General features: G+C 49.6%; 6 protein-coding genes and 1 long non-coding RNA gene across 23 annotated transcripts; 4 read left to right on the top strand and 3 right to left on the bottom strand.

The window, feature by feature from the left end:
• Window positions 1-15,022: 15,022 nt before the first annotated feature.
• KLHL13 (kelch like family member 13) lies at window positions 15,023-54,070 on the bottom strand. Of its 7 annotated transcripts, none has more exons than XM_026716633.2 (8): window positions 53,519-54,070; window positions 46,473-46,531; window positions 27,138-27,279; window positions 26,083-26,215; window positions 25,681-25,877; window positions 23,056-23,851; window positions 18,651-18,764; window positions 15,023-16,429 (listed from the first exon to the last, which is right to left on the bottom strand). In XM_026716633.2, the coding sequence occupies exons 1-8, from the start codon at window positions 53,543-53,545 to the stop codon at window positions 15,942-15,944; spliced, it is 1,956 nt and encodes a 651-aa protein (XP_026572418.1). In that variant the 5' UTR covers window positions 53,546-54,070; the 3' UTR covers window positions 15,023-15,941. The 7 variants fall into 7 exon arrangements, with proteins under 7 accessions (XP_026572418.1, XP_026572421.1, XP_087796945.1 ...); XM_026716636.2 differs by having other exon boundaries at window positions 53,878-54,056; XM_087940819.1 differs by lacking the exons at window positions 46,473-46,531; window positions 53,519-54,070 and adding exons at window positions 35,140-35,253; window positions 35,874-36,439.
• Window positions 54,071-54,916: 846 nt separating this feature from the next.
• WDR44 (WD repeat domain 44) lies at window positions 54,917-72,703 on the top strand. The gene is given in 21 exon segments (XM_087940811.1): window positions 54,917-55,081; window positions 59,823-59,859; window positions 60,951-61,028; window positions 62,066-62,631; window positions 62,633-62,721; window positions 62,823-62,840; window positions 62,843-62,952; window positions 64,092-64,187; window positions 64,866-65,002; window positions 65,285-65,368; window positions 65,851-65,957; window positions 66,599-66,750; window positions 66,853-66,991; window positions 67,117-67,181; window positions 67,586-67,699; window positions 68,562-68,684; window positions 68,819-69,010; window positions 69,159-69,376; window positions 69,564-69,691; window positions 70,513-70,644; window positions 71,568-72,703. Coding segments are annotated over 21 exon segments (2,760 nt in total). The 5' UTR covers window positions 54,917-55,001; the 3' UTR covers window positions 71,663-72,703.
• A 599-nt stretch (window positions 72,704-73,302) lies between these two features.
• Window positions 73,303-130,200, top strand: DOCK11 (dedicator of cytokinesis 11). Of its 3 annotated transcripts, XM_087940809.1 has the most exons (54): window positions 73,306-73,602; window positions 79,372-79,488; window positions 80,352-80,441; window positions 82,455-82,537; window positions 82,908-82,977; window positions 83,371-83,466; window positions 84,024-84,158; window positions 84,858-85,035; window positions 85,651-85,730; window positions 85,890-85,973; window positions 86,523-86,663; window positions 87,282-87,482; window positions 88,517-88,639; window positions 89,329-89,411; window positions 89,939-90,061; window positions 90,233-90,309; window positions 90,726-90,964; window positions 91,063-91,128; window positions 91,782-91,874; window positions 92,161-92,284; window positions 93,059-93,180; window positions 93,726-93,809; window positions 94,448-94,537; window positions 95,339-95,457; window positions 96,238-96,307; window positions 96,408-96,533; window positions 96,732-96,803; window positions 96,893-97,039; window positions 97,275-97,358; window positions 97,459-97,570; window positions 99,388-99,566; window positions 101,363-101,479; window positions 102,437-102,512; window positions 102,909-103,021; window positions 104,018-104,129; window positions 104,215-104,281; window positions 104,641-104,688; window positions 105,580-105,722; window positions 106,341-106,456; window positions 107,013-107,150; window positions 108,534-108,716; window positions 110,155-110,268; window positions 111,990-112,205; window positions 112,291-112,348; window positions 116,484-116,590; window positions 117,525-117,647; window positions 118,639-118,752; window positions 120,512-120,658; window positions 120,893-121,103; window positions 122,977-123,167; window positions 123,906-124,006; window positions 126,180-126,318; window positions 129,649-129,666; window positions 129,761-129,892. In XM_087940809.1, the coding sequence occupies exons 1-53, from the start codon at window positions 73,495-73,497 to the stop codon at window positions 129,652-129,654; spliced, it is 6,156 nt and encodes a 2,051-aa protein (XP_087796935.1). In that variant the 5' UTR covers window positions 73,306-73,494; the 3' UTR covers window positions 129,655-129,666; window positions 129,761-129,892. The 3 variants fall into 3 exon arrangements, with proteins under 3 accessions (XP_087796934.1, XP_087796935.1, XP_087796936.1); XM_087940808.1 differs by lacking the exon at window positions 129,649-129,666 and having other exon boundaries at window positions 73,303-73,602; window positions 90,774-90,964; window positions 129,761-130,200; XM_087940810.1 differs by lacking the exons at window positions 116,484-116,590; window positions 117,525-117,647; window positions 118,639-118,752; ... (5 more) ...; window positions 129,649-129,666; window positions 129,761-129,892 and adding an exon at window positions 115,803-115,904.
• Window positions 130,201-134,695: 4,495 nt separating this feature from the next.
• LOC148124805 (uncharacterized) lies at window positions 134,696-139,978 on the bottom strand. Its single transcript, XR_015745006.1, has 3 exons — window positions 139,861-139,978; window positions 137,762-137,893; window positions 134,696-135,177 (listed from the first exon to the last, which is right to left on the bottom strand). It is a non-coding gene; the product is annotated as an uncharacterized LOC148124805 (long non-coding RNA).
• Window positions 139,979-140,070: 92 nt separating this feature from the next.
• LOC113446789 (interleukin-13 receptor subunit alpha-1) lies at window positions 140,071-155,107 on the top strand. 2 transcript variants are annotated; one of them, XM_026716594.2, is made up of 10 exons: window positions 140,071-140,171; window positions 144,160-144,308; window positions 145,217-145,343; window positions 146,533-146,653; window positions 149,164-149,342; window positions 150,578-150,711; window positions 151,319-151,466; window positions 153,046-153,145; window positions 153,350-153,477; window positions 154,103-155,107. In XM_026716594.2, exons 1-10 carry the CDS (start codon window positions 140,111-140,113, stop codon window positions 154,123-154,125), a joined length of 1,170 nt encoding a protein of 389 aa, XP_026572379.1. In that variant the 5' UTR covers window positions 140,071-140,110; the 3' UTR covers window positions 154,126-155,107. The 2 variants fall into 2 exon arrangements, with proteins under 2 accessions (XP_026572379.1, XP_087796949.1); XM_087940823.1 differs by having other exon boundaries at window positions 153,350-153,503.
• A 6,079-nt stretch (window positions 155,108-161,186) lies between these two features.
• STK26 (serine/threonine kinase 26) lies at window positions 161,187-184,405 on the top strand. Its single transcript, XM_026716530.2, has 12 exons — window positions 161,187-161,226; window positions 161,528-161,625; window positions 171,639-171,869; window positions 174,731-174,787; window positions 177,492-177,600; window positions 177,697-177,854; window positions 178,485-178,670; window positions 179,875-180,023; window positions 180,196-180,289; window positions 180,648-180,710; window positions 180,802-180,938; window positions 182,069-184,405. Exons 2-12 carry the CDS (start codon window positions 161,590-161,592, stop codon window positions 182,088-182,090), a joined length of 1,242 nt encoding a protein of 413 aa, XP_026572315.1. The 5' UTR covers window positions 161,187-161,226; window positions 161,528-161,589; the 3' UTR covers window positions 182,091-184,405.
• FRMD7 (FERM domain containing 7) lies at window positions 184,027-201,517 on the bottom strand. Of its 8 annotated transcripts, none has more exons than XM_087940817.1 (14): window positions 201,306-201,487; window positions 200,919-201,012; window positions 200,164-200,352; window positions 195,785-195,889; window positions 195,239-195,281; window positions 193,887-194,004; window positions 192,676-192,773; window positions 192,299-192,413; window positions 191,766-191,913; window positions 190,441-190,536; window positions 189,031-189,194; window positions 188,180-188,248; window positions 187,491-187,566; window positions 184,027-187,174 (listed from the first exon to the last, which is right to left on the bottom strand). In XM_087940817.1, exons 6-14 carry the CDS (start codon window positions 193,937-193,939, stop codon window positions 186,155-186,157), a joined length of 1,839 nt encoding a protein of 612 aa, XP_087796943.1. In that variant the 5' UTR covers window positions 193,940-194,004; window positions 195,239-195,281; window positions 195,785-195,889; window positions 200,164-200,352; window positions 200,919-201,012; window positions 201,306-201,487; the 3' UTR covers window positions 184,027-186,154. The 8 variants fall into 8 exon arrangements, with proteins under 8 accessions (XP_087796943.1, XP_087796939.1, XP_087796942.1 ...); XM_087940813.1 differs by having other exon boundaries at window positions 193,887-193,965; window positions 201,306-201,443; XM_087940816.1 differs by lacking the exon at window positions 200,919-201,012 and having other exon boundaries at window positions 201,306-201,447.
• Between the last annotated feature and the right edge of the window lie 3,112 nt (window positions 201,518-204,629).

The following is a 204,629-nucleotide window of genomic DNA, read 5'->3' as shown; positions in this document are numbered from 1 at the left end:
ATCCGTTGCTTCTTGTCTCATCCTCTGGTGCTTTGGAAAATAAGCCGAGCCCCCCTTCTTCGGGGCAGCCCCATTCTCGAAACTTTATGTGGGCTGGTAGATTGGGGGGACTTGTTCGTGTGATAATCCTGCAGTAAAGCTTCTTGGGAGACAGGGGGAAGAGCTTCAGACGAGGCCACCTTCAAATAAGAGGCAACGGAGCCCAAAGAAGCGGCAGAAATGTGACCAATGTCTCAGGAAGGACCCTTCCTAGTTTCCTGGACCGTAAAAGGTGAGGGGTGGGGGAAGAGAAGTACTTTTGGACTTTCCAGATTCACCTCCTAAACTTGACCAGAGTACTTTTGGGTGTGATTCTTATCTGGGCTACCTCACAAGGCCAACACCAAGCCACGCCTGCAATTGTGTGGTTTGAGTTAGTTTGTCCTCAGGGCCCTTTTAGCTATTATTCTCTTGGTTTCCATAATGATTATTAGTTCTCCTTTGATCCTATCTTTACTGATTGCAAAATGGGTGGCTACATAAATCAATGAAATGAATAACTAAATAAACATGCTTTACTTTACCTAGTTTATCTTGGCCCCCAAGGCAGGCACATTATTTGGATGGCCTTGGTGACTTTTCCCCGTAGAGAAGGGTGCGCGGAGAGAGAGAGAGAGACACGCACAGAGACAGAGAGAGACAGAGAGAGTGGGGGGCGAGAGAGGTCACAGCATTTACAATGGGGTAGTTGGACAAGTAGGAGATAAATGAGTGGTGCCTTGGAGAGAGAACCTGAAGGAGAGGCTAATTCAAATGACCCTTTAAAGACCAATCAAGGGGACCATCCTTCACAGCAGAGGGCAGGTGAGTCACTGCACCAGCTGTTTGCCACACCCTGCCCCCTTCCAAGCCAACAAGATTCCCCTCTTTTGGTCATTTTCAACACAATGGACTCCCAGAAATGGAGACCTCGATGCTACCGATAGCCAGGATGTCTTCTCCACGTCAACACAATGAGGCTTAGAGCAGGGCTCCCCAAACTTAGCCACTTTAAGACTGGTGGACTTCAGCTCCCAGGATTCCCCAGGGAGGCTGGCTGCAGAATTCTGGGAGTTGAAGCCCCCGGGTTTTAATGTCTCCAGAAGAAAAACCAGAATGTCCAGTTGCCTCTTGAAAAAGCACCTTCGGGACAGTCATGACCTGAAGGACTGAGAAGCTCCACAGGTCTTCAGGTTCCTAAGTTTGGAGAGGCCTGGTTTAGGGCATCAAGTGAGCAGGCTCAGGGGGTTTGAAAGGCTGGCCGGGGAATTCTGGGAGTTGACCTGCCGCCATCTTAAAAGTTTGCTGAGGTGGAGAAAGCCCGGCTTAGAGGCTTTCGCTTCTCTTCCCCTTTTCCCGTTTTTATAAAATCACACAGCTTGTTCCAACTCCCATCTGGTTGGCTCCCACCCCGTGGTATTAAAATATAAACACTGCTGTCTGCCTAATAATAGAAAATAAATCATTTAATAATGCTGGGTTCGCAAACATCCGCTTTGCCATGGCCCGGATATTAGCGTGTGCTTCCATTCCCGTAATCTGATGAATACGGCTTGACAAATTCAATTTGCAACCGCAGACCTTGGTGGAAAGGGATACTGCAATCTGTGTGGAAGGCAAGTGGAACAAGCAAACGCACAAATGGTCAGCGGTTGACAGTGGGGACACACACACACACACACAGGTCTCCCATGTAGCTTTATGTTTTTAATGTCTGCGCCAAAGTGGATCCAAGCCTTACCCAAGTGAGAAAATGATGGGGACTTCAACAGCCTACAAAGAACAGGAATAATAGAAATAGGGATAGAACAGAACAGGAATAAAGAGCTGGAAGGGGTCTTGGACATCTTCTAGTCCAGCTCAAGCAGGAGAACTTCTACCATCTCAGACTCTTCTTAAAAACCTCCCAGTGATGGAGCCGCCAGAGCTTCTGGAGCGAGCCATTCCACCAGTTTAATTGTCCTCACTGTTGGGTGGTTTCTCCTTAATTCCAGGTTGTTTCTCTGTTTGGTTAGTTTCCAACCATTGTTTCTTGTCCTGCCTTCAGATACATGGTCAACCCAGCAAATAGCCGTCCCCGCTGAATTGAAATTAAAGTTCAGACTGCAAAGGAGAGAAGGAAGATTCACAGGACAAATACAACCCGGATAAATGAATATTGTAACACCCTGGAATAAAGTTGTTGGTCTTTCCTGGCTCCTTAATGGGCAAAGTTTTCAACATTGAGTACCTCTCTTTCACCGAAACCTATCATCCTCCTCAATTAGGTTGACTTTTCCCCCTTAATTGAAGTAGGGGTCCTACTTCTCCCTAACTGCAGTCCATCCTTCCAGGGAAGACCCTCAGGGCAGAGGAGGGGGCCAGAGAAATAACCATGGTGGTTGTGACCATGCAATCAACACCCTGTGCCTTTTCACGTGTCTTGCAAGCCAACTTGACTTTTGCAGCCCCCTACTCACTTCCCAAATGCCCCACTCCCTTTCACTGCAGAATATCCTTCCTGGCAACATTTGAATGCTGATCAGAGAGTCTGGTGGACTTCTATGCCAATTGCCCTTCTGTCCGCTCCTCCTGCATAGCATCTGGGCATCACAGGTGCCTCTGTTGCAGCAGACACCTGGAGATGTACTGGAGTACAATGTGGGCAATTAGCAAGCTCATCTTGTTCATTAGCAGGTTTCTGATTTGTTCTGGGTTTGTCCTTACGATGCATGAAAATGTCTCTGTTAACCAATTTGGGCACAGATCAAAAACTGTACAGCCCAAGGGAAGAATGAAATATGAGCTCCTTTCAAAGTATGACGGGAAACTTCTTTCTGGCTTTCAGTACAGCGGAGAAGCTGGTCTTTTATATCTGTTGGGTTGGAAGAAATACAAGGTCGCCCGTCTGAATCCCCAGGTGGGATTCAGGGACAAAACTGGAGACCCTTTTTTCAGGCTCTCAAGCAAGTGAAGCCCACCTGCCCACCAGCAAACAAACAGGGGTGAAGAGCCCAGATGAACCTGGTCCAGTCACAAAACTCAGGTGGTAGAATGTTTTGGTGCATACCTGGCCAACATTTTCAACAGGTGAGTTAGTTTAGACAGCCCATGAACTCTTCATAGCTAAGGATAACCTCCTCCTTCAGGGCATTTAGTCCTTTGATCCAATAAAAGGTGGCGTGTTTGATTTCGTTGTACGAGGTGCAACGACAATAAAGTAAACTAAAATGTGAACAGGGCCCCTCTCTTCTTCTAATCCAGAGGTTCTCCAAAATTGGCAACTTTTAAGACTTGTGGACTTCAACTCCCAGAATTGAAGAGTTGAAATTGGGAGTTGAAGTCCACAAGTCTTAAAGTTGCCAACTTTGGAGAGCTCTGCTCTAACCAACCTTATAGAGCTGGAGTAAGGTTGGAATCAGAGCCAACACAGAAGGTCCTTCCAAGTAGGACGGGTAGCATTAAGTTCATGTTAGAATAACAGTGACTGGACTGGAAGTTGTAGAAGGATGCAGTCTGCCCTGTGTATCTTTTAAACATTATTTTGAATTCTGAATGCTGTGATTTCATTTTTAAAGAAACCCCAAATGAATTTAACTCATAGCCAGCCTGAAATAGGACAATAGACACGTACCGGAAGTTTTTCTGCAAAGCATGAACTGGGATGGATAAAATAATGGTGCGTATTACTTGGGACATAGCGATTTTCCAAGCAGTACATTTCAGGGGCACAAGAGGATTTGTGCTGGACTCATTCTTTTGGCACAGAGGACCTTTCCTCCACAGTTGGCTTGGTCTGTTTGTCAGAAGGCAGGTTCCATTGGAAGATGCTCAGGGATGAATGGGATCGTCAGCAGGGCTGCCAGAATTAGCTTGGCAAGGTTTCAGTGAAGATCCCGTGGAAAAGTTCTGGTGACGGCCGAAAAGTGGGCTCAAAAGCCCACTTGAGCTGACACTGCCAATCTTGGTCCATTCCAGCTGGGAATTCTGGGAAGAAATGACCACAAATATTTTGCAATAGGCCTGATTCAGCACAGCCCATCTTCAAGAACAGATATTGATTGGAAAGGTTTGTGTTATTGTTGTTGTGCTGTGTTAAGCCATAAATTGCAGCTCTAAAGGCTGCAATCTTAGAAAATACGCAACAGAAACAAGCCAACCAAGTAGTGCGTGGGAGCAATTTACAGACATGCAAGTCTATTCCTATCTCGTAGAGAAAGTCATGCCAAGGATTGCCTCAAGCTATCTTAAAATAACAAGCAAGCAAAGGAGTGTCTTGGTCCACTACCCATTTTTTGGAAACACGAAATTCAGGTGCTAAAGTAAAACCTCTTTCCATCATCAATGGAAGACTGAAGGAAGATGATTTAAGCATTGGGTTCCAGGGCACCTTGAGGAAAAAGTGTTCTTTCAACCAAGCTAGAGATCCTCCAGGCGATCCTTGAATCAGATTCAGTCAAAAGAGTGGCTCTCCTTCTTCAGGGTCTCTGGGGATGGTCCTACCCCAGTTTGCCACCTCTGGAAGCCGTTGCAGCTAGGAAGACCCTGGAGAGATTGCTCTGGCCTGCTTGGTGAAAGACCAAGAGCTTTGGAGAGAGGCAGTTGGCCCAAAGAGAAGCCAAGGCCAACATCCAATGGTCAGCTAGTGGGAAGCCTCCTTGACACCAGCTGGGATGAGGGTAGAAATGGACTGAGGATGGTGGAAAGAACAGCCATCTTGTACAGTCAACTGTCTAGGACAGGCATCTCCAACCGCTGGCTGAGGAATTCTGGGAATTGAAGTCCACAAGGCTTAACGCTGCTAAGGTTGGAGAGTCCTGAAGTAGGAGGCCTATCACGGCGGAGTCCTGTCTTGCACACACAGAGGTTCACTCTATCCTCCAGCTTCTGTGGCCAACGGCTGATGCTCCCTTTTGCCCAATGGTGGGTCCTGCAAAGCCTTTCCTGCCACCAAGGCTTTCTCCAAGAAATGTCCCCAAAAAAGGACAAAGCAGCACACCTCCAGCCCCATAGCGGACCCTCAACAGAACCGAAGAGGAGAGACCGTGAAACAGTTGGGTGTCATTTTCCTGTCCCTCTCAACAGAAAAGTGTGCAGGATTGGTGTCCCATCAGTAAACCTCAGGGCCGGGTGCCGCGGCTGATCTCGGTGGGTTGAATCTGAACAGTGCAGAGCAGGACATCCGTTAAACCAGCAAGGATATCTGGCCAATTGCTGAGCAGCTGTGCAGCTCGTGGCTCGCCCTTCATCTGTTGGGAACTCTCGCAAGCATTGCAATGTTGGCAATTGCCCACCCCTCCCCAGAGCCCCCCAGGGAAGACCCAGAGGTGGGGTGGGGACTCTGCTGGGACAGGCACAAAACTCCTCAGAGGGTTCTTAGGAGAATGAGAACTTGACCCAGGTCCGAAGAGTCTCGTCTTTACCCAAGCAGATTGTAATTAAAAATACTCTTCTCGCTCTCTTTCCAGCCCCCGGATTGTCTTGCCCACCACACACAGCAAGGGCATAATTAAATTTAATAGAAGCCACCCACATTCTTCAGCTGCTGCGGAAAAGGACTTCTAGCTAATAGCTGTCCCGGTCACAGCGGAGGCATGTTGCTTTTGTTCTCCCCACTTATCTCCCACTTCCTCGCAGCTTCTCATCTCTTGACTTCAGGTGTAAGAAAAACAAGGTGACACAGAGGAGAGCAGAACTCATTCTGGGCCGTTAAAACACCAGGAGCCTCCGTTTCCTGCCGAGGAAATCAGGTGGATCATTTCACTCTGGCCTCTGCCTGACTCAGGGACTGACCTCAGGGACTGACCTCCCTCCCTCCCTCCCTCCCTCCCTCCATCCATCCATCCATCCATCCATCCATCCATCCATCCATCCCTCCCTCCCTCCATCTCCAATCTTCTCCCAGTCCCCCTTCCCTTTAGGGAGACTCTCTTTGTCTTAACGGTTGAAGGAAACGAGAAGAATCTCTGCAGGTCATTAACAACGTCGGTGAGATTCTGTTCAGGAGGAATAAAGAAGCGGGCAGGCTCCCAACTCTTCACCCGCGGGAAGTGTGACAAAACATGGGCGTGAAAGAGAAGCAAGAAAGTTTAAAAACCTGAGCAGGCTGCAATCTGCATTTCAAAGTCGGCCTCAAGAGGGAGATGGGAGACCAAATGTGGGTTGCAAATCTCCGAGCTAAAACACCCGTCTGATTTTTTGGTCAGCTTTTATTATCTACTGACTCATCCAGAAGACTCATCTTCTCTGCTTCACAGGGGCTCCCAGGTTCACCCCTTGCTCTCAACTGTCAAGTGGCGCTTGCGTTTTTGGCTTGAGTTAAATGCCACAACGTGTCGTCTGTAGAACCTCAAACCCCCAATCCTTTAACCTCAAACTATCCCCTATTGACCTCACCCCATTCCTAAGAGGTCTGCAAGGGGCGTGCCTAAGCGCACCATCGTGCCTACCGTCCCTGTCCTATTGTCCCCATTGATTCGTACCTATTCCCTGTATTCTTACTCATGTTTATACTTATACCTGTTATCTTGTAAGTGATTGACAAATAAAATAAAACAAACTTCCAACAGGTCAGCCCTTCTTCACTCTCCTACCATCGGGTAGGAGATGGAGAAGCAGAGCCAGCCGCACCAACAGGTTGAAGAACAGGGTCTACCTGTGGGCTGTCAGACTGCTGAATGGAACACAACTTAATGTCAACATCATATGATGGACTGGCGTGTTGCGCCACAAGGTCACCTAGGAGTGTAATAAGATTGGGGCTGGGTGAGGGACTTCTGTCCTCGCTGTGAGTTGTGTTTGCGGGGAGATGCACGAAGGGAGGCTCAGCCGATCTCATTGCACACATATTGTACTCTGACCATAAAGGTAATAATAATAAGGCCACCGTGACTTAAGTAAGCTCCGTGGTTGCCTCTTTCTGGTTTTCATGGAGCTGGAAGATGGTCAACACCTGAGGACCGTTCTTGGCTCGTCCCCATTTCCCCCCCAGGCTCCTCTGCTTCCACACCAGAAACGATGCTTCCTCTGACAGTAGAACCAGAGTGGGTTCCCCATGGCACGGCTCCAGTTTTCCCACTCAGGAGAACCAGTGTCCAATGGTTTCTCCCAGACATTTCAAAGTACGGCACCGTAATCCAGCAGCAAAAAGGAAGAATCAAGGATCCATTCCCTCCATGGTGGACATCTTTGCACCCCAGTGCACAGCTCACCGTTTCCCACTCAGCGTCTCTCTCCTCCCCCACTCCACCCCGTCCACGTGCTTTGTGCTCCTGCCACATCGAAGCTAATTCTAGATGGGTTTATGCCAAGCCAGGAAATAGATGTGCCAATTCATCACTGCCCATGCATAATTTAGGCCTCATTTGCATAAAGTAAACAGGCCATCATTCCCATGAAATGTCAGGCAGGTGGAGTCGCTAATGAGAGAGAGGAAGAGGCAGGGATGGAGGTACATCTCAAGCGCTTTGTTGTTCTTGAATTAAGCAGGAAGTGCCATGTGGGGGGAGGGCAATCTCTGGCCCCCTTGAAACGACAGCCCAAAGAGCAACACCTCCTGGAAATTAGTGGGGCCACTCCACAAGAGGAAGTCAACTTTGGCACTGATGGTCTTGTTGGTCAGGAACAGGTGTGGGATTCAAATTTTTTAACAACCGGTTCTGTGGGCGTGGCTTAGTTGGTGGCCACGGCTTGGTAGTCATGTGACTGGGTGGACGTGGCTTGGTGGTCATGTTATTGGCTGGGCGTGGCCAACTCAACATCCCTCACATTGAGGCACGCATCTCCTCGCCTGGCCTCTCCTGACTCTGGGGATGCTGCAACAGTCGTAAGTGTGAAAAGTGGTCATAAGTAACTTTTTTCAGTGCTGCTGTAACTTTGAATGGTCACTCCACACAAGCAAAGTACCAGCAAAGGAGGGGATAAAAACTCCAGTGACGTTCCTGAGACAGGAAGTCTTGTCCTGCCAAGAACGTAATAAGGGTTAACGGAGAGGCAGTTTCTGTAAGCAACCCCAGAATGTTTCCTTCCTGCCTTCCTTACAGGATTAGGCCAGTAATTTCTTCTAACAACCGGTTCTCCCAACTGCTTAGAATGTTGACAACCGGTTCTAGAGAATAGGTGCGAACTGGTAGAATCCGACCCCTGGTCAGGAACATCCTGGGATGGTGAGGCCACTGATGGTCCTATCCATCTTAGGATGACAGAACCACTGGCAGTTGGTCAAGTTCAACTTGGGATGGTGGGACTCTAGATGGCCCCCTTGGACAATCAGGTTACAGAGAAGCGGAACTCACATGCATGTCCCAGAGCAGGGGTCTCCAACCTTGGCCACTTTAAGACTTGTGGACTTCAACTCCCAGCATTCCTCAGCCAGCTTTGCTTGTTGAAGTCCACAAGTCTTAAAGTGGCCAAGGTTGGAGACCCCTGCACTAGAGGAAACTGTACTCCTCTCACAACACATTAAGGGCTTCTCAAGTTCATTCCTACATGATCAGAAGGGTGATGGCCTAACCCTCAAGAAAGTATCCTTTGATCCAAGCTGTCAGAGGCCCTGTCAAGTTTAAAGGCCAGTCAGAGATTCCGTGCCTTATCTCCAAACCACAGTCCACCTTGCAGGAAGCTTCACGCCCCAAAGTGTTCTTACACTGCACAGTTATGTAACAGAGTTTGTCACCAGCTTGCTGTCTGCAAGGCCACCAGCCTCTCTCAAGCTCTGAGTAACTCCCGCCGTCTTCACATGACTGCTACCTTGAAAAAGTCAGTGCTCCGAGCTGCCTTCCAAAGGTCATCCCTGCGTAGACTAAAGGGTGACAAAGACATCATGAAATGCAGGTTGAATTTTATTCCATCCTGCTGATATAGGCCTCTTATCGCATGATTTATGCCAGTGCCGAAGTAAATGTCAGATCTTGCTAGCTCAAGCAAGGAGAGGAAAATTGGAATGGAAATCAGGACGCCTTAAATATCAGGCAGCTGGACCAGACGATAACACAGGCGAAAGGAGACAGGAAACCCCTTTCCTGTCCTCTCCGCAGCCCTCAAAACACACAGCTGACATTTACATAAAGACGTGTCCTGACCCCGTCCCTTTAACATGGAGCGTCCGTCAGACCATACTCCCCTTTTGGCCAAACGGGGAGAGCACCACGTAGAAGGCAGGGTGCGGCAAGGGACAGAGGTGGGATTCAGGCAGTTCTGACTGGTTCTAGAGAACTGGTTGCGGAAATTTTGAGTGGTTCAGAGAACCGGCCAATCCCACCTCTGATTGGTCCCGCCAACCCCATCTTCTCTGCCTCCCATCGAGTCCCAGCTGATCGGCTGGGTCTCCTTTGGTTGCCCTGCACAGGAGAACAGAGCTGGAAAGCAGGTCAGTGGGGGGGGGGAGGGAAGGGGGATTTTGCAGGATCCTTCCCTTGCCACGCCCAGCAAGCCACGCCCACAGAACCCGGAGTAAAGAAAATTTGAATCCCACCACTGGTAAGGAGACATTTGTGTCCTTCAGGGAGGGTGCACACGCTTCCCAAGGCCGGGCTAGTCCCCACACACCACAGAGGCGCCTGCCTGGTTAGCAAACCATCTGCCGAGCCCTCCTTCCTCTCCCAGAGATGCCGGCGTAACACGGGAGGCTCAATGTCGCCATCGCATGAGGTCTACGTCAAGAGTGCATGGAGGGCGTGCATGCGAGGGAGGGAGCAAGCACGATTTCCAGCAGTTAACTGGCACACACAAGGAACAATGGTGGCGTTTGCTTTTCGTGCCACAATATTTTGATGCAATGGGCAGCAGCGTGGCACTTTGAAGGAGACGAGGCGGCCTCTGGTTCCAGGATTCTGGTTCAATCCTTCTTTTATTGATTGATTGATTGATTGATTCATTCATTCATTCATTCATTTGATTCATTCATTCATTCATTTATTGATTCATTCATTTATTTTGTCAAGCAATTATAAGGTAACAGGTATAAGTATAAACATAGTTATGAAATGGATACATATAAGGAAAATAAAAGAAATAAAAAGAAAAAGAAACAATAGGACAGGGACGGTAGGCACGTTGGTGCACTTATGCACGCCCCTTACAGACCTCTTAGGAAAGGGGTGAGGTCAACAGTAGACAGTCTAAGGTTAAAGTTTTGGGGGGTTGGGGAAGAAACCCCAGAGTCAGGTAGAGGATTCCAGACACTGACTGCTCTGTCACTGAAGTCGTATTTCCTGCAATCAAGTTTGGTGTGGTGCATTGTGTGCTCTTGTGTTGTTCTGGTTGAAGCTGAAGTATTCATTGAGGCTCTTGAGCCCAGAGCGAGAACACGCAGGAGGCGACAATGCCCCCTTGGCTCCCAAGGGGGGGGGGGGGCTTCTCCTGGTTCCAGCCCCATTGCTGCCATCCGTCTGAGGCGCCCCCCCCTCCCCCTCTCCCCCTGCCAACAAAGCCCTGGGTGTCTTTTCACCCATGATGCAAACCCACGTCAGCAAAGGCCAGCCGAGCCATTCAGGGAAAGGTCGCCCCCTTTCCTGCCCCCCACTTGCCGGAGTTCCCCACCCCCACAAACTCCTCTTCCTTTTCTCCTTCCTCTCTTTTTGGCCTCCGCTGACAAGCAGCCCCCCCCCCCATCCCTCCCCACCTCACCCATAAAAGCTGACATTTGAAACTGGAAGTCAGCCACTTTTATTGTGGCCTGACGGGAGAATGACGTCAGGATTGGGCGGGAATCCTATAAGCCATGACCCAGAGGGGTTGCTTGGCCGGAAAGAGGACGCTGGCCCTTGCTCTCCCCCCCCACAAATCTCAGAGCATTGTGGGGGGGGAGGGAGGGATGGAGCAGCGCCAAGCTGAGCTCGGCTGTACTAGGGACAAACATCTTCTATTTCATTGTGGTGGGGGACTTGCAGGCTCTGGATTGTGGATTCAGACTCCAGGACTTAGTGTTGCCAACAAGGCTCCTGCCTTCTTCCAGCAGGGACTCCTGCCTTCTCCTAAAGTCCTGGGATTTCCTAGTGGTGTCCCTTCCACTCGTTAAGCAGATCTGGCACTGCTTAGTTCGGGTATCAGCCAAGCTAAATGCTGCCACCTGCTACAGCAGAGAGCATAAGACGAGCTGGTGAGGCCCCTCCCCACCTCTGCCTACAATCCAGGGAGGAGAGTTACAAAAATAAAGAGGACATCACCTCCGGGGGCCCTTTCAGAGGCAGCCCCCCCCCCCGCCCCCTCTATCCCAAAATATATGTACAAGCTGCAAGTGACGGGATTTGGTACCATGTGTGACCCAGGACAAAGGACAATGCCCAGATTCCACCACTCCTTTATTGCCATCCGCCTGTTTAGCTTACCGTTTTTATTTATCCCACGGAATAGAAACGGGAAGAAAACGGGAGTTGCAACCGCTGCTCTTGCCAGCAGCGGAAGCCCAAATGCGCCACGCCTTTCCACGCTCGCCCCCTCTTTACAGGGGCTCATCCACACCCAGGTTAGCTTCGCCCAACTTGCTCCAGATATCCCACAGGAATTCAATCTCCAAAGTCTTTTGCGGGTGGGGCTCTTCTAAGTAACCCTCCCCCAAATCTCGTTTTAGTTAGCATTTTCCCGGTGGCAACGAGGCTCCATTAAGTGGGTTACATCATCCCGGCATCAGGGCCAAGTCTTCCATCTTGAGCCTTTTCATAATAAACGGGCAGGAAGAACTGTGCAGATACCTGCAGCGCTCGGAGCTGGCGTGGTTTGGAATCCATTTTAACAGAGTGGGGTCACTTTTGAGACCTAGGGGGTAAAAATAGAGGCTACAGGCAACAAAGATGATAAATCGAATGGCTGGTTTTCCCTCGGAAGCCCAAGCTCAGACATTGGCGTTAGCTCCCAGCAGGAAGAACCAGCGAGGAACAAAAAGCTTGTTCAGGAATCAGACACACGGATCAGTCCTGGCTCCCAACAGCCTTTCCGGACAGCCGAGTTAGCCACTCAACAGCCGAAGAAAATTGGGCCCCGGATCATCTAATCCAGGGGTCTCCAACCGTGGCAAGTTTAAGACTTGTGGCTGGCTGAGGAATTCTGGGAGTTGAAATCCACAAGTCTTAAAGTTGCCAAGGTTGGAGACCCCCGATCTAATCCAACCGTTGGTCTCCCGGTGTCCACCAACTGCAGAAGGAAGCTCACCAGTCTTCCAACAGGTGGTCCCGTGAGGCTGCTCCACTGCTTCAAAGAATCCTAGACCTTGGTCCTCAAGAAAGGGTCTTCTGGAACACAACGATCGACGTAAGTTGGAACATCACCAATCATCCAGACCTTCCAGGAATCCAACTGATCCTAGACCTTGGATCCCAGTTCCTGGAAATGCAGACGCTCCTGCAGAGGATGTGTTTCTTCTTCAAATGCACGGCCTTCTCGGATGCCTTGGGGCTGGGTCAGAGAAAGGTGGGTAAGTGAGGAGAAGGACCAGAACCCTAGGGAAGGGATGAGAGAGAAATATCTAACGAAGGTTGGAAAGATCAAGGCAAAACTCATCACAAGGGGGTTCGGTGCTGGAAAAAGGCAGAACACCCTTCCGAGGCCCGTGACCTGGAATGAAGCTTGGCATCGTCTGTTCAGGATGAAAAATCGTCTTGTACAAAAATGGTGCCTCTCTTGGCAGCTGGAGGAGAAGCAGGGTTGGATGAGAACATCAGCTGGCCACTTCCATAACTCCTTACGCAGCTTATTCGGATTCAGCAAAGCCTCGGCTGGAGATACGTGAGCTGGACTCGCCCCAGTTCCTGGTGGGTCTCGCATGGATTGATCCTTCCGCTCTGCCCCATTCTCCGTCCCTCTTTGGAAAGGGGACTTTGCAGAAGAAGCCTGCCTACGTTACAGAAGGCCGCTTCCCCTCATGAATCTAGGTTTATCTAACTCCTGAGCTGGGTGGCTGTTAACCTGCCAGGTCTTCTTGCTCTTTCTGAACCCCCGCCTTGCCGAGCGGGGAATCGGTTTCCCCCCGTTGGCTGCATGTACTCTTTGGAAGGACCCCTCCCTCCCTTGCGGCTGCCAACGTCCAGTGATGCCCTATGCGCTGGTGCTCGGTGGCTTTGTCTTCCCAGCAAAGCTCAACAACCGTCCAAACTATGGGGAGAGGGATGGACACCCCCTCCCCCAAAACCATTTGCTGCTTTTCCTGAGGGCAGAGATGGTGGTTGGCCGAAGGCAGCCGTTCTTTTCATGAGCCGACTCTCCTTGCTCCCACAAAGCAGAAAATTCGACTGACATTTGAAAGAAACTAGGGCTTGTTCCCGGATCCTCTCCCCTCTCCCACCAGCATTGTTGCCCTCCCCCTCCACACACACACACACACGTTTAAATTAGACCCCAACTCTCTCTGTCTGGATGACTTGGGGCAACATTTCTGGCTCCCGTCCCAGAGGGAATGCAGAATCCCCTCCTGGCATCCGGCTGTTTTTGGCTCCTTGGCTGACAAGACCGAGAGAGTTGGAGAAGCGGGAGCCAGGATGCTGGACCCCACAGTTACTGCCAGGTTGGGAAACCAAGTTGCTCAAAGCTCAGCCACGTTCAGGGGGATTTTTCAGAACAAAACCCTGGATAATAACAGTGGCCCCTGAAGGCTGTCACTCCAGCGGAAAGGAGCTAGAACAGCAAGATTAGTCAAGGGCTTCTCCTTGGTGCCTTTGGATTTGTCGACTAACCCCCAGGCCTCCTGGGAAGGGGCTTCTCGGGAGCTCAATCCACCAAGAACATCCAACCCCGCCCCCCCCCCACCCAGGAACGCTCGGATGTACCGAACCAGACCAAGCGCAAGGGAGGCTCCCAAATGCTCCCTGCCAGACCTCCGAGAGATCGGGTGTCGACCGCTGGGCCAGAAGCCTCCTGCAGCTGCGTTCAGCCCCGTTCCCCCCCCCAGGGAAACAGCTGCCACTGGAAGGGCTTAAATAGACAAGGAGTGCAGAAGCCCCTTCCTCAACCCAGGACCCTCCCGGAGCAGCTGAGTATGCCAGGAATGAGCGGAGGAGAAAGGGAAGGCAGAGCCCCTTTGAAAGAGAGAGGAAGGGGGCTCCAAGCAGGCCATGGGAACTTGTGGACCAACTCCCAGAACTCAGGTCTTAAAACTTGCCAAGTTTGGACACTCCTGGCTTGAACATCTGCAAAAAAAAAAAAAAAGAAAAAGAAAAAAGGCCGAGCCTCCCAACTCCATAAAGGGGACTGGAGGCTGAGAGTGGCCCCACCTATCCTGGCCTTGAAGGTGACAGCAGAAACGGCTGCCATTCATTCCACAGGTGAGAAACGGTTCCTCCTCCTGGTGTGGACAAGCTACAACCCTCGGCCTCCTTCCCGAGCGGCCCGGTTGTCTTCCCCGTCTGGAGGACCAGCCTTCTCCTGGCTTTGGCCACCTGCCTGGCCCAGCTGCACCCGCCGGGCTCTGCTTTTCAACTAGACGGCCAAGCTCACCGCCGTTGCCACCAGCCAAGAGCTGGCGCACAGCCAGACCCCTCTGGACCGTAAGCTCAGCTGACCCGGGTTCTGCATTGCAGGCAACAAAACCCAAAGCTTCCACGTTTAGAGAAGGGAGGAAGGAGGGCTCTGAGAGGAACTAGCAAGGGTGGGACGGTGTCATGTTTACCTCTGCATTTTATTGGATCAGTTTGACGCCCCTCACACTGCAAGGCCCGAGTAGAGCCTGTGGCCTTGAGTAGCACCCCTGACGGGGTGTTCTGGGTGAGCCTGGGCCCCCCAAAGAGCCCCCCTCGCTTTCCCCACCCAGCCCTGCAATACCAGCCAACCGCAGACCCCCGGCCTCTTCCCCTCAGCCTGGCCAAGCCCCCCTCGTAGGTGGCGACTGTCCCTTACACCGGTTGGGTTTGGGCATCCCGGGGGCGTTGGGGCCAAAGTAGGCCGAGCCTCCCCCTGTGGAAGCTCCTGCAGAACCGGGAGCCCAGCCGGCGGCGCTTCCCACACACCACGCAACCGACACACCAAGTGTTACCTGGCAACGGGAGTGCGGGGAGGCCAGCCAGGAGCCCTTCCTTTCAAGAACAAACTCCCAACTGAGTGCAGGTGAAGATTTTATTGAACAAAAGGAAACAGGGCAGAGTCTGAGCTCTCCAACCTCTGTTTGTGCTGAATAACCGTCGTCTGGACTGAGATCGTGCATGGAGGGGTCGGAAGAGCCCAGGTGGGGGCGGACACACAGGTGGGCTTTTGGCCGGAGGGGAGGGCCTGGTCGGAGGCCGAGAGGCTTGGCCAGAGAGAGAGAGAGAGAGAGTCCTAGCCCTTGTCTCTTGCGGAGCCCAGTGCAGAGATTCTCACTGGGCAGCCAGGCCACCCAGAGGCCCCGTATCACCCAGCGAGGGGGGGAGCGAGGAGAGAAGGCAAAGAGAAAAAGAACAGAAACCCTCAGTTAATGCTTTGCTTTTTTAATGGGGGGGGTGGCAAGGGGAGTGGAAGCCCCCCCCCCATGTACAGATCCAAGGTCACCTCAAGTGCCTCTACCTCCTTCGCTGCTTCCAAACTCCTGCAGGGCCTTTTCATGCTGAGTCGCGGACATGAAGTCTAAAACGCTCCATTCATTCAAGGGGGGGGGGGGGAGGAGGCAGCCGGGGCCAAGGGGGGGGTCCCCCTCCCCAGCCATGAGGAAGCCCCCCTCCAGGCTTAGCAAGGGGGCTCTGCACCTGCCATTCAGCCCACCTTCTTCCTTCCCTCTCCTGCAAGTTAAAAACCAAAGGGAGGCCCTGCCGCCGCCGCCTCCTCCTCCTCCGCGGAGCCTTTGGAGTGCAGCGTTTTCCAGGACTCCCGCGAGAAACTCCCCAGACCAAACTCCCCGTGGACCCACCACATCTTTCCTCGGAGCCTCCCCCGACTCCCCCCACCCGTTATTTGCCAACAGCTTCAGGGCGAGCCCCATAAAAAACCGCTGAGAAGAGCCACGGTGGGGCGCAGCTGGAGAGCCAGGGTCCCCCCCGGGACCGCTCTCAAGGCGCCGAAAGAGGCGACTCCCGCGAAGGCGAAGCTAGATTGTCCTCGGGGGGGAAGACCGTCAGGGTGCAGGCCCGGATGCCCCCCAGAGACTCCGGCAGGTCGAAGACCTTGTGCCACTCGTCCTTCTCCGGGTCGTACTTCTGAACGATCTCCACCATGCAGCGGTTGTTCCAGGAGTAGCCCCCCACCACGTAGATCTTATTCTCAAAGACAGCCACCCCAACGTCACTCTGGCCGCGCAGCATGGCCGCAATGGGAGTCCACTGGTCCAGCGTGGGGGAGTAGTATTCGCAGCTGAGCACGTCGTCGTAGTCGCTGGTGCCCCGGAAATGGTTGCCCCCAATGACGTAGAGCTTGTCGCCCACCGTGCACATGCAGTGGAGGCCCCTCACCGTGGTCATGGGGGCCTTCTGCGTCCATTTGTCCATGTCGGGGTCGAAGCACATCAGCTCCTTCTGGAAAGTGTCATGGGTGATGCCACCTGGGGGGGGGGAGGGGAAAGCCAGACACTCCATCAATGGCCGGTGGGGAGCCCTAGGGTCAACCAAAGCCTTTGAGAGTACCCTAGCTTCTCTCTCGATCCAAGCCCACAGGTAGTCCCCGACTTACGACCGCAATCGAGCCCGACATTGCTGTGGCTAAGCGAGACACCTGTCAAGTGACTTTGCCCCATTTTGCGACCTTCCTTGGCACTGTTGTTAAGTGAGTCCCTGCAGCTGATAAGTTAGACACCCGGCTGTTCAGTGAACCCGACTTCCCCGTGGATTTGCTCGTCGGGAGGTCGCAGAAGGGGGGAATCACCTGACCTTGGGACGCAGCAATGGTCGTAAGTGTGAACCGGTTGCCAAGCGCCTGAATTTGGATCACATGATTGTGGGGATGCGGCCAAGGCCGTAACTGTGAAAACTGGTCCTAGGTCACTTTTTGGAATGCTGCTGTTGTAAGTTTGAGCAGTCACTAAATGAAGTGTTGTAAGTCGAGAACTACCTGTGTGTGCCACCCATCTCACCGTCCGGCCTTCCCCACTCAGATGGCCGTATCGTTCACAGCTCAGCGGGCAAAGGGGGGGCCAGGGCAGCAGGCAAGGGCCTCACCCCCCCACCGCTAAATGGATGAAGCCCCCTGAATGCCGATCTCAGCCAAGCCTCCAGACCTGAGTCAGAGGAAGGGCTGAAAGGCGGGGGGGGGGAGGCCACCTGCTACGTAGGTATCCTCCCCCCACCCCACCTGCCCACCCAAGGCAACTTCTTTCGGGACGGGGGGGGGGGACAGGCATCTTGTTGGCGCAGATGTTCCCAGGTTTTCAAGCAGGGCAGGTGGGTGTGAATCAGACAAAGAGAATCAACCGATTACGTAGCGTGTTCTCTCTGTCCTCCTCCTCCTCCTCCTCGCTGGAAAACACGGCTGGTTTGTCTGCTTCCAAGATTCCTAGCACCTCAAGGTCATGGGGGGGGGGGGGCTGGAAAGGGGGGAGGGGAGTCTGGCAACCTCTGTGGCTAAGAAGGCAGGACCAGCACCTGGCTCCTAATCCAGCACCTTCCTCGCTGCCCTATGGGCTCTGGGGCTGCTTTGGGGGCCGGGGCAGCCCCAAGCGGCTTCTCTGGCTCCTCATCCCCCCCCTTCCCCACACTCCCCCTCGAGGTTCATGGGATTGGGCTCCAAAGACCCCTAGCTCAACGCCTGGGGTTCAAATCTTTCGCCCAGGGCTTTCACCCACTGGCGGGACTGGCTGGGCCCATACAGAGGAACCTCCCATCCCACTGAAAAGGAGCCATTTCTCCCAGTAGGGGACATTTAGCAGATCGGCCGCCCAGCTAGATGACCTACAGGGTCCCTTTCCAACTCTGTGATTCTAAGTCCGATCAGGAATGTGCATCCTAAACAATCAGCTGGATTTCCCTCTCTAAAGGTGGGGCTATCACGGCCGGCTGAAATAGCTGCATGTCCAAGAGGAAAGTCCGGGATTTAACAGCGTACCTCGTCTGAACCGTCTGGGGGACAAACTCAAGAGGCGGGAAAGAGAAGTCGGGTCTCTCTGAGAGTGAGTGCCACGCCCCGGGTGGGGACTGACTCCGAGGGAGAGAGGAGGAACAGCCGACAGGGAGTGGACGTGTGGCTCCAGAGGTTGTGGAGGAGGACGGGGAAGGGCAGAGGCCGGCTGGGCAGTCAGAGGAGGACCCAGGCCCATCCCGTCTCCATCCTAGGGCACGCAGGGAAGAGAGGATAAGGGAGAGACGTGGTCTCCTCGGGAGGAGAGGGCCTTGATCCTCTCCATGGACTGCAGCTGTGACAACTGGACAAGAGGACGGACATGCGTATGGGCCAGTGCTGGAAACAAAGCGTGGCAATATTTCTAGTTTACGGTTCCTCTCTGAGTTTGGCATCCTTCCCAGTGTGTGTTCTGATCTTTGTGGATATCTTCCAGCCCTTATCTTGCCTGGTCTGTGTTGCTTTTTACTCTTTATAATTTAAAGGACATTTCCTCCTCCTTGTAACTGCTTGTGTGGGAGTTTTTTTTGTCTCCAGTCAAAGACATTCGGAGCTTGGAAGCAAAGTGAAGGAATAAAAGGGGCTTCACCTGTTGTCTGTGACTGTGTTTGTTTTGTATCCTACCCTGGGTCATCAGGGAAAGAGACACCTGGCACTGGAGGTCGGCAGGTGTGGTTTGGGTGGGGAAAGGGTTGATGGGCGGGCTGGCTCACCTGAGATGTACATCAGGCCCCCATAGACAGTCCCCGCATGGCCATAGTGGGGCTCGTTCATCTTCGCCACGTAGCTCCACTCGTTCATTCTGGGATTGTAACACTCCACCGTGGCTATTGGAAAAAACAATAAAAAAAAGAGGATCACAATTCAGAGGCTTGGCAACTGACTCATACTTACGACGGTTGTAGTGCCCCAGGGAGTCACCTGATTTCCCCCTTTTCCGATCTTCTGACAAGCCAAGTCCGAGGGGAAGCCAGATTCACTTAAGAACCGTGTTCCTAACTTACAAACTGCAGCGATTCTCTTAACAACAGTGGGAAGAAAGGCTGTAAAATGGGGCAAAGCTCACTCAAGAAACATCTCGCTTAACGACAGACATTTGTGGGCTCAATTGGGGCAATAAGCCGAGGACTCCCTGGATTTGGGTCCATGCCTGCAATCGCTGAATGATACCCATGGCCCCCAACGCTCAGCCCTGGGGAAGGAAGGCCGTTCTGTTGCCAGGAAGGACGAAGGCGACCCCCGAAAGCTGCCCTCTCTGGCTCTGGTGGTCTGGTGGTCCAGAAGGGGCGGCTTCTGCTGTGGGGCAGCCTCTCTTCTGGGGACGGCTGTCTGGGGCAAAGGAGGCTCCCTTGCCAGCCATCTCTTTCGGAAAGGGCGCTGAACAGAATCCTCTGCCCTCGTGGATCTATTTCCCACATGAGCCTCATGACCAAAACTGTTTCACAGATGATTTGGCCATCAGTGTCGGAGACAGACTCTCTCTCTCTCTCTCTTTCTCTCTCTCTCTGCCGGTCTCGTGTTTCTGACGGGGTTCTGCCCGTTCTATTTTCAGTCCACTGAGGTGAAAATGGACACGGAGCAAAGTTTCTCTTGCCTCCTTTTGAAGGAAGCACAGGCATGCGGAGGGAGCAGCCATAGGATCAGGGCAGCTCCTGCGGGGCGGCTGTATCGGTCGAAAAACTCAACAAAGCTCCACCCCTTTTTAAACCTAAGTTGCTTTTTTACACACACACACGCACACAAACACGTGCGTCTGGGAATGATCTTCCTTGCTTTATTCCTCCGTAACACCGATTTGGCAGCCAGCAAGAATTAAACCTTTCCAAGAAGCAGGCTTTAACCGTGTCAGTAACCTCTGCGCACACCGCAGGCGAAGAAGCCGGGACCTTCAGGGGCAGAGCAGAAAAACTCCAAGCCTCCACTGTGCTAAACATTAACCGGCGTTAAAATAAATCCCAGGTGTTTGTTTGTTTGTTTCTTAAAAAGGTCTTTGGGAAATTGCCAAGGGAGCCCATGGCCTGCAGCTCTTTCAACGCAGAGGAGCCGCCAGGAAGGGAAGGATTCCTTCCCCACCGCCTCCCCCTTGGCTGTTCCACGAGACCTGGCCACGGGTGTGGGAGCAGGTCATGAGTGAATGTACAAGCCGGGTTTCTACACTTAGAAGCCGCTTCCACGTCCCCCCGGAGGTATTCTTCTGGCTGCTTCCCCAGACTACTCAGGGCAGCCATGATGGCTGGAAACCCTCCTCTGCCCCCCTCCCACTTTCGATCCACTCCCTCCCCAGGGCAGCATCCCGCTAGCACCTGATCCGGCCCGGGGCCTCTGCTGCAGTCAGAGGCAGTGACATCTTCACACCCTCCGAGCTTCTAAAAATATGAGCCTATCCACACCACAACGCCAAGCTTACGGCCCAGGGAAAGAGGGGACTGAAAGATCTGCACTGCGCTTGGGCGTCTGGGAATAGCACGGAACCTCCACCGCAAATGTTCCGGGTGGGACTGCGGAGGCAAAGGAAGGCCTCGGTTTCCCCAGCCGGGCTCCGATTCAGGCCACGCTCCAAGGCCACCCAAAGCCGTCTCCGTATGACATCCTACTCAAAAGTCGAATTGAGAGAGGTCCACATAATCAGGGATATCAAACTGGGTCTGGAGATGTAAGGCCCTCCATTTCGGGTCACCATTCCCAGCCGAGTTGCAAATGGCTGGATTTCTCAAGGGCCGAGAACAAAAAGTCCTTTTCACTGCTCCAGGTGAGACTTGTGGGAGCCCATCAAGCGCTGAACCCCAGCCGGAGCATCGAGACCCGACCACAGAAAAGCTCAAAGGAGGAGCGAAAGACTGGAAGACGTGGAGAGGCCGGTCCATAGAATCACTGAGAGCCGACCGGATGGACAACATCCTCCTCCAGACCTCTGACCCGTCCTGAACCCTCTCCATTTGCCCCTTAGTTGACCACTCGCTCACTCAGCTATCAGCTCCCTAGCAAGCCAGGAGTTCGCTATCCCAAAGGTGTTTTTTTCTCTTTTTCAGGAGGCAACCGGATTTCCTTCTTTTCCTTTTGAAGACATTTCGCTTCTCACCCAAGAAGCTTCTTCGGTTCTGAAAGGATGGTGGGGAATGGAAAGATTTATATTCCTTGCAGAGAGCTGGTTCGCTCTACAGAGTTTTAGCTATACAATTTGGGATGGACACCTTTGGAATGGTATGGGAGGAGGAATGGATTTCCAGAGGAAAAAATTGTGGACTGTAGGAACCATTTGCACCACTCAGGTGACCCTGAGGACACAGACAAACTTCCAAGTGGCCTCAAGGACCCTCCGGAAGGATGCAAATGACCAGCTTTGTGCGCAAGGAATAGAAGTCCTTCCATTCCCCACCATCCTGTCAGAGCTGAAGAAGCTTCTTGGATGAGAAATGCCTTCAAAAGAAACAAAACAAGGAAGTCCAATTGCCTCCTGAAAAAGGATCTTTGGGGCAACCGTGACCTGAAGGACCCCACAGACTCCAAGAGTTCACAACGTCATTTAGGAACGATCTTGCTAATTAGAGGATACGTGTTAGACAAGATCTTGGCCACCCTCAAGGTCAATCCTTAGCACCACAAACCACAGAAAGAACACCTCCATATTCCATAAGTCAGGCAGATTTCTACGGTTATTGTTGTTATAATGCTTTTTATACCATTTTTATGGTGCTGTGATTTTTTCCATGTTAAAACAAGATCTACTGGGCAACAGGAGCCAATTTGTTCAAATTTTGGGGACACCAGCAAACCTCAGCATTTCATTTCTGCTTCATCTAGACGGCGTTTTTTAAGAAGCCTTAATCATTCCTGCCTTTGGGGATTATTTCCAAGCGTCAACTTTCATAGAATCGCCTGTTGGATTTTGAGCTGCCGCGTCCGTGTTTCTTATCGTTTCAATCTTAAGCAAATAATATTCGCATGTCAGCGGTGATGTCGATTGCGCTTACCCTCAACCACAGGTGGCCATCAAAAATGCTTCTTGCCAAATTCTCAAGCGTGGCAGTCGGGTAAGGCCAGAGAGCCACGTGACCATGCGTTGGATGTGTTTTTGCACCAAGAATGCTACATCCGATTCCCTGCCATCTAAACATTATCAATAATGAATAAACATTATTCGTCTTTCTTCCTTTCTAGACTTTCAAAGAGGGAAAAATTAGAAGGCCTTTGAAATCTGTAGCGAAAGTGAAAAAAAAATAGAAGTCTTAGAACTCCACGAAAAAGGAAGGGACGATTTCAATCCAAGGATGGACAGGGCTGCCAAGCCAGAGACTGACTTCCCTACCAAGAGATCCAGCTCATTATGGAAATCAATGCAAACTATTTAACAGCCCACAGACTGTTCAAGGTAACCCTGAAGACAAGTACTGAAAAGTGACAGATCGTATCAAGAGGGAAGAAATTAGAGGAGGATTGTCAGGCTGCCACGGGGGAGCTGCTCGCCTAGAGAGCTTCGATGGAGACACACGGCTGCCGACATCCAGGATTTATAAAAGGTGCTAAATTATCAGGAGGAGGGCCCTTCAAAGCCACCCTGAAGAGGGTCCTCTCCCTCCACGAGTGGAGTTGAAAACAGCTCCCGGGGATGTTTTTCACACTTGCTCTGCTCACAAGGGCAGGAGGTGAGCCTGCATGCTCAGGCCGGACGAAGAGAGGCGGCCACCAGCACTTAATTCTTCACACGCCAGACAAAAAAAGCTTAAAATAAATTCAGATCAGCACTACCTGCATAAAATCAATACACAATTCCTTTGTTCGGAAGCAAACAGGCCCATTCATTATTCCCCTTGGCATGTGGGAAGGTAGACAATTAAACTCTGCATTACCATAATAATATAGAGCAGCCCCATTGCTATTATTTCCAAAGACTCCCCTTTAAAAATACGACACAGGTTAGTATATATACCATGCCGCGGTTACTAAATCCCCACAGAGCCAGGGATGGTCTGACTAAAGCGCCGCTCCTTTCTCCCAACGGGTCGAGCCGCCTCCGTAGACGGTGGGAACGTTCTGGCCTAATAGATCTTGATGCCAGAGAACCGCCTGACAATGGACCGCGAGGCCCTGATTAGCTTCTCTGCCTGAGAGGGAGCTTACCTAATTCTCCGGCTGCGTTCCGACCACCCACGGCATACAGGTGTCCTTTGAGAGCACTTAGGTGGAAGAAGGTCCGCTTTTCATTCAAGGAAGCCACTTGCATCCACTTATTGTAGCGAGGGTCAAACCTGAAAACCGTGTCCACCGCCGTCTTCCCTTTCGTATCATAATTGCTCTGCCCACCAACCACGTAGAGGAAGTTCCCGATCACCGCGATGCCGTGCTGGTATCGGGGTGCGTCCATGGGGGCCAGGGACCTCCACTCGTGCGCTTTCTCGTCGTACATCCGCAGTTCCTTGCTCACCACCAGCTGCTGCCGGAGGACCCCTCCCAAGGTCACCAGGTGGGTGCTGTCCGAACGGATGGCCGTCCTCTCCGACTGCATCACCGGCTGCATGTAGGGCATCATTTGATAGTTACTGGCCTCCAAGAGCAAATTGACGCAGGTGTTATCGGTCCTCATGAAATCCACGGTCTGGACGTAGTTGATGAGATCCTGGGGCGTCATCAGAGGGAAACGGATGTTCTTCATCAGCTTCGCGGCGCATTCCATGCGCGGCTCCTCGGAGCGCAGCCACCGGCAGGCGGCCTTGAAGAGTTCCAGCTCGGTGCAGTGCTTAAGGCTATTACTGGAGAGGACGAAGGCAAGGCGCTCGAAGGGGAGCTTCACAAACTCCCCTGTACTTAGCAGGGCTGGGAAGTTCTTGAGGATGAAATTGTTCACGTATTTATCCACTTCGGTGAGGTTGTACGTGTTGGCAATCCGCCCCACCTCAACACAGTTCTCCAAGGACACCTAGGAAGAGACCACCTATTAGCACAGAAGGGCTTACCTGCACGGTGATTTAATACTACCTGTACCTACAGTATTCCCCATCTCCACGGGCTTTATAGCCACTCCCCAGCGTGTCAAAACAGACAAAATGTGTCCCAATTTTAGAAGCATTAGAAGCACGGCACAAGGCTTTCATTCCCTCCGCAACTCTCTGCGCACGGAACATCAAGTGCTGGAGCTACCACAGACTGGAAATACTGGCCCGAAGTTTTGCTGGTGCCCTTCTCCAGCTTCCAGCCTGTTGTTATCAAGTAAGACTGCATCTGTTTCCATAAGGGGATGCTACCTTGAAGAACCCCCCCCCCATTTGGGCTGGGCTGGATCAAGAGAGCAGACTCTTTTCGGACTTTCCCTCTTAATACTGAACTTGCAGGAGGGAAATAAAAGATTAGAAAAACCTAAATCAGGTTTCCCTGAAAGGTGCTTGGAAATTCTCAGCTGCAAAATGTAGACAAGCGTTGGAGGGGCGGCAGGAAGGGTCGGAGGCAGCTAAAATGGAAGAGCAAGAGGTGGGAGCAACTGAAGGTGACATCAGCTGCAAGCAGCCCAGTTGAAGACTGGAAACTGAAACAGCAGCAGCAGCAGAAACGAGACAGGAGATGATTTGCAAAGACGTCGGAAGTTAGTAGGTTTTCCCGGAGGACCAAGAGACTGCAGATCTTGCAGCCCTGTTGCTAAATCCAGGGATAAAAGACACGGACCTTCCTCTGTTTGGGTCTCCCCTGGAGGCTCACATTCAGATAGGCCCATAATTTAGACATCCTGAATTTTCTTACTCCATATCAGTTTTTTCTCAACCTCGACAGGTTTAAGATGTGTGAACTTCAACTCCCAGAATCCTCCAGTCTGCATGCTCAACATCTTAAAGCTGATGAGGCTGAGAAAGTCACCACGCTGTGTAGTCTCAACTCGTATTTCACCAGGACTTAACGGATTCTAGGGTCGCATACCTGAGAAAGAAAAAGGGCACGTTTTCCTCTCCGAGTTAATGGCTCGGTTCCTTCTTCTTCAGCTCTCGGCCACAGTCACTAAAACTGATGGATCTTGAAAACCCAACATTGAGAAAATCCCCTTTTCCCCTCCTTGGTTGGTATAAATGGTTGGTATTTTCATTATTTGTGACTTGGATGGTACCATCTTTTAAAAACCCACTGGTTTCCAAAAAGGTGCACATTAGATATCCTATTATTATTATTATTATTTTAAATCTGTTTAAAATCTATGCAAGTTGCAGAATACCTCGGCCGCCTCTGCCTCTCCAAACCGCACTCTAATCCTTGAGCATCCGTCAAAATACATACCCCTATTTCCACCTTAAGGAGTCACCCAAACCAGGCTGCGGGTGAGGCCTGCGTGGCACCTTCTCCGGAGGAACTCAGCTGTTATAGACACCGAAACTGAAAATAGCGCTCCTCTGCAGTCAAAAGCAATTTGCAATGTGCAGCTTCTGATCTCTCCCAGCTGAGAACCTCCCGCTTGGCAGAGCAGATGTATTTATTTCGATAAATGGTTCTGCTTCCAGGAGTCCCATTTGCAGAACTATTCCGAAACAGTTTACAGACGGCACTCGCCATTCCTCCTACGAAGCACACCGACCTAAAGGTGAATTTAATGGTGGGATACGGCAGGCACCCAGGACGAGGACTAATGGTGCTTAGTGCGCGCGAGAGAGCTTTGTGCTTTGTGGGGAGCTGCCCCGCACAAGAGCTGCTCCTGGTCTAATTCGAGCGACGTGGACCGGCTCTTTTGGGGAAAACCCTTGGCCAGATCAGGACCTACGTTTCTCTTACCCCGGATATAAGAAACACTTTGCAAAAGTCCAGCACGGGCAAGATCTGCAAAAAACTGGCCGCTTCGAGAGTGTCCTGCAGGTTGTCCATGTTGAGGGAAAGTTTCGCCGTATAAATAAAATCAATGATCTTTTTTAAACCTGTTTTGTTCACGCCGTGAAGCTTGATGCACATCAAGTCTTGCTCTTTCATCCCACCTGGGAACAAAAGTTAGACACAATTTAGGTTTACAGCCAGTCCGAGCCTCCTTGCAGAGTTTCTTCCAAACCAGAGAGAATGGCATTTCTCCCCTGAGGTTAACTGAACAACCCCCCCCCCCTTAAAGGAAAAGGCAGAGAGAGGGTGTCCGCGTGGCCTCTGTGGTTCCTGCGTGGCACCTGACCCACCCGCAGGGAGCCCTACCTGTGAACATGGCCTTGAAGTAATCACTAGCGGATGCCATCATAGCCCTGTGCACAGGGAACACTTCGTCTCCATCGCCTGGCACTAGCGTCACATCACAAAGCAACCCTTCTAGGCGCAGCTGGTCAAAACCCTGCAAGACAGAACCGCTGGCGTCAGCTCCGCTCTCCCTCCCCACTGAACGAGGAGCTGGCCCACGGGGAGCCCCACGCAACTGGAGCAGTCCAGGCTCAGCCTCCCTGGGGAACCCAGGGGGTGTGGAGGCTGGCCTGCTCCTGCCAGCCAGAGGGGGATTACTGGGCTCCTCCACTGAACAAAAGGCTCCTCCTGATGTTCCCAGAATACAGGCAGGGTCCTGGGGCATCAGCTCCGCCCGGCCATCCGCTTCAGAAAGCTTTTGTGCCCGTTCTCACACCAGCTGCAGCTCTTCCCCAGGCCTGCCTGCCCACCCAGCAATTTCCCACTCCTTCAAACGCTCCCAGGGAGAGAGCCGTGTTTAGCCTACTTTGCCACCTAGTTGGTGGCAGAGCACAATGCCAGGCACGGGGTTTGGCCTCATTTCGTGTCCACTGCAAACGCAAAGCATCAGCCAGAGGGGCAGTAGAGCGGCTATCTAGAGCCGAAGTCAGAGGATGGGCCTGGACTTCTGCACAGCAGGCCGCTAGATAATGAAGCTGCCTTTTTCACACTCCAGGCCAGTGGAAGCAGAAAGGATAGGAAGAGCAATCACGCTGGTACTGACAGGCAGTTTCCCCAGAAGGCGTTGGGACATAATTCACAGGCCAAAGGCCTCCCTCCTCCCTCCTCTTGCTTGGGCCAGGTCAACCTCGGGCCTCCTTCAATCACAGGGGGAAGCAGCCACGCCCCCATCCGACCGCCATGTTTAATTAGCAAGGGAGAGGAAGTCCTCCGGGACCAAGGAGGGGGGCCCATCCTGTGCTTCCTTTCCACTGCTGACCTGGGCTGCAGTGACACCGCCAAACAAACCAGTCCTTGGAGGAAACTCTCCCCCACGGAACGGAAGGAAGACGTTCACCTGGCGGGCGTGCACTCACCTGGAGGACCACGGAGCTGTGAGTGTTGCTGGTGAAGAATCGGGTGGTTCCTGCCTTTGACGCCTGCAGGTGAGCAGACAAGCCCATATCGCTGCTCCCCAGAGTCACTTTCATGTGAGGCTCTTCCTCTTCAACCAAAGATCTAGGAGGAAGGAAGGAAGGAAGGAAGGAAGGAAGGAAGGAAGGAAGGAAGGAAGGGAAGAAGGCAAAGGGCCTCCGGTCAGAGCTTGCTTGTTCCTCCTGCTACCACCATCACCACCAACGCAGGACCATGCAGGGATCTGCAAGCCAATCTCAAAGGGAACCTAACCCAATGTGTACAGCTACAGCAAATGTTGTCATTAAATGTTTAAAACGGGCAGTTTCTCCTTCTGAATTCAGCCTTCGTTGCAAGCAGCCAACAACTTTCTTCCATTTTTCCTGTTAATTAAGATGGTTGGCAATTTTTGATCCCGTTTTCAAGATTTGGGGTTTAAAAGCCTTCCCCCTTTTAGGCACCCCAAAAAGGTTCATTGCAGCTGAATAGGAAACCGAGGGGTGGAAGTGGGGGGGGGGGATTTACAAGCAAATGTTCTGTCTGTCCAGATCTTAAGTGCTCTGTGTATGACGTGCTGATGCCTTTACGGCACCTGTCTCCGTAAAAAGCTCGGGGCTATTGCATTACATTCAGTAATTTGTGCGCCTTCTGTGCACGTGCTGACATGAAAGTGTCCACTCCATTTCATAATGTTTAAATATAACTTGCAGCCTCTTTCAGAAAACATCTTATCTCTCAACATGCAGGGAAAACATCGGCCTCAAAAGTTGTTTCAGAAATTACTTCAGCAGGATAACTGCTCCCCCAAATATGAGCAAACCAATTGTCTCCTGCCTACATTAAAAAAAATCCTAATTAAACACAGAGTTGGTTTAAAATAATTCTGACAGGTTATGTTTGCAGCTGCTGTTTATTTGCAATGAGTAAGAACATGGGGGCTATTTAAAGGAATTTCTGAAACTTGAACATTTGGGGGTGAAAACACAAATTGTTTGGAGATCAGTCATTAAAAAAACACCTCTAAACAAGCACTGTGGACTACAGAGAAATGGCAGTTTGATATATGGGTGTGAAATACATGGAACACACAGGATGGAAATGCAGAACACATTTAGCAAGTTTCTATTTCAGATGTGACCAGGTGGTTCCTCACCACAAGGATTTGTGAAGATTAAAGCTTCTTTCTGAATATGCTGCTGTGCACTACAATTAGCAACCCATAAATACCCTGAAATGTCTCATGTCACATCCTGATTAATTGCACAAATCTTTACACAGCCCCAAATCCCAAATCTGTTTCTTTTAGTGTATTCAGACCACTAGAGGTAGGGAAAAAATTTAAACAAATTACAGATGGCAGTTATTGGTGGAATAATTAAAGGTGAAGGTCTTCCAAATAGGATGGATGCCTGTTATTTTATTTTATGTTATTTTATTATTTTATTGTTTTATGACAGTGCCCAGACTTGCCTTTGACACCAGCAGCAACAAGAAAGAATTTCTGATGGTTAGAAATTATGCCAATATATTGAGTCAAATCGGATTGGGTTCCTGTGACCCGAGCTGGACAGAAATCATCCACGTTCTCATCTACAGGTTGAACCTTAGCTTTCCCGAAGGTTCAAGCCCGCCTCCGTTACACAATTGCAGCTAAAGATAAAATATGGACCAAAGCATCTCTCTGGGTGCACTGCAAGAAAACGAACTCAACACGAAGTGAGCATTTCCTCCAGAATCACTGCAAGATGTTACTGAAGTCCACAAAGGTCATTAGGTCATAAAGATATATATTAATAGAATATTGGACTAGATCAGATCTGATAAACCAGGGATGTCCAATCTTGGCAACTTTAGGACTTGTGGGAGTTGAAGTCCCACGAGTTGCCAAGGTTGGACATACCTGCAATCAACAGTAATTTTCCCGACCACAAGTAGGGTTTGGAAATTTGGAGGCTTCTTTATCCAGTACACAAAAATCTTGCATTTCTGGGGGCGAGGGGAATATCTACCCTACTTATCTAACCTTCTTCTGTGTTGCTTCCCAACACCAGCAACCCCCTCCCCCTTGGAGAGCTGTGGAACCCAAAGACCCAAACTCCACCATAGGCCATCTCCTCAAGTACCTGAGCCATTTCATTACGCTAACTATGCCTCCAAAAAAAACCCTAAAGTTTTAATGAAGAGATATTCAGCTTAGATATATTTACCAAGGGTGTTTTATAGGCACTCATGAAAGCTAACACGCCAACCCTTATAAATAATGAGTTAATAAGGAGAGTAAATATCTTGATTAGGTTTTTCTGGGGATAATGCTGAACCACTATTGCTTCCAAGAATTCCTCATAAAGTTAATTAACCTTCTAATTATTCCCATAGCTATGACCAATAGATGGCATTATATTAAAAAAGAGAATTGTTGGACGTTTAATCCGCATTAAATTCTGTGAGAATCGGGACTACCCTTTACAGAGAAAAAGAATCCGAGGCTTGGGGGGCCGGGGGAGAAAGGAGGATCCAAATACCTACTTGGGCAGGGAGAGGACGGAGAATCCGTCTGCAGGAATTTTCCGTCCCTTTTAAAAACAAATCCGTTTCTAGCTCGCAAATATTTTGGGAACTCTCAAAAAGCAATTCATCACAAGGATTCAACTCCAAAGCTGCACAACCGCTTGGGCACACATTTCCAGCTCCTTGAAACTTTTTTTTAGCAAGTGCACGTCTCTCTATCTTGCTGATCCAATTTTTTTACACACACACACACAGACACACACACATATATATATAGAAATAAAACCAGTGTTCAGTTTAGTGATCCTATATTTCACTGCCCTCCCATGCCCCGTTTCCCTTCCCCCCCCCTTTGCTTGAACCGTGAAACGCTTTGGTTACTTTTGTACATCCCAGTTTCAGGTGGACAGTAAAAGGTACCGGAGTCCTTTTTAGAAGCACTCCATCTCAGCTCAAGCCACACGCTTAAACCCAAAGCCTGCTTTTCGCTCTGAGTGCAGTTTAAGAAGGTGGCTTCCTTTGTTCCAACTGCAAAACCCCAGAGAGGTATTTTAGTCTTGTTTTTCTGTTGTTTTGCCTGGCGGAAAAAAGGTTAAAATGCCACCTTGTAGCCTCACCAGGTCATCCAAATCCCACACTAGATCCTCCCGCCTCCCCCCAAGAACTGATAAAGCCACCGAGCTCCAGTGAAAGATGCCTTCGGGGGGGGGGGGCCACCCCATCCAGTCCCCCCTCCTAAGCTCCTCCTCCGGTCCGAGCCTGCTGGAGGGGCCGGCTGGCGGCATCTTCGTCCACCCGCTTCACTTTCAAAGGGCCCGAAGCCTCCGTGGGCTCTGACTTCCAAAGCTGCACAGCAGATGCTTCAATAAGGGCGAAACCATCTTCTCCTGAGGCGTCAAGCGCCATCCATGCTTTGCAGAAGGACGAGGCGGGTAAGGAGGCCCCTGGCACTAACGCGGAAGGAGGTCCAAGCTGCCCTTTGGCATCTCCTGCGAAGGAAGGCGGAGGAACAGATCCTGGGATTTCTCAGTGCTTAGGAGCCCATCAGAGGCGCTCAGGGCTATCGGGGAGCAATCCAAAACAGTGGCCTGCTGCATTTTCAATTTCATTAATATTCAGAGCAGCTTAGATGATCTTCTCTTTCCAGACATCCAGAGCAGGCTCCAAATCTAGCAGCGATCTCCAAAAACCGAGAGGCTGATGGAAAAGTAGGAAGAATTAGAATCCGGGGATTAACTCAGGAGGCCAAAAGATGGCTGAAGAAGGGCTACCTCGCCCGACGGGGGGAAAAGCCGTCCAGGGTGGCACAAGGGATCGCTTCCCCTGTGCTCCCACCAACTGCGCCAGAAAGGGGCTAAGAGCAACCTTCTTCCATGACATGTTTTGCTAGCCTATGTTTCCACCTGTGGACACAACAAGCCACTTACAAATGAAAACATTATCCTTTCAAACAAACAGCGAACAAAAAATAAACCCATAAAACCCTTTTAAGGTAACAGATAAAAAAAGCAACCTCTACTTAACCTCTTTGGCACAGCTAATGCAAGAGGAGGTTTTCAGATAACCTCACACCCTGGAAAGAACCAAAGCTTCCTCTGATAGCCCCAAAACTTTGCTGCTGCTCCTGAAAGACTGAATTTCGGTCTTAGGGCAGAATCTACTTCATTTTTCATCCACCAAAACGAACAAAAGGGACTGTGCAACTACACCCAACCAACTGCAGGGTGAGGATACAACGCAGTGTGTCCCCACGGACGAGCTCTTTGGAACCCTACTCCGAAGGTTTGCAAACTCCAAGAGGTTCAGCTGGCATTTCGTGCCCAAGGGCAAACTAATTGTGAAGGGGGAAAAAGAAAGCTTTATCAAGAACAAAATGTATCTGCTAAACTGGAGTGAGAAAGGGAGCCGCATCTTTTTAGGTGAGGTTCTGCTCTGGTCCTAAGTATGCTGACAAGCAGCCTTACTCTTTGGGGACTCTGCTGAGCAATAAAATTCTAACAACAACAACAAAATATGCAAGACTCAGTTCCAAGATTTATATTGACCAATTTTTTTTTTGCCTACCTTAGCTTGAAGGGATGATTACTTTGAGAAGGTGATTGGAACTATCTTTGACACGCTGCAATAACACTGCACCTGGAGGAGGACAGGCAATGTTGACACCCCCCCACCACAAGAAACAGGCCAGGCTGTGGAAACGATGCCTCTTCCTTGGTGGGACCCCAAAAGAGCAGCGCTGAGCCTGCTGCCTTACACACCCGATCGGGTCCTTGGCTTGGTGCAAGACAAGAGAATCGACGCTGGATTCGTGTAATGGGGATAGCAAGGCTTTGGCCCAAATGGGAGTTATCTAAAAAAAATAAAAATAAACTCTGCAGCAGATGTCCACAATGGGAACAATCATCTCTGCAGATAGAGAGGAGTAGATGGGCAGGAGTCGATCCCCGTGAGAAGAGGGAAGAGCTGGCCTTCCATGCGCATTTCACCGCTCCAGAATAAAATCTGAGAAGCAAATCACCCACCTCCGGCTCAAACTGCCCTTGACTGCAATGCTCCTCGGGGCCAAAATTAGAAGTGAATTGGACCAGGGGACACCTGGGTGGCATCTTGGTTCTCCAGGGCCACTAACTCATCCCTCATCTGGGCGCACACCAGAGGCTTGAATGCAGAGTCTTGGATTTCACAATCGAAACCATGAGAGACACACACAGAGAGAGAGAGACGCACGGCTGGTTTCACAGGTGAGAATTTCGGAGCCACTTGCCCTGGTTAAGTGACATTAGGGACATCCACTCAGCTGCAGGTTAGTCCTCGACTTCCAACAGTTCGCTTGGTGACCGTTCAGTGTTACAGCGGCACTGAAAAGTGTGACTTGTGAGCCTTTCTCCCAGATACGCCCTTTGCAGCATCCCCGGGATCAAAATTCAGACGCTTGACAACTGACTCGTATGTATGACGGTCGAGGTACCCCAGGGTCACGGGATTCCCTTTTGCGACCTTCTGACAAGCCGAGCCCATGGGGGAAGCCAGATTCACTTAACAGCCAGGTTACTAATTTAACAACTGCAGTGATTCATTTAACGACTGGGGCACGAAGTCGTAAAATGGGGGCAAAACTCACTTCACAAAGGTCTCACCTGGCAACAGCAACGTTGGGCTCGGTTTTGGTCGTAAGTCAAGGAGGACCACCTGTACCGACCGAGCCCCATCACCAGGATGCTAAGGGCCAAGGAGAAGAAGACCTGAACTGTTTAGCCCTTCCCCGCCCCAACCCCCAATCAATGAAGTTTTCACATAGGAAGCAACCCCTGGCCTACATCTAATCCCCACATCACACAACCATGGCAGCTCTCTTGAAGGAAAGCTGGATCCTGCCTCTTTTCCATACGACACTCTTAACTCAGGGGGATCTCAAGCCCCTTCCCCAATTTCCTACAAAATTCATACTTGGCTGTGTGCAGAACAGGAATTTTATCCTGGACACTAGTGAAATATGGGGCTCATTAAATCCAATTCCCAATACTTGATCTTTTGATCTCAGCATGGACCCTGATGCCCACAGATCAATCATCAACTGCAGGTCTTCTGCCTTTAGGTGGGCACCACACAACGGATCCCTCAAAGCATATGTGGGAAACTTTTTGTTCTCAAAAAAAATAATAATAATTACACAAAACGTACAATGCAAAAACAAGACTTCAGGTGGCTTGTTTCTTGACTTCTAGATTTAAAGGCTCACAGAAGCATGCACACACACACACATGGAATTCCCCTGCTTGAGGGAAACTGGGCGAAATGGGGGGTGGGTAGAGAAGAAGCAATAGAAAACTGGACCTATAGTGCTTGGGACAATGGATCCTAAAGCACTTCATATTCATAAAGACTAAAAATATTTCTGAGTCTTCTTAAGGATAAACTGTGCCGAACCTATAATTACCAATATAGCCTCTTCCTTAAGATTTTAAAACCTTTTTGGTCTGTACATCAAGTGCAGCATATATTTTGCTAAAGAAAACAAATGAACTTGATGAGTATGTTTGAGCTCTGCAATTACATAAATCATTATGGAATATACACCCTGAACTCCACATGAAAGGGCTTTTTTTTTAAAAAAAGATTTACTTATTTAACAAATATATTTTAAGACACATATTTCTATACTACCTTGTTTCCGAGACTCCTTCTAGTTCCTGGTCTGACATATATTGAATTAACAGAAATGTTCCATTCCTAACTCAGATGGACTGGACAAATGCCTGTCTTTCGTCTTTCAACACTAGTGTAAAATTTCCTTTCATGTTTCAGATCTAGGAAAAATGCTCTTTATTAAATGCTGAAAGTTTGTGAGATGCTTTAAAAAAAATAAAGAAGCAATTCGCAGCAAAAAGATCTGCATGCCTCACAATATAAAATGTGAAATAAAAACAAAGAGACAGGTGGAAATCTCTACCAAAATCTTAGATGAGGGGATGACTTGTCTATGAACAGGCTAATATAAAATCCAAACGTTTGAAATACCCCATTTCATTCACACAAGACCTAAGAATACCAAATTCAAGGCTGTGGAGATTTATTTCATGTTTTTCAGACATAAAAGCTATAAAAGGCATTTGGATCGCAGTATTCGTGGAAATAATGAGCAAAATCACCCAAGTCAAGTTTACTTTCTTTCTTGGTTTTCCTTTTACCACATACCAGGTGGTTTTGCTCAGCCCCAGCCAGAAATACATCCCTCCTCCAAGAAAAGCGTGAGCCCGTCCTTCACAAGTCTAAAATCTTGAGCTGCAGCTCTTTTGCAAAGCCAGTGTTTGAATTTTGACTCTGAGAGATGAAAGGGAATCTCACCAGAGGAACAATTACTTGGATTAAAAAAAACCTGGATGTTTGACAGCCGGTATTTTACCACGGAAAACCCACCCATCACATCCAGTCCCGAAAAAGACAGCACTTCGGTGGTGGGCGTTTTTAGCACTGGATCTCATGATGAAAAGCAACTGGGAAAAGGAAGAGCTTTGGAGTTTAGCCGTCTCAGATCTGCCCTGTAGACCAGCAGCCCCACTTCGAAACTTCAAAAAGGGGCTACCGAAAGGGAAGGCTGGGAATCGGCTCCGTTCTGCCCGCTTTACCCAACAAAGGAACGCCAGGCAGCACAACACCTGTCACCGGAATGGTGGCGGTGGAGGAGAAGAAACGGAACGGACAAAGAGGAGGAGAAGCCGAGGCGTTCCGGGATAGGAGAGAGGATGGGATGGGAATAATGGAAATTCTGAGATCAATGTCACAACCGGAGAACACAGCACCACAAACAAAGGAAAGGGGAGGGGGGAAAGGGGAGGGAAAGAGGGGTGTTAAAACTGCACAGAGCCAAACCCTGCCGGATGGGTGGTGGTGGTGGTGGATGTAATCTTGCAAAGGCATGCCCACCTCAAGATGCCCCCTACCCGCCTTCTCACTTACATGTACGCTGGAGAAAGTGGCGATGACCGGGAGGTTTTAAGCACAGGCACTGGGAACTTCCAGCTAGCAGGCGAGCTCGTTTTCCATTTCAATGGCATGTTGGTCACCGCGATACTACAATAACAGCAAACAGCGTTTCCATAACAGACGGCCGGCTCGGGCTTCCATTCCAGACGCACCACGCACTCTCCTGGGCAGGATGGTGGTGGTGGCGGCGGCGGAGGCTGCTCTGGCTGGGAACCAGCCAAGCCAGCTTGCCAAGGATGTGAGAACGGCGTTTCCAAGCTGCCAAGGGGGCTCCTTCTGACCCCCCGCCGTCCCCTAAAGCGGGCAGGCGGGCGATGTGAGGGCTCGGGCTGGCCGATGGTGCCACCACCTCGTTAGAGAAGGGCTGACTGCAGTGTGCATTAAAGAAACAAGCGCGAGAGGGCGAGGGAGGAAGGGGGAGAGGCTACACACCACCAGGCTCCACAATGCAGCTTTGGTCTATAAAAAGACCGCCTCGGTCTTCCCCACCCCAAGACCGAGCTGGCACTACTAGGGTTCCACCTTCCCAGTCACACTGCAGCACCCGGCTACATTTAATACCGCTTAACCTGGTTTCTGGCCAATAGTAGCAGGAAAAAACAACCACCCCAAAAACGACAGAGGAAAGGGGTGTGTGGAGGGCTGGGGGGGGGAGGGGGGAGGAGGTGACGAGATGGATGCCAGGAAGGAAAGAAAAGAGAACGTACCGACTCAGAATACATTTGTCATCCTCGGAATATTCTTCGCCGGAGCTGCAACAGTACAAGTGGGCAAGGAACCTCAGCATAGCCTTAGGCCAGGCGGGGAAGGAGGGCGAGATCAGTGGCCGAACGCAGCAGCCGCCGCCTCTTTTCCTTCCGTGCAAATCAAACAAGGCAAGAAGGCCATTATGGGAGGAAGGAGAAGGAGAAGAAGGAGAAGGAAGGGCTACTTGCAAGCGACAATGACAAGATTTTGGAAAGAAGCGAGGGGGAGAGACGGGGCCAGTCTTTGCTAATCCATAGTCAGAGCGAACCAAGGAAGACGGGAGGGCAGATTCTGCCTGCTTTTCCAGGCTGCTTTGGGATTCGAGGTGCTCTCGGTTTTCCCTACCCTCGGCTTCCGAGACGCGGCGAGGAAAAAAGCCGTATGCATTTTACAAGACCTTCTGCGAACACGAATGCTGTCCTTCGCCTTCGGTCTGCAGCTGGGAATTGGAGAGCAACGTGCCGCTAATATCTGTCCTTGCACAGGGATGCAATCAACGCTCAGGCAGAGCAGAATCCCACCCCCCCGCCCCCCAGTTCAGGAACTGCCTGAAATCTTGACCGAGCAGCTGGTTTGCGGGTGACACCCAATTCTCGGGCCTCTCTGGGGGTGTCCCGAGGGGCAGGCAGGGGCGCCCCCAAAGCAGCTGACGACGGGCCAACTTAGGGAAGGCAACACTCTGTGGAAATGTTATTCCAGCCGTTTAATCCGGCACTTCGATCAGTGCGAAGGAGGAGCACCAGGCGCGGCTACCATGTGGCAGAACAAAGCTTCTCCTGCTGGAAAGAGAGGGAGTGTGTGTGTGTGGGGGGGGGTTGGATCCTCAAGAGGGTTCCCAGGGACTTGAAAACACCCCCTCCCCCTTTCCCTGTGGCTCTGGGTCCCCAGAATGACCCTCCCTTTCAAGGCAAAACAAGCGCCTCTCACTGGATTTTTACAGTTCCTTCTTCGTTTGTAATCCAGGCAAGGAGGAGCACCAGGAGAAGGAGCACCAGCAGCAGCTTCAAAATGCTCCACTTCCCAGCTGTCCTGTAAGCTCCACCGTCGCAGAATAGGGACACCGTCAGCCCCGAACCCCCTCCAACGGCCGATTCATTTACCTCATCATTGCCCCAAGCCTCCCCAGGCTGAGGAGGGTGGCGGGGGGGGATAAACCACTCAAATAAAACCCTCCTAACTCGGGGAACCCAGAGGGCCGATCTGCCTGGCCTGCAAGAAGCTCTCTCTGGCCACTGAGGGAGGGCAGACAAGGGCTTGAGGCTGCAGGCAAGTTGACTCAGTCCTAGCCGTACTCCAGAGCCCATGGCTTGGGAGGGGAGCAGGTAGGAAAACGAGAGCAGATGCACCTGATATGGGCGGCCCCAAACTCACTTGTTGCCGGCCTTTAAGCATGGAGGAGAAGAAGGAGAAGGAGAAGAAACAAGACAGATCTGGGAGAGGACCATGAGCCCAGCGCAGTTCTGCCTGAGAGCCCGGGGCAAAGAGCCTTTGCAGGGACCGGGATTTCTCCCATGGCACCAGGCCGACTTGGACAGAGCCGGGCTGCTGACAAAGGAGAGACAAAGGACAGAGGCTGCCGCCTTCCAGGAGCCCCATCAGGCCCTGGGGAAAATGTGGGCTCAGCCCCCCAGCCCTGTCTCCTGCTTTAGCCCCAGAACAATCAAAGCAAAGGGGCATCATTAACAGTCAGTGGGTGCCTCTGCTCCCGTGGCACGCACACACACACACACACACGCACCAGAGAGGCTGAAGGACAATGGGGGTCGCCCGGTGTTCAAGCTGAATGCACCGCCTGCCACTCACCGCAGACCTTGGACTGCCTGCCTGTCTGCTTAGGGGGAAAGAAAACAAGCTAGTTCCACCCAGGATCAGCGGGCAGGGAGGAGGGAGGGCGGGGGGCAACAGCACTCAAGTCTCCATCAAGGTTGGAGCCCACTTAGGCCAGTTCAGGCTCCCAGCCGACTCCTGGCCACCAGAAAAGGCGAGGGAAACCCAGATAATATAGCAATAGCCCTCAGACTTAGGTACCACTTGACAGCTCTCTCCTAAGTGCTTTACAGAGCCAGCACCTGCCCCCAACGATCTGGGCCCTCGATGGGAGAGCACGGCCGAGCCAAGCAGGGGGAGGCTCTCCTTCACCGGCTCCGAATCCTTGAAAGCGTGGCTGAGTGCAGAGCTCTCCAAGTTGACCTTTCTCCTGGTCTCAGAAGCTCCTTAAGCGGAAGAAGTCAACGTCCAACGGGCTTGGAGGTGTCCACGTAGCCCACCGAGAACCAAGCTTGATTTCAACAAGTATCTCTTCTTTTCATGAGTCTCAACTGCTGTAGGCTTAAAACAGCTGCGAAATCCTTCACCCACAAGAGCATTACGGATCTTACCGCTCTAAATGAACATTAACTTTCAAAAACTACCACTGAGTAAATCCCTGAAGCAAAATGGTTTGGAGAGAGGTTTGGAAGAAAGCGATTTCAGAAGCGAAGATTTAAAAAAAAAAAAAAAACCCTTGTTGAAAATCACTGAGGGTAGACGAGGACCAGTCATCTATTTTGCTGTCCTAGAAGTAATCAAGGAAACACATTGAGCTGGCATTTCTGGAACAGCGGTTTCTCCACTGTATTTTTCAGGAAGAAAGCAGAGCACAATATTGAGCATTCAGATGGGGAGGATCGAGATCTTAGGCATCAGGAGGCTGAAGACAATTTCTTGTGCTTGGACTATCATAGATAATTTGGTAGGGCATCTGGCTAAGTCCTCTGAGCCATTCGAATTATTTTGCACCTGACAATTAGCCAAATGTGGTAACCGAAGAAACGTTGAAGATGTTTTGTCCCAGGTATCTAAAATGATTTATCAAAGTATTTTGGGCCTTTTGGTTCTGAGGGTGAGATCACTGAAAGTCCTTAGAAAGAAGACAAAACCCAGTGCAAGCACATTACAGTTCAGGGGGGTCTGTTCTACCCCAGAAAAACAGCCGCCCACAGAGTCCGGGTGAAGAAAACACCGCTGGACCCCGTCTTCTAGAGGAGGACAGCCTGGACCAGGGGTCTCCAACCATGGCAACTTTAAGACTTGTGGACTTCAACTCACAGAATTCCTCAGCCGGCTCTGCCTCTCCATTCTCAAACTCTAAACAGAAAGGAGAACACAGCCTGCCTCAATTCAGACAGCTGCTGGCTCATCTTCCTTTGGGACGCGATTGGAACAGACGGTGAGCTGCGTTTCCTACATGGCACCGCATCCTCTTCTGCCACACACACACACACACACACACAGAGGACTGCGGGTCAGGAGCGAAAGGAAAGAGCAAGGGGGAAGGACTCGGGCGAGGGGGTGAGGGGTGCACCCTTGGGGGACCGGAAGGACCAGGTCAGGGGCAGGTCATCCCAGGGGGAATCTCTCTAGGGGGCTGCTAAGAGTTGACAGCAATCGGATGGTCCGTAACCAATCAACACCTTAGTAACGTCTCCATTTGCCGTTAGGAACCCCAAAACTCCAAAAGGAAGGGTGCTTTTCATTTCAAATAAATGGTTGCCCCGTCTCTTTTTGAAAACCTCCAGAGATGGAGCACCCACTTCTGGAGGCAAACTCTTCCATTGGAAGATTGCTCCCACCCTTAGGGAATTTCTCCACGGTTGCTTCTCTCCTCGATTAGTTTCCATCCATTATTTCTCATCTGGCCTTTGGGTGCTCAGGAAAATCGCCTTTGCAGGAGGCCCCTCAAATATTGGAAAGCTGCGATCTTAAATCTCCTCTAGTCCCTTCTTTTCGTTAGATTAGACAAACCCAATCCCTGGAAACGCTCTTCATCCGTTTCAGCCTCTTGCTAAGGCTTAATCAAGTGGTATGAGAACTTCACGTGACCTTGATTCTATCCCTCTATGAATGCAGCCTAGGATTGCATTGGCTTTTGGGGCTGCTAGCATTCCCAAGACCTGTCACAGTTACTGGCATTAAGCCAGGTTTCACCTAGCCTGGACCTATACAGTTGGTTTTTTCTTGCCCATGTGTAAAACGTTACTTTTCTCTACACTGAATTTCATTTTGTTAGATCGGACCCAGTGTTCAAGTCTGTCTAGATCCCTCTACATCTTAACCCCATCCTTTTATGGGGGCGGGGGGGGCGCTATTCCTGTGGGCTTAGTGTCGTCTGCAAATCTGATGGGTCCCCCTTCTATTCCCTTGTCTAGATTATTTATGAAGATATTGAAGAGTCCTAGGCCCAACGCAGAACCGTGGGGTATCCCATGGCTCGCTTTCCCCCTCCCTGTGGCTGTAGTTCCATTGAGGACGATACGCTGAGCACTAATTAAGAACACGGCAACTTGAATTAAACCTCATCAATCTGGCTGCTCTCTGCATGTCAGCCAGGAGCCCTGTAACACCCACGGGGGCAACGTTTATTACACAATGAAGTTTTTGAAAGACTTAAAAGTGAGGTAATGCTTGTTCAGAATCAGTCATGCCACCTTCTGGCGATGATGTGAAGACGATGTGAAGAGATTAACGAGAGGAACTTAAAACGGAAGTTTCGGGTTCCCTTTTCACAGGCAGGCTGCAAGAGGCAGGGGAGAAAAGCGAGGTTAAGCCCCGTCACCAGGAACGCCCTTCCCTCCTCCTCCTCTTCCCAATTATTGGGGGGAAGCGGTCAGAACCTCTTTTCCCGGGGGCCCCATGGAAGAGGACAGCAGGTACTTTCAGTGTTTTGCTCCGTTTCAGAGAACCTTCAAAACTGCTAACCATAAACTTTATTTCGGCAGACGGGTGTTTCCATATACAGTATTATACGCTAATGAAGTAATCAAATGAGCCAGAAGTAAATTATCCCAACGGAAAATGCAAAGCAGTAAAAAACCGAGAAGGGGCGAGTCAAAAATAAAAAATTTTTATCTGTGCTGTTTACAGGGAAGGATTTTTTTAAAATGTTTATAAACAATCGAATAGTGATTGTTTATAAACAGACACAGAAGAACTAACTTTGTAACTAAGCTTAAAGTATCCTTTTTTTTATTGTTATGAAAACCACTCAAGTACTTCGTTTGGCATCTTTGATCAATGTAACACTGAGTATCAATTGTACAACACTACTAAACTGTAGGTCGGGAGTGTCCTAAAAGGGTTCACACCTTTAGAGTCTTTCGAGTCTTTACGCTAAAACCCACCAACCACCAATGAGCTTAAATCCCTCAGATCGACGAAGCTTTCGTGCTCGCAGGGAGCCTCCTTCCAAGAGAGAACAGCAATTCCTCTCAAAGTAGTTTCATACCGCTTCTTAAAGTGTGGTAAATAAAAATGTCAACAACTTAAAAATAACCCAACCGCAGGGCAGATGGCAGCAACAGCCAAGAAGCAGTGTCTCTCTCAGAGCGAGATGGGTGGTACCCAAACTTGATAAATAAATATGAAAGAGAGGAAAAATGACATCTGGAAGCCTCCAGGGCAGCTACATTTATATGCACCCGCCTTTCAGAGCCGGGGGGGGGGGGCGGGGGGGAAACACATATTGTGAACTAGTTGTGGCTGGTTCAACAAACCAGGGCAATGCAAAATTTCACGACATTTAGCAAAAATATCAACCCAGTCAAAGACCTTTCAACTAAAAATCTAGACAAGATGGTCCAATCTTCTCCCCAATGAGCCTGGGTGGTTGAGTGTGTGTGTGTGTGTGTGTTACCTTGTGGTTCAGCCTGCAGCAAACTGGCTCCGATTCAATCTGTTCACTGCACCTCAGATTTAATTCTGGCTGTTTAAACATTTGTTGCTCAAACCTTTCTAAGAAGTCCGCCTGGACCGCCCGCAGTGAAGTAACGGGATATAAATACTTTCTGAAATCAACAGGGAACAAGGCCCTCGCCGCAGCACAGGCTCCCGGAAGAGGGCCTTCCAAATCTTCACTGGAGCAACGGAAAAGGCCAGAGGCTGCCAAGGCAGGAAGCTCCCCTGGGCGCTGCTGGGTCAGGGCAAATAGCGGGCAGATTTCAGCCTGGCGGAGAAAACAGCATTCAAACAGTATGCAACTGGACCGGCTTTGGCTTCATTACGCGACTCCGGTTCTGACTTCATGCTCCTTCGTTAGAAGAGCCTCTTTCAAGATCCTTGCATTTTACACGGGAGCAACTTTATGGCCCCTTGACTGGAGGCTCCGATGTTTGAGGCAGGGGCCAAAGAACAGAGCAGGGAGTTATGCCGCGTGGTGGGCCTCGGCAGGCTAGGATTAGAACAAATGAGGCCATTTAGAGGACTTTAACCGTTTTATAATCGGGAGGCAGCTGCATTTCCAGTGACATTCTACGTTGAAATAATTGGCAAATAAGAGCTGTATTTTCAACAAAGACAATCAAAATGCAATCAAGGGAGAGAGAGAGAGAGAGTGGAACCTTTCCCAACAAGGCTGCCAAAATTACTGATATTAAGTACTATGGCAACACAGGCGAAAAAGGCCAAAAGGGATGGGAAGGCAGCCTCCGGCCTCCGCTGACCTATATAAATCACAAGCATGTGCCTTGGTTCTCACACTCATCCTCGGCTCACCGCATTTCACCTCCCCTTTCCAGACCAGGCTTTCACAAACATCACACCAACTCTAATGGATTTGGCAAGAAAACCGCAGAAGATTAGGGATCAAACATGCCAGTGACTGACTCGGCACTGGTTGGCATATAAAATGCCACCCTAGATTTCCGCTGAAAAGTGTCTTTGGGGCCTCTCCCTCTGCTAGAGGGTGGCAGACGAATGCCAGCCTTTCTGGAATATCAGAAGGCCTTTAAGACCAACCAAACCCACGGACTGATTTCTATTTAGTCCAATTGCATTAAGGTCACGTCAGACCTCAACCTCTAGATTTCAGGTATAGAGTCCAACAGCCTGGTCAGCTAGGGGTCAAATTCTTCTGCCGCATTTACTCTCTAGCTGAAGGGGGAAATGATTTGTTCTGGAAGGAAGGTCAACTGGCCCCGCAACAAGGGCAGGAAAGCTTGGAAAGGGGGGCAAACACATACCTGTCATGAAGCACTGGGGGTCTCTCCCTTCTGAGGACAGAACGATCCATGCTGGGAAGGTTGCAACTCCCCTCTTAATCAAAGGAAGACTTTAAAGCTTGCCCCTTTTTTAAAAAAACAAAACAAAAAGGAAAGAAGGAAGGAAAGAAGGAAGGAAGGAAGGCTGGTACCCCAAAGCACCAGTGTATTTTAACCGATCCCATGAGCCAGCGGAGCCGATTGGAAGAGGATAACAATTCACCAGCGGAGCCAGGCGCCTCCTCTCCTCTGTGAGGGGAAAATGAGGCCTTTGTTCCTGGACAAGGCGGCGCAGGGCAGAAGAAGATGCTCTATTCACTGGGATGCTGGGAAGCCATGGTTGTCTCTCCTTCTCCCCCTCCTCCTGACAGGCTCGCACGGGCTCCAGCCCCTGAAAGGGCAAAGGGTTCCCTCTGCGTTATGGGAGCCCAGCACACGGAACGGGTTTCCAAGAACGGAGATCCCCTGGGAGAGGAGCCACTTAGCAGGAAAACTGTCATCCCCGAGGAGAGTTTTCTGGGCAGCACCGAACAGCCATGTGACGAAGCAGCTTAAGAAGCTCTGCTCAGGCTCCCTTTCTCCTGCGGTGACCCCTGGGGTGGTGGCCGGCTTTGCTTTCGGACAAGCCTTGCGGACAGAGATCCTCCAGCACCGTATTTTATTCTTTAGGATGGCTTCTATCCTGCTGGGGTGCATCCCTTCGGCTCTGCATTCGGCACCAAACCCAAGACCCCCACTTTCACCCACCGGCAGTCTGGAGTCAGTCCATGCAGAACCGAGGCTGCTTTTCATAGCCGGCTGCTAATCTGATTAGCGAGTGGATCTGAATTGCAAAGAGGAGGGACGGAGAGGGTGTCACTGACTCTCCATCTTCCCCTTCTCCTTCCAAAAGGTGACACGGCTGCAGGAAAGGCCTCTGCTGGCCAGCGCAAACTCCAGGAGAAGCACCAGAAACGGGGGCCTCTTCTCGGTCCCCCCCCCCCAGGCAGAGAGCAGAAAATGTAGCTCTAAACAAGTGCAAAACATTCTCTCTCGGCCCTTGGCCTGCTCTTTTTTATATATAAAACATGCTTCATTTGCGGGGGAGAACCCTCAATTCCCTGTTGTGGGACGATCTACGCTGCCCAGAAAGCTTCAGGAGGCAGCAGGTTCACCCTAGAAGGATCACGTGATGTGACCAATGACTCCTCCACACAAGACTGACCTCCAGGCAGGGAAGAAACCGACGAGCAAGCAAATGGATGCACAGGACCATGGGTGCAGGTTGCGCCGGCATCTGAACCAGTCAGCTAAAGAGGGGATAGGCAAATTTGGGGCAGGCACCCCCCTGCCCCATCATAAAACCGCACGCAGCCCTTCTGACCGTAAGAAGCACCCAGGATAAATATAGGCCACCTCATTTTGCAAAGCGCTCCTACCTGGCAAGGGCAAAACAATCCATTTCGGCATCTGAAGCCTCATGCAAAATGGCACCCAGGTACGGCCGTTGCTTTGCAAACTGTCCTGTTTTTTATTTGTTTTTGTTTTTAAACAAACCCTTCCAATACACACAGCAGAGGGGGGAAAAGAGATCTGTAATAACCCAGCCCTGCCCTTCACGGGTAGGATCAAAAATTTAACGAGTTCAGCGGAGGTAACACTGGAGGAAGCACACAGTCAATTGTTAGAAGACGGTATAAAGGCAGAAAGCAGAAATAGGACCGAAGGATCCTGCAGTGCCTTTGCTTTTTGTGCCGCTGCTTATTTACAAAACAATGCCCTGCAAGGTCTGCCAGGAATGCCCTTCCAGGGCAACTCCATCCTCTGTGTGTGTGTGTGTAAAATAAGGGAACGCTTCCGGCAAGAGCGAATATTCAGAAGCTTTTGAGGAGAACAAAGAAAGGAGAACAAGGCTGCCCTCGCCTCCTCCCTTCTCTCCTCCCCCTGGAACTTCTAATCTCCAAATTGCTCTTCACAAACCCAGCTGCTGCAGAGCAATTTGCATTTAGTCTGCCACACATTTCCAGGGCTGATCTAAAATAGGGCTATTTCATTGCCCAGGCACCAGAGAGACCTGCCCACCACGTGTCTCAGCCACAGGGCTTACCAGGGCGAGTTCACTGGCCAAAAACTTCACTCGTTTCATGGCTGAAACTTAGGAATGACATAATCCCTCTGATGTGAAGGAAAAGCAATTCGACGAGGAGGAACGCGCATAAAAGGAGGAGGCTGTGTTGCAGAGAGACGTTTATTTACTGAACAAACTGAGGCACGTCTCTTCCGAGGGAGTCCCACTGAGTTCAATGGGATTTGCCTCCGGGCTGGCTGTGGTTATATTTTGTGAAGTGCAAGATGTACCGGGATGATAAAACTTCGACGTTCTAAGTGCAGCCATTCTCAAATTCCTTTGTCTGGCTGCTGCTTTTCTTTCATCTTCAGAGCTACCGTTGGCTTCGCTCAAGAGCCTAAAGAAAAGGGACTCTCTGGAACTCTGTGGAGTTGAACCGTGAAGTCCTCGCTGCTGCCGTGTGAGCTCAGTTGTTTGCTTGCGGATGGTTTTATAACATAAGCTAGGGAAATCAGGAGTGCCAGTGAACGTCGGGCTTGCTTCCCTGTTTAAGACCAGAAGACGTCCCCTCCAGCAGCCAACACCCAGGTAAGCAGGGATCCACACCAGACAATCAATCAAAAAGGAAACAATATCCTAATCAAGAAACCACCAAGGAGAAACATATACTGGCGGGGCAAGTGACTGTATATAAACAGGGAGCAAACCCCACACTCCCTCTCACTGATGATGTTCCTTAGTTGGGTAATAAAATGTCTGTGAGCAAACAACCAAGCTCAGAGAGCACTGAGGAGATTTCTTTTTTTACAGTTATCAATGCCTGTTACTAAATTCCAAAGGTTGCTTTGTTACTGAAAGTCACCCTGAACAGCTGTTACTGAGGGAGGACATTGTGGATGGTAAAAATAGGCAATAAAAGTACAAAACCGTATTATGTGTCATTAAAAGCAGCAAAGATTACTCAAGACAAGCCATGGAGTCACTACTGCTGTGCTGAGCATGAGTTTGTGCTGGGAAAATTACCCTAGAGGAATACTTAATTGAATACCTTCAATGCTAAACTTTAAAATCTTCTGATGACCTTCTGCTTGAGTTCACCCAAAACTCTGCTGAAATGTTTTGTAACCGAAAATATCTTACTAATGTGCTGATATGGAATGAAATGCATTGTTATTGTTCTGGGCATTTGCAACTGGGTTGAGCAGTTTGTGGCATAGCATTATATATGAAATTAATCTAATGTCAAAAAGGTCCTATCGTCACCTTAAAATGAGTTGCTTTGGAATGAGAGGCAGAACGAAAGCCTACCACCGTTTTATATAACCAAATCTGGGCTGGCTCTGCCATTTGCTTAAAGCTGTTGAAAGAAGGCAGCCCATAAATTTTGTAAATAAATAAAATCCATGCGTGCAATTTCTTAGCAGAAGTAATAAGGACAAAGCCAAGCACTTCAGTTTCACACAGACCCCGTTTTATGTAATACTCAAATGGTTACTCACAGACTGTCTCTCCACATCATCTTTGACACAATACAATGCCTTCCCAGCTCTCTGCACACCTGCAAGTTGAAGAGAGAGAGAAAAACAACAAATAGAAACTCTCATTAATGGCTTTCTTTGGGAAACGGCCTTGAGGCCTCTCTTGGCTTTTCTGTTGATCTGCCATCAACACCTAGGTGTCTCCGGCAGCACAGGAACGTTTAATACATTGGGGAGGCATCTCTAGGGGGAGGCTGGAGTATTACAGGAGACTGGGGCCAGCAGGGATGCAATGGCCATCAACCAACCCAACTGGGAAGCTGTAGGCACTTCAAGCTCTCCGGAATCAGGCTGCTCTGCCCAAGGACTGGGGCCAAGAAGTCCTTCCCCTCCCAATCCCCTTCTGTCACATGGAGCTTTTCCCCCTTGAGCAAAGACTGGTAAGTGTGGAATCCCCCTCCACATTTTCACCCAAGTCCAAGTAAATCTGTAGCCAGAAGGGCCTATGCAAGCGTCACTGGAGTCTGAACTAAAAGAGCTTCTTTTTCACCGCCATCTTTTCAAAGCTACTTCTGCTACACCGTCAATTAAGAGAGGAGATAAAAGATAGCCGGTCTAGCACTAGACTGGTAGAAGGCAGCTGACTAGAAGTCGGGAGAGCGTGAGTCCTAGTTCTGCCTTTAGTATGGAAGGGTGACTCTGGGCCGGTCACGTCCTCTTAAGTCCTAGAAGATTGAAAGGGCAAGCCATTTCCCCAAAAGTTGCCAACAAATCTCCGTGGATTTGCCAGTGTAGTTGTCAGGAATCCAGACTGACTAAAAAGCACCCAAAACCCAGGGGAGAAGGGCAAGAGATAGTATCTCCATTGGAAATCTAGTAAACTCGCAAGATTTGTTTCTCTCGCCATGTACATGTATACATCCGAATTAGACTGTGTTGTTTCTCCCTGTCATATATGAGGGTATATGCATAAATTTGTAGTTATTCATTTATTTTGTCATGTTTACATAGTGTGTATTAGAGGCGGAGACCCTGTGAGAGCTGTATGCAATGAAATTTCATTTTAAGGTGACAAAGTGATTCTAAATTATTCTTCTAAACAGAAAGAGTTCAAAATCAGGTTTTCCCATCAAAAACCTCTTGGTTGTCTCAGACCACTAACCAGCACAGAGACTGAGTAGGGTAGCTAAGCTGCAGGCTTCCTCTAAGCCAATCCTTCAAGGTAATTTAAAGGTTTCTTGCAAGTATTCCTTGGATATTTTCCAGCCAAATGAGCTGACAGAGAATGAATCTGGTTCTCTCTTTTAAGAGATCAGCTGAGCCTTTAACTATGGGAATGAATGGCACGTTTCACACATGTGCCACCAATTTCGGATGCACAGAGAGCCATTCTAGCCAGCCTGGTGGGTTTCTCTGCGTGAAGAAGGGCCTTGGTAAAACTCCCCAAACAGCCCACGTGTCAGGACACCAATGGCGTCATCTTAAAGCTGAACAAACTCTTCCGTGCGCAGCAAGTTGTTACAGTCAAGTGTGAAGGCAAAAGAAAACAGGTCTGGACAGTTTTAGCTCGATAACTTAATCCCTAGCCAGCCATTTAGATTTTTTCACAAGCACTTGTTCCCGAAAGAAGTTAGCTGCAGGCACCCTGAAGAACAGCGTGTCACCCTCAATCCCATTGGGTCTGCCAAAATACCCCCCGTTTACCTAAGTGACTGCGTGCCTTTTAATACAGTTAATTTTTACATAATGGGATACTCGAAACAAATCATAGGCGGAAAAAAGGACTCTAGTGCAGCCTCGGATGATCCAGTTTTGTGAAAGTTGGCTGCCCTTGTTTGCCAAGAGTGGACCTAGCTCTGGGCTTCCGTCACTCCCAAAAAAGTAAAGGGGTAGTTTGCTGGTGACAGAGACCTCTCTCCCTGAGGGTTTTCTTGACAACGGAGCAGGTGTTTCTCCCCAGGACAGCCCTTTCATTCAAGAGATCTTCTCTAGCCCCCAGTCCAACCTGCAGCCTTGGGCTTTTCTGCTGATCACCTGCTGAAAGTATTCACCACCTCACCCTTCTAAGCTGTTCAACTTCAGTCAAACCCCAAACCCTGATAACTTTACTATCTTTCTGGAAAACTGGATCTAGTCAATACGTCAAACCAGACGATTTACGTGTCTTTCTTAGTAGGAACCCGTGATGGAGAATCATTCAGAGATGGTCCTTACATATTAGCCAAGGAGGCCCCGAAAACCACACGGAGAAGCACTTTTCAAATACCGCGGTTCTACCCACTGTCCCACTGAACGCAGGGCTTCCCTCTCACTCTACCCTCCACATACGGGTTAAAAAACTGAAGAGAAGGGATGCATATTTACTGATCATTAAAGAACTCAACGGCCTTTCTAAAGAATCAATAGGCTACCAGATCATGTCATAAAGACACCCTTCCCAGCAGGATTTTTAAAATGCAAACATGAGGCTGGTTTATTAATTTCTCACAACAAAGGCATTTTGGCAGCTCTTCTGGCAATCAGGGCGGGAATGGGTCCTTTATAGGTTTGCTGTAATTGTTCCTCCTAATCAGAACAGGCTGGTGCAATTTAGATTTTTGAGCTATGAACTTCCAAGCATCTTATTAAGGCGCCCAAGAACACCATCTGCAAAATCAGGTATTAGACTCTGAGTCCAGGCACAAACCATCATAATTTCTACTAGGAAAAGATCCGCAGGGGAAGAGAGAAAAATGAGCACAACGTGTGTAAAGAATCAAGGATTTTACCCAAGTCTAGTTAGCTTCAGGCCAAGACAGAAGATTATTATTACAGGCTTTGGAGTAACAATGGTGTACCATTGCCAGATGCACAGCCTAATGCCAACCAACAGCCAGCCTTTCTTTGCTCAGGTACAACATTAATACCCCCCTCCGATACTGACTGTTATTTGGCTAGAGAGGAGATCCTCCCCTTGGCCCCAAACAAACATTTCCTCCCACAAACATTATTGTACCTTTTCCCTAACTGTTTATGAGCTGTGTTACAGACCCAGCTCCCAAGCTGCCTCTCACAGCAACAGAAGCCAGCCTGTGTGCCAATTAAAGACACCCCTTTAGTGCTGGAAGTGCTGCAAACAGGGGTGGAAAATATCCAGAGAAATCTCTTGCAGCTCAAAACTTAGCCGTCTTGCAAAAGGTAACAAATTTTGCAGGAAAGAGCCCTGAGGAATAGATTCTACCATAAAGGTTAACTAAACAATACTGCCACATGCTTCCAAAATAAGAACTGAACTAGCCGGCTAGACATCCAGACATGCAACCCTAAAATACCGCACAGCAATATGCATTATGTATATAGGCTGGCTATGTTTTCCCAGTCAAGCCGCTTTTGTGAGAGAAACGACTTGACCTTGCAGGGGTTCAGGAAGAAAAGAGAGGCAGAACTCACAGAATCACAAATGAGACTTAAGCCCAATATTTCATCGTTTGGGCTCCTCGCCTTCTCATTCCCAATCCTGCCTCTTCCCCACACAGGACGGCAATAAACACACCAAAAACAATGGCCACCTGCCATATCAGTGCAAGAGATGTGAGTCTCCACTGAAACCCACTGGAAACTGCCAGCCTCTTATTTCAGGCAGTAACTCATTCCCTCCAAGCGGGCTTAGCGCTTCTAAGGGGACGCCGCCAATTGATTTACTATCCCTCATTTTAAAAGGAACAATATAGACGGCCCCCTGCACCTCCAAGGAGCCGCATGTAGCAAGCAGTGAAGGTGCCAGCAAAAGAGGATGAAACCTGGCAAGAAATTCTCGGCCACCCCCTTCAGAGTCTCTGAATGCCAGACACGCTGCTGGCCATCGCCCAGGGTGGTAGCCCCGAAACACCAGGATACAAGACCTGGCTGCACAATGTGCAGGATCTCTCCCTGCTCATACAAGGCACAATTATCCGTGCGAGGACCTTACAGCTGGATGCCCAAGAGGGCACTGTGCTGGCCCAGCACAGACCAGCACTGACCACCCAGACCAGACCAGAAAACTCATCCGGATTCTGTCACGTTATCAGCTGCATTGGGAAGAGGTTGGAGTAGCTGTTCCCTTCCAACTATTACATTCTAGGATCACTTCATACTAGCACTTTAGATCGCATTTCCTCCAATTCCCTTCAAGTGATATTAGATCTTTGTACCCAGAACTTGCTGTGCCAAAAAAATAATCACCTTTATAGCTCATCAAATTGCTCCTTGTGTCTTCAAAGCAAATATCTGTATAGATCTCTGCAGGGAAAAATGGGGGTTTGGGGGGGGGCTGGAATCTCCACTAATAAATGAAAGAAGGGAAGTGTGAGAGAAATTAGTGAGGATTTAGGAAGAGAAAATCTAGCAGTCCAGCCAGAACATTTAAGCTCTGATTTTCAGCAGTGGAAGATCAGCTCTAGCAGAACTGCTCTGTGCTGTTGTGAGGCCAAAATTAAGACCTGCATTCGAATCTTCCTCCTGGGCCCCACACACCTGATCCCACTCAGAAACCGGCAGTGCAAGAAAAAGCCAATTTACCTCTTACAAAAGAGACTCTTTTAATTGCATAGCTCTTCTGCTTTACAAGGGGGAGGAGGAACAGGAACGGGTGATTCTAAGAAATTACTGCATTATGGAATCTACCAAATATACTGAGCAATCATAAGACAATATAGTCATCGTCTGTAATTAACCACAAGCAAACTCTTTTCTCTTAAATGTTCAAAGCCCACTTGCAGTGCTGGTGTCCACCACCACTAAGGTGGCCGTTGAGAAGTTCCCTTTACACAATTCCTGTGCTTTGGTGGTGTTTGCTAGGACCTTACATAACCGGTTTATGTGGGTCATGGAAAAGCTTTTACTCTGACAAGGTTGGGGCCCTTCCGTTAGGTGGCGCTAGGAGGGAGATACTAAATCCCCGTCTCCATTCAGAGCCATTGTGCCCTCCTGGAGATGGGGTACTTCCTTCTTCTGATTCACCAATATTACAGCCATGCGCACAGCATTTATATTGCACCCTTGCTAGATTTTCCAGGTCAACCCGTGCGTTTCTACGGCCTGGCAAGATTCCTACATAACAGATCCTGTAGCAACCTTCTGCAGCATGTAACCAGGAAGATGCTGGTGCTCATAATGAGTTAGCAAAACAGCATTCCTCCCCCCCCTTTCCGTACAGTGTATGTTTGTTCAATTCATTATCTGCCTTTGGCAACTGCTTTTATACTTACTTATCCCATGTATTTATTTACTTGCCTTATTTACTACTTCATTTGTTTGCAACTGCATGTGGCACCCATCTTTGATAAGGTGTATGTGTGTGTGTGTAAAACTCTAAGGAAGTAGATCCTGGCTAGCACAGCAGTCTTCCAGGAAAGAAGCACCAGAGCCTACGTTGCAAGACTCCAGATTTTCTCTCCTGAAAGGAAGTTTGAAAACGCAGCTCTCTCTCCCCCTCCCATAGGTAACCCGACTAGCAATGAATGCCAGGAAGGAATTACATTTCCAGTACAGGCTGAATGGGAAAGTTCTATCTCCACCCTTGAAGCGGGGAGGGAGAGGGGCAGAGAGAAAGTGATGTTGCTGAGCAACTTTTCAGAACTTGGCAAAAGGGCCACAAGCTCCATTTAATGCTTTTCCAACTGCTTAATTACTATGCACAATGCTGGTTTTGCTCTGCTTCTTAGTGGATTAAATGCATATGCTTGTATGTATGTGTATATATACATGTGTGCATGTGTGTTTGTATGTGTGTGTGTGTGTGTATACACACATTAAAGGAAGAAAACTTCCTCCGCAAAGAGCAGTGGCCAGCTCAGTTTAATAGAATAAGCTATTTTCCATTAACCCATTAGCTAAATTTAGTTTGTTCTCACCTTAATTTACTGAAGGAGCCAGAATGGCCTGCCTGATACAGTTAAGCCAACCAAGGTTTACAAACAAAACAGACCTTTGGATAACCCAAGAAATCTCTTTATCAAATATGCGATTCAGCCACAGGCTGGCTTTTTCAAAACCATTCTCTTGGCCATAATCCCCTCAAACCAAATCCGGCATGTGGAGCACGGATTTATAAAGTAAGACAATTAATTACGGCAAACATTTGTTAATAATAGTAAAGCCCTTTTTGCCTTTCTCCAAAGGATCAAATAAACTAAACAAACTTTGCAACTGGCTTCAGTCATGCGGAACAGGTCAGAGGTTTGCTTACAATCACCCTCCGTTCATTTGCATTCACTGTCTTTGGCTTTTTAAATGTGGATAAAGAGAATAACCACCTTTCCCACTGGATTTTTCAATGGCATTTTAACTTTATTTGGGGGTCAGCTGGAAGGGGAAACGAGGGACAGGCTTTGACCCCATGATACAGGTGGTCCTCAACATACAAGTTCATTTAGTGATCATTCAAAGTTAGGATGGCATTAAAAAAAGTGACAGGACCATTTTTCATGCTTACGACTGTCGCAGCACTCCCATAGCCGTGTGATTTACATCTGGATGCTTAACTGACTCACATTTACGATGCTCAGAGTGTCCCAGGGTTTACGCAATCCCCTTTTGTGACCTCCTGACAAGCCAAGTCCATGGGGGGAAGCCAGATTCACTTAACAACCGTGTGACTTGTTGAAGAACCGCTGCTATTCGCTTAACAGGGCAAGAGAAGTCATAAAACGGGGCAAAACTCGCTTAAAAAATATCTCCCTTCGCAACGTGAATTTTGGGCTTCGTTGTGGTTGTAAGTTGAGGACTCCCCGCATTCAGCTCTTCCTCCTCCTCCTCCTCCTCCCCCTAGTTGATAAGCCCCCATTTCAAACTGCAGCCTATTTTGGGGAGGGGGCGAGGGGGAGCGCAAACTTTCTGTTCCTGCCTCTCAGCCACTCTCAGACCCCGGGCCCAGCAGCATGGTCCATGGAATCCCTTGGAACCAGAGCCCCTCCTCCCCTGGCAGTGCCCCTCGCCCGCCCCCAGGCGACCCCCCCGTAAGGTATCAGTTATAACGGTCCCAAGCCGGGCAGCCCCCGTACAACACCCCCGCCCAAGGAAGCCCACAGTCCCTGGGGAATCCCTACCTGGGCCCTTAAGCCAGTTGGGACCATCCCATGTCCTAAACTGCCAAGCCCGCCTTGGTAGGCTGCGAGTGCTGAGCTTTGTAGTCCCGGCGCCGTAGCGGAGGCGCACGAGCACCCTGGCTCCACATCACCCTCTGACCACGCCCGATCCCGCGCGCCAGCCAATGGCGTCGCGGCAGCGTTTCCCGGTAGCCAATCGGCGAGGCGCGCGCGTGCGCTCCTCCCTCCGCGCCAGCGGTCCCGCCCCCAGGCAGTCGCTGAGGGAGCACAAAGCCGCCGCCCCCCCACCCCCCACCTTTTCCCTCAGGACGGGCGACCCGCTTTGCCCGCCCGGTGTTCCTCCTTCGGCCGTCCCTCACCTGCGGCCGCCGCGTCGGCGGGTGTGTGTCCGAGGCCTCCCCACCTCCGGGAGTCGGGCGACCCGAAGGCAGAGGACGCCCGCCAGCCGCTCCTCTGCTCGGCGGCGGCTGCGGGAGCTTTTCAAAAGTCCTCCCGAAGGCCGGAATCAGGACCCCCACCCCCTCCTCCAGGGGCCCGCCCCATTGCGTCACCAAGATGGCGAGCTCGGGTGCAGCGCCGCGCCTGCGCAGTCCGGGAAATGAATGGAGGGAGGGAGGGAAGACGGGAATATCAGTGAGGGGTCCCGGGTTCGAATTCCGACATTGCCCTCGAAGGAAATTGCAGAATCTGAATGAGATGCCACCAGAGGAGAATTCACGGGAAAATCAGATGAAATGTAATCAGGGGAGAATTCAAATGCAAGTCAAATCTCGGGATTCAGAATTTAAGTTAAAGGTAAAAGGAAAAGGCGTCCCTGCAGATTTCACTCAGCTGCTCGTCTCCCTTTCAAGGCCATTCGGCCAGCGCTGTCCGAAGACACTTCTGCGGTCAGGTGGACGTCACGGAACTTTGCAACAAGAGGTGGACAATCACTCCATCGCAGTAGAGTTGGAAGGGACCTTGGAGGTCTTCTAGTCCAACCCTCTTGCTCAAGCAGAAGACACCCCCCCCGCGACTATTTCATGACATGAAATCACGGGAGAACTCGAGGAAGTCAGGAGAACGGGAAATAAAGGCAGAGAAATTCAAGCGAGATGCGAGTGCAACTCCCTTGCTGGCGCTCAGCCCTTAGGGTAGAGGCCCCGCGTGCCAAGAACAGCCTCTTGGCTACCGAGACTTGATCTCGAATTCTTTAATTCGCTTTTTATTTCCCTTGAGGGGTGTATGAGAGTCTGCTTCGCTTCACGTCGGGCCGCCAATTCCCAGCCCTGCCTGACTGCCACCGAGTTCCCGCCTGGCCGAGAGCGGCACCTGCTGCTTTTCCGGACTCTCTGCCCACCCGGAAGCTTCCGCCTGCCCAGCTGGTTCCGGCCACGCCCCCACCCGGGGCTCTCGCGAGACTTCCGCGCGGGCCGTCCAGCTCCACCGACGCCGCTGCTGCTGCCGCCGCTGCTGCCCCGACGGCGCCGCCGCCGCCGCCGTCATGGCGTCCGACTCGGATACCGAGGACCTCTTCTACGACGCCTCCGAGGACGTCGCCCAGCACGGCGGGAGCCCCTCGGCGTGAGTCGGCCAGCCCGGAGGGGGCAGGAGTGGAGGGGGGCTGAGCCTGGAAGTCCTGGGTGGCGCTTCCCGGGGGGGGGGAGGAGGAGAGCGGGGCGCCCCAACTCGGAGGCCCCGACAGGGATGGAGGAGGAGGAAGAGGAGGGCGGAATCCACAGCCCGGCCCTGCAGGAGCCTCGGCTCAGATGGGCGTCCAGTCGAGCCGCTTCCCTGGCCCCGAATCTCCCCGGGTCGCCCCTCCGGTGCCCCTTTTTTGCCCCTCCTCAACGCTTCTTGCCTGAATTCCCCAATGCAAGCCCCCCCCGTGAGACCCTCTGACCCCCTGCATCTTTGGCGCCCCCCATATCACCCCCCATCTGCAGCAAGCCCCCCATCTTTAGTGCCCCCCATGACTCCACTGCATCTTTGCCAACCCCCATATCAAACTCCCCCGCGTTTTTGCACCCATTTGACAACACCCCCCGTCCCAATCTCTGGCCTGTGGCTGCCCTTGGCCACCTCTTGTCCTCTCCCAAAATGGGACAGGGAGGGGCTGTGAAGGAATGCTCCCATTGATATTCTGGCCCCTCCCCCTGTTTCTCCTCCGGGGTCCAACCTGACAGCAGCCACCCCCCAAAAAACCCTCCCTCTGCGAAAGGAGCCCCGTGTCACGGTTCCGAGGAATGAATCCCCCAACCCATCGGCCCTCCGAGGCTTCTCCGCTTTCCCAAAGGGACCGTTTGTTTTATTGAGCCCATCGTATCGGCACGGATGGAGATCAAACCGGCTCTAAATATTTCCCACGGTTTCCGTGGAAAAGACAAGAGAACTGCCTCCCTCTTGTTCCCAGGTCACTTTGTCCAGTTGTCCAATGAAGTGTCCTGGCATCTCTTCGGTGACCCCCCTCTCTGGCCAGCACCTGTTGACGTGACCTGGGTTCCCACGAGATGGTCTGTTGTCATCTGGGCTGAGATTCCAGACACACACACACACACACACAGTGTGGCGATCTGAGAAAGGGAAAGATGGCTGCACCAGGCCTCACAGCTGGAGGCGCCCGCTTTCTTGCCTCTCTGGTGGCTGGCCTCCCTTTGGGCCCCTTGGTCTCAGCCCTGCGATGCCCAGCATCTCTGCCTCCAACTTGGGCTGTAGCTCTTATGAAAAAAATCAGTCACTGGGCCACTGTAAGCTCTTGACGGACATTCGGACACAGTGGGATGGAATAGCTGGGTGGACTGGACATTAACACTTGAACTACTCTTAAGTCCATGCATGTGCCAATAAATAAAATAAGTGCGTCTGTTATGGCCTGGCTTCCTGGCTCCCTCTTTCCCGCTTTCCATCCATCTTATAAACAGATAATCGGAGTTGGAAAGGACCTTGTAGGTCATCTAGTCCAACCCCCCCACCGAAGCGGGAGACCCTACACCATTCCTGACAAATGGCAGTCCAATCTCTTCTTGAAAGTCTCAAGTGGTGAAGCTCCTACAACTTCCGAGGACACATTTCCTTTTCTTGGCTGTGTCACTCCCAACCCAGCTCAGTATTTCTGAACCTCAGCCATCTTTAAAATGGATGGACTTCAAGTCCCCGAATTCCCCAGCTAGCCTGCTTTAGGACGGGTGGACTTCAAGTCCCAGAATTCCAGACCAGCAAGAGATGTGGACTTCGATTCGCAGAATTTCAGATTATCCTGTTTTAAGATAATGTGGACTTTGATTCCAGAGCTAACGTAATTTAAGAGATGTGGACTTTAACTCCCAGAATTCCCCAGCCAGCTTGAAGAAACTTCCCAGCACCGGCTTTTGCTCCCGAAGGCCCCTATTTAATTCCTTACATTTTTGCTTCCCTTCCCCCCCTGCTTTTTGGTCTGCTGTCGCATGTTCTACCTCTCTGGACATGAGCCCATCCCCAGAAATCTGTCCTTTCCCTGGGCCAGGCACCCATCTCACTATCCTTTTATTTATCCTTTTCCTGGTTACACACATGTTTTCTCCAACCCAGAGATATTTCTTTTTCCAAGGAGAGCAAATAAACGGATCCTTCTTACCCAGAGACCAACTCTGTTTTGGTTCTGTGTTAAGTCAGTTTGTTCTGGCAGGTGATTGGGAAACAGCTCAATACTTTTGATCGGCTGCTCAGAGCAAGTATTGACCTCATCTGGATGAGGGAATTTCTCTGCTGCTGGAAGAGTTGCGGAGGGAGTAGCTGTGCGTAGCTCAAAGATGGGCCCTTGTCGGACTTCCGGTTTGAAGGGCTTCAGCGACAGACAGAAATCTGCGATCGTGCGCGGTTTCTGTCTGGGCTCGGCGCTGAAGCGCCCCAAGCCAGCTGGTTTCGGGGCTAAGCCACCCCGTAGAGGTGGTGAAGAGGGGGGAGACCACCAGCAGGGTTGAGGAGAGCCGCATCTCTCCTCCTCAGCTGGCCATTACTCCCTTTCCCAAAGGCGGTTGCAGCGGTGGTCAGAAATGGCCACCACAAAGGAGAACTCGACCGGAAAAGAATGTACAGGAGGAAGATAAGAAGTGAAAGTTTTGGCTGACCGGGTTAAATTGTAAAAGCAACAACTAAGGTACCCTGGAATTTAAATTTACAAAAAAATAACATCGCTCCCAAAGAAGAGTCGGAAGCAGCGAAGGAAAGTGAAAAGGAAAAGGTTTGGCTTTTTTTTTCTTCTCTCTCCTTCCCTATACTGACAACTAAGAGACTTAAATAAGAAATCGGAAAAATCCGCTTTGACATCAATAGGCAATTAAGCTGAAAATAAAACAAAACGCCAAAGGGATAATAAAGATTTCTGGACATTAAAAATTTTCTTTTTCATAAGCAGGAAGGGAGAGAAAAAGAATAAGGGCAGAATCTGGAAGAAGGAGGAGACTGCCTGGAATTAAAAAGAATCTACAGTTAAAACTTCAACAAGACTTCTAAGATACATTTTAACTGAAACTTTGCAACTAAACAGTAACCCCAGGAAGAGAAAGTGAAAAAAAAGAGCAAAAAAGAAACAGCTTGCGTGTATTTGGATTATTTGGGGATCTTTGGATTCTTGGTTATTATATTTGAATGATTAAAATCAATTGGGTGGTTGTTTAAAAATTTATACAATGGCACCACTTCTGGATAATTGAAAATGGAACTTAAAAAGTACAAAGAAGATGCACAAGAAGGGAGAAGTTCTTTTGGCTTCGTTTTTCAATCCTTAGAAATGGAGATTTGGAACTATGAGAAACAACAAGAAATGACTGCAAACCAAGAAGACTGGGACAAAGAAGAAACCATCTTTAATGAACAAGTAATTCTATGTGGGGAAGAAAAAGGAAAGGGGGGAAAGAGAATGGATAATTTAAGACTTACAAAAACAACCAAAGAAAAGAAAAATAATTTGAAAAATAAGTATAATACTGGAAAGCAACAGAAAAGGGGAATACAGAAGAGAGAAATAGAGGTAGAGAGACAAGGGTGTAAAAAGGGCAGAGAGAAGAAGAGAGGGAAGAAGGAAAGGAAAAGAAGTTACAAAGGACCAGAGCAAGATATAGAGAAACAGGACCTATTTAGAGATAATGGGTGAAAATCTAACTGAAAAAGGGATGCTGTAAAGGTACATAAGATTGTATTATTATATTAGTAATAGAAATAACTTTAGATTACGCTACTTTCAAAAAAGATGTTTTATTTGTATTTTTTTTCTGTTTGTGAAAACTCAAATAAAATTTACAAAAAAAAAAAAAAGATGGGCCCTTGTCTATCACCCGACTGTCCGAAAGGAAGCCTCCCGGTGCTGAATAAGCCCCTTCCATACACAACTGCTGCTTTCAGCCTCAAAAATTCCAGGGTGATTCATATTGGCTTTCATGAACTAGATTTGAAGTCAGCATTTCTCAAATTTCTCAAAGAGCTCTTAAACCAAATTAGAGGAACAGTTAAATGCCCCTTCTAAAAACTGAAAGCAATTTCGCTCTGGCTGGTTCTTGCGGAGACTTCCCTTATCTTAGACTTCAGAAGCTGCAGCCTGATTTGTTGCTGGTTTTCTTCCTACTAGAGATAGACCCACTCATTTCTGGCCACGTCTCTCTCTCTCTCTCTCTCTCTCTCTCTTGTCAAAACCAATAGCGCAAAGAGGAAAAAAAACAACACGAGAAAGAATTTCCATCTTTTGTGCGCTCTTGAGAAGCAGGTTCTCTATTGGTGCAAAAAAAAAAAGACTTGTGTTTTTTCCTTGAAGGCACTGTTTTATAAAACATTTTGAACGTGTTTATAGAATTGTGTATAACTTGTAACTTTAGCTTAATACTCTGTTTCAAACTCTTCAGCTTGTTTTGTTGAAGCTGAATTTGTGTACAGTGATGTAGCCAGAAACTTTATGGGTCACTTGTGAAGAGGTTTCAGTGTTTAATTTGGATGGACGCATGGCCTGTGCATGACCCATGGTTCCATGGCTTTATAATTCTGAGTGATAGAATCGTGGATGATATATATCATGAGCCTGAGGGTTAAGGTTCCGGTGGGGCTTCTGTTCACACAAACTGCCATTTCAGCTGGTTGTAAGTAGGAAAAAAAATCCAGCGACTCATGGGGGGCATGTGGGCTTGTGGTCCCCCAGAGGGCATGTCACAGACCGGACCCTGCATTCATCGTCCACCGGGGCTGGTAGAGGCTGAGCAAGAATGAGGGAAGGAATCTTGCGAGCTAAATTCTCAAATGGCTGGTGGGCGTTTACTTCTCCTGCTCTTATCTGCTCCGTGTCTTTGTTTTCCTCCACTAGGTCGCCAAGGAAAGTCACAGGGGCGTCAGCGCTGAAGGTGTGTCTCTTTGTGTCAATATTTGTGCCACGCAGGAGCAGCCACCCCTTGAGGGCATCCTGTCCACCCCCTTTGAAGGCCTCAGAATTGCAGCACCCAGCTAGACAGGGCAGCAGGCGAGGAGGAAAGCGCCTGGGCTTCTCCAACCTGGGCCACCCTTTAAGACTCGTGGACTTCAACTCCCAGCTGGCTGAGGAATTCTGGGAGTTGAAGTCCACAAGTCTTAAAGTGGCCAAGGCTGAAGACCCCTGTTTTAAAGCATATAATTCATACCCTCTGGTCTGCTGACTAGGGACGTGGCAGCTCAGTGGCTAAGACTCTTGAGCTTGTCGATCAGAAAGGTTGGCAGTTCGAATCCCTAGCGCTGCGTAACGGAGTGAGCTCCCGTTGCTTGTCTCAGCTTCTGCCAACCTAGCAGTTCAAAAGCATGTAAAAAATGCAAGTAGAAAAATAGGGACCCCTTTGGTGGGAAGGGAACAGCGTTCCGTGCACCTTCAAAGGCGTTTATCCTGCCAGCCACATGACCAGGGAGACGTCTTCGGACAGCGCTGGCTCTTCTTTGGCTTTGTCACGGAGATGAGCAGCGCCCCCTACAGCCGGGAACGATTAGCATGGATGTGCAAGGAGGGCAACCTTTACCTTTCGCCTGCTGACTGGCAGGGGTGGGTGAGAAGAGCTGGGGTCGGGAGGAGCGGGGGATTGGTGGGGCTGTGTTGTCTGTCCCTTCGATGTCGCCAGCTTTAAGACCGGTGGACTTCAACTCCCAGAAATCCCCAGCCAGCATGCTGACTTCTGGGCGTTAAAGTCCACCCGACGCAAAGTGGCCAAGATTAAGAAACAGGTTCCTAGAGGCGCCGTTCTTATCTGCCCTTGGATCCCAGACGCAACGCTGCTCTTCACTTTGTGAGAAAATGCAGCCGGTGCCGAGGTAGTTAGCTGCCTCTAAGGGATCAGCGTTATCAAGGCCGCTTTTCTCCAGCTAGTCCCTCCGTCTGTCCGGAGGCAACAGTTCCCACCGCCCCCGGCGGCTCAGCCACTGGACTCAAGCTCTTCTTATGGCAAGGCCGATCACCTCTGACCCTGTTTTCCAGGAGCCGGACGAAGGTTCTCTGGTGGGCAAGCATGAAGGGGAGAAAGACCTGGACATCAAGCAAGACGACCCCAAAAAGGTTCGTTCCGCAGGACTTCACAATTGGCGATGAACGGATGGCAACGTGCTGTTGGGTGGTTTTTCTCACAAGCAACTTACGGGAAAGCTGTTTTGCTTTCACCACCTCTTAATCCTCAAGGTTTGAAGTGGTTTACGTTTTGTTTTGCGGTATTTTCTTCCTGGATAGGACGTGCTGGAGAGAAGATTTTTAAAAAGGGGGTTGCGTTTGAAAGGGTTTAGGGAGGCTAAGTCTGTGCGTTATTTTGAGGCCAGCGAAACAACAGAATCATTAAGCTGCTCATGTGATAAAATGCACAGTTCTTAAGATTTCTTCGGGTTTTACGTCTCCAAAGTACGTAGTTTACCACCTGTGCTTTTGTCCTCGTTTTATTCCTCTCTAACAATTTACAGGGAAGCCTGAGGCCGCCCTCATTCAAGAAGGGATCCTCAGAATAAAATGCAAGCGTAACAGCAGCAAAGAATGAAAGCAAGTGTGGGTTCTGCGCTTCTGCGTTTCCAGGGTCCCCATCCAAGTACCAAAGGGCTCTGCTTCTGCTTAGTTGTGACCAAATGGAAGTTACCAGGGGCTGCGGCCTGCTGTGGTTACGCTGACTGTGCATCTTAGGTTATTTGTTTTTTTATATATATATAGGCTCCGTTTAGAGAAGGGTTCCCGTGTTTCCCCAATACTGGATCTCTGGATAATCGGTTTCTTTCAAGGTGAAATCCGATGCCGTAAACCAAGGCTCTCCAAACTTGGCAACTTTTTAAGACTTGTGGGCTTCAACTCCCAGAATTCCCCGGCCAGCTGGCTGAGGAATTCTGGGAGTTGAAGTCCAGAAGTCTTAAAGTGGCCAAGGTTGGAGACCTTTGCTATATAAACCAATGCAAGTCGCTCTCAGCTTACGGTCGTTTTGGAGCCTGTTCATTATCCTCCTAAGTCAGGACGACAAAGTGGATCACCCACCTGACCGGCTGGATTATACAATCTTTTATTTTTATCCCCCAGCTAACTCGGGGAGGGGGGGTCTAATTGCAGTTACACTTGCTCCTCAGATCATTGACAACATCATAGAAGAAAGCCAGAAGGCCAATCGGCTTGAGGAGGACCCTTTGGCCCCTCCCCAAAAGGAACTGATCAGCCACCCGTCGCACGCAGACCCTTGGGCCTCGGGAGCAGATCTCCTCCACCACATTCCCGAATTCTTCATCGCAGAAGCTGCAACGCAAGCCCCCCGCAAAGCCCCCGAGGCCCTGGCCAACGGGGTAGCGTCCCAGGAGACCTTGCCGCCTCCCGGCAACGAGGGGGCAGGTCACCCCAGAGGGGAAGATGCCGTCACCTCCGCAGGAAGCCCAAGCGAGAGCCGAGAGCGGAAAGCAGGTGGAGGAGACCCGGAGGAGGAAGAGGAGGAGGGAGGCTGTCAGACCACCGAGCTACGGCAGCCGGATGGATTCGATCCGGCGCCCCGTCCTCGGATCCCCCTCTCCCCCAAGGCTCCTCGGCCGCCGATGAGCCGGCTCCGGCCAAGCCCCCGACAGCTGACCATGGAGCCAGATATCGTGGCCAGCACCAAGAAGTCTGGCCCGGCCCGGCCCCCGCCTCCCGTGGCACTCCCACCCCCAGGCCACCCCGCCTGCCCGGCCGGCACCCCCACCGAGGAAGAAGAAGAGCGACTCCGAAATCGAGACCGGCAAGATTCCCGGCCTGGAAGGCAAGTCTTTATTCCCCTAAGCCAAATCCTCCCTGGGTGTGTGTGGGGGGAGGGATCTCTGTCGGTTTCCTCCCCCTTCAACTCCCGCGCTTCTTCCCTAGTTCCTCGGGAGCCTTTTTCCCTGGGGGCCTCCTGACACCCAACACCTCCCTGGACTCCATGGCCAAGGACTCCCAGCCTTCCCTGGACTTGGCGAGCGCCACCAGCGGCGACAAAGTGGTCACTGCTCAGGTGAGCAGACGGTGAGCGGAGGTTGGCCAGAGCCACCGGTTGGGGTTGATGGTGGGGAAGGATGAGCTGCCGACTCGGAGAGCGGGCTGGGCGGGGTCACCAAACACCCAGGAGGGTCCCTCTTAGGAGAGATGAGACTGGAAGTCTTCAAACCCGGGCAACTTTAAGACTGGGGGACTTCAACTCCCAGAATTCTTTGCCCAAGTTTGGAGACCTCCGGATTAGACGTTCCTTGCATGTACAAAGCTGGCACTCCAGAGGGAAAGCTGGCCACAGTCTAGGTGAAGCCGCTGTTCGGAGAAGGCTGCGTTTGATCGGCATGGAGGCGAGAACACCAGCATGCTCAGTGGTTCTGCCCCCTCCCCAGGGGTCCTAATCTAGAGTCGTGTTTTAACCACCTTGCAATCCTGTGCATGCTCTCTCTCAGGTCAGAGGTCAGCCCTCAGGTGGTTGAGACTCTGGAAAGAGGGCAGAGAAGAACAACCAGGATGATGAGGGGACTGGAGGCTAAAACATACGATGAACGGTTGCAGGAACTGGGTTTGGCTAGTCTAGGGAAGAGAAGGACCAGGGGAGACAGGAGAGCAGCCTTCCAATATTTGAGGGGCTGCCCCAGAGAGGAGGAAGGGGTCAAGCTATTTTCCAAGGCCCCCAAAGGCCAGACAAGGAATAATGGATGGAAACTGAACAAGGAGAGATTCAACCTGGAAATAAGGAGACACTTTCTGACAGTGAGAAACAATTAATGGATGGAACAGAAGTTGTGGGAGCTTCATCACTGCAGACTTTCAAGAAGAGATTGGACTGCCATTTGTCGGAAATGGTGTAGGGCCTTCTGCTTGGGCGAGGGGGCGGGTTAGACTAGATGACCTACAAAGTCCCTTCCAACTCTGTGAATCTGTAATCTGGTCAGGGGTGCTCCCTCCCCAGCCTGGGGAGAATTGCAGCCCCTCTGCGCGGGTTGCAAAAGTAGGAAGCCACCATATTGCAAGCCTTAGAAAGGGAAGCCCCCACTTTCTAGTGTTCCGGTCTGGCATCTGCCCGGATCCTCTTCGCAGCACTGCAGGACGGGGGAGGGGGGAGGCTCCCCCTCCCTCCTCTTTTCAGTTTTGCATTTCACGCGTCTCCTGTCGTTGCAGGAGAACGGGAAGTCGGCGGACGGCCAGGTGGTGTTAAGCGAAGTGATTGGACCGCAGAGACCCCGATCAAACTCGGGCCGAGAACTCACAGACGAGGTAGGCCGCTTGCCTTTGCGGACAGGTCCTGGCTGGGGCTGGCGGGCTTCAGGCAGGGCTCTTCCCAGCCGTGCTTCCCGAAGAGCTGGGTCCAGGACTGGGCTTCAAAAATGTCAGCAAGGGGTTCTCTGCCCAGTTGCTGGGTGCGCGTGGCCATGGTGGGCGTGGCTTAGTCGGCCTCCTGCACCGCGGCGGGGGTGGGTGGCGGTGTTTTTGCCCTCCTTGGGCTCCGGAGGCTCTTTGGAAGCTGGAGATGGAGCCATTTCCGGCCTTCCTGAACTTCCAGGAGGCCCATTTTTGGGCCTCCCCGTACCTCCGTGTGTGCCTGCACTTACCTGCCTCCAAAACGGGCCATGTGGGGACTCCTGGGAGGGGAGGAGCAGGGTGGGCGGGGCCAGCCAGGAGTGGGAATTGGGGGTTCTCCGAACTGCACAGGATCTTAGTTAGGGGCTCCCCTGAACCCCTGCGAACCCCCAATGGGAAGGTTTCTCCTGGGAGCAGCTGGGAGCCCCTCTAGGCAAAGGAAAGCGGCTCTTTGTGGTTGCCGGAAGGGCCCCTCCCCCTCCGGTTTACCCCTTTGATGCCCGTTGACCCGAGTCCACCTCTGGCCCTCCACGGCCCCCCCTGGGAAGATCCAAAGCGATACAGCTCACGGCTGCCGCCTCTCCCGCCCTCTAGGAGATCCTGGCCAGCGTCATGATCAAGAACTTGGACACGGGCGAGGAGATTCCCCTGAGCCTGGCGGAGGAGAAGCTGCCCACGGGCATCAACCCCCTGACCTTGCATATCATGCGGCGGACGAAGGAATACGTCAGGTACGGGGATGCCCTCGCGCTGTTTCTGGGACCTCCCGCCCGTTTCTCTGGCTTGCCCCGCCCAGCGGCTGCCCACGCGCATGAATGGGCCTTCCGGTACTGCTCACAGCCGCTAAGAAAAAGGTTGAAGGTCAGCCGAGGCTCTCCTGCGGCCCCCGGTGCCCTCCGTGCCTTGCAAGGCTGAGCCTGGCACACAGCAGGCAGGGCAGCCTCCCCCTTCAGTGCCCCCCAAAGTTGGGCCCTCGGTCACTAACACTGAATTCTCCCGGTTGCCTTGTACAGTAACGACGGGGCCCAGTCGGATGATGAAGACAAAATGCAGCTGCAGCAGAGCGACACCGACGGGGGCCGCTTGAAGCAGAAAACGTGAGGCTCCTGGGGTGAACGGGGGGGGGGGCTCTGCTCTTTCTGGAAAAGGGGGCGCAGTCAGGACTGACCGAAATGGCTCCGGCCTGCAAACCAGGAATCCCGTTTTCAGGGATGTTTCGCTCCTGCTGTTTCTGTCCTCGTTTCTTGGAGGGTCCCCCAATTTTCTCAAGGATGCAAGGAGTGGCCTACCAACCAGACCTCTCCCCAAGCCCTGCCTCCCCCTCCCCACACACACCCACACCTTCCAAAGCAGGCCCAGGTTTCAAAGCAGTCGCGGCAGAGAAGCCGGGCGTCCAGGTTTTCCGTCCAAATCCCTCCAGGCGTAGCTTTGCCCCGCAAGCCCGTCCCTCAAAGATCGGAGCAGGCGGTGGTGGAGTGGGGACTGGCGCACGGGGCTCTCCGAAAGGAGCGTAGCTCTCGGAGGCCTTGGCTGAGGAAAGCGGGAGGCCAAGGGGTTTCTCTTCTTCCGCCTTTCGAAGGACGCAGCTGAAAAAGTTCCTGGGCAAATCGGTCAAGAGGGCCCGGCATCTGGCGGAGGAGTATGGAGAACGGGCTGTCAACAAAGTGAAGAGCGTCCGAGACGAAGGTGGGTGAGGCGGGGGGGGGGCTTTTAAATCCTAAAAGGGGGGAGGGGCAGAGAGACAGGGCTGGATTTATGAACTCCGCTGCCTTTGAGATGCAGAACCCGCCACTTCCCGCGGCTGCACAGGTGAAACCCTCTTACCTAAAGTCTGCAGGAACGGCTGAAATATTGCCAGAAGGGCCCACCAGTGGTTTTGCAAGACACACACACACACAAACACACACCCTTGTTGCAGTCTTGGCATTCCGGGGCCAAGACAGGGAAAATCCCTCCCCTTGGCACAGAACAGCTTCCGTGCCCCTCTTGCCATGTTTTGCATCCAAAAGTGCTGTCTAAAAGCAGAATTATTTAAGTGTGTGTGTGTGTGTGTGTTTGTGTATTGGTGTGTGTGTAAAGGTCCGGGTTTCCATTTTGCCAGCCTTTTGACTGCCTCTGGAGTCTGTCATTGTGAGAGGACCAAGTTTATTGATTGATTAGCCTTCAACATGCAAGGTTCAAACATGGATGACCAATAAAATTCTGTACAAACAATTTAAAATAAGAGCAGGGTAAAATGCAACAGTTCTAGGATAAAATACAATAATTGGATGCATAAACGCGTACAATAGGGTCCATGTCCCCACCTGCTCTCTCTCTCTTCCCAGTCTTCCACACGGATCAAGATGACCCGTCGTCCAGCGATGACGAAGGCATGCCGTACACCCGGCCGGTGAAGTTCAAAGCCGCCCACGGCTTCAAGGGGCCGTATGACTTCGAGCAAGTGAAAGTTGTTCAGGATCTCAGCGGGGAGCACATGGTGAGCCCCAGCCCCCCTCCCCCCAAGGTGGTCTGGCCGGAGGGCCTCTTGCACGTGTGCCCTCCTTGGGGCTCATTAAGGCACCTTTGCCGTTTCGGACAGGGGGCTGTCTGGACCATGAAGTTTTCGCACTGCGGCCGGCTGCTGGCCTCCGCGGGGCAGGACAACCTGGTGCGGATCTGGGTGCTGAAGACGGCCTTCGATTACTTCAACAACATGAGGATGAAGTACAACTCAGAAGGTGCCGCCCTCGTCTGCCGGGCCTCTTCCCTGGGCAGCCGGGCAGCCAACCTGCTCAGCTGGAGTAGGAAGGCGGCGGCTTTTTGGAGAAGCCCCCTTCAGTGGTTCTCCTGTCTTGCCTTCCAGGCCGCGTCTCCCCCTCCCCGTCTCAGGAGAGTCTGAACTCGGCCAAGTCGGATAACGATACGGGGGTGAGTCAGGCGGCTGTGCCCACAATATTGGGGGCCGGGGGGGGGGGGCCTTCCTGGAGTTTCTATCCTTTGGTGTTCCTCCTTCGGCCTTGAAAGAGCTCTTCGCAGCCCCCCTCCCCCAGTAGGCTGGGGAATTCTGGGAGTTGAAGTCCACGCCTCTTAAAGTGGCCAAGGCCGAGAAAACCCAGGGCTGCAGAGAGGAACATGGCTTCAAAATGCACCACCGCTTTTCCTCGTCTAGTTGCAGGCGCTCAAATCAGTTGTCTTCGGTGGGAACGACCAGGAATTGGGGGGTGGGAGGGCAGTGGAGGAGGCTGCTCTCCCTGCCTCCTTCCAGGAAGAGGAGACGGGGATGTCACCGGTTGGGAGGTTCTCCTGTCATTCTTTTTCAACCTGTTTTCCAGGTGTGCAGCGGGACCGACGAGGACCCCGATGACAAGAGCACCCCGTTTCGGCAGCGGCCGTTCTGCAAATACAAAGGGCACACGGCTGACCTCCTGGATTTGTCCTGGTCTAAAGTAAGGGAGGATCCCGTTTCCTCTTGCTGTTCACGATTTAAAGCAGTTGTGATCTCGCTGGGGAATTGCACTTGGGTATTGTCTGGTCCTTCCAAGATCTTTGATGGTTTCTTGGACAACTATAAAATCCTGACCCGGCACCCTTCCTTTTCGCCAAACAAGGGGGAGGAGAGATCAGAAATGTTCCATTGTGGTTTACCTCCAACCCTGATTATTTTGGGGATTCCAAAACCAGTGGCAACTCGTAAAACATTCCTAGGCCTGTTTTTGAGTTGCCATGAACCCGGGGATTTGAAGGAGCAGTATGGCAGTTTAAAACCAGAAGCACATTCCAACACTTATCTTACAAAGATTGTAGCTAGGCTACCGGATCTTCTGCCCTCGGAAAATCCTTCATTGGAGAACGTGATTGATGACACCCAGCCTGTGAAGGTGCTTTATTGGAGAATCTGATTTATGACATGCCCAGGAGGGAAACAGGGTCACAGGTGACTGTAAGTCACGTATGCCAGAGTCGGCTTCATTTAGGTTAATGCTAGCATGTTGCTCCTAACAAATCTTTTGGATTTTTTTGAAGCTGGGCTCGAGGCTCATGATTTAATCAGGGCAATCACCGGAACCCTGACAACCAGTTGTGAATATTCCCTTTCTCAGTTATCAATCCCCCATTATTGGTGCAGATGAAATCTTATTTCGCTCCTGTAATTTCTTTGGCTGAGGCTGCAAGCCTCCAGGGCCCCGTCTTCCATTCCTTCTGTGACGGAGAAGTTTGATAAATACACAAATAAACTTCCTTCTGTAGTTTGGGCACCCCAGAAATCAACGCCCCCCCCCCCACCCCCGTTTGCTTCCTGTTCCACAGAATTACTTCCTGCTCTCCTCATCCATGGATAAGACCGTCAGGCTCTGGCACATATCCCGGCGGGAATGCCTCTGCTGCTTCCAGCACATTGACTTCGTCACTGCCATCGCCTTCCATCCCAGGGTCAGTTTCTTTAACGTGGCGCTGCATCTTCAACCCACTCCGTGCGGAAAGCGGGCTTGCGAACCCTGGGAGGGAGCGGGAGAGATCCGGCATACCCAAGCGAGTCACAAGGGCTCTTCTGGCCCCCTTTTTAGGACGACAGATACTTCTTAAGCGGCTCGCTGGACGGCAAGCTCCGGCTCTGGAACATTCCTGACAAAAAAGTGGCCCTTTGGAACGAGGTGGACGGACAGACCAAGCTGATCACTGCTGCAAACTTTTGCCAGAATGGCAAGTACGCCGTGATCGGCACCTACGATGGCCGGTGTATCTTCTACGACACGGAGGTGAGCCCCTGGGACCCCTCCGGAAGCCACCGCTGACCCCGTGGCCTTTCCCCTCGGGACCTCCGCAGGGCCCGCGTCTGCCGTGGTCCTCTTTGGTACCTCGGGGCGCCTGTGAATCCTCCCTTCTTCCCCCTGTGGTTCTCTCCAGCATCTCAAGTACCACACTCAGATCCACGTGCGGTCGACCAGGGGACGGAATCGAGTGGGGAGGAAGATCACCGGGATCGAGCCCCTGCCGGGTGAAAACAAGATCCTGGTAACCTCCAACGACTCGCGCATCCGGCTCTACGACCTGCGGGACCTGTCCCTCTCCATGAAGTACAAGGGCTACGTCAACAGCAGCAGCCAGATCAAAGCCAGCTTCAGGTGAGGAAGAAGGGTCCGGAAGGAAAGCAGGGAGGGCCGGGCCGGGGCGCCTGGCTGAAGGGCCGGGGCAGCACCTCCTAAATCCGGAGCCCGAGGCCTGCTGGCCTTGACGGGGCTTCCTCAGAGGTGGGGCCTGGAGAGGCGGCCGTGATCTGGAAGCGAAGGGCTCTCCTCTCTCCGTCTCCAGCCACGACTTCACCTACATCGTCAGCGGCTCGGAAGACAAGTACGTCTACATCTGGAGCACCTACCACGACCTGAGCAAATTCTCCTCCGTCAGGAGGGACCGCAACGACTTCTGGGAGGGGGTCAAAGGTAAAGCCGAGGTGCCCACCCCTCGGGCCCCCTGAACACGCTCTGGGGAGGGTGGGCTTTAGGTGTCGTGGGTATTGGTCTAGGAATTGGCCCATCACTGTCCAGGAGCCTCAAGAAACGGGTTGCAACCATCGGCTTGTTAAATCCAGAGGTGGAAACAGCTGGGGGCCAAGGGGGGGGAATATTTGGGGAAAGAGGGGCTGCAGTGTTATTCCATACTTGGTGACCTTTCTGGAGAAGCTAAAGAGTCACTTAAAATAACTCCTGAGTTGCCCTCCAGGTCAAAAGCAAGGCTCTTCCAGCTTGACAGCTTTAAAGACGGGTGGACTTCAACTCCCAGAATCCCTCCTCCAGTCCTGTCAGCTCAGGAATTCTGGGAGATGAAGTCCACCCGTCTTCAAGTGGCCAAGGTTGAGATACCTTGGTTTAAGGCAATCCAGGAAGCTCAAGAGCCGGGGTCTCCAAACAGGGCAAGTTGAAGACGGGTGGACTTCAACTCCCAGAATTCCTGAGCTAACATGACTGGAGGAGGAATTCTGGGAGTTGGAAGTCCGCAAGTCTTTAAAGCTGTCAAGTTTGGAGCCCCCTTGGCCAAAAGCTTTCCTAGAGGATATGCAGAATAAAATCCCCATGCGGAAGAAGAACACAGCCGAAAACTCTGCCTTGGACCTGGTCTGTGCACACCACCACTGGGCAGAAAATCTCTCTCTCTCTCTCTCTCTCTCTCTCTCTCTCTCTCTCTCTTCTGCCCTCCCTCCTTCCTTCCCTCCCTCCCTCCCTCCCTCCGAGATTGCTCCTCACGGGTCTCCTCCTCTTTCCAGCGCACAACGCTGTGGTCACCTCCGCCATTTTCGCCCCGAACCCCGGCCTGATGGTCTCCTGCGAAACAGCAGAGAAGCCCCCAGGAGAAAGCCAAAGCGAAGACTCGGAGGGCGGAGACCCCATTCCTTCCGGTAGGTGTCCAGGAAGGCCCCCCCCCCCAGGGCCGGGGCTCCCTGAACCCACCAGGCCACGGAGCCCCCGTTTTCCCAGCCCCCGCTTGTAGCTTCTGCTCTCCTCCCCCAGCAGCCTCCTGGGGGTGTTAAGCAAGGCAGGGAGAGGACCCCGTCCTGTGGCACCTCCACAGGGGGACCCCGGCCTGAACCCAACACCCCACCCCCATCAGCACCAACTGGAACCGGCCCGAAGGAAGGAGGAGGAGAACCGGCACAGCTCAGGGCTTCCCATCCCCAACGCCCGAATTCGGTCCAGAGGGATTTCATCCGGGGGAGGTGGGGGTGTTGAAGGCAGCTGGTTGTGTTGGGGAGAGAAAACATCTCCCCAAAATGCTCCCTCCAAAATCCAGGGAGAAAATGGAAAACCTGGCCACACAGATCTCCCCCCAATTTTTAGACAATCCCCCACCGTCTCTAGGTCTGCAGGGGGTATGGAGGGGGGGGGTGTCCCTCTCTCCCCGGGTCCTTTCCCTCCTCTTCGCTTCCTGGAGCGGAATTAGGGATCTCACGTAGAGGCTCCCAAATGAGGGTCTTTTGCCAGCACCCCCTTCCTCTGCAGAGCTGGGATTCAGCCGGTTCTGACCGGTTCTACAGAACCAGCCAATCCCCCCTCTGACTGGCTCCGCCAACCCCGTCTCTTCTCTGCCTCCCATTGAGTCCCAGCTGATCGGCTGGGTCTCCTTTGGTTGCCCTGCATAGGAGAACGGAGCTGGACAGCAGGTCAGTGGGGCGGGGAGCGAAGGGGGATGTTGCGGTATATCCTTCCCCTGCCACGCCCACCAAGCCACGCCCGTAGAACCGCTAGTGAACATTTTTTATTCCCCCCACCCCCCTCCGTTCCTCTGCCCCCTTTTCTAAAGCCGCTGCTTCTGTCTTTCAAGGCGCCTTGAAGGCCGACCACACGGAGGTGCTCCTCTCGGCCGATTTCACCGGAGCCATCAAAGTCTTTATCAACAAAAAGAAAAGTCTCTCCTGAAGAGCCGCCAGCCGCTCCGTGGCCTCGCGATGGTGGTGCCCGGGTGCGAATCTTGTGCTTTGGTGACACAGCGCAGAATCTGGCGCTGGAGGTTGGCTTATCAAGTTAAAACTCCCTCCTCTACGGCTGCTGTACTTGGAGCTCCCCCCAAAAGGCAGTGTTCCTCCCCCCCCCCACCCCATTTAAGCCCTTCCCTCCCCAACTGCTTTTTAGATTAGAAAGGGAAGAGCGGCCAGCGGCCTGGCTGAAAATGAGAAAAATGAGCCTTTGCGATTTTGCAAATAATTCTGCTGCTACCTAATGCATCGGGTGCAGAATAATCCTGCGTGGGAAGTAGAGCGACATAATTCATGCGCAGGGATGTTCCTTCTTGGGGGGGGGGGGTCACCCAGGAACAGCTTTGACCAGGTGAACATGTAGGTGATTCAGTGGCGCCCCGATTCTTTTGCAATTGCACAAAGTAAGTTCCCCTCCCAGCCCCCGAATCTCATGGCCTGCAGAAGCTGATCTATTTTTAAAATTTTCCCCTAACGGAGCCGCGTTTCTGGCCAGACCTTTTGGATTAGTGGCACCCTCGTTTCGGTGTTTTATAACGTGGAACTTCTGTGGTCTTCTCACTTGTTGTGCACTCTCAGTTCTGTTCTGTCCTCTTTGTTTGCACATTGGAGCACAATATTTCTACGGAAGCGTTTCTCATTCCTTAATCCCAGGCACAGGGATCCTGCGCTCACTTTAAAGCAACTTCGGCTCCATTAGGAACAATTCTTATATTTTACAAAGGATGTAAAATAAAAATTAAAAAAATCTGTTTACATATTTTTTAAAAAAATATTGTAGTTTTAAGTTTTCTTGTTTGTTTGTTTTTCATTATCCTTGTTTAGAGTTAAAACTGAATTAAAAAAGGCTTTGTAAATATTTGTACAACAATACCAATGAGGCAACCCTCGTGCAGGGGTGAAAACCTGCAAGGAAGGTTGTTGAGGTGGCAGCTGCTTGAGAAAACAAAGGAGTGTTATTAAAGATGGGTCACACTGAGAAAAACGCCGGCGTTTGTAGTATTATTTTTAAAATCACACACACACACACAAAAGGTAGCAGTATGAAGGTTTTTGCTTGGCCCCAAGTCGGTCCGTTTTGCTCCCTGTTTTCCATCACCATCACCCCAACTTTGGAGGGGCAGAGTTTTTCCAAAACCTTTAACCAGCCCAACTTCTCCAGAATGGAAGCCCCGCTTGGTTCCGGGTCTTTTGTGCCCCCCCCACCCCCACCCCGTTTCTGCCCAGTTTCCCAAATGAGCCTTATCGGCCCTTCCAGCCTCTGAGCAGAAACACCTGCAGGACAGGTGTTGGGGGGTTCCTCCCCACCTGTCCCTTGACATCCTCGCGGGATCCCGGCTTTCGGGAGGAGGACGGGGAGGGGGCGTGTCTGCTGCCTTGCAGGGTCCTCCCCGGTCCTCCCGCAGGCCCCTCCCCGAAGGCTGCTGGTCCACTCGGAGACCCCCCACCTCTGCCGCCCCCGCTTTGGAGGGCTGGGCGGAGCCTCTGCCTCCTCACCTGGCCGGGCGCCCGCCCCTCCCTCCCCGCGGGACCCCCGCCCTGCCGCGGGGACGGCCCCGCCCACCGGCCCCGCCCACCGGAGCCCACAGCCGCCCAGCGGGCCGCAGGAGGGAGAGCGGGGCGCGCGGGGCAGCGGCCGGGCCAGGCAGGCAGGCAGGCAGGCAGGGGGCGCTCGGAGCCCTCCGCCCGCAGCAGCAGCAGCAGCAGCAGCCGCAGCCGCCGCCGCCGCCGCCTCGCCCCGCCCGGCTCTGCCTTTGTCCCGCGGGCTGGCCGGCCATGGCCGCGGCGGAGGTGCGCAAGTTCACCAAGCGGCTGAGCAAGCCCGGCACGGCGGCCGAGCTGCGGCACAGCGTCTCCGAGGCGGTGCGGAGCTCCCCGGCGCAGGTGAGGCGGGGCCGGGCGGGGAGGAGAGCCGCCGCCGCCGCCGCCGCTGCTCCCGGGACGTCCCCCGACCGAGGCTGCGGGGGCGGCTGCCGAGAAGTCGCCGCAGCCGGGAAGGAGGGAAGGGAGGGAGGAGGGAGGGCAGCGCCGCCCTTGGCCCGCCGCGGATGCCCGAGGACCCCCCACCCTCCTTGTCGGGCGGCTGCGGGTGGAAAGCTCAACCCCCAGGAAGCTCTCCCCCTCCCTCCCCTCCCCGCCGGGCTCCTCCGTCCCCGACGCGCCTCCGCCCACCGGGCTCCCTCTCCGGATCCGGGCTGTTGGAGCCCTGCCTGGGCGTCGGTGGGGCTGAGCATCCAAGAGCCAGAGGGATCTGGAAAGGGGCCCCCGCCCCCCCCCCCCCCCCTTCCTGGAAGCTGTTGGCCATCTCGAGGCGAGCCCACCCGGAGGCCTCGATCCAGCTGGGCGGATCCAGCACCCTGGACTCCCGCTTGATGGGGGGGGATGGTCTCTCCTCTTGTCATGCACCTGCTAATTCACACACACCCCCTTTTTTCCCCCTTCACTCCTACCTGCAGCCCCTTCAAAGCTGCTTTGAAGACCCTCCACCCCACCCCCCGCCCCCAGCTTCCTCCTTCCAGTGGGGAAAAGGGCGTTTGGGAGGCAGCAGGCCAAGGAAGGGCCCAGGCTCCGCGGTGTGGCCAGTCCTTCCAAGGATGCCCCACTTCCTTCACGCTTCCCCCTCCACCTCCCCCTGCCCCCCGCCCTGGCCTTGGCCACCATCTCGGCCCCAGAAGGGCATCCGCTCCTCACTGACACGTGGCAGGTTTGGGGAGGAGGCAGGCAGCCCCCAACCCCACAAAGGCCCAATTAAACCCAAACCCCTGGAGGGGCCTCCAGAGCCCAGGCGGCAGGGCTGCCAGGGGAGGCCCAGTCACAAGGCTCCCGCGTCCTCTTGCAGCCTCTGCCAGGCAGGAAGTGGAAAACGTAGCCCACAGCTGGCCCGGGGGTTGGTTTTTGGCGGCGCTGGCATCCCCACGGCCGTCTTCTGAAGCGCCGACTGAGGATGGGTGGGCAGGTTCTTTGGGCCAAAACACCCAAAGCAGAATTTGGCACTTCCTAGAGGTGGCCAAGGGCCCGCTTTTCCGATCCTGCACATCCAGGGCCACAGAGCCTTCGCCCATGTGCAGAGACCGTGTTGCATCTCCATCCAGCAGCGTCGGGGCCTGGCTCAGCTCCAAGGAGCCTGAGAGGCAGATGGTAACATGCCCCGGGGGTGCCCAGCAGATGCTATGAAAGAAAACTCCTTTGGGGGGATGCTTGTCTTACTTGGGGCCTCATTGAATGGGATTTCGGTCAAAAGCGGAATGAATGTAGGTTTCAGCCCAGCTCTTGTCTCGATGGGGCAGCCGCTTGCAAACTTGACCTGGGGGTCAGACGGTGATTCTTTGATCTTGTGCTTGGTCATTCTCCCGGCACCACCTTCTGATAAAATCATTCAAAAAGAACAGATGGCTCGCCAAGAACATGGCCAAACAAGCAAGCAAGCTACCTGCTTATGAGTTGTAATCGATAAGTCTGTCTTGGGGCAACTTTTCCAAATAGAATCAAGTATTTTTAGATGAGCTGCCTAGCACAACCCTAAGAGGGTGGAGGAGTTTCCAAGATTGTTTATTTAAAATACTAGAAGCAACGCAGATGAAGAGAGGGATCTTGCTTGCTTGCACCCATGCAACATAAAATGTGTCTGACTGAAATGGGGTCCTTTAGAATGTATGCCAGTCGGTTGAAATCAAATCAAAGCAGCCTAAAACTTTACCTTTCAAAACTGGCAACTTTAAGCATTGTACAGAGTTCAACTCCCAGAATTCCCCAGCCCAGAATGATACGGGAGGTCCTTTGGCTCTTTTCTCCGCCTTAAATGATGGGCTTTGGAGTCCTTTGGAAATAACCAGCAGCCGGAGGGAAGAGTCGTTTTGTTTGTGGAGGGATTCGGGAGAGAGATCCTAACCTCTTGTGAAACAGATGCTTGGACTGTTGTATTAGCCACAATTAACAGGATGAGCTCACACACAACACAACACACATACACAGAGACGGACAGAGTTTCAAGGACTTGCGTGTGTAATCAAGCTTATACAATAGTCGTGTGGAATGTAGATATTCAGCTGTGGGTTTATTTAGCTTTTTTTACCTGGTTTTATGTGTTTTAAGATGGCTTTTGGTCCTTTTTTGGGGGGCAGCTGTATAAATCAGAAATAATGAATACATTTTCTGACATTACCGTACTTCCAGAACAGGAAGAAAACGCCCACGTTTCCGTTCCATGACTCTCTCTCTCTGGCTCGCTGCCCTTCCTGAATATCCCTTTCCAACTTTCTCTTCTGACCTGGAATTGGCCCTTTCGGCGAAAAGCTTTCCTCCCTTGCACAACGCTGTCCCCGGAGACTTTGCTGGGGTTTCCAGCATAAAAGAGCCTCTTTATATATATATATATAAAGCAAATATATATATATATATATTTTTTTAGGCCTGAGGTCACCTTTCCCACCTCCCATTTAGAAGAAAGGGTTGTTGCCCTGCCTGCTTTCTGGGCTCTCCAAGACTGTCTGTTTACAGAGCTGCTCCCGACCCCTCCTATCTTGGCTGTGACCCATAACGTCTTATTAAGAAGCGGAAGACCGGATTCCTGAGACTGTGATGGGTCTCTGGTGGATCCCTGTTTCCCTTCTTTGCTCCTCCCTGGTTCGACTATCCTTCCCCAGCCTGCTTCTGGGGGGAGAGAGAGAGAGAGAGAGAGAGAGAGAGAGAGAGAGAGAGAGAGATCCCTTGTCTGCTAATGGCTTTAATTTCAGTCTGCTCCCTCCCTGCTTTAAGTGAAGTCTGGGGGGTGCTGTGGGGAGGAGGAAGAGGGGATCGTGTCTGAGCTCTGCATGATGACTTTGGGGTGAAATCTCCTTTGATGTTCTCTGAAGGGAGACGATAATTGTTCTGAACAGGGATGGCAAAACAGGTTGTGAATGTAGACCAAACTGATGCAGCTGATGATTTAAGAAGTTGGGTTTTTTGGGCCCCGCCAATTGTCTCAGTTTGGAGGGGCTCTGGAGACCGACCCAGCCAAGATTTGGGGGGAGAAGGCAGTGGCTGTTTCCTGGCTGCCATTCTTTTGACCCACACTTTAGAAACCCCCACTGGTGCAGGGGTCTCCAACCTGGGCAACTTTAAGACTTGTGGACTTCAACTCTGGGAGTTCAAGACCCACAAGTTTTAAAGTTGCCCAGGTTAGAAACCCCTGCACTGGTGGGACCTCATCTCATGTAGAAACCAGCTAAGTTCACTCCAGGGGTAGTTCCCGACTTACAAGCACAAATGAGCCTAAAATCCCCAATTGAGACAGAAATCGACCTGTTTTGGGCGACTGCCCTTTCAGGCTGCTTCATGAAAAATGTCTTTTGAGGATAGCAAGGATTAAACCAGAGCGAAAGATACTTAGTTGAGCCCTCCTCAAGAACCCGAGTTGCATCCTTTTTATGCAGAATAGTTGGGGCTGCTAAAAGGGCCTCCCTGTTTATATCTGTATTATTTCTACGTTGCATTTCTCCTACTTTCCCCCCCAGAGCTCAAGCAGCTTTGCAGAATATGGAAGTAAGACTTCTCTGTGCAGCCTGTTTTATTTTTTTAAAGCTTGCAAATGGCCTCAGTAGGCATCCAAAAGGACCAGTAATTTTTTCAGGTGCTGAAGCCCCACTTAGAGTTTTGATGGATGCCATTTTTGATGCAAGGGGAAAGGCAGGTTGATTTCCATAATAGCACAAGGGCCAATTAAGGAGATTACTTTCATCTTAATGGCCACTCGTGAGCCTTCGCAGCACTGCAGAATTGAATGGAAGGTGTCCTCTTCAGATCCACATGGATGAGCTAACTTCCTTTCCTTAAAGGAAAAAAAAAAATGCATTTATGGACCGGTAAAAGCATTGTTGTCCCAGAAGTCTGCAGTTGGATCCGCCAGATCATGCCCCAGCCAGTAGGAACTAAGTGGCTGCTGGAAAGCTTTTCGTTTCGGCAACTGCAAATACCTTTTGGAAGAGATATTGTGGTGGAGACGAAGGCAGGCCCAGGGCTTCAGATGAAGGCAAAGCTGTAGCCGAAGAACCCGAGGAGCTGCAGTTTTGAAACATGTTCCTGGTGGCACAGAAAATGTTTTGACACTGGCCACTTCCTGAAGCACTTCCGCTTCATTTTTCTTGCAGTCATGAGTAAGAAAAACGGAGGTTAGAAGAATCATGATTACTTCCGTGTAGTGCTATGCAGCCTTGCCCACTTTAATCCGAGTTGAAATCCATCCAGCTTAAAGTTGGCGAGGTTAAAAGACACAAGTTTAGACCAGAGGTCTCCAAACTTGGCCACTTTAAGACTTGTCTTAAAGTTTGGGGACCCCTGGTTTAGACCCACAATGTCCTGGCCTGAAGGCTTCCACGGAGCTGTGGGGAGAATGGAAAGCAGGCACCTCTGGCAGAGATGCCTCTCTGCAGGCTGAGAGTTCTCCAGGGCGAGCCCCAAAATCCGTGAAACCCTCCCTGGGTGGAGCCTTTTCGAAACACCTGCCTAATCGCCATCCGTCAAGGATTACTGCTCAGATCCACAGGGATCTGGTTGCTTTCATTCCTTGGATGCTGAATGGATGACCCTGAACTTCACCGGTAGCCATTCTAACTGGCCAGTGGTGGGGCCAGTGTTTCTCAACCTTGGCAACTTTAAGAAAGGTGGACTTCAGCTCCCAGAATTCCCCAGCCATCTGCCAGCCAGCTGTTGGCTCTGGAATTCTGGGAGTTGAAGTCCACATCCCTCAAAATTGCCAAGATTGAAAAACACCGGTCTAGACTCTCAAAAATCTCCCAGCTGGAAAAGGGTATTTTGGGGGCAAGTTATCTTCCACCCTTCTTAGCTATTTTCCTTTGATTTTCCTTTGCTTTTCACTGCAAATACAAATAAGACCTTCTGGCTAGAATAGCGCGTGTTTGTCTCATGGTCAGCCCTGTTCTTTTGCCAGGGTGGACAGCAGCCAGGGCATTGGCACCTGCCCCAAAAGAGGGAAAGAGGATTGCCTCGTGGGTGGCACGGAATGGGCAAATCCACTGCTCTGGGACAAATTTATTATCCAAGCATCGTGTTTCGTCCAAGAAGGGAAAAGGCAGAAGGGGGGGGGCACACATGGGTGGCAAAGGTTTCTGGCTTGCGCCTGGCATCAAAACGTTCCGCCCAAAGAAACTGGCTCCCTTTTCGTAGGAGATTATTTGAATTGTAGTCACCAGGGCGTATTAGTACTGCTAAACCACTTTGTTGGTTTAACACGGATTAATCAGAGCGCCTGGCACTTTGCAGAAAAGAGAAAATAGGGCACAACTCTCTGCCCTAAGCAAGATCCAGTTGCCAAAACCAGGGAAGAAAAGAAAGCGGGTGGAGGCAAGGCAATTATGGACAGTATGCGTATTTATTTGGTGGAGACCCAAAGGGGCTTCATGGCATCGAGTTAAAGAAAACGTAGCCACCGTTGTAGCCCCCTGGCCCAAGGTTTGGACTACAACTCCCATCTCCCACATCGGGTGAGGTGACTGGGGACCTGCTCCATCAGACCACGATGGCAAGCCATGATCCATGGTGGCCTCTGGGAGCAGCGCATATTTCCTCCCTTAGTTTTGGGCCTGTTCTCCTCTCACGGCGTTGGTGCTCCCCGTGGGTCTAACAAGGCACGTGGTCTTCCCTGTATCCCATCAGGAAAAAACGAAGGTGAGCCAGCCTTTGGACTATGAGAATGTGATCAGCCAACGGAAAGCGCAGATCTACAGCGATCCCTTCCGGGACCTGCTCATGTTTCCCATGGAAGATGTCTCAGTGAGTTGTTCCCCGTCGCTGTGGGGGGGTCAGGCCGGTCTTCCCAATCCAGTTCTTTTCCCCTATCAGGCTGTGATCTTTTCACCTTGCCTCCCACACCAAAGAAATGGGCCAGGAGACACATGGTGGTTCTGGGACCATGTCTGGTGCCATATTTGGCCGTGGAGATACCGGCTGAGAAGGATCCCACAGGTGAACCTCAGGAGGGCAGAGATTGTTTTTCAAAAACAGCCTTTTGTCAGGGTTCCCTCAATTGCCCTAATTAAATCATGAGCCTCGAGCCCAGCTTCAAAAAAATCCAAAAGATTTATTAGGAGCAACTTGCCGGCATTAACCTATATGAAGCCGACTCTGGCACACCAGATTGACAGTCACCTGTGACCCTGTTCCCCCCCCCTCTGCCCCCTTCCCCGGGTGTGTCATACATCAGATTCTCCAACCAAGAACATGCTCAGGGGCTGGATGTCATCCATCATGCTCTCCAATGAAAGATTTTCACGGGCAGAAGGTCCCATAGCTTAGGCTACAGTCTCCATAAGATAAGCATGGAATGTGCCCCACGGCTCCATCAGGCCTTTCCCTCCTTCAAATGTCAACTCGGGAGCAGGCATACGAATGATTTACGAGTCGACACCTTTCCTTATAAGGTGTGCTGATGGGACCACCTCCAAGGAGGTCCCGTCCAGTCAAAACCTAAAGTTCAGAAGCTGGATCTGCCCTCCCTCCAAGCCTTCGATAGTTAGATGCTTTGGGGTGGGGGGGGAAATCCAGCTCAAGCAGGAAGGGAAGACCCCTCCCCAACTTCCCTTCCACCCAGTGGGGTCCTCAATCGTTCTGGCATCACCAACCAACTTTCTTTCCAGCTCTCGGTTATCCATCGCCAGAGGAGAACGGTCCATTCCTCAGTGCCAGAAGATGCTTTGAAGAAGGCCCAGAGTCTCTTTGTCCAAGAGGTGAGACCACCATCCCCCTCCTTTCTTGGGGAAGGGGGCATAAGGGTAAAAGTAAATGTTTTCCTCACTCATCCGTGCTAGTCGTTTCCGGCTCTAGGGGGCAGTGCTCATCTCCATTACAAAGCCTCCGTGGTCGTGTGGCCGGCAGGACTAAACGCCTTCGAAGGCGCACGGAACGCTGTTCCCTTCCCACCAAAGGGGTCCCCATTTTTCTACTTGCATTTTTTTTACATGCTTTCGAGCTACTAGGCTGGCAGGAGTAAAGGTAGCTCACTCCGTTACACGGGTGCCAGGGATTCGAAACGCCAAACTGCCGATCGACAAGCTCAGCATCTTAGCCCCTGAGCCACTGCACCCCTTTGGGGGAGGGTGCATAGATTGGGCCATTGGTCATGGCCAGAAAGGGGGGGAAGAAGGACCGCTGGCCTTGGGACGGCGAGAGTCTCTCCGAAAGTGAGGAGGTCGGTAGCTAAATCGGGTGAATAAATAACATGAAACCAGCAGGTTCATCTCTAATTTGTGGATGAGGTGGAGAGTTTTCCCTTCGCCTGATATCCAAGAAGGGGTTTGATTTGCTTTTTTCCAAACTACTTTAGGTAGATTTCAGGTGAATTGTTGGAGAGGAGACCAGAGCAATAACGCAGCTTTTTCAGCCACGGCCCTTCCTGTACATTTTAGGGTCCTCTTCACTTCCTGTGTGGCTCTCTCCACTCCTCGGCCCTCTGAAGGGATGCTTGAAATCTCCCATCAACTCCCAGCCATCCTGGCTAGAGAAGGATGATGGGAGTTGTAGTCAGTCTCTCTAAGAGGAAGCCCCGGCTTTGGCAGGGCAGCTTCCGCACTTCCGCCTCTTCAGAAGAGGAAGCAAGTCACGCGCTTCGTTTCCTTTGAACACGCCCTTCCGTGCATAACTCTCTGGAGGGCAAAAGCAAAGCCAAAGGACGACGGTTAGGCTGCGCGGCGGCATTTTTACGCCGTGGTCATGATCATTTTTCCGGTGCTGCTTTTAAAGGCATCTTGTCCTTTTTACCGTTTGAAGTGACTCTTATAATCTGCCCCACTTGAGAACTCAAAGGCCAGGGGAGGGGGAGGAGATCCGGCCCATAAATAGGCATTCCCGCCCCCCCGAGGGAGGGATCCAGACTCTTACATCGTTCCTGTGAGTCCCCAGGTGGTGCAGGGGGGTCTCCGACTTACGATGACAATTGAGCCCAACATTTCTGTTGCTAAGCAAGACGCTTGCTAAGTGAGCTTCCCCCCATTTCACAACCGGCCCCAGTCGTTAAGTGAATCACATGGTTGTTAAGTGAATCTGGCTTCCCCGTGGACTTGGCTCGTCGGCAAAGGGCTCTTGGGACCCTGTGACCGTTATAAACAAGAGCCAGTGGTCAAGCGTCCGAATTCTGATCACATGACCGGTGGGATGCTGCAACGGTCATTAAGTGTGAAAAACGGTCCTGGGTTACTGTTTTCAGTGCCGTTGTAACTTCAGTCACTAAATAAACGGTTTAAAGGTACCCATGATAAGCCAGATTATAGACCAGAGGTCTCCAAACTTGGCCGCTTTAAGACTGGTGGAATTCCCCAGCCAGCCGTGCCTGTTTCTTTTTTCTCTTAACCTAAAAGTGGGGAGAGATTGCAGAGGAAGGGACTACAAGAGAGCAAGCTCTGCTGGCTGGAGAATTGTGGGAGTTGAAGTCCACAAGCCTTGTGGCAATTTAAAGTTTGGGGACCCTTGTTATAGACCTTGGCCAAGCCTTCCAGCTCAGTCCCCCCACCATCTCAGTCTGGGGAATCCAAGGCAGCTGCCTCCCCTCCCCCAGAGATGGAGAATGCCAGAGCCCCCCTTTACACACACACACACACACACACACACACACACCGTCTTCATGCATCTAATTTCCTAGCTGCTCCTCAGGGAATTTGCATTCTGTGGTTCCCCTTGGGCTGAGTTTCGCTGCTGCTCCTGTTGCCACGGATGCAGTTAATGCTGGGGTTTAATTTTCTTTCCAGTGCATTAAAGCCTACAGCTCAGACTGGCATGTGGTGAACTACAAATACGACGAATATTCGGGTGATTTCCGAATGCTACCGTGGTGAGCCTTTCTTTCTCCGGGGTGTGTTTGTGTGTGTGTGTGTGTGTGTGTGTCTTGCATGTGCAGGCGGGAACATTACTTACAACGCCGCCTTTTGCAGGGCCCAACCTGTGTGTTTCTCCCCGGCCTCTGAGAATCTGAGCGGTTTAATTAAACAATGAAGGGTTTACTATAATATAATGTGGACCACCCAACAACTGAGACTGGGGGAGGAATCCTTGGGCAGGATCCCTCAGAATCGTGATACCCCGTGAGTGAGTTGGCCTCAAGAATAGCCTTCAGGGATACCCTTTCCTTCGTTAATTATTAGTACCTCTTTTTTTTTTTAATTATGGTGTAACTTGAGTAAAACCTGTTGTTCTTCCTTCAGCAAATCCTTCAGGCCAGAGAAGGTTCCGAGCCACGTCTTTGAAACTGATGAAGACTTTGATAAAGACGAGGTGAGAGGATGCACTAGAGATTCCCACCGGGCGCCATAAAGAGACACAACGCAGCGCAAAGTCTGCTGTCAACTGAAAAGAGACTCCTTTGGTCTTTTTAGCTGCCAGAAAAAGGGGAGTGGGGGAAAACAGTGCATTCCTTAAGGGCCTAGATAATCACCTGATGGATGACTCTTGGCTATGGAGGTGTCCCATTGGAGAATACACATCCAGGGGGTTGGGGGAAGACCAGGGTCAAGGGGAAAATGAATGATATATTTTACTATCGGCTGCATCCAGCTACCACCAACACGGCCACTCCTAAAGACATTTGTGGGGCGGGGGGGAACTTTCATTGAGCTGTACCACTTGGTCCCTTTTCCTTGCAATAGTTTTGTCTCTTCCGTCTTCCAGGACGCTTCCTCCCTCTGCTCCCAAAAAGGTGGGGTGATCCGGCAAGGCTGGCTGTACAAGGCCAATGTCAACAGTACCATCACGGTGACCATGAAAGTAAGACGGGAGCACTTGGGTTTCGTTTTGCAGAGAAAAGAGGAAAATGGGTTCTAAAGGAGCTCGGTTTGTTCTGGGTGGAAAAAATGCCTCCGTGACTCCTGGAAGAATCGAGCTGCTTGAGAAGGGATGAAGTTAGAGGCACAGAACGCAGGTCCTGGGTGGTCTGTAGACCAGATCGAGAAGGCCACCGAAACCATAATCTCAGCTGTGGCTGCTTTGCTTCTATAACCCCTGTATAGAAAGTGCCACAATTGCTTGTTTTAATGTACTTTTACTTCGCCTGACATTCAAGATTTTGGAACTGTATCTCGGGTAGAAATGAGCAGAATGGAGCTCTCCTACAGTGAGCTCCTCCTCTTTCTTCTTCTTCTTCTTCTTCTTCTTCTTCTTCTTCTTCTTCTTCTTCTTCTTCTTCTTCTTCTTCTTCTTCTTCTTCTTCTTCTTCTTCTTCTTCTTCTTCTTCTTCTTCTTCTCCTCCTCCTCCTCCTCCTCCTCCTTCTCCTCCTCCTCCTCCTCCTCCTCCTCCTTCCTCTTCTCCTCCTTCTTCTTCTCAGGTGTTCAAGAGAAGGTACTTCTACCTGACCCAACTTCCAGACGGCTCTTACATCCTCAATTCCTACAAAGATGAGAAGATTTCCAAGGAATCCAAAGGATGCATCTTCCTGGATTCTTGCATAGATGTTGTGCAGGTAAGGACTTGCAAAAAGTTTTGCTGGAGAATTTGTAAGGCCAGAGGCAGATTCATGCTAGAGAGGATCTGGTATGGATCTAATGTCTGTCTGTCTGTCTGTCTGTCTCCTGTCAGTCAATTTATTTCTCCCCAGTTACTGGGAAATAACATTCAACCAAAGTTCAAGCAAAGGAAAGCAAGAAAACAAAATACTGGAAAACACTCGGCTGGTTTTATGAACCAGCATCGTGTAGATCGGGGTCGTCAACCTTTTGGACCTCAGGGACCCCCAAACTCGTAATTTTAAATCCCGCGGACCAGAGACCCTGGGAAAATCCCCCAAAAGTCTGCAGGAAAATTCCCCACCCTGTTTTCCTTCCGATCGATCACTTTTTATCTGGGATCGCAGGATACCCTTCCCAATATTGCACTATACCCGTGATGGCAAAGCTATGGCACACGTGCCAGAAGTCACCATCACCCCAGATCAGGCAAACTGCGCATGCATGCACCCGCCACCACCCAACAGCTGATTGTCAGGTATCTGGTGCGGCGGGTGGGGGATGGCGGAGATGCACACACATGTGCAGAGGCAGAGAATAGGTGGGGGTGAGGCCAGTCAGAAGTCCGGACTACTTAAAATTTCTGCTACCGGTTCTGCAAAACCAGTCCAATCCGGCTGAATCCCACCTCTGGTGTCTCGCCTTTCTTCCCCCAGTGCCCCAAGATGCGCCGAAACGCCTTTGAGCTCAAGATGCTGGATAAGTACAGCCACTACTTGGCCGCGGAAACGGAGTCGGAGATGGGGGACTGGCTGGCCACTCTGCGGAAGGTCATCCAGGCCAACGTGGAGGGCCTGGGGCCGGAGAAGAAGGAGGCGGCCGAGTTCCTGCCTGGTGAGGACCTGCGATGGAGGCGGCTCTTGACGCAACCACACACACACACACACACACACACACACAGAAGAGAAGGGAGATGGGGGTGGGTGGAGGCAGGTCTTGACGTAACCACAGCCACACGGTAGGAAGGAAAATGGTGGTGGGTGGATCTCCTGGTGGATCCAAGCACTGTTGCTGCTTCAGATCTGATACTGTTTGCACACACGTTCTGTTTTCAACCCCTCACCTCCGTGGCTTGCTTAAGACAAGCTTTTCTCAAGATCCCTTTCAAGTTCAGCAGAATCACCGTGCCAAAAACTGCAGAGTTTCCCCTCTTAAAGTGGTTTGCTTCGACATCCGTTCTCTCTCTCTCACACACACACACAGAGCCTCTTTGGGGCTTGTGTTGCTGGGCTGCATCCAAAGCAGTTCCCAGGACAGAGAAGGGCGAAACTGACGGGGGAAAAAGCCAGGCCCCCCTGTGGCGTCTGTGAGCGGCTGGATTCATGGATGTGAAACTCCTGGCCGGCTTCCCTGCCCTCCATCCCAGCAGCCTCCCGGGTCTTCCAGAGGACAACCGTCGCCTCTTCTAGCCAGGTGCCTCTGCCACGTCTGCTTTTTGTGACTTTGCAGATGATGAGTCCAGCAGCCATGGAAAGTTGGAGAACATCTTGGAAAGCTTGGGGAGGAGCCTGCACCCAGAGCTGATGAAGGTAACCTGGTGGGCTTGGAGGTCCCGCCCCACAGGTGTGGCCTCCCCTCCTTCCCAGCTTCTCTCTGTCAAAGTTTTCGCTCCCTCCTCTGCTCTGTGCCTGAGTATTTTGCTTCCCCCGGTGCCCACCGATCGCGGCCTCATGTTTCTTCTCTTTCAGTACGGCCGAGAAACGGAGCAGCTCAGCAAACTCAGCCGCAGCGAAGGCAGGCAGAACCTCTTCTCTTTTGATCCAGAAGTGCAGGTAACCCTTTCGGGGATGGAGGGGCTTAGATTGGGGGGACAGCATGGCTGACAGGTAGGGAAGGAAGGAAGGAGGGAGGGAGGGAGGGAGGGAGGGAAGGAAGGAAGGAAGGAAGGAAGGAAGGAAGGAAGGAAGGAAGGAAGGAAGGAAGGAAGGAGGAGGGAGGGAGGAAAAGGAAGGAAAGAAGGAAGGAGAATCAGAAGGAAGGAGAGAAGCAGAAGTAAAGAGGGAGGGAGGAAGGGAGGAAAAGGAAAGAAGGAAGAAGTAGAGGGAGGGAGAGAGAGAAGGAAGGAGAGAAGCAGGAACAGGGAGGAAGGAAGGAAAGAAGGAAGGAAGGAAAAGGAAAGAAAAGGAAAGAAGGAAGGAAGGAGAAGCAGAGGGAAGGGAGGGAGAGAGAGAGAGAGGGAGGGAAGGAAGGGAGGGAAGATATTTCTGAAAGATGTGCCATCTGCCGTTCCTTTCCAAACATGAACGTTGCGACGGTTTTCTTCTACCTGTCTGCACCTGATCCAGGTGGGAAAATAATCCTTCGCCCTTTTTCTCTTCTAGAGGCTCGATTTCTCCGGACTGGAGGTAGACATCCAACCCTTTGAGGAAAGGAGCTGGCCGCGCTTCCTGGTGAACTGCCACAGCCTGACCTTCAACCTCCTGGCCCAGCTGAATGACAGCTCCAAGGACCCCCTTTCCAATGTAGGGCCCCCCCGCCCACCTTGTTACGTTTTTCCTGCCAAAGCCTCCTCCACATCTTTATTTCCTCCCTCCTAAACAGTTTCCCGATCCTTACAACGCGTCATAAGAACATAAGTCACCTCCTGCCGGATCAGGCTCCCTTGTCCAGATGTTCTCCTAGTGGCCAACCCGCACGTGGAAGCCACCCGTCTTCTAGAAGATGCCCCCTTCTGGCCAGTCCCACTTCGGCACTTCAATTGACTATATGCCCACAAGTCATTGTTGACTCTGAACAACCACATAGGTAGATTTTCACCCAGGTGATCTGGCCCCAACTTGGTCCTTCAGGTCTTCCCATGCACTCATCACCGTTGCAACTCAGTCCCTCCATCTTGGGGCTGGCTTTTCTTCTTCTCTTTCCTCCCACCGTTCCCAGCATAACAGCCTTCTCCACCGAGCTGGGTCTTCACCTCATGTGTTCAAAGTAGGATCGTTTGAGTCTGGTCAACCCCGCCTCGGTGTTCTCAGGAGTGTTTTCCAAAGTTCAGAGCAACCCATTTTTTCCCTTTAAAGTCCAGCGTTCCCTTCTGTAGAACATCCAATGAATGTCGACCTCAGGATCTTATTTTGTGTTCCCAGGTGGAGCCGTTCTTCCTCAGCCTGGCTCTCTTTGATCTGAAAAACTGTTGCAAGATCTCAGCAGATTTCCACGTGGACTTAAACTCTGGCTCTGTGCGGGAGATGCTGCACGACTCTTCCGACCAACAGCCTGGAAACAGCCCCGTCAACAGCCGATCCCTCCACGGCGTGGCTGAGTCCAGTTTGCGCTACATAACGCAGGTGAGAGGTTCTGTGGAGTCCACCTGACCTCAGATTGAACAGGAAGGAAGCCTCCAAGGGAAATTGGAGCTGGATTAAACCTAACATGGAGCAACCTACTATTTAGTTCTCCATAGTCAACTTCATGCCAGAGGAAAATCCTTCAGCAGAACACGAGGTTCAAGCACAGATTTCCTCTTGCTCCCCAACAACTGGTCTTATGTTTTGGGGTGGTGGATCCAGAGGCTGAGCTTGTGATGATAATGGCATCCTATTGCAAAGCCAGAGCACGAATGATTGTTACACTGGACACAGTGGATGATTAGTGGGCTGGAGGCTAAAATATACAAAGAACGGTTGCTGGAACTGGGTATGTCTAGTTTGATGGAGAGAAGGACCAGGGGATACAGAATAGCAGTCTTCCGATATCTCAGGGGCTGCCCCAAAGAAGAGGCAGTCAAGCTATTCTGCAAAGCACCTGAAGGCAGGACAAGAAGCAACGGGTGGAAACTCACCAAGGAGAGAAGCAACCTGGAATTAAGGAGGAATTTCCTGACGGTTAGAACAATTAATCTGGGGAACAACTTCTCCAGAAGTTGTGGATGCTCCAACACTGGAAGTTTTTAAGAAGAGATTGGGCAACCCTTTGTGTGAAAGTGGGGTTTCCTGCCTAAGCAGGGGATTGGACTAGAAGACCTCCAAGGTCCCTTACAACTCTGTCATTCTATTATTCAACTTCTACACCTGATTGACCAGCAGGAATCTGATTCTGAGGTCCATCCTGGAAACGCAGATAATGCCAGCCAGAGATGAGGGAACTATTTTAGAGCCAACAGCTTTGTAGGGGAACGCACCCACCTCTTGGGAGCCCTTCTGTCCTCACTTAAGAGAGAGTTGGTTGAAGTTGGAACACTCTCCTAAGTAAGGACAGACCCATGTGGCTTAAAATGCTTTTGTGTAGGCCTGAGACTCCCTCAAACGATGGCCTTCCCATTGTCTTGTCCATCTTGAGGGGCCTTGTGGGTTCTGATGCTCTGCCTCTCTTTTCCACCAAGGGAGTCTTCTCTGTGACCAATCCACACCCGGAAATTTTCCTTGTTGCCCGGGTGGAGAAGGTGCTTCAAGGGAGCATCGCCCACAGCGTTGAGCCCTACGTCAAGAATTCAGATCCTGCAAAGGTACATCTTGATTTCATGGGATGGACTCCCCCTTGTTGGGATGAGAAAGGAGGCAATGGGTGTCTTAAGGCAGGACCTCTTGTCCCATAAAGCTCCTCCAGTCCATGTTGCACCATGGAGGGCAGGTAACATTCTGTGGAGATGGCAGCGGTGGTTGAGCACATAAGAGGCGTTAATGGCCGGCTGGATTCTGACGTTGCACCCAGCTATGGTTTACAAATCAGAGTGATTGAGCAGACATACCCAGATCAAACAAGCCATGTCTTAGTGCAGCGTGTGAATGTATTTTATGGGAGTTCCACCTAAATAATGTGGCTCCTAGGTCAAGTTATGAAGAGATTGAGAGTTGAACATGGACGAGCCATACGGCATCTCTTGGATTGGGGATAGAGAGGGAGGCAGGATTTATCTACTGAGCCACATAGGCCACCTTTTAGCCCACGTGTACTCTTCCTGGGTAGACAAAGGTGATGGTGAACAATTGGAGATGTTTCAGATGTTCTTAATACGCACCTAGTGCATTTATGGGCTTATTTTGGGGGAGGGGGGAACCTCACTTCTCCCTTTCTCAGAACTTGCCTTACCTGACTTCTCTGAGATTGGCACCACTGCCTGCCACCACTCCTGGATCTTTTGTCTTCCAGCTTCAACCAGCTGTCCACATCTGATGTCTTTTCCTTCCTTCACAGACAGCACAGAAGGTCCACAAGTTGGCCAAGGTGGTATGCGGCCGTCTTGGACGGTACCGGATGCCCTTTGCTTGGGCGGTCAGGTGAGGCTACTTCTTGTGCTGATGCCAAGGCCAACATGTCACCCTTCCCATGAGTGGAAGATGCCAGGAGCCAAGCCACTTGCCCACAGCTACCAGGACAAACTGCCACCTGAAGATGGCATTTGAAGGTTCTTCATGGGAGAAGACCTTCTATTTTGGCTTTGCTCTTCCAGGAGTTTGCTTCTTCTACTCGTCCTCAGAAAGACATTTCCTGGTTGAAATTTCCATCCTTGGAAGTTTGTTGGCCTTTCAGAGTGCACAGCCTATAGGGCTTCCTTTGCCATCCAAACACATCTCCAGAACCTGACTAAGAAGTGTAGAAGGTGGCCTATATATGAAGAGTACCAAGCCACTAGTACCAGCCAACTCTTTGCATTCTCTTTGCTGGTTGTGTTTCAGCACCTGCTTCCTGGCTAAAACTCCTGGAGCTCCATAAGTTCTAATGTTGGGTGTTTACCTGGCAGGCTATGAGGTTTCCATGAGCAGGTGTGGACGTTGCTCAAATGTACGCCCTTTTCTCTTCCCAGGTCTGTCTTCAAAGACTCCCAAGGCGCCTTGGACCTGGATGGGAAGTTCTCTCCCCTGTATAAGCAAGAGAGCAGCAAACTCTCCACGGAGGACCTCCTGAAATTCTTGGCAGAGTATAAGAAGTAAGGCTGCTGGGACGGGGGTGTCCTTCTGCCCCCCCCCTTGGGGGTCAGAAGAGAAGCTTTGGGCTGCAGAAAGTGTAGAGAAAATAGATGTCCCAGATTCTTCATCCCAACATTGTTGAATTGGGCTACCTGGCTTGTCTTCTGAGTCGTTCTTTGTTTTCTGTGCAGACCAGAGAAGACAAAACTACAAGTGATACCTGGCCAACTGAATGTGACATTGGAGTGTGTCCCCTTGGAACTCACAAGTAAGAACAGAGCAGAAAGATGGAAGAACACGAGACTCGATTTTTGTCATTGATCAGCTTGTGTTTCCTTTGTCTAACCTGGTTTCTGAGCGGTTGGTTGGTTGGTTGGTTAGTTGGTTGGTTGGTTGGTTGCCCACTCGGGGGTCACCCATCAGTTTGACCTTAAGCATAGTTATTAACAAAAAAACATGGTTTGAAAATTCATGTTGCATATTCTGGAGATGGGACAGATTGACCGTCCCCTTCAGGCTGTCAAATCAATATACAGATAGTGTTCGAGTTATTATCACAACTGTGTCCAGAACTTCTGTTACTAAGTGATGCAGTTTTTAAGTGAGTCACGTCAGAGTTTACAACCTTGATACCACAGTTGTTAAGAAAACCCAACTTCTCCCATCGGCTTGGCTTGTCCAAAGAGGGAGTACTGTCACCATGTGCTGCCTCTGGCTCTTGTCCTCCGCCAGACTGCGTCACGGCTGCTTTCATCCCCATCAAGCCCTTTGACGGACAGGAGCAGCGTGGCAGTGTGGCTCTTGAGGTTGATGAATTTGTGCCCGAGGTGGCCAAGTATTGCTGCCCGTTCACCACCTACAGAAACCGGCTCTATGTCTACCCGTTGCACCTGAAGTATGACAGCCAGAAGACGTTTGCCAAGGTGAGTAAGGAGAGGCACAGAAGGGTGAGGAGAGCTTTCTTGTGGCAAAAATGGGGGCCTAAATGTTCCCTTATGCCCACTGTGGGTCACTCTTCCAGGCAAGGAACATTGCCATCCGGGTGGAATTCAAGGACTCCGACGAAGGAGACGCCAAAGCCTTAAAGGTACTCCAGAGCCCTGCCCAAGGAAGAGATTGTCCCACAAGAAGACGATCCAGCCCTTCTGGCCTCTGGTGGCTCCTGGTGGCAAGTGGCCTCCTGGCACCCTGTGTTGAGTTTCTGCGATACCCTTGTCCTGCCACCTTCTTGGGCTCATTCCATCTCCAGAACTTTCCTGTCCTTTATGCTCCAACCTCTGGGCCAGATGAGTGATCTCCTTCCTCTTGGAAGGTCCTGTCCACCTACCAGCTGATCTCTAGTCATGGCGATGGGTGGGCTTCCAGAGTTTTGCAAGGGCTTAGATCTTTGTCAAGAGGCCCGGTTGCGTCTCCGTTCCATGTGAATGAGGACAGAAGGTCCACCAGCTTGTCCAGAATTCCCACTAGAGGGAGCCAGTTGACCCCAGTTGGAGCTCTTCAACCTTGGGCTCCTAATCCTGGCCAGTCTGCAACCAGATCTTTCCCACCAACATTTGAATCCTGGCAGTGGGATTCGGTGTGAAAGGATCTCCCTTTCTTGGGGCCCAATTCTGATAAGACTGAGCTGAGCAGGGTTGCCGAGGAAGCGAGGAAAGGACTTTTGATGGCCCAGGAGATAGTCATGCCTTCCGAGTCGTCTTCTTCCTCCCAGCCTCACTGCGTTCTTGTTACATCCTGCAGTGCTTCTATGGCAAACCCGGAGGGCCTCTCTTCACCTCGCATGCCTACGCTTGTGTCTTGCACCACAACCAGAGCCCGGAGTTTTACGATGAGGTGAGAAAAAAATAATAATAGTAACTAGCCGAGGAGAAGGAGATGGACAATTCTCTTGAGGGTTGACAGAAATAAGGAGAAAATAAGATGGTTTTCTATTTATAGAACTGAGGACCCTCCTTTGATTTCTTTGATCCAGGTTTTTCAAACTTGGCAACTTTAAGACGGGTGAGCTTCGGCTCCCAGAATTCCCCAGCCGGATAAAACAAAATGCCGATCATCCTTTCTTTTTTTAAGTGAAATCTTGCGAGAATTCAGCCTCCCTTCTCCTCCTCCTGTCGCGTAGATCAAAATCCAGCTTCCCATCCACCTCCACCAGAAGCACCACCTGCTGTTCACCTTCTACCACATCAGCTGCGAAATCAACACAAAGGGGACGGCGAAGAAACAGGACGCCGTAGAGACCACAGGTACCCGAGCTCTCCCCTTCCCCGGGGTTCTGGCTGGGTTCCTCAAGGAATGATCCTTAGGGCCCACCTACAAATGATCCTCTGGGATTCTTGCTTAAGATTGCAGGATCCCACGTGGGTCAGTACCCGGGACCAGAGGTTTGGTCTTCTGAGTTTTTGGACTCGTGCTGGAGCCCATCCTGGGGGAATCTCTCTCTCCTGGAATATTCTGAAAGGTCCCTGAGGACGGGCTCTATTGCGGGGGGCATTCAGCCGGTTCACACCGGTTCTACAAAACCGGTTGCGGAAATTTTGAGTAGTTCAGAGAACCGGCCAATCCCACCTCTGGCTGGCCCCGCCCCCATCTATTCTCCGCCTCCCAAATCCCAGCTGATTGGCTGGGTCTCCTTTGGTTGCCCTGCACAGGAGAACAGAGCTGGAAAGCAGGTTAGTCGGATGGGGAGGGAAGGGGGATTTTGCAGTATCCTTCCCCTGCCACGCCCACCAAGCCAAGCCACGCCCACAGAACCAGTAGCAAAAAATCTTTGAATCCCACCATTGGTCCGAAAGCTCAGAAGGCTAAACTTCAGGCCCCGCTAACTGACCCAGATTGGTTCCTGAAACGTTATCCTGGGACATGTAGCTCGGCCTTCGTTCGTAACTTAAAACGCTCGCAGGCTCACCTGGGCTGCGCCTATGAGCCACAGGTGCCCCCTAAACCTCCTGCGGCTCTTCAGACCAGCCAGGCCTTGGCTGATCCCCCGTGTCTCTTCTGCCCCCCATTCCTCCCCGCAGTTGGCTTTGCCTGGCTGCCTTTGCTGAAAGACGGGCTGATTGTTACCTCTGAGCAGCAGCTCCCCGTCTCCGCCAACCTGCCAGCCGGCTACCTGAGCGCCGGAGATACCGAGGCACGAAAGGTAAGGCGGCTCCGAGGTGGGTTTGTCATCAGGAGGACGACCCACGGGTGGTTTGGGATGCTACGTTTTTCACCCTTCCAGGCAGAGCGCGGAGCAAATCCACAGAGCTGCACCCAACCAGGCAGGGATCTCAGAGTTTCTTGGCCAAGTTTCAAGCCCCTGTTGTCCTACTGGTACATTACCCAGGAGTATAACTGCCCTCCTGACCGCTGTGCCTTCGCCCCAGTTCCTAGACAGCGGCGCTTGTGTAAGCAAGATGCGCCCTGCAAAACCCACCAAGACCTGGCCAGCTTTGTTTGCCTTGTTCTGATGGCTTCCTGGCTGCAGAATTGGGGTCACTGGGATTTTCCTATGCTTAGAAATACTTTCCCTGAGAGAGAAACGAGAGAGAAACGTTTTCTCTCTCTTGCGTGGACCCCTTTCTGGATTCAACTTAAATGGCTCTTTTCATCGCTGGTTGGGCCGCTTCCTGGTTAGGTAGCCCAGACTAGTTTAGGGCAAAACCCAAACTTCAAAAATATCTCTTTCTCCTTTGGAATCTCCAGCCAAGCATCGACGTCAAGTGGGTGGATGGAGCCAAGGCCCTCTTCAAGCTGAGGCTACACCTGGAGTCCACCATATACACGCAGGTGCGTGACCTGTCCCCTCTCCTAAGGAGGTCCATCCGGTGGGACCAAGAAGGGGGGCCTTCTCCGTGGTGGCTCCCTCCCTGTGAAACATCATCCCCAAGGAGATAAGACTGGCCCCCACTTTCACACTCTTTCCCAGGGCCCAGAAGACCCCAGACTGGGATGGAGACCGTCAAGTGGCTCGTTTGATTGTTGCCACTGGAGGGGGGATGGAGGATTATTGCTTTTTCAATTGTTCTTGCCTTGTAAGTCCTTATCCTTGTAAGTCCCCTGGGGTCATTGAGAATAAGTTGGTGGCCACATACACTTTCTGAAATAAATAAACACAGATGGAAGACCAGCCTTCGCAGAGGCCCTTTTGCAAGCTCTTAGAAAAAAGTCGTTAAAACGGGGCAGCCACGACCCTCCCCTCCACCCCAACCTGATTCCTTACAAAAACAAAACACACACACACACACACACACTGGTTTTCGGTCGCCTGCGAATGAGCCAGGTGAGAAGGGAGCCCTGTTATCCTTGCAGAGAAGACAACCTGAGCACAGGATCTCTCTGACTGCAGGAAGCTCAGACGAGGCCCGAGTGGAAACAGTTCACTCTGTTCTTAAAGACTGGTGAATTTTGTTCTTCTGTCACTTCAGGATCGTCACCTGCATAAATTCTTCCAGTATTGCCAGACGATTCAAGGTGGTGCCAAAGGTGTGCCAGGGGAACTTGTCAAATATCTGAAGGTGAGCCCGGTCTGGACGGGGGGTGGGGATAGATCTTTTGGAGAGAGTGCAAATGCGGTCACTTGTATGGAAAGAAGGACCAAGCAAAGTGTGATGACCCAAAGGGGCGTGGCATAAAGGCCACACAGTCAGATAATCCGTAGGAGTCCCTTTATTTGCTCCAACTTTGCCACCAATATCCTGGTTACCTTCTGGGCTGGAGAAAAATTCTCCCAGAAACAGCCTTTGGCTGCAGAGAATCAAGTCCAAAATGTGGTCAATAAAACTATAAGTCCAATCAAGGCAAAATAGTCTGACAAGTCCGGAGCAAGAATTCGAGATATGAAGGCAATAACTCAACATGGTTGGGAAGATGCCAGGAACACAGATAACCACAGTCAACACAAGATAAACTCAACGTTTGCTCCCAGCAGCTGCTGTACTCAGCATGCATCTCCTTTAAACTCTCATTCCCAGTTGTGGCTAATGAAGGGAATCAGGACCTTTTCCTCCCCATAAGCCATGCAACCCATGTTGCTCCCTTCTCCGTTCCTCCCTGCGTGCCCTAGGATAAAGAGGGGGTGGGCCTGGGTCTTCCTCCAAACTCCCTGTCCCTTGTTCTATCTCTTCCCTGCTCTGCCCTGCAGACTGTGCCCTCCCCCAGTTTCCTCCACAGCCAATGGAGCCACACTCCCTGTCAGCCGTTCGTCTTCTTCCTCGGATTCAGACTCCGACAGGGGCATGACACAAAGGCTCAAAGATCACCAGACCTCCGTCCCCCTTTGCACTCTCTCGAAGCCTAACCACGTATCTTGGTTTCAGTGTTTGCATGCCATGGAGATCCAGGTCATGATACAGTTTCTGCCGGTGATTCTTACGCAACTCTTCCGAGTCCTCAGCAGCCACCCAGAAGAGGAAGAGGTGGCCATCAACAGCACTATGTGAGTTTGGCCTGCAGATAAGGAACCTGTTTCAGGTTGGCTTCCTCTCTGCCTTGGGAATGTTTTCAGCACACTAGCCATCTAACACAGCACAGTGGCATCACCCGGTCAGTTACAGAAGCTAACACACCTGGTGAGCTAAGAGTAACGGAACAGCAGTTGGGAGGGACCTCGGAAACCTTCCAGTCCAAACTTCTGCTCCAGCAGGAGGGCTTTTCAGAGGCCAATCTATTGTGGAGCTCTAAAAGAACCAACCATAGCGTTAGTCCTCAATTTACATCCAGAACTGGGCCCAGCACCTCGGCCACTAAGTGAGGCAGTAGTTCATAAGTCCTCGTGGTTGCACCTGATTTCACAGCCTTTTTTTTGCCTTTAAGCCAATCCAGCTTCCCTCACTGATTTTGCTTGCTGGATACCAAAGTCCTCAATGGCGATCAAGGGACCAAGGGATCCTCCTGCAACCGTCATAAATTGGTTGCCAAGCACCTGATCGCGATCACGTGACCACGGGGATGCCGCCACGGTCCTAAGAGCGAAGGGCATAAGCCACTGTTTTTTTTCAGCACAGCCGTAACGATTCCATCGCGACCAGGCCAGGTGGCCCCTCTTGAGTGCAGCAACTCAAGATGGGCAGGAGGAAACGGATGACATTCCCAAGCGAGACTCCTCCCGCCTCCACCAAGCCCATCGGCCCCTGATAGGAAAACCAGTTGCCTTCTCCCGTGTAACAATGAGATGTCTTGTTCTCCCTCCGTCCTTCTTTCCCACCCCTCCCTGCAGGGTTCTTCTCTACATCGTGTCCAGGTGTCACGAGGAGAGTCTGGACCACTATTTGCGGACCTTCATCAAGGTAAGTTGGAGAAAGGACTCCCTTCTTGGGTCACAGGCTCTGGGCCCAGGGAGCCCACCACAAATAGCCCCCAATGTCTCTTCTCCCTCCCCCACCCCAGTTCTGCTTTCAGCCTGAGAAGCCCAGTGGGCCCCAGGCTAAGAGGACGCACGAAATCCTGGCGGGAGCCATATCAGCAATTCTCAAGCAGTCCGCGGATTTCTTGGCCATCAATAAAATGCTGAAGGTGAGACCCAACGTGGAAAGTTGGAAGTCCTTCGAGGCCCCCTCCTTGCAAAGTTTGAAGTCCGTCAAGTCAAGGGGGTTGAGAAAGGCCACACACTGCTCACTTGGTGGCCTTCCCCACACCGTGGTTCCTTCTCTAAGGTGGGAACAGGTGGAGACCTGTCCTGGCTGGGACACATCTCCCTCCTCTTCCTTCCAGTATTCGTGGTTTTTCTTTGAAATCCTGGTGAAGTCCATGGCTCTTTATCTTCTGGATGAGAACAAGATTAAGGTAAGGGCAGAAGCAGAGCAAGGGAAGCTTTTACAGACAAGCCACTTGGGTCTGGTGGGACGCCACCTTCACACACCTCGTCCTTTCAGCTTCCCAGGCCACAGAGGTTCCCGGAGTCCTACGGCCACGTGCTGCATTCGTTGCTGCTCTCCATAATCCCACACGTCAACATTCGCTACAGCGAAATCCCAGAAGAGTCCAGAAATGTCAACTTCTCCTTGGCCAACCTCTTGAAGGTTGGTGTAGACTTTGCCTCTTTCCCTCCTCTCTTCCCCATCTTTAATTTACAAAAAAATAAATAGCAAACAAGTTTCATCCCTGCCAGCATTGAGAACTACTCCTATGCCTGAAATTCTGTTGATGGGAGCCCCCCAAATACCTAAAGGTTACCCCATAAATAGCGTTTATGTGCCTCAGAAACACACTCAGTCAATGCGATGCAGGAGTTCACCACCTCCTCCTCTTCCACAGCGATGTTTGACCTTCATGGACCGAGGTTTTATCTTCAACCTGATCAACGACTACATTTCTGGGTTCAGTCCCAAAGACCCAAAGGTAAAATCTGAAGCTTCCCGGAGCCACCGCGGGCGATAGAAAGCAGAAGCCGTCTGTTATAACTCCCTGGTTTTTTTTTCCCCTCCTTCTCCACATCCAGCTCTTGGTGGAATACAAGTTTGAATTTCTGCAGACCATCTGTAACCACGAGCACTACATTCCGCTCAATTTGCCGATGAATTTTGCCAAGCCAAAGTTCCAGCGGACGCATGGTTTGTATCCCGCCCCGTGATTCGTAGGCCATTCCCAGCGGGCGATTATTTCTCTGTCTGTTTCTGGAGCCAGTGCCTGAGAGAAGGGAATCAATTACCTTTGCAAAGCTTCCTGAGAAATGAAGCCAAGCCCACAAATAGAATTTGCAGGACTAAGTAGCAGCGGGTATTTTTTATAATTAGGAGATGGCTTCACCCAAAGCAGTAATGTGCCCATTGGGCATCGTTGTGCTGTGAAATGGGTTAAATTGGAAGAGGAGACCTATTTGTTTCATCTTTTCTGCAACAGAGCAAGGAGATGAAATATCCCTCAAGTAGTTAAGGGTGCCTTGATGTGTCTGTGTGTACGTAAACCCACCCACAGAGTGGAGCACATTCACTGCCATGGACAGAAGCCCAAAGTTTTGGCTATGAAGATGGTATGAGAACCGTCTGGGCCCCATCAGAGGGTTATCAATCTGCCGGGGCCTGTCAGTTGTTGCCGTTATTTGTGCTATCCTAATTTAATCCAGCTAATGTATTTATATTCTTTTTTGTTTGTTCGTTTCCTTCTCTGGCACATCAGATATTACAGAATGACAGAGTTGGAAGGGGCCTTGGGGGTCATCTAGTCCCAACTCCTTGCTCCAACAGGAATGCTGGACCATTCAGACAAAGGGTGGTCCATCAATTAGACATTTTTCCCACGTCTCCACAAGGGTTTGCTAGATGGAGGGTAGAAATTTATTTGTTTGTTTATTTATCTTGTCATGTTTATGTAGTGTAAAATTGGAGGAGGTGGCCCTTTAAAAGAGCTGCCTGCAACGAAATTTCATTTTTAATGTACACCAATTAAGGCACATTCAGAGTGACAGTAAAGTTGTTATTATTCTAAATAAAAGCCTGCAAGGTGCTTTGGGCCAAATCCGATGCTCTTAAAATAAGCAAGGATTTGGCCTCCAGAAATGTCCACCCAGCTGCTTCTGACAAGGTTTCCCAATCCATCCATTATTCATCTATTCATCCAAGGTTTTGATCTGGACCTGCTTCTGAGACCAACAGAGGTTAGCAGAAGTTTCATCCAAAAAGGCAAACATATTTGAGTTGGAACAGCCGAGCAAGACATCTGCAAGCCTTCTGTTTCTAAAAAATGTCCACACTGTCACTGCGAGATCTTGATCTGTTTATAATAACTCCAGTTTGGCATTCCCAGAAGCAGAAATTTAGCCTCAGCAATCAATTTTATGTGACCATCTTGAACGGTTCATATAAATAATCCAGTTTAATTTAGTTGAGTTTACTTTATTGTCATTGCACCTCGTACGACGAAATTAAATGCCATCTCCAGTGTACATGATGACTATGACAATAAACACAAACACACCTCCTTCACATTTTATACATTGAAGACCCCTGATATTGCATTAATTTTACGCTATTATACAGTAGAATTCAACAGAGCTCCTGCCCTGGGATAGAAGCTGTTTTTCAGCCTATTTGTCCTTGTTTTTATTGTCCTGTACCGTCTGCCAGATGGTAATAGTTCAAAAAACGGGTGCCCAGGATGAGATGGATCTATGGCTCTGGGATTTCTGTTTAATTCCAGTGCCGTCAGATTCCCCCCAACTCTCTGCCCCCTCCTCCAAGCCTTTGTCCTTTCTCAATTCCCTTGACACCCCCCCCCCAAACCCTTATCCCCAACTTAGCAGGACCAAACAAATCCGCCGGTGGGGTTGGCCCGTTCTTCTGCCTCCCCTTCTCTTCAGTGACTTCCATCACCAGATGTCCTTGTGATACTCTCAGAATGATCCTTTTCAACCTTCCTCCTCCACCCACAGATGTCAACCTTGAGTACAGCCTAAGCGATGAATATTGCCGCCACCATTTCTTGGTGGGGGTGCTCCTACGGGAGACGTCCATCGCCCTGAAGGACAACTCGGACGTCCGATACTTGGCCATCAGCATCTTGAAAAGCCTCCTCATCAAGCATGCCTTGGATAACAGATACCAGCACAAGGTAGGAAGTCCTGAGCCAACAGTGACTTGTTTCGTGGATTGCACTCAAGAGTGACTGGCTTGGGTTTGCTTGTTGGATAGCTTCCACATCACTAAGCCAAAAGTAAACAGACAACATGACACTAACTCAGCTGAACCCAGCGTGGCCAGTAGATATGAGTTTGGTTCAAGATGACGTGATGGTTGAGAAATCTGTCCCTCAACCAGTGGTCCAGAGGGTTAGAAGACAGGGTGTATGTCGGTTGATTTTTGTCCAACCAGGAATGGCTAATGCCACGGAATTGCTGGAGGTGGCTGGTGAGGAGGACAAAATAACCAAGGGGTTTCATGCTCTGGACCTTCCTTCTGCCCGATAGTAGCTTAGCCATCACCTGGCCTTCCTCTTGGTCATCTGGACCATCCTCTTCATTTGATTCTTTCATGTATCTTGGGATCCCTTTTCATGACTGCCAGAGTTGAGAGCCGGCCAGAACAGAGTGACTGCAGGCCAGGCCGGCTCCCTTGGGGCTCCGCTGGGATGCTGTAGTTCTGCACGTATCCAACTCATCATCCTTTGAGGAGCTGAACTTCTGGGAACTTCTCTCAACCCCTCCTCTCCCTCTGCCCCACGTCCATACATTGCAAAGCTCTCCTCTAGTCAGGGTTTCTGATGAAATTCCATTGGCTGAGAGTTGGGGAAGTGCCAAGCAGGACTGAAGCTTTGAAAAGCACGGCTCATTCTTCTCTCTTTTAAGGTGTGCTCTTCTGTAGTGTAGTTTTTCCTTTGTGTTATTTTTGCAGTTATGTGCTGTGCCAAACCAGAAGGGGTTTGATGCTTTAAGTAAATAGTAAAGGAGGTTACTCCGAAGCTCTGCCCTTGCCCAGTTGTCCCGGTTCAGATGTTATCCACCTCTTTCTTCCCTCCTGTACAAATCTTAATCCAGCTGAGTCCTCCTCTTTGGGGTGGCCATTTGAAACCACCGCTGCAGTCGTCTTCGGGTGGGGGAAAGACCAAGTCCAGGGGGGGAGATGCGGCTCCCCTCAACCTGGCTTGCAGCTTCCCCTTACTCCACCGCCCCTCCAAGGCAGCTTCAGCCCCTGATCGTAATGATCAGGGCTCTCCAACGAAAGAGCACGGACCATAGCCGCAGAGAGTCGCGATCTACGGTCCGTCAGCGAGGAGGCTCCGCCTTCTTCTCTCGGATGTTAACTTTACTTCTGATTCAGCAAACCAGTAGTTCTGAAGACTGGCTGGCCCTCCCCTGCCCCTCCCCTCCCAGGGATCCCCACTCGTCCCGTTTTGGAGGCTACGTAAGTGCAGATGGTACATGGAGCACGGGGAGGGGGGAAGCGGGCCCTCCACAGCCCATTTTCGCTCCCAGGAGGCTGCAGGAGGCTGACTAGGCCACACCCACCCAGTATTTATGTGGCGCCTGGTTGTGTGTGGCTTTTTAGTTGCTGATTGGGATGTTGATGGTTAGCAATTAAGTTGTGGATTGTTGTGTCCTTGCTCTGCCAAGTCCTCACCTCCTAAGTACTTTGTAGGCTTTGTAAATCAGCACTCCTGTTGACTGTGGGCATGATTGTGTCCTTCCACAACCACATAAAGGGATGTGATTGTGTCCTTCCATTGGCCAGAATGAAAAATAACAATAATATCGCCAAAGCGGTGGACGAAAAGGAGCAGATCTCTCCCCCTTGGCTTTCGGTGACCCCATCGATTCAAAACTTCCTTTTCCTCTTATCATCTCCTATCTGGGGGAGGGGGGAGTTTCACCTCATTTCCTACCCATCTCCCACCCTTCTCCTCTCTTGCAGAACCAACAAGCCAAAATAGCCCAGCTGTATTTACCTCTCGCTGGACTCCTTTTGGAAAACGTCCAGCGGTTGGCCAGCCCAGACAACTTGTATTTGTGCACCCCGATGTCCACCTCTGTGAGTAATTTTCGAGCAGGGAGTTGCATTGTTGCAGATGTGGGGCAGGTTCCCCAGCTCAGTTCACACACACACACACACACACACACACACACACACACAGAGCGCCTGCTGGGAGAGAAACCTTTAGAAAAACGGAGAGCCTTCAGTCATAAAGTTGGAAGGGAGAACTGGGATGGTGTGTGGGGAAGACCTTGGGAGACGGGGCCAAGAGACCTACGTAGCCAAGGGAATGGTCAGATGAGGGAGGACAGAGACCTCAGATCTAAAAGAGGCAGGAGAAGAAGAGGCGGAGAAGGAACCGTCTCTCTCAGATGGCAAGGATTCCGTCGCGGTAGCCTCCCAATTAAAACAGAAGTAGCTCATCCAGTGGTGATTCCTCTCTGGTTTGCCCCATGAGGACAATAGAGAGGCCATCTAGTCTAGCCCAGGGGCCTCCAAACCTGGCAACTTTTAAGACTTGGGTTGCTGGCTGGGGAATTCCAGGAGTCCACAAATCTTAAAAGCTTCCAAGTTTGGAGACTCTTGGTTCTAGTCCAGGGCTCCCCAAACTTGGCCGCTTTAAGCCTGGCGGACTTCAACTCCCAGAATCCCCCATTCAACTATGCCTGTTGGGTCCTTTTCCTCCTACTCCCTTGAGTGGAGAGATTGCAGCGGAAGGGATTACAAGAGAGAAAGCAGGCATAAAGTTGAAGCCTAGCGAAGCTGGCTGGAGAATTCTGGGAGCTGAAGTCCGCAAGTCTCCAAGTGGCCAAGTTTGGCGACCTCTGTCCTAGTCGGTTCTAGTTTCTCAAGCTAAGGAACTCAAAGCCGGGCGGATTTTAGCTCTCTCTCTCTCCCCGGCCTCCAGAGGCAAAACACTGCAAGATTTTCAGAGCTTGCCTTCTGGTTATCCTCCTGAACTTGGCTTGGAGCCACGATGTTCCCTTCCCTGAACCCGCTCCCTCTTCCGTGCAGGCCTCCCGCGATGAATTCCTGTGCAGCTTCGCCTCCCCTTCCAACAGGTCCAGCCTCATTGTGGATAAAGACTCACGTAAGGAATGCTGGGATATATATATATATATAATTATTTTATTTTATTTGCAAACATATCTTTTTCCATTTGACGACTGGATGCAAATATCTTGTGCAATACAGTTAGTGTTTGCAGCCATATTTATTACATAGTATTATTCTCTAATCTTAGTGCACTTATTGAACTTAATATCAATATCTCTTTATCTTTCTCCTAAGCTTTTTTATTTCTATTAAAAAATATCTATTATCTTTCTTAAGTAATCCATATCTAGCTTTCATTTTTTTTTCTCTCTAACCGTTGATAAAATAATGTCCGTACCGTATAACGTTCTGTTTGCTGTCTTTCTTTAATTACAAGTGTTCATCTATTCATTGCTGCACATTCTAGTATTTCCCGAATCTTTTCTTGCAGTTTATGGCGCCGGCTTCCAGAATGGCCTTCTTTTGAAAAGGGAAGATTCGCGGGGGTCCCTCATTTCGGAAGGAACGGCCGGCTCCCCCGATCAGCCTTCCTCCGGAGAAAACGTACAGTTGCTCCTTTAGATTCCCAGAGAGGCTGGGGAACAGACAGCACGACTCTATAAGCTCTAGAGAGCCCCATCGCTCGCTTGGGGGGCGTGCTTGGCTGAAAACTGGAAGCAAATGCCGGTTTCCTTGCCAAGCTACCATAAAACACGGTCACCCGGCTACAGGATGCACACATGGCCAGTGGATGCACACATGGCCAGTTGATGAGCACCAGTGGTGGGATTCAAATTTTTTTACTCCCGGTTCTGTGGGGGTGACTTGCTGGGCGTGGCAGGGGAAGGATCCTACAAAATCCCCTTCCCTCCCCACCCCACTAACCTGCTTTCCAGCTCCGTTCTCCTGTGCAGGGCAACCAAAGGAGACCCAGCCAATCAGCTGTGGATGTGGCTTGGTGGGCGTGGTGTTCTGTGGGCATGGCTTTGGTGGGTGTGGCAGGGCAAGGATCCTGCAAAATCCCCCTTCCCTCCCCACCCCACTAACCTGCTTTCCAGCTCCGTTCTCCTGTGCAGGGCAACACAAGAAGACCCAGCCAATCAGCTGGGATTTGGGAGGCAGAGAATAGATGGGGTTGGTGGGGCCAGTCAGAGGCAGCATTGGCTGGTTCTCTGAACTACTCAGAATTTCCGCTACCGGTTCTCCAGAACTGGTCAGAACCGACTGAATCCCACCTCTGATGAGCACCCAGCTTGCAATTGTTTGACCACAGGGAGGGGGCAGCCATCAGAACTTCAGAATCGGGCCAGAAGTACCTTTGCGGGGGGGGAGGTCTGTTGGAACTTTGAATGGTCGCTAAGCAATCACTCATAAGTCAAGGACTACCTGTGCTAGTCTGGGGGAAGAATTGGCTGGCCATATTTACAGATACCACAATATTAGATACCTTTATTTAAAGGGGGAAGGGGAAAACAGGGGTAAAGATACTTTAATAGGGGTACTAGCCACTCCTCTCCTTACCTCTCTTGCCTCTTTTTGGGCTCCTCTTGGTCAATGCAGATGCGGAAAAGTTCCACGCGCAGCAGCCTCTCCCATTTTGGGCGGCTGGACCAGTACGAGATCCGCAGCCTGCTCGTCTGCTATCTTTACGTCATCAAGATGCTGTCTGAAGGTCAGCCCTCTCCGTCCCCATTTCCTGGGCTGGGAGAGTCAAGGGACGACGGGAGACACCTTAAATCGTTTTCTTTTGATTGCAGACACCTTGTTGTCCTACTGGAACAAAATATCTCCCCAGGAGCTGATGAACGGCTTGGTCCTGCTAGAGTAAGTTTACCTGGGCATCTCTGTGCTTTTTTTCAGAGATGGAGGGGAGGAAGAAGGATCACCTGTTGAAACTTCTAGGAAGAAGAATTGTTGAGGGCCACATTTAGAGGGGCGCAGATGCCCACTAAGCATTTGCCGGTTTGTGGGATGGCCACAGCTCAAGGAAAGAGATAATATCAGATCAGAGTTTCTCAACCTTGGTAAGATGGTTGGACTTCAACGCCCAGAATTCCCCAGCCAGTCACACGGGAATTCTGGGAATTGAATCCACCCACTTCAAGTCGCCAAATTTGAGAAACGTCAATCTAGATGTTTTCCTGACCTTGATTATCTCCATTTCTTTCCCTCTCGTGCTGCAGAGTCTGTCTCTTCCACTTCCGATATGTGGGGAAAAGGAACATTGCCAGGTACTGTGGGGGATGGGCATGTGGGGGATGGGTGGGGGGGTTATTTGGTGGATATACCAGCTGCACCCAGTTGGCAGGGTTGGCCTATTTACCTATCCAATGTATTTGTAGCCCACCCCACAGTCCAAGTGAATTTGAATGGCTTTCTTCAAGACAAAACAAACGTTCAACTATTATAAACATAAAAATGGATTAAAAGTAAAACAAACAAATAAACAACAACAAAAACCCACCAGGGTTTGGAGGGGACAGGTGAGGTGCCTTCTCTTTTAGGGTACCAACCCCCTGCAGCTACAGCTTCTCCTTCAGGACCCCAGACTGTCAAGGAGCAGGGAGACCGTAGAGCAAGGCTCTTCAAACTTGGCAAGTTTTAAGACTTGTGGTCTTCAACTCCCAGAATCCCTGAGCTAACATGACTGGAGGAGGAAGAATTCTGGGAGTTGAAGTCCACAAATCTTAAAGCTGTCCAGTTTGAAGGCCCCTGGCTCAAAGGATCACATCCACATCTGCTCTCAAATTCAACCTCCATCAATGTGATGGGTTAGTCAACATCATCATCCTCAGATAGCATGGCCATTGATTGGCTGATTGGTTGGTTGCTCTATCTCAGAGGTCTCCAAACTTGGCAACTTTAAGACTTGTGGACTTCAACTCCCAGAATTCCTGAGCTAACATGACTGGAGGAGGAAGAATTCTGGGAGTTGAAGTCCACACATCTTAAAGCTGTCCAGTTTGAAGGCCCCTGCAGTAGAGGTGCCTGCCCTGCCCCCAAATTGCAGGCCATGGGTGGGTCTGCATTTAGGCGTGGTGTCATGGGCCCCCCGTTGAGGTTTGGGGGGTGCATTTGGACCCCATGCACAGAGGGCTGAGCTCTGAATCTCTTTCCTGCAGGGCCCAGGATGGCTGGCTGTCCAAACACGCGAGCATTGACCGGAAATCCCAAACGATGCCCGTCCTCCGCAGCCGGGCGAGCACCATGCAGTCCCGACTTCAGCACCTGAACAGTCTGGACAGCTCTTTCACGCTGAACCACAGTAGGTGGCCAACAGAAGGCCCAGAATGGGGGGCCTTCTCCTTGGGTGGTCTTCTGCTCTGGCAGACGGGAGCTCAAGGCCGACCGAGCTGGGATGGCCTGGGGGTTTGCAGCCCCCGAACGAGCTCTCCCTGGCCGCTCCTTCCTTGTCAACCAGAGGATGGTTAAAGGGAGCTCAATCCAGGGGTGGGCTCCAAACATTTCAGCAAAGGGTTCTCTGCCCGGTGGCTGGGTGGGCGTGGCCATGGTGGGCGTGGCCTAGTCGGCCTCCTGCACCACGGTGGGAGGGCATTTTTGCCCTCCCCAGGCTCCTGAGGCTATCTTTGAGTCTCCGGGAGGGTGAAAACAGCCTCCCCAGACTCCGGAGGTCCATTTCCAGCCTTCCCAAACTTCTGGGAGGCCCATTTTTCACCCTCCATGAGCCTCCGTGCACACCTTGCATTTACCTGCATCCAAAACAGGCCATGTGGGGTCTCCTAGGAGGGGAGGAGCAGGGTGGGTGGGGCCAGCCAGGAGTGGGATTTGGGGATGCCCAGAACCTTAGCTCGGGGCTCACCCAAAACCCCTGCGAACCCGCAGCAGCCCCACCCCTGGGTCAACCTTGACTTTCTAATCTCAGGTGCCGGCACATCGGAGGCAGACATTGTCCATCAGGCCCTGCTGGAAGGCAACCTGACCACGGAAGTGACCTTGACAGTGCTGGACACCATCACCTTCTTCACTCAGTGCTTCAAGGTCCATCCTGGCGTCTTCTCTTTCTCTCTCTCTCTCTCTCGGTTGAAGGCCCTCCTTGTAGCAGCTGAGCTTGGATGCGTCTGGACTCTCGGTTGGCCGAGTCTTCAGCTTTGAATTTTCTTTGGACCAACCTTTGTGACTCTCATTGGAATTTGCCCCTCCTACTCCTGAGGCCTTAGTCCTTGTTTAGCGACTGCCTCATTTAGCAACCATTCGCAGTTCCTTTGATGGTAAAAATGTAATGCAATCCTCTCTTTGACAACGTTTGCTGGTCCTCAAAGCAAAGGAGAGCTGAAGTTAGACCATAAGGCCTGTCACAGTTTCACTGGGTGACTGTCTCTCTCTTAATGACCAAGTTGCCGGTCCCAATTTTCACTAAGCGAGGACCGCCTGTCCCAAACATTCTGCAATTGTTGGGGGCTGCTTGGATGGGCCATTCCAGCTTTTAAATGCCCAGCATTTAAAAACCAGCCAACCAACCAGCAGATTCTTCATCTCTTGAGCCCCTTTGTGGGGATTTTCCAGCCAAAGTTCACCTGGATCCATTTCTCCCCAGAACCAGCTTTCGAACAACGACGGGCATAACCCGCTGATGAAAAAGGTGTTTGATGTCCACCTGGCCTTCCTCAAGAATGGGCAGTCAGAGGCGGCCCTGAAGCACATCTTCGCCTCCCTGAGAGCCTTTATCAACAAGGTGAGGGGTGGAGAAACTGCCCCGTACATCCTCACTGGCCTCTCGCTTCCCTCCCTGCTGGGATCAAAATAGGTCACTTCCCCAATTCTGGGCAGTGAACCAAGAGGCACCTGTTTCCTTTTGGGGGCCAGATTTATTTTTTTAATATATATATATATATATATCCTGGATTTGTACCAAGCATGTCAGAGGGTAGGAAAAAGGGGGCAGGAAGGCCTCCAGGCAACCCCACACACGAAAGACTCGTTCCGCTCTATTAACAGCGATAGTAAAAGGTTTATTTTGGGCCTGGCTGCTTCCTAATAGACCGTCCTGCATGCTGTGCAAAATGCTCACTTCAACCGAGGTGATTTTGCTTGGTCTCTCTGTCCTTCCTGCAGGGTCTTTTTCTGTGCTTTAACTCGGGTAGGGCAGCCCCCCCCTCGCCCAATTTGGCCATTCTAAGGCTGGTGGACTTCAACTCCCAGAATCCCCCATTCAACCATGCCTGTTGGGTTCTTTTCCTCCTACTCCCTAGAGTGGAGAGATTGCAAGAGAGTAAGCAGGCGTAAAGTTGACATCTAGCGAAGCAAGCTGGAGAATTCTGGGAGTTGAAGTCCACGAGTCTCAAAGTGGCCGAGTTTGGGGACCCCTGGGGTGGGGTAGGGTATCCTTCTACCCCAGAGAGCAGAGCAGGAAGAGAGTCAACTGACTCCATTCTGAGATCCCAACATCCTGGTTTAAATTGTCCTTCTTGTCTGTTTTCAGCTAGTTTTCTTCCACAACTTTCGCATGTTTACGGCTGGGAGGCTGTTAATTAATTCTGTCAATTTCGTGAAGCCTGAAGCTCACGAACGAAGGCCCATCTACCCGTCCCGAGATAATATTGCAGGATCCAATATGGGTCGATGACCAGGACCAGAGATTTAACAGATAACAGATAATCAGAGTTGGAAGGAACCTTATAGGTCATCTAGTCCAACTTCCGAAGGCAACTTCTGTTCCCTCGGTTGATTGTTCTCCCTGTCAGAAAGTTTCTCCTTATTTCCAGGTTGAATCTCTCCTTGTTTAGTCTTTGGTCTTCTGAGTTCTTGGACAGGTGTTGGAGCCCAATCTTCTAGTTCCTAGAAGACCCATCTAGAGAGAAGTTCCTGGGCTCCAGCATGAATCTGAAAGCTCAGAAGACCAAACCTCTGGTCCAGGTGAGCGACCCAGATTGCATTCTGCAAACCTGAAACTTCTCAGGGTCTGCAGACTCCCGCCTGGTTTACTTCGCCTGAAGGCAAGAAGGTGGCAACTCATGCCGGTCTGAGGATGAGGCCATGAAGGAGAGGTCCTTCCGAGATGGACCAGGGCCTCCTCTTCCCCAGGTAGCACTTCCTTCTCCTCCTCTTCCTCCTCCAGTTCCCTGCGGCCTTCTTCAAGGGAAGGGTGACCATGTGCTCTGCCTTCTGCTACGAGGTCCTGAAATGTTGCACGTCCAAGCTCAACTCCACGCGGAGCGAGGCCTCTGCCCTCCTCTACCTTCTCATGAGGAACAACTTCGAGTTCACCAAGCGGAAGACCTTCTTAAGGACTCACCTGCAGGTCAGTGAAAAGGGAAGAAAACTTTGCTGGCTCTCACGGCCACTGTTTCTTCACAACCTCCTCCCTCGCTCAAAGAGGGGGACTTAGAAATAGTTCTCCCCTTGTCCCCAACCTTTTGCGCAGAGAAAGAACGTGGGAAAGGTGCTCTCTTATCGCCTTGAAGGTTGAATAAATATCAGATCAGGCTGGCTTGTTTGGACAGCAGGCTCTTTCAAGAGACGCTGGGTGTGTTACCTTCAACGTCCTGGGAAACTTGTGACATGAGGAAGGTTGAAATACTGAGGAAGAAGAAAAGCAGAAGTTTTGTTAGGAGAAATTTGGTTCTTGACCTCTGCATTGTCTGAATTTCACTTTCATCCCCTGCTTGACCCCAGAGGCTGTATGTCAGCCTTACCTGGTGGACCAGACAGGAAACCTGACCAGATGAGCAAATTCTACTTTCTTGTAGGGCTAAGTATCGGAACCTCGCAAGCCTGGGAGTACGTGACCTCCTCCTGCCTCCTATACAGCCAGATAAAGTAGGGAGGATCTTCTCCACCTATTGTGCAGCCATGAGCTCTCTGACCGTTCTCTAAGGCAGCATCTCTGGGCTCTGTCTCCCAAGGTCATTCTCACATGCTGTTACAATGCAGGACAAGACTCCAGGGCTGTATTCAGTCCTCTGAAGCCGGCTTGCAGCCTCTTTAAAAGAAAGCAGGCCCATGGGTCTTCCCCCGCCCACCGCGTTTGATGGGAAAACACACCAAAATGCACTTAATCTTTTGAAATAAGGAAGCGGGGAGGAGTTGTACAATCCTGCTTCTATTCCTGTGGTATCTATGACCTCACCAAAATTGCATCCTCTTGAGAAACGTGGCTCCTTTTTTTTTTTTTTTCCAAAACATTGTAAATCTGAGAATTTGCTCGGGTTCTGAATCCACCCTGGCCTTTCTCCAGGGCTGCATAAGTTGGCTGGTTTCATGCGTTTCTTGGTGACACATCTGTGATTCAGGGGCAAGAAAGCTCAGATCCCTAAGGAAATGCCATGGATCCATGGGAATTTCCATCTCTTGTCCGGGACCAAATTTAACTGCTGGTTTTCACCAAGCTTGTGGCTGGCAGATGCTTACCAGATGCAGGTTCGGCCCAGAACAGTGACTCAGACAGAAACATTTGCAAGCAAGCAAGTCCCCCTTGGGACCAAGAATGGTTCTTCCTGCAAGTTCAGCCCCTGTGGAATCCAAACCCAATCAGATCATTCCATTTCCATCGGAGGCTGTTTGTGGGGTGATGCCATCGGCAGACAAGGAGCAGTGGACCAATATTGGGGTTCCCAGGAGGTTTGATATCCGAAGCTGTTCCTGTACGGGTCAGCCGGATTCCTTTGGGTTCCCAGGTCCCAGCTAGTCAACTTGTCACTTCCCTAACTCTGACTGAGGTCTCTCTCTTTCTCTGCCAGATCATTATTGCAGTGAGCCAGTTGATTGCCGACGTGGCGCTCAGTGGCAGCTCACGTTTCCAGGAATCACTCTCCATTATCAATAATTTTGCCAACAGCGACCGGCCGGTGAAGGTAGGTTTGGTTTAGTGGAAGAGCCTTTTGGGGTTCCTCACCTGCAAGAAGGGAGAGGCCCCTTCGCAAAGGCTCCTTTGTTCCAAGGAGGCCTTGCCAGCCACGCGCAAATTTTAGTTCCTGAAATATCACAAGACTCCTGGAAATGCGTTGTGGGACCCTCCCTGCTAAGAGACATGGCTGCAGCTCAGGCCGGAAGGAGGACCTGGAAGGAACCGTTCCAGGCTAGCGGGGGTGGGGTCCTATTTATAGACAAAAGGCAGGGTAGCCGAGAACATCAAAGCTCATGTTGCATTGCAACCTTGAGGTGCAAAGTGAGGGATACACAACCAAATTCCACCTGGGGTTTGGGAATGTGAGCGGCAACATCTCCCCACTTCCTGGTGGCTCAAAAGGGGTGGCAGAGGAAGCAGGGATGGTCCTGGGTGTAAAAGATTCTGTGAGATCCACTGGCACCTTTCCCCTAAGGTTGCAATTCGTGATCTGTTTCATGATGCCAGTGACCCCAGCCGTCAAGAAGAGATTACCTGGTCTTGCTTGGAAGCGTCAATAAGGAGGAATTTATTGTTACCTTTATGGTCAGAGTGCAACATGTGTACAGTGAGATTGGCTGAGCCTCCCTTCGTGCACTCACCCCCAACACAACTCACAGTGAGGACAGAAGTCCCTAGCCCAGTCCCAATCTTATTACACTGTGTGACCTCGTTGCACAACGCGCCGCCCCACAAGTCTGTGTCTTCAGGGATCTCCTGGAATCAGAAATGTGTTGTTTTCGTTCACCATGGTGACTTCTCAGTCCCGTGTTTAATGGTTTTCTCCTTGGGCAGCATTAGAAGTTGCCATTTGATAGCATCTTTGTTGTGGTTAGCTGGCAGCAGGTGCAGACAGCTGAGGAGAGCGAGGACTCAGATGAGGGGCCAGGACCATTAGGGAGTGGATTGCTGCCTTCAGAGATTGGGGGCTGGCAGCAGCAATGAGGAGGTTCCCGAGGAGCCTGTGCCAAGTGCGCGTGCGTGCAGGGCTGCTCGTAGGAAAGAGCAGCTACAACAGCATGGGAGTAAGGCTGCAAGATAATGGACCCTCCTTCAAGAAGATAAAAGCCAGCTGTGAAACGAACGTTCTTTGCAGAAGGCAAAAACATTTTGAGACTCCAGCCTTGTGGACATTCCAGTATCCTGAGTTTGTATTTGAAGATTCTTGTATCGCAAATTATTTCTTGCCTGTTATCTTTTGGCAAGTCTCGCCCAGTTTGGCAAGGCTTGTGCTTATCACAGCTCATGATTTTGCAGAAGCATTAAAAGGTTTCTGTTCCCTTTGGATTGTGTTTGATTTGTTGGAAAAGGGCTTGGGTCAGAACTATCTTCTGTGTAGCTCTAGCAACCACAGCCAGCACTTCAGAGGTGGCTTCCAACCAGATTGCCACCAAAGAGTCTGCCCTTGTGGCCTTCCTCCCTCTCTTCTGTATTTTTATGGGCTTTCTGGCTTGGCCAGCATCTTTTAGAATTGTCCAGGATGGTCTTTAGGATGTGACAGTCGATGTGTCAAACGGTCCCATGGGGGAAAGGAGAAAAGCCCACCCCAACCCAACTGGGCTTCCTCTTCCCCAGTTGTCCCTCCTCTCTGGTTTAACTGCTAGAGGAACAGCTGGTAGACGGGAGAAAAGGGCCTTGAAGGGTCTCCTCCTCCTAAGGCCTTCAAAGGGACGTTCTCTTCTATGACAGGCAACTGCGTTCCCTTCCGAAGTCAAGGATCTGACAAAGAGGATCCGCACGGTGCTAATGGCCACTGCACAGATGAAAGAACACGAGAAGGACCCTGAAATGTTGGTGGACCTGCACTTCAGCTTGGCCAAGTCTTACGCCAGCACTCCGGAGCTGCGGAAGACCTGGCTGGACAGCATGGCCAAGATCCACGTCAAAAATGGGGATTTCTCAGAGGTAATGACCTTGGCCAATGCCCAACCCTTTGGCCACTTCCCGGAAGTCTCACCTGCCTTGCCTCACCTTTGCTCTTGTTTCACAGGCGGCCATGTGCTACGTTCACGTTGCAGCCTTAGTGGCAGAGTTTCTTCACAGAAAAAGTGAGTGCTCCACGTGTGGAAGATGGGGCGGGGTGGGGGTGGGGGGTAGGAAGGGAACTCATTTTGGAAGCCTTCCTTCCTGTTCTGCAAAGCTTCCCTGATGGGAAATGTCTCGTTTTGGCTCCTGGAAGCAGAGATGGTGCCATGGTGGGCTGGTGCTGCAACCCTCGGTTTGGCAGTTAACCAAAGTTAGTTTCTTTCTGTGCTTCAGGCACCCTTGGGAGCCCAAATGTCAACTCATAAAAATATTTCTGTGGTCTTTTTAGAGCTGCCAAAAGAAAGGGAGGGGGAAGCAGTGCGACAGGCTTGCAAAACTGAAAGTGCATCCCATAAATGTTTTCAAAGTTAGTTTCTAGGTGACCGAAGTTTCTGCCATGCAAAATTCTAACTGGAGAGCATGATTGATGATTCTGGGATATGGATGTGTCCCATTGGAGGATATGAATTACAATACACCCAGGGGGTGGGGTGAACCAGGGTCAAAGGTGACAGTGAATGATGTGTCTCAGAGTCGGCTGCACCCAGGCAGTGCCGGCATGTTTACTCCTAATAAATCATCTTTAAGTTTTAGAAGTTTGGCTTGAGACTCATGATTTTATTGGGGGTCACTGCCAGAATCCTGACAGATAGCCGGCTCTGAGACATTGTCACCCTCGATCCAAGCACCTCACTGACGTACGGTTAGTCCTTGACTTACAACTGCTATTGAGGCCAACATTTCAACAAGACTGCGTTTCTGTGAGTTTTTGACCCCATTTTGTAACCTTCCTTGCCAGAGTTGTTTAGCCAATCACCGCAATCGTGAAGCGAGTAACACAATTATTAAGTGAATCCAGTTTCCCCAAAAGGGGATTGTGTGACCCCCCTCCCCCCAAGTCAATGAAACAGTCATAAGTACATGCCAGTTGCCAAGCATCTGAATTTTGACCATGTGACTATGCGACTGTCAACGTTCCAGAAAATTCAACTCCAATCAGTAACTCCGAGACCGACATCTTCTCAAAGTCCCCTTTTATTAGAGAAAATACACAGGCACATCTGGGAAATCCTGAATCTGAAAGTTCCGGGTTTCCCTCCAATAAGTAAAAAATTACAAATCCACCCCCTCATTCCCTCACATGCCCCAATCACCATCCGCCCCAATTTGAAATGTCCCCTCACCCAGGTGCAGAAATAACATGACCTTGATTGAGAAGAAGAATGCTATTATGTCTAAGCACATACGCTCCGTGCAATTCCCCCCTCCCATCTTCCCAGGCTCAGAAATGTGGTAGCGTAGAAGCTTCTGGTGCTACTAGGGCTTCCAAAGCTGAGAGGGACGTTGCTACAATGACGGATATGACAAGCAGTCCTAAGTCATTTTGTTCAGCGTTGTTGTAACTTCAACGATCATTAAAGAAATGGTGACAGCTTCCTTGTACATGGAAAACCTGGTAGAAGCTTAACCTTGACCACAAAAGCCAAGCCAAGGCTATCATTCATCAAGGGAAAACAAAAAGTTTCCTGTTGCCTCCCTGTGAATTGTTCTGTTTGTCTCTGCTGAGTCAAAGTCTGCTTGCAAAAGGTTCTTCAACAGGAAGTAACCAATAAAAAAAAATCTCGTGCATTCCTTCGCCTCCATTGAAACAATCTGCCTGCTAACTCCAAAGTCATTAATCTTTTCTTGAGAGGAAGAAATGGGCTGTGATTCACCCCTTTTTGATGACAAAATGCAAAACCAGCAAGCACTTTAAATCAGCCATCTCCATAGAAATGGCCTGTGTTTTTCCCCCTCTACCACCCTCCAAAAAGACCTTGACTATGTATCAGAATGGTCAATCAAATGGCAATTTCAAATCTCAACAAATAAATGCTCTGTCTTACATATTGGCAGAAAAAAAATCAGAAAATAAAATACAAGCTGAATGATCAAGATCTTGTTGAGGATCCAAACTTTGCCAAGGACCTTGGAGTACTCATCTCAAATGATCTAAGTGCTAGAGCCCACTGTAACCACATAGCCAAAAAGGCATTAAGAGTCTAATACTACGTAGCTTTTTCTCTGGTAATATCACACTACTAACTAAAGCATACAAAACATTTGCTAGACCTATACTTGAATACAACTCATCAGTCTGGAACCCATATCATGTGTCTGATATTAACACAATTGAAAAATGTCCAGAAATATTTCACAAGGGGAGTTCTCCACTCCTCTACTTGTTGCAGAATACCTTATGCCACCAGACTTGAAACTCTAGACCTAGAAAACCTAGAACTACGCTGCCTCCGGTCATACATTGTCCTACCTGCAAATGATTACTTCAGCTTCAATCATAACAACACAAGAGCATACAATAGATACAAACTCAAGGTTAACCGCACCAAACTTGACTACAGAAAATACAGCTTCAGCAACAGAGTGGTCAATGTCTGGAATACTCTACCTGCCTCTGTGGTTTCTTCCCCAAACCCCAAAAACTTTAACCTTAGATTATCTACTATTGACCTCACCCCTTTCCTAAGAGGTCTGTAGGGGGCGTGCATAAGTGCATCAATCGTGCCTACTGTCCCTGTCCTATTGTTTCTTTTTATTTTTTTTATAAGTATCTATTCAAAACTATATTTATTCTTATACCTGTATCTTGTAAGCGATTGACAAATCAAATAAATACTAAAAAATACTAAATCAGGAAATACCAGCCCTGCCCAGCAGGGCTTCCAAGAAATTTCTCCCCAGACGAATCGGGAAGGGGAGACCTGGACACGTTGCTCCTGCTGTGAGCCTGGGAACCTGATTCTGTTGATTGGCATTTTTGTGTTGATTTGATATGTTTCCCTCTCCCTAATAAACTTGCTGGGTAGCTTGGAAGCAGGAACGTGGGCAGTGTGTGTGGGAAACAATTCAACTGCACCAATGTATTTATCTGTAGAGAGCAGCATGAGATCAGAAGAAAACCAACAGTCTTACTACCTTGGCAATAGCTTTTCAGACGTTCTTCGACATCCAGAATTCCCAGTCCATAGGGTCACTGGCTGGATTTTGAGTACCGGGAGTTACAATTCTGGTATTTTGGGGGAGGAGGGTGTCACAGGATACGGACCAAAAGAAAATGAGATAAACCACTAAAATGTGCTCCAAGATTTATTTGGCTGTTCCAGTTGCTAGCTTGGGATCTCAGTTTTGGGAGCATGGGTCATATATTTTCTATTTATTTTTAACACCAAGAAATGGAATTTGTTGTTATCAGCTGAACCTGGCCCAACTTGTCATAGAGCTGAACTGAAAAAAAGGAACTAAAATCCAGCTGCGGTTTGTGGTCGGTTGTTGTGCTGTGTTGAGATGAACTTCCAAGGACAGTTTTAACTCTGACAGCGGAAAGTTTTTGTTGAGAGAAACCCAGGTTTTCACCCTCTGACCCTCCTTCATTTTTTTAATGCTTTTATTTTCCTGCCTGCCTGCCTTCCTTACAAGCTTTTAGATAAGCTGACATCTGATTGCACCAAACTATAGTGTTGGAGTCCAGGTTCCTGAAGGCACCCATCGTTCGCCTGGGAATTCTTGAACATCTCAGAAAATGAGAACCTTGAGGTGGGGTGTCAACCTGGCTGTCTATCAAGTGCGGATTATTTCCATGGAGGTTAAGCAGATGGAGATGAGTTATACGCCCAGGTTCTCCTCCTCCCTTCTCTCTTCCACCTCTTCTGCTTCTGCTTCTGCAGAAACTCACTGAAGCCTCTGGTTGTCCTCTCGAGTTGGAAGGCTTGTCCACCTCAAAAATACAAGCACGCTACACAGTTCCCACAAAAGGGGAACCTACTTGCTGAAATTCAAAAGGCAAAAGAGGTGAAGGAAGCCCAACCCAAGCTCAGCCCGCCCTTTGCTTGAAGTACCTCCTGCTTGTGGTGTTAGAACCTGGTCTCCAGAACCTTAAGGCAGATGCCTACTTCTCGTTTTACGTGGTATTTTTTCCATCCTAATAAGGGCTAGAACCCAGTTTTGGAATGTTAACAACCTTGCTGTGGGTTCTGTCCCAAGGAATAAGGTGGTGTGACAGACATAAAGTCCGTCAGGGGTTAAAAACGAAATCGTGTGGCCGTTTCAACCCCCAACTGACCTCCAAGTTCTTCTCTCTTTCTTGGCTCCTGTCTGTAGAGTTATTCCCTACCGGATGCTCCTCTTTCAGGAAAATCACGCCCAACATTGATGAGGAAGGTGCGATGAAGGAAGATGCAGGGGTGATGGATGTTCATTACACCGAGGTAAGGGGGGCCTCTAAAGGGCCAGAATAGACGTCGGAAGCATGGCCCTTGGAGAGCTGGGGTTTTACCAAACCATGTCAGGCTGAGAGAGGCTCAGAAAATGGAAAGCTACTTCTTCCTTTCCTTTGGGAGAGGAAATATGTGTTTTGTTTTGTTTTCAAAATTGGCTTTTGCTTGAGGTCCTCGGTATCTCTCCAGACTCATTATTCAAGCAAAGGCCTGACTTCCTTGAACGTTTCCCCCTGGTGATAAGCTGTGTAGAGCAGCTGGGAAAGCCCTGAGCCAGAATTTTAGTAAGTAAACAAATGTGGCGAAAGGACTGAACCGGCTAAACCAGTTTTCCTTTGGCAAACTTGTGGGTTGGCCTGTCAGGGCAGCCCAGCCCAGGTGGGTCCAAGGCTCTTCAGGTGTCCAAAGAGGAGATAAAAGCATCAAGAGCCACTCTGGCAGATCCTGAAGGAGAGCTTCTCCACTGCCTTTCCTTCCTTCCTTCCTTCCTTCCTTCCTTCCTTCCTTCCTTCCTTCCTTCCTTCCTTCCTTCCTTCCTTCCTTCCTTTTCCATCTTTTCCTTCCTTTTTCCTCTATCAGCTTTCTTCTCTATCTCCTTCCTTCCTTCTTTCATTCCCTTCCTTCCTTCCTTCTTTTCCTTCCTTTTTCCTCTATCAGCTTCCTTCTCTCTCCTTCCTTCCTTCCTTCCCAACCCCTGCAACTGCTTCTCACATTGCCGCTTCATCTGTTTGGGCAGTCTTCTGCGCCTTAGTTGGCACCCACAATTGGGACTAGAACTCCCAATCTCCTGGTGTCACCCAGATGGCTTCCATGGCCAAGGCAGGCCCAGAACTCAACCGCCTTCCACTCTCAAGCCTGGTGCCTCAACTTCCAGACTCAACTGGCTCTCTCGTGACCCACCTTTTCTTTCTCGCGCAACTCACAGGAGGTGCTGGTGGAGCTGCTGGAGCAATGTGTCGATGGCTTGTGGAAAGCCGAGCGATACGAGGTCATCGCCGAGGTGGCCAAGATGATCATCCCCATCTACGAGAAGCGGCACGAGTTTGAGGTAGCCCATCAAAAACAGGCGCCAGCGATCCTGCTGAGCCCTGCAGGGAGGAAGCGCCAAAACCAAATTAGCCAGCAAGCAAAAGTTGTTAGTCCAGATCCACAGACACCAAAGCAGGCTCAAAGAAGACCTGCAAGGGGGCTTGCGGGCAACAGCAGAGGGTCTCCTATAGCCATGATGGCGAACCTATGGCGTGCATGCCACGGGTGGCAGGCAGAACCATTTTTGCGGGCACGCAAGCCCCAGCCAAACTCACCTGCACTGCACAGCTGATTTTTGGCCCGTTTGAGGCTGTTTTTGCCCTCCCGGAGGCTCAAGCGAAGCCTCTGCAGCCTTTGGAGATCGAAAATACCGGAAGTGCCAAAACGGGCCTGTTTTTCGGCCTCCCGAGGCTGCGGGGGCTTCCTCCGAGCCTCCCAGAGGCCTCAAACAGGCCAAAAATCAGCTGGGAGGCTCGCACATGTGCAGTGCAGATAAAGGGACAGGGTGGGGGTGTTGCATGTGCATGCACAGGGGTGGGGTGGGGCGCATTGCATTGTGGGTGCCGGCGCTCATGCGCTGTCAGCACACCACAACAAAAAGGTTCGCCATCCCTGTCCTATAGCCTCCAGCTCCCCCAAATCATCCCAGCCTTCTTTTTATTTTTGGAAACTGTCCGCCTTTTAAGGTAGACCAGAGTAGGAAACCCAAGTCATACATGCCAATCCTGCTTTTATAAGATTATGATCACAAAACTGTGCAGCCTTGTGGCCTTTTATCTGCACAAGAATCAGGGCAGGTTCAAATAAAAGTGAATATTTGCCACTCAGGGTTGAAATAAGGGCTCCTTGCTGCTCTCTGAGCTTGCTCGTTTTCTTGCAGTCGTTTCATGACCAGACCAGGTAACTTCATCCGTGCCAGATTACACTTTTGCTCCAGGCTCAATTTTCTTCTCTCTGGCCCACCGCTCTTCCTCCTGTCCCTCACGGTTATTCCCTCTTGCCCGTTACAGAAACTGACCCAGGTCTACCGAACGCTCCACGGGGCATACAGTAAAATCCTGGAAGTGATGCAGAGCAGAAGGAGGCTGCTGGGCACCTACTTCCGAGTCGCGTTCTATGGACAGGTGAGCCCACGGATTGCTCGGGTGATGGACACGGAGAGTCAATCCACCGCGGAGAGTCTTGCCTTTAATGCAGCCTTTCTACGTGTCCTGGTTTCTTCTTCAATTCGCTTCAGTTGGCATCCACCTCCATCAGGGGTGGGATTCAAATTTTTTTTACTACCGGTTCTGTGGGCGTGGCTTGGTGGGTGTGGCAGGGGAAGGGTACTGCTAAATTCCCCATCCTCTCCCCACCCCACTAACCTGCTTTCCAGCTCCGTTCTCCTGTGCAGGGCAACCAAAGGAGACCCAGCCGATCAGCTGGGATTCAATGAGAGGTGGAGACTAGATGGGGTTGGCGGGGCCAGTCAGAGGTGGGATTGTCCAGTTCTCTGAATGATTCAAAATTTCCGGTACCGGTTCTCCAGAACTGGTCAGAATCCCACCTCTGACCTCCATGCCACTTTTATGCAGATGCCGCTTTGTCTGTTGCTCCTCCAAGGGCATTTGGGGGTGGGGGGGCATCTCTAATTTCTCCGTCCTCCCCTCTGTCTTCTAGCGTCACCCCTTCTCTGGAGCAACTGTCTTGGATGTGTGGCTCAATCAGCTCTGTTTCCTTTGCTGGAGGCTCTTTCCTAAGGCCGTGTTTTCTAAACGTGGCAATTTGGAAAAAGGTGGACTTCAACTCCCAGAATTCCTGCTGGCTGGGGAATTCTGGGAGCGGAAGTCCACAAGTCTTAGGCAGGTCATCAGGCCTGAGAAACACTGGCCTGAGGTCTTCCTTCTGGGGTCTCTCCAGGAGAGGTTTTCCCAGAGAAGTTGTCAAGTTTTCATCTTTTGATCTTTCCCCCCTGAAAACTCCACATTCTCAGCTTCCTTGGATATTATCCATGTGTCCTAATTAGAAATCACATTGGACTAGATGTAATTCTTTAGTTTCAACCCATTTCCCTTGAGATTAGGACATTCCGATTCTTCAGCTTCCTGGCATTTTCTGTGCGTCTCTTACTTTCCCAGCTGTTTCCCATCTTCTGAGACTGAGCCCACAAGAGAGACAACGATTATGATGTTCTTGTCTTGTGTTTTGTTGGTCTTAAAATATGGCCTGTATTTACTATTATTACTACTTGTACTTTACTTCCCTTTATATTTACTTTATCCTTTCCTCCTCCTTTTCCCTTCCCTTCTTTTGGTTTTCTTCCCTTCCCTCCTTTCTCTTCCTCCTTTCCCTTCCCTTCCCTTCATTTCATTTCATTCCCTTCCCTTCCTTTCTCTTCTTCCTTTCCTTCCCCTCCTCCTCCTCCTTCTCCCTTCCCTCCTTTCTCTTCCTCCTTTCCTCTCCCTTCCCTTCCTTCCCCTCCTCCTCCTCCTCCTCCTCCTCCTCCCTTCCCTCCCTTTCTCTTCCTCCTTTCCTTTCCTTTCCTTCCTTCCCCTCCTCCTCCTCCTTCTCCCTTCCTTCCTTTCTCTTCCTCCTTTCCTCTCCTTCCCTCCTCCTCCTCCTCCTCCTCCTCCTCCTCCTCCTCCTCCTCCTCCCTTCCTCCCTTTCTCCCTCCTTTCCTTTCCTTTCCTTCCTTCCCTCCTCCTCCTCCTTCTCCCTTCCTTCCTTTCTCTTCCTCCTTTCCTCTCCCTTCCCTTCCTTCCCTCCTCCTCCTCCTCCCTCCTCCTCCTCCTCCTTCTCCCTTCCCTTCCTTTCTCTTCCTCCTTTCCTCTCCCTTCCTTCCTTCCTCCTCCTTCTCCTCCTCCTCCTCCCTTCCCTCCCTTTCTCCTGCTTGAATCATTGCAGGCTTTCTTTGAGGAGGAAGATGGGAAAGAGTATATCTACAAGGAGCCCAAATTAACTGGCCTCTCGGAGATTTCCTTCCGGCTGCTGAAACTCTACGGAGAGAAATTTGGAGCCGAGAATGTCAAAATCATCCAGGATTCCAACAAGGTAATGTGAAAGCAAAGCTCCAGTTCTGGCCCAGTAGAACCGCGTGACCGTGTCCTTGCTGCCTATCAGCAAAGTAGAACTTCTTTCCAGTTGTCCTCGTCTCCAGAGGTTCCCAAGTGGCCACCGTAGGCTTGGGATCCTGAAATGTTGGCCTCTCGGCTGGAGGTCCCTGGATATCCAACTGGGTTGATCTTCTTTGGGTTCCATTCAGAACTTTCCAATTTCTTACTCCAGGTGAACCCCAAAGATCTAGATGCCAAGTACGCTCACATTCAGGTGACTTACCTGAAGCCGTTTTTTGACGAGAAGGAGCTTTTGGAGAGGAAGACGGAGTTCGAAAGGAACCACAACATCAGCCAATTTGTCTTCGAGACCCCGTACACCTTGTCTGGCAAGAAACACGGAAACGTGGAGGAGCAATGCAAGAGGCGGACTATCCTCACTAGTGAGTGTGTGCGTGTGCGTGTGTGTGTGTGTGTATACATATGTATGGAGGGTTTTTTTTATGTTAAGTATCTCTGAGTCTGATTGCGCATCTCACAAATTCTTTGGCTGATTTAAGGAAAATAAAGACTCCCTCTAGTTATACAAAAACAGCATTTGCAACAGCAGAAACTCAAGAGCCAAGGCCAACTGCCATTGATTGAAATGGAGGCCAACGAATAAATGATTTATCTCAAGAGAGATAAACACTCAGATCTAGAAGAGGCCAGTCTGTTCTTCAGAGGAGGTGGTCCTTATTTCACCCCAGTGTTCCCAAAGTCAGAAATCTACAAATTCAATGCAGACCATCAAGTTGTTGCCAACTCTTAGTGTCCACCTACAGAGATTCCTTCGAGGAGGATCTGGCCCTAATCTGTCCCTTCAGGACTTCCAATGATGGATCCATTGGAAGTAGATAAAGATGAAGATGTTATCAACTCATAAAATATTTCTCTGGCCTTTTTAGAGTTGCCAACAAGAAAGGGAGGAAGGAGCAGCGCAGCAGCTTGCAAAACTGAAAGTACATTCCATAAATGTTTTCAAAGATAGTAACTAGGTGGCTGAAGTTTCTGCTGCACAAAATTCTAACTGGAGAACATGATTGATGACTCTTGGCTACGAATGTGTCTCGTTAGAGAATATGAATTATGATACACTCGGGGTGGGGGGAAACTAGGGTCAAGGGTGACAATGAATAATGTGCCTCAGAGTTGGCTATATCCAGGCAGTGCTGGACATGTTTACTCCTAATAAATCTTCTTTAAGCATTGGAAGTTCGGCTAGAGACCCGTGATTTAAATGGGGGTAACTGCCGAAGCCCTGACAGATGTATCCACTGCAATCTTCATATACTGGTCACCCTCTTCTCTTTCCTTCCACCTTTTCCAGCATTGAAGCCTGTTCTACAGAGCTGGGCCTTCAAATAATGTCTCCAAAGGAGGACAATTAGAGCCAGGTCGTTTCTACTCTAATGGGAACTCTGTCTTGATTTGCCCCGAGCAATTCTGACCCCCATGTGGGAGGAGGCACCCTAATCACTAATGGTCCTTCTTACAGACCATTTGGACTGACTTAGGTCAAGTCCCAAGTCTTTTTGTGAAGGGCCTGCAAGCCCTCACACAATTCCTCAAGGCTTGGAGAGTGAGATTCCCCCAAATTAGGAGATTTATCGACCTTGCATGCTCAGAGAGAGCCATCGCTCAAAAAGTTGGCTAGTCTTGAGATCTCCTATGGGCGTTTTATGTACCCTGTGGAAAAATCTGCGCAGTCGTTGAATTTCCAGGTCTGCATTGTTGTGATATTTGTGGTCTGTTGAGACAGCTTTTTTCCCCTTCGTCCCCAAGCCAAAACGAGAGTAAGTTAGAGCGAACAAGCCAATTAGAACTTTGGGGGGGTCCTTTTTCTCAGAAGCAGAGACTGATTTTGAGCTAGAGTTAGTAGGTGGGGAACTCTTCATTCTTGTTGTTGCCCTGGCACTAGATTTGGACAATGAGGCAGTTGGGGAGGAACCTGGGCCAGTCCTGGAGTCTGGGGAAGGCTCGGACAAGGGCTCTGCGCCGGAGGCAGAGATGGGGCCAGGACCCTTTGACAGCTGCCTTCAAAGTCGAATATCAGTGAGGCGGGAGCCTGTTCCCAGTGTGTGCATGCACAGAGCTGCCAGAAGAAGGGAACAAATGAGGGACAAGGGTCAACTTGGGAGTAAAGCCACAGGTGAAGGGTGAATGGCCCCTCCCAAAGGGAATAAAAGAGGAGCAAAAGAGGAGTGGGGCTTTGCAGGAGACGTTTAGACCATTCTCTTGATCAGCTCTTCTGTGGCTTGCTCCCTTTTCTCCTAGCGTGCAACTCTTTCCCATATGTTAAGAAAAGAATCCCCGTCAGCTGTGAGCAGCAGGTCAACCTGAAACCAATTGACGTGGCAACGGACGAAATCCGGGAGAAGACCTCCGAGTTGCAGCAGCTCTGTGCTTCGCCAGATGTGGACATGATCCAGCTGCAGTTGAAACTTCAGGGCGCCGTTTCGGTGCAAGTAAGCAGCTGGGCACATCTGCCCCAGAAGTCAATATTTTCCTGGCTGGAAATGGGGAGGGGGATTTTTAGCTGGAATGCTCCTTCTGGTTCTGCTCTCAGTGCCTTTCCACTGTAAACTACCAACAGTTGAAACCCAGTTTGCTGAATAAGCCACAAAGGATTCACACAGCCATAAATCATGGGGTACAACCACTTCCTTTCTGATTTTCATGGGGCAAGAAGCCCAATAATAATAATTTTCACTCCTCCGAAAGGCCTAGGATCCCTCCCCAGATATTCCAGAAATCATAGCGGATCTGTTGGGCTGTCAGTGTTTGTCCTGTGTGTTTATGTGCTTAATGCAAAAGGGTTAGATGAAGATCCCCAACTCTCCTTTGAGCCCCAGAGTTCCTTGGCTACTTCAAATTAGAGGCACCAATTCCTACCATTACAAGGTCAGGCCTGAAACAGGCTAGATGTAGCCTTTCAAAACTAAGCATTCTGCTCCCAGTTGCTTATCTTTAAGCTCTGGTGCTCCTCAAACTCCTAGAGGTGTGTGTGTGTGTGCGTGTGTGTGGACATGGTTGCTTTGAAGACCACCAATGTGGTTCCTTGAAGCATCACCCAGCAGTGCAGAGGCACCTGGGCGTTGTGCTGGGATCCAGCTTCCAAGATCTTCTTAATTTGTCTCTTTCTCTTTCTCTGTTTGCCCGATCTCTTTGTCACTGTACCTCTGTTGCGGGGGACGTGGTGTTAGGTCAACGCTGGCCCCCTGGCCTACGCCCGAGCCTTCTTGGACGACAAGCACTCCAACAAATATCCCGCGAAGAAGGTGGCTGAACTCAAGGACATGTTCAGGTTGGTGTCGTGGACTTGGGCGCCTTATGACTTTCTTGTGTGATGGAACCTCAGGTGATTTCCCAACCAGGCGCTGACCCAAAGTAGGACCAGCTGCATCAGGGACCCCTGAATTTCTGGGTACTGTTCAAAACACTGGACTTTCAGTCAAGTCCTCCCTGGCTCTGGTTAGGTCAAGGGTCTTCAAACTTGGCAACTTTAAGACTGGTGGACTTCAGTTCCCAGAATTCCTCCTCCAATCATGTTAGCTCAGGAATTCTGGGAGTTGAAGTTCACCAGTCTTAAAGTTGCCAAGTTTGAAGACCCTTGGGTTAGGTTATCTCAGGGACCATCAGGTCCAGGTAGAAGTCATCTGTCCTACAGCTGGATTTGGGGAGGCTGCTTCTGAGCCCGGCCCCCAGAATCAGCCCCTTCCTCAGGTAAGGATGGTCACTTCCTGTTAGCACCCACTGAAAGGTTGCAAAGGGTTCCTTTCATTGCATTGTCATCTCTCGGGTTGAGGTTTTGATTGTCTTCCTTTGTTATCTTTTAACAATGGGCTGTAGTTGATTATTTATGTGAGTCAGTTAGAATTTTATGATTCTACCGGAACTATTGATGATAAGGAAACTAATGAAACTTCACTACAGGAGCTGAATGGAGGTCAAACTTTTCTTCGGTTCAGTATAGCTTCAAGAGTGTTTAAGGATCTCCCCAAGATTCTCTCAGGGATCCACAAAATCAAAATTATTTGCTGGATATTGAAGAGATTTGCCAGATTTCAAAACTGCATCACTCTTCTCATTATTATTATTTTATTTGTTAAAAATACCAGCTTCCCCCCACCCCACCCCCCAAAAACCCACATATTTTAGTTATGTTGATCTCATAGGATTATTTGAACAATATTCTACAAAGGCACACATTTTAATTTTTAATCTGGTAAACATTGATAGAGAGAATCCATCTCTTTTGGGGGCCCTCCATAATTTTTTAAAATTGGGAAGGGAAAATTGAAAGGAGAGAGTTTTAAGAAGAGCCACGGTTGTCCAGCTGAGCAAACTCATTCTCCTTGGCTTCTTATCAGCCTCGTTGAACTGGTACCCTTGTGCTCTTTGCTCAAACAAATTAGGTAAACACAGAGATGCATTCTTCCCGGAACTGTGCTTGTCAAAGAGAAACAGAGTGTGGACAGTCAGCACCCACCAGGTGCGCACACCCAGCTACGAAGAGCCCTGTGAGGCCCCTCCCCAAGACCCCTGGACTGCCAGCCTGTCACTAGGCCAGTGTTCCTCAACTGTGGCAGCTTGAAGATGGGTAGACCGACTCCCAGAATTCCCTGGCGCCGACGCAGCCCTTTGGATGTGGCATGCCTGCTTGTTCTCTTGCGATCCCTCCCTCTGCAACCTCTCCACTCTAGAGACAGAAAATGAACGTGGCTAGCTGGAGAATCCTGGGAGTTGAAGTCCACCCAGCCTCAAGTCTGTAAGGCATTAGACCAACTAGGGCCTGGAATGTCACTGATAGCCAAAGAAAAGGATGCGAATTCTTTCTAAATGAGGGGACCAGGGAGAGGGAAGCGGTTGAAGGAAGAGTTGGGACAGCCGGGATCTCTACCCCTTTCAGCCTCCCTGGGAATGTCACCCTGAATCGGGGATGCTTCCCTCTCTCTTCTCTCCAAGCGCTGCTCCGCCTGCCCCAAGGGACACAGAGATACCCAAGAGAACAGTGGTCCGTTTCAGGAAGTCCTGCCACCTTTACGGGAGTCTTTCCTGGCTTATCGACGCTTTTCTTCCATTCTCCCCCCCCCAAAAAAAAGCTGGCAGTTTTGCAACCGTTTTAACTGTTTGCAAGAACAGATCACAGATAATCAGAGTTAGAAGGGTCATCTTGTAGGTCATCTAGTCCAACCCCCAGCCCAAGCAGGAGACCCTACACCATTTCTGACAGGTGCCAGCCCCGTCTCTTCTTGAAAGTCTCCGGTGATGGTGCTCCCACAGCTTCCGAGGGCAGCTTCTCATTGTATGGAGGGCCAGCTCCAATGTCCTGCTTGCCTTTCCAAATCCTGCTCTTCGATCCTGAATTTAAAAGCTTCGGTTTGAAACTTCTTCTCTTCCTTTCCCCCTCCCCACCGCCCCACCCCGCCAAATCCAAGGAGGGACTAAATGCCGGGGTCGATTTATCTTCCCCCCAGGAAATTTATCCAAGCCTGCGGAATCGGCCTGGAATTCAACGAAAGGCTGATCAAGGAAGACCAAGTTGAATATCACGAGGAGCTGAAGTCCAACTTCAGGGAGATGGTGAAAGAGCTCTCGGAAATCCTGCATGAACAGGTAAGACCCCGAGAGCCGTTCAAAGGCGCTAAATACATTGATTGGTTCTGTTCATAAAAACGTACTAGCCCCCCATCTTCCCACACCAGGAACTCGGGGCAACTAACAACGTTATATGCACCATTGAAAGTCAAGGACTCGGCTGCTTACGAAACTGGGATTCAGAGCTTAGTGTTGTGCAGAGGAAACCTCCCAGTTTGAGGTCATCGGGCAATAGGATCAAAACAAGGACAGTTTATCTCTCTGTTGCAGGGGGGTGGGGGGAGAGGATCTCCAAGCCCTTCCCCTCTCCCTTGGCCAGCTGTGTCCTTGCAGCTGGATTTGCATAGAAAGAGCAGAGGCTTTTCTGCAACATAGTCCTATTCAAATGGAAAAGATCTGGTCTAGTTGACTGTTTTTCAGTTCTGCTCTTCGACCTTTTGCACTTTTTGCTCTGGGGGCGTGTGTGAGGAAATAGGACTGGCTCAGCGGGGTATCAGACAGGAGCTCTGGGGGTGACCAAGCTCCCCAAAGGGCCAGAATTGCTTCCTTTGATCTCCCCCCCCAATTTTTAGAATACTTTTGGTGGTCTGAGTTGGAAACCGTGGAATGAAGTCCTGGGGAGGGGGACCCAGGGAGGCTACGGTTGCTGGACATCCTATAATATTTTATTTATTTAGTTAAGAAAATGTATGCGGCCACCATCTCACTCTCAGTGACTCTGGGCGGCTCAGAAAAACAAATTGTGCAATTATTTGTTGATGGTGAAATTCCCCAGAGTGTTTCTGAAGCAAATTTAATACCGGTAGACTTCAACTTCCCAAATTCGCCCACCAGCAAAGCAGAATTTGGTGAGTTGAAGTCCACCGGTTTTAAAGTTGCTCCAGAAATATGACCTTAGGCACGCAGGATGGAGCCTCTTCCAGACCCTTTAAGTTATCTATTTATTTATTTACAGCTCCACTGATTGTCAGTCGCTTACAATCCCATCTTACCCTGACCAGATTTAAACTGCCAAATAATAATAATAATAATAATAACCAAACCATCAACAATATTTCTCAATAAGAGATTCCCAGACCAGGGAATTCTGAAAACCTCATATTCCCTACATAGCAGGAATCTTGGACCTTGTGAAGATCTGTTGGTCAGGGGTCTCTAATCTTGGCGACTTAAGACTTGTGTATTTTAAGAATGTACCAAGCAGAATTCGACTGGAAGCTATGTGTTATATTGAATGCTATAATTGTAAAGGCATAAATTGAAGTTTAAATAAGAGTTGAATGGACAAAGATTAAAAGATATAAAGGTGTCATACTCCAATCAGTAACTACAGGGAAAAATTTTGTTTAATGAGAAAAGAAAATATGAAATTGAAACTGGACAGACAAAAGTATAAATATAATGATTAGAAAGAAATTGAAACTTAGAAAATATATATATATATAACTGAATTTAGAAAGGAATGAGATAATTAAAAGCAAGGTTGGGAAAACTAAGGGAAGGGAAAATTATAGGGAAAATGTTAAAATAGTAATAAGATATGGAATAGAACACCAAGATGAATATGAAATTGAGTTTTGTCTGTATGGAAAAGTGATAACCCGGGACCATGCTATTCTCAAAAAAAGATATTTTATTTGTAATTATGCTTTGTGAAAACTCTAATTTTTTTACAAAAAAAAAAAAAAAAGACTTGTGGACTTCAACTCCCAGAATTCCTCAGCCAGCAAGGAATGCTGGGAATTGAAGTCCACAAGTCTTAAAGCTGCCACGGTTGGAGAGCCCTGAGCTAGATTAATGCTAGGGCTGAAATCTAGAGAAAACCTGGCAAGACGAACCGGTTTTTGGACTACCTGGAGGGGATGAGAGTGCCGGAGAAATCCCACCGCCGCACAGCGTTTTTAGTTTTCGAACTCAGCCAGAGGTCCCAGCTACGAAAGAGCTTGCTGAGAAACAGGTGGGCCCTTTTCTGCCTTACAGGAAACCCCACCGAGGTTCTCTGTAGCCCCCTTCTCACTTTGCCACCTGCAACCATTGAGGAGCGACGGGTGGAGTCTTGCATTCTAAAATCTCGGTGGCAAAATTAGAAGGGAGCTGCCAGCCCTCAGAGCAAAAAGGAGGAGCGGAACCTTACGAAAAGCACACACACACACACACACACACACAAAAAAACCCACACCAAAAAAACAGAACAAGAGCAAAACCGCACCCGGGGATTACCCACCACAGAAATCAGCTTTGACCCTCCGGTTTTTCAATTTTGGGTCTTTCTTGGCTGTGAAACTACCTTTCTGGAAAAAAAAGAAGAACATGAAATAAACCCCAGTTCTGCAGGAGCTCTTGTTTTTCACAACTGAACCCCAGCGAGTGGCCGTCTGCCAGGCCGCGTGATCCTTGGAGAAACCCGCTGGGTGCCAAACGGGCCGCGATTGAAGTCAGGGCTGCCCTGGGCAGAGGCTCCGACAAGAGGCCTTTAGCGCAGGCTCCCCCCCCCATAACCCCCGTTCGGCACTGCTCCAAGCCCCTCCCTCACATCCCTCTGGAGGAGGCAACTGAAGGAGGAACAGGAGGGCCAGATGAAGAGCTAGCAGAGCAGCAACCCTGAAAATGGCTTGGCTGATATTCTGAGGGAGGTTTGGGGTGCAGCTTGCAATTGTGGAATGAGATAGGAGAGGTGAGTGACCGCCAGCCGTGCCAGGAGTGGACCCCCGGGAGAAGGAAGTGGGTTGCATATCATGGCCCAAGTGAGAATTTCGGGGGATCTGTCCATTTAAAGGCTGGGAAGCTGCCCATCTGCCTGTCCATCCTTGGCCACTTTAAGAGTTGTGGACTTCAATGCGCAGCTCCTTCCTTTGAAGGGGAATTCGGGAGTTGGAAGTCCGCAGACCTTAAAAGTTGCCGAAGTTGGACTGTAACCTTTCCAGATTTCTTCTCCTGGCCTCGCAAGGTTCTCCACCCCATTGAAGAACAATGAAGCAGGAGGAAAGCCAACTTGGTGATGCCTCCCAAGTAGCCGGCAATTTCCCTTGGCCTGTTTATGGGTCTGCATATGCACGATGAATCAGAGAGCGGGCTGCACCTCGCCTAATTTTGCAGAAATGTGTTTTTGAGCCACGTCCTCCAGAAGGAGCCAATCAGCCTCAGAGAAGCTGCTTCTTCCTGGCTGAAACACAGCTGCTCCTTCTGGGTTGGCCTCCGTTTGATCCCAGAGCGACCCCAACCCAAACTTTTCTTCCCCTGGAGTTTTGCCAGCCTTGAAGAGGGCCTTGAAGAGCCCGTCTCTTGCCTTCAGTAACTTCTCTTTCCTTCTCTTTCTTTTCTCTTCCATGCTGCCCTTTGCCATAACAGCTCTGAAGACCAGGCTGGGTAACACCGCTCTGTTTTCCTTTGGGTGGAGCAAATATTTATCTCCTCCTCGGAGATGCAGAGGCCCCTGCTAACTCATCTCTCTCTGTTTCAGATCTACCAAGAATACCCCGGGCATCCGTCCTGGCTGCCCAACACCCTACACGTCTTCTGTGCCATCAGCGGGACTTCCGGGGAAAGATACGGCTCCTTCTGAAACCTACCTGGGGCTTCAGGAGGGGACCAGGAGAACTTCTGGATGCTTGCCAGACCTTTCTCAGGAATATTCTGAATGCTGCCTGAAGCGGGGGAACCTCCGATGCCTAAGGGGGGCTCTCCCCGTCCCTCTTCCTCACAGGGTACTTATTTGAACCGGGAAAGTGCCTCCTGCCCTCTATTTTCTACCTTCCTTCCTTCCCACCTTCGTTGCATTGGGCTGAAGGTACCTCGAAAGCATCGGTCAAACCTTGTCTCCCTGAACACGGGACTCCCCAAGTCTCCTGCCCTGTAAAGCTGTACAATGGAATATAATAAAGTGGGAAGCTGTTTTTGTAATCGGTGCTCAGAGTTGGAGGCCTCCGCCTCTCCCGCAGAAAGCAGGAACCGCGACGGTTCCCAAAAATAGCGAGAACCTCACCGAAGGTGGCCCTGAATAGGTTTCAAAGCATTTCCTGAGTTTGCTCAACCTGCCTCCTTGGAACGTAACTGTCTCTACGTGAGGTTAAACGGTAGTTTTCTTTTGGTGGTTGTGCTTGAGAACAACGTACGGCCTGGAGCTAGGCGGGTTGAGGGTTTATTTAGCAAGACCTGGGTTTTTAAAACATCTGCAAACTCACCTCTGGCCGCCCACGTTCCTGGTTGCTTGCCCTGAATTGCTTAAGCACTATTCCCTGCTGGGCCTCCCTGATTTTTAAGGAGGAAGAGAAAACTAAAGAGAAAAAAACAACTTAAGGAGAATTGAAAGCAACTTTTGCTAATAAGGTTACCGCTCCGTAGATCGCTTTGGCTATGGAGAGACTTGAATCCATCTCAGCAAAATTTCTGGATTTTATTTTATTTTTTTGCAGGAGAGAATACCGCAGATTCCTATCTCGACATGCTTGCCAGGCTATAAAACTTCCTTTTTTTAATCTCGAGGTGATGGAGGGGGGTGACAGCCGTTGGAGTTCTGCTGTTCTGTTTACCCCCAAGCAGCACCTGGCTCTGGATTGCCAAGCCAAGGGGCATTCCAGTATCTATCTGCTCGTTCTTGGATGGCTCCTGGGGGGAAGGCTGGGGAGGAACTGGTTCGGTCTTGAGTGTTGCGCCACCGCCAAAGCAAACCCGGCCCTCCCGAAATGCCAAAGCTGCCAGTTTGGTTCCCAGCCAAAGAAAACAAGGAGGCAGGACGGGAGTCGAGCTGTTTTTGCTATGCCTTTTGCTTTGCCACTGCAGGGCTTCCCTCCCGGGGCTGCAGCCCTGAAATGGGGAATTCCCCCGCCCCCCCCCGAGAGAGAAAATGCTGGGGCTCCCAAGGCCAAGCTCAGCCACAGAATCTCCCCCCTCCCAGCCAGCCTCTCCTTCACAGGGAATTTAGGTGGTTTAGCGAGGGGAGGAAAAGGGACACGGCCGCTGCTTTTCAAGACTAACGTGGTTTCCTTATCTGGATAAGTTAACTGTTTTTAATCAGCCCTGGTTAGTTGGGTTTGCATCGGGCCCAAATCCTGGTTTGAAAAGGAAAACACGTGAAGGCAAAACCACCTGGTTGTCCAAAGCCCTTTTAAGACAAGGATGCCCAGCCTTGACTGACTGGCTCATCGCCGGAGCCCGTTGGCATTGGGGGCTGAGAAGGCCTCTGGCCCAAAGTCACCCAGCTGGCTTTTGCGCCTTAGGCCTGGCTAGAAGTCGCTGTGGCCTGGTTCCTAGGCCAGCCTCTTTCCCACTAGACCAAGTTGTCGCTGAAAGAAAACAGGAAGTTGTGTGTGTGTGCGTGCGTGTGTGTGTGTGTGTGTGTGTGTTGGGACTCTCGGGGACATTTGAATTGTGCAAAAAGCATTCCAAACCAAATGAAAGCCAGACTGTGTCTCTTCTTCTACCCTTCTGCCCATCACACCCAAAGCTGCTCAGCGGGCATCACGTGCCAGGTATTTCTGGGCAGGAGAAGAGAGAGAGAGGGAATATTTGATTTTAGCCTCCTCTGAACAGTGGTGGGATTCAAATTTTCTTTACTCCGGGTTGTGTGGGTGTGGCTTGGTGGGCGTGGCAGGGGAAGGATACTGCCAAATCCCCATTCCTTCCCCACCCCACTGACCTGCTTTCCAGCTCCATTCTCCTGTGCAAGGCAACCAAAGAAGACCCAGCCGATCATCTGGGACTTGATGGGAGGCAGAGAAGAGATGGGGTTGGCGGGGCCAGTCGGAGGTGGGATTGGCCGGTTCTCCAGAGCTACTCCAAATTTCTGCCACCAGTTCTCCAGAACCAGTCAGAACCTGCTGAATCCCACCTCTGGCTATTGACACTTTAATGTGGAATCGTCCACTCATCTATCCAACCATGACGGCATTTACTCTCCTGTTCCTTCCTTCCTTAATTATTTCCAAGAAGCCCATTTTTGGAGGATGAGTCAGTGCATTCGTGTTTCACCTTCTTCTTGCTTAGCCCACGTCCTGGCTTTGCACCCAAGATTGGCCCATGAGCTAAGGCCTCCCGTCCCCCGAAAGACGAAGTCAGGCCCTTCCTGTTACACAATGGCCACTGCGAGGTGTGCACAACATGCACCAGTGAAATGATCCGGTGTCAGTTTTGCCACCAGATTCCAAATCCTATCGCCCACAAACGTCATTTTCATATACACGAGAGAGGGAGTTCAGACCGGCAACGGTGACTTCCTCACCTCAGAATCCCAAAATTCTCCAAATGGGTTAGAAAAACAAGCAAGAAAACAAAAAGGATCGCCTTTCGACCCCCGCAAATGCAAACGTGCCGTTTGTTTTGGGAAGTCCCCTTTTAGAAGCCTTTAGGTCTGGCTTTAGTTTGCTCGGACCCTTGTTTCAATCCCACAGTTGCTCAAACCGGTTCCCGTCCTTCGGTTCCGCAACGGAGGCCTGTCTTGCAAAACCCCCATTTCTGTCTGCAAACCAACCCACCTCAGAGCAGGCTAGTCCGTGCGCGCCTCTAAAGGCTAACAACCTTGTTTCCCAACCTGGAGGTGCTCCAAAGCACAATTGCTGCCTCTTACTTTGCAGCCGAAAGTTGTTTGCACAGCAAAGCCAGTGACCAATTATGAGCTGCCATGCCTTGATGGGGTACGGAGGTCAAACTGTCAAGCGGCCCGGCAGTTGTACAGAAAACCTGCCGTGATTCCAAGAAACAGGAGGAAGATTTAATTTGTGGCGAGGCTGATGACCGGTCCCTCTTTACTGGACTTCAGCACCTCGTCCTCTCGGGTCCAAGGTTTTCCCAGACCGTGGAGAAACGGAGTGGAGCATCGGAGTAGCCTCTCCTCCCTCTAGGCATCCAGCCATCTTCAGCCAACCTGAATAAACAACCCCGGGCTAAAAACATCTTTGGCTCTTCTCCCCTCCTTTTCGTCATTCCAGTGAGAATTTGAAACGGGCTTCAAAGGGCCAGAGTTTGGGGAGAATACTGGCAGTGGCGCAGCCTTGCATATCCTGTCCTTCACCGGAGCATCCTTCCAAAACGTTCAGGCTGCGGTAGGATCCCCGTGGCTGTCCAGTCCCCAAGAAGGACATCCAGAGGGGCCCTCCTTTTGGGAGCAACTCGGTCCTTAAAAGGTTAGGAAAGTTGGGTGTCTTAAAGATGTTTGGAAGAGAGAGAAGGACACACCCCCCACCACCCAGGGAGAAGCATTTTCCCTCCCTTAGGAGAAGGTGGCCCTTGAGACAAGTTCTGGCCTGGCCACCCACATTTTGATTTGGAAACCTTGCCAGGATCTCTTCTCCTGAGCTGCACATCCTATCAAACCTTCCTGTTTTGTTTTGTTTCTTTTCTAACAACGATTGCTGGATGCAAAAGTCTTGCGCTTTCTATCAAAGCCAACAAGGGTGTTCTTATTTTTCCCCTCTTCTCCTCCTTCTGCTCTTTTGTTCCAAAGCCAATTATTCAAATAAAAGGGGGAGAAGGGACTCCACTTCCTGGTAGATATGAATCAGTTCCTTTTTATGCCCAAGAAGGCCTTTGCGGGGGGGGGGGGGGGAGCCCTGGCTTGGAAAGAACTTGTCAAAATCCAGCACACAAATAACAAGAGGGGCTCGCTTGAGGAGCGGGCCCACTCCCTCTGAGATTAGGGGGGCTCTGGATTTTATCATGAACGTGTTAAAAAACAAAAAAAGTCCAGCTTTCGGGGAGGAGCCCTCCCCAGAAATAAAGTGTAAGTCAAAATGAGAAAGATGAAATGAAGACAGCAAAGAAGAAGAGAAAGAAGAAGGAGGAGGAGGAGGAGGAGGAGGAGGAGGAGGGAGAAGAAGAGGAGGAGGGAGGAGGGGAGGAGGAGGAAGGAGGAGGAGGAGGAGGAGGAGGAGGAGGAGAGAGGCATTCTTTTGAAGCAGCGGTTCCTGTGAGGTGGAATTCCTGCCCCAGAACAGCTCACCAAACACCTTCTCTGCCCTGTTTGGCTTTGTTTGAAGCTTTTGCCAAGCAGCTCAAGTGTTTTTGAGACTTGACAACTGTGAATATGTGAAGGTTTCGACCCAGCCACAGCCAGGGGTCCGGGGATTGGAAGTCCACTTCTTTTAAAGTTGCCAAAGTTTTCAAAACATTGAGCTAGCTCAACTGTTTGGCTTCCCAACTTTTTCTTCCCTGCTTTTAAAGTGGGAAAGGAAAGTTTTAGAAAGGCTAAAAGAGAGGAGAGATTGACCCTTGACCACCTGTGGCGTCAGTGCTCAGGTATCCTTCATCCCAGGCAGAGGGAAACGTTGCCGTGTCAGGTTTGTGCCCTGTAATCAGCCTGGAATGGGTGCAGCCTACACCAAATTTTACTCCTTGCCGTCTCGCATGATTGCCGTTAAGAAATATCGCAAGCAAAGCAGCAAAGAGCATTCGTGGCCTCTTTAAAACATCTTATGTGTATTAAGCATTATGTAAATTCACAGAGGCTGCAATTTGTCAAATACAGGAAGTGTTATCACAGTTGGGGTGAAGATAACATCATTATGAAAATTAAAAAGCGCTGGGCAAAAACCACAATTGTGATATTCACACACCGGTGGGTTTGCTTAGCTGTTTAACCAAAGTTTATCGCAGGCCAGAACTGGCTGGCTTACACCTTGGAGAGAGCCCTAAACCCCAATGATTAGGTTTGCACAACCAGCTAAGCCAATGTCAGAGAGCCCACGATGGGGTTGTGCACGGTGTGTAAACCCAGCGGCCGGACCCGCTTTCTCGAAAAGCCAAAGATCCTGAGAAGGTGGTCACAGTGGGATGGAGAGGCTTGAGGGACTATTGAGGCTCAGTTCTCTGTCCTCAGGAGAACACTTAGGGTGGGGACAAGCACGTCCATCCCATATCCAGACGATACAGAAGGAACACTCCAATCTGCATGGAGGGCAAACATTTGTACAAGAATTATTTTAAGCACCGGTATTCATTCTGCAGAAGACCTGGGCGGGGTTGGGTCTCCCTCGCTGTTTAATGAATAGCGTGATAACAAAACCCACTTGCGTCAGTGTTGGAAATGAGTCCAGATAACATAAACTGGGATCGGTGAAAACACAGAGGTTTATTTTTAACCTTAAATCAAAGCATACAAAAGGGAAAAAGCTGTTTGCAAAGGACATTAGGATCTTAGCTAACCCCAACATGAGGTTTGAGCCAAGAATCACACCTTGAGATTTCAGAACGTTATATTTTATAGTTTTCTATCGCGACACCTGCTACGCCCCTCCTACATTGGGTCCAGCGACTGAGCACAGCTAATCCGAAATGCCTTATCGAGACAAGATCATCTCCTTCAACACCTCCCAATAACCACCCGTCACCTATTTGGCCTACATGGCCTTTTCTCATCTTCTTGACATTAAGGAATATTCCTTCAGCAGGGTCTCTTTCTAATGGCGTGGGAACACAGAAATATCTATTTCCAACACCGCATTGTTACACATCAGTGTACTTTCCGCATACCTTTTCTCCAGCCATCTTAGAACAACATAACGATTATATGCATCTCCAGCATATTTACCTACATTTTATTTTTGAATTTTCTTATTTCTTACAATAGCACAGAGGCCTCCAACCTTGGCAACTTTAAGACTTGTGGGCTTCAACCCAGCGGATTCTGGGAATTGAAGTCCACAAGTCTTAAAAAGTAGCCAAGGTTGGATTGGAGACAGAACAGATAGAACAGAAAGCGATTGAGACAGACGTTCAAATATAAAAAGACAGAGCCACATCTGACTTAATTTACAGCACCTTCTCCCTGCCAGAGCAGTCCTGGAGAAAAAAAAAAACAAGCACCTTCTGAGCATGTGCAGAGTACTTTCTGGCTGCCAGGCTGGGAGTTCCCAGCCACCAAGATTAGGAAGAGAGAAGCAGAACTGAGAGCCATTTTCTATCCCCAAAGGAAGCAAACTGGCCCCTCTTTCCCTACACAGCCGAGCAACTCGGCGGGGCAGAACTATTATGGGCAAGAGTCATTACAAGACAGATACTTGTGGGATTTTACAGGAGCTGGGGGGGGCGGGGGGTTTACCTTGAAATGTGCGGTTTTTTTGCAGGCCGAAAGAGTTTGGAGATTCCTGGAGGTGTGATTACTAATTAGCTGGTAGTTTTTCTCACCTCTCCTCTTTCTTGTCTCCTTACCTATTGTTCCCAATTTTGCAAAAGTGGCCAGTGAGCTTTCCAGCGCCCAGATGAAAGTTGGGGAGCCAGGGCTTTGTCTGGCCTGAGGTCCCGTGTTTGTGTTTGGAATTGGTAGTACAATGCGCTGCCAAGCACATACATCGTCTTTCGGGAAATTGTCCCTCCTCTCTGGTTTCCTTTGGCACTTCAACGTGCTGGTCCTTGTTTTGAAGTTGATAGCAGTGATGTGTTTGCCTTCTGGCTGCGGTCTCAGGGGTGGGAGGGATTTTCTGGGAAGGAAAGGGGGGCCTCCCGCGAAGCGGTGAGGTGGGCAGAAGTTCTTCTGCAGTGGAACGCTGCACCCACTGAAGTCGGTGTGACCTGCCGTGTCCTGTGTGGGGAAGCACCCCTGAAGCAGCCTGGCTGCTTAGCTCCCCCAAAGGCCAGCAACCGCACAGAGGGAGTTTTCCATGACTGCTTTGCTAGGCAGAAGGCACCACCCCTTTGGGGGGGTAAATCCTGACATTTCACACTAAAACAAAAGTCATTCTTTGTATTGAACTCCGTGGGTGTGTTTCCTGAAGAGCTTCACTTCTGCAAATCCCTTTAGATGATTCATGGGTGCTTCAGCAACCAGAGGCCTGGCCCTTCGTCCTTTCCATGTTTGCCTTGGGTCATGGGGAAGTGGGTCCCTTTTAAATAGAGAGGTGTCCTTGCAGGGACGTATGGATTCATGAGCCTCATAAGGCTGCCTGCCCCCATTGACAGCAATCCACACCGAAGGAGCCCTGTAAAGCCCATTGAGCAGAAAAGGTCCTCCCAAGAGGCTCCTGACCTGGGAGAAAAGCTCTTTTTGACTTCACTATGAAGGCAGCTGCAGAGTTCCCTGGTGGGATGCTGTTCTGGAAAAACCCATTTCCAGGTTGCCATCAGGTGGCAGAGTTTTAGGGACAGGACCCAGGGCGTGCCAACTCTGCAATTCTCCTTGATGGCACCTGGAGGCCAACCAGCAACTGGGCAGCAGGGCTGCAGCTTGACCATCGCTGCCCTGCCATTGTGGCCTGGCCTGGCAGTTGCTCCTTGAGGGGGTGTCTTCAAGGGCACCCCAAGTAAAGAAATGGCGAACTGAAGACGGATCAGTTCCAAGCAGAGCTGATGACCATGGAAGAACAAAGAATCAGCAGATTGACTGGATCTACGCAGTTCCTCTCCGGATCGGGAAAGGGCTTGAGATGGACCACAACTGCTCCCAGGAAGTATCCCCTCCCCGGGAGTCTTCAGTCCAGGTGCACCCAGCACCTTTAGAGCTCATGGAATTCATGAAGCCATCGTTTTGTTTTACCTGCAGCCTGGGCCTTTCGAAGGACGCTGCTTTTGCACACTTGCTTTTCTAAGAACTTTTGGCAATTGCTTCTTAACTGCAAGGGGGAAACTTGGGGTCAACGGTTTGACACCAGGTGAGTTCCCTTCAATCCTGAACAAAAGAAGTTTCAAATACAAGTTTAAGGACTCGAAAGTGTTGTTTCCTTTTGAAAGAAGCAGCCAAAGGGTGATTCAAGCTTTCGTTTTTGGAAAGTTATAAACAGACCAGATGGATTTGAAACAAGATTCTGGAATTTATTATAAGCATCCTTACTGTGGGATCATTGTTTTGAATTATTATTATTATTATTATTATTATTATTATTATTAGAGGATGGGCGTTTGAAGGTTGGACTTAAGAGGGAAAGAGAAAGAGAAATAACTACACATTACAATTAAAGGAAAAGATTATTAAGTTTGAGAAACAAATGCAGAATGGAACAAAATACCTTAACATTGGACATGCTGAAGATTATGTTTCAACAACAGACCCAAAAGTTAATTTTAAGAGTTTCTGCCTCTATAGATAGACTGTGCTTAAAAGATGTTACAGAAGTGCAACAAGATTCAACCGACAAGACTAAGATTTACATAAAAGTAAATTTAAAATGACAGGCAAGAGATGCAATACTGGATATGCAAGTGAATCCTGCTTGAAGTCTTAATAATTAAAAGTGATACACAAAAATGTTGTCTGGATAATTTTTCTAATTGGATTTACAGTTGAGACTTGTTAAAGCTTTGAAGAATTTTGTGAGAAGGGAGGAAGAAAAAGAAATTACTGTTAGTTCCAGGCATTATTTGAAGGGATAAGATCAAAACTGTTAAAAGTAAAAAATGAAGGAATGTAAAGTTGGTTTATTAGACCAAGATTAAATCAGGTTATCTCTGGTAATTACTAGTGGACTTTCACTGATCAGGACTGAAAGAGGGGCTTTAAAGATTTATTTATATATATAAAATGGGATATTAGAAGAAGAGGCCATTTGCTGTATTTTAAGAGAAGCTGAAAAATTACTAAAATTGTTTATATTTGCAATGAAGGAGAATATATTTCTATTATATATTTGTTTCTCTTTACTTAGTAGTGTGACTGTGGTGCTCCTGGACAAAATATCCATCACATTGTGCTGTTTTACGGTCCCCATTTATCTATATTTGCTCCCTTTGTTGTTTATATTCATACTTATACCTGTTATCTTGTACATGTTTGACAAATAAATAAAATAAATAAATTGTGTCCGAATGTCCATCAAGAACTCATAGTGGCCCAATGTCTGATTTTTTTCAACATAGATAGACCAGCCACCCTGTCCTTGACTGGCTGGGTGGACATTAACATTTGAACTACTATAAGTCCATGTATTTGTCATACGCTAAATGAAATATTTATTTATTTAGATTTGATTTGATTTGTCAATTGCTTACAAGAAATAGTTATAAGGATAAACATAGTTATGAATACAAGAAATGAGTACATATAAGAAAAATAAAAGAAACAATAGGACAGGGACAGTAGGCACTTTGGTGCACTTATGCAGGCCCACTACAAATAAATTCTCTTTACTATATTCTTATGTTGTTCTTTTTTTTTCTTTTCTACACTTTCTATTTTTTCTCTCAGTCCTTTTGCTTTGTGCCAGTTTGTATCTTTCTAATTGCAGTTTTGAACAAAATGACTATTTTTTTCCTATATTATTGACGTGATCTCCTTTGTTACAATAACTCCTTCCTTCTTTTAATGTTTTAATTTCTCTATATAGTTTGCGATTAAATGCAGGTCTTCTGTCATTTCCATAACCTATCCAAATACCAGATATTACCTTTTCTTTAACCACTCATGCCAAATGTTCCATATTTCATAATAGTCACGATATCTTGTTTATTTTTTAACAGTTGGGTTAGGCTATCCATCTCAGCGCATTCGTGTATTTTTTTTTAATGTCCATATCCTCTGAAAGAATGGAAGGCAGTTGCCAGTTTTGTGCGTAGGTTATTCTGGCCGCAGTTATGATATGCAAAATTAAATACTGATGTATATTTTTTTTTCTCTCCGTGTTTGAATGGATGAATACTTACTAGAAAGAGGGGGGGCCCCGCCTGGCCCGCTTCTTCCCCGGGGAAGGGGCTTTCGGGGCGGCCCAAGCGCAGGCTCGCCGCGGCCGGGGCGGGGCGCGCAGAGGCTTCGCAGCCCTTCCCGGGGAAGCCGCCCCGTTGCAGCGAAGCCCCACCTCGGCCGGGGCGGCCCCAACCCCGGAGCTTTCCCGTCTGAACCCGCCCCGGCAGCCCAGAGTAAACCCGCGATCCGGCTGGAGCTCCGGCCGCGCCGATGGGGGTCCCGTTGCAGCCCCCGCTGCTGGCCCACCTGGCCGGGGTGGTGCTGGCCGCAGGTGAGGGGCTTGTGGGGGGGGGGTCGGGAGGGGGGGGGCGTCCCCGGGTTCCGCTCGCCTCGCGGGGAGAAGAGCGCGGCTCCCATCATCCCCAGCCCGTTCCGCCTTCCCTGAACTGGGAGCCCAGCAGCTCAGCCTCGCGCAGCCCCGCCGTCCTGGGGGGTGGGGGGGTGGGGTGGGGACCGAGGTGGGGGCTTTAGACTATCCTCTCCCGGCCAGGCCTGCCGTGGGAAGCGCTGAATGATTCCATTTCCCAGAAATCAAACGGAGGCGCTCAAAGGCGCAACGCGTTTGCCAATTGCGGCTTTTACTGGAAATGCGATGCGGCGTCGCGTTGCTGCCCTGGGACGCGAGGCCAGCACTACGGGAGGAAGAGCCGCGGTAGTAATCTAATAGTAATCGCGTTAAGTTATAAATACCCATAGTAACAAACGTCGGGGCAGTAGAGAAGAGCAGACCGGCGCTTCCCGGAGCCCCCTCCTCTCAAGAGCCCCAGGGAAGAGAAGCCTCTGGCCACTCTCCCCGCGGATGGGTGGTGTAGTCCAATGACGGGGGTGGGAGGGGCCGCAGGGCAATGGGGTCTTTCCCCAAACGGGGCCGTTGTGGGGGGCTCCAGCTGGTTTTAGGGCGTCAATTCTTGCGATTTTGCTTGCCACCCAGAGGCAATTGGGTTGGGGAAGGGGGGTGGCTACAGATAAACGGAGGAGCAATTCCTTAGCGGGGGAGATTCTACGCCCTCCTGGGGAAATCTGGGGGCGGGGGGTCGTCTCGTTTGGAGGGAAGATCCTGCAAATATCGGCTGTCAAAATTAGCTAATGATTGGGGGTGGGGAAGGAAAAAGAAAGAAGGAAGGAAGGTGAGAAAGCTGGGAGGAGGGAAGGAGATGAAAAGAAAAGGAAGGTGGGAGAAAGGGAAAGAAAGAAAAAGAGGGGAAAGAAAGAAAAAGAAAGAGGGGAGGAAGGAAGGAAAAAGAAAGGGAAGGAAGGTGAGAAAGCTGGGAGGAAGGAAGGAGATGAAAAGAAAAGGAAGGTGGGAGAAAGGGAAAGAAAGAAAAAGAAAGAGGGGAGGAAGGAAGGAAAAAGAAAGAAGGAAGGAAGGTGAGAAAGCTGGGAGGAGGGAAGGAGATGAAAAGAAAAGGAAGGTGGGAGAAAGGGAAAGAAAGAAAAGAGGGAAAGAAAAAAAAGAAAGAGGGAGGAAGGAAGGAAAAAGAAAGAAGGAAGGAAGGTGAGAAAGCTGGGAGGAGGGAAGGAGATGAAAAGAAAAGGAAGGTGGGAAAAGGGAAAGAAAGAAAAAGAAAGAGGGAAAGAAAGAAAAGAAAGAGGGAAGGAAGGAAGGTGAGAAAGGGGAAGGAAGGAAGTTGGAAAGGGAAGCGTCTCCAACTTGATGCCATCTGGATGTGTTGGAGTCTCTGCCCTCAGCTGCCCTGCTGGGGATGATGGGGCTTGGAGGGCACCCAGTTAGGGAGGGGCACCTGGCCCTTCCCTGCCCGTCTTCCCCCAGAGCCAGGGGAGGGGAGGATCCTGCCCTCCAGCAGTGAGTAAGCCCAGCTCCGCTGCCCTGGCACAAGCGGGGCGGAGGCCTTGGCAGCTGGCCAAAGTCCTCAACCCCTGGCAGGGGCACCCAAAAAAGGGGCTCCAGCTTCACCTGAGCACGATTGCAGGGAGTCCTCGACTTACAATGGTTCATTTAGTGACGGTTCAAAGAGCGGCACTTGGTGAAAATTCAGGCGCTTGGCCACTGACTCGTATTTACGACCGTTGCAATTATCCCAGGAGCGGGGGTTGACCTTCTGGTAAGCAAAGTCAATGGGGGAGGGGAGGAAGCCAGATTCACTTAACAACGGGGGTTCCTCTGCAGGGACTCACTTAACAACAGCGGCAAGAAAAGTTGTAAAATGGGGCAAAGCTCGCTGAACCAAGGTCTCACTTAACAGCAGAAATGTTGGCCTCAATGGTGCTCATAAACTGAGGACTAACTGAGTCGACTGTAGTCATGAGTCGAGGACTACCGGTACAAAAAGGGTTCTCGCTCAGAATGAGGTGATGAAGGCCACTCCAAGGCAGGGCTGGAGACCCCTGGTGGCCCCGGAGGGGGGGGATTCAGGAGGTCAGACAACAGATAATAGATTTACAGAGTTTGAAGGGACCTTAGAGGTCATCTAGTCCAACCCCCAGGGAGACCCTACACCATTTCTGACAGGTGGCAGCCCGATCTCTTCTTGAACGTCTCAAGTGGTGAGACTTCTGTTCCATGGGTTGATGGTTTTCACTGTCAGAAAACTACGGGGCTGCTCCAAGTTGCCCAGTGGGTCCATTATCTTGGGGTTTCCTCTCTTTGCGTGTGGGGTGGACACAACTGCGGGACAGAAAGGCAGGAGGTCAATTTAATTACGAAATCATCATTAGGCTTGGATGTGGTTCGATCCTAATCGTACAGGCAGGTAGAAAGAGGTCACAAGATCGATTCACGGGGCAAACTCTCCTAGCTTGGTAAACCGCAGCCAAGTTTAATGGTGGTTTGTACCACCTGCTAGGGTGGCTAAAATGGTTAAAAATAGGTCTAGCAAATGTTGGAAATGTGACAAAATGAAACAATATTGGGCGAAGATACCCAGGTGGTTAGAAAAGACGACAGGGAAACATGTAGATTTTAAACCTGAACTTGTTCTTAATAGGTATAATATCGAAAACATTAGAGAAGAAAAGTGTGTGTTTAATATTGCATGTTGTAACAGCGGCTAGGATTATATTTGTACAACATTGGAAAAATGGAGAAACACTTGCGAGATGAAGAGATAAGTAAGAAGATGTTAGATGGTGCAGAAATGGATAGATTGGCGTTGAACATTCAGCAGAGAGAAGACACAGAACATTATCGAATGTGGAATTTATTTTACTAGGGGTTGGAAAAAAGGGGGGAAGATTAAGAATGTAACTAGTATTGTTAAGCAAATTAAATACCCAGACAACACGAGGTTTATTAAGCACCAGGGAATGTAATTAATGTTGAAAAAGTCAATTCCAAATGGTGGTTTGGGGGGGATGTTTGTAAGGGGGTTATTTTTCCTGGCCCCCTGCAGGCAAGGAGAGAAAGGTCTCGCCCTCCACCCCAATTCCAGAGTCCATCTCCACCAGGCTCGGCCAAAGTCTTCTGGGTGGAAACTCCCACCCACTCAGGTTGCAGGATTCGGCTACTTCCTGTCCTTTTCTCCCCACCCATCCTGTGACGGAATCCTCTAAGATCTGGACTCTGAAGTTGATCCCCCCCCCGCCCTCCCGCAAAGATTTCTTGGAAGTCAAAGCCGCTGAATCACCCCCTGCCTTGCCTTTTAATGGGGGGGGGGGAGGGGGAAAGGGAAAGAGAAAGAAAAGAAAAGGGGAAGGGGAAGGGAAAGAAGGAAGGCTAGAGGGAGGGTCAGGGAAAGGGAGGAAAGAAAGGAAGGAAGGGTGGGTGAATAGGATAGATAGATAGATAGATAGATAGATAGATAGATAGATAGATAGATAGATAGATAGATAGATAGATGATAGATGATTGATAGATAGATAGACAGACAGACAGGTAGATAGGTAGATAGATAGATGATTGATAGATAGATGATAGACAGACAGACAGACAGGTAGATAGGTAGATAGATGATTGATAGATAGATGATTGATAGATGAGAGAGGTGAGAGATGAGAGATAAATAGATGATAGATAGATAGATAGATAGATAGATAGATAGATAGATAGATAGATAGATAGACGATGAGAGATAGATGATAGATAGAGAGATGAGAGATAAATAGATGACAGATAGATAGATGATAGATAGATAGAGAGATAGATAGATAGATAGATAGATAGATAGAAGGAGGAAGATAGATGGAGAGATAGAAGAGATGAGAATGAGAGATAAAAGAGAAGGGCGAAGGAAGGAAGAAGGAAAAGGAAGAGTGGTTAGTCCCCTTGGCTTACCTCTCCTCCTCCCTTCCTTCCCTCCTAGGAGCTCTGTCCATCCCTGCCAACATCAGCTACGCCTTCGACGAGAGCAACTGTATCTTGAGTGTCCAGTGGGACGATGTCCGGCCCTCCCCAAGGAACGCCTGCGACTATTATACCGGTCTGTACAATGGCAACGCCTGGGTGGAAGAGGTGAGGCTCCCCTCTCCTTGGGCCGCTGGGGCAGAGACATTTAAGGCATAATCGATGTCCTTGACGCTCCGTCGAGAGCAGGGTTGTCAAACTCCTGGCCCACGGGCCGGATCAGGTGGGATCCAACCAGTGTAACCATCGGTCCGCTGTGTGCGCATGCGCAACAGTTGGAAACCTTCTTCTTCCGGAAACCCTGTGTGTACCACAGCACTCACACAGCCTGCAGGCCAGGCAGGTGGGCGGCCCGAACAGAAGATCAGACAACAAAACCGGTTCGATCTCAGATGATCTTTGGCGCTACCAGTTCGGTAAAACTGGACCGAACCGGTAGCATCCCACCCCTGGGCCGAATGCATCACGCGCTGCCCACGCCTGGTTTAGCGAAGGGGGGAAAAGTCCCATGACACTGCCATGTCGACGTGCGTTTGACGCTCTTGGTCAAGAGCTTAGAGCGGAGTTGCTGCCTTTTCTAACCTTAGAAGTTAAAACAGACTTTGGGGGGTGAAGGGGGGCGGGCGTCAGCAGGAAAGGGTCTCTCAAGGAGCTGAAAAATTGGAAGGAGTTGGGGGCAAACCACCCAGTGCAGGGGTCCCCAACCTTTCTGCCTCCATGGACTGGTGGCCGTGGGGAAGGGGATGGTTTCACACATGCAGCTGCCACTTGCGCAAACGGAACTTTGCACGCTCGCACATTTGTCCGCTGCTTGTGTGGCCTGGTTCCCAATGGGTTGGGGGTTGGCAACCCCCCTCCCCCCATTTAGCAAATCCTGGTGAAGCCGAGAGAGAAAGAAAGCCAACAAGAGGCGCAGCGGGGCAGGGAACTCCTGGGGGGTTTCCCCCCCCCTCCCAGGAGCCACGCTGGGATCAAATCTATTATGCCTTAAATGTTTTTCCCTTTCCCATCGTTAGAAATGGAGTGAAGCCCTCTCCAAGAAAATGGCGGTCTCTCTGGGGAAAAATATGTCTTTTGGGCTACGGACGTCTTGCAACAACATCGCGGAAGGAGAATTGTTTAAAATCCCTCTGGAACAAAACGGTAAGTCTTCAGCCGCTGTGTTTAGGCATAATGTTCCTGTAAGATTGACGCCTCGAGGAATTGCAGCCACCTCCTCAGATGTAAACAGACCCTTTTCCTAGAGATCAGCTGCTGCCTCCCTGGAGCTGGACCAGCAACGAGGCTGGGGGCCTTTCAAGACCAGCCCGGGAACTGGGCCGAGAGCCGAAGAGGCAAGGCAATTGGGGAGGGTGCAGGATGAGAGCCTCGGAGAGCCTCTGGGTGCCTCCTTAAAGCAGCTGGGCAGGGCCACTCGGAGAAAAGGCACACTTGCTTTAAGGGGTCCTTTTGCACGCGGCTTTTTGCACAAGCAAGATCCCCCACCACCTGTACTTGGAGGCTGGTGCAAATGTTTTGATTTGCACGAATCCGGTCTCTGCTAGTAGAAAACACAATGGGGGGCGGGTGGGTGGGTGGGGGGAGTTTGGGAATTGTGGTTTCCCTGCAACCTGAAGATTTCCCACCTGGTGCTTTAAATGCCAAACCCCTTAGAACAGGGGTCTCCAACCTTGGCCACTTTACGAGGCTGGCTGAGGAATCCTGGGAGTTGAAGTCTTGGAAGCCGTAAAGTGGCCAAGATTAGAGACCCCCCCCCACCTTAGAATGAAGGAGAACAAATAGCAAAGGCCCTTTTGAGCAGGTGAATTTAACTTTGGGCTTAAGCTGGGAATTTCAGAACTGGGGCAAAGGTAAAGCTTTTGGGCTCCTTGTGTCAGGATTCCAGCAATCGCCCTAATTCATGATTCCTGAGCCAAACTTCAAAAAAACTTCAAAGGATTCATTAGAGGCAACATACTGGCACTGCCCTCTATGAAGCCAAGTCTGGCACACATAATTTAAAGTCACCTGTGACCCTGTTTCCCCCCTCACTGCTGGGTGTGTCATAAATCAGATTCTCCAACTAAAGCACCCTCACAGGCTGGGTGTCATCAATCACGTTCTCCAATTCAATACATTCCCGAGCAACAGCTCCGCTCGTTTAGTTACAATCTTTTAAAGGTAAAGAGTTGGAATTTACTTTCGCTTTCAACTGCTCTTCCAGATTTCCTCCCCGCCATTTTTATGGCAACTACTACAACAGGCCTAGGAACGTTTGATGAGTTGACACCTTGGTTTTGGGCAGGGGGTAATTTATAAGCGGAGGAATATAGATGGGCTTTGCCCTTTGTAGGCACGGCAGAGACAGGTGCTACGAACGTCAGCTGCATTTGTCACAACATGGAATGGATGGCCTGTTCGTGGAAGCGAGGAAGGCAAGCACCTCGGGACACCAACTACCACCTCTCCTTCTGGTCTGTATTCGAAAACCCTGCTCTTGTCCTGGCCCTAAAGGGAGCCCATTCAATCCACAGGGAGTCCTCAACGTATGACCACAGTGGAACCCAAAATTCCTGTTGTTAGGCGAGGCAGTTATTCAGTGGAGTTTGCCTCCCCGTATGACCTTCCTTGCCAGAGTGATTAAGTGAATCTCAGCAGTTAGTAACCCACTTGTTAAGGGAACCTGGCTTCCCCATCAGGGGTGGGATTCCACCGGTGTTACTACTGGTTTGGTGGTTATGTTTTGTGCGTGCTGCGTGTGTGTGTGTAAAGCAACCTTAGGCTGTCCTGCCTGATCACATGAAAAACACCCCGCCTGCCCTCGGACACTGCAACCGTCATAAATATGAGTCAGTTGCCAAGCGTCGGAATTTTCATCACTTGACCGTAGGGATGCTGGAACGGTCGTAAGTGTGACAAAACAATCATAAGCCATTTGTCAGCGTTCCAGCACGCCTCCAACCCAATCAGTGACTCCGGGATAAGTATAATCTCGAAAGTACCTTTATTAGAATAGCACCTGCCACATCTGTGGAATCTGGAATTTTCGGGCTTCCCACCATGTCCCAAACTACAATCCATCCCCTTTTCTCCAGTCATCCCATAACATGGACCAGTCACGATCCGTCCCGGTGTAAGATCCCTTTTCTCTGCTGCGCCACACTTAGTAACCTTGAACTAAGAAAAGGGTTTCATTTTGTCTATTTAGAACTACTCGATCGAAACCAGCCCCCTCCCACTTTCTCAGGCTATGTGGCAGCGTGGAGTAGGGCTTCCAAAGCTGACACCATTTTTTCCAGTGCCGTTGTAACTTCGTGACCGGGTGTAAGTCGATTCCCTGTATTCGATAGCCATTTGTATTTTTTTTCCATACTCCAAAGTTCCAGGACAGAACCGTAAAAGTTTTTTTTAATCGGGTGTTTATCACTCTTGAAATCCTTTTGGATGCTGGACTCTACAAGAAGACCCAGAAATAGCTGAACTTTTTGCCATTAAGAGGCAGATTAAATCAAGGCAGATAATTGGAGGAGCCTGGGACTTGTCAGCAACACCCTCCCGATTGATTCCCGTCACAACACTTCAAATCGGTCCCGGGTGCCGAGTTCCACCCTCAAGTTCTGGTTTAAATTGTTGCTGGGTTTTGTGCCCGGCCCCAGTCCTTAAAATTGGGCTGCAGATTAACCTCTTGAATAAATCAAAATGATTCGATGACATTGTTTATTTAAGGAAATGATGTTTCAGAATGTTCTTTGAAAGGCCTTCAGACTGACAGCCAATCTCCACGGCTTGTCCAAAGGATGAGATGTCAGCCTGGCTTTTTCTGAAGAATTGCCTCTGATGGAACTTCAGCATTCCAAATCCTTTAGCAATCCATAATGTTTCTCAAATGTTTGTCTTGTTTCTGAACCATACGGAAAAAATAGGGATATTGGAATATTATTCACGTTTGAAGTTGTAGCTGTAAAAGACAAATGCCTACTATTACAAGGCTAATAAATTATTCAATTGGCTGTAATCACACAATCTGGCAATGATTCCCCGGTTTTTAAAGAAACATAAATATTTCTATAGCTCAGTTATGAAGGCTTTGAATATTATCTCATCGCTCTGGTCTTAAAAAGAAGGTTCAGCCCCCTTTATCTAGGCAAGAATCCCCATAGGTTTCTGCTGAGGTCATCTCCCTGACTCTCTGCACCACCCAAACTAACTCTGCGTGGCTATGTTTGTTGGTCCAATGTCGTGGCCCACCAGTGGTCAGCGGAGCTGGCAGCAGATTCGGACAGTGAGAAAGTTGGGGAGGAACGTGGGCCAGCCCTGGTGTCTGGGGGAAAACTCTGATGAGGGCTCTGCGTTGGAGGCAGAGATGTGGAAGGGCCGTCCGACAGTTTTCAGCTGCCTTTGGAGTCAGACATCAGTAAGGCAGAAGAACAGCTGGAGCCTGTTCCCAGTATGTGCATGCACAGAGTTGCTAGAAGAAGGGAACAGCTAAGGAACAAGGGTCGACTTGGGAGTAGAGACACAGGTAGACGGTGAAAGGCCCCGCCCATAGGGAATAAAAGAGGAGTGAAAGGGGAGTGGGGGTTTTGCAGGAGACAATTAGCTCATTTGGGTGAAGATCTGTTTCTGCATTCTTGCTAATTATTGTCTGCTACAGTGTGGCCTCTGAAAAAGATCGGCCTGGCAACTCTCCAAGCCTGATAAAGGTCTGTAATGGGGGAATCTCTTGAAGAAGTGCTGGCTGGGACTTTGCTGGAGAGGAATTAACTGTAAACTAAATAAATGGGGTTTATCGGGACGAGGAACCGGCTTCGTGCTGTTGGGGAAGCCTGGGTCAGAACGTCCGAAAGTTGGAGAAGACACCATGGAGTGAGCATCTCCTTCCACAGTTCCTCCCCGTTGCACTTCGTTCTTGCTTCCATCTGTCCTCTCTGATCGGCAAGGACGGATCCTCTTGTTCACTTCTGCGTTTTCCTCTCACCTTCAGGCACGACAACCTGGAAGAAAGGCAGCGGTGCACAAATCGCAGCGTTGACGGAGACACCTTCCGATGCGTTTTCCCCATCAACTGTTCTGGACAACGCACACTGGTTCTTTCTATCCGAAGCGATTCTGAAGACATCCAGCCGGTGTGCGTGCTCACGAAGGAAGGTACAGAAAAATCAGGTAGGTTTCCCCTCTCGGTGGATCCAACCTCTGTAAGGAAACGAAGGGAGGTAAGGGATTGTCTTCTGGTGGACGGTGCCAGTTTGGAAGGAAGGTCTCTTTTTAGCCCAGGGGTCCCCAACCTTGGCCACTTTAAGCCTGGTGGACTTCAACTCCCAGAATTCCCCAGCCCACTTTGCTTTAACCCAGGGGTCTGGCTGGGGAATTCTAGGAATTGAAGTCCACCAGGCTTAAAGTGGCCAAGGTTGGAGACCCTTGTTCCACCCCATCTTGATGGATTTAATTCTAACCTTTAGAGATTGAACCATCAAGATTAGCCACGAGGAAAACTTCCCTCAGACCTGGGACCATCCAACAGTCCTGACCTCTCTTCTTTAACCTTTAAAGTGTCCCACCAGGATTTGAGGAAATCTCTTCCCCCATCTTTGGCACTTTACTTTTTTAAAAAAAAAAAAAAAATTATTTCTTTAAATACATCTTAATTCCATCAGTGTGGATCCAGGTCTTTTCACATTTCAAAGCAAACATGACTTTCTAACGTAATTCTTTTTATCTATTACTATAAACTATATGCATATATATTTTCTATCAGGTTCCACATGAAATTCCCTTCCCCGTATTATCATCATAATTCCTTATATGTTCCATAAACAATTGAATATCTTGAATAGCAATCCTATAATCCATTTTTGGCAAGGTGGTCAGGACACCTTACCCTGTGATTACGCTTTACATACGACCGTAATGAAGTTTGCCCACTATGGTCGTAAGCTGTAACGGTCTTAAAAGAGATCAGTCCTTTGACCAACAGGATTTTATTTTCTTTTTCGCGGTGATCATTAAGCTGATCCAGGCTTCATTATGGGTGAAGTTTTACTGAAAACCGGAAGCACGTGTGACTGGGAGAGAAGTTAATTCCTATCATGGTTTGCAATATGTGGGCTCCAAGCACTTGTCGTTTGCACAGGTGTGTTTGGAGGCACAATAACGAGTGTGCTCTGAGGAGAGCCCCCACAAAACCTAGCATCTGTAGGTGGGACGCATAAATGGGATGCTTCCCTTAGGAGAGAAATTAATCATGGAATGGAAACTGACTCACCAAACTTCAGGTCAGCAGAAAAATTAGAAGAGAATGAAATGGAAATGACAGTTGGTTGATCTCGGTATGTTTGTCGGAATAATAAAGAGGGCGTTTAGAACAAGAATCCAGCAGCTGCTTGTCTGTTTTCCTTTAGATTATCCAATAAAACTTCACCCACCAACAAATCTGAAAGTTAAGCGGGGCAATACTCTTTATCTAACGTGGAATGCTTCCAGCTCCTGGAATGGCATATGCTATCAGGTTGAAACAAATGGCGTTAGAAAAGAGGTAAGCTGCCTTTGTGTTTGCTTCTTTTTTAAAAGCAGATTGAAATCTCTTGCATGGAATGTAGAGATAATTATCTTGCGTTGTCGGCAGACCGCTTTGAGGCACCATCTCTGGTACAATTAAACCATGATAATTTAATCCTGAGCGTCCCTGAGGGGCTAGGACTCCAATCCCCATAATATAAGGATAACCTTTACCTCCATTGCTTTCGTCGTGGATAAAAAGTTTCTGCCACCTTAGATTAGTTCATGCTGCAAGAAATTCAGAAGATCTGGAGACAAATTATAGGTGGTGATGTTGTGGTTTCTGTGGGAAGCAATATAAATGTAGATTAGATGGTAAGATGATGGTGACCACAACAGTCTGATCACCAACCTAATCTAGGGATATCCCATTCAGGAGGATTGAAAGTAGACTCCTACACGTGTCCCTTGGTGGAATATTCTCTCTGAAGATAGCGGGGACTTCCAGAATTCCCCAGCAGCCATGGCTGGCTGGGGAATTCTGGGTGTTGAGGTCCACCCATCTTAAAGTTGCTGAGCTTGGGAAAGACGGTTGTAGGGATGGTTGAGTAGATGCTGAAAAGCTGTACGTGTTTCCTCTGAAGCCTTCAGAAGACGACACCACAGTACCCCTCAACCTTGAGCCCAAGAAGTATCACATTCTCCGAGTGAGGGCTGTGTTGGGCAAGGTCGCAAGTGGGTGCAAGGAAATACGAGGTCTTTGGAGTGAATGGAGCGAGCCAGTGTACTGGGGTGAGTATGTTTTTCTAAGGAACTAATCCACCAAGTCTGCTTAACTTAAATGATGTACCAGGACCTTGTGCTGGATGCATTTTGTCTTAGAATTAACTTTGTGGCATCTTACCTGTGTTGCCCTGAGCAGCCTTCGTTGTCTTGCTTAAATGTACAGGGGTCAGGGTTCCAAGTAATAGATCTATCGCAAGCAAAAACTCCCAAGGTAGGTAGTTCCCCAAATAATAAGTTTTATTGGAAGTGTCATATTGGCACGTATCTGGTGAAAACCGACTCTGAAGGGTCCCATGGTTTTCACCTAATAAGTAAAAGTTCCCCCCTCCAATTCCAAACAGTCACATGGCCCAATCAAGACAGCGCCCGCTGGTCAGGTGACATCACTCCTCTTTCCTCCGGCCGGGTATGAGAATGCCCTTGGTTCCCAAGAGAAAGTATTTTGCTTTGAATACTATCTCTAATCCCCCCTCCCTGTCCCTCAGCTCCAGTGTGGCAGCACTGAAGCTCCAGCCAGCCCAGCTTCAGGGTTGACAATCGGATTATTTCAGATATCGGAGGGATATCACTCCATTCTGTTAGGACGTCCTCGGTGGACTTGATGGCCCCCTAGCAGGGACTGGATCAGAGCGAGATGCCATCTCGAAGGATGACTTTACTGTCTGGATTTGATTGATGGGGTTCTTTCCAATGGTGTCATTCCCAGATCTCTGATACAGGTCATGAGTGAGAATCTTTCAGACCTGGTCTGCAGAGGCTAGAACTGCAGGACCTTGGATAGTTCCAAACCCATGGCCAACGCTCTGGAAGCCAAGGTCAATTATATCTCTTGGAAGACAGCACACCTCCTAGCTTTGTCCCATCCTCATGAGGGGATGAGCACGAAGGGTCCTTTCCTTTCTTTGGTTCTTGGGTTGTCCTCAACTCATCTGGGTTTTCTTTGCTGAGGTCACCAAGAATGAAAGCAGCTGGTTCCCCAAAGGAATCTGACCTTTGGAATGGTTGTTTGGATGAAAGTGAAGATCTGGACATCACACCTCTGAGCTTGTAGCTTCTGGTCGGGCTTTCTGATCTGGTTTACTCCTCCTCGTAATCTATTATTATAGGTTTTACCCACTTCCCAATTCCTCTAATTAGAAATGCTTTCGGCATAGGAATCCTGTCTTCTTTCACTGTAGTCTGTCCTTTGCATATCAGGGGTGCACATGTGCACAAGGCTGGTTGGGCACACACAATTTATTATTTGGATTGCTAGCAGGGAGAGTGGCCGTGGCAAGCCCCCTCCCCCCGCCCCCCTGGAGCCCCTTGCCATCCCCTCTCAATGATTCCATTCCAGAGAGGGTTCCACTGAGCGCCCATGTTCCAAACACAGGATGTTGCCAGGGTTTCTAGTGCTGTGAAGGTTCAACCGCCTGCTTTGAGGACCTCTCTATTTTCTTGGCCAGAAGTCTAAGCTGCGGTTCCATGTGACATTTCCATAGTCTTCCTTGACTGTTCTGAAGGAAATGACTTAGCAACGGTGGGCTGTTCTTGCTTCCTTCTCACTCCACCTGGAAACGGTTTCCCTGTCCTTGCCTTTTTTTAGATGAACGGGAGAACTTTGAAACATTGCACATCATTTTGTTCGTCACGATTCCATTATGTGCTGCAGTCTTGACTATCCTTCTCCTCGTTTATCTGAAGAGGTAAGAAACGAATTGCAGAGACTGCGAGACGTTCCTTTGGCCGGATCTCCTTTGTTGCTGGGCATTTGTGATGAAGCCAGAAAAAAATAAAAGGATTTTATTAAAGACCTACATCACTTTGCCCGGTGCATGGAAGAGAAGTGGGGAAAACCCAAACTTTCTGATCTGGAATATTCTAATTATTTTGTTCTCTCCACTCTGCAGGATTCAGCTGTTGATCTTCCCGATAATTCCTGACCCTGAAAAAGTTCTAAAACGAATGTTTGAAGATCAGAGAGAGGAATATCTGCCATTTGAATATCCATCCGAATTCATTAAACCCGATATAATCAGTAGGTGGCTAGAAGAATACAGTGAGGTGCATCAGTCGGGATGATGGTCTGGGCTTCTTGGTAGAATACATTTGCACGTAAAAGTTGAACAACTAGTTACTGAATGAATCTATTTCACTGAATACACCGCCCTGGAGATGAAGCATATGGGTTGAGATGCAAATCTGAATTAAGATGAGGCGAGCTTAGTACTTTGTGTGATTGTAACTGTTATTGTACAGAAGTACAGAGATAACCTTGAATACGGAATGCAAGAACGGCTACATCAACACCAGCTTAGCCCTGAAAGACAAGAAAGAAACTCAAGGTTGATCTGCCTTTTTTTTTCAAGTATAAGAGGAGAGAAGAAAAAATCTCTGTTGGGCTTTCACAACTCTGTTTAATAATTATCCCTTAACAGCTGAGTTAAAAGAGCGTAATAAGTAGAGCTGTCCTTATGGAGTCTGTTTCATGATCTAGCCTATCTCATCCAATGTTTTCAAGAACCACCTTTGAGGGAATCTAACCAGGTTTACCCCTAAGCAGAAATTATACTTCTTCAAGGGTGTTGGGCTATCATGAGGGCAATTGAGGAGTCTTGCTGCCTGCCCTATTTCATTGGCCTTGTGTTTGTCTCTTGTTCTAGAAACAGACTACAAGATGAGCTAGCCAAAGGAAACCCTCTGCTTCTACTGGCAGCGCCTACAGGAAACGAGAAAATCAGGTTGCTGTTTTCATACCAGACGACTTCTGAATGTACACCAAGCAAGCTCAATGCTGCATTGGCAAGGCTGATCTCAAGGGCTGATGGGAAAGGACTCTTGGAAAAGGACTCTGCACGCATTTGCTTATTCATTGGACACACCTTGATGGATCCAGCAAATGCAGGCAGGAGAAGTGGAAATTCACTCTTCACCTGGCAACTTTCCCTTTGTCCCCAAAGTTATCAAAAATTGAATTATCAAGCCGCATGGTAGCTTCCGTGAAGTGACATTGGCTCTAAAGGACTGGTGTTTTTATACACATCTGCCAGTTCAACAGCAATACAGTTATCTGCAGTCAAAACTGGCAAAGCCTTTCGCCTTACATGAATGGTGTGGTACCAACTTAGCCCCTCATCAGGGTAAACCCAGAATTTCTCAAGAGGAGACAAAATGGTGGACAAGACTGGCAATGCTTGCATCCATTATTATTATTATTATTATTATTCTCCTTTTTCTCCTGGTTTTGTGTCACTTGCTTGTCACAAGCGCATGAATGTAGAAAGTCTAGGAAGGGGTTTTCCCGTACCTTAATTGCTTAAGTTAGGTTTGGATGCTGATAAGCGCATTCAGACCACTTGGAACGATAAGACGATAAGACCGCAAATCTGGAGCTGAGCAAGATTGTTGTTAGCTTGGCTGGAACCCAAAGGCTGAGCGGTTGCACAATCCGGCGAATTATGCAAAAGGACTTGAGTGCGCGTCCAAAGCCATGTTTACAGAGGTGTTTTTGAGCTGGTGAATTTATCTTTTGCCAGCAAACTCCGCCCCCTAAACTGTAAAAAAACCTTGAGATTAATTTGTATGTTTTCCAGGTTCTGTAAAAACTTTGTTGAGTTGTACCATTTTATGTAAAACAATGAATGATACTTTTTTTCTAATAGAAGAAACTACTTTCGTTTTATGATATACTTTGTGGGTTAGCACTTGTAAGGCCCCCATGGCTGATGATTTTAGTGGTTGGTGAGCCTTTTTTTCGTTGATTTGTTCCCAAGTTCATAGGCCAGCCAGCAAGGGCTTGTTTGTTCGCTTTTGACACTTACAGTCTACAGTTTCTCAAAAGAAGACCCTCCCTTGTTTCTCTTTTAATTTAACACTTTCACAACACACCTTATACTATAACAGTCATCAATGATGGTTCAGGACCCTGGTGAATAAAGTGGTAGGTACCAAACAGCTATTCACCCAGAACTTGGCGGCAACACCCAGGAAAGGATTCTGGAAAATCCCTTCAAGTCCAAGAGGTGATTTGAGATGTTGGCTGTCACCTTGATGGGTTTGGACCTGGTGATCAGGTGGACCTCTTTCTCCACCCTCTCAGTGTCATCTCCATGCAAATGCCATCTGAGGAGACCCAGGAAATGGGCTTTTTACCCCACCCTTTGAAACCTCTCCCCACGGACACTTGTGGACTTCAACTCCCAGAATTCCTCAGCCAGTTAAAGGGTCAGGAGGTTTCATTCCCAGCAGAATCCTGGGAGCTGTCCAAAGTCAGGAGGAGCAACTTTATACAACAGGCAGGGCATTTTTATCAACCTTCTTATCAATCTTTCTAGTCCCACCTTAGGCATGAAAAACTGTTTGGGTGACTTTTGTGTTTTCTCTCTCTCTCTCTCTCTCTCTCTGCCCAATTTATCTCACAAAGTTGTTGTTGCGGGGAAAGGAAGATAAAGGAGGCATTAGTACAGTTGCTTCCTCAAGTTGTTAAAAAACGAAAACAAAGGCAGGATAAAAATCTTTTAAAAAATAAAAATAAATCCCCTTTTGCTACTGGACTCCTTTTCAGCTACCATAGACCGAGGCAGCTCTCCCGCAGTGGGGGTTTGCTCTGTGTCTTTGTGAGTGTTGAAACCCCAGCTCAAAACTTACCTATTTCCTGCAGCAGCTTCTACTTTCTGATTTCTGCTTTGTCGTTTCTTCTCTACCTCGTCCTGTTTCATAAACCCGCCGGACCAAATTCATGCCTTATACTTCTTTGAGGCACTGGGTTTTGAGGAAGATGAAGATGGAAACACCGCAGGGTTGCTAAATTGTGATAAATCTTTAGCATGATTGTGCACAGGGCAATAGGCAGGTTGGGTCAGAAGAAGTCACATGACCTCCTGGTTTTCTTGACCACGGTTTCTGGAATATACCACGATAGGCTGGACTTCCCTAACAAGCCCAGTTATGAGGCTAGAGGTTTGTCCTCTGACTTTGTCGGTTGGCTTTAGAACATTTCGTTAGCAGGCTAGGTAGCATCTTCAGCGGTATTTAGGCAATGTATTATTATTTATTATTACTAAATCCCCTAAATTCTGCTGAAGATGTTACCTAGCTTGGTAACAAAATGTTTGGAAAGCAACGACAAGCTCAGAGAACAAACTTCCCCCACTCATCCTACACCCGTTACAGATCATCACCACTATTGCTTACTCAATCCATAACCATGGTGCAAACCTGGCTGGTTCACAGAGCAGGCAAAGTCAAAACTGTACAGATCACATTATGGTTTCTTTCTCCTCTCCTCGAGTCCCTGGCAAGGGGTCTTTCCTACTTGCCAGGGACTGGAGCAGCCTATATCTTTCCCTGAACCATTTCTTAGCCACGAATCCCTTGTGGATTTGATTGTGAAGGAGGAGGAGGGGGAGGGGGAGGGGGAGGGGGAGGAGGAGGAGGAGGAAGAAGAAGAAGAAGAAGAAGAAGAAGAAGAAGAAGAAGAAGAAGAAGAAGAAGAAGAAGAAGAAGAAGAAGAAGAAGAAGAAGAAGAAAAGAAAGAAAGAAAGAAAGAAAGAAAGAAAGAAAGAAAGAAAGAAAGAAAGAAAGAAAGAAAGAAAGAAAGAAAGAAAGAAAGAAAGAAAAGAAAGAATTGTCAGGTCCCACATGATCCTATTTATTTATTCCCTTGTTTATTTTTAGATTCTCTCTCTTTTCCTTTCTGCATCCAGCTTCCAAAGATGGTAACAAGGCAGTCTGTCACATACCAGTGGAATAGTAGCACTGGGCACCAGATCAACTGATTGTTCCAAATCCTAAATAGATCAAAGAGATGTCTCCGTGATACGTTGGGGAATCCTGACATGTAGAAAACTCACGAAAATGTGGAAGGGTGTTTTCTTTTTAATTCAAAAAGCTGTGTGCAATTTTGGGAGGTCTGCAGGATGGATCTCAGACAACAAAAACAGAAGCTTGTGCTAAAATTGAAGGGCAGCCTTAAACTCTGGTTGAACAAGGATGACCGAAAGAGGCAATTTCTCAAGACTTTGGAACCATCTCCGTGAAGGAAGAGCTGCAATATATATATTGCACGTTGTGAGCTTTGTACGTGTCATGAAGATGGAAAATGGTCCTTTCCTACCCGTTAGCTGACTTTGAGAAGCCAGGAGTGGAGTTTCACCGGCCTAATATAAATTTTTTTAGGAATAACAGACGCCAGAGGGCAGAACAGAGCTATTACAAATGGACACTGCTTCCCCCACGAGCCCATAATATGGAGAGCTGTAATGAGTAGAGAACTTCCTATTGGAAGAATGTTTAGCGAGGCCGATGTAAAATGCCACAGCAGCTTTTTAAAACCTTGCAAACTTTATCTTGTGGGTGACACAACATATCTTGCCTATGAACATTGCATACGTATGACAAAACAACAAAAACCATCCCGCCTTCAGAAACTATTTTGATGATGGACATTGGGGTGAAAAAGAGGAGCGCTCAACAATTATGAGAGCAGACACTGGCACAATCTGTGAGGCATTGAACTGAGAGAGGAGGGAGCGTATGTCACAAAAACTTCCCACGGGGCCTGGGAAGAATTGCAAAGGCCGGTGATGTTGTTGCCAATCGGTTCAGGAAGGGATAACTTTTCCCATCATGCTATGCATGAGGCTGGATCCCAGACAGGGTCGATTACTCCTCACAAGCATCTCTCCTGCTCTGCTCTGCAGGGAGGGAAGTCAGTGTAAGAAATTTGCTACCGTGAGTCAAAAGCGCCCTGGCAGCGGATGAACGAAGGTGAAGTTTTCATGAAAAAAGGAAGCAGAGAAAGTAAGCAGGAAGTCCCTTATGACTAAACCAATATCTGTTTTACACAAACACATAAACACACACGTAGGAGCCTCTCATGCAGGGAGGGGTGGAAGATTCAGGAAGTTATTTAAAAAGCAACCATTCAGCATGCAATATTTTCTAGCAAGACACGTTCAGATGGGCAAAGACACTCGCTGTTGGATTTCTGCCTGATAAACAGGCAAGAAGCACCTGGGAACTCAGGTACCCTTGGATCCATCATTGGCCTGAACGACACCCGGCTGAGTTGCAGAAATTGACGGTCTACGACAACTCACCTTGGCCAATTCATCACAGCCAACCTGCCGTGGCCAACTCACCACAGAACAATTCAATGAGGGATTAGTTCCTTTTATTATTCATCAAGGCATTACAAAAGCTGTTAGTCATAGGAAGGTTTTCCTTTGACGGATGAGAGAGAATAATGTTGACAAAAATGTGGTCAACAACAACAATAGGAACTGTGAATCCTGTGGCCAGTTCTCCCCCCGCCCCCCTACCCAATGAGTTGGCCAAGGCAAGTTGGCCATGGCGAGTTGGCCACAGAAAACTGGCACCAGCGAGTTGACTGTGATAAATTGTCCCCTTCCGTTGAAGCCTTGATTAATTAAAAGTAGCCAACTGAATAGCCACCATGGCTGTTTATGCCCAGAGAGCCAAATACAGGTTTATGACATTATTTCTATTAAACTGGCAGCCCCAGGGGCATAAGAAGCAAGCCCATGCTAAGAGTGGCCCAATCTTGGGGAATAGAAGTTATTAGGAAGAACATTCCTCAGAGATAGATCTCTGGGCATTGTAGAGAGCAGGAGGAAACATCCTAGTAGCGGTGATGGCAAAATGTTTTGGGCTTGGTGTGTCAAAAATTCAGAAAATGCTTGACGGTGCTGGTATGTCTCTCTCACACACCCAAACAAAAGAGAAACAAGTCTTTACCTATTCACTGAAAATGTCGGGTGTTGGTGAATGCTGGCATGTCAGCCAACATGCTATAGTGTGTCACCTGTCAGACCTGTGTGATAGGGCCACCATCGCTGTGCTGGAGGATCCTGACAGAGAAACCCCAACAATTCACTTTTAAGGCTCATGACTTTTTGTGCACCCTGGCTCTTCTCATATTTCCAGAATTCAAAACTTGTTTACATTCTGTTTTCATAAATATTTCATTAATATTTTTGGAGAAATGCCGTTTGCTTCCCAGGAATGCCTCCCTCACCCCACCAGTTTACTGTGAGTTGCTGTTAAAGGACTGAAACCGCAAAGTCAATGGAACCAATGAGCCCTTTTCGTTGTATTTTTAGCCAAGGTGGCATCGTACTTGTTTTCCTTTTGGCATCAGGGAGAAAGTTGGCTTCGTCTCAAGTTTGTGTGAGGTACCGGAGCCTGGAATTGACCAAGCAGTTCTTGGGAGTTCTGCTTTTCCTTTCCCGTTGCCGAGATACAGAGCATGCCACAAATCTTGATTTGAATGGAAACAGCTTCTTTTCTAAGGCTGCAGCTCGGTGCGAAGGCTGCTTTGGAAGGGACAGAGTCGAGTGGGAGGAGGAGGAAGAGATGAGCAGTTTTTTCCCTGATTCAGTGCGGAGGCAAAGGGAGAACGTGCAGCTACTGGCATCTGAAGGCACCATTTGTCTGATGCACACGTGAATTTCCCATCTGTGGGACTGCAGATGTCCCTCTGTCCATCTCTACTGGCATAATACCAGTGGCCATCCCCATTGCAAATTCGACCCTTGCTCCTCTTTCCATTCATTGCCAGTGCTCTCCAAGGAAATGGGTAGCAGAATTTGAAGTCCACCAGTCTTAAAAGTTGCCCAGGGTTGGAGACCCCTGTCCTAGCTGATGAGGAAGGATTTTATGCCCCTTGAGGCTCCTTGAATGGCTCCTGAATCTCTGTAACTAACCCTATCCTGGACCCTTTGCTGAAAGTAGTATTAGGCTGGGGGGGCCCCGAACAGAGTCTGCAGGGTAATGTGGTCGAATTTCCCGCAACACCACAAATTCCGAAGGTGCCCTTAGCCAGGTCAGATGCATCTTCTTTGCTATTTATTGATCCAGATGCTGGTGACATTGAACCCTTTGCTACCAGCTCTTCCAAACTCCCTCGGGAGACTAATCTTCCATTAAGAGCGTCCCTAGCAGAACCTCTCCCAGTTTCTCCTGCTATAAAATCACCCGATCTGTGAATATTTCCCTGGAATCCAGTCCTGGAACCACAACCCCACCCGCTGACGGAGGTCGCCTTTTCGAAACAGGAAGACAACGGAGCAGGGCAAAATCCCCGAAAACGCTGCATCCCAAGAGAAAGGCTCATATAGAAAACCTCCCTGTGCAACAATCGTTAATTTTAGAATAGAATAAGAATAGAATAGAAATAGAACAGAATTCTTTATTGGCCAAGTGTGATTGGACAGAAAAGGGATTTGTCTTGGTGCAGATGCTCTCAGTGTACATAAAGAAAATTTTATAACCTTTTCCTTTTTCTTTAAAGTGGTTTTCCCCTCCATTGCCCACCCATAACTCAAGAGGGCCCAAAACGGGCACCCAGAGGGCATCAGCCAAGCCCAAGGAGGGAGGAGCAGAGTCTTAACTTAGCCCCCACCCCAGGAGGAACCCAAATCCTGGCTCCGAGGCGGTGGGGCTCTCCCAATGAAGGGGGGGGGTCCCTCCGCCCCCAAGGGAGCCTTGCCGAAAGTTAGGCATGCAGGGAGGGGCGAGAGGGACGCCCAGCAAGGGGGCAGAAGAGGAGGGGCTACTGCCGGGCGGAGACACGCCCCCCCCGTCTCCTCCCCCTGCGCCGCCCGGTCTACCCGCTTTGCAAGCCCTGCAGGCGAGCGAGCGAGCGCCGCCTGGCCGGCCCCCCACAACTCCCGGCATCCCCTGCGGCCAAGACGGCGGCGCCACGCGCGGGGCACGCCGGGAGCTGTAGTTCGGCGGCGCGCCGGCTCCCCTGCGCGGCGGAAAGGTGAGCGGCAGCGAGCGGCGGGCCGGGGGCGGCGTCGGCGGCGGGGAGCCCCCCCCCCCACAAGGCCGGCGGGGGTCTGCCTGGGAGCCCCCTCCTCCCGCGGCCTGGGAGCAGCAGCAGGCCCGAGGCCCGGCCCGGCCCTCCCTGCCTCGGAGGCGCCGCCGCCGCCGCCCCGCTGGGGAGGGCCCTCCGGGCGGGGAGGATGGGCTCTGGAGTGTGGGAGGGCGGGTCCGGGGTGGGCCTGGGCGGGCGGGGCCTCTGCGGAGCCCCCCAGCCTTCTTCTCCCGCCGCCTCCCCGCAGGCCCCGGTGCAGCTGCGGCCGCCGTCCTCCTCCTCCTCCTCCTCCTCCTCCTCGGAGCCGCCATGGCCCTCTCGCCCGTCCAGGTGCCCGGCATGCAGGTGAGTGGGGCCGGGGAGGGGTCTTCGCCCTCCCGCGGGGTCCCTGCCCTGTGGGCGGGGGGCTGAGCTGCCTGGCAAGGGGGAGCCTGGGGGGCTCGCAGGTGGGGGGGCGGTGGGACCCCCGGCCAGGGCTCCCCCTCTCTGGAGGGAGTTTTGCAACCGGGGGTTTCCCTTTGCAAGTCTCGGGTCCAGGAATTGCACCCCGGTTTCCTTGGGGTCCTCGGCAAAGCCCAGCTGGCAAGGGGAGGGGCGGAAAGGGGTGGGGGTCCTGCTGCCAGGCTGGGAGGAGGGAAAATCCTGGCAAGGAGACCCCCTAAAAATGCAGGAGGGAAAAGCGGGGGGGCTTCTTTCTCGGGTGTTTTTCTCCATCGACAACGTTTGGGGGTCTTCTTGGAAGACAAAGCCAAGGCAAGGCCAGGGTTTGGGCTGCGTTGGGTCCCTTCGCCCCCCCCTTCCCCCCAAATCTGACCTTGCTCCAAAGGGAAATAAGCTTTTATTTTCTGCAATGCCCCCCCCCCCCCACACCGAAGGGCTGGCAAGCAAAAACGGGAAAAAAAAAGATAGGGTCCCAAACTCTTCCCCAAAGTGCTTGGATGCAAAGTTCAGGCTTTTGGTATTTTTCCAGATGGGGTTTTTTTTGGGGGGGGAATCTTTTGCATCCTAACATTCTTCCAAGGCCGAATTTCTAAACTTGGGTGTTAAAGGTTGTTTTAAATCATCGAAGGTCACGTTTCATTCTTCTGCTCCTGGCTTGATTCCATCTCATTTTGCATCCTATTTATTATGAAACTGGATCAGATACCCAGGCGGGGAAAAAGCCGGGATTTTCTTTACTCGTATGCTTTGTTCGCTTTTGCATGCGTGCAACCTAGCATTAGAAATGTAGTTTGTTCAGAAGCCTTTTATGCAGCTTTAATCCACAGGACTCTTTTAAGGGCCGGGCAGCTGAATTAACCATTGTTTATGATAAGTCAGGAAAGAAACTATCATCATCCTGGCTGGGGGAGGGTGGGGGCTGGAATAATGAGAGTGCAGTTTAGAAACTTCCAGGTCAGGGACTCCTCATAAACATGGCCTGTCATGATGAGGCCTCAAGTCACGTTGGCTTTCCTCCTCTTCAGCTTTTTATGTGCAGCTCATTTCCTCATCCTATGAATGATGATTTGCTACTCGGAGGTGTGTGTGGGGTCTCTTTTAACCACCCAGGCCAAGGACCTGCTCCGTGCAGAAATCCAGAGTAAACCACCCCGACGGACGGTTGACCTCCTTCTGCTTGAGCTCATCCCGCGAAGGGAAGTCTATGATCTTCCTTGATAGTTGGTTTCAGGCTCTTAGGAAGTGGCGGCTGTTTTTTTGCAGGATGTCCACTTGGAATCTGCTTCCCTGTCCCTTCGGGCCCTTATTCCGTGTTCTGGGACGATCTGAGGACAGGCTTTGATGCCCTTTGTGGACAGGGTTGGATGTCCATTGTAACATCCCGATAGCTGCTGCTAAGTTGCTCGAAGTTGTTCTCTTCTCAAGGTTAGACATTTCTAGGGCCTCCTTTCTGTCTTATTTTCCAGTTCCCTTGGCCATTTCTGGATCTACACCAGTTGGTGTGAACCCTTCGTGTTTGTGTGTGTTTGTGTTGCTGAAATCTGAACGCCGTGATCAACATGGAGTCTAATTAATGCAGCGTAAAGAGGGACTTCCTGTGTTTTCAGAACTTCTCTTCTGATGAGGCAGTCTAAAATCCCATTTGCCTTTTTTGTAGCCATACCACATCACTTCCTCATACTCAAGTCTGTAAGCCACCCCCTTTCCTAGACAAGCATCGGCTAGTACGGTGTCCCTTTTGTCTCTACCTGGGCTTCTGATTGTCAGTTTCCTAACTTGGAGCAGGGTCTTTGTTAAATTTCATTTCGGCATCTTCAGGCCCTTTCTCTAATCCATCAAGATCGTTCTGAAATTTATTGCTGTGGTCTAAGACAGGGGTCTCCAACCTTGGCAACTTTAAGCCTGGAGGACTTCAACTCCCAGAATTCCCCAGCCAACTTTGCCAATTCTGGGAGTTGAAGTCCTCCAGGCTTAAAAGTTGCCAAGGTTGGAGACCCCTGGTCTGAGATATTAGTTACGTCCCTCGTCCCTTGTGTTATCTGCAAATATGATAAGCATTCTCCCTCCACTTCCTTCTTGTGATTAATAAAAGTGGGCGCAGCCTGAGACTTAACCTTTTGGTATCTCACATGGTATTTCCTTCTAGTCTGAGGAGGAACAATTAATGATAAATGCTTTTTGAGGCAGTGTGTGCTTTTTGAGCTAATTTTTAAGCTGTTCATTTAATTGTCATGCCATCCATACTTACCTAGTTTGATAGCCACCATGATGATGCAGTTTGTTTTGTCAAAGGTTTTGCTCAAAGGTCTAAGAAGAATGTGGGACAATCTGCTATGGCAGTTATCACATCTTTAAATAAAGTTAGCCTGTCAAGATTTGTCCTTAACAAACCCTTGTTAAGGTTTGCAAGGTGCTTCCTTGGTTTGGTAGATCATTTGAAGATCGGCTTCAGTCTTCCTCGGAATTGGTGCAGTGTTTCAGGATCCCTCTTTCCCAAAGTTTGCCCTTCTCCAACACATGCAAAATGAAAGACGGCCGGCCTGAATGCAGGAAGTAGATGAGTGAAACGGAGTCTGGTTTGGTTCTTTGTGTGAATCCACCAAACATTGGTGTATTCGCTCGTATTTGAATAGATGTGAAGGTAGCAGATTGCCAGTCAAGATTTCCAACCTTGGTTTGGGCCTGTTGCTTTCCACAACCTAACAACGTTGCTTGGATAAGAGAATTATGTCCAGTATTTTTGAAGTTGTGGTGGTGTGCAAAATGTATTTAATGAGGTTTATCTACGCCTTACCTTATCTTCCCCCATCTTCCTTGCCCCTCTGAGGGGGCCGCAGCTTTATGCTAGCCGTGCGTGCAGGAAGTGTAGCTGAATCCAGCTCTCTGTTTGTTCAAAGCAGCATGCGGTACGCGCCAAATACCGAGAAAAGGCCTGTTGGCTTTTTTCTTTCTGCTGAGAATTAGGGCCTTTGAAGCTACCGATTAAAAGCAATTGTGCCCAGGTCTGCTCAGATTCTACAAACGTTGAACACTCCAAGAACTTTCCCAGTGGGCAGCGCTTGACGTGAGAGGCACCAGGAGGATCTGGAACAAGCACAGAGAATGAAGCTGGTTGAAACAGGCATTTTTGTTGCTGCTGCTTTCTGTGGAACGTTAGAGTTGTGATCCTTCAGGGAGCAAGCGATTGTTTATGACATGGCTATATTTACATCCGTGTTTTAACTTGTAGACAGTTCGGTTCAAGTTGGGGCAGGTTGATCTCTGCGCTTCCAACTGTATTATCGGGGTTAATCTTGGTTGCACACGTTGAGTTTGGCACCGCTGAGCTTTGCCTTCTACACCCCACCTGTCCTCCCCCCCCACCCCCCCAAGGTGAAGCTGGGGTGGGGGAGATTTGTGGGCTGCTTCTGCCCGGGTTCTGCAGTTCCAGTTGGCTGAACCGATGGATTAAAACATGTCCAAGGAGCCTGGAATTGCAAAGCTCGGTGCATCAAAGTGGGAGAAATGGAGAGTTATAGGATTTCTGGCATGTAGACAGCAATGATAACCAAGATTGATTGGCGGGTCATGATATCTCTCTACCAGATTTCCCCGCCTTAGAATTATGTACTTTTCTAGGAGTAATGTAGTCACAGTGGATTAATGTAGGAGGTGACATACCACCCGTGGCTGAAACAGTCTTCTAAGCATAGACGAAGTCTTAACTTCGGTGTATCTTGTTTGCCAGCTCTTCTGACAATCAGTTCGTTTTTATATTGGTGCTATATAAAACTCTTTTCGATGTTCAGCCTTAGCCAGGTAAAATACGTTTCTGTGATCTTAAAATGTACACTGAGGAATATGGGATCTTGACATAGACAAAGTTACTTGATCAGAAAGTACTTTTAAGCTGATCATGTTCTCCTCCTGAAATTTCTCTTCCCCCTCAAAAGCATTGCATATATATCTCTAATCAGACAGGCGATTCAATTAATTTTTTAATCTGCGGGAAAATTAATAGTCCATTACAAATTCTATTAGTTTAAAAGATTGCGGCAGAATAGCAAAATGAAAAAAGAGTGGGTGAAGGCGGGGGGGTAAAAAACACAGTCCATTTTTCTCACTTTACCTCCTGGACTTGCCAGTGAATAAATGCCCGCAATTTCCAGGCACTCCTTCAGTGTTCAGATTTTTAAAAGCTGACCTTCTGTTTTGCCCAAAGTTTCTCCTTGTGAATTATTTTTATCCTTGGGCTCTTCATAACCTTGTGGGTTCCCTCCAAGCGTTCTGCCATAGCGTTAAGATAATAAAAGTACTATTCACGGAGCAGCTCCTTTTGGTGGTCGTTAGATCCTTAACCTATATCGGATTATTATTTAAAAAAGAAAGCAGGTGATATAAACAATCCTTTCTTCCAAGCGTTTAAATTGCTCCTCACGCCACCGTTCTTCCTGCACGCTCCTCATAAAGAAAGGGACCATTATATGATTAAAAGATAGGAAAGGATTTGGCCACTTCTAATTATTGCCATTATTGAAGCCTGTTCCCTTATCCTGTTACTTTGTTCGGGATGGTTTGTTTTCAGGAAGTGTAAACTGATCTGAAATTCAAGATCCCTTAATGGTTTCACGGAAGTTGACTCGGTGGGAAAAATGGGCGCGTTGCAAGCCTTTGGACTTTCCGCTGGCGCAAGATACTTTCAAGCAGAAACGATGGCCAAATTAGCCACCAGTTTCATTTCATTCACACCAAGCTGATTGCAAATATTTTTATTTTCAGTTTCTTCAAGGTACATTCACTGGACACATTCATAACTCTCCTTCATTGACAACACAGCAGCTTCATGTCAGCATTGCAGGTCTTCCGAGTGTAAATAGGGTTTTTCCTGGATCTGCTGCTCGAGGGTTCAGGATCTCATTCTTAGATTTGCAGCCAGGGTGAGAGAGAGGGGTTTGCAGCCTGTTGATCCTTTCCTGGCAGGTGTGAGCAGAGATTCCCCTTGGAAAAAGGAAGGGATCAAGCATGTTCCACCCCAGTTACATAAGTTCTGATATCGGTTAACCAGATCTGAGCATCTTTAGATACCGAAATATTCAGCAGTGGCGAAACAAGGGTCTAAATCCTGCAATTGAAGTCCGAGGCAAATAAGAGTTGCTTGCTTGGTGCTTCTCAACCAAAAGAACTTTTTAAGGTAGGTGGACTTCAATTCCCAGAATTCCCCAGCCTGCTACGCTGGCTGGGGAATTCTGGGAGTTGAAGTCCACGTAAGTTAAAAGTGGCAACATTGAGAAATTCTTCTTGCTTTAGCTCCTTTTCCTGGGCTGGAAGCGAGGGAAATTTCTCAAATTTCTCCCTTTGCAACATAAATTTTTGGGCTCGATTTGTGTCGTAGGGAGAGGACTACCTCTGTTCAGCAATAACACTCTTGTTCAGGTCCTAATATCGCAGGCCCCCTGCAGAAAAAGCCTTGGAATCCAACCAGCATTCCTGCCATTTGTAAAAATAATTCTACGGCTCAGTTCAAGGCTCCCTTGGTTTTTCAGGTTTCGCCAGAGTTTAAATTAGCAAACAAAACAATAACACCCACCCCTCTCCTGTTGGGGCCAACTGGAATTCAGAACGGCTCTTGGCCATTACAAAACAGATTATTTTTAAAAAGCTGTTTTCCAACTATGTTCTACAGCGGTTATCAAGAAATTGAAAAGCCTGGTCACGGGCGTATATCTTCAGGGACATAAAAAAAAAATTCTTGTAAACTGTTCACATAAAGTCCAACGTTCAGCATTACCGTGCAATTAAATAATGTTGGAAATTATTGCTTAGTTATGACTCCCGAATCTTCTGGAGCAGCAGTTTAAAAACATACAAATAGATGGAATGGGGAAGATTTCAAATGAAATGAGGATAACTTCCAGCAACTTTCTCCATTCGGAAAGGAACAGAAATAATATTTTATTTTTTTAGTTGATTTGATTTGTCCATCGCTTGTAAGATAATAGGTATAAGAATAAACATGAGTATGAATGCAGGAAATAGGTACTGGTATATGGGGGATCATACCTGTGATGACCCAAAGGGGTGTGGCACAAAAGCAACAAAGTCACAAAAACAGCCAAAGTCCCTTTAATACCTCCAACTTGGCCCCCAATGTCCAGTTATCATCGGCTGGAGAAAAAAAACTTTCCCAAGAACAGTCTTTAAAGGGAAGAAATTCAATCCAACCCCAAAGTACATATTAATTATAAATAAAAACCAACACAAACCATGCTGCAGCAATTACCGAGACCGGGCAGGACAAGGAATTGCAAACTTCAAAAGATAACGAAACACATACAGTTGGGAGGATGCCAGAACTCCGATAAAGACTTGACAAACCAAAATAATTCATGCGTTACTTCCAGCAAGGAGCTGTGCGCAAACACCCTCTTTATCCTGTTTTCCCAGCTGCAGATAATTAAGGAAATCAGGGCCCTTTTCTCCCCCGTAACCCCTGTTGCTCCCTTCTCCCTTACTCCCTGCGTGCCCTAGGATGAAGAGGGGGTGGGCCTGGGTCTTCCTCTGAATGCCCATCCGGACTGGGCCCTTCCCCAGTTTCCTCCCCAGCCACCGGAGCCACACTCCCCACTCCCTGTCGGCTGCTCCCCCTCCCCCTCGGAATCAGCTTCCAACGGGCATAATACCCATCTTATAAGTGGTGAACTCAGAGGAAATAGCAGCTGGGATGTTTCCTGATCTCTCTTAACCAAAATACTTACTTCAGAACTGGATCCCACTGAAATCCATTAACAGTGACAGGCCCCAGTAGTCCTTAAACTGTTTCTCACGAAGCTTAACTGGCTGAGGGTTCCCTATTTATCTAAGCCTGCAGTCTCTGGGCGCAGTGAAGGGCAACAATTTGTCGTACATTTTGTAAGAACAGGATTGCGCTTGTCGTGCTTGCTTTGCTGTCATCTCGATCAAGCTTCGTCAGGAAAAGAGGCTCTTTCACTCTTTGAGTTTGTGTTTGTAACGGGGAGGATCAAACACTCTTGATTAAAGTGTGTCTTCACAAAGGACAGAGAGCTGGGAAAATACAACGCCTTGTTCTCGACTTCAGGCTCAAACCACCCTCTCTGAAAAGCAGCTTTATGTTCCTTTATGTTCAGCCTTCTGAAGCAGCCAGGCTGAGGTTAGTTTGACGGGCGGCTGTGTTAATCCTGAGGCTTGTGATCATGTTCAGCTTCACAGCGCAACTCAGTTTTGTGTAGGCTGCGCAGTTGCAGCTAACAGGCTGCCTGTCTTGAGGAACAAAACAGAGGAGGAACTTGTGTGCATGGGAGACTTTCTGGTTTTTGCTTCGTTTTGTTTTTTTAAAAAAACCAGAGAGCTTTAAACCAGGGGATGCAATTTACGGGAATTGTTCAGTTGTTTTACTGCAGGGCGCAACAGACATTGGAATTCAAGAGCAATGTGCACACAATGTGCTAAAGAAGGTTAACCTTGGTAAAAACTGACTCACCGCATGGGGTGAGCTATGCGTTGCATGAACCAATACGTTCAGACGTCATGGATGTAGTGTGGTAGAGGACAAGTCTTGGCTGGCTGGCTGAGGAATTCTGGGAGTCGAAGTCCACAAGTCTTAAAGTTGGCTAGATTGAGAAACAACAGTAGACTAGGTCAAGGGGCCCCCAACCTTGGCCACCTTAAGCCTGGAGGACTTCAACTCCCAGAATTCCCCAGCCAGCTTTGCTTTAACCCAGGGGTCTCCAACCTTGGCAACTTTATCTGGGAGTTGAAGTCCGCCAGGCTTAAAGTGGCCCAGGTTGGAGACCCCTGGACTAGGCGATCCTTCTGGTCCCTTCCAACTCTTATCATTCATGTCTGGCCGGGGAATTCTGGGAGCCGAAGTCCACCAGCCTTAAAATTGCCAGGGTTGGGCACCCCTGTTGTGAAACAAGGGTGCCCTCAATCCTCTTGCTTCCTTTTCTCATTTTGACTGTTTCCTCCGAGTCCCCAGGGCCCCCGGGAGAAGCTTTAAGAATGCAAATGGGGCTTGTCAATGCCTCCAAGATCCGGTCTGGTCTGAATACTAGATTAGTTCACGCACTTATGTTTCTTTCAACTGGGCGCGATCTTTTGCATAGAGCTGCCATTGCGCTTTTAAGCAGGATTTTCAGGGGCGGCTGTTCTAAAAATACACCAAGTTCTGGAAATTCCTACTTGACTTCCAAATGCCTGGAACCAGGGCTATTGACCGGCTAGGTGATGTTGCCTTGGAAAAATGTGCTCGTTTCTGAGATGTTGGAGGTGCTGTCTGTCACAGCCTCTTGACGGTCTTGCAAAGGCCAGTTGCGCCGGGCCAGAGCCCAAGATGTAGGAATGGAAATTTCCATCGGGGGATGGAGCTTTTCCAGCGCCGTCTGGGTAATTATCAGCTGGTTTCTTAAAGAGAAACAATTAGGCAAGCAGGAAGCTGTTGCACAACACATGGGTGCTTGTGCATGAAAAGGACAATTTAGAACATGTTGCGGGAACGAGGCGCTTTCCAGCAAGGCTGGGATTCCAGAGGCTTTGTGGAGGCCCCGAGCTGCAGCCGCTGCGGCATCGTCGGTAGGGCCCCATTCTTCAGCCAGAACAGGGCTGGAAAGAGCAGAGCACAACCCTCACGCTAGTCCACGGCTAGCATCTAACAACAGGAGTCTCCAATCTTGGCAACTTTTAAGACTTGTGGACGTCAACTCCCAGAATTCCCCAAGTCGTAAAGTTCCCGTGGTTGCAGAACCCTGCCTTAGACTCAAAGAGCAACTTTCTGGGAGCACATTTCACTAACTTGCAGCCCCTGAATTGATCTGGACTGCCCGGTGGGCCATTCTAGTCTAGTTCTCTTTTTCCATGACTTGAAACATGACCTCCGTGTGAGCCCCGAACTCGGCCTCCCTAGAACAGTGGCCTCGAAGTCCTCATCAAGATCCTTGCTTTTCTTTTGTCCTTTTCCTGGACAAGCCAGTCTTAATTTGCCCCATCCACCATTTTTATTCTGAGGCATTCTTGGAAATGGGGACGTAGAAGAGAAGGCAGAGCTAAGGAGGGCGGAGTTAAGCGTGTCCTCATTTTAGAATTGTTGCGCTCCCACAAGTCCAACCCCCTCCTGAATTCTGTTCATCCTTCCCTGGCGCCAGTTTAGTACTGGACTTTACTTGGCCACGTTCTTCTATGTAGGTTTGAATAAATCACCTATACAGGTTGTCCTCGACTTACAACCACAATTGAGCCCAAGATTTCTGCTGCTAAGTGAGCCATTTATTGAGTTTTGCACCGCCTCACATGACCTTTCTTGACACAGGTGGCAGGTGAATCATTGTAGTTGAGAAGTTAGTCACCTGGTTGTTAGCTGAACCTGGCTTCCCCGTTGCCTTTCTCTTCAGAAGATTGCCAAAGGGGATGGCATGATGTCAGGACACGTCACAAATATGAGTCAGTTCCCAAGGGCCTGGATTTTGATCTAGTGACTGTGGGGATGCTGTGACAGTTGTTAAGCATGAAAGACGTTCACAAGTCCCTTTTTTTCCGGTGCTGTTGCAACTTTCAAACAGTCACTAAATGAACCATTGCAAGTCGAGGACCGCCTGTCCCTCAGCCTTACAAACGGTCTTTTGCGCCTGACCGTGCTTCGCTTTGGCTTGCTTTGCCATTGACCAAACATCGCCTTTGGTTCATTACCTGTGACCCTGTTTCCCTCCTGGGCGTGTCATCAATCACATTCTCCAATGAAGGATTTTCCGAGGGCAGAAGATCCGGTAGCCTAGCTACAATCTTTGTAAGATAAGTGTTGGAATGTGCTTCTGGTTTTAAACTGCCGTACTGCTCCTTCAAATCCCCGGGTTCATGGCAACTCAAAAACAGGCCTAGGAATGTTTTACGAGTTGACACGTCGGTGCCTCCCCTTGGCTCCCCTGCAGAACCACCGAGCAGACCCCGAGGGGCTTTTCACCAAGCTGGAGCGCATCGGGAAGGGCTCCTTCGGAGAAGTCTTTAAGGGCATCGACAACCGGACGCAGCACGTGGTGGCCATTAAAATCATTGACCTGGAAGAAGCCGAGGATGAAATCGAAGACATCCAGCAGGAGATCACGGTGCTCAGCCAGTGTGACAGCCCTTACGTCACCAAGTACTACGGCTCCTACTTGAAGGTAAGAGGGGCCTTCGCTCCAGGCTCCCATCGGGACGTGGCTGGTTTTGCAGGGAGGGGCCGAGTTGGGGGGTCCGGAAGCCCCAAAGAGGGTGGAGCATCGTGCGCCCTGTTTACCTTTTCTTGGCTGGGTTTGGGGGGAGCAGGAATGCTTTACCTTCGAACTCAGAAGGGCAGCAAACGTTTTCTATCCACACCTGGAATTGGCTCACCCTGTTTATTCCAGGTGTGTCCCAAACATGCTTCAGTTCAGATGCGACCCATCCAACGTCGTCCCTGCCCTGTTTATGTATGAACTTCTAGACTCAACCATCACAGGGTCCAGATTCCATAGGATTTCAATTCTGATAGATTAACAGAGTTGGAAGGGACCTTGTGGGTCATCCAGTCGAACCCCCCTACCCAACACCATTTCTGACAGATGGCAGTCCAATCTCTTCTTGAAAGTCTCAAGTGATGAAGCTCCCACAACTTCTGAAGGCAAAACTGTTCCCTTGGTTGGTTGTTCCCACTGTCAGAAAATTCCTCCTTATTTCCAGGTCGAATCTCTCCTTGATCAGTTTCCATCCATTATTCCTTGTCTGGCCTTCGGGGGCCTTGGAAAATAGCTTGACCCCCTCCTCCTCCTCTCTGTGGCAGCCCCTCAAATACTGGAAGGCTGCTCTCCTGTCTCCCCTGGTCCTTCTCTTCGCTAGACTCGCCAGGCCCGGTTCCTGCAACCATCCATCATATGTTTGGACCTCCAATCCCCTAAAATCACCCTGGTTGCTCTTCTCTGCACTTTTTCTAGAGTCTCAAAGCACCTTTTTTCTGGGACTTGCAACACAAAAGAGTTTTTCTTTAACGCCTAAATTGCCTCAGAATCCCAGAACCATCATCAGAATTGCATCTGATTTCTGAAGGCTGGGATGGGGGAAAAAAAGGGAGAGGTCCATTTTGGCCTCTTTTCTGACTAACAAACCCGGTTCAGAGACTTCTGAAGAAGCCACAGACTAACCCATTTCCGCTCCTCCGAAGACCGAACGTGCCCTCCCTTCCACCTCCCCGCGTCAAGCATTCCTGGCCCGTAAACGGTGAGCCAAGCGGCTCCTTTGGATGCCAGGGGGCACAAGAGCCGCACCCAGTCACGGTTTACACTGGCAAATTCTCAGAGGCGTCTTCGGTGTGGGGCGCTCTGAGCCACCCTTGTCCCCCCACAAAGGCGCCTGTGTTCCCAGTTCTTCCCTCGCTAGCACAGATGAGGAAGGTGCCAAAAGTAGCAGCACCTCTCCGTTTCCAGCCTCTGCAGGGTAAGTGCCGTGTGTGTGTGTGTGTGTGTGTGTGTGTGTGTGTGTGTGTGTGTGTGTGTGTGTGTGTTTGCCTAACAAAGTGACCTCTGTTCAGAAGCTGCTCTTCCAGCCACCACATGCCTCGTTTTCCATCCGTCTTGAGGAAAGAAAGGCTGCGGGGTTAAATCTCGCCCCTAACGGAGGCTCTGGGTGGAAAATCACCCCAGGTCTTCCAGTTGGCAGGGCCGGTGGGCTTCAGGGAGCAAGGAAGGAGGAGGAGGAGGCGGGGTTTCTCTTACGTGGGGCCTCTCCTCCTTCCAAGGCAGAGGGGGGGCGGGGGGGAAGCCCGGCCCCTTTAGGACTTGTGGACAGCTGAGGAATTCTGGGAGTTGAAGTCCACAAGTCCTAAAGGGGCCACCATTCCCCACCGCTGTTCTCAGGCCTTGATTGGCAGCCCCTCGAGTAGGGCGAGGGTAGCAGCCCCCGTACTTAGGGACTGCTTATCCAGAGGCTTGGGCCGAGGTTCAGCTTAAGACGGGCGCCCCCTTTTCTGAAACGCAGCGATGCCTTCCACTCCAAAGGGAAAGCGGGAGGCTGATAAGTTCCCAGCTAAAAATATCCGGGTTGGCTCTTGATGTAAATACTCCAGGGGTGAAACTCTTGGGATCCCAGCATTGTTTGGAGAAGACGAAAGGCTCTTTTTAACTACAAATTAACTACCCGTCACAGAGCGGCTCTCCTGGAATGTACACAACGGTTTCCTTGAAGGGCTCCTCCAAAATTACACGTCCTCCTTCGTGTGGTTCTTCTGAAAAACCACAGCGCGATTTACAAAATCGCACAATGCCGCCGGTAAAACCGTCCCACTACAAATTTCCCCCACCGCTTTCTCCAAGTGGCAGCTGAGAACCTATAACTGGCATTTAAAGTACTAACAGGAGCGGCGAGAACAAAAGGGGCAAAACTTAACGTGTGAACCAATGGCTTGGTGAAGGGGCCCCGAAGAGGACCCCAGCCCCCCTTTAGCTGGCAGGCAGCTGTGGTGCAGAAACCGGGTCTCAAGCCGGTTACAATTCAACGGTGAAACCGGTTGGCCTCCAGAAGTTGCAGGTGCTTCCTCCCTGGAGGCTTTTAAGAAGAGATTGGGCCGCCACTGGTCTCAAATGGTTGGACTAGAAGACCTCCCGGGTCCCTGTTGGTTGTTTGCAGACATTTCATGACCAAAGCAGGTAACATCACCAGCGTGAGAGAACGCAGGGTTTACTCTCTGATTATGTACGGGCCGCTTGCTCTTCCAGTCTTGGTGTGGGTTCCTCGCTCACTGATGAGGTTACCCAGTTGGGTAATGAAATGCCTGCAAGGAAACAAACCAAGCGCAGGGAAGACCCCAAACTTTGGTTTTTTGTGTCTGTGGTTACAGTGGATCTTTTGTTGTGCTCTTCCCCTGCTCAGTGCTATTTCCAGATATATTGCAGCCATAGCCCCTCCCCACACAAAAATTCCACCTTGTTCCTGCCCCCTTTTCCCACTTTCCCCGATCCAGAGAAATCAGGAGGGGAAAAAAAGCTAACTTTTCCCCTGCATTCCCTTTTAGGGCACAAAGTTGTGGATAATAATGGAATACTTAGGTGGGGGATCGGCCCTGGATTTGGTAAGTATTTCAGTTACTCTATGAACTTCCTTGATTCGTACTGTGAGCCTTTGGAATGGATGGTGTCATTTCACGATTCTGGAATTGCGAGTCAGACCCTCTTAAATATAACCAGTGCTTGAGTGAAGAGGTCACTTCCAGGTGTGTGCGGCACTAAAAGGTGTATCTGATTACTAGCTCGATACTCGCGCTTCGCTACGAAACTATGCGGTCGGGCTTAGTTTGGGGGGAGGAAAATAAGGGGGGGGGAATTCTGCCTCTGCCTACCAGCATCCATTGGTATTCACCTGGCTGGCATCCTGTCAGTCTGTGAGAGTGGAGGGCTGTTTGGAAACCGAAGCAGTATTTGCTGTGTGAGCAAGAAGGAGACAGCAAGGAGCCTGGGCGTGGCTTAGCTGAACCGTTCTGGACTAAAGCTGCTTGGGGCTCTGAAACTGAAACTCCTCTCATCCTCTTGTGTTTTGCATTTGGGGAGGGGGAGTAGAACTCCTTAGCATCAGAGCATGTTAATCATAATAATAATACAGGAAATACTCTAAATGCTCCGATGGCCATTTCAAAAAAATCCTTTCTTAGGGAGCCCCTAGAAGCCAAGAGGAACATAATGTACCAAATTTCAAGTTTGTAGGCTTTACAGTTCTGGAGATTTTGTGATGATGCCCGAGTGGCATTTCGCTTTTATATATATATATATATGCAGATTTGCGTGTAGCCTCAAAGTTTGCATTTTGGAAACTCCTGGTGTTTTGTAAAGCTCAATTAATGGTGGATTGTAGCAGCCCATGACTGTCTGTGGTCTCAGGCCCCGTTCTTCTGCAGGGAGAGACCGTGCAAGGGCTGTGGTCCCCCACAAAGGCCCAGGGGCAAGGAAGGTTGCCCCCCCTGGCAGAAACGAGCGTAAGTGCCCTTCCTTTCTGCCCCCGAGGAGCCTCCGGAGGGTGTGAGCGTCAACCGAGCCGCCTCCGTGACTCAGTCCTTGGGCAGGGCCTGGAATTCCTTCGCCCGGGTGAGAGACGTTTTCTATTAGCACAGATTTTCCCGCGGGAGCCTCCCGCTGACAAGGGACTTCAGTGTGTCCCTTGTGTGGCTCTGGGGGCAGAAGAGCAGAAGCCCCCCCCCCCTCCGACTCAGGCCGTAAATAAACTTCGGTTAGAATGGAGAGCGTGTTCCTGGACTTTTTTTCCTTTGGCCAAAAGGAAGCCTTGCCGTTACGGAAAAAACTATCCGTTGCAGTTAATAAATGGAAAGGTGTGGACTCTTTTAAATAAAATAAAAAATAAATCCTCTTTCCACACACAGAGATGTTTCTGTTGGAAGGAGACCCGGAGAGTTTGCCGCGGGAGCAAACACAGCTAATCTTGAAGGCTGCAACTGAGTTGGCGTTTCCATTCTGAGTTCCTGTAAACTGGAAGCCTGAAAGGACCCATTGCTTACGGCGCGGCCGTCTGTCCTGGTGGCTGCAGTTTAGGAGGGGCCGAGAATGCAGAGGGCTGGGCTTTCCCTTATCCCCCCAGGCCAGCTTGACCACAGGCCTCTCGGCGAGATCCACCCTTTTCCTCCCAAGATAATTCTGCCACAGTATTTACATCTAGGCGGCCCAGAAATGTCACTGGTGGGGTTTGAAGCCTGCTTCTGTCTCCTTAGAATGCCAGCATCTGCTCAAGTGTAGCTTTGCTGGTGCAGCTCTGTCCAGCTCCTGTCACCCAGGAAAGCCAAGACCGTCTCACTTTGACTAGACAAAAAAAGCATTTCTCAGCTATTTTAAGAGATGTGGACTTCAGCTCCCAGAATTCTCCAGGTCGGCTAGGGTGTTCTGGGGGTTGAAAAGGAGGGAGGTCCTCAGGTTGAGAAACTTTGGGCTAGCAGGAGTCTCCAAGCATGGCAGCTTTAAGACTTGTGGACTTCAACTCCCAGGATTCCTCAGCCAGCAGGTAGAATTCTACAGCATTGAAGTCCACATCGTTTATAGTAGCTGAAGCCAAGAAACGGCTGGTTGAGGAATTCTAGACTAGTCCACAAGTCTTAAAGTTGTCAAGTTTGGAGAGCCCTGGGCTAGAGGAACTGACGTCAAGAGAGCAAGAGATAGTCTGTCTGCAACACCAAGGAATCATTTCTTCTACGGGCAAGATCCGGCAGGCATCGTAGAATAATCCCCTGAATTTTGAGAAGGGGACTTGGTGGGCTTCGCTCTTGGTGGGACTTCTCTCTTGGTGGGCTTTGCTCTGTTTCTTGAGCTTCTGATGGGCTTCCTTGCCACGAGAAGTTCCCCTGGGGACAGAAGTGGCGCTTATAGGCAACAGATTCTCACCTTGAAGTCTGATCAAAGATTGTTTTGTACTGTCTCCCGAGCCTTGCACACAAATAGTATGTTGAGTTGTCCACGCATGGCTGCTTCCCTTGTTCTTGACAAATTCAGACGTTTTCTCGGTAACAAAGTAAGAGATAAGGGAGAAGACACGCGTTGAGGAGAATAACCTGTTCACAACACCCAGATTTATTTTTGATAATGGCCTAGCTCTCTTTCCAGGTAGTTTTACTTTAGTTACGCAGAATTTTGGATGAAGAGCCATTTCTGGTGAGGTGGAAATACAGTTTGAATCTCTCTATATTGTGCTAAGACCCGTAAAAAGGAAACGAAACAGATGGTTCAGAACCAAGACAAGGGCCTTTTAAAGCTTATAAACTCTGGTTCTTTCCTCTCGAGCTCCGTGCTGGGCCTTTCGACGAATTCCAGATTGCTACGATGCTGAAGGAGATCCTGAAAGGGTTGGACTACCTGCACTCAGAGAAGAAAATCCACAGAGATATCAAAGGTGTGTAAAAGAAAGAGGGAGAGGAAAGGCCTCTTTCGGACCACAGGTTTCTCTTCTCGTTAAATGAAGTCTGTCTTCTCTTTTCCTCCTGGCCAGCTGCCAACGTCTTGCTTTCTGAGCAAGGAGATGTGAAGCTTGCAGATTTTGGGGTTGCTGGACAACTGACCGACACACAAATTAAGAGGAACACTTTTGTAGGAACGCCCTTCTGGATGGCCCCCGAAGTCATCCAGCAGTCAGCCTACGACTCAAAAGTAAGCTCCTTTTAGTAGGCCTTGGAGGGTCTCTTCCATTTATATAAGGACATTGGAACAGCTGGTTATAATCCAGAATTGTAGCTCATTGTGTAGTGGGATTTTTTTTTAATACAGGTAATCCACCAATGAGGGCAAAACCAGATCTAGCTAATTCCCGTGCAAACCCACATAATTAAAGTGTAGGATTCACCCTCCCCCTATTAGTGCAGGTCACATTTACCGATTCAACGTGATTGAATTGTTATGAGAAAAAAGTCTTTGGCTCTGGCAAACACCAGCTGAAGTGTCCTTGGCTCTCATGGCTCATAGTCTTGATGTCTGGAGCCTAAATTCCACCCTGAGTTCTTTGGCAAGCTGAGAAGTAGCGCTAGTCGCAACAGCATAAGTGCGCTTTGAACTTGACGGCTCATTTTCCAGGCTTCCTGTTGAGCTCAGTTCCACATAATCTCCTGGCACCTATCCGCTCGGTTCATCCTTCCCCGGGAGCAAACGTTCCCACAGTTTATCATAAGCCTGTGACTGCCCAGGGTATTAAAACTGGAGGGCGTTTGCACATAGCGGTAGCCTCGACTCAGATCACGCAATTGACTTTGTTCAAAATAGCCGGCCGGGTTCTCTTCTCTGCAGGCGGATATCTGGTCTCTTGGCATCACGGCCATCGAACTGGCCAAAGGGGAGCCTCCGAATTCAGACATGCACCCGATGCGAGTCCTCTTCCTCATCCCTAAAAACAACCCCCCCACCCTCGCCGGAGAATTCAGCAAACCCTTCAAAGAGTTTATCGACGCCTGTCTGAACAAGGACCCGACGTTTGTGAGTGTGCTTTTGGGTTTTCCCAGATCTGGAAGGAGGTCCGTCTTGTGAGGAAACCTTCTTTAAAAATATGTATCTCCATGCATCACCAGGCTTGCAGGAGTTTGAAGGCTGCCGTCTTCTCTGCACCCAAAACACAGCAGGATAACTTTCAGGCATTGTTGTTGTTTTTGTGGGTTGACATAGGATGTTTCAAACCACACAGGATGCTTGGAGCATGCCGAAGAATGAATCAGAGATGGTTGAAGCTTAATTTTGAGTCAGATTCTAGATGAAGCATGCAATAAAAGTTTTGTAGTGAGTGTGGTTGGTTTGGCAAAGCTCACACTTCACTCAGAAGTTAATGTAGGTGGGCAGCTGTTACAGATCACTAGAAAACATCTGTTGACCCAGGAATGCCGGTGAAAGAACATTAAAAAGTTTAGTCTAATCGCTGCTCTCGGAGAACTTACTGTTCAGGCCAATGAAAGTTTGGGTCATTGCCCTGGAGTGCAGGAAGAGTGGGCTTGTTTAGATCTCAAGGCCTTCTGAGGATTCACTTATGGGATCTGAACTTCCACAATGGTGTTTAGCATCAACGTTAAAAAATGTTTTAATGTTATTTGGGGTGCTGAATGAATTTCCCAGAATGAAAGGTAAATTAACAATAAACAACAGCCAAAAAAAGCAAGGTGTATTTACAAGATCAGGAGTCAACTAGAAGCAGAAAGAGACAATTCACCGCAGTCAACTCACTGTGGGACAATTCAACAATTCAATTTAATTATTTAAAAGAATTAAAACATCATTTTAACTTTTGCCATCCACGTTTCATTTTGTCCCTCCTTTCTTTAACAATTCTATTCCACGATTCTATTGAAGGAACGATTCTGTTCCTTCCATGTTAGAGGAACTCTAGTTCTGCGTTGAGTTGTCCCACAGCACATTGGCCACGATGAGTTGGCCATGGCAAGTTGTCGTAGACCCAACTAGAAGGCCCTTCGAGAAAGTATGTCTTGAGTGGGTTCCGGAGGAGCCCTTCTCCAGAGGAAGGTCTTTCCCCACCCCTGGGCTTTCCTCCCATGGCGGTTGAGCGTGAGAATTTGATCCGCCGGTCTTTCGTGGAAGGAGGCCATCCCTTCGATCTCCTGCCCTCGTCCGTCTCCAGCGCTTTGGGGCCCTGCTGGAAAAAAAAACCCAAACCGATGCTCTGTATCTTTTGCAGCGCCCCACGGCCAAGGAGCTGCTGAAGCACAAATTCATCCTGAAGAACGCCAAGAAGACCTCTTACCTGACGGAGCTGATTGACAGGTTCAAGAGGTGGAAAGCGGAAGGACACAGCAGCGACGAAACTGACTCGGACGGCTCGGATTCGTGAGTCTGGGTAGTGGGAAGGCTGGGGGGGGGCTGAAGGACCAGCTGGGCCTACATGCACCACGGCGGTCCAGGTCGGGAGGGCCTGACCCCCCCTTGTGAAAGTTCCTAACAAGCCCACCGTACCTGGCTCTCTAATGGATTGGTTGGCTTTGCCCTTCCTTGCCTCTAGCGAGTCTAGCAACAAGGAGAACAATTCCCATCCCGAGTGGAGTTTCACTACCGTGCGGAAAAAGCCAGACACCAAGAAAGTGCAGAACGGAACGGTAAGTTTAGCCGGCCTATTTACTACTTCTTCAAAAGGATTTATTCGGCTTTTATCAGACGGAGAGAACGAGCCTCGGGGGTTTATTTATTGCTTACTGTCAGTTGTCCACCTCTGCATTATTCATACCCCGGATATCCAAGAATATCTGTTTGAAAAAGCCCTTAAAACCTTAAAGCCACCATTCCCATGAGGACATTCCCAGATTAAGAGGGCGCTTTGAAGCCGTTTGTGGGCAAGACTCTCCTGTTCTCCCACCTGGAAATACCAGCTGGGTCGAACTTGCCTGCGGAGGCTTCGGCCTTGAGGTTTCTCAGGGTTTCCGGGCGCTTGAAAACATCCCTTTTCTGGCTTTCTAGGACCAAGACTTCCTCAAGACCTTGGGCTGTTTGACCCTGATCATCAACCCCGTGTTTGCAGAGGTGAGTCTCTTGACCCCTTCGCCCCCCCCGCCCCCCACGGCTGCCGCTGAGACCCCTCACCCCTCTCTCTTTGCCCCCCCTCCCCGCTCAGCTGAAGCAGCAGGACTCCAACAACGCCAGCAAGAGGCAGGCCATCGAAGAGCTGGAGAAGAGCATCAGCCTGGCCGAAGCTGCCAGCCCCGGGATCACCGACAAGATGGTGAAGAAGCTGATGGAGAAATTCCAGAAGTAAGATTTTGGGATGAGGGTTTGGGTTCCGGCGGCAGCCAGTCCTTGACTTACGACCAGGATTGAGCCCCAAATTTCCATTTGCTAAGCAAGAAGGAGCTGTTCAGTGAGTCCTGTCCCGGGTTAATGGCCTCTTTCTTGCCACAGTTGTTAAATTAGTAAACTGTTAAACAAATCTGGTTTTTTCCATGGACGTTGCTTGTCAGAAGGTCGCGAAAGGGGGTCACGTGACCCTGGGATACTGTGACCGTCATAAATGTGAGCCGGTCTGAATTTCAAGCACTGTGATGACCCAAAGGGGCGTGGCACAAAGGCAACACAGTCAGATAATCTGTAGGAGTCCCTTTATTAGCTCCAACTTTGCCCCCAATGTCCTGGTTACCTTCTGGGCTGGAGAAAAACTCTCCCAGGAACAGCCTTTGGCTGCAGAGAATAAAGTCCAAAACATGGTCAACACAAACTATCTGTCTTATAGTCCAAACAAGGTAAAATGAGGTAATTAGTCTCACAGGGCAGGAGAAGAAATTCCAGAGGTGAAGGAATGGCAGTAAATGGTTGAGAAGATGCCAGGAAGGCAAATAACCAAAATCAGCACAAGATAATCTCACGTTTGTTCCCAGAAGGCTCTCTCAGCTTGCATCTCTTTTAAACTCCCTTCCCAGGTGTGGCTAATGAAGGGAATCAGGGCCCTTTCCTCCCCTGTAAGCCATGCCACCCCTGTTTCTCCCTTCTCCGTTCCTCCTTGCGTGCCCTAGGATAAAGAGGGGGTGGGCCTGGGTCTTCCTCCAAACTCCCTCTCCCTCGTTCCACCTCTCTCTTGCTCTGCCCAGCCGGACTTTGCCCTCCCCCAGTTTCCTCCACAGCCAATGGAGCCACACTCCCCTCCCTGTCAGCCGTTCGTCTTCCTCCTCGGATTCAGACTCTGACGGGGCAGGATAAGCACAGGGGATGCTGCAATGGTGTGAAACACGGTCTTGAGCCCCTTTTCTTCAGGCCACTGTCAGGTCAAATGGCCACGAAAAGGACTGCTGTGAAGTAGAGGGCTGCCTTCTTTAGCGGAAGACCCCACCCCCCAAATAGCTGGGACTCCCTGATGGAATCTCCCCTCCCGGCCTTTTCTCTCTCCCCAGGTTCTCTGCCAATGACTCCTGAGGAAGGACAAGCCCCCCACTCTCCCCCAGGATGCCGTCCCGCCCGGACACAGCTCCTCGCAGCCCACCAACCCCTCCTCTGGCTCCGCTCGGCTCCTCCTCCTCCTCCTCCTCCTGAGTTCCTTGTGCCTTTCGGGATCATCGCAATAGATGTTTTTTGATGATCGCGGATTTGGATTTAAGGATTTAACTCCACTCTTTTGTAAATGGCATCCATGTTTTCTGTTTATTTCTTTCCTCTCTTTTTTCTTTTCTTTTTTCTTTTGTAAAGAACGACTCTTTCATATTTTTAGTTCCCAACTTCTCTAATCCAGCTCGAACGAGATGAAAACTGCCCGTGCCGTTTGCTTCTAGGTGCCGTCGGGAGCTCTCCAATTGCCAGGGTGGATCGGCCTCCTCCACAAATCTGGAGCCTTTTTTATTTTTGACTTGGACTTTTTAACTTCGTTAGAAAACAACGTTTTGGGAGCGTTTTGGGTTGGTCTTCTCCTGTGCCCGAGTTGCAGCTCTCCCCAAGCGCCCCCCCCCCAAAAAAGCCAGAACTCGGCACATCCACCCCGTTGAGGAGTGAAGGCTGCGTGGAAGCCCTTCTCCGTTGGGCCCTGTGTGGGCCCCACCGTCTTTCTTTGGGCCCCGTGTCGAGCACGAGGAACGGGCCCCAGCCGCCTCCGCTCACTTGAGGTTTGGCACGGTGATTTTTTTTTGGGGGGGGGTGTGTGACTCACCTCCACCTGAAAGCAATACGTCAACGACTCGGCCAGTTACCCTGTAACTGCATGTACAGTTTGTACGTGTCCCTTTTGTAGAGCCGCCCCTCCCAGCCGCGGCAACGGGGCCAAGGGGTTGGGTGTCAAAGAAAACCAAGATGGCGGCGGGGCCCACGCCTCCGAAGGCCCCTCCTCTTTTATGTTTGTTTGTTGTTGTTTTTTTAAAAAAAACATGCATTGCCCATGATGGGTGTGGCTGCAGTTGCCATTTTGGTTCCCTCGAGCCCCCTGACACCCCCACCCCCCCACCCCCCATGAAAGAAATGTTCATCATGGTAAGAAATTTTAAAAAGCAATATGGTTGAAATATGGTTTTCTGGGGTGGGGGGGTTGGCAATAACGGACCCAATTGGACCGCGTTGTTTCTCCTGGAGTAAAATAGGAGAAGAAGGAGAACCTGGCCGTGTGTCCGAGCAGTACCTGAAATTGTGTCACCAGCGTTTTTGTGGGTGTGGATTTTTTTTCTTTCTCGTAAGATATTGACAGACTTACGTTCTTGGAGTCCTTTACGTGCATCAACAGCTGTTTAATTTCCCCCTCCCTCCCGACGTGTATTTTTAAATATCTATTTACCAGTTAATATGCAAATAATTTGAGTTATAGATATTCTTTCACGGAAAAAGATAAGTACTTTGCAGTACAAGAGGTGATTTTTTTTTTTCTTTTTCAGAAAAGGTAGAAGAAATTATAAACTTGCTTTCGATTATATATTTATGGTACTGTTGAGATGAGGTTCTCTCTCTTTTTCCTTTTCAACCCAGTTTGTATATTATGCTATTGAAGTGTATTGTATTTCCGTCTTTAGTTGTGGAAGTGTGGGTGTAAATTTATTTTTGATAAAAAGTCTGGATATGTTTAATTTTATAGTTCAGATCTGCACATTATTATTATTTTTTTTTTGGTTTTGCACAACCTTCATTTTAAAGGATTTGAAGTGTATCAGCCAAATATGGAACGGAGTTAAATAAGAGTGCAAACAAGCAGTTATTTTTGTTGTTGTTGTGATAAAAAGTTGCCATTACAACCTTTTCTTTGTAAGGAAGGAAAAAAAAACACAGAAAGATATAAAGACACTGGCAAGAGATGGTGGATAGAAATGCCAAGGGCAATTATTTTCAATGGTGCCTACACTGTAAAAAAAAAAAAACCCCACAAAGAACTTTTAACTCCCTTTGTTTTAATTTTAAAGAAATGTTTGTTTAAAAAAATGGTTTCGTTGCTATATATACCTGAAACACCATTAGAAATTTATATCTGAGGGGAGGAAGAAAACCTCTGGACATAGTTTTTGAAAACAATAATGTTACGGATTAAATAAAATATTTTTATAAATGTAGAAGCCGTTCAAGTTGTAAATACAGTTTGATTCGAAGCTTTACAAAATAACTGTATCATCCAAGCAGAACCGTCGCGCTCCTTCTTCCCAGCCTCTGTTAGTTCTGTAAATCTGTTTATAGACGAAGCTTCTTTCACACTTTGGAGGAAGGGGGACGCAGAAAGTCAAAGGGTTTAAAAACAAAAAACACAAATAAATATTTAAGTTCTATAATCTTCCGTGGTCCTTGTGTAATTGTGTCCCAGCAAAAACACCCCAGCCAAGGATCAAGCAAGGAGGCGAAGTGACATTTTTGCAAACCTTTCGGCCCCCGTCAACCTTTTTGAGATCGGGGAGAAGAAGAGGGATGGCGACCCCCATCACCCCCGATCTGCTAGGCTGGCCAGGCACCGTGGACGATGAAGACCGCTGGACCCGAAGGGGATCGTTTCCCTGGGAGGCAGGTCGCTCCTCGTTGGCTAAGACAGATCACACCTTTAAGGAAGGATAGTTCAATCTTGAGAAACTTCGGGAGGGAATTTGCAAAGAAGACACTCGACCTCTGAAACAGTCTCAGAAAGTGGACTTCCCGGTTTGCACGTAAACTGAATTTTTTTAACCAAAATGTGCAGCAGTTAAGATGGTCTCTGCTGGTCCTGAGTGCCTTGTCCCAGGGTGCCGAGCCAGCTTTGGGGGATTTGAGGGCCAAAAGCGGATCCCTTTTGCTGAAATGCAACCCAGCTGAAGAATTGCAATGGCAGAACAGAGCAGGAAGATGTTCTAAAGAATGGGTGTCCAACCTTGGCCGCTTTGAAGAGCCGTGGACTTCAACTCCCAGCTTCGCTGGCGGGGGAATTCTGGGAATTGAAGTCAGAGGTGGTGAATTCAGCAGGTTCGGACCAGTTCTGGAGAACTGGTAGTGGAAATTTTGAGTAGTTTTTGAGAACTAGCCAATCCCACCTCTGACTGGCCCCGCCAACCCCATCTCTTCTCCGCCTCCCATTGAGTCCCAGCTGATTGGCTGGGTCTCCTTTGGTTGCCCTGCACAGGAGAACGGAGCTGGAAAGCAGGTTAGCGGGGTGGGAAGGGAAGGGGATTTTGCGGTAACCTTCCCCTGCCATGCCTACTAAGCCACGCCCTCCGAACCCGTAGTAAAAATTACTGAATCCCGCCACTGATTGAAGTCCACCGGTCTTAAAGTGGCCCTGGTTGGACCCCCCTGCTCTATAGAAAATCTTTTGTGGTTTTCCTCTGGCTTAGACAACGCCACGAGTGAGAACTGAGCGCCATCCGCTCAGCATCGCAAGCCTTTGAAAGAGTCTCCCCAGTCTTCAAAATCTACGAGGGAAAAGTGACTATCAAACCACGACTGGGGAAAACCGTCCATGCCCCACATAAACCTGAGAACCGCATACAGTACAGGTGAGCTGGCTCCGTGATGGGCAGCATCCTACGGATTGCCAGGCTCCGCCCTTTAGGTGGACACCAGGCAGCCTTTGTGCCACTGTGCATTTACAACTGGAACACATTTTGGCATTTCTAGCAACCCCACAGGCCACAATCGAAAGCTTTTTAAAAAAAAAAACCCGAAAAAGAAAATGGTAGCAATGCTAGTTCAAATCCCAACTGCTGACTTGCACCCGGTGCTAGCAAACTTAATTCTTTTTCCCCCCTCTCTCTTACCAACAAGCTCTTTTCTGGACTTCAGAGACAGTGGTTGATCTGGGAACTCCCCTAAACTTGATGCAAAATTTAATTTGTCCAGTATTATATTTAGGATCCCCTCTCACAAATATGTACTAAATCAATGAAACCGTCCCTTTATTGGGAAAAAAAAAACCCCTGATATGTGAAGTCAATCCTGCTTTTCCTTTAACAGCAGTTCCGTGAACTCTGCAGGTTTTTAAAAAATTCACAAATAACCTGACAAATCGGCAACATGCCACGAACTTTCGACTGGTGCAGCTGTTGCTGTCGTGCTGCCTACATAAAATAATTGGAGGCGCTCTCAGGATGATGGATGGTGGCGCCAGGAACCAGGGTCTCCTCTCCCTCCAGCTGGAGGCTCCCCGAGGAGAGGTGGATTCGCACCCGGGGTCTTTGGAGCACCCGCCCGTAGAGGGCATAGTAGTCCGGGAGGAGGTCTGAATCGGAGTCACTGGATTCGGTCCCGCTGCCCGTGTAGCGCTCTGCGGCTCGCTGGCCTCGGGGCGGTTCTGGGAAGGGCGGCTGGCTGAGCACGCATTGCAAGAGGTCAACCTTCCTGCTGGTCAAGACAGGGCAGGGTCCGAGAGGGCGGAACTCGGAGCCGCAAGGGAAGCGGATGGCTTTGACGTCCGACTGGCTCCAAGATCTTTTGGGGGCCTCCTGAACACCGTAGTCACAGACATTCTCGTCATCTTCCTCCAGACTGAGGTGGGTCATGTAGGTGGCCTGGGGAAGGGCCAGAGGCCCCCTCGACTTGGGGTTCCTCGGTGGCTTCGTGGGTGCCTCGCAGAGGTTGGCCTCCGCCCCTCTTTCCTCAGCCCGGTCAACGGTGGGGCTTTTGGGGTACTGAGGTGGCCGGTCCACGTAGAAGAAAACGGGAGGAGACGCCACCTCGGAGGGCTGGTGGGGCGCTGCCACGTAGGGGACATCGGTGTACGTCAGCTGCTGCCTTGGGCTCCTCTCCCTCACGCTGCTCAGGGAAGGGCTCTGGCTGGTGCCGTCCAGCTTGGAGCTGGGCTGGAAAGAGGTCAGGGGGCTCCTTGGCCCGTAGAGACCGTCCGGTTCCCAATCGTGGTCCAATGCCGTGTAGACCACCGGGAAGGCAGAGCTGCTTTGGGAATGGAGCAGCACCACCGTCGGATCTGCTTCGGGTTTCGACCTCTCCAGCTCGTCAGCAAAGATGACTTCCACGGCCGAGTTCCTCCGCCGATTGTCCAGCGTGGGCTCAGAAGTGTGGATGCCATTGGCGCCGTAGTAGCTCCCCATGGTGCCGTAGACAAGCCGCAGGTCTTCCATCTGTGGGGAAAGTGAGGCATCCATGCTTAAGCCAAGGGGGTTGAATGCACACAAGGTTTGGGCTCCCTTCTTGAGGCTTTGTCGCCCAAAGGTGACCAACAATCCCTGTTAGGCCTGTTTGGGCTGCACTTTAAGGAAGAATCTGCGAATCCCACTTACTCCGTCCCTACAACCACACCAAAGCCAGCAAAACGGGCTGAAACTCTGTTTTTAGGGTGCCCATTTGCTCATGGGGGGAGGGGGTGAGATGGCTGCTAGCTTGAGCCTTTCTTTTTACCCCTCCCCACCAGAGTGCCCCCTGACTCAAATGACATACTTGTTTGGAAACATCCGTTAGCAGATCCGGGGAGGAGCGGCACTGCCTGTCATGGTAGCGAGAGGAATAGCGTTTCCTGAAAGAGAAAAAACCAACCCAAACTGTCCAGGGGTGTTTTAAACGCTTCTGCAACCTTCTGGCCAGCAACTTCTGATAACACCCCACAAGGTGAGGTTCGCAGCCCAGCAAAATGTGACTCGAACACACAAAGATTGGGGACCTCGTCACTTAGCAGGAGGTGCATTTCTGCGGGGCTGTTCATGGGGTTAATCCTCAAGAAAGCCCAGCTGTTCCTTCCACCAGGTCATTTATGGGTGAAATTTCAGGGTACCTGAGTGGACCTTGCAAAGCTTTTATAGAGGAGGAGGAGGAGGAGGAGGAGGAGGAGGAGGACAGCATAAATTGAGGAAGACTGGAGACAAAAATATTAATGAATTAATTAATTGCTGGCCATCAATCCCTCCAATTAACAAATAAAAAGCCACCCCATAAGTACAACCTATATAGACTATCCCAAAGCTCGCATTTTGGGGAGGAGAGGAGTTCCCTGAGGATGTGACAAGCCACAAGTCCAAAAGCTTGGAAGACGAAACCTCGGATACTGACCCAGATTGGATCCTGCAAGATTACCCTACGACCCGTAGAGTCGCCTTCATTTGTGAAAAGTGTCCTTTCAACAGGGAAATTACCTCTCGAAGGGCAGGCTCTTCTGCTTCCCTTTGGTCCCGTGTTCCAGCAGCTGCCTCTGGGTTCTCCCACTGTTGTGGCCAAGAGAGAAACGGTTGAAGAGGAGCTGCCTCTGCAGCACCCACCAAAAAGTTTGAGGCTGTTCCTCGGGGAGGAACAATTCCCAGAACAATCCCAGGGGCTCACAGCTTAACATTTCACACCCAGAAAAGGCAGGAAATGGAGAGAGGCAAAGAGGAAGACCTTGGGATAGACCGAGCCAGCCACAGGCACCCAGGCTAGAGAGTGTGGCTGGCTTCCTTGTTCCCTCCTAAATTGCTAAATTTAATTTAAATTTAATTCCCCTTAAATTATTAAATGCCCCCTAATACTCCACACCTCTGCTCACAACAGAATACCCTACATCACCAGGCTTGAAATTTTGGGCTTGGACAACCTTGAACTACACCGCCTACGGTTGGACTTAAGCGTAGTACACCAAATTATCTGCTACAATGTCCTACCAGCCAATTACTACTTCAGCTTCAACCACAACAAGAGCACACAACAGATACAAACTCAGTGCAAACTGCAAACTGGTCAATGCCTGGAATGCATTACCTGACGCTGTTACATCCTCTAACCCCCAAAACTTTAACCTCAAACTATCCCCTATTGACCTCACCCCATTCCTAAGAGGTCTGCAAGGGGCGTGCATAAGCGCACCACTGTGCCTCCTGTCCCTGTCCCATTGCCCCCATTGATTCGGACCTGTTTCCTGTATTCTTACTCAGGTTTATGCTTATACCTATTCTCTTGTAAGCAATTGACAAATCAAATCAAATCAAATGAATAAATAAATAAAATAAATTACCTGTAACGGAAACTGGAGCCTTTGCTGCAGAGAAAAGCTTTGGGTTTTGACTTTGGCTCCGTGGAGAGGCGGAAGAAGGCGTGGTATTCCACGCACATCTTCCAAAAAGCCTTACAGGTGTCGCGACTCGCCATGGCAAACTCCAGTGTATCTTTGCAAAGAGCCTGTTGGGGACGGAGAAGGAAAACGCATCAGTCCAGCCAGTGTTTCTCAGCGTTGGTAGCTTTAAGGCAGGTAGACTTCCGTTTCAGGAATTCTCCATTTTCCGTCCAGCCTGGAATTTCGTTGTTGTCTCTCATCCATGCTCTGCTTGACTTTTCAAGATCAGCCAGCATCCGGTATTTCTGAAAAACGCAGCTAGGGAATAGCAGAATTACAGAGTTGGAAGGGGCCTTGAAGGTCTTCTAGTCCAACCCCCTGCTCAGGCAGGAAACCCTAGAACATTTCAGACAATCTCTTTCTAAAAACCTCCAGTTTTGGATGTCTATGGAGATTCTCCGTCTTCCAGGTCATGGTTGTCCCAAAGGTGCCCTTTTTTTCCAGGGGCAACTGGATTTCTTGGTTTTTCTTTTCTTTTGAAGACATTTCACTTCTCATCCAAGAAGCTTCTTCAGCTTTGACTGGATCTGTGGGGAATGGAAGAGCTGAAGAAGCTTCTTGAATGAGAAGAGAAACGTCTTCAGAGAAAAACCAGAAAGTCCACTTGCCTCTTGAAAAAAAGGCACTTTGGGGACCTCCAGCATTGCAGGATCCACAACTTTTGAAGGCAACTCGTTCAATAATAGAATGACAGAGTTGGAAGGGACCTTGGAGGTCTTCTAGTCTAACCCCTGCTTAGGCAGGAAACCCTATAGCATTTCATCTCTCCAGTCTCTTCTTCAAAACTTCCAGTGTTGGAGCATTTACAACTTCTGGAGGCCAGTAGTTCCACTGGTTAATTCTTCTCACTGTCAGGAAATTTCTCCTTAGTTCTAGGTTGCTTCTTGATGAGTTTCCACCCATTGCTTCTTGTCCTGCCTTCAGGGGCTTTGGAGAGTAGCTTGACTGCCTCTTCTTTGGGGCAGCCCCTCAGATACTGGAAGGCTGCTATCATGTCCCCGCTAGTCCTCCTTTTCATCAGATTAGACATACCCAGTTCCAGCAACCGTTCTTGTTTTAGCCTCCAGTCCCCAAAGTCTATTTATTTATTGGTTTTCTCTGAATGTTGGTAGAGGCCCCCAGAAATCCTTTCTTATTCCTCCTGCAATCCACCCCAAACAATTTGCAGCAATGGTTGGTTTCAGCCAGCCTGCCTGCTACCTTGATGGATCATTTCTACAAAGAACTCAACTCAACACACACACACCCCACACACACAGACAGTGACACACCCACAGACACAAACACAACATCCCCATCCCCCCAAGGTACCGAAACGTTGGCGTGGAGCTTGATCAAGAAATGCTTCCGTTTGAAACTCAGTTTCCGGATTTTGGACCAGTTGAAGGTATTAATCTTGGTGTTGCCCTGAAAAATTAAGAGCCAACAAGCAAATAGATCAGCCTTGATCACTTTAAGCCTTGTGGACCTCAACTCCCAGAATTCCCAGCCAGCTGTGCTGGCTGGGGAATTCTGGGAGTTGAAGTCCACAGGTCGTGAATTGAAGTCCACAGGCCTTAAAGTGGCCAAGGGTGGACAGCTGTGAAGTAGATAAAGATGCCACCAGGAACCCCACACCTGACCAGCGTCCAGCTGTGGAAGGTGTTTCCCAAAGGACCCTTTTCAATGGCTTGGCCTGAGGCCTCTCAATGCCCAGCACAAAGTGGGGATTACATCTTTTGAAATTTTATATATCTTCTTACCAGCTGCCTCATTTGCACCAACAGAATGTGAAAACCAAGAGAGTCCTCTTCAACCAACAACCGTTAAGTGGTTGCAGAGTTAAATTTATCCTCTCCTCCTCTCTCTTTTTTTTCTCCTCTCCCCTTCCTACAGTTTTGCTGGAGAGAAAACCCTCATCTTTGCACCCGAAAACAAAAGCAGCCCCCCCCACACTCCCGTTTCCCTCGCCCCGTCCCCAGCTGTGGGCGAAGGCTGCCGTGGAGCCATCAACGCCCGGCCTGCCCTGCAGCGAAAGCACGGGAGCTGCAGAAGCCTGTAATTGCCACCCCAATGAGACTGCTATTCTCGGAGGAAAATTACACGCTGGCGGCTCGTCTCCCTCCTGTGCAACCCCAGTGATCTGACCTGGCAGCCGCTGGATTTAGCAAGGAAAGGCAGGCGTCGAGGCGCCCACGTCAGAAGGTGCTGGGCGAAGCCTCGAACGAACGGCACGGGGCTTTTCCCCAGATGCCCAGCCTGGCTTCCCCGGGAGTCAATTCCCCAGGCTGTACTTCCAGCAGGAAGCTTTTAATTCACACTAGAAAGGACTTTGGATGACAGGAGATGGTTTCCAGTGGCTCCATTCAGTCATCACAGAGGTCCCTCTCGAATGATTGACAGCTGCCAAAAGCTCTGCTTTAATGCTGAGAGCACCAGGGAGCAGAATCGGAGGTGATGTTCAGTCAGTTCTGACCGGTTCTGGAGAACCGGTAGCGGAAATCGAACCTGTAGTCAACTTTTTGGAATCCCACCGCTGCTCCAGGGGGCAGAATGCTGCCAGCCCGAAGAACTCACGCTTGTGATTGGCAGCTTCCCCTATCGGGCCTCTAGCTTGCTTGGAAAGGTGTCCTAACCGGGGGCGGAACCATAGTTACCCGCAGCACCAGGACCCCCATGTGGGTAACTGCCAAGTTGATCTGGGTCCCTTCCCCGTCGCTGGCAGGGTGGGGACGAATGCCGTACATCTCCACCTTCCTCGCTATGTCCAGGAGCTGCGCATCGGATTCCGCCGGAGTTTTGCCCCTGGAAAAAAAGGTGATGGGGTCAGCAACCGAGCCAGAGAGAAGAGCCCAGCCGCATCCCGCCCCCCCCCACACTATTTGTGGGCTCAACCGAGACGTTTCCCTCCTAGCGGTGTTGCTCCCAGTTTGGAGACTGGAAACCTGCCCCCGTTCTCAAGTGTCTGATTTCCAGTCCAGGAAGCCCCGTGGATTGACACTTTCTAGCCTTCATTTCGTTCGAGCTCTTCCCTCCAAGGAATCCTGAGCCCAAGTAAAAAGTCTAGCACTGATGCTGTTACCTAGTTGGGCAATGGAATGTCTGCAAGGAAGCAGCCGAGCTCAGAGAGCACCCGGGAGCCCTCAAACCAAAATTAAAAAGAGCAAGTGGAGAAAATCTGGCCACTTACACGTGCTTCTTATGGTAGCACATAATGCTGTTCTTCAGATCCTCTTGGTTCAGCAGGTATTTGTGCGTTTCCAAGTGCTTTCGGTCCATTTCTTCATGGAAATCGCCCAGAGCAGCTGCAGGAACAATCCACACAACGAAGGATACTTCCGGTCAGTGGGGTTGCCTTTCGTTGGAGGCCACACACCCTGCTCTGTCCACAAAAACCAGGAGCAAAACCGGGACCAGCCCAGATGCCACAGCAGATGCCACGGTGGGGGTGGGGGTTGGGGGAGAAATGCCACCCCGTTTGTTACCCGTTGGGGACGTTTCCCTCCCCAAGACCCAGCCGCCTCCTTGCCCTCCTCTTCCTCTCCCGTCGAAGGCTCAGCAACGCACATTGGAGGAGATGCGACGCCATCAGAGCTGAACTGTTCTCGCTGCAAGGGAGTTTCCCACAGGCCAAGTCCTTCTTGAGCTGAAGGGTGAACAGGTACCTGGGAAGACATGTTTTCAAGGGGGGGCGTGTCTCACTACTCTGGCTGCCCCCCCTTCCTCTGGAGGGACGACATGGGTGGGTCTCAGATTACGAGCCCATTTGGGAAGCAGAATTTCCATCGCTGAGCCAGAGCTGGGTTTACACCAAGTTTGGGTTTACACCAAGTTTACACCCCGTTGTTTAAAGCAGGGGTCTCCAAGCTTGGCCACTTGAAGGCTGGAGGACTTCAACTCCCAGAATTCCCCAGCCAGCCAGCCAGCCAGCTATGGCTGGGGAATTCTGGGAGTTGAAGTCCTCCAGCCTTCAAGTGGCCAAGGTTGGAGAGCCCTGATCTAAAGGAATCGGTGAATCCCTCAGTTGTTGAGTGAATCCAGCTCCCCACACTAACTCTTACTTTTTGGATGCCGCCTGGGAAGTGTTTGGCCACCTGCCATTGAATTTGGCCCCTGGGAAGATTCCCAAAGGGCCAAATTCAATGGCAGGTGGCCAAACACTTGAATTTTGATCACCTGGCCGACAGCCGTGGGGCTGCTTGTAAGTGCTAAGTTGTTTTCCCAGCGCTGTTGCGAGTTTGCACGGTCGCAAAATAGCCCAGATAGTATCCAGCCTTACTAGATACGCTTCTCTCTGCTTCTCTCTGTTCATTGCCAGCCTTAAGGGCTAGAAACTTGAATTTAAAAGGACTGGCATGAACAGGAGAGAAACGGCTTCTTAAAAGTTTGCTAAGGATACAGACAGCGCGTCAACGATTATCCCTTGTTTTTAATGGCATTATTCGCCTAGTTTATATATTTAATATTTAGCAAGATTTAGTTTATATATTTAACAATGTACTATTTAAATACGCTTAATGCCTTTAAATACTTCCTGCCTCCTGTTGCTGTCACAGCAATAACAACAATAAACTTCTTTGCAACTGTAGGCAAAACAGTTTAACCAGAGAGCCGCATTTCAAGTAAAGGCTTCTTTTTAAAACGGACAGACAGACAAAAGAAAACGAATCATTTTTCAGGATGCAATTGTGCATTTTATTTATTTTAAAAGGGACGCCTTAGCAAAGCAATGCATTAAAACCAGATGGAAGGGAAGTGAAAAGCAACAGGCCGCCTACCTGGTCAACTCTTCTTTCAGATGACCTGGATCCACTGGGAAAAATTTCACCATAAATTTGAAAAGAATGTCCTTAGGATCTTAAAACACAACATCTTCATAAGTTTGGTTTCAAAAGTCTGTCGGGAACATTTTCACACATCTTTTCATTTGAAAAGCGGCTCTTTTTTCACTAAAGACACCCCCATCCCCCACCCCAAGCCCAGCCATTCCCACCGGCCCCCGAGCAGGATCCCTCCTCCCCTGGTTCTTCCATTGCAGGGGTCTCCAACCTTGGAAACTTTAAAGATTCATGGACTTCAACTCCCAGAATTCTTTGCTGGCTTGGGAGTTCTGGGAGTTGGAGTCCTCCCGTCTTCAAGGAGCACTCATGTTTTTGAAAACATGCAGGTTTCTGAGGATTTTTTCCACCCAGGACGTTGCATTTTTCTATTCCCCCCCCCCCGTCTTTTCTTGAACCCTTTAAGAGCAGCGGGGGGCAGGGGGGTGGGGGGTCTCTGCAAAGAAATTTGCTTATCATCTGCCTTATGAAGTTCTCCAGTCCTAAAATCCATGGAAGGGAATACTCAGATGGGGATTTTATCCTCAGCTCTTAATACTCACAAAAGCCAAAAGTAAGACACACACACCCCCAGGTCTCCACCTCCAGGTCAATGCCCGTTAAGAAGTCCCCAAACTGGCAATGGAAACCATTATTTTGGGCAATTAATTGACCCTCTGACATATTGTTTTCATGAGGGGTTCCCGGTGCTCTCTGAGCTGGGTTGTTTTCTTGCAGACATTTCATGACTCAACTATGGAACGTCATCAGTGCATGAATGATGTTACCCAGTTTGGCAGTGCATCAAGCACTTCAGTCTTTTTCCTCCTCCTCCTCCTCCTCCTCCTCCCCCTCCTCCTCCTCCTCCTCCCTCTCTGTCTCTGTCTCTCTCTCTGTCTCTCTCTCTCCAGCCCCCCCCTCCTTCTAGCACTGATGATGTTCCCTAGTTGGGTCATGCAATGTCTTTCAGAAAACCAGAGTGCTCTAAGGACCATACAACCCTCTTCCTCCTCCTGCTGTTACCTAGTTGGGCCATGACACGCCTGCAAGAAAACCACCAAGCTCAGAGAGCACCAAGGACCCCCTCGCTTCGACCCTGAGCTTCACATATTCCCCTTTGTTGAGATGGTTTTCACTTGCCCATTGGCGGCGGCTGAGTGTCTCCAGAAACCCCCCACCCTGCCCTACCAAGGGGTACCCAGGCATCACCCCCTCAGCCAGCAGCAAGGAAGTCTAGTTGGTTCCCAGCCTGGGGAGCAGCTCCTTACCCCCCACCCCCCCGCCTCCACCTCGGCCTTCTCCAAGGTACTTACTTTTAATCTGCTTTGTGATGGGCTTGAGGAGCTCCAGCCAGGCCTGCAAGAGAGAGGAAGGGCAGCCAACTGTAGGGGGGGGCAGGGGGGACACTAGCAAATGGTTGGTCAGAGGCCTGGTGAGGGTCTGTGGGAGATAGTCAATTCGGGGCCCGCTTAGCAGAAGACACCCTTTCACACAAGGAACAGAGACGGGAGTTTCTCAGAATTTCTCTTCCAGAACCTCGACTGAGCCAACCGCCCTCCCCTCCAACTGGCTCGGGCCCTTTGGGGAAGGGAAAGCCCGCTGCAAGCCAGGAGGTGCCCCCCCCCCCCAAGACCCCTTTAGCTTCCCCCCACTTCAGCAACATCACCGGAGTTCAGCTTCTGACCCCTTGCAGAGGGGGGGACCCATGGAAACGGGGGTGTCTAAAGCAAGTTCAACGCAATTTTAGCAGCCCCCCCCCAGGCAGCCTTTCACTCCCCACATGCTAGCCCCATGGGGCATCCTTGCAGAAACAGCCCCCCAGAGGTTAGGGTCACCCCACCCCCTGCTCCTAAACTTACAGCATGCCCTGCAGGGCTCCAGAACTCCAGTCCAAAATATTCCTTTTCTGCCAGGTTCAAATGGTTGCAGCTGAGGTTAAACAATGTTTTCCCACAGGACTTTTGCTAAAGGGCCAGAAAGAGAAGGAAGGGAAGGGAAGGGACAGGAAGGAAGGAAGGAAGGAAGGAAGGAAGGAAGGAAGGAAGGAAGGAAGGAAGGAAGGAAGGAAGGAGCAAAGAAGATGAGAAGGAAGGAAGGTTAGAAAAAGAGATGGAAGGAAGGAAGGAAGGAAGGAAGGAAGGAAGGAAGGAAGGAAGGAAGGAAGGAAGGAAGGAAGGAAGAAAGATATAATGGAGAGAGAGAGAGAGGCAGAGAGAAACAAAGTTCTATGCCAAAGAAAAAGGCAGAAGCATGATGTCTCCGATTTCCACAGTCTCTGCTTGCTTCAGTTTGCTCAGGGTCGAGCCTGAGAAGGGTTGGAGTAAAAAGGGGATGTCTCTTTTTTAATGCTTCCACCTCATTTTCTAGCACTACTGCAGCTCCATAGCTCCAGTTATTAACCAAACTTAGCTCACATTGAGAAGCCTCAGAAAGGGCCAGGATGGGAGACCACAAGGTGACTCCACAGGGAAGGTCAAAAATGGCCCGGAAGGGGATGCCCAGAAGGTGACATGAACATGGGTATGAAACCCTAGGAAGGGAAGCCAAACTCCCGGCAGATATTTCCTTCCAAAAGGTGGGTGTCTTTATGGAACTCTTCCAAATTTGTGATGGAGCGGAGACCATTCCCAAGTGACTTAATCGAGAGGGAGCTTATTATAGCGTGAATGGTGTCTTTGAACTTGAGAGATACTTGCAAGAGTTGGATTTTTGAAACAAGCTTCAACCAGTGTGTTTGCCAGATGCCAAAAATTGACCAAGAAGTCTTGGTTAACTCAATTCTGCCACATCTCAGTTGACAAGAGCCAGTGTGGGAAAGCCAGGGCAGTCTTAATTAAGCAGAACAAACCAGGCAGTAATTAAGGCTAATTAAGCAGCAATAAGTTGGAAGAGTGATATAGTTAAATACTTGATTGTTCCAGAGATTTTGAAATTTCGAGGTAATTTCAGAACTATAAACATTTCAATCTTGGATAAACCAGTGCTACACCATCTTCCTAGCCTGTTTTTTCAGGCATGTTGCAGGTTCCAAAACTGCAAAGGTGGGAATTCTTAGGACATACCTGAAGTCTCCCAAATCATGGTAGGTTTTATTTAGATACAATAAATCCTGTTTATGCCAAAGTTGCATGCTTGCACACTTATTAAATTATATTGGCATCCCACTTTAATTAGTTCCATGCCACTCATTTCTACTTCCAGATTTCAAATGGGAGAAACTATAAAAATAAAAAATAAAAAACCCAAACTATGTTAGGAAAAAGCTTATACTGTACAAAAGTTCTGTTTGGGAAAAGTATAAGCGATATATTCTACTGAAGAAGTTTGTTTCTAAAGATGGTGTACATTATACAAAATTGGTAACAAACATATATACTTTAAATATTTAAATCTATATTTAAGATATATATGATAGAAATAGATGATAGATAGATATAGATTATATAGATGATAGATGATAGAGATATAGATGATAGATATGATAGATATAGATGATAGATGATAAATATAGATGAGAGATGATATATAGATGATAGATATAGATGATAGATAGAGATGATAGAGATGATAGAGATGATAGATATAGATGATAGATATAGATGATAGATATGATAGATATAGATGATAGATAGATGATAAATATAGATGATAGATGATATAGGTGATAGATAGATATAGATAGATAGATAGATAGATAGATAGATAGATAGATAGATAGATAGATACAGACAGACAGATCTCTGAGTGGAATCAAGATAGATTTACACATTTCTGTTGTACACTAGAACTAGAAATGGTGCTTTATCCTCAGGAAACTAAGCCGTGGCATCTCCTGGAAGTTCCTGGCTGGACTGGGGTCAGTGGGCCAACCACTCCTGGCATCCATCCAGAGGCACCTGTGTTCTGACTTGGGCTGCCAGGGGAATTGAGGGGTTGCTGACACGCCATGCATTGTGCTCGGTGCGAAAGCGAGCCTGCTAACATCTGACAGATAATCCCTCGTTGCAGTCACGAAGGCTTAAATTGCTACCCTGGTACCAAAGAGGCAACTAGGGAAATGACAGGGTAATCACTGCCTTTTCTGGAGGGAGGGGGAGAGAAAGGCGTCCTACTTCCTTACAAACAGCTGAATGGCAACAGCAATTAAAGCAATTATGGCTGTTTATTCCTCCTGCTGCAGGGTTTGGGAGCTCAAGAGGGATCAGCCAGGGACTTGGAAAGAAAATGCTTCTGTGCCTGGGAACGATGCTCTTTTCAAGCTCTTTGAGATGCTTGCAACATCCAAGGTGCAGCAGGTGTCAGGTGAGGGTAAGCCCCCAAATCAGGAGGGGATCTGGAAGCACCTTTTCTGATTAACACACTTTACTCAAAGACAGGGAAGCGCCTAAACTGCAGCTGTTCGTCCTGTTTATTTGCATTATCTGACCGGTGCATTTATGGTTGTGGCTCTTGGGTGTTCATGGGCGCGGTGAGGGGTGGTGGGATTTCTCAACCTTGGCGGCTTGAAGATGGGAGGACTTCAACTCCCAGCTGGCTGAAGAATCTTGGGAGTTGAAGTCCTCCCATCTTCGAGCTGCCAAGGTTGAGTGACACTGGCTGGGGACTCCTGGGAGTTGAAGTCCAACCAACTTCAACTCTAACAGAGGACAACCTGCCCCTCTCTGGGTCCTCGATTTCCTTCTTCTCCTGCAACATTTGGGCTGTTTCTCCTACCATTCAATCCGAAGCTGCCTTCTTGCAAATTAACCTTTGTATTTTGTGCACGAATCTTTGAAGGAGCCTAGATTTTCTCATAGGATGATACATGAACCCCTTCATACCATTAAGGCACGAAAAGGGCACTTTCCTCACTCTGTTTTTTGCTCTCTCCGGGCAGAATTTGTTAAAATTCCTTCTGTTTACTGACCTTGAAATCCACTTAATAGACTTCCAGCTCATCCCACTGGTTCTGTTATCAAGAGCCTGTTTAAAAGAATCAGTTGGAAAAGTCACCCTAGGCTATCTCTCTTTCTCTCCTTCTCTCTCTCTCTCTCTCTTTTGTTTTTTTTAAATTCCAGGACATTATTGTGACTATTTGACATCAAATGCATCGCGTGCCTGGAAGGTATTCTGGAGGTTTTGAAAAGAACTAGCGCAACCCTGGGCTTTAATGGAGGTTATTTCTTGCAGCAACATGGCCTATAAAGCTAAACCCGAGAAGCAAAGTGGCAGGAGGGTGAATTGGAAAGGAAGGAAGTGAAAAATGCTGAATCTGAAATTAAAACAGGGGGGAAATTGATCCCACAAAAAGGAGGGTTTCATGATTACAAGCCAGAAATCCCAGTTTCAAGGTAGACTTAACGTAGCTCTGCCTCTCAGTTTCCAAGGGCTTCTGAAGTATAAATCTTAAAATATTTGGCATCAAGAACAGCCTATCAAGATGAATATTAGTTTTAAAAAAGCTAAATTATTTTGCACATGGTCCATTCTGTGTACTTTTAGAACTAAAAGCACCAATATTGTTGTGCTGTTCTTACTCAATGTTGCTTCTTTAAAACATGGATGAAGCAAAAATTCAACTGCAGTTTGATTCCAAAATGTATGTTTTGTTGCCTGGAAGATTTCATTTTGAAACAGACCCCTTTAACTTCTGATAGATATTTCTGTCTGCCAGAGAGCTTTCAGAAAGATCTGTCCTTTAGATAAAGGTATTGGATAATTCCCATTTTAAGTATAAGGCAAACACCATGTTTATAAAATGCACCAATGCTAATTTTACAATAAGTTGTCTCAATGATAACTATCATTTTGACTCACTACAATTCTGTGATTTTAGCTGTCACAAAACCTCTTTTTCGGCACCTGCATCTAATTCATTCTTTGGAACGTTACTTTTATCGAACAAATGATGCGGGAGCTAATGTATAAAACGACTATTTTTAAAATTCTTAACGATTTGGGGATTACAATTCAAGATGGAGACTTAGTGATGGACCCACGGTCTTTAAACATTAACATGACTTATTTATCATCAGATAAAACCACGATAAAACCGTCTCAAAAAGGGTCTTGAATTCAAGGGATATTTAGAGGTAGTCAAGTCCTTACTGTGAATTAGCAATTGTTCAAAATGTGGGAGATGCAGGCATCTAATTAATTTTTTTTAAAAAAAAGAAAAATCAAAACATCACCCAGTCCAAGAAGGTCAAACAAATTCCAGCCGGCAAAATAACAGACAAGAAGCAGCGAATATACTTACATCAACCACAAAGATTTTCTGAGAGTCATCCAGAAACTGGACTTTGAGATGAAGCATCCTTAGGTAAGTGGCTCAGCAGCCAGCGAGGATGAGGTTCTTCTGTGCGATCTGAAAGGAGGGAGGGCGTCCTCCGATTCATACAGGATTTTATTCTTGGTTGGAGAAGAACAGGAGACCGGAGTGCAGACTCTTTGCAAAGGGGCAGAAGAGCAGAAGACCAGAAGGGAAGATGGGGGGGATACGGCAACCATCACAAAACCGGAAAAGGTTTTCTTTTGTTCACGCCTTTTCCCGTGTTCCCCTCTTTTCTAAGTTCCTCCTTGCAGAGAGGCTAAAATATTCTCCCCGGAACAAAGAAATAAGAGATTGTGTTGCGTGTTACCCAGAACCAAGTTTTCTCCAGAGCTGATCCATCAGTCCTCAAGATGGAAGGACAAGCAGTGGCCTGGGATGGGAATGGCCTTCTCTTCATTGTTAAAGTTTAGAACCGTGTTAGTTCAGAATTTGTAGGGTTTCTGCATCTGTCTTTTAAAAGTATCCTTTTTCCTGGAGGTTTAGGCCAGTGTGATCAAATAGGACAGGGCTGAGTGTAGGAATCCCCTTGGAGAACCACCTCTATGCATCCAAATGGGCTCTTAGTAAGAGAAGAGTAATCTGCTTGCAAGTGGCAATTATAGAGAATTTGGTTTCCTTTCTCATCCGTTTTGGGGTTCCCCCCCTTAAAAACCTTATCCCTGAATTGGACCTACCAATACCTGTGGCAACTCTAAAACGACCAACTGGTGGTTGGCATGTATCCACTCCCAATATCTGTCTGTGTTGCATTTCACTTCACGGTTTTAACAATATCTGGGGGGGAAAGAATAAGGAATCTCAACACCCTGAGCTGTATACCATCTACAGAATCATGTACGCAGAAGGATCTAGCATGGCTCTGAGATGTAACTCCTAAGCCGAAAAGTTTTTCGAAATAATTTTGGAAGCACAGGCTGGCCGAACCTCAGCCTGCCATGACTTCCTTCAACCTTGTCAGGAAGATCTAAGCATCTTTACAAAACGATTCATTTGTACAAAGCAGTTCATTTTAGTGACCATTTAAAAGACTCTTTAAAAAAAAGCAACGTGACTATTTTCACACTTACACCATTTCACGCGTTGCAACATCCCCACAGTCACAGGATCAGAATTCAAACTCTTGACAACCGACTCTTATTTAGGACGGTCGGAGTGTCCCAGAGGAGTTACGTGGTGCCCTTTTGCGACCTCTGACAAGCAGTCAGCGGCAAGGGTAGCTTGTTTTCCTTTCGGTTCTTTTCTCTGGTGTGACGGAACAGCCACCATCGGCTTGGAAAGAGCCCCATCTCCTGGTTGCGTTGAAATGCTAACTTTCCGCTTCAATTGTATTTCACAACCATTGCACTGCGCGTTGGCATGGCTAGTTGTACCCAACGGGCTTGGCCTCCTGTTGTTATATGCCAGGGAAAGGCAACCCTTGCCTGAGGAAAAGGATGGTTTGCAGAACCAGGAGCCAATCCATGCCGTAACGTTCCCACCCTTAAATAGTTCAGGTGGCAACATCGATTTGACTCTCTTCCTGTTCTGCTCCCTGGAGTAGAAGGATCCCCCTACCTCAGAGACCCCCAAACTTGGCAACTTTTAAAACTTGTGGACTTCAACTCCCAGAATTCTGGGAGTTGAAGTCCACAAGTCTTAAAGTGGCCAAGTTTTGGAGAAGACCTCTGCCTTTGAGAGTTCAGGTGGCAACATCCAATCAACGTTGAGTGTCTTCAGAAGCTCAACGGGAACAGTTAGCACTTAGGAGGAGAGTTATTGGGGATTTGGGGTTATTGGTAAGACCAGGAACCAAAAAATAAAAATAAATTCACCAGCAAACTAAATCACTTCCTTATCATTGCCAAGAACTCTTCATGGATGTGCCCATCGGGTCCAACTGGCAGGGCATTTGTTCTCGTTGCTCAATCAGTTCTATGGGTGTCCCTCAATGGCATCAAAGCAGGGCATCTCTTGGAGGGATGGGCAGATTTCTGAGGCCTTCTTCCTCACACACGGCTGAGCCCCGTTTTCTTCCGTTTTGCCATCTCAAGAACCAAAGTAAACGCAGAGGGAGTGCTTGAATCCGGCCTTAACTCAGCCACAAAACTCAGGTGGGGCCCTTGCTATCCGCAGGGTGGCTGTGTGGACGAGCCGGATATACGCACAGAGCTTGTGTGTGTGGTCTGGAAGAAGAACTAGCTGAAGATGGGGGCTTTTTTTTGTAGAAGAAGCGATAAAGGAAATCACATTTCCGTTTCACGCACAGGTGGCTCCCACTCTTCCTCGTCTCTGCAGATCTGGAGTTGACTTGGTGCAGAGGAGGAAGGCTTGCAAGCCACTTGCGGCCCTCCACAGAAGGTGTGCCACCCTGGGCCTTGGCCCCACCCGAGAGCAAAGGCGGTTGGTGCCCATTTCCTGGCAGGTTGGAGAGAGAGACCACAAACTCAGATAGGCAGGAGCCAACTTAAGGAGGCTGCTGCTTTCCCTTGTAGCAACTCTGAACTTAGCTGAAAAACCGCAGAGGAGTCTTCCCCAAGGCATTTGTGGCTCTGCTTCTCGAGACCCCTGCAGCCAGCCTTGGGAAAGAGTTTTGGGTGACCAAGAAGGGACCCCACCACTTCAGAAGTAAAAAGCAGAAATAAGAAGCATCCTGGGACATAATTAAAATGACAATAAATCATGCAATTTGTAGAATGATTGCATGTTTTAATCATGTCCCACCCAACATGTTAGAGAGCAAGAAGAAAAGGAGTATTCTAAGATTTGGGACTTATTTTATCAATGGCTACATAGAAGAGTAAGAAATTGAACTTTACTGCAATAGTAATGATATATTATGATTATGTTTGAATAAGTTATATTATGAATATAATTTAGTAAGAATCGAGACTTGATTTTAAAGATAGCCTGAAATTGAAATTAAAACTTCAAAGATAGCACAATAATGATATGATATAGAATGCTGATTAGAATATAACATGAATGTAAAGTCAAGAGAAAAGGATTACAGATATTGTGCACATGAAATATGTACCAAACTGACACATTGTACAATTGAAAGAAGGGTTTTTTGTTGTTGTTTTGTCTGTTATAAAAATAAAAAACTTAAAATAAAAAGTCTCACCCTTCTGGTACATGAAAAATGGCCCATGTGGTCCTTGTGTCCCAGAAGCAAAACTACAGGCTCGGATTGTCACAGCTGCCACAAATGTCAACAGCAGCTCAGTAGAGATTTTGATGGTGGTTCTAGGGAATCCCTGGTTGATTTTTCAAAAGGATGATGGTTTGCGATAATCTGGGTTTTCACATTGGGTGGTAGCCATGAGGTGAAGGCCTTGCCCGTTATGGTACAGTAGGGAGATTAAATAATCATCATCATAATCTTTTAACGACCCCATAATCCCTTGCATTGGGGTGGAGTCTGCGCAACTGAATGGAGCTAGCGGAGTGTTTACTGGCCGGATGCCCTTCCTGTCACCAGGGCAGAGTTCTATTCAGCAGATATATTCTCATTATGCCCAGAGAGAAATACCTGCCTCTACTTAGGATCAAACTCATAGCCTCCTGATTGTGAGACGAGAGCTCCACCTCTGGGCCATCACACCACTCCTAGTGGGGAGGTTAAATGGGAGAATCCCATCCAAATTCAATTGTTTTTGAGATCTCCCCCCCACCCCATTTGTAGGTCTTTTTTTTCCTCGTTTTATTCCTGACTGAGAAACTCGGGTGGAGCACTTGCAACCTCACGGCAATCTGTTGTGGAGCTAAGCCGGATGCATGCCCAGAGCTCGTGCTCGAAAGAAGAACAAGTCGAAGATGGTGTGTATGCGTGTGTGTTTTTTTTTAGAAGCGATAAAGGAAACACGATTTCCGTTTGGTAGCCGGCTCCGTCCCTCCCTTCTTCATCGGTTGCAGATCTAAAGTGCAGATCATCCAGTGTCCCCCCCGCCCCCCGCCGGGGGCTACTCCGTCCTTGACTTCTTCTCACCCTGAGGGCAGTGGTGGGGAGGGCCTTCCTCCATTTCTCCAGCTGGTCCTCTCCCAACACAGCCCGGCTGAGCACGGGCCACGCTGTCCCCAAGCGCGTTGGAGATGCCCAACTGCCTTCCGAGGCCCTGGTTGGCCGATGGGCCCCATACGGATTCAGTGAGGCCGGCGTGTTTCGTGTCCCTCCCCTAATCACAATGGAGGGACAAAGCTTGGCCATTAGGGTCTACCTCTGTCTTGGGGTGTGAGGAGAACCACTCTAGTTGGGAAGCCTTACAAGGAGAGGCGATCTAGATGGCAGAACCCCTTCAGGACGAGGCCCAAACCACCCCCAAAACCATGTTTATTTCCACCCTCCTCCTCCTCTTTCCAAGTTATTATAAGGCAACTGAAGAGTGTTGTGTCATTCTCATGGGTCACATCCC

This window comes from Pseudonaja textilis, chromosome 12 (genome assembly GCF_049901715.1).
Source record: "Pseudonaja textilis isolate UNSWEBS1 chromosome 12, rPseTex1.2, whole genome shotgun sequence".
Lineage (NCBI taxonomy): Eukaryota > Metazoa > Chordata > Lepidosauria > Squamata > Elapidae > Pseudonaja > Pseudonaja textilis.
This window is presented reverse-complemented; position numbering and strand designations above follow the sequence as displayed.

Bases quoted from the DNA above. Each gene is read 5' to 3' on its own strand.
- FRMD7 (XM_087940812.1), bottom strand. From the start codon at position 200,220: ATGCTTCATCTCAAAGTCCAGTTTCTGGATGACTCTCAGAAAATCTTT. The intron at 195,890-200,163 runs GTAAGTATATTC...CTGGCCCTTTAG, and splicing joins AGAAAATCTTTGTGGTTGAT to CAAAAGTCCTGTGGGAAAAC. The intron at 192,414-192,675 runs GTGCGTTGCTGA...TTGTTCCTGCAG, and splicing joins GGCGTCGCATCTCCTCCAAT to CTGCTCTGGGCGATTTCCAT.
- KLHL13 (XM_087940819.1), bottom strand. From the start codon at position 35,953: ATGCTGAGGTTCCTTGCCCACTTGTACTGTTGCAGCTCCGGCGAAGAA. The intron at 18,765-23,055 runs GTAAGCTCCCTC...TTTTTCCAATAG, and splicing joins GAACGCAGCCGGAGAATTAG to CCACGGTGGAGTGTTACAAT. The intron at 16,430-18,650 runs GTGAGCCAGCCC...CCCCCCCCCCAG, and splicing joins GGGCCTGATGTACATCTCAG to GTGGCATCACCCATGACACT.
- DOCK11 (XM_087940808.1), top strand. From the start codon at position 73,495: ATGGCCGCGGCGGAGGTGCGCAAGTTCACCAAGCGGCTGAGCAAGCCC. The intron at 97,571-99,387 runs GTTTGTATCCCG...CTCCACCCACAG, and splicing joins AAAGTTCCAGCGGACGCATG to ATGTCAACCTTGAGTACAGC. The intron at 110,269-111,989 runs GTAGGTTTGGTT...CTTCTATGACAG, and splicing joins ACAGCGACCGGCCGGTGAAG to GCAACTGCGTTCCCTTCCGA.
- LOC113446789 (XM_087940823.1), top strand. From the start codon at position 140,111: ATGGGGGTCCCGTTGCAGCCCCCGCTGCTGGCCCACCTGGCCGGGGTG. The intron at 140,172-144,159 runs GTGAGGGGCTTG...CTTCCCTCCTAG, and splicing joins CGGGGTGGTGCTGGCCGCAG to GAGCTCTGTCCATCCCTGCC. The intron at 145,344-146,532 runs GTAAGTCTTCAG...TGCCCTTTGTAG, and splicing joins AATCCCTCTGGAACAAAACG to GCACGGCAGAGACAGGTGCT.
- STK26 (XM_026716530.2), top strand. From the start codon at position 161,590: ATGGCCCTCTCGCCCGTCCAGGTGCCCGGCATGCAG. The intron at 174,788-177,491 runs GTAAGTATTTCA...TTTCCTCTCGAG, and splicing joins GGGGATCGGCCCTGGATTTG to CTCCGTGCTGGGCCTTTCGA. The intron at 178,671-179,874 runs GTGAGTGTGCTT...TATCTTTTGCAG, and splicing joins TGAACAAGGACCCGACGTTT to CGCCCCACGGCCAAGGAGCT.